The 285,601-nt window shown below is 40.2% G+C and overlaps 3 protein-coding genes across 4 annotated transcripts; 1 reads left to right on the top strand and 2 right to left on the bottom strand.

Annotated features, from left to right (window-relative positions):
* The first annotated feature begins 1,846 nt into the window (after window positions 1-1,846).
* On the top strand, window positions 1,847-141,945 carry LRPPRC (leucine rich pentatricopeptide repeat containing). Its single transcript, XM_063123988.1, has 38 exons — window positions 1,847-2,013; window positions 12,814-13,016; window positions 18,589-18,711; window positions 20,654-20,775; window positions 20,864-20,922; window positions 22,523-22,609; window positions 23,102-23,228; window positions 24,471-24,615; window positions 25,633-25,787; window positions 26,643-26,748; window positions 26,846-26,953; window positions 39,908-40,026; window positions 43,411-43,501; window positions 48,577-48,646; window positions 61,126-61,153; window positions 64,590-64,647; window positions 65,816-65,922; window positions 66,134-66,211; window positions 66,558-66,611; window positions 67,612-67,725; window positions 68,991-69,121; window positions 71,592-71,677; window positions 73,210-73,417; window positions 86,317-86,441; window positions 87,132-87,238; window positions 100,289-100,357; window positions 101,786-101,876; window positions 110,204-110,346; window positions 110,481-110,619; window positions 113,205-113,331; window positions 117,338-117,426; window positions 123,191-123,395; window positions 125,567-125,709; window positions 126,701-126,816; window positions 131,009-131,083; window positions 133,978-134,062; window positions 139,739-139,881; window positions 140,859-141,945. The coding sequence occupies exons 1-38, from the start codon at window positions 1,865-1,867 to the stop codon at window positions 140,925-140,927; spliced, it is 4,254 nt and encodes a 1,417-aa protein (XP_062980058.1). The 5' UTR covers window positions 1,847-1,864; the 3' UTR covers window positions 140,928-141,945.
* Window positions 141,946-168,992: 27,047 nt separating this feature from the next.
* DYNC2LI1 (dynein cytoplasmic 2 light intermediate chain 1) lies at window positions 168,993-200,255 on the bottom strand. The gene is made up of 13 exons (XM_063123990.1): window positions 200,152-200,255; window positions 195,266-195,383; window positions 194,274-194,308; window positions 189,224-189,293; window positions 187,631-187,719; window positions 185,535-185,721; window positions 183,937-184,005; window positions 182,786-182,863; window positions 180,733-180,809; window positions 178,827-178,897; window positions 177,656-177,753; window positions 175,773-175,865; window positions 168,993-169,805 (listed from the first exon to the last, which is right to left on the bottom strand). The coding sequence occupies exons 1-13, from the start codon at window positions 200,163-200,165 to the stop codon at window positions 169,743-169,745; spliced, it is 1,062 nt and encodes a 353-aa protein (XP_062980060.1). The 5' UTR covers window positions 200,166-200,255; the 3' UTR covers window positions 168,993-169,742.
* Window positions 200,256-201,964: 1,709 nt separating this feature from the next.
* On the bottom strand, window positions 201,965-283,721 carry PLEKHH2 (pleckstrin homology, MyTH4 and FERM domain containing H2). 2 transcript variants are annotated; one of them, XM_063123986.1, is made up of 30 exons: window positions 283,545-283,721; window positions 278,195-278,324; window positions 263,801-263,863; window positions 259,726-259,875; window positions 258,189-258,272; window positions 256,513-256,594; window positions 255,423-255,605; window positions 250,815-251,788; window positions 247,217-247,292; window positions 246,553-246,644; window positions 244,700-244,844; window positions 243,258-243,394; window positions 241,391-241,501; window positions 238,195-238,281; window positions 236,665-236,823; window positions 229,551-229,631; window positions 227,696-227,875; window positions 224,292-224,400; window positions 221,488-221,600; window positions 220,608-220,787; window positions 218,329-218,426; window positions 217,925-218,102; window positions 214,943-215,098; window positions 214,163-214,260; window positions 211,762-211,903; window positions 211,297-211,442; window positions 208,912-209,041; window positions 207,023-207,109; window positions 205,974-206,111; window positions 201,965-205,878 (listed from the first exon to the last, which is right to left on the bottom strand). In XM_063123986.1, exons 2-30 carry the CDS (start codon window positions 278,315-278,317, stop codon window positions 205,693-205,695), a joined length of 4,488 nt encoding a protein of 1,495 aa, XP_062980056.1. In that variant the 5' UTR covers window positions 278,318-278,324; window positions 283,545-283,721; the 3' UTR covers window positions 201,965-205,692. The 2 variants fall into 2 exon arrangements, with proteins under 2 accessions (XP_062980056.1, XP_062980057.1); XM_063123987.1 differs by lacking the exon at window positions 283,545-283,721 and adding an exon at window positions 283,405-283,482.
* Window positions 283,722-285,601: the final 1,880 nt, after the last annotated feature.

The following is a 285,601-nucleotide window of genomic DNA, read 5'->3' on the forward strand; positions in this document are numbered from 1 at the left end:
GTTCCCCAGCAACTGGTGCACATGGGCTTACTGCCTCTGACATTAGAGATAGCATAGAGCCATTAGGTCTAGTAGCCATCGATAGCCTTCTCCTCCTGTGATTCATCCAATCCTCTTTTAAAGCCATCCAATCTGGTGGCCATCACTCAGTGCCAGATTTAGGAACAAGCCAAGTAAGCCATGGCTTCGGGCCTCATATTTACATATCTAACATGTAAGATAACTAAAATGAAATCACTTTGGCTTAAATGTGTTGGAAAGTCTGGTGTGGCTTACAGCAGAGTTGTCTTATATTGAGAAAGTGTGGCAACACAGCATTTAGTATTGGAAGCAGTATGCACAAATTAGAGCCAATTTAGTTCAAATCAACTTACGTTATTTGTGCTGTTATGCTCATCTTCAGAGAAGGCTGTGTAACAGTGTCAAACTACAAGCACAACCTAACACTGGGTAGTATCCTTTCACTATCCTTGCTATTATAACACAACACACTTTTTTCTCTTTATTGTGGAGGCTCTGAATCTTGGAATGGCTCAGGGCCTCATCATGTCCGTCCCTGCCATCGCTATTTATTTATTCCATTTTTATACCGACCAATAGCCGAAGCTCTCTGGGCGGTTCACAAAAATTAAAACCATGAAAAGCATAAAAACAACCAACAATGTAAAAACATGAATGCAAAATACAATATAAAATGCACAACCAGGATTAAAACCGTCTTGCATAAGTGAATCAAATAGTTTGAATAAGTGCTGTGTGAAGAAGTACTTCCTTTCACCTGTCCCTGAATCTCCCATCAATCCACCTCATGAGAGACAGAGAAAAATGTCACTCTATCCATTTTCTACAAACCATGCATAATTTTGCAGTAACAATAAAAATCGCATTTTTATTCCACTTTCAAGTGTTCAAAGCTCTTCACGTGCATTACCTAGTGGAAATCCTTACAACAACCCTGTAAAGCAGGTCAGTAGTATTATCCCCCATTGCAGATGGGGGACTGAGACAGAGTGGCTTATCTAAGGACACCTAGTGAGTTATTGGCAGTGGTGAGATTCGAACCGAGGACTTCCCATTTCATAACACAGTAAGCAGCTACAACAGAGCAGCGCCTACAACCCCACTCCATCAATAAGTTCCAGCGATGACCGTAATTACCCTACACGCCAGCGCAGCCAAATCCAGCCATCTACTCCTGTAAGAGCAACCTTCGGCTAGCCACGCAAGCGCAGTCAGAAAGAGCACCATACTCAACGGCGCATGCCCGAATAGGCGGAGTTGGGTTTGTCTCACATGACTTCCTCCGTATGACGCAAAAGCATTCAGAAAGGCCAACTAACAGTTTTCCCAAAGTTGAAAAAATCTTGAGCCGCCGCTCAATCCCTTAAACTTTATTTTCCGTTTGTATTTTCGTATTTCCCTAAAAGTTCCCTTGAGGCGTTTGAAAAGCGGCTCCTTCATTTACGAAATAATAATTCATACCACACATTTAAAAACTTCGGGTTACATGTCTGACTGGCCCGGGATTATCTCTCGGCTCACCCTTGAAACAAATCCGACCGTTTTGGGCCGTTCCATTTTCTCTCTCTCTCGAGGGGGAGACTGACTTTTTTAAAAATCAGAGAGCGTCCTAAGGCGGGAGGAAATTGAAGAGATGCGCCTTCAGGAGCGATGATGAATATATGATTTCAGGGTTTCTTCTGTGCCGTGGTCATTTCCCTCCGTCCGGGAGAAGCGGGGCTGGGCAGAGGACCGCCTCACCAACCCCCCCTCCCCCTTTGGCACTCAGTGGTTGCGTCGATCCCAGTCACGTGCTCCCCCTTGACCGGTGCGTGCCTGTGCTGCGAGCGCATGAGAGGAAGTCATGGCTGTGTTCCTCAGGTCGGCCTTGCGCCTCCGTTCGTGCCTCTTGCCCCTGAGAGGGGGACGCACCATCGTGGCCACCGTCTCTTCCCCGGCGCCGCTGCCCTCCACACAGGCCGCAGCCTCCCGCGCCGGCAGCAGCAGCAACAGGTGAGTATGTCCCTGGCCGTCCGGGCGAGAGTCACGCCGATGGCTGAAGGAGCGGAGGAGGCGGCGGGAGAGAGGGTGAAGGTCATCCCCTGCTCTTTCTTCTCTCCTCCGCCTAGCTTGGGGTCAGCACACTCGGAAAGAAGCCCCGCTGAGAGCCCTGCAAGGTGGTGCCGTGCCGTCAGAACAGCCTCCCCCCACAACCTTTTGCCCTTCAGAGGTGTTGGGATGATGAGAGTTTTGATCCTAACATACCTCGAGAGCTCCGGGTTGGGGAAAGCTGGGCTAGAGTAGCCTTCCCCCCATCTTGACGCTCTCCTGATGTGTTGGACTACAGCTCCCATCGTTTCCAGCCAACAGTGCCCATCTTGGCCGGGGATAATGGGAGTTTTAATCCAAACACACCCAGAAGACTCCAGGGTGGGGAAAGCTGGGGTAGAGCAGCCTTCCCCCATCCTGACGCTGTCCTGATGTGTAGGACTACAGCTCCCATCATTCCCAGCCAGCATAGCCAATCTTGACTGGGGCTGTTGGTGATTGTAGACCAAATACTTCTGGAGGGCACCAGGCTGGGCTAGAGTGTCGGGCTGGTCCTAAACTTAAGAATCCTACTGGATCAGATTAAGCGTAGCATCCAATGTTAGTCCTATGTAGAATAGACCCATTGAACTGAATAAGATTTCAATTAGTCACAGCTTCATTTCAGTGTATTTAGGACTAGCGTTGGATACTACCCCAAAAGCCTAACTAATCTAATGTCCTATTGCCTACACTAGCTAACCAGATGTCTCTGGGAAGCCCACATGCACATGATGGCGGCAATATCCTTCTAGCGTTGTTTGTCTCCGCAACTTGTATTCTGAGCCATGCTGCCTTGGATCTTGAAGGTAGCAAGTAGCTATCATGACTAGTGGCTATTGATGGCTTTATCTACCATGCATTTGTCTAATTCCTGTTTTAAACCAACTAAATTGGGGAGCAATCCTATATCATGTGGCAGCGAATTCCATAGTTTAACTATGTGCTGTTGGAAGAACTGCACCCCTTTACCAGTTTTGAATTTCCCACCAATCAGCTTTAGGTGGAGGGGCCATAGTGCAGCGCTACAGCACATACATTTTATGCAGAAGATGCCATGTTCAGTCCCCAGGTAGGGCTGGAAAAACTCCCACCTGAAACCCTGGACAGCCCGTGCTGTCAGTGTTGAAAATATTAGGCTACATGGTCCCAAAGTCTGACTCGGTATAAGGCAGTTTCCTATGTTCGTGGGATAATCCTGGGTTCTAATAAGAGAGATGGAGAAAAACTTCTCCATATGCCTTGCATAAATGTATACGCCTCTGTCATGTTTCTCTTTAGTTGCATTTTTTTCTAAATTTAAAAGTCCATTCTCAAGTCCATTTTCCTAGGGTTTTCAAATGCACTAAATACAATTGTGTAGCAGTGCATTTGAAATGGCTATTAAAATAAACTAGTGTCAAAGATAAAAAAAATCCATGTTGGTTGTAAGGCAACTCTGTTTTATTGAGTATACTACAGCTGTATGGAGAGAGTCATATAAAGAACTTCTCCACTGGCAGTGTGAAAAGCAGGTATATTTATACATAGTAGCATCTTCACCAATTAGCAGTTAGCAAAATTCTAAAGCAAAACAAAGACAGATCAATGAAAATTTCTTCATCAACAGATGGCCCATAACTCTTCTGGCAATGTCAGATTGACCTGGATGGTGAGTTCTCCTTATCAAGCTAGCTTATTTTTTCATCTTCTATATCAAGAGATCTTGACAATTAGAAATTCCAGTTAAATTCCTTGCTGATATAACAATTTAGCATTACAGCTCATTCGGGCACATATATTACTCCAATCCCATCATGCAGTTCACTTGCAAGAACCAAACTACATACAGAGGCCTACATTCAGACCAGGTATATCAAGGCATATCTCACTAGTAAGCATTAAAAAGAATCGGTTGAATGTAAATTGAAATTTTTTAAAAAAGATCTTGCAGCAACTCTTGCAAAAGATAGATAAAAGTTTTCTTACTTCAGTGAGTAGAGCATATTAGAATCTAAAGGCCCTAATTGTAGCTATCATTGTTCTGAACTGATGAAGCAAAGGCCTGATTTTCTGACCTGGAATGGAAGAGGGAAATCTGGTCCCACAGGTGTGTAGATCCCATGCCATGTAGGACTTTAAAAAATGAAAAAAGGTTATTGGGCCTGGAAGTTCACAGGAAGTCAGTGCAATGCCTGCTTTTCTGTGTTCATGAGAGTGTGTTATGTGGGAATATTCAAACATTATTATTATTATTTATTTATATAGCACCATCAATGTACATGGTGCTGTACAGAGTAAAACAGTAAATAGCAAGACCCTGCCGCATAGGCTTACATGCAACCCTTTACTTGTAACCTGAAGTGGTCCAGCTCAGGAAAACCTTTACTATGTAGCAGGGTTGAGCAAATTGTAGGCTAAAACTTCTGGAGAGCCGCAGTTCCCATGATCCCTCACCATTGGTGGAGCTGGCTAGGGTTGATGGGAGTTATAGGCCAAAACGTCTGGAGGGTCACAAGTTGCCTACCAGTGCTTTATAGCCTTATTGATGTGTTTGTCTTTGCACAATTCTAGGTGAATGAGGGCGAGAGCAGGGCCAAACTTGCTGACCCTACCCTATCTGTTGAGTTGCTGCCCTGCCATATTTCACACAGTGGAGCAGAGAGGTCTGAAGCAGGGAGCCTGCTCTTTGGGGCTCTACATTACGTAGAGAGCTGAGGCATGTAGAGCAGGCCCACTGCATCAGACCTCCTTCCAACGTGTGGAAAGTGAGGGGTCTGGGGTGATTGAGACGCTGCTGTCGTGGGGCTTGTCAGCATTGTCCTGTTTTCCTCTTCACGCAATTGGAATTGTGTGTGGGTGAACACATGAATTGGCGTTTTTCTTCTGCTGAACTGATAAAGTAACCCATATGTCTAAGTCTCTTCAGGCCTCGCTTGTACATGTAGTAATATCATTTGATCACTACGTGATAAGCAGCACTTGCATCATATACATTCTTGATTAATTGTATTTACTGACTCCATTGACATGCACTGTGTTTTGAAGGGATTAAAAACACTTTATGTGGTGCTGTTATACTTGTCATGGCTCATTCACATATGAACAACTAAAACCGTTCACATAAGTTGAAGTGGCAATGAATCAGTAAGCTGCCATAGAATTTCTTGGATTGTTTGTATTTATTTACCAGCTCTTTTTGGAGTATGGCTTTCAGGTCTTGTAAAGTGGAAACAAATAGGTTTGTTTCGAATGTTAGTTTCATCGAAGTCCCATTCATTTCAGTGGGCCTACTGTAAATAGGACTAACATGTTCAGAAGCCCTTCTCCAGGTACCCCTGCCAAGTGACGTGAGATGGGTGGCTACTAAGGAGAGGGCCTTTTCCAGTGTGGAATGACTCTTCCCAGAAGCTTACCTGGCGCCTACATTGTGGTCTTTTCAGCGCAAGTGAAGACCATCTTATTTTCCCAAGCATCTTGGTCTTTCAGTTCTGTTCTTTTTAAACCTGCTTGGAGACCGCTGATACAGCGCCGTCTGGCAGACCTGGGGAGCAGGGAGGTTGGGGGAGGGGGAGTAGGTGTCTCCCTCTCCCCAGGGTTCCTGTCAGCCTTGGGCCGCCTGCCCAGCTCGCATGAGATTAGGCACAGGCCTGGGCTCGCAGCAGGCGAACGGCCTCCCACCTGGCCACCAAGGGCCCCGGCCGTGCCTCGCTCATGATCCGGACCCTCTCCCCGGGGTTCCTGTCAGCCTTGGGCCGCCTGCCCAGCTCGCATGAGATTAGGCTGGGGCCTTGGCTTGCAGCAGGTGAGCAGCCTCCCACCTGGCCACCAAGGGTCCTGGCCATGCCTCGCTCATGCTCCGGACTGTGGTGCTGCCCCCTTTGTGGGCGGGGGGTAGGATTACCTTGGAAAGCCCAGAGGAGTCGGGCGAGGGGCTTAGCAACCTGTATCAGCTGACGTTGCACGTTGTTACCATTGCTTAGCAACCTGTATCAGCTGAAGCCTTTACGGAAACATACCTAAGCGTTTTATAGATGTGCCATTCTGTCCCCATGTGCTAAAAGAATTGTGAATTGGTCCCCCAGTTTAAAAACTGCATACTGTTGGGGCACAAGGATGATCTTGCAGAACAATCCTAGATTTATTCTAAGTAAGTCCCACTGTATTCAATGGGGCCTATTCCTGGTAATTGTGTACAGAATTGCAGCCTTCATCTTTCTTCCCAGGTAATCTCAACTGACTTGCTTAAAGGAATGTCAGATTTCACACTACAAACTTCCATAATATCAAGTAGCCCAACAGCTAAAATAGCTGGGGTGCAGCTAGTGTGAAAGCAGTAGCATAAAATAAGTTCACTTAAACATACAATTACTTGTGTAACAAAAATGAGACAATGATCACAATAATTCATGCAAGACACAATGAATACTATAACTGAATGTTAACAGACTTTAAAGTGCACAATAAATGGGGGAAATTAAAAGATATTTTCTCAATAGTGCACAGTTAAGATAAGCTGTGATGAAAAGAAATATATTGATCAGGACTATTGTAAAGTTTGGTTGTGAAACGTAATCCCAGTCTAGTCCAGCGGAGTCCAGTCCAGCTACTCATTTTATATGGCAGCTGCATCACTAAAGTGTGAAGTATTGTGGCTGGCAAATGCAGAGTAAGCCATGTGGGATGGGTCTCCGGTAGTTAAGTTATTCATCAGCAGGAATGAGACAACGAGAGGAGCTTAAAGGTCCTTCATATAATTTTGCAAAAAAGTGTTAATTATTGAAAAATTGTATTCCGCTTCCTCTTCCAAAATAAGTGACTGACAACAGAAAAAAATTGAAACCGTCAACAGCAACCTGGCAAATAAGTTCATAAAGTTCACAGACCTGCTAACTTTTTTACTAATCCATCTGCCTGTACGCAGCTAAGTTAATAATTTGTGAAACACTGTTGAACTAAAAGATGAAAAGAACCAGCATTTCCCATTTCCTAAAGGTTCCCTACTTAGGTGCCTGCTGTTTATATTTTATTCTACATAGGTAACTAGGAGAATGACTGCTTACAAATTCATTAGTAATGCCTGTTAAAAATGGTGTTATGATTGAGATCCTGGATAATGAAATGAAACAAAAAGCAAATGTTGTAAGCTGGACAACCATCTGTCAGGTATGCTTTAGGGTGGATTCCTGCATTGAGCAGGGTGTTGGACTTGATGGCCTTATAGGCTCCTTCCAACTCTACTATTCTATGATTCTAAGAGAATAGCTGGCTAGGCAGTGACTCATTACTCACATAATGAACAACTCACCATTAGTTAACCATGGGTTGTTTGGGAGCCTGCAAGTTTGCTGGCTTCCAACTGCCCACTTCTGCTGTGTGTGAATCTGGAATTCTGGGTTGTTGAAGGGGAAACAACCCAGACTTTGAATCCATGGTTTGTTTTTGGTTAAAACTCTGGGTTGTTTCTCCCTCAACATCCCAGAGTTTCAGGTTCACATGTTATAAAGAACAGCCCAAGTGGGTTAGTGGCATGCTCTCTCATTCCAAAACAACCTGCAATTTAACTGTGGGTGTTCATTGTGTGTGAACCGGGTCAGTGTCATTGTTAAGGGTTGGATCCAGTGCTGTCGTTCTGCTGCTGGAAGCAGTTCTGTTAGCAGAACTTGAGATTCGGCAATTCCCACTCATTCTGCACACCCTCAGAATTTGCTCCAGAGGGATGAGAAACCCTGTGGACAGATTTTGGGGCAGTGTGTGGAGGGCTGCTAGGGGTAGGGCAGAAGAGAAAGTCCTGATGCATTAGTGCAGCATCTCAAACTCTGTAAGCTTCCCAGTAGCAAACAACTGGGCCTCCCTAAATAAAGACAAAGTTTGATGGTAGCTGGCTGTATTCCCTACCTCACTTGTAGATTGTGAACAGCAAAACTGAAAGAGAAGAGCACCCTACAGCAAGCATTAAGGCTGTCCAAGAAAGAGCCCAAGGAAGGAAAAGGCCTTTTAAGACTGGTGGAAGTACAAGAACAAGCATGCAACATACAAATGCAGTGCATCTACTTTTTGGTTCAGTTGTAACAGAAATTCTCCCTAACCCACTCATGTAGGGGCAGGAGTTATTTGCAGTCCAGGCTGTTTGTGTGGCTTCGGTGGACAAGAGGTCAGGGAGCTGCTGCTGTTGGTATTTAATCTGTTTCCAGGCCAGCCTGCTGTGACAATTGCAGCCTGCAGTGTGGACAGAATTTCCATCTAAAAAGCAAAGATTGCACTGGCAGAGGTAGCTCTGCACACTTTTTAATCAGCAAGCTTTATGAATTGCAGTTTGTCAAACTAGACAGAGCTACTCCTGTGGTTACTGTGAGGGAGTGTCTCTCAACTTCAAGAGATACTTAGGATCCAGAATACCCAATTGTGAGTGAACTTTTTTGACTTCTGATTTTAGACATTGAGCTTTTGCTACAGAAAATGGGAAATGCTATTATGGTTATGATTATCATCTGTATCATACCAGACTCAAGTTATTTTTTTAAATTTAAAACCTTAAAAAATCAGGAGGGGCAGCTAGTGGTTGCCAAGATATGTTTCCACAGGCACATTGGTGCTCCTGGGCTCCACATCAGGGACCCCGGCATGAAAATGTAGTTTAGCGTGATGAAAACCAGCTGCAACAGGATTGTGTGTGTCTGTCCCCACCGTCACCTTCCCCCCACCGTCACCTTCCTTTTTGGTGTGGCCATGTGGCAGGGATCTGCTTCTGTGTCCATTTTAGATTAACTGCAATTTAGTCTTACAACCAAACCTGACAAACTGTATTTAATGTTTTATTACAGTTAGTGGAAACAAACTAGTTTCATAAACCATGGCTTGAACTTGGCTTGTTTCCACTAAACGTAATTCTCACATCTCCATCTGTAGGATCTCTGAGCAGGGCCTCCTTGGGGTATCTCCTTGGGGTACCTTGGGGTATTTTGTGAACCGCCCAGAGAGCTCCGGCTATTGGGCGGTATAGAGATGTAATAAATAAATAAATATCTCAGTGGATATTTTATTTATTTCTCTCTAACAGTACTTAGACTGTTCAGTAAGTAAGCTCTCTGGATAACTTATAATAATAATGAGCATTAAAGTGTAATTATGAACCATAAAACAGTTTTAAAAATGGGGGGGGGGCAGAAAAAGGCTTACAAAGGTGATCTCAAGTTCTGACTGGGTACGCGTGGGAAGAGATGATCCTTCAGGTACTCTGATTCTAAACTATTAAGAGCTTTTAAAGGTTATGATTTATCTCTTCAAGTAATGTTAAGAATTAATGTACTACTTACTGCAAGAGTCGCAGGATGCCTATCTTCTATTATCCTCCCAGTATTAAAGTTTTCAAAAATTTCTCAAATTGTAAGACATTCCTTTCCTTTGAAGCATAATTAAAGATCTGTGTCAGCTCCAGTGTTGAAAAGAAGAATCATAACTTAATCATACACCATACTAAAGTTCTTAATTCCATAGCTAAGGAGTAACTGGATCTTTACTAGTATAGTTCATGTGACAAGGCAGGTACATGACATTCTTAACAATTTATTGAGAGACTGGTTATGCCAGGTTTCCCCAACTTGGTGCCACCCAGATGTGTTGGACTATAACTCATAAGAACATAAGAATTGCCATGCTAGATCTAGTCCAGCACTCTGTTCACACAGTGGCCAACCAGCTGTCGACCAGCTGGGACCTACAAGCAGGACACAGTGCAACAGCACCCTCCCACCCATGGTCTCCAGCAACTGGTGCATATAGGCTTACTGCCTCAGATACTTGTACAATAGCCATGGTGGCCAGAGGAAGATGGGGGTTGTAGTTCAACACATCTGGAAGGCACTAGGTTGGGGAGGGTTGCCTTAGAAGACTGAGCTCTTTGCAAGGTACAGCAAGAGTTTCTGTAAACGAAGGCTGCTGAACTTCATAGAATCGTAGAGTTGGAAGGGGCCTACAAGGCCATCAAGTCCAACCCCCAGCTCATTGCAGGAATCTACCTTAAAGGGCTGAATTCAATTTTGGAGAATCTTGGGGGGTGGGGTGTTGTAGTCTAATGGTGGCTGGGGCTGAAGGCAAAATGGGGCGGGGCTGAAATACCAGCATATTTTAGTTTAAAGCTCTTACTGCTACTAGCTAGGCCTTAGGGGAGGCTTTTCAACCTTTTGGAATGGGGAAAACTGCACAAAAGCCAGGAAACCACCAAATGTTCAGTGGTCAGGAGAAACGGGATGGAGTTAGTGAAAGTGACCATCCAGGGAACCTGGGCAGGCCAGATTTGGCCCCCAGGCCTGAGATTCTGCACCCCTGCCATAAATGCATACTTGTAGGCAAAATCTATAAAAGTTAAAGAAAATACCTGAGTTGTGGCTATGTTTGAAATAGATTTATTTTACAGAAGTAAATCCCTTCCACTTAAGCTCTGTTATCATTATTGGTATTAGACACGAGACAGCTTGCTTTAGAATCAACTGGGCTGTCTGCCACTTGATGCTCTCCATATATTTTGGACTACAGTTTCTATTTACCAGTAAGCATGGCCAGTGGTCAGGAATGATAGGGTTGTAGTCCAATAGATCTGGAGGACAGGAGGCTGGGGATTTGTCATTTAACAAATTAGAATGAGTTAATTTCTGTTCATTTACACACTTGTGTGCTAGTGCACACACACTTGATCTGACTTCATTGTCATCATTTAAACACAGTTTTCTTGATCTGAAAAGACACCTTAGTTTTTGATCTGTGATGCATACCAATCCTAAATTAAACTTATCTGCTATGACCTCAGGATATGTTCCTTCCTAGAACCTTAGGTATAATCACAAGTAATCAGTTATCCTAACCAGCGATATTGCAGTATTTTGTTACAGGTCTCACTTGTTTATGACTAATAAGGATGTCCTTTAGCTCACACTTGACAGTAGGCTTAGTTGGTTAATTAGAACTTGGGCATGGATCTTGCTGAATGCAAAATAAGCACTGCAAAAATTCTTCATGTACTTAGCTGGTTTTCTTATAGCTAGTAAAGCATTCAGTTCTTAAGAAATTTATATTGCGTGTATTTCCCCAGTATTTAAAAGTGACTTATCAGGGTAGTTGAATTAGACAAAACTCCACTATATAAGATAAAGCCTGTTTAAAATAATTTTGTTGGTATTAATACTTGCCAAGGCAGACTGTGTTTTGGCTCTAAAATATAGGCACGCAAACTGAAAACAATAAGTTGTTTTCTTGTTGGCACTGGAAGGAGGCAGCATACCCATGAAATGACTGTTGCTTCTTGACCCCCTTCTATACATTTGGGAGAGACAACCCCTTCCCCATATGGGCCCATATAGTTTCTTGTCAAACTCAGTGACATGGAGAGTCTTTGGCTAGTTGGTGGGTCATAATGCGAAGATTTCTGGCAAAAGCGCCCACTTCACTTCAGGACACTATCCCCACTCCACCCCACATCCAGGCTAGCATCAATTGTCACTGCTCCCAATTACTGCTTAGCTGCTGGGTCTATAGCTTCGGCTATTGGGCGGTATAAAAATGTAATAAATAAAATAAAAATAATAAATAAAATATAGCTAGCTTCTGTTAGCTTTTCCTGCTCCCCTGTGTTGAGGATAGGATGCTAGATAATAAAGACTGTGTATAAGCACTGTACAGTGTTATTTTTCCCTCTTGAGTGTTTTGAGAATCTTCTTTTCCCATTAATTCCTCAAGGTTTTTTTTTTTTTCTTCAGCCAGCTTCTCTCTCCCAACAGACAACTATTAGCTCAAATACTACCTCATTCCTGAAACTGTCCAGGGGCGTTTCTACACCTGCCTTTTTCCCTGGGATCGTCCTGGGATCATCCCTGTACCTGCAAATGACACACAGGGGATCAGGCAGGGACGATCCCTCCATTTTCTTGGGATAATCCTTAAGTGTAGAAAAGGGCCAGGTTTGCTTCTGCTGTGTTTGCTCAGTAAATCAGAAGCACAGATATTGCTGTTACTGCCTCTCAAGGGGAAACCTCTGGATTACTTTGACTGAATGGGGGCAGATCTTGAGATCTTATTTTTTTCTTACCTACAGTTTGCCCTGATGGCTGTGCACTACCTCCAGTATCAGGCAGTATGCCTATGTACACTGTTTGCTGGAGAACATGGACGGGAGGGTGCTGTTGCAGTTGGTTTCACATTCTTAGGCAATATGGAAAAATTGCTGTTAGATGATGTCCCCGTTTACTCTATCAAAATAACCCATCATGGTTCATTTAAGCCATGGTTGGCTGTGGCGCATGTTGGGTGGAATTTGCATTGTTCAGTGGCACATGTTGGGTGGAATTTGCAGCTTGTCATGTCATGCAAACCTGGATGGCGGGGATGGTGTGAGGGTTAAACAGCCTCCATTTAACCCATGATCTGTTGTTGTGTTCAGCAAGCTTTGTTTAAACCCTCACACAACTCTTGCCGCCTGGGTTCATACAACATGACAAGCTATAGTCAAAGGCCCGCTTGCATGTGCTGCAACCCATCGTTGCTTAAATATGCCATGGTGGGCTGTTCGATTCTGCAAATCACCTCAATGACTATATATTTGTATCTTACCGTGTAATTGGTTTCTGGATTTTTCCCTATGTTAACATTTTAGATATAAAAGTAAGTAGATTTTATTGCTATGCTAATTTATAGTAAAAGATGTAATGATTGCCTTGACATTGCTTTAATTTTAGCATTGGTTTTGCTTTGCAGACATCTGATCTACCAAGCAAGGCTTTTTACAGTTGCAACGCAAGAGAAGGGAGATGTTCAAGAGCAACCAGTTTCAGCTATTCGAATGAAGCAGGCGAGAGATTTTGATTGGGCTTTGCATAGACTGGATAGTTCTGTCAGAAGAACGGGCCGCATTACTGAAACTCTTCTATTAAAGATATTTGATGATGTGTGCAGAACAGGTAGAGAGTTACCTTCTCATTTTATTGATTCTGCTTTTACTAAAAAAAAAAAAAAGCACCAGTGTGACTTGCGTTTTTGTAAAATTCTTTGGAATTATTAATGCATACCCTCTTAAAACCCTTCAAAATAGTTGCAGCATTTTTATTTACTTTGTGTTTAGTGACTGCAATAAGTGCAGATGTGACTTAGAAAATGGATTTCTTTGTAGAGTGCAAACAGTTTTACAGCACTGATATAACACTAGAAGTTTAACTTGCATTGGAAGTGATTGAACATGGTGCCTTAAGGCATACACGAGCAGGCATCAGGCCTGTACAATCCACTGTGATTTTTACTAGAACCCCGAGGTCCACTAACCAGATCCCAGGTGCAAAATAGTGGTATGGGGATGCAGACTTGTGCTAAGAATTAAGAAACAGGGTGCAGGAGGGTGTCCAGGAATTTGTGATCACTACCAGAACCAAGCTCATAAGTCCTTTCACACCTTAATCCTCTACAGTTGCTTTATACAGTGTGCTGTGCCTCAGAAGGGGCATTTATTTCCAACAAGGCCCTCCTTTATTTTATCCATGAGCGTCCCGCAGGCCTGAGACAGTCTACTCCCAGCACAGTTAGTAGTAAAAAGCCCCAAACAATAATAAGATACCAGACAAAATGTTGTGCACTCTGAACAACGCAGCACATACCGTGCACAGAGGCACCTTGCAGCTGTGGGGCCCCAATTTGGATTGGGTGGTGGGGCAGCTTTAACTAATTGTCCTGTGCTGTAGTGCGAATCCTGATCAGGACCTCTGCAGCTCCCAGTTCATATTAGGGGTGGGGTGCAGGGAAGCTTTTTTTCTAATGCAAATTGCAGGTGCAGCGGCCCTGATCTGGCTGTAGGCCTAATCACGGGGCCCACACCTGCAGTTTTCAGAATGATCTGGGAAGGTAGAGAAGCAAGAAGGGGGCGGGCGCTGAGGAGAAGCGAAGCAGGCTGTGGGAGAATATGTATGTATGAATGGGGTGCATGCTTGTGTCTGTGAAAGGATGGGTGGTTTGTGTGTGTGTGTGTGTTTGTGTGGGAGAGAGAAAATGACTGGGTTCGGACAACACGATAACCAATACACAATTAAAAAATCAGTGATGGGTTAAATAGTCAATGGTGGGTTATTGTGTTGTCTGTCAGAACTTTTTCACGTCACGGTTGGTTATTCGCCCGAAATAACCAATGCAAATAACCAACGCTTTGCAGAGTTCATTATCTGAACAACTGTTGGTTATCATGTTGTATGTCGGGCACCATTGACTTTTTCGTCACACACAGTTGGTTATTTTCAGCAACTACAGAGTCCCCTGGCAAGAGTGACCAAAGCGGTGGCTGCTGCTCTAGTCCAGCCAGCAGAACTCGCAATAGCTGATGGGATACCAGCGGAAGGACTGAGAGGGGAGAGAAGGCGGGATATTTGTCAATCAAACACACTGTTGGGTAATAGTCAACTCGACACTGGCTTTAATCCAGACCACGGTTGATTGTAAACATGTCGTGTGAGGAGTACTTCCTCGATAACCATGGAGTTGAATATTAACCCACCATTGACTATTGTGTTGTCTGAGAGCTTCGGCTATTGGGTGGAATAAAAATGTAATAAATAAATAAATAAAATAAAATAAAACTGAACATAGCCAGAGAATGCATAAATACATGCATAAATAGTGTGTATAGGTGGGTGGATGAGTGTTTATGAATAGATAGGTCACTGGCCTTACCTAATTTTGGCTCTTGCCTTGGCCACAGCTGGCATATGGCTCCCAATATAAGGTAAAATATATTCCCCTCCCATGTAACATGGCCCTTGGGAGTGGGCTGTATTTGCCCTGTTTTAAGGTGACAGATGGATTAAGGAGTATAAATAGGCAATATATTATCCCCTAACTTAAAGTTTTCATTGAGGAAGACTTTAAAAGTCCTTTTTCCCTGTAAAAGTGGGATGAACCGGTGTGTTTGATTCTAAATTCAAATAAAATAAAGAATATGGCATGAGCTTGGCAATCTGTTCAGTGACCTTAAATAGAGTCTTGTGTCCTTGACCTGGTGAACTCGCAGTGGTGATCTATGTACGTATGTATCAATCCATCTATCTCTCTGACTATTATCTATCTATATGATTATGGTCTGCACTGCTGATTGTATCGCTTCATTCTGGCACCGTTCTGTGTTAGGTTGATTTAAATCATGCTTTTGTTTGGTAAATTCCTTTCAAATGTGATGCACATTTTTGACTTTCCAAAGCTTTTGCCTTCATTATACAAATTGTGATTTCCTTGTGGGGGGGAGGGGCTATGTATGTTCATTTTTAAAGTATTTAAACCATTTCTCTGAGGAATTGCATTTATGCATTCATGTGATACTGAAATTCCCTATGTTCATCATAAATATGCTACAAATTTGTACAGTTATTCCAGGAATAACTACTGTTGGTAAATGCTCACGTACCACAGACTGAAGGCAAATCAGGCTCATTAAAGGTTTGGTTCACTCACAGTAGCCATGATAACAGAATTCTAAGTATAAGCTGGCTTTTGGTCTGTACATATTTGTATTGCAATCAGACACAGTTGATCAATTTCCGAAAATATTTGAATCCAGAAATTTTCCTCTATAAATTATGTTAATTTGCACAGGGAAATTTGCATTGGAATATTTCAAGTTTACATTGGAACATTTCCTGATGTCCTAGAGCATAATCTAATTTAGAATTTTACTTAAATAAAGCTAAAAGAAAAAGTACCCCAGGTTAATTTTTTGTCCCAATTTCATTATCTGACCTGATTATTAGGGTAGGGGGTAAATTAAAGCATACTTAGGGCATAATACTACGGCCGTGCGAAAGCATCCTAGGATTTTTTGATGTCCCCTCCTGAGGCTCTAGACTTCTGTGTTTGGATCCCTCCCCCTCAAGGCCGCATAATGCAACTTTGGGGAGTGGAAAAGGGGGACATTCCAGAGGGAGCGGAAGGGAGAGGCTGGGATATGCAGCATCTTGTGGCCTCTCCAGTCCTGAACCCATCTCTGGTAGTGCAACCTCTCCAGTTTAGACAGGCTCAAAATCCTTTCTAGAAGAAAGCAACAATGAGGAGGGTGTAGAAGTGAAAATCACCTGCATCGCTTCTTCTGCTCTGTTGCGTTTCTCATTTGGAAAGGTTAGGATTGCTCTGCCCATATATTGGCCCTCTTTCGCCTTATGCGCTGTGGTTTAAGGTGTCTTCTGAACAGGGTCCTCGTATAGATTAGAGTACTTGTAAAAACTTTATAGACAATATCATGTAGTTCCCCTACATTGTTTAAATTTAAGGGAGAAAAAAGCACTGACAACTGTTAATATACTAACACATTTTAGCCACCTAAAGAACTGTGCATGATATGCTGACAACCACTCATTACACCTTTGAATCTGTCAAAGTTGCCCGAGATTGATTTTTAATTGAAGCCATTTATTGTTACTAATGAAGTTATGAAATGTTAAATTTTCTGTGGAAAAATAAAGCCCTGGAAAATGTTCTGTCCCACAATGCTGATTAAAACTAAACCATCACAGGTTCTTACCCCAATCCAAGGATCCCCAACCCAATGGTTGTGGGTGGAAACACCAGCAGAGTCATTCCTCAGCACCCACTTGGCTATCCTGCTCACTATGTGCAGTCGCTCAGCGCCTATCCAACCCTACTGTTGCCATGGCAACAGCATGGCCCAATAGGAACCCCCCTTCTGCACACCTCTGACCAACCAGAACAAAGAGATGGTGGAACATACCTAGGATATTCAGGATATCCCCCAATAACGTTGCATAAATACTAGGGAAGCCAATGTGCAAGTTAATATATGCCCAAAAGAAGGTTTTCCACACCGTTTCTTCCTTCTTTCCATATGCTTCCATTTTTCTTTCTCCTCACTGAGATGTGAAACTTCCAGAAACTTTGAAGTCAGAAAAGACAGTTATTTGGGGGGGAGGCAGAGGGCTGAAATATATTCAGTACTTTGTTATGAACTCTAAACTTATTTTACTGCTTTAGGAAAAAAAATGCATAATTTATAATTTACCATATAACATATGGTAAATTTGGCATTTTTTGAAATTTACAGAGCAGTGTTATTTATTTAAATATTTTTAGATCATCTTTTTGGGTAAACCCCTTTCAAGATAGTTTGTATAAAAATAGTATGCATGTTTATTCAGAGGTTAGACAAATTCTTGTTTAATAGAGTTTACCTTCTGCTAAGCATGAATAGGATTGTATTTAAAGGTATAAATGCTTTACAGTGCAATCCTATATATATTAACCCAGAGGAAATCCCCACTGAGTTCAATGGGACTTAGCTTCTAGTAAATATTATGGGATTTTAAAGGTATAAATGCTTTACAGTGCAATCGTATATATATTAACCCAGAGGAAATCGCCACTGAGTTCAATGGGACTTAGCTTCTAGTAAATATTATGGGATTGCAGCTTCAGTTTTTGTACATGCAAAACTGTGAATATACCCAATACTAGAGATAAAAGAGCTGCAAACTGCTGCATCCTATTCTGCCTAAGCCCATATATCTTAGTTTTTGCATTTGAGAAGTAAGAAACAATAACAGTTGAAAATAGAAATTATAAATGTTATAGTAAACAAAAAACAACAACCCTGTATTTTAAACAGAAGTAGTCACACAGACATAATTTTAAGGACAAGCTGCATGTTCGGATATCTTTGTAACAACAATGAAAACATTCAACTCTACAATATATATAGGAGTTCATTCTTTAGTGCTATATATTGTTTTATCTAAAAAATCTCCAAACTGCACATTCTGAGTGAGTAGAACATTGTCTTAAAAAGCATTTCACTCATTTCAAAAAAGTATTTCATAGGAGAGGGGTTTTTTTTCAGTGTCCCCACAAATGTCCTATTGGAAAAATGGCGGCGGGGGGGGGCGCGGGGGGAGAAATGTCCTGTGGGAAAGACATACCTTTCCCCGTATATTTCCAGTTATTTTCTGGGCCTTCATGTCTTTACCTCTATCTTATACTCCCCTCCATTACTGAGTTTCTTTTCCTTTCTCCCACCCCCTCTTTTGCTGGGCTTTCCCTCCCCATTCTGTTGGTGGGATTTTCTTTTCTTCATCCCTCCACTTTTGTTGCTAGGGCTTTTCCTTCCTTTCCCCACACAACAGCCATTTTGTGGTGGTGCCGACAAAACTTGGTCAAAATTCCTAATATGCCCAGCGGCCCAAAAAGGTTAGGAACCCCTGCCCACATTCTGTAATAACAGCTATAGACACACAATTTTTTTTAATACTATTTAAAAAAACACTGTCCTAGTTCTGAAGTATCTTGCTAAATATGTTAGTAAATACTCCCTGTTTCTCAGATGGTTCACGTTGTCTCCTGTGTAGCAAAGAGACTTGCATCTCTTGTTCTGTTATTGGATATTAAGAGAACTGTGTGGATACATGTATTAAAACTTTCAGAGCTAAACTGTATACCTTCTAAGTTACATTACTGACGTGCTCATGTTGCATTTCCCTATAACTTCTTCCAATTCAGGTTATCCTAGTAGTAACCAGGCTCTGTTGCTTTTGAGAAGCTGTGGTTCATTATTGCCTGAGCTGCCTCTAGCTGAAAGAACAGAACTTGCCCACACGATATGGACCAAGCTGAAAGATTTGGGTATGTCTGTCCTTTTAAAGTAAAATAAATCATATAGATGTCATTTTAGTGTGTGCTATTTTTGTTGTTGTTGTTGAAAGTAAAACTTAATGGAATTATAATACTACTATATACTAGCTGACATTCTTTGTCAGATACAACACTTCCAGAACTGTTCTTCCAGATTTTGCGTGCTCTGCTGACATCTAGGGGTGTTACTAGTAAAACCCAAGCCTTGTTTTTGTTCATTTGAGAAAATTGATTTGTTTCTTATCACTATGTAGAGAGAGTTTATTGTTTTTGTATTTTTGCATTGCTAAATTATTAGATGAAAGTTTGTACAATATTCCAATTTGGTATCTCAGTTGATCTAGCTGGTAATAGCTCTTAATCGAGGTATTTAGTTAAAATGTAGCTATTAAGTGGTAATTGTGTTAAAATAATATGTATGCTTAAGACTTGGTTCAGACATAACTCCAAACTCTTGAACAAGATTTGTGCTTATAAACTCTGCACTGCAATAACTCAGATTCCCTTCCTTCCCTCCTGTATTAGCTTATAATCACATTTTAGTAATAATCCAAACCAGGCAACCTGTGGTTTGCCTAAAACATAGTCTCAGGAACAGTTGATCACAGCCCCACTGGTGAAGTGCACAACTCAGGCCTCCAGTCTGGTGCCCTCCAGGTGTATTGAACTACAGTGCCCACCATTCCCAGCCAGCAAAGTCTACTGTCATGCTGACTGAGGATGATTGGGGTTGTAGTCTTAACACATCTGGAGGGCACCAGGTTGGAAAAGGCCTGTATAACTGAAATGTGTAGAACGGCATGCACCTGCCCCAAGAGGTGAATCACTGAATTGCAGGTGCATCTTCCCTTTGGAAATAAACTTCCAGACTTGTCCTGATTCCATCTACCCAGGCTGGCCATTGGATCCTTCTGGGCAGGAAGGGGTATTAAGCATTTCCTATGGCAACTTGAGCCTCAGTTGAGTGGACAAAGTCTGCCTGAGCTCTTGTGAGTCTAGTCTGGCTCTTCGGTCTGAGCTCCTGGGTTGTTTGTGTGCCACCCCGTCTATTTGCAGATGCACGTTGATGTGCCTTTTAGTGTGTGCATTGAATACACAACCTTGATGGGCGGAGGGGCGCAGCCTTCTTCCAGATGTCTGTGCATACAGGGATAGTGCAGGGAAAAGGGAACATAGTTTGCCTCTAATTCAGAAGTGCTACCAATAAAGAAGTCAGAAGTGGAATTTGCAGTGCAGGAAAAAAGGAGCATGAAATTGCAAATATTCCAGATCATCCAATCTTCAAGAATCAGGAATTCTATAGCTCAGCTGCTTTCCGGCAGTGTTGAACAAGCTGTAGATCTAAAATGATTGCATTGAAAACAATTCACAGCAGATGTGTTATTTAATGGGCTGGTTTGTACAATCACTATTACCCACCGTGGCTTATTCAAGACATGGTGGGTTGAGGTGCGTGCCGGTGGCCATTTTAAATATTCAGACTATAGGCGGGGGGGGGGGGGCGGGAGGTTGCTGTGTCTTGCCGCTTCAATCAAACCTAGGTAGTATGGCTTGTTGGAAGGAAAACAATCCTCAAATCACCTCAGAACAGGCCATGGATTATTGGAGGGTTGTTTTCCCCTCCAGCAAGCCATCGTGCCTGGGTTTGGACAAAATGTGGCCAGGGCTTGATAGGTAAGCTGATGCCCACAGGTACTGTGGCTTGTTGCAGCTTAAATAAGCCACAGTAGGCTGTAGTGATCCTGTGAACAAGTTTAATGTATGTGTGTGCTTCAAACTTCACACTACAAGATGCAAAGTGTATAGTGGTCCAGTCTCTATGATTATATTTTCTTTCTTTCCCAATGTTTGTGTCAAACTATTTTATCATCGAATTTTTTATGATTTAATTGGATTTTACTGATTTTTTCCCCTTTTATAACCTCTTGTTTAGGTGTGGTTTGCGATGTAAGCCATTATAATGCTTTGCTGAAAGTCTACCTTCAGAATGAACATACATTTTCTCCAACTGAATTCTTAATAAAAATGGAAGATGCTCATGTTCAGCCCAATCGGGTAGGTACTTCATCAAGTCATCTTCTACTCCCTGCTCCCCCATCCCCTCAATAAATATCAAGTCTCATTTTCTTCTTCTCTTTTACAGGTCACATACCAGCGACTGATTGCTGCCTATTGCAGCAAAGGTGATATTGATGGTGCAAGGTAAGGGTTTGCATAAACGGCTTTAGATATCTTATAGCTGAAATGTATTTTACAACACAATTTTATGCATGTCTACCCAAAAGTAAGTCTCATTAAGTTCAGTGTACCTTACTCCCAGGTGTAGGCAGTGTAGGATTGAAACCTTACTGTGTTAAACGTGAAGTCAAGTTTAAGAAGCTATGCCCTTTTCACTGATTGAAAAATAAGACTCGCCATTTTAAACAGGCATTCAAAATCATTACTGAAGTGGGTAGCAATCTTTGGGTTTACATTTTGAAGTTGGCTAAAATTTGGTTAGCATTCTAAAACAACTGTTGCAATAATAAGTTATTGAAGAATCACATTGTGTGAATAACTGTTGATGTGGATGGGCAATAGAATGATTTTTTGGGGCATGATTGTACAATATCCTAAATTATGACTTAGTGCAATGTGCATAAGAAGGAATGGGTCATAGTGAGCCTTGAGCTCACGCTCCTAGCTCCCCGTCCCTCTCCTCCTCCTCTGCAGGTGGGAGGAGAAGTATGGAAGCTTTTATTTTTGGTTAAACAGAGTTTGTCATGTTGTCCAGAGCAAAACACTATTGTTAATCTAACTGTGGTTAATGTCAAACAAGTCACCTTCGAACCATGGTTTCTGAAGTTGGTTGGTTGAAACTAACTATGGGTAGTTAGTTTCTGTCAGGGATCTGTCCATCTGTCAGGGATGCTTTAGGGTGGATTCCTGCATTGAGCAGGGGGTTGGACTCGATGGCCTTGTAGGACCCTTCCAACTCTGCTATTCTATGATTCTAGCATTAACCACAATTCCAGTTATGGATGACATGGCAAACTGCAGTTAACTAAAAGTGGAAGCAAAGCTTTCAAATTTCTCTCAGCTATGCGGGAGGAGGATGAAGTTCATGAGCCCAAGGCTCACTGCGACCCATTCATGTTGCAATGAACCATGATTCAGCATGGTATGTGAACGCAGATCGTGGATTATGTTTAACCCTAAAATAATCCCTGCTGGCTGGGTTTGCACAACACAACAACCCCGGTCACAGTTGCATATTCATAATGGCAGCTGACATGCACCACAGTTCCTCAGTAGTAAATTAACTCTCAATGGGCTGGCGTGTTGTGTAAACCAGGTTATTGTATGTAAGTGAAACGTTAAAACTAGAGTAAATTCTAAGGAACAAGTTACAAGAAAAATACCTAGTTGCTGGAGAAGGTTTGTATACATTTTTATGCTGCACAGTGCTTGTTATGCTATTTAACATCGCTTAATTCAATTGGGAATCCCCTTTTTGGTTAAATCTGTGTTTGTCAGGCACTGAGGAATACTTGAGGTAGAATTAGGAGGAATCGACATGTGCCATTTTTGCAAAATATGTTTAAAATATTGTATCAAGAATATTTTTACATTTAGAAATCCATAGCTCATAAATAATGCAGTATTACAGATGTTTGTCCTTTTTGTCAATTTTATGTGTACCTCTTTCTAGGATTTTTTTTTAAGTTTTACTTTAGCATATAGTGTTTAGTATTGAGATACAATGATTGGTTACTTGCATTTTCCAAGAAAAATATAACTGACTTGGTCTTTCATCTTGCAGCAAGATTCTTGGTTTTATGAAAAACAAAGAGCTCCCAATCACAGAATCTGTATTCAGCGTACTTGTGACCGGCCATGCAAGAGCTGGGTAATTTATAGAACTTAAATTGTTACGTTATCTTAATTAAGTGGATATATTTTTAAAAAATAATCTTTGAATGTTTACCGTAAAACACCCTTCAATACTTGTCTCTAGTACTTATGTGATCCATAGTCCAGAGATCTGTGCATGTACTGATGTGTGTGAGAATCTCACAAATGCAAGACGGCCTCCATTCATTTCAGTGGAGCAGTGACTTTTTGCATAGGACTTTGTCATGACTTGTGGCTTTGACTGATATTTTCTGTCTGCTCTTGTCCTTCCATATTTTATTCATTTCTTTTACAGTCATTTAATTGAATGAAGAACTCCTGTTGGATAAAATGTGATTGTGGATTGTCTTTAGGATTAGGCGATTGGCTTCATTCATAGGCTAGGGGCTAATATCAAGCATTACCCATATATAGCACTACATTTGCCACTGTATTTAAATTTCACTGAAATGTGTTTGGTGTCTCCCCCTCCCCCGGAATGCTTCAGAGATATGGAGAATGCAGAAAATATCCTTTCTGTGATGAGAGACGCTGGAATTGAACCTGGTCCAGAGACCTACGTTGCATTATTGAATGCATATGCTGAGAAAGGTGACATAAACAAAATTGAAGAGGTAATGCATTTTGCTTGTGAACTATGTCTAGAAAAGATGTATAATATCCACCACTTTTCATGCATGTCATTTTTCCAAAATGCTAATAAGTAATTCAGTAGACAGTGCAATACATTAACATTCTGCAATAGTTGGTATTTGATGGTAAGCTCAGGACTGGCCTTCCATAGTCATTGTATGAGGCAAGATTTGAACCAGAGACCTTCTTGACCATTACATTGCACCAGATTTAGTCATGACACTGCCAGCTGTAGAATGCTAAAAACTGGTGTGGAAATCTGCCAACATATAGCCCCTTTGGGAAAACTGTGCCTATCTTCAACATCTGTGTAATCGTATAAGAGACATGAACATTTGCTGGAAAAGAGAGGAATGTGTTGAAGATGAATGAATTAGTTTATAATTACCATGGGATAAATTGTGTTTTAACGGCCAGCTCCACTACCCAGTTAAACTGGCTTTTCTTCAGATTAAGCCCATCTCCCATAAATTTGTTGAGGACTATACCATTTTAAATCCAAGGTCTTTAGCTGAGCAGACTTCTAAATTGAGCTCTTGATTTTAACCCCCTAAATTCCCTAGTCTTCACACCAAGATTGGACTGCCAGAGATGGACTGATGCTAATGCTTTTCAAATTCTCTCTCTCTGTGTCTCTGTCTCTCTCTCTTTGTGTGGAATGGTCCCTGAGCATAGAGACACAATTGTGTGAAATGTGGTGTGACATTTTGGGGGGTTGTTGAATGTCTTGAACCTTCTGAATCTCCCCTTTGGCTAAATGGAAATTACAAGGGAAGAAACTGCCTTGTGTGTTAAGAATGAATGCAGTGCTATTAGAGCATGTTTGCACATTAAAAAGGAAGTTGCAGCACAATATTTTGATTCACTATTTTTTTAAAATTGTTCTACACATGCAACATTCTATCAAACCGCCCAGAGAGCTAAACCGCCCAGAGAGCTTTGGCTATTGGGCAGTATAGAAATGCAATAAATAAATAAATAAATAAATAAATAAAAATGCATTATCAGCATAGCTACACAAATATTCCTCTATGTAGCAGATCTATGCTAGATCACATTCTTTTGGTTATTTGTCTTCTGATTAAACATCTTCACACAAAATTCATTCACAGAAGTCAATATATATAACCTCTTTATATATGCGCAACTATGTTATGTTGTGTTGATATTTATATCTATAATAAACATGATTTATACAGATTACCTTTTTCTTACTATTATAGACCATGGGAATTATTGAAAAGACTGAAAGTTACCTTTTAGACAGGGACTTGTTGGACATCATTTTTACCCTTGCTAAGTCTGGATATCCTCAGTATGTGCAAAATATGCTGGAGAAGATGAGATATGATAGAGGATACATTCCAGGTAATGTTTCCAGAAATCTGGCTTGCTTATTTGTACTACACTTTACGATGCTAATGGGAGATTAATGAGAATTTAAGGTTACTGCTTACTAGTTTACTAATGCAACCCATTTGGGCAGCTCAGAATAGTAATAGCCGTAGAACAGAAATGTTTATCTTTCTCAAATACATTTTTTAAAATGGATGGATGGGTTAAACACCCCTTTTTATTGCACCCTTTTATTTAAATTGTCAGGAGATGTGTAGATTAAAAGATCTTAAATTCTTTCAAAATCTTGTCTCATTAGTGCCTTGTCATTATGACTATGTTTTGGCAACATTCAGGAATATAGATTTTTTTTCCAGCAATATTTTATGATCACTGCAACAGATGGCCATGAATAGTATGGCCATTGAAGAGCAATAAGAAAATGCAGGATATGCCTATTGACTTAAGCAATTATTAGAGGCATTTTTACTTTGACATATTCTACCTGCATGACAATATGCCTTTCTAATAGTGCACCAGAATTCATATTAACTGATCCAAGCTGCTTATCTTCAAATTGCGGTATTGGTAATACTTAAGGTCTTCTAAAAGTTGATGTATTTTAGCATTATTATTCAGTGAAAAATGAATGCCAAACCAAGCTCTAAGCGATAAATTTGCAGTACTACTACTTCGGATCCTTACTTAATTTCAGTGTGGTTAATACTAGGTTTCTTCTAGAATTGCGTTGAAATGAATAATGTATCTATAATGCTTGGTAAATTGCACACTAAGCCGATAATTTACAAGTAAATGGTTTTGCACAACTATTGGATGTACTTCCTTTATATCTGGACCATGGTTGTTTGCTTTGCTTATCATTTTTCATATAATGCCTAAAAGTACACTAAGTGCTTTAAAATAAATGGTTTATTTCTTCTACACATTAATGCATAGAGGATTGTTGTTGTTGTTGTTATTGTTGTTTTAAAAAACTCTCTATAGTGATATTTGGTGTCCCCCCCCACCCTCTTTACTTCCAACATCCAGATGCTATGAATCTTTGCCTGCGTTTAATAACCTGTGGCTTAGAAGACACAGCTTTTCAAGTTCTGAAGAGTTTTCCTGCATCCGTAGATTCTCAGAATGGAAATGTCTTCGACCGTGGCAACTTCTTCATACGGCATTGTGTAAATATGGACAAGGTATGTGAAGTCCGTTGGGGGACATAAGATATTTAAAAGTGAATGACTGCTTACAAGCTCACAGAATTTGTCAAAGTGATGGTGTCCGAGCACATATGGGTGACTTTGAAGGGTACTTTACAGTCAGTGGGTTGGCTCCATATGAATGCCTGCAGAAGGGGGCAGGCGAAAGGTGAGCTTCCTGCCCTTTCATCTTCCTGCTTATCCCCAAAAGCACCCGAAAAGGCACCCGTTGTGTGTGTGTGGTCCTGTTCTATGTGGCGTAGGGAGTTAAAGGGGTAGATAGTGGAACATCAGCCAGAGGCACCTTCTGTTAAAGAGAACAAGGAATGGGACAGTCAGCTTCCACGTGCGCCTTTCTATGGGTGGATAACTGGATCCAATCTAATTTCTTTTCTTAACCAAATTGTTCACTCTGAACTATCACCCTTTTTAGAATAGTACTATGATGCCCCCATCCCCTACCTAGAATGGAGAAAAGCTCTCTCTTGTCTAAAGTAGCCTCTCCCCCTCCCGTTTGCTGTGATCCCCAACCGGAATCAATTCGTTCCTCCTGCAGCTGGCTTGTCTAGCCCCATCAGTCACTGGCTTCCTGGTTGTCATCTTCTCCACCCTTATTGTGCTCCTTCCCTGACTGCTGGCCCCAATTCATGCAGTTCCATGAGTGAGTGTTTGTTATTTTCTCACTGTTGAGCTGGTATGTGTTTGGTGTGTGATGACTCTCCCAATCAAATCCAACACAAATTGCTTCCTAAGAATATTTGAAGTACCCATTCATTGTATCATTATTGGGTTAAATATTGCTTGTTGAATGGTGACAAGTTTGAATTTCTTAAGTCTTCCATTTCCTTACAGCCAGTGACAAGATTGAAACATTTCTGTGATGAAATGAAAGGAGCCAACATACATACTGCACCCCTACAGTTGGTTCTACAGTGCGCATTGGAGTCAAAGAAAGAGGGTACTTAAAAAAAAGTCTCTTAACTTTGTTTAAAAATTTACTACTCATTCTGTTATGACCCTGTTTGTTAACTGTCTGTCTTTCTGGATCTTTTCAGCTCTGGCTATTGACCTAATGAAGATAATGAAAGAAGAAGGCTTACCTGTCAGAACTCACTATTTCTGGCCATTGCTGGTTCGCCACCAGAAAGAAAAAAATATTCAAGGTTAGCTTTTCTGATCAAAGCTAGGTTACTGTGAATGTGAATTCTAACACAGAGTCTTTTAGCCAGGAATGAGTTTGAACATGAAAAATATAAAAAATATAATACAATACAGGCAGCCCTGCTAAAACACTGTTGTGGTGTTGGTGCAGCAATGTACGATATTGAAAGAGTTTACTTGGCTTTACTTTTTCATTCTTATTTTATTATGCTGATATTAATCATCTTAAATTTATAACTCTGCAAAGAGTTATGATTGTTTTACCTTGGCTGTAGCCAAGGTTCTTGATTTATTACCATATCCTTAACTGTCTGTCTTCTGATCTTGAAAGACATTATATTGAAATCTAAATGAGCTTTTAAAAGTCAGGTTTTAAAAGCCTTGCTCTAAACGTAAAAGAAATTCATCTTTTAGAGGAGGTTTTCTCTTCCTCTGCAATGATAAGTTAAATGTGAGCTTAGTTACAATAATAAAAGCACAAAAACCTCCATTGTTGAATGAACGATCATGACCTGACAGCATACTGATTGAATGTTCAATCTTTTGGATTCTTAAGTAGGTCTAAGCATTTAGCACATACTTTCCCTTGTTACACAAGGGGGTGTCTATAGGATATGAATAAGAATTGAACAAATATTAAATTTCAAAGTACAATATCTAATTCTTTGGTTTGCATTATTGGTAATTCAGAAAGAGTGGTCTGATAAAAAGATGCTTTTAACAGAAGTACTTTCCCCTTGGGGAAATTAAAAACTGCCTTTTTCAGCTTATCTCACAGTATAATGTGCTTTAGAATGAGATGCAGAGTTGTTAGTGTGACACTGGGTGACAAACAAAATGCACAAACAAGAAAAAGTGCTTTTAGCAGGCAGTTCGTATTGCAATTTTATTTTAAAATATACAGTCACATTCCAGTTTAGAAGAAATGCTGAAACTAGTATTCCCTAATTGTTTCTGGCAATAAAAGTGTGCCAACCCTTTTTAGAAAAGCCTTTATAAATCAATATTCTGTTCTTGTTAACTCTTTAGGTCCCTGAAGGTACTTAGGAATACTTGGCAAATTGTCCTCTAACATAGCATTTGAATTCCAGAATCTTGCCAATTCATTATAAAACCCCACTGTATCTACTAAAACAGGCTTGTTATTAGACTTACTTCTAATAAGTTGTTTCATCCACAAATAAGTGGATGAGAAGCAACATGTAGCTATATCTGTTCAGTAAAATACTTTATTGCACATCTAAATGATTTGCTGATATGTGGTGTTCAGAAGCAGTAAGCATGGTTTGTCTGATTCTTGAAAAAGCAAATGGGGAGAGAATGGCTAAGCAATTGTTTGTGGAATTAGCTGATGTTGGATCTTTACTTTAGACGTCCTTCAGTGCCACAAAACTTCAGGAAGCATCCCATAAAAATAGTGCCATGGGGAAGTATGGAGATGTTTTGGCCACTTCAAGGAAAAGCTTTTTCTAAGTTTAAAAATGAAAAAAATGTGTTGTTCATATACAACTTTTGTAGTGAACTTAGAAACACTTTTTGTACTTTGCGCTACAAAAGCTCCACCTATGTAAGCTAGAAACATCCAATATTCTTGTAGCCATTCAATCTCCCTATAATGGTCTATGTCTAAGCTCAGCCTTCAGCATGGTGATGTCAGTGTAAATGTTCATTCTTCAGACAGGTTGAATCCATATTTTGCCTGTTGCTATTTTCATGATGAAATTCTTATGTAAAATATCCCTGCAAATGGGGAAAATGAAATCCAACTTGTAAAACGGGGACCTGGTACATCTGGGGGAGAAAAAACAAAATATGAATGAAATGTATCAATCATACAGGTAATGGAAAAGAGTATCACTGCAATAAAAAATAGTTTAGCAGTATCCGGTGAATTGGGAAGCTAGCAGCATAGTATCAAAACACTGGATAGCCTTTCTGGGGGAAAATGATCAATGGTTACTAGTCCTGTTGGCTATGGGCTGTCTCCAGTTTCAAGAGTCAGTAAGCCAATGTACCCCAGTTGCTGAGGAACATGGGCAGGAACATGCTGTTGCACTCATGTCCACATTGTGCATTTCCTATAGGCATTCAGTTCTCTGTGCGAGAACAGAATGCTGGGCTAGATGGATCCTTGGTCTTATCCAGCAGGACTCCTCTTATGTTCTTATGTGCACTCTGAAAATTTGAAAGTTTTTTTTTGCGAGTTAAGACAGCACTAGTATTTTTGATTTCAAGGATAAATAGCTAACTTTTATTGTGAGGAAATCCCTTAAAAAACACAAATGAAAACTACCACTAATGACATCTGTTTTATTTACAGCCCTCCTAAGAATTCCATTTGGGATATTTATCTTCACTTGAATGCTAACAAAATGATTAAAAAGAAAAGAAAGGTTATCATTCCTTCACAGAACCAATATCCATGTAGCTCTGTAACTTATCAGATAGGAGCCAGTTACTAATACAGTTAGAAGAAGCTCTTCATTCCTTATTATTTATTTTCAGATTATAGTTGGTCTTTGATTTCAGACAGATTCCCTGCTTTGATGATCTTAGCTAATACTAATACAGTAGGTCCCTGCCTTTTGTATTTTGTGCTCCAGTATGTTCTGGGGAATTGGAAGTCTTGAAGCTTAGAGTTTGAGTTGAAATAAGTATGCAGCCATAAACTCACCAGGCCAGTTTATATTCAAACCTTGGGCTTGTATCCTTCCCCTCCCTCCTCTCCTCACATGCTCCAATTCTCTCCCAGATTTCCTTGTCTGGGCATTATATCGTTTGTCATTTCATCCAAATCAGCAAACTATGCTGATGGTTTCTTCTTGCTTTCCAAGTCAGAATTGAAACAACACTTTGAAGTGGACTTTCTGTTCTTGTTAGGGGAAGTGCAAATCATAATTGAAGTGAGTAGCCAGGAAATCAGAAGACGTTTACTTCTTGGGAGGAGAGCAATGACAAATCTTGATAAAATAGTTAAGAGCAGAGACACCACACTGACAACAAAGGTCCACATAGTTAAAGCAATGGTATTCCCCATAGTAACCTATGGCTGCGAGAGCTGGACCATAAGGAAGGCTGAGCGAAGGAAGATAGATGCTTTTGAACTGTCGTGTTGGAGGAAAATTCTGAGAGTGCCTTGGACTGCAAGAAGATCCAACCAGTCCATACTCCAGGAAATAAAGCCAGACTGCTCACTTGAGGGAATGGCATTAAAGGCAAAACTGAAGTACTTTGGCCACATAATGAGAAGACAGGATACCCTGGAGAAAAGGCTGATGCTAGGGAAAGTGGAAGGCAAAAGGAAGAGGGGCCGACCAAGGGCAAGATGGATGGATGATATTCTGGAGGTCACAGACTTGACCTTGGGGGAGCTAGGGGTGGCAATGGCCGACAGAAAGCTCTGGCGTGGGCTGGTCCATGAAGTCACGAAGAGTCGGAAACGACTGAACGAATAAACAACAACAAAGGGAACTACACAAACCATGATCTGACTATTGCCTGTGAATTAGCCCATGGCCTTAGGCTAGTCGCTATACCTCATGCCCACTTCTTGAGCTGCAACCTTGACATAATAGTGGTCTGCAACGCAGCTGTGGTGGGGACAGAAAAGTTAAAGATGATAAACTATGTGCCAATTAAAGTGTTCAAGTAGTAAGTAATGCAGTTACATTACTTTCATCACCTTTCCTCAGAGTGAATTGCATGGTTAAATCAGTCATGTGTTGTGCCATGAATGTCTTCCATGTATTTCAGGCAGGGTTGCACAGAACACATTTCTGATAGAGTTCTTTGGGCTGTTATGGTTGTTCATGGCATTTACTGGGAGGAAAGTTTGAAATGCTTGTTTGCCTGTATGTAGTGCTGCATTATACTGGTTATGCAAAACATGGCTCGTGTTTTTTGTATGTGCGTGCTTCCCCATAATAGATGGCTATCTCTTATAAGGCAATACAATAATCACTATTCAGTATGTTGTATGCAAGAAGCTGTTGAGAAACCTAGCAATGGATGTCGTTTGTGGACACTATTTGTACCTTTAGGATAAAAATGATGTCTCTGAGGCTCTCAGGCCATCCTCCATCCAAGTACTGGCCAGTTCTAGACCTATATACCTTCAGAGACTGGTGTGCATCATGACATTTGAACTGTTCTCTGAGCTAAAATTAATTAAAGGTATACCACTCCCTTTTCTAATGACACAATCTTGAGCCAAAATTGAAGTGGAGATGTCTTGCACCCACAACAAGTAGCCCTCCCAGAGGCAAACAAGCTAGATCCAGGGTCCCAAACATGGCACCTGCAGACACATCTGGTGGGGCCAGTAAAGGGTTCCCCAATGTAGCACCCACAAAACTTTTTTTTTTAGGTGTCTTCTCCGCCCCCCTCCCCATTTTTGTAATATACATCCTTGGATTTCTATATATCCATAGTAATGAATGCGTCTGAAACTCATACAACTTTCTAGCAATTATGCATAGTCTCAAAAGCAGACCAAATATCCAAGTAAGTATCCATTTGAAGGTGGCGTCTATATTCCACCCATTCAAATATGGAAAGTGTTGTAAGGTCCTCAGTCCATTGCATTATAAGAAGTAACTGTTTATCCTCCCAATGTTGTAATATCAGTCTTCTAGCTGTCAAAAAGGCACAGAGAATCCATTTATGCTGACCACTTACTTGTTAATCTCCATGGATCAGGTAAATAATTTAAAAGAATGTGTATGTTGGTGAATTTTAAGACTGTTTCAGTACAACATATATCTGTGTAATAACCTCCTCCCCCAAAGAAGCAACTGCTGGACGTTACCAAAAACATATGTTTAAAAGAAGTGTTAGCTATATTGCACTGCCAGCAATTAGCTGAATTTGACAATCACTTATTAAAAAGACGTTGTGGTGTCCAATAGATACGAAACAAACTTTTTTCCTGAGTAAGATGCATATCTATAGACACGACAGGTAGAAGCCAAAGTGGCAATCTACTCATTAGGCGTTTGTGGTGGTGCTCACAACAGCTTCTCAAATTCCCAAATATACCCACAGGTCCTAAAAGGTTGGAGACCCCTGAACTAGACCCCTTCACAGAAACCTTATCTCTTCTCCCAAAACCATAGGGATTCACATTAATCCCTCCTGTTTCACTGGCCTTTCTGAGAGTGAGATGTGTTTATTTTATTTAGGCAGGGATTTAATGAATAGAAGCAGTTATTTATTCATTAAAAAGTCAGTGCCTTTTCCTCTTTTTGACACACCTGTGAAATTTTTAAATTTGTCTGGGACTCTGGTTTGGTGTAGGTAAGCAATGCTTTTCTAGAAATTGCTTGAAAACATGGTATAACTTCAGTTGCTGTTGGGGATATGATGAGAATATATCCTTATCAAAGCAGCATGATATAGGTGTATATCGACAAAGGGGACATTTTCAGTTTTAAATGGATCAGCAGGATGCTTCTGACATGCACATTAGAGATGGGTACCATGGCTTGGCTGCCAGTCCAGGTCCGATTCAAAGTGCTGGTACTAACATTCAAAGCCCTAAACAGCTTGGGGCCAGGTTATTTGAATGAACGCCTCCTCCCCTATGTGCCTGCCTGGACCTTAAGATCATCCATAGGGGTCCTTCTCCGCAAGCCCCTGCCAAAGGAAGTGAGGCAGGTGGCTACTAGGAGGAGGGCGTTCTCTGCTGTGGCACCCCGGCTGTGGAATGAGCTCCCCAGAGAGGTTTGCTTGGTGCCTACAGTGTACTCCTTTCGTTGCCAGCTGAAGACCTTTTTATTTTCCCAGAATTTTAACACTTAATTTAACTTAAATTTAAACTTTGCTGTTTTAATTCCATATTTTAACCTATATCAATTTTTGCTGTGTGGTTTTAATCCTGGTTGTGCTTTTTATATTGTATTTTGTATTCGTGTTTTTAAATTGTTGGTTGTTTTTATGCTCTCCATGGTCTTAATTTTTGTGAACCGCCTAGAGAGCTTCGGCTATTGGGCGGTATAAAAATGTAATAAATAATAAATTTACTTGATTTATTTATTCCATTTCCGAAGCTCCCTGGGCAGTTCACTAAAATCAAAACCACAAGTACAGCCTAAAAACAATATAAGATATAAAAGTTTTAAACCACAGTATAAAAGTACAACCAGAATAAAACCTAGCAGCAATGCAGAGATTGAAAATACATAACAAATTTAAAACAGCTGAGCTAAAGGACTGGAATGCTAAAATGTTGTGTTTCCTGGGAGAATAAAAAAGTCTTCACCTGGTGCTGGAAAGAGTACAGTGTAGGCACCCAGCGTAGATCTATGAGAAGCTCAATCCAAAGCTGGGGTGCCACAGCAGAAAAGATTTTGCTCTGAAAAAGGTTTGACTAACTGTAGATCCTCCTCTTTACAAATCCTGAATGTGTGTAATTTTAGAATGGTTGTCTTAGGCTCCAAAACAGAGTCAGGAATATCTCTTAGGCTTCACTGCACATATGTGGAGTCATTTGTGTCTGATTTGCTTGATTTGCATTGCTGTATGAGACGCTGGCGGCATCTAGAAATGTGCAATATGGCCAAGTGAAGCATATGGATATTCAATAGCCTAATCAAGAACCTGTTGGACCCACTGACAGATCTGATGCATCCTGGGTTTGAGTCACAGGGGGTTATGCCAAAACAGAACTCCAGATCTGCTGCCAAAACCTGATTTTCAATCACCTTACATCATATATAAGCATGCATGCTTGCACAAATATGTGAGCATATATGTAGATGGATTCTATCCCTGTGTCTTCCCCTGATGTCTTATGCAAGGCTGAGGCAGTTACAGAGCTGAGACCTTGCTTAAGCACAATGCTTTTAAAGATTTACTCCTTTTGGAATTCATTGTGGTCAGTGTTGAATTTAATGACATTTACACATGTAAATAAAATGTTCTGTAACACTAGCAGAGCCAGGGCTGGGCTGGGCTAGCACCTTTCTCCCTGATGTGGTACTTTGTTATTTGCAGGAAGCTAGATATATGAGAGAGCAATTAAAAATGGCATCCTTCATCTGCACACTTAAGGGGGACGGTCCATTCTACCATTTTGTTGTGCTGCATGAGTAGACCAGCCCAGATTATATAGAATGATGATACTACTTTATTTGTTTATTTTTTAATTTCTAAAATTTACTAGTCCCCCTATAGCTAAAAGCTCTGAGACTATTGCTAGGAGATTACCTATATATAGAAAACCAGCACATCAGGGAGAAAGGTTTTATGTATCCACTTTTCTGATATACTAGTCTACTATATGCAGGGGAATCATTTAAAAATGATTTGAGTCCAGTTTGAGTCTGAAGAGGCAATGATATCTTTAATAGACTGGCTAATCATGGCCTGATTAATAAATAACAAGTCTATCTACTAATTTAAATTTGCATTGGTCATCTGCCTATTGATTGATTGATTGATACATTATTTAATTTAAGCACATCTGCATAATAATTCACTATAGATGCCTTCTTTAGGTATTGTGTGAGGAATAAGGTAAATTGTAATGTAAGAAATCCTTGTATTACAGTAACACTACAAACTCAAAAGGAGTATCCAAAATAAAGATGCCCGTAACTCTGAGATCCACTGATTAAAATTGGTCACCATTGGTTAATGAAGTAGTGGCGAACCAATTTAAAGCTTGAAGCCTTAGAAAATAAAAAGTAATCAGTTGTGAGTACAAACAGCTGAAAGATTAAATGAGGAAGCTAGTCTTGCAAGCACATATTTTGAAACAGTAATTCCACTGACTATGCCTTGTTCAAACAATCAAGATGAAAATTAGTCTAATTGCCCCACACTAAACTGCTTCATTCCTTTCTTTGCACAAGCTGAGAGGCAAAGCCAGGAGATTTTCAGTTAAATACCACCTTGGGCATTTTGATTTAAAAAAACAAAAACTCAGGGTTTAAATTTAACAAATAATAGAACTATAGCTTCCCATTGTGTCTGAACTGGGCTTCTGAACAAGCCAGGATATTAAGCCACCTTTAAACAATGACTTGGTATGCTTGTTTAGAAGCTGTTACCTGTTGTTTCCGGGTTCATATGTAACAGGAAACTATAGTTAACGAAGAAATCCTGGCTTGTTTGATCCTCCCTTCATATGAGAAAAGTGGCTGTGTATGGAGGGGGGCATGAGGCTCACTTATATCTCAGTATCAAAGACACTTCTAGCTTCCTTGGATACTTCATCCATGTCCCCTTAATCCACATAAATAGCAGAACCCTAAATTCTAATCCTTAACAGAGCTCAAAAATAGGGCCAGCAGGCATGATTTTGTGATATTTTCTGCTATTACCGAGTGGGAATTTGAACCCCTATCTCCTGCATATAGTGAGCTTAATCTACTGTAGCTTTTATTAAAAAAAAAAAAAACTCTTGTTTCTTACAATGTGTAAACAGTTTTTAGTTATAGAAACACTGAGGAAATATACTTTTAGCTGAGTTTTCATTGCAGTTTTTGATATCTTATAAATAAAAAACATAAGCTTGCTGTCAAATTTGAAAGGTATTGAGCAAAATTATATTGTAATTAATTCTTTCTGGATAAATGTGCCAGTTCTAGGCCAAAATCAGTCAGTGTTCTGTTTTAAGGGAAACTTGAGCAGATGATGCGATTTTAATTTAGTGTGACTTGTTGGCATGTATTTTTAAGTGCTCAAAGGGAATTCACATTTGATTATTTGCACCGTAGTGCACTGCATAAAATATTCATGGAAGTGTCACTTTTCCATAGGTGGCACTCCAGGGTAAAGACAGAGACTTCAGGAAACTTTAGATTTTTTTATAGTAACAAATATGTGAGGCAACTTGGAAAAAGGAAAAAAAAAATAGCATATGCTACTTAGATCTGATATCCTGCAGCATCTGACAAATCATTTTTATGCTAACAAAAATTTCAGTACCTGTATAGGTTTTGACATGAATCCAGAGTTAGTTAACTAAATGTGATGTAATATAATTCAGCAAGTTATGTGGATTTCAAAGAGAAGAGCTTATTTGTAGTGTCTTTGTGGTAACTTTTAAATGCTGGATGTAATTTCATTTCCTTTTTAATAATCAAGTTGGTGTATCATGTGTTGGCTTAATCCCTCCCCCCCCCACACCAATACATTTCTATTTATTTATGCCCCCCAATATGTGTTCAGGATGCCACCTCTCTCTTGCTCCCTTCCGATGTCTCTTCAAAACCCAGCTTGTCTGTAATTTTCCCATTGCAGTCAAGCTTAAATATGTGGTTTATTTTAAAAGAAATTATACCATCTTTCTTTCTTTTTTTTTTAGAATTCCAGGGCAGGATACAATTAATTAAATTACAATATAAAATACAACAATAAAACAAACCCTTAATTCTTAAAAACATACACAACATAAATGGATACTGTTGTTTTATACTGTTTTTATGTTTTTTAAATTTTTGTGTACTTTTAATGTTTACTATTTTTAATTGTTGTAAACCGCCCAGAGAGCTTCGGCTGTGGGGCGGTATATAAATGTAAATAAATAAATAAATAAATAAAATAACTTGGTGAACAAAAATATTTTAGCTTGGTGCCAGAAAAGGTGCCTGAAGAAGGGCGTCAGGGGAAGATCTTAATGCATAGGTAGATTGGTATGTGAAGAAGTGCACTTTCAGGTATTTGGATCCCACACCATTTAGTTCTTATCTAAATGAATTAGACACCTTGAATTAGACCCAGAGGTGAATAGGTAACCATTCGAACTTGCATAATGCATACAGCTGGCCTTAGTAACCAAAACTCTGGTAGCTATATTCTGCGCCGATTGAAGCACGTACATTGTCTTCAAAAGCAGCCCCAAGTATAATGCATTGCGTAAGTCCAGCTGGGAGATCACCTGTGCTTTTTATACCGTATAAAAAGCACAGTATGTGCTTTTTATACTGTATTTTGTAATTGTGCTTTTAACATGTTGGTTGTTTTATTATGGTTTTAACTTTTGTGAACCGCCCAGAGAGCTTTGGCTATTGGGCGGTATAGAAATGTAATAAATAAATAAATAAATAAAATAAATATGGCTCACCTTCGCTAGGCTATTGGTGTCCAGAAATGGTCGCAGCTGGCAAACCCGCTGAAGCTGGCGAAAAGCAGTCTGTGCTACTGAGGCCACTTGGGCCCCTACTGACAAAGTTGGATCTGGAGTACCTCCAAATTCACATTTGCTGACATTCATTGTTTTCTCCCCATTTCTCCCCCACCCCTTCACCTATTGCATTTCTCGCAGTCATCTTTAGATAGTAAACTCCTTATAGCATGAATTGGTAGTTTTTTGCTTAAGAAATTCTGTAGAGTACCATAATATTGATACTACTAGATGTGGTGATGATGATGATATTTTTGTTGCTGTTATTTGGTTAACTTTATTTTGAAATAAAATAAAATTTTATGATAGAAAATAGTAATAAAAATAATAGCCCTGAGAATCACTATGCTCAAATGGACAGATTGTTAGACTTGGTTTATAGGTTCTAATCCATGTTCTGTGGCCCCTTGATTCATGGGAACAGACAAATTATATGCTCGTCTGTGTGGTCTAATCCTGTTTATATTTACTCAGAAGTAAGTGTCAGGTAAGGAGCTCTATGTTGAAGGATTTCTCCATAAGCTGTTTCTAAAGCCAAGGAAGGCTAGAGAGTCAGTGTGGTGTAGTGGTTAGAGTGCTGGGCTGGGAGTCAGGAGATCCAGTTTCTAATCCGCACTCTGCCATGGAAGCTCACTGGGTTACTTTGGGCCAGTCACAGACTCTCAGCCCAAAGGGTTGTTGTTGTGAGGATAAAATGGAGAAGAGGAAGAGGATTATGTACACTGCCTTGGGTTTATTAAGGAGGAAAAAAGGTGGGATATAAATGTAATAAATAAGTAAAATAAATAAATAAGCAAGGAGCAGCTAGCGGTTGCTTCACTGGACTTTCTCTATCTGTTGTGCCTAATCTGCCTCAATACTTCTCTCCTGCCATTTCAAAGTGCTAGGGCAAATTGTTGTTATTGTTCATTATATTTATGGTTTTGCAAGCAGCTTACAGTTATACCTCACAAAAAGAAACAACATGTTAGGGATCTGTGAAGGGATTGATGACAGTCCCTTCTGGTCTCTGGCAATTGATGTCGTAATCTACATTTCTAGGCACTTCCCTCCAGAGTGGGTGAAGGGACAGAAGGGTCTGCAGATAGATTCAGGGGCTGGCTTACTTTAGAGCCCTTCCAATTATCTGTAGAATCTTCCGGGCCCTGGAAGTCAATATAATCGAGACTCTTCCCTCTAGAGCAGCGGTTCTCAACCTGTGGGTTGCGACCCTTTTGGGGGTTGAACGACCCTTTCACAGGGGTCGCCTAAGACCATCGGAAAACACATATTTCATTTATTTGTAATTAGGAATAGATATCTCACAATATATAATAACATATTGTTTTTGTGATTAATCACTATGCTTTAATTATGTTCAATTTGTAACAATGAAAATACATCCTGCATATCAGATATTTACATTACGATTCATAACAGTAGCAAAATTACAGTTATGAAGTAGCAACGAAAATAATTTTATGGTTGGGGGTCACCACAACATGAGGAACTGTATTAAAGGGTCGCAGCATTAGGAAGGTTGAGAACCACTGCTCTAGAGCAAGGTTGCAGAATTACTTTTGGGTGTGTGGGGGGCAGATGTCCCCCACCCACGCAGCTCACTGCTGGGTGAAACTTGAACATTTGAATGTGCAGATGTCGTACTCCAGAATCATATTTCCAATTACTCCAAGCTAGTGCTTCAAAATCTAGGTCATCGTCCAGAGAGCTGTTTGGTTAAATCTGCAAACTTAATATCAGCCCCTGGAATCCAAAGAGGATGTGCATACAAACTTGTGAGCTTGAAAAGTAGTTTGGCCTGCTACAAATGTAGTGCTTCTGATCACCTAATAATGGTTAAGAGATCAGTAATGGGCTTTGGTCTCAATTGCACAATGGTGCTTAAAGTTGGTGATTTTATTATTTTACTTGTGCTTTGATGGTACCCGACTTTCTAGGTTTTTCTGAAGGAACTTTATGCATTATTCTGTTCCTTTTTTGTTTAGTTTTGTATGCTGCTTTGACTATTTTCGTAGAAAAGTGCGTTATGAACATTTTAAATTAATAATGTTTTAGGGCATGCCTAAATGAGTCCTCTGGGTTGTCGCCTTGTAGTTAAATGTTTTTAAGGTTATGAGATTTCAGTCTGCTATCCTTTGCCTTTCTTTTGAGGATTGTGACTCCTTTTGGATTTCATGCACAACTAGGGTGTATGAATACTCTAGTTTGGCATGCTGAATAATTTTCATGCCCATATCTTAAAACCATATTATCACAAAACACAGAGCTCCTTTAGTTACTCCTAAAGATTTTGTTTTTCTTTGAACAGTAGCACCGCTGCCCACATTAAAAACTGCTCTTAACCACCTCCACCTCCTCCTCCTCTCACTTGTACTACCATGGATAGTAAAAGCAGATTATCTTGCTGATTTCAGAGTGGGCAGCTAGTTGGGTAGACCCAAATGTTCCTCTAACAAATTAACTCTAATCTCAAGTAAAGATACTAATTTTTTTAATCTTTAAGTGCTTTACAGGTTTCCATTAGCTGTTACTCATATATCATGGAGCAAGGCAGTCATAAGAATAGTTGATTTTACAATTTAGAACTTGATTACTGAGGGCAGGAAAGTAAAGCAAGCAGAATAAATCCAAACACAAAGTTCAGTTTCTGCAAAGCCATTGCCACCAATCTGTTGTTGTTGTTGTTGTTGTTGTTGTTGTTGTTGGAAACCATTTTTCTTGAAGGGTATTATAAAAATGTATAGTTGCAAGGGTTTTTTCCCCCATTAAAAGACTGAATTGAGCTTTTAGCTAGCTGAAGTTCATCCAGTTGCTTGTTTCTTTTTAGGTACAATTGACGTCCTGAAAGCAATGCATGAAATGCAGGTAGAGCCCGATGTGGAAACATATGCAAACTATGTTTTGACAAATTTTGATGATGTCAGCTCCGCGCGCCATCTGCTGCAGGTGAGTCGAGTGGTTGTCTTAATACGTTAGAGCTGAAGTGTGTAATCTTATGAAGTTTAATTTTCCTTCAATGGTGACCTGTGCATGTATCGCTCAGGAATGACTCTCCTAAAGAATTTTTTAAAAATCTTCTCTTTAATACACTTTCCATCTTTTGAGAAAGCAGTTCAGGGCATTTAGCCTGTAATCCTACACCTACGTACATGAGAACAAGCACTGTTTCATTCAGTGGGACTTACTTCTGAGTAATTATGTACAGAATTCCACTATAAGGTTTTTGATTAATGATTCATTGTAGAGCTGAAAATTTGCAGCATTGTTTTGTCTAGGTGATGCTGCAGGGTAGATTGATTTAGATCAAAGCAATTTAAATCAAGTTTCCCATTTTTAAATCTTAGTATGTAAATTGTTAGGAAATTCAAAAATTTCAGCATTCATGTATATTCATGTATATGAATTCAAATGCCTACTAACTGGTTGCTCTAATAATGAAAACATACTGATTTGCAGTTAAATAGATTATACAACCTAGCTGCATAATATAAAATCGTTTGCCATGCAGTCCATAAACCTTTGGCAGAGCAGAATTAGGTTCTACTTCGCTTATTTGGACTAAGATGCAATCCTGTCCATAATTGTTTGGAAGCAAATCCCATTGAATAAAGTGAGACTTGCTTCTGTCATGCACAGGCTGTAACATGTATCCAGAAAGTCTGAATGATTCTGCAATGTCTTTCCTGGCCTTACCTGAAATCCTTTTCATTGGAGATGCTCAGGATTGAGCGTGGGTGCAAAATCTATACTTTGTCAGTGAGCTATACCCCATCAACATATGCTATTTGGTTGGTAGAGTTATAAAAGTTCATAACATGAGAACTGAACACATTGCACAGCTGGTAATTGGAGGGCATAAAATAAAAGTATTAGATCACTCATAGGGGCTCTGTGGAAGATCTTGGTGAGATACTGGATGGCATCTCCTGCATACTATCACTTGTTAAGAATTGGTAATAATCAGTACATTTATTTATTTATTTATTTAATTTATATAATGCCCCATAGCTGAAGCTCTCTGGGCAGTTTACAAAAGTTAAAAACAGTGAACGTTAAAAAGTATACAAAATTTAAAACCAACAAAAATATAAAAACAACAGTATCCATTTAACAACAACAGTTCTGGGGTCCATTAAAAGACAAACAAACTTAGCATATGTTGTTAAATGCCTGGGAGAAGAGAAAAGTTTTGACCTGGCGCCGAAAAGATAATAACGTTGGCACCAGTCGAGCCTCATTGGGGAGATCATTCCATAATTGGGGGGCCACCACTGAAAAGGCCCTCTCCCTTGTTGCCATCCTCCGAGCTTCCCTCGGAGTAGGCACTCGGAGGAGGGCCTTAGATGTTGAGCACAGTGTATGGGTAGGTTCATGTCGGGAGAGGCATTCTGTCTGTGTCATTTATACTGTTTAAATTCAGAAGTCAGATCTTTGTTCCTCTGCAATTCAGTTTGACATTAACAAGCAGTCTATAACTCACTATGTGTTTATATATCACTATGATTCAATATTAAAAGAGAAATGTAGACTTTTAACATATTTATCTGTATGAAACTCAGATATCTTTTAAAACCAGTTCTATAATTGAAATATTAAAAAATCAATTAGTATTTAAATATTAAAAGTAAATCAAAAAGTTATATTCAACATGAAATAGATAGGTAGAGCCGGAAGCCCATTAGGGAAATTGTGACATTTGCGAGACTAATATAAAATAAATAAATAAAGACAAAAAACATTAGAGTGAAACAACTACAGAGAAGAAGAAAGACAGAATAAAACCCTAGCAAGATCAGACGAAAAACACTTTCAGACAATTCTGAACGCAAGAAGTTCCCCTGACGAGGAGCTCGAAATGGTGGCCGGAAGAGAACAGAGGGATTAAGTGGTCACCCACTAGGGGACATGCACATTGGGACAGTGAGGGGAGGGTTCCTGCCAAAACTCCTCAGCTATGGAAGTTTCCCCAAATGAGGTTCTATGCAGGCACAGAGCCCATGTGAGTAAATGCATAGACCATGAAGAAGAAGCTTTAGTTCCTGCTATATAGCTTCCGGTATGTAATGTACATGACCTCCAAATATGCAGATTCTACAAACAGTTGACATTAGTTTCTTTGCATAATGTAGACTTATCACAGAATTTAGGCTTCCCTGTTGCACAATTTACTTTTTGTTTTAATACTTGGTTGTCATCAACAGGGACTCACTTAAGTCTGCTCCCCTGTGCAAAGCTAGTCATGTTCAAGCAGATTGTGTTTAGTGGGTTTAAACCAGGGTTGGGCAACAAAGCCCACTGACCTGTTTTGTGGCCCCCTATTGGCCCCCAAAGTGCCCTCAAAGTGCAGTTGTTGTGTGCAGCAAAAAGCTGCATTTGCAGCTGCAGCAAAAAGACACATTTTCCCTTTGAAACAAGGCATCTGTTGGACGGGCACCTTATTTTAACGGCAAATTGTGCTCTGGGAATACAGTTTGCCTTTAAAGCAAGGAATGCACTAACCGTATGCCTTGCTTTAAAGCAGAAATGTGGCCTTTTTGCTGCTGTTGTGGCAGCAATTTGGCTGTCATTTTGGTAGTGGGTGTGTATGTGTGTTGCCCCTGGTGGGATCCAGGGTCTGAAAATCGGCCCACAAACTCTCTGAAGTTGCCCACCCTTGTCTTCAACGTACGTAATTTTGGATAGGATTGCACTGTGAAAGAGGAAAACAAAACGGATGTGTTTTTGAATAGAACAAAGGCTACGCTGCCTGTAGAACATGGCAATTGTAGTCCAGCGCATCTGGAGGGCACAAAGTTGGGGAAGCCTGGAACATCATTCAAACTTTATTTTGGGCTACATTTTATTTATTTATTTATTTTATTTATTTATTACATTTTTATATCGTCCAATAGCCAAAGCTCTCTGGGCGGTTCACATCTACTTTTCCAAACCAATTCATATTTCATACAGCATTTTTCAAAAGTTTCAGTGCTGTAAGTGTAACTTTATGCTTCCTTGGACAATAGTCTCAGTGTTCTAGCATGAGGAATTAGAAAGATGGCATTGTATTTGCATTTTCTGCAAACTGGAAACGATGTTTTCTTTCAAAGTGATTATATTGCAGTTTCAATTAGTGTTTTAGGTTTGATTAAAATGATAGCAGCATTTTACTCTAATTCTTAAATAACGATTTGCCTAGATTATCTTAGGAATCGTTACAGCATCCTATCATGTAAGTTAAGGCTGTACCTACATTGCACTAAAGCTGCTTCGTGAGCTCATGCCAGAGCTAGAATTTGTGCTCTGCTAAGTGTTACTTTATTTTATCACTGGACTATGATCTCTCCATAGGAAAGTGGATGCCCTATTGGAACTAATTTCTCTGCAGCAGAAATCAGACAGGAAGCTGTAAATGGAGGACTGGATAAAGTTTTAGCGTTAAGTAAGTATCCTTGATGTTGTATTTACTATCGGAATAGCTATTTTATACAGCTGTGGATGGTTTTAATATTAAATGTCCTATCAGTAATATAAATGAAGTACATTTTGCCACTTATCTAAGTTTAGGATGACATGGAGTTGTAGTACAACGTTTTTCTTTATGAACAGAGAACTAATGGTTAAAATGAACACAAGAAAAACATAGAAGGAAGCAATCCTATGGCCCCTAGACAGAATCCAGGGGGAGTGGGAGAAGGCATAGGAAATTTCAGATCCCTGGATCCAAGATTGAAGATAGTCCTCTAATCTCGGACCCAAGAATCTGAGCTCCACCCCCATCTCCCCCTCCCCCTCACAGCCGTCGCAGAGAGAACTGCGCCTGATGCCTCTTCAAGTTAGCAAAAACAACCTCGGAAAGGAAGGAAAGGGGGCGTGCCGGTAAGAGGGGAGGGGGCCTGGGGAGGCTGGCTTACGATGTATCTTTGGGCCTCCCTAGTCTCCTTCCCTCCCGCTATGAAGCGACCCAGCTAGACAGGCGAAAAAGCCCATCTAGTCAAAATGCAGAGCGGGAGGGGTGTGGAGGCAAGGATCACCTCTGCTGCTCCACCCGCTCTGCATTGGATGGCTGCAAGCCTCCAAGTTCAGAGACTTATCGCTATTTTGTTAAGAACCCAAATTATCATTTTGCTTTATTTTAAGAAGTCCATTATCCAGCTCAGTAGAGCAGCCTTCCCCAACCTGAATGCCCTCCAGATGTTTTAGACCAGAACTCCAAACAGCCCCAGCTAGCATGGCCAGTGATTAGTAATAATGGGAGTTGTGATCCAAAATATCTAAAGGACACCATGTTTATAGAACAAATATCTTTGTTTTATTTTTAATATAATTTTCCACCTTGTAAATTTGAATGTGAGAATGTCGTAGAGTGGAACTGATTAGAAGCCATAGGAAGACAGGATTTAATGAGTCTTAACTGATTTGTAAACATATTACAGTAAAGCACAAAGAATCACTTATATATTGTTAGTCTTCTTTGATGCATATAAATTACACTAAATGCTTATATTCTTTGAAAATGTTGTAGATGGTATTGATTTTTCTTTTAATGTTTGGCTCTTTCCCCCGTGTTTGTCAGTCCAGTTAAGTATCCCAAGAATACCTCCAACAAAACTGCCATGCAAACTCATAAATCTTATATTCTTCTGGAAGTAAACACATTCTACCTAAATATTGATCCTGTGATAATGCTTTTCGACCTGACTTGGCTACCCAATCAGGGGATCCTGACCCAAAAGGGCTTATATCCTGGATTCTTTCGTTGATACTTCATCTATGTTGCCAGTATAAATTCATCCTGATGCAGTTTCACTGGCCAGTACAGCAGCTCATTTTCAATATTTATGGGAACTTCTCCACGGAGCCCATAGTTAAGCTATGGAATTCACTTGTGGAAGAGGTAGAGATGGCCACTGTGTTGAGTTGGGAATCTGGTCCTGCCATGTCCAAGTCATCAATCAGGTTCTTTTGGTTATCAAGATGAACACAAGCCACTTGTGCAAAAGTTTATTGATGGAAAATGGATGCAGAATATATGCATGCAAAGAAAGTTAGCACCTCCTTCCAGCTAATCAAGCTCCTTCCAGCTAATCAAGCTAGGTGTCTTATCAGGTCCCACACAATAGATGGAAGCCATCCCTTTGAACTAAAGCAGGTTTTCACTCCTAACCAGGCCAATTATTTTCCCAGCTTAGATGTTTTGGGAACCTGCGAGAGGGAGGCCCCCCTGCTTCTTCTGAGAGGCGGGGAGGGATGTATCCTGTCAGCTCCTGAGAGAGAGGCAGGCACCTAGAAGGAAAGCCTAAAAGATCCAAGGCACAAGCTTCATGCTTTGGCTTCACACCAGGAGGAACCGCTCAACCAGCTTGAAGAACCTGCTTTGGCTCAAAGGGACACCTTCCGTCTATCATGGGGCCCCGATAGACACCCAGCTATGAGAACTTGGTTAGCTGGAAGGAGGCGCTAACTGTCTTTGCATGTATATATGCTACATACATTTTCCATAAATAAACAGTCATCTTTTTGCACAAGTAGCTTGTTTCGTCTTGATAACCAAAAGAACCTGATTGATGACTTAGTCCTGACAGAACCAGAACCCAAACTCAACACAGCTACCAATTTAGATGGCTTTAAAAGGGCTTAGACAAATTCCTGAAAGAGTAGGCTATCAATGGCTCAGTTCAGACAACACGTTTCTCAACGGTGGTTTTAGAACTCCACGGTGGAGTTTTTAAACCACTGTTGAGAAACGTATTATCTGGCAGAAAAACTCCACGCAACGGTGGAGGGGGTTTTTTTTGCAGGGGGGAAACACTCTATGCAGAATATCCATGCTGTGCAGAGGAGAGTTCCTGCACAACCATTGTGTTGCATGTTGTGTGGCTGGTTCCGTGGAGTTTTCTGTTGCGTTGAGTTTCCCCACTGGCTACAGAGTTCCCTGGCAAGAGCAGTGAATGGAGCAAGTGCCGCTCTAGGAGAGCTACTGGAATTGTGGTTTTTTTGCAGCAATGGCTGATGATACCATTGGGAGGAACGGGGGAGGAGAGAGGGCGGAGGAACTGTCAATCGAACATCACGATGTATTTTACTCAACTCCACAGTAGCCCACAGTCACACAACAGTGGAGTTAGAACATGTTGTGTGGGGAGTACCCCATAAACTCAACTGTTGAGTGGAGTTTTCACACTGCGTTGACTAACGTGTTGTCTGAACTGAGCCATTGGCTTTTAGTCCTGATGATTATATGCTACCTCGGAAATCAGAGGAAGTATGCCTACGTACACCAGTTGCAAGTATCAAGGTCGGGAGAGTGCTGTTGAACTCATGTCCTGCTTGTGGGTTTCCTGTGGGCAGAAAGTTGGCCGCTATGTGAAGAGAATGCTGGACTAGATGGGCCCTTAGTCTGATTCAGCATGGCTCTTCTAATGTTCTTAATTACTACAGGTTCAATGCCATTGTTTCATTTACATGAAGTAAAGTTCCCTTTTGCTAGCATCTTTCCAATGAAAAATACATTATATTTCCCTGAAACAGGTGCACCATTATAGAAAATGTAAATATTGGTTTATGCAGATGAAACATGCACGCACATGTTCAGTCCCTGCATCAGTGATCTCAGCCCTTCCCACATTTCATTAACTGTTTGCAATGTGGGGAGCTGGTCCTAGGTAATCAGAGTAGTCAACGCTTTTAATACTGTCCAGCTGATGACATCCTGACACATGGCAGAGCTCTTCACATCAGGTTTTGAGCATGACAATCTTGGAATCAATGTCACATCGTTCTATGCTTTTACTACAAGTGTTGATTTTAAAGTATACAAAATTAGTTGATTTTTTTCATTGCTGGTTATAAACTATGATGAGAGAGTTCCGTAATTGCATTTGAATTAGAAAAACATATTTATAAAGTTGTGGTTTTTTTTAAATTGAAACCACTACAGCAAAAGAGGTATTAATAGAGAAATCTCTTTAGTACTATCTGAAAGCAAAAGTAAATCAAGCTTTATAAAGCCTTTAAATATTACAGTATAGGTTAAACCATTGAGTCTGTAAATTGGTGTGCTTGTCAGTAATCCTTTAAAGAAGGGGTGTAATATTAAAAGATTTAATTAAAGCTTGCTTTTTTAGTGCAGTTGGTGAAGGGTAAAGCAGCCTGTTAAAACTGACTTCTTTCAAGGGTTATTGATTGATTTTTCTTCCAATCTCCTATAATGCATAGATTTCTGTTACTGGCAAGCTGAAAACTGAAGCATCAGTTAAGGAATCTGGGCACATAAGACAGCATCCATAAGAGTGCCTGTTTCCCCTTTATCATACCATTCTATTCCACTTCATTGTCATCTGCTTTTGATTTTTCTCTAGACTTGTTTGTTGCTAAGGAAACCAGGTTGCCGACTGCCGGCGGCAGCAGCTGAGCCTACGGAGATGTACTGTGCCTGATTATTATTATTTTTAACAAACAAAAACTTTTTGAGCATAAGATTTTAAAAATATTTTTTCCTTTTTTAAAAAAAAAAAGGAAAAGGAAAAAGGGGAACATCATCAGAAGTTACATAATTTACCACTGGAAGCAAGGAGAGGTTTCAGTGTCAGGCCCAAGTTAGGTAGAGAATCACTTTCCTAGTTCCAGGGACTGAATGAGATTCTTCTCTACTGCTTTACCATTGGGGCTGCTTTACAGCTGGTGTCTTTCTTATATGGATATAGGAAAAATAGTACACATTTCTGTACACCATGTGTGTGTGAGAATTGCATGGCCATTGAACTGTGCTGCATGTTTGTAAGCTTTGGTGCTGCTTCTGCTGAGCTGCTGCTGCTGGAATGCATCCGTTTTGGGGAGACAGAGGCACAGACATCTCATCTGAAATTCTGGATAACTGGTGATTTTCTAGAGTCATTCAGTGGCCACCTTTAGATTGTATTTCCTGGCTTCGTAAACCATGTGCTACGAAGTCAGGAATGAGTGTCAGACTCATGAGCTCCTCCCTTCCTTGCACCCGGGCTTTGGAGTTTGATTCCTGGTTTACCCTAAGCCAGAGTTGCCCTGCCTCTCTCCCCAGTGCCACATGGCAATCTCTGTTCCTTGGGCACACGTAAGCACTTTGGTGCACCTACTGGGGCTCCCAAGGCTTATGGAATTTAGCTTCCTAGATATATTACTGAGGGCTAATTGACACCTTGCAGGGGGAAAATGCAATAGAAACCGACACAGTCAGTGATCACAGTTCTAAAAAGATGGACGTGCAGTAACTATGCACTCCCAAATCATTGACCGAGACCTTCAGGAAGTACTGTAACCCAAGCAATACCAGGGTATTGTGTATCTTTCTTGTTCTAACTGGTTAACAAAGGTCAATATTTTTTAAAGAAAATGTTATTGGAAGATCAGGTGTTAATGTGCAAAGATGATTTTATTAAATGGATTCACGTTAAATAACTCATTTGATATGGATGGTTTAATCAATGCTTTTGAGAAGTGCGAGTCAACGCATTCTAAGACATTTCATTTACTCTGCAGTGTCTTCCCCAAATACGCCATCTCTGGATTACACGCAGTTGAAAGGCAGTCTAGTCTATGGAATCAAAAGGTAAGAGTTTGTGAATGTCCTCTACCTTGGATGATCTTGGTCCCTAATTTTAGGTTTTGGTTCCATGATATGTAGGGCAGAAGAAAGAAAGTGAAAGAAATATAGAAATATTTCAACCTTTATAGCTGGCAAAATCCTAAAAGCCAAATAGGAGCTTGAGATGATCTCCCTACGAGGTATTCTAGAAAAAAAATTGGAAAATTTTCCTATTCAAATTAGGGTAATTTGTATTGGAAAATTTTCACTGTGCATCAGAATTTTTTCTGGTGCCCCAGAGAGTTACTCAAGTTGTCATGTTCATTTAATTTTGCTATTGTAATTGGCATCCATTCATTGTTACTAATGAACTTAAGAAATGGAAATTTTTCCATGGAAAAGTAAAGCAAAGGAAATTTTCGGTTTTAGAAACACTTGTATAGAAAATTTTCCACTCACATCACAGATTGTCCCTGTGACTTTGAAAAAGTGCAGGGCCATCCATTCTTTCTCAGTCAAGATTTAAAGAGTCAAAATGAGTCCTATTCTCCTCTGGTGAGTGGAATAGGTGAACAATTAAAAATTGTGCTTGCATTGACTATAGCATAATAATTGTTGGTTTTGTGAATCTAAAATGTAATAAGTGATAATGGTGGTGATGATAATATTTATACCGTATAGCCCTTTCAGAGTTAAAAGTGCTTTATGTACAGTATCACAGTCATCCTTGCAACAGCCCTGAAAGTTAGATCAGTATTACTACATATTATAGATTAGGCACTGAGGCTGGGGTTGCCTAAATCCACTTTATGAGTTTGTGGCTGAATTGAGATTTGAACTTGCAACCTCTCTGATCACAGTGTTTTCTATTGGCTGCTTGCGACACTTGTCCTCAGATAAGAATTGTGTTATAAAGCTTTATAGATTTTACTTAGTTCATTTTCCTAACAGGTCTGTGTTATTTATTTATTTATTTACAATTTTTATATACCACTCAGTTATCTAACACAGATTCCAAAGTAGTGAACATAGGCAGAAAAAGATTTAAAAAAGCAAATTACAATTGTTCAATTAAAAACAAAGGAACCAGAAAAACAGTGGCTAGTCAGTTGAGGAAGGCTTCTCGAAACAGAGTTATTTTCAGGAGGCACCAGAAGCAGCCTAGTGTTGGCACTTGCCTGACATCCAGGGGCAGAGAGTTCCACAGAGATGGGGCCACTGCACTAAAGGCTCTTCTGGTAGATTTCAATCAGGCCACAGGTCTATGTGGAACCACCAGGAGCATGCCCTCCGAGGACCTCTGTGATCGGGCAGGTTGGTAAGGGAGAAGGCGCTCTCTCAGGTATCCTGGTCCCAAATTGATTAGGGCTTTGTACACTAGTACCAAAACCTTAAAACTGGCCCGGTAGCAAGTAAGTAGTCAGTGCAATTCCCTTAGCAAAGGAGTTATATGCTGAAAAGTGGCAACTCTTGGCAACAGCCGAGCTGCTGCGTTCTGCACTAGCTCCAGCTTCCGGAGCAGTCTTAAGGGCAGCTCCACATACAAGAATCCAGTCTTAAGGGTTACTAATGCCCATACCACTGTGGCCAAGATATCCCTGTCCAGAAGAGGCCGTGGCTGGTGAGCCAGCCGAAGCTGGTAAAAGGCACTCCAACCCACGGCAGCCACTTGAGCTTCTAGTGGCAATAATGGATTTAGGAGTGCCCTTAAGCTACGAACCTGATCTTTCAGAGGGAGTGCAGTCCCATCCAGAACAGACAATGAGCTTATTTCTCAGACCCGGGAACCACTCACCCCCAGGGCTTCCATCTTGCCAGGAGTCAGCTTCAGTTTATTGGCCCTCATCCAGCCCATTACTGAGTTTAGGCGCTGATCTAGGACTTGCACAGCCTCTCCTGATTCAGATGTCACAGGGAGATAGAGCTGCATGTCATCAGCATACTGATCAAATTTGCAGATGACACCAAATTGGGTGGGATAGCTAATACCCTGGAAGACAGAAACAAACTTCAAAGTGATCTTGATAGGCTGGAGTGCTGGGCTGAAAACAACAGAATGAAATTTAATAGGGATAAATGCCAAGTTCTACATTTAGGGAATAGAAACCAAATGCACAGTTACAAGATGGGGGACACTTGGCTCAGCAATACTACAAATGAGAAAGATCTTGGAATTGTTGTAGATCACAAGCTGAATATGAGCCAACAGTGCGATATGGCTGCAAGAAAGGCAAATGCTATTTTGGGCTGCATTAATAGAAGTATAGCTTCCAAATCACGTGAGGTACTGGTTCCTCTCTATTCGGCCCTGGTTAGGCCTCATCTAGAGTATTGCGTCCAGTTCTGGGCTCCACAATTCAAGAAGGACGCAGACAAGCTGGAGCGTGTTCAGAAGAGGGCAACGAGGATGATCAGAGGTCTAGAAACAAAGCCCTATGAAGAGAGACTGAAAGAACTGGGCATGTTTAGCCTGGAGAAGAGAAGATTGAGGGGAGACATGATAGCACTCTTCAAATACTTAAAAGGTTGTCACACAGAGGAGGGCCAGGATCTCTTCTCGATTCTCCCAGAGTGCAGGACACGGAATAACGGGCTCAAGTTAAAGGAAGCCAGATTCCGGCTGGACATCAGGAAAAACTTCCTGACTGTTAGAGCAGTGCGACAGTGGAATCAGCTACCTAGGGAGGTTGTGGGCTCTCCCACACTAGAGGCATTCAAGAGGCAGCTGGACAACCATCTGTCAGGGATGCTTTAGGGTGGATTCCTGCATTGAGCAGGGGGTTGGACTCGATGGCCTTGTAGGCCCCTTCCAACTCTGCTATTCTATGATTCTATGATTCTATGATTCTATGATGGCATTTTGCTCCAAATCTCTTAATGACTTCCACAAAGGCTTCATATAGATGTTAAACAACATTGAGGACAAGATAGTGTCCTGCGGTACCCCATAGCTTAATTGCCCAGGGGCCAAGAAATGATCACCCAGTGTTACTCTCTGAAATCAACCCTGCAGGTAGGACCAGAAGCAGCGTAACACAGTGCCTCCAACGCCCATCCCACGGAGTCAATCGAGGAGGATACCATGGTCAGTGGTATCAAAAGCCGATGAGAGATCGAGCAGAATTAACAGAGTTGCACTCCCCCTGTCTCTCTCAATAAAGGTCATCCATCAGGACGACCAAGCTGATTCTGTTCCGTAACCAGGTCAAAACCCAGATTAAAATGGGTCTAGATAATCTGTGTCCTTCAACAGTGCCTGCAGCTGTTCCACCACGACCCTCTCCAATACCTTCCCTAAGAAATGGGTATTTGCAACTGGGTGATAGTTGTCTAAACTATAGAAACTGCTTGTTCAGTAAATCTAGGAGATGTTTTTTAAATCATGGGAGACAATGAGCCTGTTCAGAAGACACCTTAAACCCTGCTGGTTAAGGCTTTTGGTTAAGCAGCAGGGTTTAAAGTGTCTTGTGCAATGTTTTGCTAATCCCTGCTCACTCACTAACCACAGTCGGACCGTCTACAGCAGGGTTAGCGGCTCTAATCATGGCTTAAAGTGTTGTGTGTGACAGCATGGCTTGTGGTTAGTGCTAACCCCAGAGAACCACCGTTTTGCTAACCACAGAGCCTGAAGTGTCGTCTGAACAGGCCCAATCTTTGATTCTAGCATTAGAAATACATGTGTCTTACATTCCATTTGTTCATACATCTATCTAAAACTACGATCTTTGGGAACTCATGTTAGTTGTTTGCTTATAGGAAAACTCCATCTTTCCAGCTGTTATCAGTACCTAAAAGATTTGTTCAATATGATTGGCAAAGTGTGTTGTGACTTAAAATACTAAGTAGACTATTTGTGGTCTGCCAATTTGGGTAAAATGTATGATATACCAATAGAAAGAACAAAGTTTAGATGATGAGCATTTTTTAAAAAAACCTTAAGATCCTTTTTTCAGAATCCCTTTTCTTAGGATGGTTGCATAGAGCATAAGATAGAAATGGAACAAAAGTGGCGATACTGATGATGAAGACCTGTCTTTAGGCCCCGTGTATTGTTTAATCCCTCCTTCCCCTGTTGGTCAAGTTATTTCCTGTTGTGCTTTCAGATTAGCAGGCTGATGCAATCTTGCATCCGATCTGCGTTGGGAAAGGTGGTTAGTTTGGGGGACGGACAAAAAAAGGGAAGATTCCCACGAACCAGTTTAGCACAATATTTTCCTGAAATTCTGCTCTGTCACAGATTACCATCTGTTGCTGATTTTTAATAGCCCCATCAAGGCACTGAAGAATTCAGGCCTTTGTGTGCATAAAAAAACTGTGTCATTGTAAAACATTTTCCTGTTCCAAGAATAATCTTGACAAGTTTGGAGAGATGTTTTGTAAATGCAAGACGTCACCACTCAAAGGGATAAACATTGGAGAAGTGACAAGTACAGCTAACTATGCACATCTGAAAGCTTCTGGTGCCCTAGATGCTTGCATAACTCTTCACCTCTGGTAGTTCAGGGTGTACTCCGCCGCTTGTTGATCACCATCACTGTGTGCTACCCTAGGCCATATACTCTGCTTTCTTGAAAGAGAATCCCCACCCTGGCATCTTTTTGTTTTCTGAAAAACAATGCTATATTTGTTTTTTTACTGAAGATTAATCATATTATATTTTTAAGAATGCAAGTGGTAGCCTCCTCTTCAGTTCACTGGTTACACCAAGACAGTTTTGGGTTTTTTGCAAGGTTCAAGCAACAAAACTTGTGATGTGTACTTGTGTCCATAATCCTTGACATAACTTTTGAACAAGCTAGGATTCCATACGTTCATTTTCCTGCTTGCCAGCCAGAAGCACCTCTTCCATGTTTGGTAGTGCCTTTGCACTTCCAGCAAAAGCTTTGTCATATGAGGAAATCCACTCCTTTCTTTTCCTATGGCAAGAACCTGGGAGGGGGAAGCATATGAACGTATGATGGATCAGACTCAAGGGCTTTTATAGTCCTGCATTCTGTTCACACAGTGGCCAACCAGCTGTTGACCAAGAACCCACAAACAGGGCAGGAGTGCTACAGCACCCTCCCACCCATGTTCCTTAGCAACTGGTGTACATAGGTTTATTGCCTCTACTACTGGAGGTAGCATGTAACTAGTAGCTATTGATAGCCTTTTCCTCCAGGAATGTATCTACACCCCTTTGAAGCCATCCAGATTGGTAGCCATCACTTCATCTTGTGGTATCAAATTCCATAGTTTTAACTAGGAACTCTGTGAAAAAGCATTTCCTTTTATCTGTCTGAATCTCCCCCTAAACAGCTTTGTGGGATGACCCCGGGTTCTAGTATTTTGAGAGAGGGAGAAAATTGTCTCCCTACCCACATGCATAATTTCATTTACCTCTATCATACATACCTTAGCTTCCTCCCCTCCCCCCCCAAGCTAAACAGTCACAGCTGTTGTTACCTTGCCTCATAGGTTAGTTGCTCTAGCCCCTTGTTCGTTTTAGTTGCCCTTTACTGCACCTTTCCCAGCTCTACAGTATCTTGGAAGGAGATGGTGGTTTCTCTTCTTTTCCCTCTAGAAGCTTATGTTGCATATGTGAAAATCCTGGGGCAAAGAACAGAACCTACTCTTCCTTTCAAAGAGGGGTAGTTTGTTTCTTTATATTGGCTTTTTGCAGAAGGAGTCAGAAACAAAAACCCTGCTTTTGGAGAAACTAAGTGATTCCTTTCTTTTATGCTAGATTTATGCAGGAAAGGAAGATAATGTAACCATTCTGTCTTTCCTTCTCTAAGTTCTTCATGAAGTAAAGTAGGACTGATTTCTCTCCCATAAACCTGATATTTTGCTGGAAGTGTCAGCATCATCCTGGAAAGACCTTTGGGCCCAATGGAAATAGCTATGATTTCGATCACACCAGTTAGCAGGAACCATGGTTTACAAACCGTGCTCCCTATTCATGATTTGCTAGGCATTTATACGCATTTGCATATAACGTTTCTATCATATATGTCTCAATAAATATTTACTGAAGAAAACCTTACATAATATGAATATTTTTTTCTTCCAGAGGGGAGGCACTCAGAAACCATGCAAGAGAGTCAAACACTGAGTCATCTCCCCGACCTCTTAACATTTTGTATTTTCTTGGCTTTTGCATGGTTTTTTCATTCCAAAAGATTGTAAAGACTCTCCTAAGGTTTAGTTAACTTGACTAAAAATGATGGTATTTTTTGTCCCTGCCCCATTTTGCCTTCAGCCCTGCCCACCATTAGAAATGGCCACCAAGAGCTTCTCTGAAATGGAATTCAGCCCTTGGGCAGAAAGAGCTCAGTATGAACACAGAAATGCATCTTTATAATTGGATTAAGCAGTAATTTCCTACTGAAGTTCCATCATGTTTTGGGGTTGGTTTTTTTTTGCCATTGTTTGTTTACTTCCCTTCATTTAAAATCCCTTGGGTGGCTGGGAATTGTATTCCTAATGAATGAGGTAAAATAAGAACCAGGAGAACAATGTCTGATAACTCTGGATTGTGGAAGTGCAGAGTAAGGAGAAGAAGTTTGGTCAGGGAGGCATAAGGCTGACAAAAATGGGGGAACATGCTTATTGGTAAATGGTCTGGAATACTACTGCCACAATTGTTTGACAGAGTTGGCAGGGGTGATTATGAGCTGTGATGTGAAGACATGAGTAGATAGGAAGGAGAGATGAAGACATTAATAACGTGAGGGATAGGTTAATGACAGAGAAGGGGCAATTTAGGAGCCATGAAGCGGAGGGTTGTAGAAGTGATGATTTGCTGGGAATCACAGGGAGATCGAAGAAACTGAAAGTATCTTATTCAAGAGATAGAGAGGGTGGCAGACTGTGAACAAAGTGAAATATATACCTATATATACACCTGTGTGTGTGTGAGAGAGAGGGGGGGTTAGGGAGAATTTCCTAATACATGTGCATGTGATGAGAGATGAAGATTCCTCCTTGACAGGATGTTTCAAATGACTTGAGATACAAGAACACCCCTTAGGGTAGTTTGGTCATCTGTCTGGGTGCAGAGAGAGAGACACAGAGAGAGAGATGAAAAAGTGGTAGGGTGCAGTTTGGGAAAGAGATGGTGGTGGTGTAAGAGGCAGATGGGAGGATTCGAAGGAAGATGTCTGTGACATTCCTGCTCCCAGGTTATACCTTTTCCAGCTTCCACCTGTTGAAACTAAAAAAACCCTCAGGACATCTCCCTCCTCTTTGGTCAGTTATCCCTATTGACACACAAAGCTTCAGCCCTTTTACTCTGGGTCATAGAAGACACCCAATGTGTTTAATTGGTTTCCTTTACCCAATACAGGAGAAATAACAAGGAAATAGGCTTTTTTTTAACTTGATAGCATAATAAGACAAACCAACACATGGGATTTTATATTCATAATAAAACAAATACAATTAAACACAAAAGAGTTATATATTATTATTAAGGAATCTATACTTTGTCGTTACCTACCTACTCTACCCCTTCTAAATCCTATTCCAAAACTCCTCTCACTAGATGTATCTTCTTCAATCCCTAATCCCTCTCTGAACTGTTAACTGTTAGTTCAGCCCTTTAAAAAAAATCCAGAATGCTCATACTCAAAAGCGCCTCCCACCTTTCATTCAATCTCTAACAATCTATTAACCCTAACATACCTGGGTCACACTTGAACAATACAAGCACATGCGTTTATAATAATAGGCATATGTTACAGGTTAGTCCATTGTTCAGTAAGAGATAGTGACCTGGTTTGTATATAACGACAAGCTGGCACTTTAAAAACCAATAGATTGTTATGCACAAGCAGTAGAGAGTGGGTGCATTGCCTGTCTCACACCTGCTGCTTCTGCTTTTATTCCACAACTCACAACTGGTGTCTTAATAAGTTCTGTGGTGTGAAGTCCGAACCCAGACCACTGGGTTGTTTAGGGGCTAAATAAACCATTGTTTAGCCCCTAAACAACCCAGCGATCCGGGTTCCAGTGTCACACTCCACAACATATGAAGAGGCCAATTGTGTGTTGTGGAGTAAAAGGAGGAATAGGCAGGTGCGGTGTAGGCAGCACACCCTCTGTCTCCTGCTCATGCACAACAGCCCGTTGGGTTGTCTTTATGTGCGAACAGCCCCAATAGCATTCAAGCAGGCTGAAGTGTCATACAGTGTAGAATGCAGGTTTGATTATTTAAGGCCAACGAACCTCAGAGGGAATCATAACTAATAGGACCTCTCCAGGAAGCAGTCCGTTTGTTTTGGTTCTATGAACAGCACTGCCATGGAAGGGTGGCACTCTGAGAATAGCTGCCTATGAACTATTTTGGCGTCATTGAATTGATGTGTCAGATCAATTGCTTGTCAGTTCAGAGTGGAACTTGCCCAGGAAAATTCATCCAGGCTTGGAAGCCGCATTTTGTTTCCTCTGTGGACTGTGCTTGGCTCTCTTTCAAGTTAGTCTGCCAGAGGCACTATAAGCTTAAATAAATACATTTCAAAGCTCTAAGGATCCTCTAGAAATGTTCTTATCATACAACATAAAGGCTAAACTATTAGTTTTGGAGTATATTGAGGTTTAGACTCTCAGCGGCCTTTCCCCTCTGCAAGAGTGGGGGACCTATTGAAACGGTCCATCCACAGAAGCTAATGGATTCCATTGGATTCCAGAGGAGTCTGGGGGATATTCCTGCTGGTATGGCTGGTATAAGATCTAGAACGTATTTATATAATAATACAGCAGTACTAGGATATAAGATTAATTGCCAGATGTGCAGATAGAACCATCTCACACACACCCAGCTGCAACATCTTTTGGGGACTGGGAGCTTAAGAGGCAGGCTCCTGCTACCTGGGATCGTGTCCATCTGATCCAGCCAGGAGAGGAAGCCTACAAAGCAAGGGGCCAGTCAGCGGCTGCTGTTGTCCTGCCTTGGGGGTTTGCCTAGTCTGCGGAACCTCCAACTGCCTCCTAGCAGACTCAGGCTCCCAGCACAGAACCATCTCACACACACCCAGCTGCAACAACTTTTTGGGACTGGGAGCTTAAGAGGCAGGCTTCTTTGGGGGTGTTGTGTATTTAAAACTTTTTTTTTTACATTTCTTTTCCTATGTTTTAAAATGTATGTTTTAAACTTTGTAATATCACCTTGAGGCCCAGTATTGGGTAAAAGGCGGAATACAAATAAATATAAAATTATTATTATTATTATTATTATTAATAATAATAATAATAATAATAATAAGTGATTTGGTGTTTATTGTATTAAGCACAGAAATCAAAAATTTCCCATACTCAAGTCACCTAGGAACAGTATTACCTGAAGGGTTTCAGTATTTTCATAATAGTCCATCCCCTCGTCCCCTCCGCCCAAAGAATTTGTATTTTGGCTGGTGCTATTTTAAATTGATAATTGTTATGGTATCACTGCTTATCGTATCACTTGATATGATAAACAGCAGTAGCCATGTTCATAGATTATGCCAGATTATTCTGGATGATGAAATCCCAAAGAGTCTGTAGAGAGCACCAGAAAAAGATCTCTCTGAAACTCTATGGATGAACAACAGAGCAGTTGGTGAAATTCAATGTAAGTGCAAAATGATGCACACTGGGCCACATAATCAGAAACTGGTCAATATGCTGATTTAAATTTAATATAAACTGGCTGTAAATACCTGGAAAAGAGATTTGGGGTGTGGTACATATTTCACTGAAAAATCAACACATTGCTTTGGAAGTGAAAAGGACAAATTAAGTGCTGGATTATTTTTTAGGAATGGGACTGAAAATAAAATAGCAGCTATCATGTTGTTAAAGAAATGCATGACAGACGTATTCAGGATATTGTGTACGGTTGCTGGTGGTTCCATCTGAAAAGTGATATCAGTAGACCTGAAAAAGGTACAGCTAAAGTGATTAAGGAGCTGAAGCCATTTCCCTGTTGGAAAGGATAACGGCATAATGTCTACTTAGTTTAGAGGGGAAATTGTGAAGGTGATAAATGTTTAGAAACATTTTTAATTAAAGTCCTTCAGGGTAGGTATATTCTACCGTAAACATTTTTAAATAACGAATGGTGAAGCAATTGAACAGTGACTTTATTTCCTTTCTCACAGTGGAATGCATGGTCATCAAATAAAATTTATTGACAGTATATTCAGGTCACAGAAGAATAGAGTTAGTGTCAAACTCATCATGCCTGACTCCCTGTATTGGAGAAAAAAGGAGTATTTACTCATTTTGGAGCCTTTAAATGGCCCAAATAACCCAATTCCTCCATAGGCTTCTAGGACCCTTATGCAGCTGATGACTTCATTGGGTGTGAACCAAGACCTATAAGCCTCAGTGTCTAATGTACTCCTACCTGCACATGTTTGCCTTTCCCATACTCACCCACTGCTACCAAGGAGCCATAGAATGCTTAAAGGGGCTGATGTGATTTGTAGTAGCACACTTGTGTTTTAGTCCTGAAGGCATTCTGGACTCTGCTCCTCCTCCTCTCATAATCAAGTAGTGCACAGGGCGTGGCAGAGAGGGAACAATATTGCTCTGATTACACATTTTAGTGGAAATCCTACCAATTTGTAACTGACTGCCAAATGGCCATCTAGTATAACGCTAATGATAATTTATGAATCGCACTGGTGTGTGCTTGTGGGCGGGAGTCTTTCTGCTTATCAGTAGACAAAAGCCCTTCTTCATAGAATACACAATGTGTGGAATTCATTACCCCACAGTAATAATACAGTAATTTCTGTAGCGATTTTGAGGGTGCAAATTGCTTCACATACATTATCTACAACTCTGTAAGGTAAGTCAGTATTAGTCTCCTCCCCCTCCCCATATTATAGATGGGGAAACTGAGGCTAGAGAGAGTTGTTTGCCTAAGTGAGTTCATGGCAATGATCAGATTTGAATCTGGGTGTAGTAGTCTCCCACACCAATGGGTGATGATGGTAAATCACGTTTATTAAGAACATATCAAGAGTTTATATACCCACTTCGTGCTCCCTCAATTCCTCCCTCCTCTTTGGGTGAGTCAACATTCCTTGTCCTGTTTGAGTAAGGAAATTAACTTTCCTCATTACCTGTGTTTGCTAACTAGCTCTCTTACCAGGTTTGTTCCCCGGATTAAGCTGGAAGTCAAAACATGACACACTGCTCTTAGACAATAGAGAGATTAAGGGGTTACCACATCCACCCTTTATCTCCAGACAGTTTGCTGTCTGCAAAGACTCCAGGCGTTGTGACATCCCTACATTTGGGAATTCCTGATTCAGAGCTCAGTCTCATTTGATGACCACTAACTTGGATGTATACACATTTGTTTGTTTTTCAGGATTGGGCAAATTCATAGAGAATGGCTCTAGTGACATCTGTTTCTAATTCAAATGTTGACCATACCATTTATTGTCACAGGAATGAGACAGGGATGAGCTTTTGCCATCATGTCCTCATGAACGTCTAGGAGCATCTGGGTAGCTAATGCTCAACAAGGAAATTCTTATGTTGGTAGTAGATAATAGTGTGCATTACATTTGTTCAAATGGATAAAAGTAGCAGTCATAATTTAATCTACCCGTTTCCAAGGATAGATAGAATTCCAGCAGTATAGTAGTGGTTTTGTCCACATTGGTTTGTTGTACAGTTTAATCTGTAACTGGATTAACAACTTCATGTGATACTGCAAATAAAGCAATGTTGTTCTAGTTTTTTGAACTGGGAACATCTTCGTTCAATTTTAAGCTAGTTTTCTCTCTTAGATGAGTGTTTCCCACCCTGTTTAAATTTCATTTTCACTTACGGTATCAAACAATTAAGTGTTTTAAAATCTGTTGGTGATTAAAATAAATATAATATATCACTTTTCTACTGGTGAGGAGTGTCACATTTATGAGATGCCCCACTCAAATAGAAATATATTTAATATGTGATAATGAGTTGAATGCTTAATTGTACATTAACAAATTAATCATGTGGATTAATAAGTGCTTTCAGCATTACTTGTAAAGAAATGGCCCTAAGCATATTGGAAAATATAATATTTTTCCTGTCATTAGTTCTTTACTCGTTGGCTGGAAATCTATGTAGTAGCTCCAAATTACTGTCATGGTTAACCCTGTAAAAATAATTGGCAATATGCATCAAGAGATCTGAAGAACCTTAATTGTATGCCTCTTTGTCATTTTTATGTATAGGCATTATACACATACTGATATTTCATTTCCAAACTTTTTTCCATAAACATGAGCTAGAAACCTGTTTTAACCTAGTGAGATGATTGCAGTTTCTGTGGCAATTTATGCATACTGTAAAATCATTTTGTAAAAAAAAAATCTCTGCTAAAACATGTAAACCAATTAATTCTTAATGTTCCTCGCCTGAACAAATTTCTTTTACATATTCTGTCCTATCCAGTTGTACAGTGTTCTTTTAAAAGAAGACTAAATTACACTAATCTCTCTGGTTTTCAATTTATTATCCTCTGCTGCCCTCTACAGGTCCAACGATGTAGATCTTTGGTGCAAAGTAAGTGAAGAAGTTGATTTTAAATATAAGTTGTCTTTGTGTGTACTGTATGTTTGTATATTTTATACAGATGGTTTTAAACTCCGTGTATTGTATTTTAGTAATTTTTAATCTATGTAAACTGTCAAAAGAGCTTCAGCTATGGGGCGGTATGGAAAATAATAATAATAATAATAATATAATAATAATAATAATAATGATAATAATAATAATGTAAAACTGAAATGGTTTGGACACAAAACACTGCAAAGGTACAATAAGTAGAAACACTTATATAATAGCAGGTTATATTACTGTACCTGGTCAGGTAGATTCTAAATTTAGGATCCAGGCTAAGCACTTTTAACTCTTATTGATCTCAGTGAAGAAAATTAAATATGCACTTAACTACCTCCCACTCCCCGTGCAATATAAAGTGTACCATGGTCTGTCGATACTCGCTTTGGTAGACAGAAGCTTGGGCTGTAGCTTCCTGTCAATATAGAAATGCCATACAGTGGGTGAAATTCAACTTGTACTCCATGCAAGCAGGGGTGCTTTGTGAGGGCCACTCTGGAACACCCCCCACTCTGGAACACCCCCCGTAATCAATGAAACACATTGATTACGGGAGTGGGCTGGTTTGGCTTAAGCCACAGAGGCTTCTTCTGACCCATAGTGCATGCTGGGCGCAATTTGCATAATCACCACCCAGCCACGGCTTATCATGCTGTCTGAACTTGGTCAGCATGGCTTGTTGGAGGATTAAACAACCCCCAAATAACCCATGGGCTGTCTAGGTTTATTTGTGGGTTGTTTAACCCTCCAACAAGCCATGCCACCCAGGTTCAGACAACATGATAAGCCATAACCAGGCAGGGAATATCCAATTCTTTCCTAGCAAGCTTGTTTTGATCATGGGAAACAGGTCATTCTGGAAAACTGCTTCTTAAAGAAGCTTGCTTAAAGGGCTCTGCGTGAGTGGATCAGTCACTCGTGCCAGTTTGAATCTCTGCTCATGTGATTGTCTTAACTCCTTTTCACATTACAGTTGTTTTTAGGTATTTAAAAGATAACAAAGTAGTGGTGGTGATTGGAAGTTTGCACTGAAATTAGTTTTGGGGGCCTTGTTCTCATGAACATCAAATTACTATGTTTGATTTGGAAAATATGCAAATGTTATAATAACAGCACATTGCATGCAGCCCAACATGCACCTCAATTTAAACAGGCCGCTATGGCTTCTTTTAATTGTGTGAACCAATGTCATGTACTGACATTGTAAGATAGCATTGTGACTCTTAAAGTTATGTCCTCCGTTGCAAACATTGGTTCTATTGCCACTTCTGTTAATAGTTATTTACTTAGTTTTGTTAGAAACAGACCATATTTTTGTGTAGACTTCATTTATCGTGTTGGAAAGCCTGGAGAGGAGTGGTGGGGTGGGAATCCTAGCCAGTATTTTGACTGGGTTTTTTCTTAGTGAAAGTGAATGTGATAGGAATGCATCCCATAGAATGGCAGGTGTCTGGCCTTGTTTATACTTTCCAAGAGAAGTTGAGACTCTTTCCCAACTTAAAACAGATAGTAGCCTGGTTTGCATGTAATGACAACCCAGACTATGGGTTGAGTATGGTTTTTTGGTTGTAAGGGTTGAATTGTTGGTTGTTATTACATGTGAACCCTGCACTATGGTTGAACTAATCTGTGGTTTGTTGTTGGGTTGTAAACTCTGGGTTGTTTGTGGTTAACAACCCACGGTTAAACCATAGTTCAGGGTTCACATGTAATTTATTTATTTATTTATTTATTACATTTTTATACCGCCCAATAGCCGAAGCTCATGACAACTGACAATTCAAAACCAACCCACATTTCAATGGCAACTGGTACTCTGGATTGTCAGTATGTGCAAACTAGGTCAATATGAATTCTCAAATGTCGTTTTTAAAGTTTTCATTAAAATGTGGCATGGTAGGAAGTATAAATTCACAAAACTGGGACATCTAGGGTATAATGAACCTAGGATTTTAAATATCTACTCTCCTCCAGCTAGGATGTCCATGGCACATACAGGTCTTGTACATGCAGTTCCTGAGGCAGAAAAGCCCTATTTACAGACACTGTTGATGGGAGCAAGTCATCAGCACTATTGCTGACAATCTCAGTGGATGTTCTGGGCTTGGCACTGTAGTTTACACACATGTGGAACAGCCAGATTATAACCAGTGTAAAATGGGTTCAAGTAACTTTTCCCAAATAAAATAATGTGGTGAAGCTGTTTGTTTCAGGGAAGGGGGTGGTTTTAGGGCCAAACCGGACCACTGTCAAAATTAGGTATTTGGAAAACTTAACCTCATGAACCTGAAATCTTAATAAAATCTGAGAAGCTACTCTGGCTGTCGTAAATACCACTGGTATGGCCTTCCAAATATGTTCTACAATGCAGTCCTATCCAGTTTTACTTGGAAATATCTCCTACTGATTGCAGTGGGGCTTAATCCCTTGTGCTTGTATTTAGGACTGCAGCCTCACAGAGCAATTCTAACCCCTAAATCTCCCAGATTGGGGAGTGGCTGGGTTCCACCAGCGGGGGAGTGGCTCCCACCCCCTACCCACCCATCACAGCCCAGTTCTGCCTGTGGAAAACTCCACTGATGGACAGCTTTTACCAGCTGTACTTCTGCAGGTGGTAGCAATTGTAAGCCCCCAAAACAGGGTAGCAGTGGGGCAGAGCTGCTGCCCAAGGCCCCCCGCCGATATGAAGCTTACTTAACCCCCCCCCCCACAATGCTTCTAGTGCAGGGGAATTTAAAATGAAAGGCCCTACCAGGCTGAAAAGTCCAGCAAAACTGTCCCCTCACACATCTTCCACCCTAACCAGTGTGGGCTAGCAGGGCTTGGGATAATCCGCTCCTTTAGTTTACCCAGGCACAATAAGGACTGCACTGTTGCTATTTTTTGCTCTAAGCAACTAGTAGCAAAAAAACCTTTTTTTTTTTTTTAAAAAAAAGCAATACTCTTAGTGGGTATAGTGTCTGTGTTATGCTCAGTATTACTCCCTTTATATATATATATAAAAAAAACTTTTTAAAAAATAAGATAGAGAAACTACATAGGCCCTTAATTTTAACCCCCTAATGTGGCAGTGATTAATGATTGCTCTAAGCAGTTCTTTATGATCGCTAATGTTGGTAAGATACATGTGCAGAATCATGCACTTCCTTATTTCTGTACTTCAGTTATATATATTGGTATGCAGCGCATGTATATATACACCATATTTAAGGGGGGAAAGGCTTTCCTTTTAAAAAAAAAAGAAGTGAATTGCTATGATGTGGCATAGAATAATACCTTAGTGGAGAGATGCTTTATTATTTGTAGAATTCAATTTCAGATACTATTTGCCCTTGCTTGCTTCTCTTGGCTGCAATGTACGATTATTCTGTCTTACCAGATAACAGAACTGTTGTACAAGGATGGACGTTATTGCCAGACGCCTTCAGGACCAACTGGTAGAGTTTCAATTTCTATGATTGTAACTTATCCACAAATCCGTTCTTCTGTGTAATGATGGGCTTGAGGGATTACAACCGTAAACACTGATTACTTCTTTTTGAAAGTGAAATTTGAAAACATGTTGGGTAAAATCTTCATCCAGATGATCACAGTATATTTTATGGGTTCCATGAGGTTTTATTAGTGTGTGTGTTTTCCCTTTTTAATTGAAAATGTCTTTTTCAATCTTAAATATGTTCACATATTAAGTAAAATAGAAAATATCACATTGTTAATGTAATCAAAGCATTTAAATAAATGTTTTGCAAATGCAAGCAAATTTCTCTGCAATATGGAAAGCTATTAAAATGCTTTATAAAGCTACTAAAATAAAAAAGTTTAATAACTTTCTGTAATATTTTAGAACACAGTGGCACTTTGTTATATATTACTTTTGGAACAAACTGATTTAAGATTGCCAAACATTTTTTAAAAAAGAATGAAGAGAATACAGTGCATGTCACTATGTAGTTCTCTTATCGAAAAGCTCATTAGTTCTTCCTGATGCTCCTATACATTTTATGCTTGAGTGCCAAAGAAAATTAGTGCTGTTAGCTATACAGCTTCTTTTGTTAATCTTGATTTTCATTGGCTAATAAGCAGCTCTCCACAGGATTATTGGATCTGGTTGTTAAAAACCATTTAATACTCTTCCTTGTGTTCGTGTTCACTCGCTAGCTGCAGTAAGCGTTGTAAATAATGTGAAATATACAGAGCTGTGCACACGACGCTTTAGGAAGCTCTCTTTATTTCCTTTTGAATAAATGACAAAATATTTACTGCAACTATTTTGGGATAGTGGGCAGGAGAGTGGAGGGGGGGAGAGGCCTTGGGCAGTACTGCTTCTGTCACACAGCAGTGGAAAAAAAATAGATTGAAGAAAGATTCTGTACTGAAAAGCTGTCACCGGGTTTGAAAATAATTAATATTCCTTTCACTCACCAGTTAGATATGTGCTCCCAAACCACATAATCTCTATGCCTCAGTGATCATTGTTGCCATTTCAGAGCCTCTCATCAGGGTGACATCTCACACCAAAATGATTTCTTATAAATTAATCTTGATAACATGACAGTGTCAGTAATTTTAGTGGAATGCTTTCTCTTGTGTTTTTCCCCCCTGCAGAAGCTGTTGGCTATTTTCTTTATAGCTTGATTGACAGCATGAGTGACTTAGAGGTACAGGCCAAGGAGGAGCAGTTGAGACAATACTTCCATCAGCTGAAGAAGATGGTACCATTTCATTTTTTGCTACATAATGCCTGTCCTGCCTGACATGTATCTATTAGATTTGAAATTGCAGCTTTTAAGTACAACCAGACCACTTCTCAATGACATGCAAGTGCTGGAGACTTAAATTATGTCTGAAATTTGTCTAACAGAAATTATCTCAGTTAGATTGTGTTTTTAAAACTCATGTAATTTTCTCCACCTCTTGGTATAGAATGTAGTAATCCCTCCTAACATCTTCAGAGGTATTCGCAAGCTACTGGACAACCACCACGTTCCCGAATTAATTAAGGTCTGTAGTGGTAAATTAAATATTGTCTGTATGATTATGAAATACATGTATATACTTCCTATAGATATAATTCTCTTAAGTTAAATATTTCTGATCTATAAAAAACATCTTAATCTTACCCCTTTTATTTTATTTGGAAGCATATTTGTTCTATACAGATTTTAATGCTCTAAATATGAAGATAAAATATGAGTGGAAGGGGGTGAATAAGGAGACTCCTATGTCTTAGCAGCATGCTTAGTAAAAATGCTAAAACATGCATTTGTTCAATTTTGTAACTAATTTATCATATATAGAGAGAGGTGTTTACATTCAAATATATTCTTATACATGTATTGTATTGTAGGATGCGATTTTATTGACTGACAGAGAAAAGCTATCACAAGAAGAATTATCAAAAGTATGTACACTGGCAACTATTTAGTTTTCTTTGTTAATCATTTTTTTACATATTCAGCAGTGATACTTGGCTTCCATGGTACTTCTTTTACTGTGCAGCAGATGTTGCTTCAGTCTTTTTCTAAAATGTGAATTAGTGTTAATACCATTGAAAACATACGTTGGTGAGAAGATCTTGTTGGTAGTCTTGGCTTTCCCATAAACTGGCTCAGAGACTTGAGATCCTTATCTGCTGTGACTGTTCCTTGTTATAAAAAAAACCAGAGCTTTTCACATGGATGGTTTCAGGCCTGGGTTTATGCCACTCTGGACAGGAAGAGAGGATGCAGAAATTGGTGTGACTTCACTTGTATTCGCTACTTATTAATGGATAATATCCTACTGCGCCTGTGCGCTCCCGAGAGCAACCATTCATGCAACGGGGCTGTCATGCTTCTAAGAGTAATCCAAAACTCGCTTTTCCACTCATTTCCAGAACAGAAGGCAGCTCTGCTGACTTTTTCTGATCCAGAAACGGGCATTTCCAGAGTTATTTTTAAGAGTGCAAAAGTCCCACGGTATAAGTTGTTAACAGAGGCAGAGCGACCCTGTTGAATATTCCCCAGTGTATGCAAAGACCCAAACGCCCATTGTGGGAGCCTCTTTAAGAGGTTCTCGGTAATATGAATCCTAGACAGTCGCAAATGTAGCTCTAGAGGTTTTAGTAAATATTGCACCTTCCTGCAAAGTTCTCATGCCTCAAAGTTGCTGTTTAGACTTGTGCCCACAGTTGTGTGAGGGGAAAGACACCAAAAAAGGTGTGGTGTTAGGGGATCCTTCTGTCCCTAGTGTATGCAAACTAGAAACGTTTAATAAAGCCCTACAATGGATTTTAATTGTCATAGAAAACTTGCCGGGAATATATATTATAGCGTGCACACATCTTCACCCCACCCCACCCCTTAAAACGTTCTGAAAGACCACTTGTGTTATTTTAGTATCTTTCTGCTTTGTTATCTTAGGTGACTAGATTCCAGGTGTCTGATTTGGAGGAGCAACTCGAACAACTAAAAGCTGAGAATCAACCTATTCGAGATATTCTAAGACAGCTTATACATGCTCTGTGTACAGAAGAGGTAACTTTTCAAAGATTTGTGTATTGCATTACCAGTATTCAGTATCCTATTTAAATGAATGGGAATAACCTTTCTCTATATAGTAGCATCAGCGAATGTGGCACTTTAAAGAATAACCCAAGTAAAAAGCCAGTCCCTGATCCAGGGAGCTCACCATCTACGTAAGTGGACATGGAGGGAGGGGGTTAGGGAAAGAGGTCTAAGTAAAGGTAATCCAAGATAAATGTGACAAAATGCAGATGGGGGTTGGTGTAGGTAAGCAAGGGAAATTATCCAATTTTGTGAAGTCTGGTTTTGGCCCTTGTAAATCACACTAAAGTACAAAAAAGCAATTAAAGCAAAAAGTCAACTCATTTCAGTTACCTCTTGAATGGCATGTTTGGGGATTGTTCTGGTCTGTTAATGGTTATCTGCAAAGTGAATGATAGTAACAGCTGTGAAAGGTTTATCATACATGCCAAATGTCCTTTCAAGCCACTGCTCTGGTCTCTTACATCTAGATTGTCAAGCAACTGATACATGCACAGTCATTTGCAAGTCAAATATAACAAGGTGGTTAATGTGGGGATTGCAATTCCATTTTCCTGCTGGAGAAAAGCTCTCTGAGATAAAGAGGCTCTTCATCAGCAGGCATCCAGCTGTAGTTCATATTTTTGTGTAGATCTGCAATTTGCTGTGTATTCTCAGACTTTGATCCAATTCTGTGTTTGCGTTGTGTTGCCATAATGTCCATGATTTTATAGCAAACTAGAATATAGTTAACCTTATAACTTGTATTCTGTAATCAACTGTGAACAGGCCTGGCTTCTTTTCATTACTTGATGATAGTGGAAGAAGCTTTAACGTGACTTCTGTTCATAGGCATTAGAACCATCACAGTATGTTAAAGATGTATTAAGATGTATAGCCTTTCTTTAAAAAAAAAAAGCATATGGAAATGCTTGCTTAGTTTTAAAAGTTTGACACTATTCCTCACCCACCCCAGCCCAATTAAAATAAAACCATGGAGTTCTAACTGAATGTGAACATTAACATATTTAAGCAAGGAATGAGATGTCCACCAAAGCATACAAACCATTCCAGTAACAAAGGTTTAGATCGGACAAGTTGCGGCCCCTTTCTAAAATACCTGCATTTTCTTTTGCACAGCGCATAAGCTTTTAAGAAGCAGTACATAGCTAAATGTGATTTCACAGCAAATGCTGGAATACAAAATGTCATGTGGACTTTTCTAGTTCATGCCTTTTGCTTAATGCTCCTTCTAGAATCTGCAGAAAGCCCTTGAAGTGAAAGCCAAATACGAACCGGACATGGTCGTTGGTAGCTATGTGACCTTAATACATTTGTGCTGTCGACATGATAATGCAGAGGAGGCAATGAACCTGAAAGAAGAACTGTAAGTACACCGGCACTGAAAGATGTCACAGAGATTTATGCTGATACACAGACCTTATTGAATTAAGTAGGTTGAGTATTAAACCCCCCTCATACATTTTTAATTAGCTTTTCCCCCGATAAAAATATTTTCCAGAAATTCAAGATCGGTTGTAACAAGTTGTCATGATTACATAATCACTTTTGAACACACATATTTGTTAGAGGTGCTCTGTGTTGTATTTTAATAAATCAGTTTCTGATAGGGTCTTAGCAGCCACCTTGGCATTCAGTTGCAGTTTCTGAGGTGAGTAATATATCTGCAATACAGTGGGTTACAGTGCTAGTAAGTGACATTACATTTTAATACCTGTCTGCAAGCATTACCTTTTAAAGTCTCTGTTTTCAGAGATAATATCTTGGTTGTGAAAATTAGCTCCCAGCTAAAACCTGTAATGCCTGGTTTGTCAAGCAGCAAAGTACTTTACATTGCCTCGTTGTTGTTGTTTTTCTATTTCCTCTCTCTAGTTTTATTTCTTTGATTTTAATGTTAAATAATTTTTAAGGGTTGTAAATTTGGAGATCTGGTCTTTTGGCATTATGTTGGCCTAGCCAACGTACTATTAAGTGGCATTTAGCAAACAGTAGTAAACAATAGGATTGTGTGTCATGCCCACCCACATCACTATATTAAATTTCCCTACATGCATGCATATGCATAGATTCAGCATTATGTATGAATCCTGCTAGCCTAGGTTAAAATGAACTCTGGAACATTCCTAGAAGGGCCTTTTTAAAATGCTGTTTTAATTAGATTCTGTAAACCCTGGTTATGATGTACCTCTACTCTTGGCCATTGATACCTCGATTTTAGTATCAAGGTTCCAACAAATAATTTCCAGTATTGTCAAGTAGCATCCATAAGATGTTTCTTAGAATGCTATACATGATTGAGCAAATATTTGCAAGTTTTTCATTGTAAGGGATCATCCATTCAACTTGCTCATAGAATATTTTGTGTAGAGCAATTGCCTACAGGTGAATTGCCTAGATCCAGTGTTTCCCCATGTATTCACCTGAAAGAATCACCCCAGAACCTCTCTCACCCGCAAAGAGGGCTAAAGGATTCAATGCATCTGGACCCATTTGCAGCTCCTGTAGGTGTGTTGTTCTGCTTAACTTAGCATTGTGTTTATTACAAGAAGAGCTCTGTTCTCACAGAAACAACCCTTCATTACTGTTATCAGAATAATGCTTTTTTTTAATGAGGTAATGAATTTAAGACACAGAGTAGTTTAAAAGGCAACTTAAGCAAAGTACAAAGTGATTTCAGTAAATAATTTTCTTCAGAAAAACCTTGTGAATTGAGAAGGTTGCATTCTGTTTAAAAAGGTGGGCAGGGTGGGGGGAGCATTAGAAAATGTCAGCCGTGGGATAGATAGCAAGGACAATTGACATTGTGCTGTTCGTCTGGATGCAACCCAGTGTTGGTAAACATGTCTACTCAGAAATAGTTCATTGCTTCCTTCCAGATATGGGGGTATAGCAATATAGCCTAAGTTAATTGCTCTCAGTTCCAATTGAAATTAATGGGTCTTAAGTCATTTATTTATTTATTTATCTCATTTGTATACCGCCCCATAGCTGAAGCTCCCTGGGCGATTCACATAAGATAAAAACACTTAAAAACAATATACAAAAATTAAAACCCACAAAAACATGCAAAATGCACATACATTTAAAACCACTGTAATACCTTTACAAATGATGAGCCAAAAAACAGACCCAGGCTCATTACATATTGCTAAATGCCTAGGAGAAGAGAAAAGTCTTGACCTGGCGCCGAAAAGATGACAATGTTGGCGCCAGGCAAGCTTTGTCAGGGAGATTGTTCCACAGTTGGGGGGCCACCACAGAGAAGGCCCTATCTCTTGTTGCCACCCTCTGAACTTCCCTCGGAGTAGGCACCCAGAGGAGAACCTTAGATCTTGAACACATGACTGATGTGTTCCATTTGTTTCAATGAGACCTATGTTCAAATCACTTCGTTTTGATCCAACCCATTGTCAAGGTTTGTTGAAGTAAATTGTCAGATTTATGTCATTTTTTAAAAATCTACTTTTTACCTACTTTCTTTTACCTACTCTTACCTCTTCCAAATAGCTGCAAAGTATTTTACTTCTGGTTTCCACTGGTATCCTGCTCCCATTGCAGTTTTCCACCTCACACCCCAGCTCTTCCACTCAAGCAGCTGTGGATCCAACCCAATGTCTTCAAGTAGAAACTCTTTCATTCTTCTCAGTGATAATATAGAAAAAATAATAATTTGCATTCCTATCCACAGTTATGTGGGAGTAAGCCCCATTGCACACATTGTGACTTACTTGTGAGTAAACATGTATAAGAGTGAGATTTGAGATTATTATATGCCAGCATGAACAACAACAAAAGAGTTATTGGAGTTTTTATATATATATGTGTATATATTCTAGCTGCCGTATGGATTCATCTTTTGTTCTTGATACAAGCAAGTACTTCGCCTTGTTGAAAGTTTTGGGGAAATATGGTAGAGTGGAAGGTAAGCGCTCTTGCTTTCAGTGTATACGTCTGCTATATAATAAAAGTATCTTGCCACCAGAATAAAAATGTGAGTTGATATTAATGGTATATCATGTCCTGCAAAGTGCTTGAACATTTTGCATACAAATTTGCATGTGAATTCAACCAGAGATACTTGGACAGTGTAGGCCATTAGTTTTAATGGATTGGCAAGCTTGTCATTTACATTTGCACAGCTCAGTGCTTTTTGCATTTCTGCAGCTAGTTTTTATTAGCATTGCTGTTTGGATTGAGTTTGAAGATCATGACTTATGGCACAAATTGCGTATGTGCCTAGACTAATGGCTTTGTTTTTGCTTAAGAAGGTCTGAAGTCTGAGCATAAAGCTTATAAACATAACCTCCTTGTAAAGGGTCTAAGCACTCCAAAAAAAAAAAGCACCCTGTAACTTTTTAATAAATATCTTGTAATATTAAAATATTTAATTTCTCTATTATATGTTATTAAAATGGCAATTTAAAATCAACAGCTGAACCACATATTTGTATTAATCAGCTAATTTTATACACCATATTTGGTAATGGCCAAGTCGCATTTAATACCTTTTGCTTTGAACGATGTGGATTTCATAATAGAAGAAGTTTGTAAAATGTAGGATACTGGCATCATTAATTGGAAGAAAGCAGTTTGACACTGACTAGGCTATTATAATAGGGCATTCTATTAAACAGAAGATGTGTACCTAATTCATTTAATTGAAAGTGTATGATCTAAATCTGGATTGTTTGTTAGAGTGAACTTTCTCTCCAAAAGATGATAAAATGAGATCATGGTTACCTATGCAATGAAAAGGTAGTATTGTGTTGATTTTTCTGAAGCACACAGCATGCTGCAGCGGGCAGTTTCAAAAGATGAGCCTGCTTTTATGTAAAGTGGTCAAAACATTTTGCCTGAGCAATAATTAAGAACATTACAAAAAAAATGCTCTTACTCCATATACCAAAATGTTTGTTTCTGCCTCCCTAATGAAGCTTAATGAACCTAATGTTTTAACATGCACTCTCTTAGAAAGCTTTCATTGGCTCTCCTTGGCTAATTAGTATCGACACAGCAAACAGGCCCTATCGGTATCAGACCATTAGTCTGGCTGTATATACAGTGTAAACACATCTTTATTATCTGGCCTCGTGACAAGCCATCTGCTGAAGAAACAATGGTGTGATTTAGCAGATGTTAGCACTGAACGATAAAAGCATCCATTTAGTAGGATCTTGTTGCTATAGGGCAGACTCTACAGGGTTATGTGGTGCAGAGTGGGCACACAGTTCCTATCTGTAATTTGTAGTCAAAGTTGCCGCAAAATGATAAAACCATGCTATTGTGGATTCATAATTGTAGTCTCGTTTAGAAATGCAAGTAGTAATTAACTTGCAATTGGCATTATACACCAGAATTTACATTCCTGCTGGTTTTTGAAATGCTGTTTTAATAGCAGTTTGTTTTCTCTGTACATAAAATTACCTAAGGGTCTTTTGTGGTGGTTCATTGTAGATGCTATTAACGTTTTAAAGGAGATGAAAGAGAAGAATGTCCCTATGAGAGATGGAAGTGCCACATCCTTTTTCCACATCCTTAATGGTGCAGCCTTCCGAGGTGAAGTTGAAGTGGTGAATCGGCTGCATGAATCCATTGTGGCCCTGGGTTTATCAGAGCCTACTGGAAACCTCTGTTCTCCCCTCATTACAGTTCACTTGGAAAAGTAAGTGGCTGAGATCTGCACTTAACCAAAGAAATCTATGTGCTCCAGTTTTCATGTTTTATGCTCCCAATTAAAACAGTTGCACTGATCCAGCGAAAGTGCACGCTTATACTCTTGATGGAGATGTAATAGGCTGTGTGTTTTTGAATATGGGTTCAGCCAGCCGCCTGCCTGGCACTTGGAGGGACCCTCTGTTATGAGAAAGGGCCATAGCTCAGTGGTAGAGCCCCTAGTTTGCATGCAGAAGGTCCCTTCTCTAGTTTATTATTTATTTATTTATTTCATTTCATTTCTATACCGCCCAATAGCCGAAGCTCTCTGGGCGGTTCACAAAAATTGGGCTGGAAAAGCTCCTGCCTGAATCCCTAGAGAGCTGCTGTCAGTCAGTATTGTTAATATTGGATGAGATGGATTGATGGGTCTGAGTTGGTAGAAGGCAGCTTCCTGTGTTCCTATGTTACAGAGAGAGTGGTCAATAACACCATCCATATTGAAGAACATGGTTCCTATCGTACACTCCTTCCTCAACGCAGACCATATTTTGGAGCACATCCCCTGTGAACTGCATGTCCTATAGCATTCCTTTCTTTACTGAATTTTGAACCAGATTGTTTTACTAAAAGAAACAAATGTGCTTATATCTTGTGATGTGTGTTTTACCAATGTGTGTAAAACCAATTCATTTTCTTCTGGAACAAGTCCAGTAAAATTGGAACATGGTTCCAGAATTGAGCTTTAATTGGCGGAGCCTGTTGGTCACCTTCCTACAATCTGCTTGGTGTATGGCAGTGACACAATCAGTTCACACCGATGCTTAGGTGCCCTTAGGCAGGCTGCAGCCTATAGACCATGGATGGAAACCTCTCTGCCCATTGCTGGTCTTCCCATGGAACCATCCAGGAGATACTGGCAGTGCAGAGGGCCTATGTCAGTATAGACCTTAGGGGGCCTAGAGATCCTGAATGCTTCTCTGCATACAGAGTGCTTTCAGGGTCATGGAGCATCATGGGAACTGTAATCCTTCTTCCCATGGCCTTCACAGCACAATCCTGTGCATGTCCATTTAGACCCCATTGAACTCAGTAGTAAACATGTATAGGATTGCAGGCTTATTTTATTGTATTTATTTAAAGTACTTTTTCCCACTCTTTAGCCAAATGGCTCTCACGATATCAGTAGAAAGACAGTGCCTACCCTCAGTCATACTTTCTAAAGTTATGACAAACAGGGAAAAAGGGATGGGGAGGGAGGAGGAAAATAACAAGATCAAGCACCAGTTCTTAGGGTCCAGGGGATGTCTTAAAATCAGATGGACCACAAAGTCACCCCAGAAATCTGCCATGGGCCAAACCTGGCCAGACACGAAAATCTGCAACCAAATTGCACTTTTGGCTGCAAGTTGGCTGCATTCCTAGTTAGGACTGATCTGTTGATGTGTGTAAAATGTACATCCCACTGTGATTATGCAGTTTCCGCCAAAAATTATTGTGCCATCTAGCTTTAGTTCAACAACTAATAGTTTAAGTTGCATCTTGAATCTCATCGGTTGGCTTCAGATGCTCTCACAACCAAATATTTCTCTCCAGTATACAGTCAGAGTCATCCAAAAAACAAAGGTGCCTCAGTGGCATGAGAGAGAGCTGTGCTGTAGCAGCTCCCATGTCACAAATGGGATCAAAAATGTAATGGTCTGTAAAGAAAGTATAACTAATGGGTGGGATCTAGAATTCTGGACGCAGAGTTCTTCTTTGTGGTCTCTGTGCATCACACATGTGGGTCCTGTGCCTGCACAGAATTTCTGTGCAGGGAACTTCTACAGATGAGGAGCATTTTGGCAGGAACCCCATGTCCTAATGGGTTCCCACCTATCCCCTCAGTTCTCTTTCAACTGCCTAGCTTGGTTGCCTCTCTGGGAATTTCACTCTGATAGAGTCTTGTTAGCTAATTGCTGAGGTGTTTTTATCGTTTTTCTTTCTCATAGTCTTTCTGAAAAAAGAAGTTAAAATTAATTAGTAGTAGAATTAGGGTTCTTCTTTTGATTTTCTTGGATGGGATTCAGAATTCTGTAAGCAGTGTTCTGCCCATGGACTGTTCCCACTAACACAAGGGGAAAGGCAATTTTCACTTATTTCTTCTTTCAGCCCCTTGCATCCCCCAAATAGTTACTCTGGAGGGTTGAGTTGTTGTGGAAGGCTACAAGAGGAGAAAAGGAACAGGCCAGCAAAAGAGCAGGCCAGCCCAGATGGACAATAGATGCAGCGCAAACCTGAGTTAAATTGATACATTCCCATCCCATCTGGGCAACTGAATCAAGCACCCACCCAGCCCTATCCTTGTGTTTCGTGCCTTTTGAGATTGTGAGCCTGAAGGCAGGGACTACATGATTGTTGAGTCTTGTAAGCTGCTCTGGGAGTCTTTAGACTGATGAGTGGGATATAAATGCTTTGAAGAAATATGTAAGTGGAAGGGGAATTAAATCTGCAACAATCATCATCTCCTTTCTGTTTGCCAAGGCCTCTGCCGGATTCCAGCTCTTTCTGCCAACAGAAGGACTCAGAGAATGATGGGTCAAATTGCCGTGTTTATGGGAGCAACAAGGTGGTTGGTTGTGGATGAATGTGTTGAATTGGACTCAATGGCCTTATAGGCCCCTTCCAACTCTACTATTCTATGATTCTATGATTGAAAACCAGTTTCACTCTAAAAGAGCTGTATAAAATGAATTAAGTTTCTATTACTATTAGTGTTCAAAGAAAGTGAAAATATTCAGCATATATCCATAATATAGTTCCATAAAGAAAATTAACTTCTTGCGCTCACTTACGTTAAAAAAAAATTAAAAGCCATACGGTGTATTCCATTACTTATGTTTTAGTGAAAGTCCAAAGTCATTTATTAGGGAAATATTTTTGATAGAATGTCATAAAATGTTCTTCAAGGATTAGATTTCTCCTCCCAGCGTCCCTTTTGAAATAACAAATGCTTCAATTCTGCTGTAATTTTCATGTGTTTGTACCACTATTTTAAAAGCTGTGTAAACTTTTAATCTGTCACAAACTGTGTCTCTAATAGTTTTTGCTTCAAAGTTAATTTATTTAATTTATTTATTACATTTATATCCCGCCTTTTTACCATGGGTCACCTCCATGTGATGTATTTTGAATGGAGTGCTAGACTAGTTCAACAGACTTGGGTCTGGTTTGCATGTAATACTATCCCATGGTTTATTTAACCCATGGTTTGTTGCCCTAACCAGGATTTTTCTGGCAGGCAGTCAAACAAACAGTGAAACAAACTATGGTTTGTTTTCAGCATTTCTGGGATGGTTGTTGTCCTTGTCTTTCACCCACTCCCTATCTGTGGCCGTAGCTAGACCTAAGGTTTATCCCGGGATCATCCTGGGTTCATCCCTGCCTGAGCGCTGGATGCCCTGTGTGGCACTTAGATGAACAGGTTTGACCCCAGGACAATCCTGGGATAAACCTTAGGTCTAGCTACAGCCTGTATTTCACATGCCTTTGCGGCACTGTGGTTCTGGCACGTATAGCAGCTATTGTTTTTACCACTCTTGCCTGCCCCCTCTGAAGCCTGGCAAAACAACCCCTGAACAACACACAGTTCATGAACAACGCATACTTCAAACTACCCAATACTACAGCCAATTAGTTTGTAGATTTGATCCCTTGAAGTCAATAGAACAAAATTAAAAACTTAGCCACAAATATTTGCCCTATTTGAATGTGGTTTGAGCAGAGAGTAAATGATAGATAGCCCTTTACTAGCACTGTTTCCCTAGCGATAATATATTGAAATGTCCAGATTTTTTCCAAAGTCTTTCTGGCCAGTCTAAAAATGTGGTAATTAGAATAACAATCTGTGTTCAAGTCTGGTAGAGAAGAGTAGGGGTACTTCTTATTGTGGGAAAATAAAATAATGCATTGAAAGAGGATTTTATTTTAAATACCCTCAAGATATTGTAGATTCATACACAATTTAAGGTCCAGTTACGGAGATTATTTTGATATTAGAAAGACCACAAATTAACTTCTACCCATCATTTTTTGGTGGTGAATATTTCTTCATATGCCCCAATGTCGTAAGGATATCAGATTTACCACATTCTGGAGTACAATCTCAGATCTTGCCACAAGGGGGCATAAGTGGATGGCTGCCATTTATTCTTATGGGAAAAAGTGAAGACACTGTACATGGATGAAGTTGCAGTGTGTGTGGGGGGGAAACTTTCCATTACTCCTCCCACTTGATTGGCCCAACATCTACCAAAAGAGTCTCCATAGAAGAGAACATAGCTGTGTATTGTGACACACACACACACACACATAGTTGGTTCCTGCAGTATACTGCCTCTCCCAACACCTCCATTCTGTCTATCAACAAAGGACATATGTGCTATTTTCGGTTTTTCGAAATAGAATCCTGGAAAGGACTATGTCCCAGATGCTCAATAGTTCCCACTGCTCCATGGGACAGACAAAAGATACTGTTATTTATCACATAGTTGAAATGGAGCAAATTGAAATACTTTTCAATCCTATGGGACCACCTGATTTTTTCTGAACTCGGCAATTATCCTTAGAAGCCCTTCTCAGAGTTCCCAGATGGCCTGGATTTAGGCATGTGGTATCCAAAGAGATAGCCTTGCTGGTAGTGACACCCTGTACCTCCGAGGTAGGGCAGCTCCTGTGGAGCCAAATCTGATGATTTTGGAGCCAGATGAAGATCTTTTTATTTCAATTTATTTCCCTCTTCTCCAGCCACAATTCTTCAGGATGTATCACTGTGGTTTGGTTTTGTTCTGTTTTGTTTAATTATATTGACCGGCCCCCGGCCCCCTTTCCTCCAAATTGCTCAAGGCAATGTACCTGGATTACCCACCCCTTTAATCCACACAACTAAACTATACTGTGAGGTAGGCTAGGCTGAGAGGTCATCCAGAGAGCAGAGTTACTGCCTGACTGGGGATTTGAAGCTAACATCTGACACCCAAACCACTATTTTATTACTTAGAATCATAGAATAGTAGAGTTGGAAGGGGCCTATAAGGCCATTGAGTCCAACCCTCTGCTCAATGCTGTCCTTCATCCAAATGAATTCCAGGGTAGTACACAAAAGGCATTTTTAATACCAAATAAACAATTATTTGTTATTTATTAATTTACTAATTACATTTTTATACTGCCCATCAGCCGAAGCTCTCTGGGCAGTGCACAATAACTTTAAAACATTAAAGTTTCAAAGTCAATGTAAAACTAGCTGCGTTAAAAATCAGGATAAGCCTGCGTAAAAGGGTATGTCTTTAGGAGACGTTTAAAAGATATTATGATTTCTGCCTCCCGAACCTCACAATTATACAGTTGTGCTGTGCTCCAGCTGTTTTGGTTACGTTTGTGGGACCCACCGTCAGCGCAGCAGGAACTAGCACTCCCAACCCCAACCCCAGAAACTAGTGGAAACACTTGTTTCCTGAACGGGGCAGGTCAGCAGAGCTCTTTTCTTCAAGCTATGCTAACCTGCCACATTCCAGAAACAAGTGTTTAAACTCTTTTCCAGTTGCTGCAGGATCCGTTAGATTCCCATTGCACTAGTGGTGGGTACCATTACAGCAGAGGCAACATTCTTCATAAAAAAGAATAGTGAAACATTCTTCATATAAACTTTGTACAGTCTTCATAGCAATAATATAAACAATGAACTGAGAGGCAATGAAGGTATATAAAACTATAAAGTAGACAGAGGCAATATGACCATTTTAAAATGCCTGGGCAAATAAAACTGTCTTAACTGGGCGCCAGAAAGATTGTAACGTCAGTGCCAATTGAACCTCTGTGGAGATTCCATAGACTGTTCCAAAGTTGGAGTGCCACCACATTAAAAGGCCCTCTCTTTTGTAAATACGCAACAAACCACTGTTACCGAAGGTATTCATATAAGGGCTTCTATTGAAGGTTTTAGTGCACGAACGGACTATACCACACTGGCTTGTTGTTCTGTTATTATATTGTATTTGATAGTTTCGATTATTTTTGTGAACAACCTTGTGCTATGGAGAGCACTCCAGGGTGTCCAGAATATATAGTCTGTCACTCTCTCGCCCTCCCACCCCTGCTTGTCATCAAGACAGACATTCTGCTAGTCTTTCAATAAATTACTCTTTTAGAATTACTCTAAAGTAATAAGACTAGAAATAGTTCTAGTTCTTTAACATCAGCAACTTTTTTAAACATTTAAAGCAGGCTTCCACATTGCTGCTAAAAGCAAACCTTTTATTTTGGGTTTGAGGCTGTATTGTTTCAAAATTAGGAATCTAAATATTTATACAGCAACTCCTCAAGGTAATTAGGCTTCAAAAAGTATTGGATGGTAGACTTAATCATTACAGACTCTGTGTGTGTGTGTGTGTGTGTGTGTGTGCGCGCGCGCAAAATATCAATTATTGTTTACCTTTTGTACAATACTATGCAATTGTCTTTATTTTGAACCTTTCTTCTTATTGCTGGTAAATAGAGTAGATTCTATAAAATGTGGAAAGTATTATTACGGGCACGTTTTTCTTAGATTTAGTTGCCTCCATCTGAAGAAACCTATTGAAGCATACCTACAGATTCTTTATTTGAGACAAAACAGCTGTGCCAAATATTCCCATTTCTTTTTTCAAGTGCCAAAAAAAGTGCTTTCAGAGGTGAATAGAAATACTGCTTGAAAAACTGTTGTATAAGAATATTCACCTCCTCCCCCTTCTCACATTTCTGCTGATTTTTTTTATTTAGTACTTCTTTAGTCAACGGTGGGTTAATAATCAAGTCAATAGTTGTTTATCTAGAGCAGTGGTTCCCAAACTTTTTCAGGTAACCGCCCCATTCGTTCCGAACTCATGCCCAGTACCCCCTACCCTACACTATAAAAATCATTATTCAGAATAGCGGTTTTCAATGACCCACTAAGGAAGATAATAACAAAATTCAAAACAGTAACAATTAATTGAATTCTGTCATTCACTTACATTTTTTTAGTTTATTCAATTAAACATAATTGATGAACTTGATCCAGTGATATCATCTTTTCAAAGTCTGATAGTCATTTAGCAAGTATATTAGATATCACATTTAGTAACTAGGGTAGATTTGATTTGATTTATTGCATTTATATACCGCCCCATAGCCGAAGCTCTCTGGGCGGTAGAGTACCTCACTATTCTGTAAATTCCTAATGTGATGGATGGGCTTGATGAAGTGATACCAGTTTCCCAATGTCTGGTTTAAAGTCACTTAACATGAGTCTTAAATCACCACATTTAATAATCTGTTTTGCAGCCGGCGTGGCGGGGCACACCAAGCAGAGTATGCCTCTTAATTAGCGTTTTGGTGCTTTTGAAACATTTAAATTCACCGTTAAAAGGACTCTTCTTAAGTGGTATTAATACATGTGTGGATTCTTCCACTATATGGCTTGGGATCAAACTACCTTCTCCTATAAAAATGTCCCTAGGTTTTAAGACCTTCTGTAGAGGCGCTTCTCAGAAAAGACCACCTCGAGCACCCCCTTGCCTCTTAGCGCCCCCTGCCACCCTCTTGGCTCTTAATGCCCCCATGCAATCCCATTGCCCCCAAGGGGGCGATACCACCCACTTTGGGAACCACTGATCTAGAGAGTACTCCCCACATGACATGATAATAATCAACCGTGGTGTGGATTAGGATCAGCATTGAGTTGACTCAGTCATCCCGTGTCCTCTCCCCCACCATAGTCCTCTAGTATCCCATCAGCCATTGCTGCCAAAAATCTATCCTTCCAGCTAGACTAGAACAGCAGCCAGTGCTTTCATTTGCAACTCTGCAGCTGATGAAATAACCAACAGCGCCCTTCACACGACACAATAACACAAGGTGGTTCAAATAGCCAACTCTGCACAGTGTTGGTTATTTGCATTGGTTATTTTGGCCAAATAACTAACAGTTGATTTAAAAACTCCCTCCACAAAACACGATAACCCATGGTGTGTTAAATAACCAACCATTGACTTTTTAAACCACTGTTGGTTATCATGTTGTCCAAACCCAATCATTGTAAATGAGATCACATCATGATGCTAAATAGCTAATCGTTTGACAACATGAATGTAATTATGAGAGCAAGTGAAACCATTAAAAAGAGAAGAGGACAATGTAAATACATAGATAAACATTTTTATGGGCATTGCATTTTTTAAATGTATGCAGAAATCTACATACACACACCCACACCCTGCCAGCTTTTTGTATCTTTATTTCAAATGTCCACATTATTTCTGGATTGTTTTCCTCCTCTTCAGAACTCTTTTTTTAAAGAGTGAAGCAAGGAAGGTTTGTCTCTCTTACTCCATTATTGCAATTAGGAATTTTGCATCATCAGTGCCAAAGGACAAAAGTGGTTCATTTGCCCTAGGGGAACAGGACAGTGATAAGATGATTTTTCGTCAAGGATCATTGGGTCGTAATTAAGTTACATTCATTGCTATTGCTTTTTGAAGGATGATTGGTAAATGACAGGCTTCATGTGTTTAGTACGGACAGTGTTCACTAGTGTTTTTTTTCTGCCTCTGTCAGAAAATCCTGTTGAGCCTGATAATGTAAATGTGGCATTTTATTCTGAACAAAAGAGCAGGGAAATGAGCTATCTTGTCTAATCATTCAGTTGTTTAACACCGACTTCCAGTTTAGACTCAATTGGCTGGAAAGCACTTGACATGTGAAGTTAGTGCTGTTCGGAACGCATGTTTGAGTAAATTTTAAAGTAAGTGACAGCTAAATTGTACCTAGGGAAATTACAAAGCCTTCAACACAGTTAATTTTTTGGGGAGGATTAGTTGTAATTGCAACACCAGTCTCCTTGAAGATTCCTCGTTATAGCTGATGAACAGGGGGAAAAAACATTTAGCTCTTTCGAGAGCCCCGTTCTCTTAACAGAATAATTTTTTAAGCTGATTGTACCTTACTGAATTGATTTCCCTCCACACTAACATCTGCTTCAGATTTCCAGAGGGATTTGTTTTTTGAGGCATTCTCTTTTTTCCCAGTCTCCCTTTTTTTGCTTCAACTCCTCCTCCCCCCCTTTTTTTTATTTCTTCCTCTCTAGTGATTTCAGGTTTGAGAGCTTTTCAATCAGTAAACCCCTTAGGTAAATTGCCACTTCACTAACACTTTATGCAGAACACTGAAGCACTTCATTCCAATTAAAATCAATATTTAGAGTCTTATTTTACTTTTATATATATATATATCAAGCAGGCTCCTTGGTTTGGAAAAGTTGTTTATAACACTTAAAAAGGGTAAGGTTGAGAGAGTGGTACCCTTTAAGCAAGTGGATTTATTGTCATTTAAAACTGTATTGGAGGGAAAAGAAAAGAACAAGGCAGTCAGTTGCAATTCAGGGCCAGAAGCTACAGATAAGATCTCACTCTGTTAGCTGAAAACTCAACTGGTTTTATGAATAATGACATTGATTCCTTAGCTTGTACCTTATTGTGTCCCCAAACAAACAACGCTTTATTTAGGCTGCAATCCTATGCACACTTACCTGGGAGTAAGCCCCATAGAACATTGTGGGTCTGACTTCCGAGTATTCATTCTTTGGGCTCTTAGACTAAATCGCGATTAGAGAAGTCCAAATTAGGGAGATTTAAGACTGTTGTGATATTATGTGAGCATTGAGATTAATACACATGCCTGAGGTTCTAGCCCATACGCAAGTTAGAATAGAATACAACTCTTTAAAAAATTATATCACTGAATAACAACATATGCTGAATAAACTATATATTAAGAACAGTTGTAAAAATGTGCCCAAAGTCACGGGGGAGAAGTACAAGTAAATGGAACTGTAATAAGGTAGAACTATTCTATTGCCTAGAACATTCTATTGCTGTGGGTTTTACATTGAGCATTTTGATGTGCCTTTTTGAACAACTTGATTTGGCATAATTGAAGTAGCTTGTATTTATCCTTGTTAAATGTACACTGGACCAGTCAGTTTCATTTTTTTGAATTTATTAGCACCTTAGTCTAGTTCTGTTTCCTTTCAGGTAAATTTAATAATATTTCTTATCAAGGAGAACATTAAAAATAAGTTTCATATCGGACACATCTTAACATAGCTCCCTTCATTTGAAAAAGATCGGAACCAGTGGAAAGTTTTCCTCTGCAATCCCTGTGGGAAGGGATCCCCTATAGCTCACACATTTGATGGATTGCTCCCATAGATTCCCTTCAAGACCTAAAGATCCTGTGTACTAATTTATATGTAATAGCTGCCTTCTTAAAGATAGGTTGCAAAAGACATCTCTTGTGTGACAGCTATTTTAAGGCTGCTCCATATAACAAAATGTTATTATGAGCAGCTTCTGTGGTTGTTCCAATTATTTTCACCAAGTAGTCAAAAACATTAATATACAATAAAACTTGCACAGGGAGCCAGTTCACATGAACCACTTTCCATATCTGCTTGCACATTTTTAAACTTTGCATGTGTTCAGTTGAGCTCAAAGCACTTTATAGAGTCATCCATTTTCACCGGAGACTTAAGTATTTTTTCCCCAAGTTTGCAATTCTAGCAGGTAATCAAACTTTGTTTTTCTTGATGTGAACCACCCAAAGAGCTTGTGAGCCGCCCAGGGAGCTTCGGCTATTGGGCAGTATAAAAATGCAATCAATCAATCAATAACTTGCTCGGATGTTGTGCTCTTGTGAGAGATTCTAGTTTGGCGTAACACCTTGGTATCAGAAAAACTCTTCTTGGTTCTTTAAATTTCCAGTATGGGAAAAGCGGGGGCGGGGGGTGGCACTATTTGTGGTAAAGCAAGGTACGTGGAATAGGAGGTTATTCTGGCAACCTTGGAACAAAATTATCAAAGGTGTGGTTTTTTTAGGTAGCAAATACAAAGTAGATCTTTGTGTATATGCATGCGCACACACATCAGTGTGTACGATATACCCCAATTACATATTTAATTGGTGGATGGTGTGTTGTTACAAACTGTATATATTTGATTTTTGCATTAACTGACTAGACATCTTGGCTTGGTTTCACACTTCCAACAGAGGCGCTTCTGCTTGCGCACAGTGTGGCTGCCAGTTTCTACCCCAACTCCCGCACCCATTGCTGAATCCCCTCCTGCTGCATCGCATTCTTTTGGAGGGTCCCTTACCAAGAACAGCTTTTGAGAAAGTCAAAGGATGGGAAGGCAATGAGCAGAAAAGCTTAAGAGTATGCATGATAATTTGGATCTAAGCCCATGAATTTCTCTACTTTAAATTTGATTTGCTTCTTAAAATTAGATTGTGTAATAGTATTTTTAGAGAACAAGCCTATTGTAATACCTTGAAAACAAACTTCAAAAGCCACAGTAGTTTTCTAGTGGTCCCATACCACTAGGTTAAGAGGTGATTTTATGAATGGTGAAACATTTACATATGCTCAGACATTCAATCATGGCTACTTGTATGTTATTTTTTTTACCCATTTGTCTTTCATGGACTTCTTATTTTACACACACACACACACACACACACAGGCTAAATATCTTCAGAAATATGTATCTACAGCCTGTACACTATTAATGTGTCTGTTTGATTGGCATTCCAATTATTCATTCATTTATTGATAGCTTTGACCTAAACAGTCAATTTAGTGCTGTGGAAATGCAGCTGAGACAATACAGTTGGTTCTTTTCAGAGTCACTGACAGAAGCTAAACATAAACAGAGAGAACTTAAATGTATATATATTTGATTGCACCCTAGGTGGAATTATTGAGAGTTGTTCGCAAGCTTGTTTCTATGGATGTTAACTGAACTTGCATCCAGAGCAGGAGAAAACACTGATTATATACAGCTTTATACCCATCTGTGGTAGCTACCATAGTATTTCTTTTGTATGACAGTAATCTAGCCTGCATCATCCACTTGCAGTTTTGAAATTAACCTGTAATTTAGTCTTCACCCCAAATGACAATAATTCAAATGACTCTGTGGGGTGCCAGAAGATGCACTGTAAATAGGACTCAGTAAAGGGGGTAAGGTAGAGATCCACCAGGCTAGGCTCGCTTTTACAATTTTATACGGATTGCAGTAATTTTTTCCATTTCTTTTATATTTATATTTGATTTCATAATAAATTTCTAAAATTCGAATACCTTTTATTGAATGGCAGTTCAAGACAAGGCTATACATAAATACAGTGGAGTTCTTTTCGAAAAATGCACACAGTTGCATTGTTTATGGAGAAGCATAACAAAATATTCTTCATGGTAAAATACGACGTTGAAGACTAAATTCAAAATTTTCAATCACAAAGTCATCTAATGTATCAATTGTTACGGGCTATTTTTCTGAGTATGTTATATTTTGTCTCTTACACTTCTATTAATTTTCACTATCTTTCCAACTTGCCATAAAAATATGCAGACAAGACGTTTATGAAGAGCTTTCTTTACTTAGCATATGCATAAGTGGTTATTCTATTGGGGGAACAGCCACATACGCAGCTTCTGCAGTTCCCACATTGTCAGTTTAGACCTAAGTTCATATTTGTCACTAAGCTGAGTACTCAAAATGAGCTTCCATATAATAAATTAGGGTTTGGGGGAAATTGCTTAAAGGATTTTGCTTAAGAATTTATATGATTGAGTTTGTCCAATATAAAAACCCCAGAATGGGTGTCTTTTGAGAAGCTGACAGAAATATTATGAAAGGAATTGGATGTGTTAGATGTCAACAATACATTTTGAGCTGAACTCTGAAGCTATAAATTGAGTGTATGATATTCAAACGGCTGTTTCTAAGGTTTGGTGTATACATTGTTTTTTTCCCTTCCGCCTTAAAATTTCGTTGTGCATTTTCTTTTAAGGAATGACTTACCAGCAGCTCTGGACGCTGTCGTTGACTGTTTTAAGAAGTTTGACAAACTCCCTAGATTTCATGATCTCTTGTGCATATTAATAGAGAAAGGAAACACCGAACTATTGCAGAAAGGTTGGTTGCTATTATCATGCATTGGGATGTGTTTTCTTTTCTTTTTTTCTTTTCTCTTCATGATTGTTATGAAAGTGGAGCCATCCTTAGTGTGCGAAGTTTGGCAGGTTGTAACTGAGGGTCAAACAAGAAATGTTTGTCATCCCATATTCAAATGATGTCTTATAATGATGATGATGATTAAAAATATTCTGGTATTTGATGGTGAAATACCAACAAGATCTCATGGACTTCACAGAAGTTCTTGGGATAAGCAAGGGGTGGTGGTATATCACATGGTCCTTCACTAGATGAGGAGTGAAGAGTGGAATTGTGATGTAATTATATTATTTCTAATAGATCTGCAGCCATTAGTTATTAATGTTATAGCCATGACCCTGTTTCTTCTGACCATACGGAGAGTTAAGCCTCCCATAGTTCATAAATTTCCTATATATCTTCGTTAGAAAAAGAAAAAATTCTCTTTTCCACATGGTCCAGGTATTGCACAATAATATGCTAGTAACACTAAACACTAGAAAGTGCATTGCAGATTACTGTAAAGGGAACTGTAAATAGCATTTTAACAACTAGCAATAAGTGGTCACATACTTTTCCCTATAACATGGCTGTTCACTAATGTGGCATGCATTTTTGTACTTTAAACAGGTAAACTAATGAGCTTATTTTTTTAAAAAAAAAATCCTCTAGCTATGGACTTTGTGAGCCAAGAGAGAGGTGAAATGACGATGCTGTATGATCTCTTCTTTGCCTTCCTGAGTACCGGCAAATTCAAAGAAGCCAAGAAGATCATTGAGGTGGGACTGTAACTACAGTATTCTAATCTTGCAGCTATTTAGAGTTTTAATTAGAATATATTTAAAGTTTTTAACCTTTAATTAGTCTTGTTCTGATTAATGTTAATAGAATCCAATCCTAATAATGAAAGGGGGTGGGGAGTGAAGGGGAGACCCGGCCAGCGTTTTTTCATTGTGTATAATTACAGTTACAAGCAAGACAGCCTGGCTGTATATTGAAATTGTTTCCTTACTTTGTCAATTTCACTATTAAATATCTAAATGATATTTGCATATTAAATCTCGCATTGTGGAACAATTAAATTAAACCCGCATTCCTGGGTGTAAAGTTGCTAATCCTCTTTCCCAACAAATTCTTTGTTCTTTAAAGCACTGGAATTTAATTTGCTGCAGAGCGCGCTCAGATTTATTTGTACTGCTTGTCTACAAGTTAATCAGGCAAACAAGTGCTGTCTGCTACTGTTTGGCATTTAATTTAGCATTTTTTCTCCCACTATGGTAAGCAGCTTATAGAAAGTGGTAGGTGACAAACTTGGTCTATTTAGGATTAGTATATTTTATCTAGCTTGATTGAAATTTTGCTTACTGAAATTGATAAGTCAAAAGGGCAGCCTTCGAGCCTTCCTAGATTGTGATTATGTTCCTCTAACACAGTTGCATTTCTCCCTGACCCCTAACTCAGTATTAGTTGACCAGTTTTACATTACTGGGAAGAAAAGAGAGAAGTTAATCTTTTGAAAAGGTGAAATATTTTCAAATATAAAAAAAGAAAACAAGGGCTAGTTTTTAGTTAGTTATGAAGTGATTCATTAACAATTGCTTAAATAAGGAAATACTGAAAAGTATTACAATGTTGCCTGAATTACTATTTCAGCGTTAAGCAAAAATACACTGGCTGACGGGTCACGTTTTAGTTTTGAATCACCAGTGGGTTTATCAAAGAGGTTAAATGTGGAGGCGGGGAAGAGACCAGTTTAAGCTGTGAGAGACCTTTTCTCTTGCCTTGCACAAAACAGTTCAAAAACAATGCTATGCCACCCCCTGCAGCATGCCCACCTATTTATTTATTTATTTATTTATTTATTACATTTTTATACCGCCCAATAGCCGAAGCTCTCTGGGCGGTTCACAAAAATTAAAATCATCATAAAACAACCAACAAGTTAAAAATACAAATACAAAATACAATATAAAAAGCACAACCAGGATAAAACCACGCAGCAAAATTGATATAAGGTTAAAATACAGAGTTAAAACAGTATAATTTAAATTTAAGTTAAAATTAAGTGTTAAAATACTGAGTGAATAAAAAGGTCTTCAGCTGGCGACGAAAGGAGTACAGTGTAGGCGCCAGGCGGACCTCTCTGGGGAGCTCATTCCACAACCGGGGTGCCACAGCGGAGAAAGCCCTCCTCCTAGTAGCCACCTGCCTCACTTCCTTTGGCAGGGGCTCACGGAGAAGGGCCCCTGTAGATGATCTTAAGGTCCGGGTAGGTACATATGGGAGGAGGCGTTCCTTCAAATAACCTGGCCCCAAACCGTTTAGGGCTTTAAATGTCAATACCAGCACTTTGAATCGGGCCCGGACCTGGACTGGCAGCCAATGAAGTTGTAAAAGGACTGGCGTAATGTGATCTCGCCAGCCAGTCCCTGTTAGTAAACGGGCTGCCCTGTTTTGTACCAGCTGAAGCTTCCGGACCGTTTTCAAAGGCAGCCCCACGTATAACGCATTGCAGTAATCCAAACGAGAGGTTATCAGAGCATGGATAACTGTAGCTAGGCTATCACTGTCCAGATAAGGGCGCAGTTGGTATATCAGCCTAAGCTGATAAAAGGTGCTCTTTGCCACTGAGTTCACCTGTGCCTCAAGTGACAGTTCTGGATCGAAGAGCACCCCCAAACTACGGACCCGATCCTTTAGAGAGAGTGCAACCCCGTCCAGGACAGGGCAAACATCACCTCGCCGGACAAATGAACCACCCGCTAACAGTACCTCCGTCTTGTCTGGATTGAGTCTCAGTTTGTTAGCCCTCATCCAGTCCATTACCGTGCCCAGGCACTGGTTCAGAACAGCCACTGCCTCACCTGGGTTTGATGAAAAGGAAAGGTAGAGCTGGGTGTCATCCGCATATTGATGACACCTCAGTCCACATCTCCGGATAACCTCCCCCAGCGGCTTCATGTATATGTTAAACAGCATAGGGGATAAAATAGAGCCCTGCGGAACCCCATGGCTTAGGAGCCACGGCACAGAGCAATAATCCCCCAGCACCACCTTCTGGAATCGGCCATCCAAGTAGGAGCGGAACCACTGCAACGCAGTACCTCCAACTCCCAGCTCAGACAACCTATCCAGAAGGATACCATGGTCGATGGTATCGAAGGCCGCTGAGAGGTCCAGGAGAACCAACAGGGTCGCACTCCCCCTGTCTCTCTCCCGACAGAGGTCATCCCACAGGGCGACCAAGGCAGTTTCTGTTCCAAAACCAGGCCTGAAACCCGATTGAAATGGATCTAGATAATCCATTTCATTCAAGAGTGCCTGGAGTTGTCCTGCAACCACCCGCTCAAGCACCTTGCCCAGGAAAGGGATATTAGCCACCGGCCTGTAGTTGTTAACCTCCTCCAGGTCCAGATTAGGCTTCTTCAGGAGTGGTCTAATTACCGCCTCTTTTAAAGAGGCCGGCACCACTCCCTCTCTCAAGGAGGCATTTACAACCTCCTGGACCCAGCCGGCGATCCCCTCCTTATTTGATGTAATGAGCCACGAGGGGCAAGGGTCAAGCACACAGGTGGTCGACCGGACTTGGCCAAGCACCTTGTCCACATCCTCGGGCCTCAATAACTGAAACTCATCCAATAAAACTGAGCCGGACGGCGCTCTGAACGCCTCTACTAGTGGTGCTGCATTAAGTGTGGTGTCCAATTCATGACGAATCTGAGCGACTTTATCTTCAAAGTGCCGTGCAAACTCGTCACAGCGTGCTACCGAGGGTTCAACTATCTCACGCCCTGGCCCAGAGTGTAACAGGCCACGAACCACTCGGAAAAGCTCCGCCGGACGACACCGAGAAGACCCAATGCTGGTGGAAAAGAACTGCCTCTTTGCCACCCTCACCGCCACAGAGTAGGCTCGATAGTGAGCTCTAGCCCGTGTTCGATCAGACCCAGCACGAGTTTTCCTCCACCTGCGTTCTAGCCGTCTCCCCTCTTGCTTCATCACCCTCAGCTCAGATGTATACCAAGGAGCTGACCGGGCTCTGCTCAGAGGGAGAGGACGCTTGGGCGCGATCGTGTCAACCGCCCGAGTCATCTCTGCATTCCACAGAGCGACCTGGGCTTCGACAGGAGCACCGGCCATATCAGCAGGAAAATCCCCCAGAGCCCTCTGGAATCCATCGGAGTCCATTAGCCTCCGGGGGCGGACCATTTTAATAGGCCCCCCACCCTTGCAGAGGGAAAAGGCCGCCGAGAGTCTAAACCTCAGTAGGAAGTGATCCGACCATGACAAGGGGGTAGATGTTAGTTCCCCCACTTCCAGATCACCATCCTCCTGTCCAGTCGAGAAAACCAGATCAAGTGTGTGTCCCTTTGCATGTGTTGGGCCGATGACATGTTGAGACAGCCCCATGGTTGTCATGGCAGCCATGAAGTCCTGAGCCGCTCCGGATACAGCAGCCTCGGCATGGAAGTTGAGATCCCCCAGAACCACCATCCTGGGGGTCCTCAACACCAGGTCCGAGACAACCTCCGTCAGCTCAGGCAGGGAGACTGTTGGGCAGCGGGGTGGACGGTACACCAGCAGAATCCCTAATCTGTCTCGAGTACCCAACACACAGTACAAACACTCCAGACCAGCACTCGACTGAACAGGAAGCCTAGAGAGGGAGATTGTATTCCTATAGACCACGGCAACCCCCCCTCCCCGGCCCTCGAGTCTGTGCTGGTGCTGCACCGAGTACCCAGGAGGGCAGAGCTGGGTGAGAGCAACCCCCACCCAGTTCACCCACCCACCTACTCCGGGATCTAGTCAACGTCCCACATATTTACATTGGGGCCTATAGAAGAAGAGGTTTGCCCTGCAGTATGTTTAGATCCTCACCATTGAAACTTTTGACAATCTTTCAGTCGTTTACTAATCTAGTAAACAAATTGTCAGCTTTCTTTCATTTCTTTTTTTACTAAATAACCACCTGCTTAACTTTTTGTTTCACCTAACAATTAGCGAGTATGGTGTCAGCAGATGGTAACTGTCTTTAAAAAATTAATTCCAGAAACTTTCCCTCTTGTCTGCTTTCTCTCCTGGTATACCAACATCTGGCATTCTTACTTGTCCTTTTTCTGTTCATTGGATTAGGATTTCTTAGGCTTGCTTAACCTCGACAGATTCTTATTTGAGCTTTTTAACCTGGATTATGCAGTTTCATTCACTTTTCAGCTCTTTAATTTCACTTCTTCCATGCAGCATTTATTTATTTAAAAATATGTATAGGCCGCCATTTAGGGTCAAACCCTCTCAAGGCTCTTTATACCATATAAATTCGCAATATAAAATCAATGCAAGTATAAAACCAATAAACACTATGGGCAGTATCCAGTTCGCCACCAGCAGTAATGTAAATTGCATTGTGCTAATGTAAGCAAACTTTAGCTCAATGGCAGTAGCGAAGTCCATTGCGCCAGCAAAAAGTATTGGTACTGTGCTAGAGGTTGCTTATGCTACTACAACATAATTTACATGAGTGCTGATGTTGAATTGGATACTGCTCAATAATAATAGAATTGAATGAAAACCAAGAACAATAATATTTCGTGATCAGAGATAAAAAGGGAATTCCACTGTGCGCTGCTCCCCCCTCAAATAGGAGCGGGAGCAGTGCGCAGGGGGATGATCCTGAACAAACCAAAGTGAAGCATTGGATTTGCACCCTCCCATTCCTCCTCCCACTCAGCCAAGAGGAGGACACTGGCAACGTTTAGTTTCATTTTTAAATAATCCCATCTTAACATTATGTGCAGACAGGTCTGTAGTGGTAGTTCCTTGCAAACCATCGTTTTGCAAAGTCAGAGACAGCTCTACCAATACACACTTCCTCTCCCTTTCTTCCCTCCCCAGTTTTAAGCATGGTTTGAAGGGGGTGGTTACAACCATGGTTATTTTGTCTTAACCATGGTTTGAATCTGAGAGCACAACATGAATATGGTTAATGCCAGACCTTTTGGGTTGGCTCCAAAAAAGATCAAGCAGACCTTTCATGGTTCCTCCACCCCCAACAAAAGCTACTCTTGAGAATCAACAGGTTTTTGGGAACAGTGTGAGATGGGTCACAGGGGGCTGCAGAGGGACGAAGGAAATGGAATAATTCGGCAGTGCTATTTTACAGCAGTGAAAGTGCTTTTCCGCTCACGCGAGACATCTCTTGATTCAAGCCTTCAGCTTTCTGTTAGCTAGACTGATGTTGCCCATATCTGAATAAATAGATCCTCTGATACTTGGAAGGCTGGCCATATATGAAATATATTGAAATTGTTCTAGTGTTTATGTTTGAAAAAAATGGAATTGCACCGTTAAATACATTTTATTGGGTTCTGAATCTTGTTAATAGTTGAACAGTATCACAGCAGCTTTCCTTTGCTAAATATATAAGTGAATGTTGTATTTGCTATTCCTTAGGTTGTCAGGCAGTAATGCTTCAAGGGAAGTATAACATTCCATTAGTCTGAATACATGTTGATTAGTTTAAAAAGCTGATGGTAGAAATGCTGATTGGAGTTCAAGATATTTTTTTCTTCTACTTTAATTAGAGCTAGATGTTCCTTTCAATAGGAAAATGTTTAAAGTGACCTGTAAAGTCAGAAGTACTATATGAATCTTTTTAGAATATCTGACAACTCATTCCAGAAGCTAGTTCACATGAAATGTGAATTGCCACCTGATTAAAGTAGTTTGTTAAAGTCTCTTCCTCCCTATGAAGTGGATCTATGGACATATCAAGCTTAGTGCTGTCAAGTATTCCAAACAACACTCACATGATAGCAATTCACTGTACATTTGCAAGGTTGCCAGACTGGCAGCTGTGATTATAGAAATCCCCTGATATGGGTACCTTTCATGTGTAGTGGTATTAAACAATTAGATTAGCTGTATTTAATATTTCTTCACTATTTTGAGTGACATAGAAATCAGTAAGTACATTTTTTAGCTTGTTACCTGTCTCCAGTTGTTTCATTCTTTACTAGTTTTGCAAGTGAAGAGGTTGTGGGCAGACCATTTCAGTCTGGAATGTTTTAAAGCTTGTTTCAGATTATGAAAATTATCCCTTGCACCTGTGAAGGTAGTTTTTTCAGAATATTACTTCCTAAAACAGCCTTCCAGATGAGTTGAATTTGTCCCACATATTTGGAGGGGACCAGGTTGGAGAAGTCCGGCCTTAAAGAATGCAATGAACATCCCGGTTTCAGACCATTATGGTTCCTGTGTCTTTGACATTTTAATGTGACAGTGTGAGGGTGCTATCTGTTTGGGGCAGGAGGTGCAGAAGCATAATCCAGTAGCACATAAAAGCTGCTAATACTGCTATGCTTTGTGCTAAAAAGTTCAATATGTGATACTTAACTCTTATTTTAATGTCTTGACATCCTTTATGCCATTTTCCCTAGTCTTAACACCTGACATTTCTTTGGGAGCAAAATATAATCTCTTCAGTACAAGAATATTGATAGGACTTAAATGTTCACCTGGTACATTTGGTCAAGTGATTCAAGAGATACTTGAAAATAAAACAGATGATGACACTCAGACTTGGCAAGGGGGCTACTTTGGGTTGATAAAAAAATACATTGATAAAAAAATACATTTAGCAGTAGATTGATTTAAGCACAACATTGTGACATATATTACTATGCTAACCAATTTTCAAGATACCAATCACCATTGGTTTGGGATGTTTTTAATCTACTGTAAAAACCATGAAAATATTTCTGCGCCCTGAGATTGAGAGATTACAGCACCCTTTCATCCAGATTGCTTTTTGTATGAATCTGTATAAAATCAACATGAACCTCTATTTTGTGGTGGAGATAAAACTACTGTAGCAAGATGTTACTTTATTTGTAAAGTATGATTTGACTTCATTTTAATATAGATGTTCCAAAGTAATTTAGCTTCTGGGATTATTGATGTGACCTACTATGCTGAATGGAAGATGGTTGGAACAAATTATTTTACATAAATAGTTAACATGGACTCTCTCTGTCTCTCTCTGTGTATGTGTGTGTGTGTGTGCGTGTGTGCAAGAGAGATGCAAGTAGAGGTATGCATTCTGATACACTGATAAAATAGCACATGGGGTAAATAATAAATAATGATAGATCACTATTAAGCTAGAATTGTGAACCGCCCAGAGAGCTTCGGCTATTGGGCGGTATAGAAATGTAATAAATAAATAAATAAATAGGAGGAGTGACCCAGTTGAATTTTAAGATGCCTTTTAATAATGTGCTGCTTTTAATAATGTATTAGATTTAGTTGTTTTAATCAATTATATGTATTTTATGGTGTTTGCATTTGTGTTGTACCCCGCCTTGATCCATAGGGAGAGGCGGATTATTATTATTATTATCATCATCATCATCATCATCCAGTACCGGCAATATTTAATTGACAGATAACTTTGAATAAAGGAATAGAGGAATATGTCTGCATGCCCATGCAAGTCCCAACGAGTTGTCCAGATCCATAAACGCATCATGCCAAAATAAGTGGGAATATGAGGAATAAAACATTTAAAGTGCCAGACCTATGTAAATAGATTAATGGAATGGGATACCTTCATTTTAGAAAAGATTGCTGTGTGTGTGTGGTGGTGGTGGTTAGTAACTAGTTGGTGTATTAGGCTTGAAAATAATAATAAGCTGCTCCCTCTTGAATTTTTAAGTGTGTTAAAGGAAGCAATTAAGCATAAGTAACAACATGGAGTATTTAAATCTTAGCACAATGTTGGAAACCTTGGCTGAAATGCAGGGCAACTTTTTACTTGCATGTGAGACAACTGCCTACTTGCAGCCAGAGCTTCATGTGTAGTTCTCAGAGCTGTAGCTCCTATGAGCACATGATTCCACAACTACATACATATGAAATGAATAGCCTGTGTAACCTTCCACGCAGATATTATTTATTTTTTCATTTAAAATATTTTTGGCCTCTCTTTCTCGTGTGGTCACCTACCCAACTACTCTCAAAGGTGGGCAAAAGAGAAGGACCTCCCTTGCTGATCTTAAAGTTTGGGCAGGCTGATATGGGTCAAGCAGTTTTTCATGTGGCTCTTAGGCTATCTTGCTGTTACTTGGCTTTCTGTTTGGTACTGAGGTGGGGTTCCCCCTAATTTCACCCCGTCATACCTCAACTAGATCACATTACAAATGCTTTGGGTTCTTCCTTTAGTGGCTTTACTAGGGGCACAGGAAAGACCAGTAACATGCTATTGTATGAATCCACCACTTTGGTGATGAAAGAATGTTTAACTATGGTTTGGGATATAGATAGATAGATAGTTTTCTTTAAAAAAATTCTCATGCTCTCCCCACCCCCACTGCAACAACCACAAATAAACAACAGCATGAAAGCAACTCATGTTTCTACCCCTTACTGTAAAGTTAATTACATAATTACTCATAGGTAGTTTGGGAGACGTCAACATAGAGGAAGAGTAAAAGTTAAATAAAAATAAAAGCAAAATAAAAAAGTAAAATGCTAAACCATCACAAAAACAAATTCTGAAAACTGCAGAGAATGGTTAAAAAGCAAAATTATCTTAGAAGAAAAGCAAATCATGATACACAAGTTAAGATTTATTTAGTTTAATAAATGTTCTAGTTGCATTGCTGACAAAATTAATATTTGCAATCTGACTGATTTATAACTAAAAAAAAAATCAGAATTTATTAAAATATTATATGTATCCACTGGGGGTTTTATGCAGTATACTGTATTATAGATGTCTCAATGTCATACTAGGCACAATGTTGAAAATTCAGTAAGATGGTTAGAGATAAGCTACAAATATGGACTATCGTGCAAGCCCTAGAGATTTAGTTAATCTGACCTAGATGTTCTTTTGATGATTGAGAACCTACTATTTGTGAAAACACTTCTCAATTTCAAAATGAAACACAAGAATATCCACAGTATAACTTGGCTGTCCTTGTAGTGATGGGAACAGCAATCATTTCTTAACAGAGGAGGATTTGCTATATAAAGTTTTCAGCTTTTAAAGCCGTTTAGATCATTGGCATTTGGAGCAGCAACGATATTGAAAGTTGGAAGTGAATGCCGCATTTGAGTTTTGCCATGTCACAAAGAGGATTATCTGCAGATTCAAGTAACATACATCTTCCCTTTTAATTTCCATGGGCTTGTTGTATAAGATGTTAATTCTTTGTTTCTCACTGAGTTTTATTTTCTTATGCATTCCCATGGAATTGTTCAGAAGATGTTCAAATTAGAGTGGAAAAAGTAACAGTTGCCTATTAAACAAGCATGCAGATCTCAGTGCGTTCACTTGCCAATGTCATCTGCACTACAAAATCTTACACAACTCATTTGTGTTGACTGTTTGGATGTGCCTGATTGTCATTTAATGTTCACATACATGCAGCATAAAACCCTCTTGCACACAAAAAGAAAGGCAATGGCATCTTAATACAGAGTTTTTCCAAGTTGGGCTTCATGGTTACCAGAACATGACCGGAGAAACCAGAGAACCCACCACCTGTCTAGGGCTTTTGGGACTGGCATAGGGATTTTAGAGCAGGGGCCTATAACTTTTGACCTTCAACTTCCCTCATCCCTCATCATTGCTTCTGCTGGTTAGGACAAAACATTTGGAGGGCTACGAGTTGCACACCCCTGTTCTAGATGAATGGGATTGGTAGAGGGATTCCTCGGGTTGGGGCAGTGTGTGTGGTGGGGGGGCGGGACAGGGGACAGTTGTCACTTTCTACACAACCCTACCTTTTGTTCCAGTCTCTCCTTGTCGGTGCAACAATCATTTCTATTCCTGCTGCTGCACCACTGACTCCATCTTTGCTTCCCATCTTGCCCTGTCATTGCAAAACATTGTCAGTAGAACCAACTTTTAAAATCTCTTAACCCTTTCTAGTCCATGATAAATAGTTAACCATAAATTGAAGACCCTGTAGGAAAGAATCAATTTATATAATTTGCGTAATTCACCGATTAAAGCTCTGGCTCTTTTTGATTCCCATAATGTTTTCTGTGCCAAGACGGGCATGTATAAATAATGCATTGTACAGTCTTTTTTGGATTATATCACTTCAGATAGGGTGACCATATGAAAAGGAGGACAGGGCTCCTGTATCGTTAACAGTTGTATTGAAAAGGGAATTTCAGCAGGTGTCATTTGTATATATGAAGAACCTGGTGAAATTTCCTCTTTATCGCAACAGTTAAAGCTGTTGTGATATTATACAAATGGCACCTGCTGAAATTCCCTTTTCTATACAACTGTTAAAGATACAGGAGCCCTGTCCTCCTTTTCGTATGGTCACCCTACTTCAGACTATATGGGGAACTGAATAATTGAATGCTCCTTCATATAAAGGATTCCCTGGTTATAAAAATCTTTCCTAGATGAGTTAATGTTCACAAGGAGATAAGTGTTTGTTTTATTCACTGTTGTCATATCCCACTCTTCCTTTAAAAATGTCATTGCTGCTTACTTAGGGCTTCAGTAATTGATCAGGTTCAAATCATCACCAATGCTACAGCATCAGGGAAGGGGTGTGTGTGTGTGTGTGTGAGAGAGAGAGAGAGAGAGAGGGCTCATCTACACCAAGCAGGATATTCCACTATGAAAGTGGTAATGAAGCAGTATATATAAGGCAGGAGCCACAGTACTGCTTTATAGCAGTACTGAAGTGCACTGACAACCTGTTGGGGCCCATATCACATACCATATACTGCTTTCATACCACTTTCACAGTGCTTTATCTTGCTTGGTGTACATGTGTCATGGGCCCCAACAGTTGTCAGTGCACTTCAGTACCACTATAAAGCAGTAGTGTAGATCCTGCAGAGCACTTCAATACTGCTATATAAAGCAGTGGTGTGGCTCCTGTCTTTTATATACTGCTTTCGTACCACTTCCATAGTGGAATATCCTGCTTGGTGTAGATGAGCGCAGAGAGACTAAGAGATACTTAACATATGAGAAGAAGTGCCTTAGCCCTGTCTCCTCCCGTGTACACTTCCATCACCCTGTATTAGTGGAGGGTGATGTTCCAAAGAGGAGCCCCTCCTGTATCCGTGAAGGCTCTCCAAAGACTGCTGGAAAGTCAGCATTATTAATTGTGAGGTGGGCTCCCATGAATAGAGGAGGCTCTTTTGTTCAGAAAGTTGCTCTTCATATATAAAGGGTAACAAATGCAACAACAGAGGGGGGCTATCACGTTCCCCCTCCTTGGAAGTTTATTAGCCCCAGATATGGAACACTTGAATATGAACCTAACATTTTAACTTGCTCTCAATAGGTTTCTGATACACAATTTCTATTTCAGTCATGATGTCAGAAACTGCTTCCGGCTTTTTAGCGTTCCCACAATCGGCTGCTAGATAATATCTTTTGGTAGTATTATTCTCTGGTGTTAAGACAATAGTGTACAATAGCGTACAATAGTGAGGTAGATGGAATTACAAAGCATGCTGTTGCCTAGGTCAGATAGGAGGTTGGCTGCAGGATGTTCCTCACACTCATAAAAGATCAGGATGCTTGAGATAGGCCATAGGCCAATGGAATAGCAAAGAAATTATGTTTTTCAAAAGTCTCACAGCTGAGAACAGGATAGCCCAGGATAGCTGAGTTTTGAGTGGCAGTTGTGAAGTGACTGTCATAAAGAGACAAAAGTAGATTTCGAGTTTCATTTGGGAATTCTTGCCTTCTAGCTTGTATGTTGGCAGTGTTCTTAGAAGATTGCTGTAATTACCACATATGCAGACTAGAGCTAAGGATTAGTAAAAGGTAAGGGTAAGGGGAGAGAAGAGAATTAAGCCCGCCATGATGAGAAAAGTTTCTTCTAGTTAGGTTGCAAAGAAATGCCATTTTTAGTAAGATGGTGAACAAAATCACTATCAGCAAAGACATTTTTGGTAGTTAACATGCTATTTATACAGTGCTGAGAGTTTTTCTGCTAAAGAAAAGGAATGGACAATCACAAGAACTATTTTAGGATATATAGATCTGTTGAAATCTAGTTAAGCAACATAAGCAATAACAGTTCTGTGAACTGCTTTAATAGTATTTTTTTGGAAATCAGGCATATTAAGAGATACACAAGTAAATTTAATGGAAAAATATTTATTAATTCATTTATTCATTTTAAAAATTGTATGCCCCTGTTATGCCCTAGTGGTATTTGAGGTGGCTTAACAAAATATCATAAACACATCAGTATAAGAAAAACTGTGAAAGAGTGTATAACACCAGACAGCATGACAATGATACATAAATAACAGCTAGCACTGGCATAGGTAACTGCTGGTACAACACTAATATCGTTGGCACAGCAAGTTTTCCCAGAAAACCCGTCATACCAGGTATATGTCTTGCGTTGTGCTAGAGGTAGCTTACAAAAGCACAATGTAGTTTACATTAGGACTAGTGTTGATTTGGATCCTGCCCCACCCCAAATTCAGATTTATTTATGTTTATATTGCACCCTAACAAGTCAATTTGGAACAAAATTATGTTTTAAAACAAGATGAAAAATATAGGCGTTTGTTTTCACTAAAATATTACTGTAAGCGTGGCTATATTTAGCGAAACTGAAATGTTATGAAAAGTGTTTAAATCTCATCTTTAACTATTTTAGAGTAAATGTGAATCTTTAATTTAGGAAAAGGCCCATTGGTGGACAACTTCAGTTTGTATTCTTTGTTCTTATTTACAAACTGCACATTAATCCTATGCAGTTAAGGAGCTATCCGAAGTAAGCAAGAGCTTAGTTATTTATTTCAGAAATCTTATTTTGCAGACACCTGGCTTAAGATCTCGACCAAGGCGATTGCAGTGGTTTGCAGATAAGTGTATTGCAAATAATCAGGTATGTATATTTTAAAGCTTGCTTTGTTTATCTATAAATTTCTAGTAAGGATTCTGCATTTTTAGAAGTCACCCCAATTTGGGGCCTGGGGGAGAGAGACTTCCCAGTTCTGTGTCCTAATGGCCACTGACTACTTTTCAATCAGGCCTATTGTTGGCAGAAGTCTACAGTTGCAGGGTAGGCAGTTAGTTGGCCTTGCTTTTCCTATTCCCTAAGGTTATGTTCAGATGTTTTTGTCAGCCGTGAGAGCTCCCCCTCCCCCATCCACCCCAACAATTGCTTCTGAATTTCTAGCAGAAGCCCAGCTGCTGCCACCTTCTTCTCCAAAGCCCAATGGGAAGGAATAAACTCTATCGCTCCTTTTCCCCAAAGAGAAGTTGGAGGAATAGAGTTCTGCAAGCAGATAATGGAAAACAAATTGCTTCCAGTTTCCTCCTCCAAGTTCTTTGTGGAGAGATGGGTTAAATCCCAGTAGGAAGGCAAATGTCACTTCCTTTTCTGAACTAAGAACATAAGAACCATACTGGATCAGACCAGGAGTGCATCTGGGCAGGCAATTCTCTGCACATGCCACGAGATTTGGGAAAGGGAGGGTGTGGCGACCACAAACAATGGCATGGTTCGCATGTAACCACAACCCATCAGTTTAAAACTGATGAGTTGTCAGGGATGTGTAGGTTTGTTGCTGGGTTAAGCACTAGGTTGTTTTGGCCCCAAACAACTTAGTGATCCAGGTTCACACATCAATGTGTGATCATGGATTATGCACTAAAATGGAAAAGACAACCCATCGGTTTTTAAATTGTTGTTACAGGCGAACAGCCCCAATAGCTTGGTTAGTAGGCCAAGTAAAAATTGATGTATTTCTTTTAAAGAAAACAGTATCAACTTCTTTCCCCTACATGGCACTGGGAGCCTGTAGGTGACCATGCATAGGTTGGTTATGAATTACTACAAAGATCAAGCTGATATACAACTAAATATATATATTGTTAGAACCAATATTAAAAACCTGTGAAAATAATGGCAATTGCTGTATTAGGTACTGGGAAGTGTCAGACAGTTGTTAGATCAGTGTATGCAATATCTATAAATTTTTAAGATTTTGTCAGGTTTGTTCAGAATGTCTTCTTATGACATCTTGCAGAAATTATTACTAACGCATTACTCCATACATAGAAAAAAGCCATCACACTTCATAGAGACACATTTGTCTAACTCCCCTTGTTCCTAGTCATTCATTCTACCCCCCCTTTCTTATCCGTTGTCCTTTCACAACTTTTTACCCTGTGGTTTGTAACAAATGGGGAAATTGCACGACTGCCTGAAGCTACAGATGTAATAAATGTCTAACAAAATAAGCCGAGTTTTGATATCACTTATAGACGTTATAAATATGATGTGTATTGTTCCATTTTCGTCTTAAAGGTTGAAGCCCTGGAAAGCATGGTAGAACTGACTCAAAAGCTGTTTGAATGTGATAGAGATGAGATGTATTACTACATGTTAAAATTATGCAGTAAGTAAAATGAACAGTGTTTTATTTTTACTCTCTCAAATGTTTGGTAAGTTAGACTTACGTATGTCCAGAATAAAATTGTTTGAGCATCCCCAAGAAATAATTAAGGCACAATGCATGGAGTTGGCAGCCCCCTTAAAATCAAAGGGAAATCCAGAAAAAGAGGAAGCTTGAGGCAAAAAAAAATGGAAGTTGCTTACCTTACTGAATCTATAGAATCAATTAATTACAAATAAGGTATAGAATACTCTAGGTGTAGGAACAATCACCCATAGTTTGTTGTTCGGCTAACTCTGGGTTAATTAACTCGTAAACAACACAGAGTTCCAGGTTTGGACATCACAATAACAACTCAGGAATGGGGTGGACCTTTGTTGTTGATTGAAAGCAGAAGCTGCTGCTCAGCCTCAACAATTCTTGCATTAAACAACAGAAAGATTCGGTGCATCTCCAGTAGTGCAATTTGATTTTGCAAAATGACTCCATTGGATACTCTCACAAAGAGAGAAAGCAGTGTCTCAGCCTGGGCCACCTGTTTGCCAAAGCCTTGGGAAGCTTCTTCTCCAACTCGAGATTCTCACAGAATTTCCTCCTCTGTTCTCTAACTGATCTAGTTTCAACTCTGAATCAGAATCATCAAAAACTGTAGGACAATAAAGGCCTTGGTTGTAAGTCATAAAGGTCAGGCAGGTTCATAAGGGAGAAGGCCTTCTCTCAAATATCCAGCTCCTAAGCTGTTCAGGGCTTTGAGGTCAGACCTAGTACTTTGAATTGCCTCTAGATACAAACCCTCTGTAGTCAGTGCAGAGCATTTGGAACTAATGAGATGTGATCAAACTGGTGAGCCCCCATCACTTTTAGGCCTTCAGTTTCAGACTTTTCAGAAAAGTATTGTTTTATTGTTTTATTTTAGGCAGCAGTAAGGTGGAACTGGGGGAAAAGATGGGGTTTAGTATACAGAGAAGTTAACAACTGCAATCTTTGGTGCGATGCTTGCAGCCATCAAAAAATGGGAAGTTTTTGATTCAGGTGCAGGACGCCTTTTCCTGGCTTTCTTGTAGTTTTTCCCCATTCTAAAAGATTGAAATGCTACGAAGTTTCTGGCACTAAGAGCTTTAAGCTAAAATATGCTGGCATTTTTTGCTGGTTGAGCCCTGCCCGTTTTGCCTTTAGCTCTGCCTGCCACTGCAATGCAGCCTCCAAGAGCTTCTTCAAAATGGAATTCAACCCTCAGGTTGAAAGGGGTTCTGTATCCCCATTTGAAGTAGATTGAGTATACTGCGTCAGACCATTGATATTGTTTCTCACCCACATTGTATGAGTACTCTAAGGGTCTCTCTAGCGTCTTTATTGGAGGGATTCTGTATATTGTGCCTGGTGTTAGGGTGGGGAACAGGAAGAGAACTGTATGAGGGACAGAGGTATCCCAAACCAGCTCTGTTGCATTGATGGGAACATCTAACTGCTTGACCATTGTCACACTTTATTCTGCCAGATGGGGGGCAGGGCATAACTGCTGCAATCAAGAAGGAGAGCTTTGGACACACATGGATTTTAAAAAGGGGGTAAATTGAGGTCAGGTCAAGAGTTTTAAGTACATCTATACAGTCTCCCTGGATTATTGGCTGTCATACTGCATAGGACTTACCTAGGTGGCTTGAAGGAATTCTTGCCATGATTTCTGATTGGTCTGGTGTTTCGGATTTTTATCTTACGTATTAGCAGTCCGTGGAGGAGATCATTAGTATGATGGAAGTATTCTTTGGTGCAACTTGTGTGCAGTGGCTTGGGTATTGAGGGGATAAGTGGGATCGGGTGCAGCTTTGAGTGCCTTGCAATCACCAAGGCTTAGATATGAATGGCTGCCACTAGCCCTCTTTAGGTGTTCAGAATAGGAGAACTATCAACAAGTGAGGAGAGGAGCACGCCAGCCCTGCCCCCTCCATCGTTGTGCTGTGCATGTGGAGGGAGGCTGCATGTGCACAGCACTCTATCCTTGGAGGCTCTCCATACAATCCAGAATGCTGGAAAAGTTTGAACATCTGAAGAGGGCATATTCCGTTCTTCTGATTCTTACCTACCAGGTGGACTGGCTACTACTGAATTCAGGAGCTCCATCATTTGGTCCCTGAACAGTTTTTCCTGGTAAAAGTTCGTAGCTTTTGTTTCCCTCCAGCTATGCACGTTTAATCTTTTTCCTCTTCCACTCACGGCAGACTAAGTGGATTATTTTGTTCAAATATTTTCCCCAAAAACATCCCTTCTCGTCTTTTCTAGCCAATACTCAGACATTTCCATTGATAAAACATTTGGGATGGCATTTATGCATTTAGTTCAGCACCTTGCCCATGAGGGAAATATTGTTCATTGTGCTTGAGCTGTATTCCAATTTACCAGTTAGTTTCTTTCAGTTTTAGAGTGTTAACTTGAATAGGGAAACATTCTGCAGTTGGCTTACTTTGGTTTGAACGATAATTGAAGGTTTTTGTAAACCACCTATTTACTCCTGCATAGGTGGTATTTATCTCTTGAGGAGTTCTTTAAAGAAAGTTGCCATTTCCCATCATTGTGTAGTACTAAACCATGTCTCAGAAATTCAAGAATCCTCTGTATAATTTCTCCCTTTGCTTTGAAGTGCTGTCTTGTTTTGCTTTCTACAAAAGAATTTGAAAAGATGTTCCTCTTTGCTACATACATAATTGCTTTCAATAGAAGATCGCCAAATACATTTGCAGTCTCCCAAGGAATATCTCGAAAGCCTTTCATAATCTTACCAGTACGTGGGCAACTTGTTAAGCATTAGAGGACAATGCTGGAAAATTGGGAGCCTCATAGCACAGGACGACTGCAGGTTCAATTCAAGGAGAAGAAATTTTGCAGACATGTCAAACCAATGGAACAATTTCCCTCATCCTCTATTTTTATTTTTATTTTTTAAAAAACAACTACAGTTTTAGGGACACTCTCTTAATAAGTTTCTTCTTATAGTCTGGGATCAAAGAACCTATTATAGAACTAGTCTTGTGCATTCGTAATGACTTTGATCGTTGTACTTCTTGAATAGCAACCCACAAGCCATATGGCAAGCAACTTTTGGAACTGAGGGCCAAATGACACATCACACAAATCATGTGTTTTTCCCTTGAGTGCAAGTTTTTTCTTTCACAAATAGCAGCATGGGGGGGGGGAGTTTATAGGGCTTTAACCTTTTGCCTCTTACTGCGGTCCTGATCCAGATGAGGACCTATGCCTACTGTTTCCATGCAGGGAAAGGCTCTCATTGGTAGTTACATGCAGGCTCAAATCAACTCTCATTTTGTGATTTGGGGTACATCCCTTTGGGCTCATAAACTCTTCTTCCTCCTCTTCTCGTCCACGGATTTCCCTCAGCATTTCTTGTTTTTTGCCATAACATCTGAAGAGCGCTTGCTTGCTTATTTATTTATTTTTATAAATAATCCTTCAAACCACAGTATAAGGTGTATTTGCAAGCTGCCCTTTAACGGATTAGCCCTAACGTCATGGCAAACTATGGTTTGCAAAACTCAGGAAGGGAAAGAGGGAACCTGAGAGAGAGAGACAGAGGAGCAGGCCATGAAACTCAAGGAACAGCAGTAGGTCTTTAAAGTGCCACAAGACTTCCTTATTGTTTTTGTTGCAGCAGACTAATATAACCACCTCTCTGGAATTGTATTTAAGGTAACAAATGAATTTTTGTCCTATAGCAGCTTAGCAACCTGGTGTTAAGACTCCTTCGTGGCTCCTTATAAAATAAGGAAACATAGTGTTTTCCAATCTACCCTGGCAGAACATCCACCTCTTACGCTTGTAAAAAGAGTGTTCAACATAGAAGTGGCCAAGAAGCTTACTGTATGCGTTATTCAATTCTCATCTGTCATTTTCTCAGCAGCTTAAAAAAAGATGTTAGAACTTCATTCTTGGTTTACAAATATTGGTTCACCATAATAAAGCAACTGGGCTTCAAAACGTAATCTTCCTTCAGTAGGAGGGTGTCCTCTCCTTCCCAACAGCAGCCTATCTACCTCCAATTGGTTACTCATACTGACAGCATGTCTGCTGAGAGGAGAAATCTAAGAAGATAAAATTTATCAAACACTGTTGTGCAAATCCTTCAGTCAGCAAGAAAAGACACAACCAATTTCATCTACTCAAATGAAGAGAAAGCAGCTTTGTTCATTGAGAGACAAAAAAACCCTCTTATCTGCCTCTGACCATCTTTCAAAATTGATACATAGTAGTACCACTGACTTTCTGTAGTCATTTCTGTATAGTATAATAAGAATAACTAAGGGTGCAATCCTATGCTTGTTTAGACAGAAAAAAACTCCCAGAGTTTCCAGCATTCCCTAGGCAGTTCTAGGCCTTTTTTCTGTCTAAGGCCTACAACTGTGCCATACATCCAGCTTCTCCCTAGTTTGCAAATCCATGAAGGTACACAGTTTAGTGCAAAAAAATGATGATAAACAAACGTGCAGTCTATATGATGCAGGAGGGTTGAACCTCACCCCTGAGGCCAAATTCAGCCTTTTGGGGTTACCCAAACAGCCATTCTGCCTTCTGCAAGTCACCGGGTAGTTCTGGTTCTGGCCTGCAAAAGCTCCGGAATTCGATTTGGCCTTCAAGCTGAAAGAGATTTGACACCCCATGTCTATTTCACACAAGGCAAATGATGCCCCTTGATTTTTCTTCTTCTTCTCCAGTAGGGAGGGCACCTCTACCATCTCTTATTTTGTTTTACCACTTGTTGGACACAGTAAACCTTAGGCACTTTGAAAAGATAGGGAATGGCAGTCAGCAAGAAATTTGGGCTGTCCCATCGCTATCTCTCAGTTGCATCTTCTAAAACTGGGAAGACTGTAACTGTTTGGAATTCATATTAATGTGGATGGGAGTAAACAATTGGAAACTTAACCTGGATGAGATGGAAATACTGTAGTTGGGTTTTTTGGTGAACTGGGAGTAGATGTGCAACATGTTTTGGATGGCACTCACCGTAATGGCCCAGGTTTGCAGATTAAGAGTTCCCTGCGTCCTTTCCTAGAGGGTCAGACATGATCTCAGTCATTTATACCCTAGATTATATTACTGTAACATGTTCTAACTGGGACTGCCCTTGAAGGGAATTGCCTTTCAGCAAGCGCTAAAAATCTTCAGTGTGGTTTTTGGATGACTTAAATTGACTGATTCTGCTACTGTTCGTTTTAATTCATGCGTATTTTATTGTTACTACTATTCTTTTGTCTTGTGTACTGAATTATGGTAAGATGCATTGGCATCTAATAACTTACAAATAGATAAAAGTAGGCAACTCCTAACAGCAGATAATTTTTAATCAATGTTTAGAATTCCCTCTAAACTATACATATTAATTAAACAATCTTTAAACATTAAGTATTGGAAGAGAATTTCCAACTTTTGAACTAGCCAAAAAATTATTTTTACAGCAATGGCAGGCACATTGCCTCCACAGACATTATCAGTATAGCCCTGTTCAGACAAAACGCTAAGGTACGATGGTTAAGCATTTTGAGCTAAACATTATTATAAATCTTATGTAAACTGCCCAGAGAGCTTTGGCTATTGGGCAGTATACAAATGCAATAAATAATAATAATAATAATAATAATAATAATAATAATAATAATAATTTGTTATAGCAACCAAGAACTACTAAAAATACATCATAAAAGATAACAACATAACGACAGACCTATGCAGGAAGTGCCATCAATTCCAAGAAAAGATAAACCACGTAACAGGAGGATGTGAGATTTTGGCAGGAATGGACTATATGGACAGACACAATACAGCTGCAAAAATAATTCACCAATAGCTGGCCATCAAATTCAACCTTATCAAACAACCCACACCATACTATACATACTCCCTCGAAACAATCTTGGAAAATGAAGATAAAATATACTGGGACAGAACAATTCATACTGACAAAACAATACCTTGCAACCGACCAGACATAACAGTCATAGACAAAAAAGAAAAACACACATACCTCATCGACATAGTAATACCGAACGACAAAAATGTTGTTGAAAAGAAAGAGGAAAAGACAGAAAAATACACACCACTGGCCATGGAAGTCAAAGAACTAGGGCATTAGTCACATCAGTCACTGGTATCACATCAAAAAACTATACAGAAAACCTTCAGAAACTGGGCCTACCAAAATACATCCACGCCACCACCCAGAAAGCAGTCATAATTAAAACATGCTCAATTGTCAGGAAATTCCTGAATCTGTAAAAAACAGCATGACTTGGCAATGCCCGTCACGTCTGTCTAGAAAAACCTCTATGAGCAAGAAAGAGTCAACAAGAATAATGGCTTAGCATGTCATGTGAACCATTCCTAACCATGGTGGCTATACAACCACAGATAAAATATGATTTATCGGCTTAGTCTGTTGTCCAAACAGGCTTTTTGTGACCCAAGGCTGCAATCTATTATTCTAATCCTATTGGTCCAATTCATGTGTAACAACAACCCATGGTTTGTTTAAACCTTGGGAGTTCGGGGCTGTGAGCATGCGAGTCCATTGCTTCCCGCACGCTTGCCACCTCTGCAATGAATCAGCTTTCATTAACAACTTAGAAATGCGTTGTTCCTGGGCAGTTTGATGTGAAGGCTGAACACATTTGTTGGGGGACAAACAACACAAAGTTTTAACCCAACAAGAAACCATGGGTTCAAATTCTGGGTTGTTTGTCCCTCAACAAAGCAGAATTACAGGTTCAGATTTGCATCAGACAACCCAGGAATGGGACGCTCCTTGGTTGTTAATGAAAGCTGATTCAAAGAGGAAGTAGCGGGCGGAAGGCAGCGGCGGGAAGCAGCGGGCTTACTCCCACCAGTTCATGTTCAGATTTGCTTCAGACAACCCATGAATTGGCATTATGTGTTAACGAGATCATATACACTTAAATCTGGGAGTACGTCCCATTAACTCACTTCTGACTACATCTAGGATTGCACTGCATTGAACCTTTTTTGTTTGGGGTTTTCTACAGTAGCTTCTGTAATAACAGCTAAAATAATCTCTCTAGTAGACCAGCTCCTCACAGGAAGTAAACTTTGATACAGATGATAGAACTCGGTGCCCTTGATAGCAACTCCAGCATTCTGTAAGCCCAGCTCTCACAAGGTCCCTCTGCCTAGTTTGGGGCAAGTTCCCCAGCAGTCCTCCATACCATATCCATAATTGTTAAGGAGGGCCTCTTGACACTGTGGAAAGACTTTTGAGGGTATGCAGGGAGAGATGTTGAAGCAGGAAAGACCTCTTCTGCAAGCTTCCATTTCTAGTGCTTAGGATCCAAGCCAGTGACTTCCACATGCGGATGGGCTGTTTTCCCCTTGGGCTTGACCACTATGTGAGAAAAATGAAACAAAACCCATTTATGCCTTTTCTGCTCCAACAGAAGGAGCACAATGTCTTGCACAAGCGGAAGCATGAAAACAAACTTGCCCATTGTTATGTGCTAAGCCCTTATGCTACCATTTATGGAATAGTTGTGCTAGTGGTTATTTTCCTTCCTCTCATGGTACTGGATCCAGTAAAATTCAGTGAATTACTGTGGAAGCGTCACTTTCTAAAATTGGAGCTGATTTAATAATTTGTTTTGTGGATTGTGGATTTTCGAATGTACAGAATTAGAATTTACAACTTTCTGAAACCAAATCTTACTTCTATTTGATCAAGTTGGTGTAGTCATGATGGTTCCAGAAAATGAGAAACAATAGGAAGGAAAGAAACATTGATTATGTCAGCTTCGTTTGGATTTGTCTGTGTTCTTGTTGTTTTTGCTAGAGTTCCAGAACGTCATGTAATCTGCTAAAAGATTATTCTGTAAAAAGTGTTGCGTTCGTTAATATTCCATTAAAAACTAATCATTAGTAGCCCCAAAGCGCTGTCTTTTTGTACACAAGCATGAATCTGAGTGCCCCCATTCTTTTTTCTTGGTTGTGCCTCCTTCTGAAATGTTAGAAGTTGCTACTTGACTGCCTTGGTGATCTTGGTCAACAGTTTATGCCTCTAACAAAAGGGAAAATAGGACTACATTGCAGAAAGGATTATTCCTATAATATGTTACTTAACCCCTCTTTTCAATATGGATAGCCCTAAAAAGAGTGCATTCAAACACCCACTCCATGTTATCCAGGGGGGAAGGGGAGGCAGATAATTTTTGACATAAGAAAATACACTTCCTGTTACAAATACATAAAACCACTTGTAGAAAATGTCAGTGACCCAATTATGTAGTTCCTTTCTGATTTAAACTTTTCCCTTTCAGAGGAAAACAACGACTGGCAAAAGGCTGATACCATTTGGACTAAAATTCAGGAGGAAAATATTATTCCCCGTGAAAGAACTTTGAGGTTGCTAGCAGAGATTCTTAAAACCAATAATCAGGAAGTTCCATTTGATGTACCTGAGGTAAATTAAGTTCAGAGTTTTGGGAGTGTAATACCTGCATTAGAATCATCTTTTATATTTGATACTGAGTGGGTACATTGGAGGAAACTACATAATTATGATAGTTAACTTAAACTATTTGTTTTCTTTTAAAGACTTGGTATGATGAAGCTATTGAAGAAGGTGTTCATGAGGTTGTACATTCTACCCGGTCTTTCTCTTCGGTGTCTCCTGTAGAACAGTCTAATCTTCAAAACCAACTATTCATACTCTGCAAACAGGGCAGATTTGAAGGTAAACGAATTATGACTGCTATGTGAATACTCTGCTTCATGAAATTGTACTTCAGAATCTTAACGTCCAAACAATAGGAAACTTATATTCCTTTGAGTGCTGAATCCACAGCCCTGCAGTAGGCAAGTGCTTGGAATACTATCTATCTTGGTATTGTAAGGAATTATTTGTGGCAAATTTGATGCCTAAAGAGACAATGACAGAGTTTGGACAACACATCGTGGCTTGTTGTGTGTTACTTAACCCGTGAGGGAGCCATGGCACCTTTGCATAATCCACACTCATCAGGTTCTCACAACACATCCCCCAAGCACGTGTTGCAGTTTCAAAATAGCAACCTCACACACTGCAGCCCCACCATGGGTTAAATACCCCTCAGTGGGCTGCCCTGTCATGCGAATAGCCCCACTATTACTTTCCGTAGTCATCTCCAATCTTGAATTTATCTGCAGATTCAGTTGAATTCAGTTCAGACTTAATCAAGGTAGGGATCAAGGTAGGGATATCTCTCCCTCTACAAAAAGTAATTGTTTCCCATTAGTGTTAAGTTAGCATAGCAAGAAAAGTAATGTTTTCACAAACAGCTGTTGTGAATTAGCCATTCTACTTTTAATCTTTAATTTTCTTTTATGTTTAGCTCTGAATTTGTTGTTTATTCGTTCAGTCGTTTCCGACTCTTCGTGACTTCATGAACCAGCCCACGCCAGAGCATTTTGTCGGCCGTTGCCAAAGTCTGTCACCTCCAGAATATCATCCATCCATCTTGCCCTTGGTCGGCCCCTTTTACTTTTGCCTTCCACTTTCCCTAGCATCAGCCTCTTCTCCAGAGTGCTCTGTCTTCTCATTATGCGGCCACAGTACTTCAGTTTTGCCTTTAATACCATTCCCTCAAGTGAGCAGTCTGGCTTTATTTCCTGGAGTATGGACTGGTTGGATCTTCTTGCAGTCCAAGGCACTCTCAGAATTTTCCTCCAACACCACAGTTCAAAAGCATCTATCTTCCTTCGCTCAGCTTTCCTTATGGTCCAGCTCTCGCAGCCATAGGTTACTATGGGGAATACCATTGCTTTAACTACGTGGACCTTTGTTGTCAGTGTGGTGTCTCTGCTCTTAACTATTTTATCAAGATTTGTCATTGCTCTCCTCCCAAGAAGTAAACGCCTTCTGATTTCCTGGCTGCAGTCAGCATCTGCAGTAATCTTTGCGCCCAGAAATGTCACTGCCTCCACGTTTTCTCCCTCTATTTGCCAGTTATCAATCAAGCTGGTTGCCATAATCTTGGTTTTTTTGAGGTTTCACTGCAACCCAGCTTTTGCACTTTCTTCTTTCACCTTTGTCATAAGGCTCCAAAGCTGTCCTCTCTCAATACAGACAAAAGAGCAAATTAGGCTTATCCTCCAATAAAAAGACATCACATGTTAGCACTTTAGGGAGTTAACACATTGACAATAACCTGCTGCTAGTGACCCACAGTCTAAGTAACCATGGAGTAGAATCACACACACACAAGGTGATGGTTCCAGCCAAAATAACAAAACATTTGTAAAATAAAGCAGAATGTTAAGTATCTGCATGAATTTGTTTACAGTTATTGAATATTTTTGCATCCTAAAATGTTAGGATAATATTCTATATTCTTTTGTTTTGTAGATAAATCTTCAAATGCAAGCTGAATTCCACTAAATATGCAAGCAAAGCATATTAGATTTTACAAATTATAGTCCATTTAAAATATGTGAAATTAATAAGTACAGTCTTTTCCCCCAGATGTATAATGTTAATTTTTAGAGTATATTAGAGAACAGATTACTGTTTCAACAGGATGTTTACAGCTGCACAATCTTGTTCAGAAAAGTAAATGACTGAAAAGTGCAGTTACCTTTTTTCCATTTTTTTTGGTAATGTCTTTTCACTAACTGACAGTTATTGTGAATGTGTGAAATAAAACTGTTAATCAGTCAAATAAATGCAGTTTTAGTTTACTTGTTAAATATCTGTATATTTGTAAATTGTATGTTTCTATGTAAATCTTGTCGTAGCCAAATAATTTGATCTCCCGATACTGAAAACACTGCCAATATTTGCTAAAGACTAGCATGATACAATATTAAACATAACTCCCTACCACAGAATTAGGGATTGCATTAAAATAATATGCAGTATGTCTTCGAAACAGGTAGCACAGTAGCGACCTGTTAATGAACTTGAAAAGGGCAATTTTGAAGATGACTGAGGCAGAACTTCTTAGCCATTGGTGGCAGGAGAGTTTTCCCCCTTTACTATGAAGCAAATTTAAGTTGCTAAACGTTTAGAAAAGATTTCTGTATTATTATTATTATTATTATTATTATTATTATTATTATTATTATTTAAAAAAACACAATTCCAAGAGAAGAGAATTCATTTCAACATGGAAAACAGACAGTTTCATAAATATAGCATTGGACTCAAAGATATATGAAGAAAAGATGAGATTTGTTTCAAACGCTGTCTGTAAAAAAAGGGGGAGAGAGAGATAAATACTCTTCTGTGGCACTTCAGTAAAAGCTGACACATCAATTGTTTTTTTTTAATTCTCTTTGCAGAGGCATACAATATTTTACTAGAAGCACAAAAGAAGGATATTGTACCTCTATCCTCTGGTTATGTCCATCTTATAAAAGCATTGCTCAGCAATGGTTATCTTGAAAAGGCAGTCAAAGTAAAGAACATGTAAGTTTTTTGTGTATGCGTCTCTCTTTTATCTATGCATTTCTAACCTTGCATAACAATTACTCCATAGTTTGCTTTCAGGTGAAATTTCCATTTTCCTAATAGAAAAATGGTCTTGCTCTGGAGCAGCATAATGCATTGGTCTTTCCAACGGTGCCATATGTCATGAGTTAAAAAGAGGTTGGCATTCTCAGGTCATTTTGTAGTTAATGGTGCATCACAGCCCAGTCACACACTTGGTACACTTAACAATTTAGCAAATGCACACATCATCGAAGCACCATTCACCTCTTATGGCTGGATGGTCCTGAAGGTCCTAAGACCAGTCACAGAGCGCTGCAAGTGTGGCTTTTTATCGAATGCACTGACAGAATCATAGGAATAGGAAGAAGCGCCATTTAGCGAGGTGGGCAGTTCTGCTTTGTGCATAATCTATTAATCCCATGTCATGTAGGCCAGTCACCAGTCTACAGACTGAGATCCTTTAAGAATGCAGTCGTGTCAGATCAGTTGACGAGAATATGCAATTTATCGAGTCATACAAAAAGATCCCATTTTATAATTTGGTATATTACACGTTTTTTAAAAAAATTAAATGGTTAAATGTTTGTTTGAAAAATATAACCAGTTGTAAAAACCGAGGTACAAAGGGAGACAAAAACAGAGGTACAAAGGGAGACAAAAAGCTGCAGTTGTCCCCACCCCACCCACCCCTGTTCCTTTGCAGGAATTCTCTGGGTACCATTTGAGTTTCTTCTTGGGCTTCTGCATGCTCAGGGTGGCCTAGAAAAACAGCCATCCTGCACAATACCATTTTAGCACTTGTAAGAGGCCTTCAAGATCACTGTTGATGTGATGGTGATGTGAGCAAGCAAGTGGAAAGTACAAAAGCAGGCAGGTAAAAGAACCTGAAGCCATCCCTTCGTATCGCTGCTGCCTTATTGGCACGTCCACGTGTATGGATGTTGAGTCTTTTGATGAATATATAGTTCCAAAAAGAAGACAATTTAAAAAAATAAACAGCGCCAGATTTATTTGATGTAGGCAATGTTATAGTGTTCTTGATGTTTCATAAGTAGTGGAACAGTAAATGTAATGTTCAAAATTTGTAGTCGATCTGTGGTCAATGGGAATCTAGTAATCACTCTCACCTGGACCATTGGTTTTTTTTTAATAGTCTGAGGTCCATTTGGAAATAATGTATCAGAGTATTTTCAGACCGTTTTTAATTCAATTTGACCTAATGAACCAGATTTCTTTTGGTTGGAAGTGTCTGGAGTCTGGAAGCAAGAGGAGTTATAATTTCAAGTTCTCATTAGTGAACACTCAAAAGATTGAAGTTTCCTTCTGTAACCATGTGGGAGGTGGCCGTGAAAATACCAAAAAGGAAAATTTACACAAATTGCCCCCCAAAGTTGATTAACATTAACTAGCAAAATAAACCACCACAAAGAAAGAACAACACGAACAGGAAAAACAATTACACCGAAACTACAGTTACGCAAAATAAAATGTACACGTAAGAATTGTTGGCTACTTAAACTTGTATTGGGTTTAGTTAGATGATCACAACTGTCCAAGAGGTTAAGTCTAAAAATGTTAACTTTAAAATTTTACACTAATATCATATCTGTGGTTGGCTCCATTTGGACATCATGATTAACTATGGATTAATGTTATGTGAATGAGCCTCTGGCTTGTCAGCTCCCCCCCACTCACCCTCCCCTCTTTTCCTCTGGCACAGCCACAAGTAAGAGATCAGAAGCTTTTGCTTCCATTTTTCATTCAATATACCAGAAGCCCAACCTTCTCTCCCCAGTCACACTAGAGGAGGAATGGGGTGGGGTGGGGCGTGCACAAGCCCAAGGGACCTGCCCATAATGGTCTAAACTGGGCCAATGTATGGATACTAACAACAAAAAGTTGAAGCTGCATAAAACATTTTATCTTAACGAAGTGAACAAAATGCAAACTTACATAATAGAAGAGGAAAGGAAACTACTGGCCTTGCTTTGCTATGTTTTAATTTTGAGTCTTAAGGGACCAAGTATGTAGATTGTGTCAGAATGAAGGATTTTCAGAATCACTGATCTAGTTAGTTAGAAGCATAATTCATTACATCCATATTCATAGATTGGACAATTATAACTGGACAATGTGTATCTCTCTAGTAACGCAAGAATATTTTTTACACATTTGCACCTTTCATCAGTAGAGGTTAGATCTTTTGGGGGGAATCAAAGCAGTTAACTAAATCAAAACAGAATGTTTTTTACTAGAGCTATTATCTTGAGCCCACTACTCATCAAGCATTAAAATTATAAAACAAATTCTATGACAACAGGTAGTCTAGGTGAGAAACTACAGGATAGGGAGAAGGAGAACTCCCAAGATGAAGTTGTTTTGGAGTAGCTTTCCTGGTTTACAGTAGAGATGGAATAAGAAGTCCTAGTTCTCTTTCTTTTAAGAAATGGGGTAGGTTTTTCTTTCTTTTCTTTTTCTATTTTTAAAAAAGCCATAATACCAGAATTGGAAAGAAATGTTTTAAGAAAACTTTGCATTTTCTGATGCTTTTAGTCAGCCCAGAGTCCTACATTTAGGATTTTGATGAATTTTAGGTATGGTTCTAAAATAGAAATGTAGTAGTATTGGAATGAGGGATTAGTTCTGTAATAGTGGCTAACATCTATTTAATCACACTAAAGATTGGAAGATTGGAGAAAGTAAATCCTTTGTTATATGTAATTTACAGTCTCATGCATGAATTGTTGACTTAAGGGCTTTGACAGATGGGACAAAGAAAAAAGCGGAACTGAGCAATGGGTGCTTAGGCAGGGATTAAAGGGATTGGTTGGTAGAGTAAGAAAATCCTGAGTCCAGTGACTGCATTTGCCGGCCCCAGAGGCTGAAAGTGACTGAGAGGATAGTCATATTGTGAACTCAATGAAGGATTTTCTTGGGATTGATGAGAATAATTTAGCAATGACCCTGCTTACCTCCCAATCCGCTCAGCTCATAAGTTCAAGTAGGTAGGCTGCTCAGTTGTTTGCCGCAAGATGATCACTGCGGTTTATCTTGATTGTTGATATGGCAAATGGCAGTTCTGTGCGCACTCTGTCCAGAGGAAATTTTCTGACCTAGAAAATGAACCTTGTAAAGTTATCCTAAAATATTAAAAAAGGAAAAGTCTAAATTTCATTATGGATGTTGAGGGCAGTTCAAGGCACACACACACACACAGAAATAGAAAAGGATTTTCCGGTTAGTCTGCTCAGAGTGTATGTTTCTTGAAAGGCTTTAACCAATATTATTAAAGCCACGTTCTCATTGCTGTTATAGACCTGCGAAGATGGCTTTCCCTTTTTTTCCTTTTCCTTTTTTTTTTTTTGCCTTGTAAGAGATATAGAACTGATGAATGATGAAATTTTAGTTTAAGGCAGCAAAGGCAATATGTCGAGTTTTTAAAAAACTGTATGCTTCTAGATGACAGAAACTTGAAAATTAAATCAACCAAATGATACGGTGTTGGTTCATAATATCCCTTTAGTTTATATTTAAAATATACAGTGCTGAAAATAAATGTTTCCATTTTTTTTTATTGCAGAAAGAATAGTTTTACATTTTATAATTATGGTGACTGTTTTTAAAAAAAGAAGAAAAAAGTATCCTGCTTAGGGATACAGCAGAACAATGCCAGGCATGCGGTTATTTTCGTCATCTAATATGTCAGCATTCAAGAATCTGAACCGATTGTTTAAAAAAAATCTTGTACTTTTGTTTCTTTTGTTGCTCATTTCCAACTTTGTCATCTGTCAGAATGCACAAAAAAATTATCCTTCTATAACCATTGACAGGATAACACAAAAGCTGTCTCCAGGTCGATATTTTGCGGCAATATTTTTAACATACGAACAGTAGTTTTTATAATTTCACCTTGGTGCTCAACCATTTATTATCGTATCAGAAGCATGTCAGTAATTCCTTTCTAAATGTCTGCTTCTTTTAGCGCTGAGACCCACATCAAGGGCTTCGTGCTGAACGATGCTGCCAGCAGCCTCCTCATCATAACGCAAGTTAGGCGGGATTATTTGAAAGGTATGTCACAATGCTTGACCTTTACGTCACATTAATGCCTCTGCAGATTTTTCTTGTAACGCCCTTCGAATACTTGGATAAAGGAGTCCATTTAGCAAATTACCTGCTTATCAAGCGCCTTTTGTGGTAGCTGAGAGACGTAAATTACTGTACATGCATTTATAATACAGCTTGAATATGAATGTACTTGTCATTTGACCACTTAGTCCAGTTTCCGTTCCATTTAACACAAGATGGGTTTTCTTAAGATGAATCACAGCTCTTCAGACATGCAAAATTTGTGCTCCAGAACGAGAGAAAGTACAGGCTTTCAAGTGTGTTAAAATTCACAGCACAAGTCATTTTGCTTTGGAAATTAACATACCTTAGAGCATCTGAAACAATTCCCAGCAGTTTCTTCCTGCACATTGTGTTGGTAGTACCAGATATCAAGTGAGTTAAATTGAGTGTTAAATGTGCATGGTTGTGCACTAAATGATTATAATATTGATTTTAAAAAACCTTAATCTAATACTTTTTAATAGTTTGCAATACCAACAGTAATGAAACATACGTTGTGCTTTTGTGCTCTTTTTTCAGCTTACCTTCCATGGCAACAGCAATGTTGGTTGAGCAAAATAAATGCCTGGGAATTCAGTGGTGGACAATGTTATTGTTAGACTACATCTGTCTCTTCCATGCATGTTGTTTGGTTTCAGCTCTGAGACTCTGCAAAGAATTGAACGTATGGGTTTTTGCAAAACAAAACAGAGCTACTAAAGTCCAGGTTCAGAGACTGAAGCTCATAAAATACACTGAAAAGTTGGGAACTTACTTAGAAGCTTATGTAGATGGGTTTGTTGTTTTTGGCTCATTTTGGAGCCCAGTTTAACAAAATGGCATTAGTCTAGGCAGGAAGACTATTGACCAATCATTCAGCATCATCCTTTTCTTGTCCAGTTAAATGCATTACAGTGTTATTATTATTATTATTTATTTATTTATTTATTTATTTATTTATTTATTTATTTATATAGCACCATCAATGTACATGGTGCTGTACAGATTACACAGTAAATAGCAAGACCCTGCCGCATAGGCTTACAATCTAATAAAGTTGTAGTAAACAATAAGGAGGGAAAAAGAATGCAAACAGGCACAGGGAAGTGTAAACAGGCACCGGGTAGGGTGAAGCTGACAGTATAGGATCAGAACAAACTCAATATTTAAATTATAGTGAAATATTCTTAATGCCAGTTTCACTCTTGCCCACAAAGGTTTTTGATTCCTATATAAAATACACAGAGTAAGAAGTATGCCACTGTTCCGTCTTTCATTGCTCAGTTTGCTTCCTGTTGTGATGTTGACAATCACCCTTCCAAATCTAAGTTTATTCTAGGGTTTTGGAATAGCGAATCAAGATCTTCTTGGGAACCCCTACTAAAAATCTCTGATAAACTTAAATCCTGTCCTTGTACAACTTAATTCCAGTAAATATAATCTTGAGTTGAATCTAGCACCTGTGCTGGAAAATATGTCATTTCCACATGCCACCAAATGGTGTATTGGCTTACAGGTTCCCTTTCTTCATCCTGCACCCACTTTTGAATAAGACCATCACAAGGTCTAACTTCAGTGCCTCCCCCAACTTCATTCTCTTATTGTTGAGAGCACCCCTAATTTTTCATTCACCCAGGTTTGTGTCCTTATGTCATATTGGATTTTTATCACTTATTGCCAGCTAGGGTTGGCAAAAGGGTAGAACACCAGAACCGTTTTTGCCATGCATTATTTTTTTACTTCCAGATTTTTGTTTTTAATGGTCATCGCTCCAAAAGGCCTGGTTACTGACCTTTCCCTGAAGCAACCACCAGGCTTCACACTGCCAAACAAGACATGCTGAAACTCAGAGCAGCTTCAGAATTGACTGTCAGGAATAGCTGCTCAACCCCACCCTCCCTTAGAAGCCAAGAGCAAACAGACACACATGCTAGACAGGATTCCTTTAGAAAGCCAGCTCACTCTGAGATCACCCAAATATTTTGCTTTGTTTGACCTCCATTGCTGGCAGTAGCAAAGAGTGAGAGCAAGAGGCTGCTATTAGTCCAGCCAGGAGCTCCTGTGTGCTGAGCCATGAATTTACTTGCTTTTGCTTCAAAAGAGCAGTTTCGTGGTCTTAAAATTCAAATAAATGAAGCAGCGTGATGAATTCTTCTATGCATCCATGAAGAATATAATTCCCTCAGTGTCTAGAAAGATTATTGCTACTTCACATTATTACTATTATTTATTTCATTTCTATAGCGCCCAATAGCCAATGCTTTCTGGGCGGTTTACAAAAATTCAAAGATAATAAAGTACAGCATAGAATGCAGCATAAAATTTAAAACATGCAAAATTTAAAACAATTTAGGCAGCTAAAAACCATTTCAATAAAATACTAGACCAGTTTATATGACCAGTGTAAATGCTTCACCATATTCCATTAAATGCCTGGGAGAAGAAAGCAGTCTTAACCTGGCACTGAAAAGATGAGAGTGTTGGTGCCTGGTGGGCCTCAGTGGGGAGTTCGTTCCATAGTTTGGGGGGGGGCACCGCTGAGAAAGCCCTCTCCCTTGTCACTACTCTCCAAGCCTCCCTCAGATGAGGCACTCAGAAGAAGGCTTCAGATGTTGATCATAGTGACTGAACAGGTTCAGTTGGGAGAGGCGTTCCGTCAGGTTTTGCAGTCCCAAGCAATCACCTTGAATCAGGCTCAGAAACATACAGGCAGCCAATGCAAGAGGGCCAGAATTGGTTTTATGTGCTCAGACCATCTGGTCCCAGTTATTAACCTGGCTGTTACATTTTGCACAAGCTGCAGTTTCTGAACGGTCCTCAAGGAAGCCTCAGTAGCATTACAATAATCCAACTGGGAGATTGCCACAGCATAAATTACTGAAACCAAATTATTCCTGTCCCGATAGGAGCATAGCTGGGGGCACCAGCCGAAGCTGGTAGAAGGCACTCCAAGCCACCGAGGCCCCCTGAGCCTCAAGTAATGGGGATGGATCCAGAAGAACCCCCAAGTTACGAACCTGCTCCTTCAAGGAGAGTTCAACCCCATCCAGAACAGGTTGAGCACCTTCCATCCGGACAGAAGAGCCACCCACTAACAGCATCTTAGTCTTGTCTGGGTTGAGCTTCAGTTTATTATTCAGTCCATTGTCACAGCCAGGCACTGATTCAGCACATCCACAGCCTCACCTGATGAAGATGAAAAGGAAAAGTAGAGCCGCATGTTATCAGAATACTGATGGCAATGAACTCCAAAACACAGAAGTTAAATAGCATAGGGGACAAAACCGTCCCCTGTGGAACCCCATGCTGGAGAATCCACGGGACCAAGCAGTAGTTCCCAAGCACCACCTTCTGGAGCTGGCCATCCAAATAGGAGCAGAACTACTGCAACACAGTAACCCCCCATTCCCAGTTCAAACAGTCACCCCAGAAGGATACCATGATTGATGGTATCAAAAGCCGTGGAGAGATCCAGGGGTATCAAGAGGGTCACACTCCCCCTGTCTCTCTCCCGACATAGGTCATCATACCAGTGACCGAAGCTGTTTCGGTGCCTGAACCCAGCCTGAAATGGATCCATCCAAGAGTGTCTAGAACAGGAACATTTGCCACCAGCCCAAAGTTGTTAAGATCTTCCAGGTCCAGAGAGAATTTCTTCAGGAGTGATCTCACCGCCATCTCTTTCAGCTGGCTTGGGACCACTCCCTCTCACAAGGAGACATTACTTTACTAAGCTACAGAAGCACATGAAGAGAAATCCTGTTCAGTGGGCATTTTGATTTTCACTTGTGAGCAAGCATGTTCATTGCCATCTCTGGTCACAGTCCCCAAACTGAAGTCTGCCATGTTTTCCTTCATGAGATATTATGGTTTTGCAGACCTGAATGGCAGCAAATGATGAGCAACATGGAAAAATATACAAAGTGTGTTTAATTTACAAGTAGGGCTGATTATTGCTTGTAAATATATTCATCCTTCAAGAGATGATGATGATTTCTTACCCACTTCACCCTTTGGATTGAGGAGGAAGAGGAGGAACCAGGAAATCAAAACAATGCTCATCGCACCCCAGGGACAATTAAAATAGTGTGTTCACACATAAAGATAATCCATGAATTCTCACTTCTTAAATTCCAATCTGAATGAGCAATGTGCTAGTGCACCAGCCCATTCACTCATACCTAATGCAAGCAGGTAAACAAACCTGACAAGGATGGTTTATTTATTATTTATTTATTTATTTATTTAATTACATTTATATACCGCCCCACAGCCGAAGCTCTCTGGGCGGTTTACAACATTTAAAAATAGTAAACATTAAAAGTATACAATTTAAACACACACACACACATAAAAACAGTATAAAAACAACAGTATCCATTTAAAAACAACAATTGTGGGGTCCATTAAAAACAAACTTAACGTTGTTAAATGCTGTTAAAATGCTGTTAAAAATGCCTGGGAGAAGAGAAAAGTGTTGACCTGGCGCCGAAAAGATAACAATGTTGGCGCCAGGCGAGCCTCATCGGGGAGATCATTCCACAGTCGGGGGGCCACCACTGAAAAGGCCCTCTCCCTTGTTGCCATCCTCCGAGCTTCCCTTGGAGTAGGCACTCGGAGGAGGACCTTAGATGTTGAGCGCAGTGTACGGGTAGGTTCATGTCGGGAGAGGCGTTTAGCATGAAACTGGGTTTATAGTTGTTTATGCCAAAACAAACCAGGATTATAAACCAGTTTTAAACCCAAGATTTGATGCCAGCTTTTGAATCAAGTTTTGTTTGGACAGAACAATCATAATCTTGAGTTCAGATATCACACTAAGCTATCCAACTAAACAGGCAATATTCACAAGCATGCTGATAATTCACATTGCGGTTTAATGTCAGAATTCTTAGCTTATTATGTGCAACCATGACCATTGACTCAGGTGTAGATGTAGCCTAGAGTTTCCCTACAAAATTACTACAGACAACTGCAGAAGCTCTAGTGGCCATTCCCCCCACCCCCACCCCGCAACCCCCATCCCCACAGGCTGCACTGGGAGGAGATTGTTTTTCTGTGCTTTTTAAAAAGGGAAATAGCATGTTTTGCCACCGAAATTTGATGGCAAAAAATTCCATAGTGCAATTTTAGCTATCTGCAGCCACTGTGGTCCGTAATTATTTTGTTTCTATTTTCCCTCCGTCGTAGGGGTGGTGGAGGGCAGTAGCAGGGTGCATGTTGTCTGCAGCCTCCGTGATGCCCACGGACCATGCATGCCCACCGCTGCTTTATTACCTGCAAGGCCTAAACCCGGTCAGAAAGGGGCCTGAGGTTTTGCTTTGGGATGTAAACATTTATCCTGCTATCCTAGCCAGTTGTGCTGGGAAAAAAGCCCAGATATGCCAAACCTCAAAATCAGGTTGCTTTGAAAATAATTTTCTTGATTTAAAGGATACGTAGTGTTTTTGATGTTCACATTACTGTGATCAGAAACGAGCACCGAAACCTGAACTGAAGCTATGCCACAAGAAATATAAAGCAACAAATACTGTTACTTTCTTAAGGTGTCACACAAAAGAACCGTAGCAAGTTGAAAAAAGAGGATTTAGGAGAATTTTCAAATGGGGTTGCTTTCTTAAGGTATCACACAAAAGTCATCCACTCTCCTTTTCCCCGTTTTTAATTAAATATATAAATGTATGGTGTCTTTTCTTTTTCCACTTGTCCGTATTCTCCTGGATAGATGCAATGTCTACGCTCAAGACGCATCTTGAAAATGGCAGGGCACCCTCTCCACTGGCAGTGACTCGGCTTGTTCAAGCTTTGGCTCAGAAGGGAGACCTGGAGAGCATAGGCGCAGTGGAGAAGATGATGGAAAACCTCCTTAGCTCTATTAAGTTGTCGCACATGCTTTTCATCAATAACACAGTGTTAGCTCACATCAAGAAGTAAGCAACTCCGTAGTGGATATTTCTTCTATTGTATGAGTGGGGGGTGGGAAGGAGACAATATGGTGACCTTATTTGCCTTGCACACCAATAATCTTTTCCTACATAACAGTTAAAGGGATGGTAGAATTGGTTTCCGTTGAGATTTCTTATCCTGGAAACAATGGGGCTTGGAGTCCATTTAATGCAATGCAGAAGCTGGCAGGTTATTACTGGATAAGTGAACTTTAAGTAGGCTAATGATGTCAAACATGTGCACTTATCAAGTTCTGCCTACCTAAACGGAGCCTTGACTTAAGCTGATGTCTTGTAGTCTCTCGTTATTGTTCTAATTCACAGCACAATGCACACCTCCGCAAAGCCAATAGAAGGTTTTCTCTTTGTATCAGTAAGCTTTCAATTTGATTTTGCATCCCTATGATTGTGCCGAATGCAAGTATGATTTTTCAGAGTTACAGACGTGCTTGTTGGATATTTTACTGACTTTGAAAGAAATGCAAGGGCTTTGCATGGAACATTTTGAAACCTCCTTTTAAAAGAATATACACAAGGTTTGGAAATATAGACAGTATTTCTCCATCTCCTTTAAAGCTCCAAAAACATGTTCATGGCTTGATTAAAAGCTTTGATGGCACTTTATTTTATATGGGGGTGGGGGTCTAACAGGGCTTATATTTCCATTTGAAACCCTTTGCTGCTTTCTCCCTGCTAAATGCAGTCAGTATATTTTAATGTAGTTCTCAAGGTATATCTGTTAGCAATAACTTGTCAGGAAATTCCTGCCCTGTTTAGTTTTAATTTTGATCCACTCTTACAAGATAGACCCTATTGTGTGTGTCCCCCGCATCCCTCTTTCTCATTCAGCAGATCTGAACAGTAGTATTATGTTGCAGGTATCCGTGTCTCAGTCATGTAAGATGAGGGAGTACACCCTTTCTAAAAAGCTGTAGGATCATTTAAAACAGTAGACAGTAGATCAGGGTAGACAGAATGAAGAACCACCTGAGCAGGCCAGTTTCCAAATCCATTTGGTCTTTTTTTCAGACTCTCATGTGTAATGTTGCCAAAGATAGCTCAGTTCCTCAAATCCTTATAGTATCCAATGCTCCTGTGGTCAAACCTCATTAAAAGTGATTTAGGCTAATTTATATCTTATTACAGAGACGTTTGCAAGATCAGTGACTCTCTTAAACATGGGTTTCTCTAATAGTTATCCCACCGAAAAGGAAATACAAGGCGTCTGCCACATAGAACCACAAAATAACACAGACGAAGAAACTGTATCAGAAGACTCTTTAGCCTAGCAAACACTTTATTGCCAGCATAGTTAACTACTTGTTTAGATTCCATTTTTATCAACAGCCTCAGTCGTGTTCCTTGTTAGATCCTAGTAAGAAAAACCTGCTCTGTCTAGTATTCAGGTGTCTCTTTGAATCGACAATTGGCTCTCAACTTTTCACAAAGCTGTAGCAGCTGTCAGTACCTTAAGCACTGATACTTGCTCAAAATGTATCTCCTTGAGAAGTGTCTTGCAAATATGCTCTGGAGAATTTTTTGTGCGTAACTTTTTATCAAAGGCACAATAAACTGTGGTTATTTCTTATGACTGCAGTACTTTCACATTTTGCCATCTCATGCTGCATTCTGCTCCAAAGAAAAAGTGTATAGACAAAGCTGTTAAACAGATCACATTTAATATCGCTGTGTTTGCATCCAAAAAGACAGCTATGAAATATTCAGGAAAATATTTAATTTAATATTACATAAAAAATAGTCTCTGGTTTCTTTTGCATTAATTATTCAGATGTTAGCCCTGGATGTTTTATTTTTTGCCCTTTTACTATTTTGGAAGTAACAGACCAGCCGACATCTTTATTCCGTTAAAAATGGCAACATTTATGTCAAAGTTACTCAGCCATAGAACAGGTCAGAGTCCATTCCTGAAAGAAATGGACTTAGTGCAGACTTTATGCACTCAGCCATACATTTGTTTCACTTTGTGTTGTGACAATATCTGCATGAATGGGGTCATAGGTACTTTTAACATTGCTACTCTGTGTAATATTAATGTAGTAATAAAATAAAACATTCATGCACTTGCTTTATTGGTTTAGGAGCTGAAACATTAGGAACTAAACCACTGCAACACTTTCCCCCCTTTCCTCCTCTAGTAATAACCTTGATGGTGCCATCGAATATATTGAGCCCATGTTTACCCCTGGTGGAGCACTGCATTCTGATTCTGGAAGGAGAAGTATCAGTTTTGTGTATAGAAAGTTGATTGAGAACAAACTGGAGCCAGAGTTGGAAAGATGTAAGTTATCCTGGTAAATACCTGAATAACTAGCCTACAAAAAAATTTATTCGCCTGTCTGCTGACAAGTACCTAGGTGAATCAATTGTTGCCTTAAAACCTAAAGAGAGAGAGAGAGAGAGAACCAATTTTCCCCTGCACTGTCCATCTTCCCACAAATGACCAAGCGGCTATTTTCAAGCCTGAGGTAAATCAGTTGGCATGTTGCGAATCTATGTTCATTTAAACAGGAACATCACTTAATAGCTTTAAATACTTACCTGTTAACAAGGAAAGGAAAGGACCTCTCGTGCAGGCACTTGAGTCATTGCTGACTCCTAGAGGGACGCCTGCTTTCGCTGACGTTTTCTTGGCAGACTTTGTAGTGGGGTGGTTTGCCATTGCCTTCCCCAGTCGCAGTTACCTTTCCCCCAGCTAGCCGGGTACTCATTTTACCGATCTCGGAATGATGGAAGGCTGAGTTGACCCGAGCCGGCTGCCTGAGAACCAGCTTCCGCTGGGATCGAACTCAGGCCGTGGGGAGAGTTTCGGCTGCAGTAACTGCCGCTTACCACTCTGCGCCACACGAGGCTCACCTGTTAACAAACTCTTTATTTAAAACAGTTTCCTACTATCTTTCAAGGCAATGCCTTTCAAGGTGGTCTACAAGGTAAACATTCAAAACAATAAAATACAGAACTAAACCAGCGTAAGACATTTAAAAAAGAAGCAGCAGCAGTAAAAAATGATAACACATAAATATGGGCACCCATTCATTTAAAAGCGGACTGGAAAACCCAAGTCTTTATGGCCCATTTAAAACAGGAAAGGAGCCACACGCACATGCTTCGGTAGGGTATTCAATAAAGATGTGTCACTACAGACAAGGCCCTGTATCTTGTGTTGCCCACTTAATACATCTTACCAGCAGGCACAAACAAGCCTTAATGACCTTTAAAAGAAAGCCAATGTTTACTTACGTCTGCCTATTTTATTTATTTATTTATTGCAGTGAGTGCCATGGCTGAACGTTTGGCCAACCAGTTTGGAATCTATAGGCCTGTCACAGACCTTTTCCTTCAGTATATAAACGCCGAAAGAGTGGATGATGCCAAGCATCTTCTAGAGGTAAGGGGGAGCAATGCTCTGACTTTGTCAAAACTACATTAAGAAATTATTAAGTGTTGGGGGGAGTATGTGCACGCCGAAGCTTGTTCTCTTAAGTTGCCAAATGACTCAGGCTTGCATGACTTGAGATACCAATTTCAGTAATAACAGTTTTTATAGGCACTAGAGTTTGTTTTGGATTTGCTTTTTGGAGTGGGGTGTGAAGCAATAGTTTTATTTTACCCTGTTGTGAAATGTCCTGGAACGAGGACATATATGAGCAGTCTCTCGTTGTTGGTACAACATTCTCTGCTCCTCCCTCACAAAACATACCTTTAACATCTTTAATGCTATAAATGCCCGAGTCCCAGTGTCTACCCTTCTGTTCTACCTGCCGGAGGAAGAGGAACTCCCCATTTTGCCCCAGAGTAGGCAGGAGGAGGGCAAGCTAAATGACAGGACAAGAAGCAAAGCAAAAGCTGCATTTTCTGTGACGGATTTTAATTTCCAGAAAACACTCTGGGAGCCAGTTCTTGGCTGAATAGCAGTGTATAAATTAAAATATAAGTGCAAACTACTTTTAAACCAAAAGTGATCTTTCTTTTTTTTCCCCTTCTTTATCTGGTAGCATTATTTTTATTTATTTATTGAAAACTATTTGCTTACAGTTTGGTTATGTGTCACTGGCATGTTAACTGACAAATGCAAGTCTCCAATGGTCCACAGCCTGCCTTTCTCTCTCTCTCTCTCAAATTGGCAATCTTCAGAGAATGAGACGTCCGCGTTCATGCCACTTTAACGTTGCTAAATATAAAGCTGAGAAATATGCAGAACGAACCGTGGGTGATAAGAGCTGCCATTGGCAGTGTACGCAAACAGGCTCCGGCAGGGATGCTTTCCCAGCAGGTGGCAGTCAAACAGTCACCGTGATCCTGCAGATTGCGGCTTTTGTGTCGACTCCTTGTGTCAAATTGAGGCCTGCTACCAATTTCTGATAGTAAATACTGCTACATTCACTTACGTTCTTGCTTAGTTGCTCAGTACTTTAAAGAGTAAAAGGAAAGAAAAACCCTCTCTTTAGTCATCAGAAGGTTTCGCGGCATCCAGGGAGGTTGTGGGTGGGGGTGGAATTGGGGGTGGAGGGATTTGATCCTTGCCTGCTGCTTATATAATTAAGAAAACTATATATCAAGTGCCTGGATTATCATTTTATAATCGAAGACATGCATTCGTTTTAAATGGGCCCCATAACCGCAGGGTAAACAAACCCTAGTTTTACTTAGCTTACCCTGAGGATGAGAGAAATTTGAAAGAATTATTTTGCTTTGTTTCTGTTCGTGTGAATAGCTTTGTGTTTGGGCAAGGGAAATCAGTGAATTGCTTTGGAGTGTCTCTTAAAAATAACAGTTCACTTTTCAGGAATATATAAAATAGCATAGGTAACAGTCCTGTCGTCAGTAGGTTTTCAAGTTAGAAGTCATAACATGTGGGTTAAAAAACAATGTGGAGTGTTTTTCTTGCACGTAGTGTAAAATGTTAGATTCTAAATGCGAAGGAAAGGTTTGAAATTAATTCTAGACATATTTTTTTTAAAAAAAAACATACTATGCATCCTAAGTAATGCCATGGCCCTGCATAGAACTTAAATGTACAAAACTTCCCTTAATTTCCAAGTTAACCCTGTACACATTACTTTGTGTAAAATTATGGCAGAAGTGCATCATTCATGGGGTTGTGGGAGAAGAGAAGCTTTAATGAATGGGAAATCTACAAGAGCAACAAAAAAAAATTCCTTCCTTGGAATTTCTCCAGAAATCTTCATAGTTTACCATTCCAAGGTCTTCCAGGCACCCCACCGTCACAATACTTTTAAGAACAGGGGCAGGGAAGAAATGAAGCAAACTATCGTGATCTCCAACTGCTTAAATGGGGACCGTTTTCCTTACAGCATCCATTGCGGATCAGCTGCCCTACAAACACCAGAAGGAAGCAAGTATAGGGAACTGTTGCTGACGGACCTACGCATGTGCATTTCAAAATTTGCCTGTGTCCAATGCTTGAAAAGGGCTAGGCTGTGATTCTTTGGGGGACAAAATTGACAAAATTGCTGAAAGGCACCTGGAGTCTGGGATAGGGCAAGATATACATCTAGGCAGGGATCCCCAAAACTTTGTATCTATTTCTGCATGCCTAAGAGCGCAGGGACAGCACTGGGTGCATTTTCAACCGGCAGCCTTCCATGCCTCATGACACCACTGCTTTTAAAACTAAGAAGACTTTCAGATGGATTGAAATATGTCATCGGGGCTCTGTGGTGAGTCAAAAATCCCACCTTCTGTGCCCAAGTTGGAGGGTGTGCCTAACGTTGCTCTGTGAAGGATTTCTGCCATAATAAATAAATATGTTACTTGTTGAGCATTTAGGCTGCAATCTTAAACACACCTACTTGGGAGTAAGCTTCATTGAAAGCTGAGACTTCTGAGCAAATCTGCACTGGATTGCGAGGTTAAAAGGGGTTTTTCTATAGACGGGGCTTTGTGTTACTCTGACCTTAAAAAATGCTTCATAGGAAACCCTTATTCTATAAAGTCTGAAATGGCTTACCCTATAGCATTTTGCATAGGTTTGAAGTTTTTAGCCAAGGGGGACCAAGAGCCATATAGGGCATGAAGGTTCTGTTCTTCGATCAGTTGAAATACTTTTCAGCTTCCACCTTGAGCTTTCCAGGTTGCACCAAGAATGAGCCCCTCACTTTAAAGGCGCTTTAATAACCAATTGTTGCCTTGCGAGGGTTTTATTAAAGGCTGCCTAAAAATATTTTTTTTAAAAATAAAGGCTACACATGAAACCAGAGAGCCAACATCCAGTTTCGTTTGTCCAGGATCAGGTCATACATGTACCTCTGGCATCTAGATCTGTTTTACTCAAAAGCTTTTAAGTCAATATTTTGTGGCTTCTTGCCATAGATTGCTAACTGTTAAGGAATAATAGACTTCTCCTTGTATGCCAGATTATTCCATTGAAGGTATGGAGTTAAAGGATTTGTAAATACTGGGTGTTTCTTCCAAGGTGTGGGGAGTTTTTTGTGGGGGGAGGAGAGACTACCCCTTTAAAAAACACAATGTAATTGTGGTAATTCTTTGACAGACAGGATAGAAATTGAATGATGTACAGGGATTTATTTTATTTATTATACGTTTATACCATTTAATATATTAAAATCTCTATGTAGTTCAAAATAACATTTCAAATTGGCCTCCTTTTGCTTTTCATTGGACACTTCTAATGATAAACTTCATTTGGATCTCAAAGAACTTGGCAAGAGAGCATAATATACATTGGGTTCTATCGGCTTATAAAGTAATTCATTGTGTGCCAGTGTGTGTATACATACTTTGCAAAGTGTAATATACTGATATTTTGAGGTGTCAAGGTTGAGAGAATGTCTTAAGCGTTTTTAGAAAAAATAATCAGTATGCATTCTTCCAGTTTTCAAGGCCAACTCCTCTGAGCATAAGCTAAAATATTATCTGAATTTTCCGCCCTGTAGTTTCCAAGATGGGACAGACACCTGATTTGTCCAGTCTGTCACAGAAACTTTTTTTGAGTTTTAACTTTTGTCTCTTGAGCACTGGCTGTCGGTTGCAAAGAAAGCCTTTTATAAAATAGAGAGATTGAAATCAGTCCTTTTGTATGCATAAGTGTAGGTAATTATACTTTAAAGAGAACTTGCTTTGTACATTTTAATTTTTATAAAGAAACGAGCAGTTATCTCCCTGACACCTTATTAAATGTATAATTAACCTTATGATCCCTAGCTCACTTGTGAATGCTTGGCAGAATAATTGGAGAGAAATTGTGTCCCCCCCCCTTTCTTTCTTTTACAGTCCCAAATCTCTTTTCCGTAGGATGTTAAAGCATTTGTTCATTTTCTCTCCCCTTTTGAGAAAACTTAATGTTTATTGTGCCAAGGACAGCGTTTGCCAGAAAAAGAAGGGGGGGGATTGGCTTGGCACCCCCATTTGTTTTCCTTTCGGTAGGTTTTTATTAAGTGGTCGACTATTAAGGCTTTTGGTTAATAATGATTTATTACTGGTTATTGTGAACCTTTTTAATTGGAAGTTTTCACCTTACCTAGTTTTATTTATCAAGAAACCCCAGTTGCCTTTGCTCATTTAATTTTTCTCTCTCTCTTTTCCTTCTCCCTTTCAAGAGATGCCGTGCAATAGGTGAACAAAAGAGGGAACTCGTGGCTTTCTTTGTGAAGACAGCCCAGCGGCCAGGACAGGTATATCAACTTTTTATCTTTTTCTTTTTTTTTTTTACATGAAAGCAACTCACTTTTTCTAGCATCTTCACTTAATCATGCCCTGATATCAGCATTTGTATTATTTAACATTCAGATTTAATACAAATAATACAAATTTAATGTTAAATTTGTATTATTTAACATTAACACATTGCGCTTTCTTAGTACAAGAAGAAAGGAAAGGAGAAACTATTTTGATTGAACCAATAAGGCCTGTGAGCATTGAGCCTTATCGGCCCCTTCCAACTCTACTATTCTATGATTCTATTTTGTTTTTGTTTTTTCTGTTTTGTTTTGTTTTTTCCTGGGGGAGAACATGGGAGAACATGAACATATGGTGCATCGCAAACATAGTTGCAAGTCTATATTTTGTGCAGTATATCATTTTTCAGAAAACACTGATTTAGCAATTTGCTTTGTTGTCTAGGCCAACTAATCTTCACTTTATTTGTTTACTTTGTTTTCATTAACTGAAAAGTAAGCATTGAGAAATAAAACTTGAATGATACATTCTGTCAGGAAGCATGTTGCAAGATATATTGGCAGCATAAACACATCCAAATAGAATTAGAAAATGTTTCAGGAATCCAGATGCTCAAACTGGCCCATGCTGGACATTTAGTCTATTGTTAATAATAACAAAACTAGATCCTTTCCTGAATCTACCCAGGAGATTCACAATTAGGCCCTTCAACATACTAAAAACCACTTTAAGAAGGATCTCTGATAATTATATTCTACATGTACATGGTGTTTGGTAGGCCACAATTAGTGGACAGGTTAATAATCATGTTTGATGCAATATCAGTGCCATACGTTTTGGCACTCTGTCTTCTTTGTGAAGATGTGTGTTTTCCGGTAAATATGTTTCTGCCAAATAGTGATGTAAATCTAGCTCCTTCTGAAAATCCATTCACTTAACTTTTGTACTGGGGAGAAGTCTCCTTGCTATCAGTTCCACTTTTTTAAAAAGTGCTTGTGTTGAGCCAAACATATCAGCCTTATGAGCACAGACTAGGCTTTTGCATGCTATTGGGGGCGGGGATGGGGGTGGAATTGAACAATAGGACTACTTGTGTGCGAACCAGTGGCTTGGATGGTTGGTCATGATCACAGCCTGAAATCTCATGGGTTATGTGAGATTATTCCAGAAAGCAATAGGGTGAAGTCACATTAATGTCACTTAATTATTAATCTCAGATGTCAATGCTAGCTTTGCAATTCTTCAGAATTGTAACAGGGACTTTAGAAATTGCTGTATTTCAAAAGGATAAATGTGCAAGTGTTTGCATTTGCCTTTGAGAGTGGAACCTTTATTTAGGAGCCAAATCATCTGCACTAGAAAGGGCCTTCCAGGTTGGATGCCCACCATAGAGGGAGCCTGGCTGCACACCCTGACAGTCATCACCTCAAAAAGAAGGATGCTGGACTAGATGGACCCTTGGTCTGATCCAGCATGGCTCTTCTTAAGGGGGGGGGGCAGTTGTTCTCTGTGGATCTGAGGAAATGGAAACCCCAAACTGCATTGACACTTAATTTTTAAATGGAAGTTGTGGATCTCCAGATTCTAGCCAGAGCATGCAAGTAGAAAACTACCTACTGGCCAATTATGGCTATTTCAACAAGATTCAAAATGTGTCTATATATTAAATCTGGATTACCTAAATTTCATCCCGTGACCCATTCCATGAGGTGCTGTCACTTAGCCCATGGAGATGTTAATGATTGACTTCCCAGGTTTGAAGTACTTTGTTCTTTTATATGAGAAGTTTGGTGGCTAATTAGACAAGGCTCAGCAGCTCTGTTGTGGCTCACAGGGCATTAAAGGAAAAGAGGAAAGTTTAAAAGACGTGAGTCCTTTAATACGAGACGAGCAGGGGAGTTCTCTTAAACGGTACATTTTTTTGTTATTTATAAGACCTGCGTCTCAGAAAACCATGCATAAAGTATTAATTTGGTAAGTGTTATTCTGCTTAAGTGCTAGTAATTGCCCTGTTCCAAGATGCATATGAAAGTCGAAAGCTGCAAACTTGTGTTTTAAAAAACACATGCACACAGAAGAACATGTATGTCAAATTTATAAGGACCCAATCCACTAAGAGATTCTCCTGCATAAGATCGATTAAAGGAGATGTGCAAGCCACGGTACTTCCCAGGTGGATTCTGTGGATCTGTATCTTTCTCAATATGTATATGTACAAGTATGTGAAAGAGAGCATGATTTTCGTAGCCTGTTGGTGATTTTCTAATTGGCTTGCGTAGGCCACAATCCAGGAGAACGCTTGCGCAGTATCTCCAGAGGAGCACATATTTTTTCGGAGTGATTCCTTCTGAGAAGCTGCCCTTATAGGATCCCAAGACAGCATCTTAGCTTCCCCAGAGTTTAGAAGTAGTCTTGTTGCGGAGCCATTCATGGCAGTGCGATGATACTAATGGGGGAATGGCTGTAGCTCAGTGGTCGAGTTGCATGCTTTGATTGCAGAAGGATCGCAGGTTCAACCCCCAGCATCTCTAGCAAGTGCTGGGAAAGATGCCTGCCTAAAGCCCAGGAGAGCTGCTGCCAGTCCGTGCAGGCAGTGGTAGCTAGATGGACCGATGGTCTGATGTGCTATAAGGCAACTTCCCATTTGCCTTTCTTTGTTGGTTATTAATATAGCATTCATGGCATGCTATAGGATAAAATAGCCCCCTACCCTAATGATCCTATAATATCTTGTTTTATAATTCTCCCCTTTAAAAAAAAATCCTGCACACACATGCCTCTGGATTATGGCCATTGCATATTCTGTGTCCTCGGCCCCGGATTCTTAGGAAGGGTGTTTTTCTGTTATTCTGTGCCCAAAATAATTCTTCTGTGCCTTTTATTTTTCTAGGTTCACAAATTGAAGACATTGATGGATCTAGTTCCTGATTTCACAGATATGTCCTTTTTTTACTCTTACCTCATGAAATGCCATGGTAAGATATTGTATATTTTACTTTGTTTTAATCAACATTTTTGTGCTATTTGATGTGACACAATGAAAGCAACACTTTTAACAAGGTAACAGAATTAAAAATCTGAGAGTTTGGGACATCACAGTTCCGTCTGTGGATGTTTTAAGGATTGTTCTGTGACATCAGGATCTCTTAGCCCATGACAAGCTATACAAGTGAAACCGGTGCAGTTTTCCTAATAGCCGCAGATGTGCACAAGCAAAGCACACAGTGGGTGGTTTATTGAAGCCAAAGTGAATTGTAGTGTGTGCTGGTGCCCATTTTGGATATTCAGTTCTTGGCGGAGGGTTGTCTTAGTTTGACATGTCACACAAACCTGGGCACAAGGGATTTGAGGGTAAAACAACCTTCAACTAACCCTACAACAGACCATGGTTCTCTTGAGCCATGGTGGGCTGTGGTGATCATACAAACCTAGCCAGTGTTTGAACAAACTTGTAAGGGAAACTTAAGTCAGTAATAAGAGTATATTGTGCTATGCATTGAGAAGATCCCAGTTCAAACTTAGGCATCTCTAACTAAAGGATCTCAAGTAGCAGGGAAAGGCTAGGAAAGACCTCAGAGAGCCAATACGGATAGCAGTTTTTTCAAAGTTTTGCAGAACTGTTTATTGTACCAGCCAAAGGCCATGACAAATACTTCAAAAGAAAATATTTACACATATATACAGTAATATAAATATTAATTTTTCCTTGATTGAACACACCGTTTTCAAAGTACAATGTATTTTTATATAATTGTTTTCAGAACAACATTTAGATGTTCATTTGATTTAGCAATGAACTTTTTTTCATCATAAACTGTTTAAATTAAACTGCTGTTACTATGGGTTTTTTTAAAAAAATATTCTTTATATTTCTAGCCCACTCTTCTCCTTACAGTCCCAGGGCATGGTACCTATAATTGAAACTGCATAAAATTACTAAAAAACACTATAAAAGCTCAATTAGCTATTGAAATTCTTGTGTGTGCTTCCTCCTCACCCCGTGGAAAAAGTAATGAGTTAATTGAACAGTACTGCTTGTTTACTTTAAATGTAGCATCTCCTAGGTCACCAATCATTCCTGGAAAAATACAACTTTTAAAATCCAAGTGGTCAGAAGATAACAAGCTGAAGTATACAAAATACAGCCTGATTCACTCCTTTTCTTCCTTCCCACAGTGAGGGGAAAGGGCACGTGGTGGGAACTCAAGTCTCATTTCTCCCTGGAAAAAAGTGAAGAGGTCCCTTTTAACATTGCAATCTTTGGGAACCACATTTTATATTATTTAATAATTTCCTTTATTTTTTCTCTCTAAGCTCAGACTTGTCCTGGGGGTGTGAGGTATGAGCCATTGGGTTGGACTGAGAATCAATTATACTTTGTGCTACTGAAATCAGAACATAAGAAGAGCCCTGCTGGATCAGACCAAGGGTCAATCTAGTCCAGCACTCTGATCACACAGTGGCCAACCAGCCATCAGACAAGGACCAACAAGGAGGACATGGTGCAACAGCACAATCCCACCCATGTTCCCAGCAACTGGTGCACACAGCCCCGAATACTGGAGATAGCACACAACTATCAGGGCTAGTAGCCATTCGCTATTGATAACCCCCTTTTAAAGCCATCCAAATTGGTGGCCATCACTGGTAGTGAGTTCCATAATTTAACTATGCACTATGTAAAGAGGTACTTCCTTTTATCTGTCCTGGATCTCCCACCAATCAGCTGAATAGGGATTCAGCTTGTGCTGGATGGGGTTACACTCCTCCTGAAGACACAGGTCTGCAGTTTGGGTCTACTTCTGGACTCAGCCCTGAGCCTGGATGACCAGGTTTCAGCGGTGGCCAGGAGTGCATTTGCACAGTTAAAGCTAGTGCGCCAGCTGTGCCTGTTCCTAGAGATGTCAGACCTGGCCACTGTGACACATGCCTTAGTTACATCCCAATTGGATTACTGAAACGCACTCTACATGGGGCTGCCTTTGAAGAGTGTTCGGAAACTCCAGCTGGTTCAAAGAGCTGCAGCCAGATTGTTGACCGGGGCTGGTTACAGGGAGCATACAACTCCCCTGCTAAAACAGCTCTATGGGCTTCCAGTTTGTTTCCGGGCACAATTCAAAGTGCTGGTTATGACCTATAAAGCCCTATATGGTTCGGGTCCAAGTTATCTGAAAGATCGTATGCTCCCTTACAATCCTGCCCAGGGCTTTCTCAGTGGCTGCTCCAGTACTCTGGAACTCTTCCCAGAGAAGCTAGACTGGCTCCCTCCATTCTACCAGGTTTCTGTAATGCCCACTATGTTTAGGTTCTCCTTTGAAACCAAGCACTCCAGTTCTCCCATTTTGGCTTGGAGGCTTCTAGCATTTGCATAGACCATTGATTTTAAGGGGAAAATACATTCATCAAACCTATTCTGGATCCAACCTTGCTAAGGAGTGGGAAATGTTTTTCCAGTGCTTTAGATAGTATTTTTGTGGCGGTTTTGCTAAAGGCATCGAAGGTGAAAGTCTTAGGCTCTAGCCAAAAGGAAAATGAACTACAAAAACTGCAGAGGCCACAAGTGAGGGAGGAAGCAGCAGCAGGCACCTCTCCACTGTGCCTGGGTCCAGCTCCAGCTGAGAGCCCCCTCCCTCCTGCTACCAACTGTCTCTGCAGAGGCCACCAGTGAGGGAGGAAGCAGCAGCCAGGCACCTCTCCACCGTGCCTGGGTCCAGCTCCAGCTGAGAGCCCCCTCCCTCCTGCTACCAACTGTCTCTGCAGAGGCCACCAGTGAGGGAGGAAGCAGCAGCCAGGCACCTCTCCACCGTGCCTGGGTCCAGCTCCAGCTGAGAGCCCCCTCCCTCCTGCTGTCAACTGTAACTGCTGAACTTTGCAACTAAGATTGTAGTGCCTGAATTTGCTTTCCTTTCCCCCCTCCTCCTCCTCCCTCCCTCCCAATCCCCTTTCCTTTTGTGTCATGTCTTTTAGATTGTAAGCCTGTGGGCAGGGACTGTCAAGAAATACTTTTGTAAGCCGCCGTGAGAGCCTTTTTTGGCTGAATGGCAGCATAAAAATCCTTAAATAAATAAATAAATAAATAAATAAAAACAGACTTCTTCCAAAGCCAGGGAACATGTGCACCTTCGTTCCTTTTTTCATCAGGGACGTAAACCTCTGGGACTGTGTCCAGGACTGGGGGAGGAAAAAGCCCTTCGCATTGTTAGTCTTCCAAGAATAAAGAATTACTAAGAAAATGTCTCAATTGTGCGGTCCATTAAACATAATCTCGCTGTTCCTTTTTTTTTTTTTCATACAATAGATACTTCTATTTTAAAGGAATGGGAAGTTAACAATTTCTATTATACCTTCATTAAACCATCACTTTGTGCAGGTTCTGAAGCCTCCCACAGTTAAAAAGCAACTCATCCACTTGCAGCTGTGAGTGGGAAGTTTTTCCTTGGCAAATGGAAGGGTCTGAAATGTACATCTCTACAGAATATAAGCTTTTATTTCTCGCTATGTATAGCATTAAGTAACTCCTATTGGGAAGGCAGATATCAAAAAAGGTAAAAGAAAATCAAATAGTTCAGCGTAATTTCCCAAGCCCTGCAGAAAGACCTGTTTAGTGTTTCTGTCACTCATCACAAGTAGAAGCAGAGCAGGGACAGTAAATGTTTTTGCTGCTGCAACCTCTATAAAGAAAAATAGGAATTAGCAAAAATAGACTGTAGGTCAGTAACAGAAGACAAGCTTTGTATGCAGAAGGTCCCAGGTTCAATTCCTGCCGTCTCCAGGTACAGCTGGGAAAGACCCTCCTCTGAAAAACGGGAGGACCGCTGACAGTCAGTGGAGATAATACTGACTGAGCTAGGTAGACTGAAGTCCAGCTTTGTATAAAATCACTTTCTGTGTTATCCCAATGTTAATAAAAGAGATATTCTGATCTCTTCTTTTTACATGTGCATGATTTGAGCAGCTTCTAAATGTTTATAAATAAATAAGACTAGGAGCGGAATCCAAATCTATGCCGGTATTTGTACCTTAGGTCAGCATTGAATTATTTTCCATATCTAGTTGTTTCTGCATTTTACATCTTCATTTTATACCATTTGAAACTTAATACCCCTGGCCTTGCTATTGCATCCTTTAAGAAGAATCTGTGCTGAAAATCATCAATTCTAGGGATTGCAGGTTCTGACACAGTGTCGGTGTGATTTGGTTCTCTGTTGATATAGTCATCATGAGTATGGAAATCTTCATAAAATCACTTGCTGTGGATATTGTTGGATTTATCAGGTCTGGAAAATAATAGGTTGCGCTATTTTTAAAAATGGGTTTAATGTCCTGAATTATGCAGGGGGAGAAATCATTTAAATTGTATGTGCAGGTGCTGCTTACAATATAGAAGTAAAGGGGGGTTCTGTTTCATGCCTAATGGTCAGAGAATGAACCTGTTCACATGTCATGACTTCCCGCCATGGATTAATTTACTCGCAGCAGCTGTTGTGTTTTGCCTGGCATCCATAGACACTTGACTTGTTGTCGCTTGTCCTGTTGTGCAAACCTAGGTAACGGGTTGTTTGAGGGATAGACAACCCTTAATCAACCCTAAAATAAGTCATGGGCAAATTAAGCCACAGTAGGCTGTCATATGTACAAACTAGAGAACTTGCAGACGTCCTCATTGAATTTGTGCCATCTTTGTTTAATAATGTGTCTTTTTTCTTATTTTAAATAGCTCATTCAGCCTTTGGCCTTAAACTCAGGCTATCAATAGCTTTTAAAGATGTTTTTAATCAATTTGATGTCTTTTAACGAATGTCATGTAATTAAATATACTTACTTCAAAGTCTAAATTAAAGTGACTTTTTTCAGGATCCTCGTGGAAGGAGGCAGTTGCTCAAATGTGCGAACTTAAATTTAATGAACGAAACTTGCTATTCATTATCAAAAGGAAAGCACATGTTTAGCATTTCCTTTTCCATTAAATTTTGAAATGTGGGGCATTGCACTCTTTGAGTTACTCTTTACCAGAGCCAGGAACAGCTTCTTAAAGAAACAAAGTCAAGGCCCATCTGTATTGTGAACAATCCAGATTTAAAAGCTCTATTGCCATTCATCTCCAGTGAGCTTGTTCTGTTTCACTTTTCTGATTTTCTTATTACTAGAAGGAAAGCTGTAGAAATGTTATTCTGCAAAGCAAAATGTCTGCTACCTTAGGATAATAACTAGAAGAGGAAGCCACCATCTTTTACCCCAAATTGGCACAGGGAAAAGGGAATCAATTGGTTTATCGCTGAAGCCTGCTCTCTGGTGGAGCTTTAAGAGTCCCAAAGCTTGGAATCCCAGGTTTTCAGCCCTTGGCGTTACTGCTTTCCAGTAATTAATAAAGACATGAATTTAATCTGCAATTATAAAGCTTTAGTTCATTTAATCACACCAATTAATCGATTAAAGCCTGCAGCCCTATTTGAGATCTACTTAGTCTGGCATTCTTTCACCAGTATGACTGGGGTTACTGAAACAACCCACAAAGTTGAGTCTGGAGGCCACCTGCAAACCCTGTGTAAGCTTTTCTGAAGTGAATGGAACTAGAAATGTCTGGCATCATGCATATGGATAGATAAATTACAGTGTTCCATTTTATTTTCATTTTATTTTCTCCACCTTAGCATTGGATGAGGATGTGGCTTCGGCCAAAGCCCTATATGATAAAATGAAAGCTGAGAAAATGCACCCAGATGAGATATTCCTGAAACGTTTGGCAGAACTCCTGAAGAAAGCGGGAGAGCCCATTCCTTTCACCGAACCCCCTGTGAGTGTTTACCGATTTTCAAAGAAATAGCTCTGCAAACATGTTTGTGTGCGTTAATAAAACGTGGCGTGCTTAATTACGCTGGGATTAAGGCTTCACAGAGAACCCTCGAAGGAGTCTACAAATGAAGTGCTGGGTATATTGTAGGCATTGTATTAATCTGGCATTAGACTTGACTGGTGGGAGAAGGAAATCTTCGGGGGTTATTATGTTTAAAGTAGAAGTTCATTATTGAGCATTCATGTTCAGGTGTGAATTTATCAAGCATCCTTGGAGTGTTTTATTAAACTTTAAATGATTTCCGCATGCTTTAGTTGAGATGAGTTTAGGTGTCAGCTAATTGCTAGTTTTTAAATGTAAAGATTCCCCCCGCCCCCCAATAGCATCTGTAGGATGAAAATGTAAAACAGAAGAACTAATTTTCTCAGGCAGCTTGACTTATCTTTACTAATTTTGCCAACAAAAACACAAACCTTGGCCCCTCTGTAAATCTGCTTAATTGAGGGGAATAAATGTATAAAAAACAGTGCAGACCTCTTGAAGTCTTCAGTACATTACTTTAATATGAGAATCTACAGAAAGCAGGTACAGGCAAATTAATGTAGTTGTGGTTAGGGCTAGGATTATCTATGAATCCTATTTTGGAGGATTATTATATTTGATGGCAGCAAGAAATAACTCTTCATTTAGGGTCCAATCCATGTGTCCATGGATCTTGCTTATCACTGTTATTTAGATCACAGTTGTCAAAGTACTAGATGGGCTTCCCTCTCAAGATATGGAGGCATTTGCTCCATCTAAACCATCACAAAATGCCAAATCCGTGCCTCTCATTCTTTGTCATTGCTAACAAAACAGGGATAGAATAGCAGAGTTTAGAGGGGACAATAGTTTGAGCCACAATTTGCTTAGCATATACACTAAAATACAAGTTTGTCTCCCTTCCCTCCTCTCTTTCTTCTTTTACTCCATTGTAGGAGAGCTTCAGATTCTATGTAGAGAAGTTGAGGAACGAAAGACAGGGACATTCATCAGATGAAGATTAACTTTGTAAGGTGTTCATTGCGATTAGTAATATTGTGACTGTGAAAAGAATGTTTTAAATAATGTATTATTGTCAGAGAGAAATAAAATTGAAAAAGGACTCTTCAGTGTAATATGACTGACTTATGTAAAATTATGTCTTGAAGCAGTTTGAAATGGCATTTTTCTGGAGCAATTGTAAGCAGGTTGCCGGACCTGCTAACATGACAAAATATAGATCTGGATGCAAACAGTAGACACCTTCATCAACTGCACACATTTCACCCACGCCAAGCAGTTCCAGTTCTGTGCCAAAAGGACCTTGTATGTACAGAATAAATTCATGCAAAGTATATTGGTATGCATTATTTGCTTCTAAAATTCAGGGGGGGGGGGAGGTTTTCAACACAAGATGTGTTGACTAAAAGAAACAAGACAGGAGCATGGAGATTTGGGGTAGATTCCTATTGTAGGTGCAAGGTGGTAAATAGCTCTAGCTATGGGACAGGGTGTTTATGTCCCCCAAGCCCCTTCTGATCCTTGGGGGGAAAATACCTTGTTTCCAGGATGATTTCTGATGGTGAGTTCCCAAAGTTTACCCACGAGAGATAATATGAGCACTGATATTCTGCCAAATTCAGCATCAGAAATCACATTTTATTCTTCTTTAGCTCCTTCGGAGGTGCAGAATTCACAGTCCCAGACCATGTGGGTGTTGACAAATCAAATCCTTCAGCCTTAAAAGCTGTATATTTTTCCATGACAACACATCCCTGAGCATATGACTGCTTTTCAGAAAGCCCTTCATCTTTATAACCACTGCACTTCTCTACATTGAAGCTCTCTCTTATTTTTTCTTTTACTTGTAAATAATGGATAGGAATTGGGGAAACAGTAAGAGAGAATGGGTAATTCAGTTCAAGCCAACAGGTCCTGGCTTTTTCTTTAACAAACCTTTGAACAATAGATTATATGTTTGAATGATCATCATTTGCAAGTATCATAGCAGTTCTGTGCAAACAAATAAACTTTAAAATGTTCTTTGTTGTTTTCTTTTGCGTATATAAAACATAACTTAGTTTTTCCTAGGGTATTTGTTTTCCTACTGTTCACAGTTCGGAACTATGGAGGTTTGGGGGATTTTTAGCTTAGGAAAAAAGGCAACTATGATAGAAGATTTTGTGGAGGTAGGTAGAGAAACTGGACAGGAAGAATTTTTTCTCCCCTCTCATCGTACTAGAACCCAGGGGACATCCAACGAAGCTGTACAGTAGGAGATTTAGGACTGCACATTGTTAAAGTATAGTGTTTGCTGTCAGAAGATGTAGTGACGGCTGCCAATTTGGACAGCTTTAAAAGCAGATTAGACAAGTTCAAGGGAGATAAGGCTATCAGTGGCTACTGATGATGATAGCTTTTTCTTACCTCCAGTATCAGTAGCAATATGCCTCTGAATATCAGTTGCTTGGGGACATGAGCAGAAGAGTGGGGTGGCATTCATGTCCTGCTTGTGGGCTTCCTATAGGCAGCAAACTGGGCCAGTGTGGGAACAGAATGCTGGTCTAGATAGGCCTTTCATTTGATTCAGCATGACTGCTCTTACATTTCTATGGTGGCGAACACAGTTGCTAGGAGAAATATCTGGCTCTGGTCCCCAGTTAACTAGATTGGCCAGTTAATCATTTTGGGATTCCAAATCCTTCACCAAACCTCTAGAAGCAGCCTACTAGAACTAAGGATAAGAATAAAGCACTCTGCTGAGAAGGACAAGAACAAATCAAAACCCTACAGTTCCTTTCATCCCAACAAGCAGGCGTCTGGGCCCAATTACCCAGGAGGGATACAACCCCAAATCTGAGGGGGAAACAACAAAGCAGCCCTCCAGCTATTTCTCAGCCTCCAAACAAAAAAAAATAATGCCTGGTGCCAGGAGACTTCCCACCCCTGGTCCCATTGGAGGATGACTCCTGCATTCTGGCCACTCGCCGCAAGAGACCTGTGCGTGTAGGATATAGTTAGCTGGTTCGCACAATCAATACAAGCCACGTGTTTTACTCTCCAACAACCATGCTGCTCAGGTTCAGATATGATAAGCCACGGCCGGGCAGTGGTAATGCAAATTGAGCCCCACACACGCCATGGCTCACAAAAAGCTTGTTTTTATGATGTGAACCGGATGTTTCAGAGTTATTCCCTGGAATTTGCCAGATATTCCAGGAATAATATTAATAGCATTATCTTGCTCAAGGACACAATGAAATAACTTTACCAGGGCCATGCAACATCTTATGGAAATTGAAGTCATCATCAATGTCATCCATCCCATTGGGTTTATTCCATTGTTTTCTTAGTGCCCAAGAAAAATAACAATATCAGTCATCTTGGATCTCAAACACTTCAAAATGTGTTTCAAAATGGAGACCCTGGCGTCTATCATAGACATCATCAATGAACAGGATTTCTAGACCTCCATAAATCTGTCTGAGGCTAATCTCCATGTTCCTATCAGGAAGAACCACTGAAGGCATCAAAGGTTCTGCTACAGCAGCCTCAATTTACCATATAGAGTGTTACCCTTCTGATGCAGGAACTCCACCATAGCATCTCTGTTAGGTGCCCAACCTGCATCTGTTTACAAAATTTTATTTAAGGAGATTCCACCATCTCCTAAGGCAGTCTGTTCCAGTGTAGAACAGCTCTTACCATCAGGAAGTTTTTCCTAATGTGAGGTCGAATCTTCTTGTACTTCTGAATCTGTTAGGTTGGGTCTACTTTCGGGAGCAACACAAAATAAATTTGTCCCATCTCTCTGACAGCCCTTCAGATATTTGAAGATGGCTATCACATTAATCATCTCTTCTTCTGGCTAATCATACACAAGAAGTCTAAGAATGGTTATTTAAACGCTCTGACATTTCAAAGAAAATCAACACATTACAATATCCTATCACTTCAACACATGCTAAGATGGCCATGAATTTATACTCTCATCTCGTTTGGTTCAATAGTAAACATTGTAAGGTGGAGTTAATGGGTGACTCTTTCATTTGAAATGTGTCACTGCAGGCAATTCTAGACCATTATGAAATGTGATCTGTTCACTCTAAATCAACATTGCATGAGGGAAGGTTTTCCTACCATCAGCATTTGTGCCAGTTTTCCTTTGGTACACTCTACATGACAGCTTTGAAATTGAGTCTGCCACAGAAAACATAATATAGCTTTTTAAGCACAAAGAGAAGACCGCAAAATAAACATTTCAAGAGGTTAAAAGTTCCTTGTCTAATCAATTAGTAATTTGGTTGATTTGTATATATACTTTTAAAAAGGGGATAGATGGATGGTCTCCAGCAAATGTGCCTGTGCATTATGATAGGTCAGTACTATGCTTGCTATACACACAGAGAAACACACCTTGTAACAGTTGATTTCAGGGTTGTTTACAAACTCATAAAACACAAGCCCCTTTACAAGTTACTTACATGAAAGAGCAAAGCATGTTGAAAGGGACTGTGCAGTCACACTTTTAGGCTCGCCCGCAACATTTGATTGGAGGGTGGATTCCTGCATTGAGCAGGGGGTTGGACTTGATGGCCTTGTAGGCCCCTTCCAACTCTGCTATTCTATGGTTCTATAAGCATCAGTAAGGCTCATTTCAGCTCCTGTTTAATAAAGTGTCCCTTGCAACTAACAGCCTTCCTGTTTCCTGCAGATGACAGGTGAACACAGAAATGGGAAAAGGTTATGAACAACTTCAATATCATGTAACTCTAAGCCACTGTTGGCCCTGATGGGCAAAAAACATACAGTGGTAGTGCTCTATACCTTGGCCTCTCTGTGGTGAAAGCTCTAGAGCAACATTGAAATGGTTTTCCACTCTTAACTTCCAAATTATGGAAGTTTTGAATGCAAAGTTAAAGACTACAAAACCAGTTCAGTTTTAGACTGGGTGGGCCAAAACAGAAAACAGTGGTTTGTGACTGGTATTTTTCTTCTCTCTCCATAGATGTAGAGCACCAAGGTGAGACTTTTGGGGTGTACACAAGGTCTCCCCCCCAAAAAAATCCTTATATAATGGCAGGGAGGGTTTTCCCCCTGAATACAAACTTACATTATGATGGCTGTGAGTTAATAAAATATGTTTATATGCAAAATTAATACTACACTTCTTTCTCTATTCTTTTTCAACTACAAATATAAACTACAGGTGTCTACCATATAAGTAGCTCCAAGAACACAATATCTAATGTGCCCAAGAGTGCCGTGTGTGTGTGTGTTTTGCATTTGTATGAATGTCTTTTCTAAGGCCCGCCAATAACGTTATGAATTTGTCTAACTGGAACAAGTGAAAACAACCTTTGAAACGTGTGTGTTGTACCACTAACTGCAGGGGGCAGAAAAATTATGGTAATTTATAGCTTTGCTATTGTTACTGCAGCACATGAGTGTGTTCAGCGGAAATTTATCAGGCTTCTGGCATTGAACATATTACAAAGCAGCTATAATGTACTTTTTATTATATGGAAGTGCTGATGAGTTCTCCATGAAATGCACAAAGCTAAATATTCATACCCTTCTCTTTATTCTTTTTTAAAAGAAGCAAATCAGAGATAGGCACATTCCAAACAGTTGGCTGTATTAGGACCTATTGTAACCAGGGGAGGAAAAGAAAAGAATTGCCTTTCTCAATAAAGATAATACTTAGCCAAACTATCACTGTAAATGATTACTCGCAGTGAAGGCTTTGTTCATTCAGAAAGCAGTGAAACTCTTAGACTTTAAAAGCCATGGCCATTGCAGGCACAATAAAATGAACAGTATGCCGAAACGGGCTTCCTTATCATTTTATAATGGGCTTAAATGCTGCCGCAGGCCAAGTTGGGTGAAATGCCAATCTTTGGGCTTCTGTTTTCAGGAACTGAAAAATCAGATGCATTAATATTGTTTTAAACCTAGCATTACAAAAGAAACAGCATCGTTAGCATTTTGCTTATCTTAGTGGCAAATTACTACCTTGTTATGGTTATTGTTTTGGTTGCAACCCTGGTAGATGATCACATTTAGAATCTGATTGTTCTGGTGACTTCTTTTTTAATAGAATGATTTTATCCGCATAATATTATCTGAAAGTCTGAATTCTCCCATATGAGTCTGTCCATGCTCTGAGATCTTCTGGGGAGGCCCTTCTATCGGTCCCACCGTCATCACAGGCACGCCTGATGGGAACATGGGAGCAGGGCCTTCTCAGTGGCTGCTCCAAGGCTCTGGAACTCCCTTCCCAGGGAGGCTAGGCTGGCTCCTTCCTTGCTATGTTTTTGAAGGGAGGAAAAACGTTTTTTTCCCCCCCTCCTGGCAGGCCTTTGAGACTACTCTGGATCTGTGTATTGAATTTTTTAAAATTGTCACTTGCTTTTTACTTTTTTTTTAAAAAAAATCTTTTTAGTATTACAGTGGGTTTAATTCTATTTTAACTTTTGTAAATTTATATTTACATGTTTTAATTGTATATGTTTTGATTTTGTAAACTGCCTTGAGTCCCAGTATTGGGTGAAAAGGTGGGATGATGATGATGATGATGATGATGATGATGATGATGATGATGATGATGATGATGATGATGGGCTGATTGTTGTTTCCCAAGGGTTTGAAGCCCTTCCTGTTTCGATAGTTTCACTGCTTACTGAAAGGATAGTCAACCTGGTGCATTCCAGATGTTTTGGGCTACAGTTCCCATTAACCCAATCCGCATGACCAATAATCAAGGTTTATGGGAGTTGTAGTCCAAAACATCTGAAAGGCACCCAGTTGTCTTCCCCTACTACTATTGACTATTTACTTTTGCAACTATCTGCTGTTATATTTCTACAACTTGTGTACAAATTAGTGTCTCTTAGGCCTGATACACATTTTGACGATGCTGTCCACCTCCCACGTGTCTCCTGCCCCTTCTGCTCATTTTCCCATCGCAAAAAATGACCCAGATAATCCTGCTTTTTTGGCTGTAGCGAAATGTGGCACCTTTTCCTGCTGTGTGCAGGAGAAGCAGTAGGATAAAAACACGCACCGAATGAGCCACGTGGTCTTTGTTTACTTCCTCTTCCTTCCCCATGTAAAGAAAGAGGAAGTATTGTGGGACAGAAGCAGGGGGCGGGGGAAGCGATGGTAGGGAAACATGATACCCCCTGTTTGATGACACTCTTAAGACAGAGGTAACTCTGTATTGATGTCTAGATATATTATTTTCCAGGGTCCATCTGGAGTTCGCAAGGCATGTAATAGGCCCTCTGGTTTCCTAGAGTGGTTCTTCACATGGGCACACATTTCACAGGTTGCAAAATAACATTGTGTGTCTTCCCTCATGTGTGGCCCCCAGAAATCCTTGGTTATTTGATGGAGTTTTTAAAGAGTCCAAAGTAGCATGCCGGTGGGGCATCATGACAGAAGCCAAGAACCTGGCAATGAGCAAGACCAGCAGGGATGTACAGGCAGGAATGCATATACAGAAGTCCATCAGATGCATAATTGCTCAAAGGAGAACTATCATCTTCTGCCAGTGCTTGAATCTACACTTGCATCTTTTTGCTGCTAATGGTGGACAAGGGTTAGGAAGTCAAGGGCCCTGGAAAGTGTCTGCAAAATTCCACGGAGACAAGAGGCTGTCGTGCCTGTCATGTCTTACATTCACCAAAAATATTTCTTTTGTGTCTTTCGGATGCTGCAATGTCTCTTTAAATAGGGTTCGGGTGGTGCAACTTTACTAATACTTCTTTTTAATACATGTTTTGGGAATATCCAGTAATTGCTTCTTTTGGGGAGGAGATTCTCAGGGAATTTTTGTACTGCAACAATCTTTAACATTTGCTGATGCAGATGCTCTTTTAAATTATCAACCTGCTTCTTGGAAATTAATGGTCAGTGTAAATGGATTCTCTGCCCCCTTTTGACGGCGAAAAGTCTGATATTACAACAGTGGAAAGAGAAACACTCACCTATTAGAATGCAATGGATTGAGGACCTTACAACACTTCCAATATTTGAATGGGTGGCATATAGACACAACCTTCGAATGGATAGTTATTTGGATATCTGGTCGCTTTTGCTGAAGCCCATGCACAAATGCTAGGAAGTTTGTTTTCATATAATTTCATATGTCTTCTTTGATATGGATGTGTACAACTCTACATGTGGATATGCATGTGTATTTCTTGTTATTTTTTCTTTTCCTTTAGTTGAAATTTCACAATAATCATTTAAAAAGAGTTTTAAAAACTGACTGCACCAGTATGCGGCTTTTGCTTGTGGATTTGTGGCAAAGACCCAGCTCAGTAGTGAGAGCGGGGGAATTGATCCTGAAAACTAGTAATAAAACTATGCACTGGGAGAGCAGAACCAGTGGCCAAGGTAGAAGTATTATTGGCTGGTGAGTAAAGCAACATTGATGGCAGATTCATGTCTGAGCAAGAGGGCTATAAGGGCTCAAACTCAAAACATGCAGAGATCTCCCTAGTGCCACTGTTGATGATGTAGTTTTAACATGGGCGACTTGAAACCTTTGAGAAATCCTAATGTAAAGAAATTCCAGGGCACCTTAAGATGGCTACTCCCTTCTCTGTTGAGCTGAAGTGTATTGAAGTTGTGGCAGCAGCAGCCGATCACACCAGGAAGCCGGCGATCACACCAGGAAGTTGCACAGAGGACGAAGCAATCGCACAGAGGGACGGGCGATGGCGAGTACACGTATGCCCTCTGTTCCTGGCCTCCAGTAACTACAGCCCTCCCAGGCACTGTATGCTGGGAGTTGTAGGTTTTATGGGGGCCTAGGGCTCTGCATTAAAATGGCAGATCCATCATAAAATGGTGGATCCATCATAAGATAGCCGTCGAGTATTCGAATCTGATGGCCTGATTTGCACACCCTTAGTAAATACTGAGTGTTCCAATGCAAAATTTATGCATATAATGATCTCCTCCCCAAAAGGGACAACTACTGGGCATTGCCAAAACATATGCTTAAAAGAAGCATTAGCTGCATTATACTTCCAACAATTATCTGACTTAGACAAACCCTTAGTAAAGAAAGAGAAAGGAGGAAATTCTTTTCTATCTGCTCTGTGCTTGTGGCATGGATCACATGGTTCAAACTCTGGTTGACTAATATGGGGATAGTTTCTGCCATATGGTTGAAGCTGGACTTGATAGGGTTTTTTTTTTAATCCCTTGTAATTCTTGTAAAATTGTTCATAGCAGAGAAATGCGAAACTTGTTTACACGAAAGCGAATATAGGCATTGGCAATCCTGTCTTATTTAAAAATCATCTAATCCTTTGTGTAATGAATTCTTAGTTTGTTTATGCAATAGGTCCTGCATTTGCATGCTGTGAAATAGGGAGGTGTTTTCATGGATCTCCTTTACTCGGTTGACTATAACGCTTGGAATCGCATTCCTCCAATTGAATATTTATGTCAATTCTCTACACTCAGCTGCCAGCAAACTCATTTGCTAGAATATTTATGAAAAAGCAAACACAAAAAGGAAGTCTGAGGGAAATCGGCTTTCATTCAAGCAAAATACTTGTTGCAAAAAAATGTTTAAGGTAGTCATCCAGTATTAATTAGGGAAAGTGGGAAATAGCTCCAAGTTAGAGAGGCAAAAACCAAGACAACGAATGCATCTTTGTACACTGAGTCAATCTTCCAAGCACGTACATCCATATAGATGCTTTCCCTTATGAAACCTATTAAAGCTCACTTTCTTGTCAAGAGGAGGAACAAAAATTCGACATGTGCTCTAAGAAAGTGCAAGTTCAATCATTTCAAGCTGAGCCACCGTTTGTAGTAAATATGTACGTTCTGAATTTTAGTGAAAAATCAACAAAGATAAATAGCTTTTTCAGCATCACCAAGAGCACTCTGCATTAAAATGCCAAGTTGAACTTCCATTTCAAAATGCCCCCTTGCTCAAAAAGTTACTGTATTATAATGAGAGAACTTCTTTTCGCCTGCTGCCTTACAGCTAGATAACCCATTGAAAGGGTTAAATGGCTTTTAAAAAATATCTCAACCCACCACTTAAATGTTTCCTCCTTAATTAATAGTTGCTAACACTGTATGAACTGTTGTTGTTCATCTTTGGCTCACAGGTATTTTTTCAAAAGCCACATGTCAAGAGAAATGCACTCACATTATTGCTTCATCACCCACCATAGAATCAAAAAGTCAGTGCGTCTTCAGCCTGAGAAGATCTTTACCTCCAGGACAAAGCCACTGAAAGACACTTTTCAGTTTATTTTTGGGCCATCCGACTCACAGCAGTTCCCCAAATCTCAGGTGGAGATCATCTCTTCCTCTGCTATGCAAATCCTTTATTGCTAGGGCTTGAATCTGCAACCTTCTGCATCAAAATATGCAGAAGGTATGTGTGTGTGTGATTCTAGGATCAATATATCAACAATAGAGATGCTAGTGATGACATGGAAACCTTCAGTGGCCCCATTCAGAAGACACCTTAAACCACAGCTTTAACCATGGTGGTTAAGCCAAAAAGCCTTATTCACCATGGTTAAAGCCATGTTACATTTCAAACTGAGATTTTTTTTAACCATAATACAATATGTATGACCATTCACAACTCTCTAAACACCTGTCCTTTTACATTATATAATAAATAATAAGCATTTTCTTCAGAAAGACCATGCAATCAAATGGAAGCAAAGCCTCCAAACTAGAATTGTTCTGAGTGGTTTTGTTATTAAGTTCAAGTTGTTATGTTTTTTGAGAATGAGGACTATAAGAAATAGAGGAAAGTATTCTAGACACATAAAATGAACAAATTGCCAGTATTCTATAATCCACAAGTAATCTTCCCCTTGGAAAAGATTGTATTTTTACTTGCTCAGTTACAGTGAAATTCATGCATCTTGAAATAGAAACATGAGATGACTTATGAGACACTGGCCAAATAAACCATTATATGAAAGCGCAAGTAAAGCATCCAATAGAATCCTTTTTCAGGCTGTGTATTTTTGTTGCTATATTTGTATTTGATGCAAAGAAATGCAGCAAACTGAATGCATAAGCATTCAGTTGGAATATTTTCCACCATATTTTGAACCTCACTAGCATAGTTTAAAGAGTTATTTGATATTTTCTTCTGTTTTGCTCACTTGCATTTAAAACTGGCATGTTTAGCAGTGTTTGTAACTCTTGCTTAGAAAACACATGTTTTACTGCCATATGTTCAAAGCATGGCAGCTGTAGTATTTAGAAAAGTTAAGGTTAATTTGTCAACAAACCTTCTATTATTAGCGATTTCCCATGCTTTCACAAATTTGAAGGCTAGGATTGCTCTGCTCATTATTTATTATACAGATCCTGTTTTACCATTATAACACTTAAACATCCTAACCGTTGTAAAATCAAGATAATTTGTCTCAAATTCTGAAATTAAACCTGAAAAAAATTAATATGTGTGGGTGCACAAGGTAAAGCAGTATTCTGCAAAACTTCAGCATGCCTCCAGCTGCAGGGTTGGGGGATTAGGACTGAAAGAGTAAAGGAACAGTGTAGGTGCACACGGAAGATATGGTGGCCCCTTATGAATTCTCAAAAAAGCGGAAATGCATCACCCCAGAAAAGGACAAAAAGGGCACTAATTTGCATAAGCGAATTCATATGTATAGATGCAAATATAGAAATTAGAATTAGAATTGAAATAGGAGTACAGTACATCTCATCTATGGATAGAAGGTGAGCTATTACCTGCTGATCTGTCCTGCCTTGCTCAGTTGGGTGTCCAGGTGCTGTTGATGGGCTGTTAACTTCAAGGTCTAGCACTCCCTGCTCCTAGTTACTTTAAGCTGGACTTGGACTGGAAAGCCCTTTAAAAGGAGGGGGGGGCTTCTCTGCTGTGGCACCCCGGCTGTGGAATGAGCTCCCTAAGGAGGTTCGCCTGGCACCTACGCTATATTCTTTCAGATGCCAGGTGAAGACCTTTTTATTCTCCCAACATTTTAACAGTCTAAATATAATTTTAACTTGGCTGTTTTAAATTTAGAGTCATAGAATAGTAGAGTTGGAAGTGGCCTATAAGGCCATCGAATCCAACCCCCTGCTCAATTCAGAAAGCCACCCTAAAGCATACTTGACAGATGGTTGTCCAGCTGCCTCTTGTGTGGGAGAGCCCACAACCTCCCTAGGTAACTGGTTCCATTGTTGTACTGCTCTAACAGTCAGGAAGTTTTTCCTGATGTACAGCTGGAATCTGGCTTCCTGTAACTTCAGCCCGTTATTCCATGTCCTGCACTCTGGGAGGATCGAGAAGAGATCCTGGCCCTCCTCTCTGTGACAACCTTTTAAGTATTTGAAGAGTGCTATCATGTCTCCCCTCAATCTTCTCTTCTCCAGGCTAAACATGCCCAGTTCTTTCAGTCTCTCTTCATAGGGCTTTGCTTCCAGACCCCTGATCATCCTGGTTGCCCTCCTCTGAACACGCTCCAGCTTGTCTGCATCCTTCTTGAATTGTGGAGCCCAGAACTGGACGCAATACTCTAGATGAAGCCTAACCAGGGCCAAATAGAGAGGAACCAGTACCTCACGCGATTTGGAAGCTGTACTTCTATTAATGCAGCCCAAAATAGCATTTGCCTTTCTTGCAGCCATATCACACTGTTGGCTCATATTTGTATTTTAAATTTGTAGTTCTGCACTGCTGCTGATTTTATTCTGGTTGTGCTTTTATATTGTATTTTATATCATGTTTTTATACTGTTTGTTTTATACTTTGAATGGTTTTTAATTTTTGTGAACCGGCCAGAGAGCTTTGCCTATTGGGTGGTATAAAAATGCAATAAATAAAAAAATAAATAAAGGATACCTTCAAAATAGATGCCAGTCCTTTGGCAGCCCCTTCAAATACAGGAACGTGCTCTGTAAAAGAGTAGACATGGCCACTTTGTTGTAGAATAAGTTGGTAAGAGAGCACAATATTTGAGATTGTAGAATATTTTTCCTGCTTCGGTGGTGATGAAGTTAAGGTAGCCTAATTATTATTTCCATGCTTTTTGGCTCATGAGTGAGTTTGTAAACACCTTAATACTTAGACAAGATCTACACTACTGCTTATAACGATTTATAATGGTTTTGACAACTGTTCAGGCCCAGGACACATTACATATAATGCTTTCAAACCGTTTTTAAAGTGTTGTTTCCTGCTTAGTGTTGATCTGGCCTCAGAATCATAGAACAGTAGACTTGGAAGAGGTCTATAAGGTCATCGAATCCAACCCCCTTCTCTTAAACTGAAGTGTTGTTTAAAAACAAATCCTAGCATAAACCATATGTCCTGCTCTTCCTTTGCTTAGAAAGGTCAGAACACATTAAATGAGACTTCCAAGCATTGTTCTGGTCCACAGCAGTTAGGTTAGCCTTAAACAAGCATTGATTGTCCCCTCATCTTCCCTGGGCTGTTTTGCAAGTTGTAGAAAAAGTGTATCCACCATCCAGGTCTTGAGAATTACTTGGATTCCTTTAGCCACCCATCTCCGAAAAGTACGTCTTTTTTAGGCTGCAATCCTACCTGGGACTAGTTCCCATTGAAAGCCATGGGGCTTACCTCTGAGTAATCATATATAGGATTGTGTTAACGATGTGTGACAATGGTGGTGTCTAGTTTTTGCAGACCATGTGTAGACTAGGATGCCGCTGCATGTACTTCCTTCCCGATCCATGAGCTAACAATCAATCTGTCTTTCTGTGCATGTAAGGATGGTGAGGAAGATAATATTAATATAAGCCCCAAGGCATGTTTTTAACGGAACTGTACGTGCGTGGTCGCCTTCTGCGAGAATCCTCCGCTCTAAAGCACCATAAAGCTGTTGTAACTTTGCTCTCCTTGAGTCCTATTGTATGTACATCTCCTCTTGTCATAACACCACCTCTGAAGCACTCACACAGCTTAGTCCCCTTCGCAGAACATTGAGAGGGTGGAATTTTAAAATGTTAAAAAGCTTGTTTAAGCTATGTCAACTGCCTGACTCATTTCACAAAAGGAAGGGAACTCTCAAGGAGGAAGTAAAGGATAAGGTATATTCATACATCTTTTGCCCCTTAAATTCAGAGCGGTCCCATATGGCTTTAAATTTTCCTGATTGTCTCTCTTCCTCCCTATTAATCCCCCTTATAAAAAAGGGGGGAACCCATCACATTGCATTCACAACAGAGAGTCAGCCTAGCATTTAATCCTTAAAAATAGGTGGTGGGTTTTAAAAAAAAGTGTGTGTGGTGGTGGTGGGGGGAGAAATAACTGAATTGCCAATATACCGTCTGGAAACTACGGTGCACTAGAAAAGAGATCCTAATCACAACAGAACATTATGCAAAAGAATAAATCTTTTTTTTTAAATTAAGTGTCTTAAATATAATAAAAAGGAATAATTAAGAATCAAACAGGAGCCCACCATTGTGACAGTTTAATGATGCCACATAAGACTGAACAAGTCTGGTTTTACACACACACCCCTCTCTCTTTTTTAAGCAAGTTAGGCAATTTCAAAACTATTGAAAGGTTAGTTCTGTTCACATTTTTTTCCATATCTGTCTATCTAAACATACTGAAAAAGAGTGCAGAGGTAGAATCCCCTGTCGGGGTGCATCTATGTGAGACTTTGCTTTCAGAGATCAAATTCATTCAAGGATTCCCCTGCTGCTGAGCCCTGTCGTATCCCAAACCATTTGTTCATTTCCCCTTTCCAAGAGGAAGCGTCTGTCCTGTTTGACCAGTACTGTTTGGATCTCCTGAGTCTGTAAGGCTGTGGGTCTTGTACATCGCCACCCCCGATTTATGTGCCCCAAATTGAGATTTCAAGTTGGTATCAAGCATACGTTATATGCTAGGGTGCTAAAATCCTGATATGCCATTTCCACAGGTGTCTTAACAAAAATGGATCCTGGTGTCTGAAGAGGGTATGAAGCAAGGCCCTCCTCCTCCCATGGGTGCTGCTTTGTATAGGACTGTACCACATTCTTCTCTTCCTTAATGCCTAACAACAGTCAGCAAGCACTCAGTGGAGGAAGGCCTCCCAAGTCAGGGAGTGGACATGCATCCTCTTTTACAGAGGATAGTCCTCTATTTGAAGGGCTTCCAGAGGACTGTCCTTTGTTTGAAGGTGTCTTGTCTTTGATGGACTGTCTAGTCCAATATTGATTTAAAGATAATAATCCAAAAGAATGGTTGCCCATCAACAGCTGCGCCTGAGCAGCAGAATAGACAGGCAGGCAAAGAAGTCACCTAGTCATAGGCCATGGCTAGACCAGGCCTGTATCCCGGGATCATCCCTGTGCATCCAAATGATACACAGAGGATCCCAGGAGCAGGCGGGGACAACCCCTCCATTTGCCTGGGATAATCCTTAGGTCTAGCTAAGGCCATAGTCTTCTTGACTATGGAGAGATGTTCTGCATTTCTGTTTAGATTACAATAATTTATAAATTTGCATCTATACATATAAATTAGCACAGGCACATCACTGTCCACTTTTGTCCTCTTTTTTGGTGATTTATAAATAGACACTTTACTTGAGCTCTGGCACTTCTCAACTGAGCAATGCCTAGAAAGAAGAATTGTGGGTGAGTGAAAGATTAGCACGCTCCTACAGAAAAAGGATTTCTTCTTTAAATAGCGCACCCCAGTTTCCATCTCCCCCAAGTTTTCTCCCAGAAAATCTGACTAAATTTTGCATACACACAAGACGTTTGCATCCCTGCTTATATGAAAGGTGATAATCTGGGTATAATAATTTCTTCAACTTTAAACAAATGCAAGTCCAAGCTGTCATAGGATTGCCTTTGCTTACCTTCGGTAGGATTCATAGAGATGCTTTTATTTTCACAAGCAGCTTTTACATTTTTATAGTGCATTCCTATCAATATCTGCTCAGAAGTAAATCCTGTTAACTTCAATAGGATTTACTCCCAGGTGATTGTGTAAAGGGCTGACGCCTTAGGCTGCTCTCCTATATTTACTTACTTAGGGGAAAGCCAAATTGAACTCAATTGGCTTAATTCTTAGTACATGTTTATAGGGTTGTACTTAGTTCCTGAATTTTTCATGCATATATTGGCTTAAATATTTCCTTATTTGTTTTTCAAAGATTGTTATTCTTTGTTATTCCTTTGTTTCAGATTTATGATGTGTCAGGGGCACCTGACACATGTCAATCAATCAAAATTTCTGCCCCATTCATTTTCCATTTGGTTATGTCATTCAGTCATTTGGTTGTTTGATAGTGTTGGCCAGTCTTCTACAACCTCCTGCCCTCCAGATATTTTGGGTTATAGCTCCCAGCATCCCTGACCATAGGGGGCTGATGGGAGTTGTAGTACAAAACTTCTGGAGGGCACCAGGTTGAGGAAAGCTGGTGGGAATCATTTGTTTAATTAGTTAGTTAGTTTGTTTATTTATTTCATTTATATACCGCCCCATAGCCAAAGCTCTCTGGGCGGATTACAAAAGTTAAAAACAGTAAACATTAAAAACAAATATACAAAATTTTAAAACATAAGAAGCATAAAAACAACAGTATCCTTGAAAAACAAGTATTTTGGGGTCAGTTAGAAACAAACAAACTTAGCCCATGTTGTTAACTGCCTGGGAGAAGAGAAAGGTCTTAACCTGGCGCCGAAAAGATAACATTCCACAATTGAGGGGCCACCACTGAAAAGGCCCTCTCCCTCGTTGCCATCCTCTGAGCTTCCCTCGGAGTAGGTACTGCACTCCTATACACACTTATCTGGGAATAAGATCATTGAAAATAATAATAGTTACTTCTGAGTAAACTGGAAAAGATTGTTTAGAACCATTCATACAAGCTAAATTTCAGGGCTTTTAAAGAAAAAAACTAGCTGGGATTTTGTAGGACAAGCTATATTTTAGGATTTTAAAAAAACTAGAGAGAAGTTTGTAGGAGCTATATTTCAACCGCAAAAAAGTGGGAAAGCATTTATATTACCATTCACATAAGCAATATTTTCAGGGGTGGACAACAGGAAGCCTATAGGCTGAATATGGCCTCTGCCCCCCCCCCCCCCAGCACACCTGCTGCTGCCACCTGCCAAATTCAGCGGCCATGGGCGGGAAAGAGTACATTTGGTCACTACTTGAATGCAAACGTTCAATCCAGTTTTGCATCATGGTCCTAATCTCGAGAACTGAAAGTACAACAGATGTCCCTCACCCTTGGTTCTGTGTTCATGATTCCCACAACAGGTTGCACAGAAGCAACTTCTCACAGCCCTGATCCGCTGTCACAGGGAGCGGAGCAAAGGGGAAAGGGGAGGTTAAGCCTGACCCAGGCCACCTCTCCCTTCCCCACTCCAAGCAGAAGATGAGGCTGGCTGACAGGCCAATCTACACCAAGCAGGATATAACACTTTAAAAACGCTATGAAAATGGTATATGTAATGTGTCCTGGGCCTGAACAGTTGTCATAACCATTGTAAACCGCCCAGAGAGCTTTGTAAACCGCCCAGAGAGCTTTGGCTGTGGGGCGGTATATAAATGTAAATAAATAAATAAATAAACCATTATAGCAGCAAAAATGTATAACTACAATATTCCCAGTACAGCTCTAATCTAAAAGCACACACACACCCCAACAACAACAACTACTAATGACTTGAAGGAGAGTTATCAGTTGTGCACACCTCCCTCTCTGCACCAAAAGATGTATTCACGGCCAGAACAATTATTATTATTATTATTATTATTATTATTATTATTATTATTATTTTCATTTCATTTTTTTCATTTCATTTTTATACTGCCCAATAGCCGAAGCTCTCTGGGCAGTTCACAATGACACTTGGAGAAGCATCACGATGTACATGGTGCACCTGCATCACTTGTGTCCATGGAAACCATTTTTGTTGAGCAGATCCTACTGGTTGTAAGGGATGTGGAGGGGGTTGATGTGTTTCCCGAGCACTGTGGATTGTCCTTAGCACCATGATTGCCGAACACCAAGACACTGGAATATCGTTTCTTTTAACAACAGAAAATATTTGCTGTCTTTTAGAATCTTATTTCAAGGATGTTTTAAAGTAGAGCCGACAATAATTTTTAACTATAGATGTTTCAGATTGTCAGCAATGTGCATTAAGCAAATAATATAACACATCAAATCTTTCTAAACGAAAAAACAAAACCAGCAAATCTAAAGTTTTTTCAAAATAATAATTAAGAGGTTAATATAGGACACAACACTTTCTATTTTCTCCTATGACATCAGGTTACCTGTTGTTATAAATTTGTGGACTGAAACATGATTTTAACTTCTTCTTCTTTTCTTTTTTACTTTTACTCTAATCTGTATCTAGATTGCAAACAGCTTTTTGATAACTGTGTAACCAAAATACACTGGGTGTACTAAAGGACTTCTTTGGTGGAAAAAGCTGAAATATAGTAAAAGCCAGTTTTCTATTGCACCACATTCCTCCCTTCCCTTCCTATATGTGCTAAATGCATTCAAACATAATAAAATATTGGTTCCCAAAAGCAATAGAAATTCAATCTATATATTTACGTTCTCTTCAAATAAAAGACCCATAGCTCTGTTTTAATTCTCCATACTATTTAAAATGGATAAAAATAATAGAGAATATTGATTAAATTCTCTGTTAATATTCTATGATGCAGTTGATTTTATGTAGGACTTGCACTTGTTGGTAACATTGGAAGGATGATAGAATAATATTCCATTCTCTGAAGTGTGCATCTTTATGCAGGTTGCATGGATGTAACCACCAGCATATAACTTTGTAATATAATCCTGAAGTTTTAGCTTGAGTTGATACCCAGTTTCCTTTGTCAATGACAATAAGTATGTGCAGTGTACTTGGTTTGTTCAGTATTAACCTGTTGTATTTTGCTGCCATCTGGTGGCTTAGCCAAAAGACTGCACAATTGAGAGAACAAAATTTACCTTTGTCTGTAATGTTTTCATAAAACTGAACAAAGTTTATACAACATTTTAAAGTGACCTCCATATGGTGAGCATTAGAGCTGGCTTTTAACAGGGACACATACAATCTCTCTTCTATTTACACTCCTAACACCACTGTAAATTTATGTTAACAGTTTTGATTTGATTTCTGCTTGATAATGAAATAAATAGTATAAAACCAAGAAGCTTGTGGTAATAACCAAGATGAGAAAAATTGCTTAGAGGGGATGGAAGTCTAAACCCATGGCTTGGAGAACCCGTAAACACAGATTGTACCTAAAAAGATAGGGCTGTCATCCTCTGATGGAAGGAATTTTACTCAGTTATTCATACATGACTTTTAATGAATTGACCAAATGTGCATATGAATGAAATCATAGATTGATGATAAAAGCATTCTTTTCTTTTCTTTTCTTTTAGATGATGCATACACATATTCCAGCAGGAACCATTTTAGACGAAGCAGGAATTTAAGAGAGAATAAATGTCTTGCTTAAGATGGCATCTCCACCCATTATAGTTACTTGCATGTGTATATATTACAATACATCTGCTTCCTCTTTGAATTTGGGGGTCCTTTTAAATCTGTCCATCTATCCAGTTAATCAACTGCAGCCCTGTGTTAAAAAATCTCTTCATTATCCTGTTCTAGAAAAAAAATCACACACCTCGTTTTCCTTTCTTTCACCTTCGTGAGCAGTTTGTGGTAGCTAGCTCTGACTTTCAGATGAGCGTCTCTCCAATTATGATAGAGAGTCGTAGCAAGAATGGTGACATCCTTCCTGATGAGTGCATCGTTTGGGAGGTGGTGCAGCGCAATTTCTAAACACTGTTTTCCAGCTGAGGTGTGGTAAAGGGAATTATTGTTCCTTTTACAAAACAACCACTCCCAAAAATATGCTTTTTGTGTTTTCTCTTTGATAAGCACAGGTAAAGAGAAGCATAAACAGGCACAGCTAATGGAGAGAGGTGTAGGTAAAGTACCAGCAGCAACAGGCCTAGACTTAAGAAAAGTATGTAGAGGAGTGTTGTTTTTTTAAATTATTACTTGTTATATTTTTATGCCTCTTTTTCCTCCAAAGAGCCTAGGGTGCAGGCGGCGTACATAATCCCCCTCCTCTCCATTTTTATCCTCATAACAACCCTATGAGATAAGTTAGGCTGAGCATCAATAACTGGTCCAAAATCACCCAGTGAACTTCATGGCCAAGTGGTGGATTTGAACCTGGATCTACCCAGTCCTAGTCCAACACTCTAACCACTACACCACCCCAGCTCTCCACAAATGTTGGCTGTCGGAAAGGAAAAAAGTTGAGATGTCAGAGATTTTGGAACTGGTTTCTTCTGAGAGTTCCAATGACACCGGGTTTGGTGTAGTGGTTAGAGTGGTGGACTGGGACTCAGGAGATCTGGATTCTAGTCCCCACTCCTCCATGAAGCTCACTGGTTCATGTAATCAAGGTTAAAAATTACCTAATTACCCTTGGTGGTGCAGCGTGCCATGTCATCCGAACCTGGGTGGCATGCTTCTTTGAGGGGGCAGCAACCCTCAAATAACCCTCAGAAACGGTTTTCACAATCCAGAGTTACGGTTTAAATGTAGATGTGTGTGTTGGATGAATGTTGGTTTATGTTCTTGAATTTCAAGATATTGTATACATGTGTTTACTTGCATTTATGTCCGGTAAATGAGTCCGTGCTTAATGAGGCATATGAGATATTTCGCCCCAAGTTGTAATCTCATAAAATGCACGTTGACCATTCATATCAATGTTTGTATAACATATTTACACAACGTGAATGAATTTTTGTATATGTTGATTTTGGGGGGGATACATACATCCCAGATAATACAGATTAGTGGTACACAGTTCTGTTCATTACTTCCCTGGGGGCCTCCTGTTTTTCCCCTTTTTTGCAGTGAGGGTCCCCCCCCCTTTTGTGTAACACTTGTTTGATTGTCTGGCAGACAAATCAGGGTAAACCCTGAGCAAAGCAAGACCCCATACTCTGGGTTGTCATTAGGTGCAAACTAGGTCTACGTCATAGGCAGTAATTGTTTACATTTTTTAAAGTAAAAGTTTATGTCAAGGCACTTTTAAACATTTCATTTATTTTTCTTTGCAAATAGAATTCCATTTTAAAGAGTTAAGTAAGTACTTGAATGACAATGTGCCAATTCATATTTTTCTATCAAAGACTGCAAAACAAGTAAAACAGGAAGCCATTTGGAAACAGGAGATATTAGGTAAAACATGCTTTACTGCTCATAAAAAGGACAAACAATCACATTCAGATGAGATTTTCTTTATCCAACAACTCATACAGTCACTTAGTTAATGTTATTAAATACACTCTTGACAACTTAATTTTCGTTCTAATTACCCTTTTTTCTTTTCTTTTTGTGAATTTGAAAAGATCTTTGGGAGACACAGTTTTGTGGTGAACAACATTTCTCTGACTGTCAGGCTGCCTAGCAGTCTTTCATCTTGCCGTTTGTGGGCAGCACATATCTTCACCAGCTGGTGAGTCTTGATGTGACAAACTGGGGCGTCTGCACCTCCAACTCTGTGAGGTGGGACAGGCTGAAAAACACCCTTTGTCTGTATTCCTCAGAAATTGGTTGCCATCACTCACATATTATTAATAACACTTATGGAATATTAAGATTCGGTAAGCCATAGCTGTGATATGTGAGAAGCCAGGCTTATGTTCAGGGACAGTATGAGAGTTCTGGAGCCTTTTGTCTGCTACTGAAGGTTTTTTGTCATCAATGAACCACTCTACCACATCAACTGCTTCCTCCACTGACAAAGTTTGCCTGCCAGCCGGCCAACCCAACCACCTAATCATCTCTTCCTCCATTTTTTTTTAACCTGGTGAGGGGAAGCTACAGCTGTAGCAGCAGGGCTCCTCCTCCTCCTTGCCATCAACCAACTGGTCCTGTTAGCAAAGTGTTGCGGTGGCCAGCTGGCGAAGCCAACAGGCCCTGTGGTGCTTGGTTTTAAAAGATTTCTTTTTTAAAAAAAACCCATACATACATTTTGAATGGCTGTTATCTGAACCAATCACATGCTTCCTTTAGGGGAACATGGCCAATGAGGACACAGTATTGGTCTAGAGACAAGGGATACCCATCCCTCTGGAGGACACTGGCAAGATGTGGGCCTACTGACAGGAAGAAGAGGGGCATTGACATTGTCTCACACGTCCTCACCTTGCTCTGGAGAAAAAACTCGGGATAAGTCCCTGACTTTTTTTCTCCGCAGCTTCGGTGTTAAACCCTGGGGTGGTGGGTGCGTGATTGCAGCTGGGTCATATATTTGACGCTGTGACAACACACACCCTCTGAGCGTTTAGACAGCCCCCAATGTGAGATGTTTTTCCCTGGCCAGTTGAACCCTGTATATTTCTACTAGAGAGGGGAAGAGGAGAGCAATGGACAAAAAGAATCTGCATTTGCCTCTAGCCAAAGGACAGAAAGTGGTTGATAGTCAAGACCTGGAGTCAATTGGCCCACACCCATGCTAACAGATGGCTACAGAGCCACCCTTCACGTAGCAAGTCTGGAGCGGAGCTTAAACACGAAAAATTTTCTCTCCCGAGTCTGAATTATGTTCTTCTCACCATTGTTCTGGGAACCGCTGTATAGATTTGGAACACTTGGGATGAAGATTCTTGCTTTCCATTGCCAGGTTAGATTGAAAACAGTTGGCTTCAATTTGATAAATCTATATATTCTGAAGGGAAGGTGGCAGATGATATATCTGTCAGTCTGGCTTCTCAAATGGACCTTGGGTGCCTGGAATTTGTTCTTTTATTCAAGCTCTGATTGGAGACATGAATTTATTGTCCCTTTTATAGTGTAAAAGAGCCACTTGCAAAATGTTGCCAGATGGCTGCTATAGAGAAGCATTTTCTCAGACCTCAGTGTATGTAAGTGTGTGTATGTATGTGTGTGTATGTATGTATATATATATGTGTGTGTGTGTGTGTGTGTATGTATGTATGTATATATATATATATATATATATATATATATATATATATATATATATATATTCTTTCATATGTCTCCAATTTAACAGGTGGGCATGACCTACCTTTACTTTAACAGCAAAGCATGTCTATAATATCCAGGGCCCCATTGTTCCAAGCCAAAAGTATGATTCAAACAGAAGGCTCGCATACTCTGGCTTTAAGGAATAAGGACATGTTACCATTGGCGCCAATGGAAGCGTCCCGCCTTTTTTTAGCCTATGCACAGGAGGTGGATTTCAAAAGAAAAGGGGATTGAGGAGGAAAGTTTTAATCCTCCCTCATTTGCCCACAGTGATCCTGGTCCAGATCCAGTGCCCATTCACTTACCTGTGAGTAAAAACAAAGGGAGGGTCAGCTACCTATTTAACTTATCTTGTAGTTTGATCCTTGCCCTGCTTCTAGGTCACATGCCATTTAGGGGGTTAATGCTATACTAGGGTGACCATATGGAAAGGAGGACAGGTGTCATTTGTATACGTATAGCACCTGGTGAAATTTCCTCTTCATCACAATAGTTAAAGCTGCAGGAGCTACGCTAGAGTGACCAGATACAAAAGAGAGTAGGGCTCCTGCAGCTTTAACTGTTGTGATGAAGAAGGAATTTTACCAGATGCTGCATGCATACAAATGACAACTACCGAAATTCCCTTTTCTAGACAACTGTTAAAGATACAGGAGCCCTGTTCTCCTTTTCATATGGTCACCCTAACAACCATATCTTGCCAAGACCCCACCCCCTCTGATTTTGCAGTCTAAGGCAGACAACAAATACAGGTGATTACAGCAAGTAGGATGGCCACTTACACATTGGAAAAGATGGAAATGCCAAAAAAAGATGACAAAAGCCAGTAAAGATTTGCATAAATTTGCATATGCTAATAGAGATATGTATAGATGTACATTTAGAAATACTGACTATAATTTAAACAGAGCTACAGCACATCTCACCAGAGTGGGGGAGATTGTGATGAGGTGAACGGCGTACCTGCTCATCTTGCAGGCCAAGTGCTCATTGTTGATGGTCAGCTTCAAGGGTCCTCCTGCTCTCCCTCCTTCTGATGATTCTTTCTCTTTAAACCGGACTTGGACCTGACAGCACTTCAAATAGGGAATGTCTTCAAATAGAGGTCTATCCTCTCTGTAAATTAGGGTGACCATATGAAAAGGAGGACAGGGCTCCTGTATCTTTAACAGTTGTATTGAAAAGGGAATTTCAGCAGGGGTCATTTGTATATATGGAGAACCTGGTGAAATTCCCTCTTCATCACAACAGTTAAAACTGCAGGAGCCCTGCCCTCTTTTAAATCTGGTCACTCTAGTATAGCTCCTGCAGCTTTAACTGGTGTGATGAAGAGGGAACTTCATCAGGTTCTCCATATATACAAACGACACCTGCTAAAATTCCCTTTTCTATGCAACTGTTAAAGATACAGAAGCCCTGTCCTCCTTTTCATATGGTCACCCTATGTAAATTAGTTTCAGCTTAAACATTCTACACATTTGGTCTGTGGAGAAAATCCTCCTTAGTGTTTCTATGGTGCTTTTCTGTGTTTAAAGTACTTCATAAATAATTACCTGAGCTGTGGCAGGGTCGGGGAGAGGCCCTTCTGAACTTCTGGGCCCTTGGGAGCTGCCCACCCATGCCAAACACTGGTGCTGAGCTTGTTCCTGGCCATTGGTTATGCTGGCAGGAGCTTTCTGGGAGTTGAAGTCCAAAACACCTCAAGTCCAAAACACTTTCTGCTTTCCCCTGACTTAGGGCACCTAGGGAATTTTTCACTGAGGTGAGATTTAAACAGGACCTTCTTGATCACAGTCTCTACACGAGTTTTCACATTCTGTCCTTAAAATCAGGACCACCTGGACATGTAATAGTATATTCAGTGATTCATTCAGCTACATTAAGTTGTATGATGGTATGTTTCTATCTTCAAGGCTTTCTGAACAGTCTGTTTCATGATCATTCTGAATTATGAGTAGCATTTTATGTAGCCCTTTTCTTTCTTTGTTTTAAAGCAGAACTCAAAGGATGCTGAAGCAGCAGCAGGGCAGGCAATCTGCACCTCAGGTTCTTCCTGAACTGTCACCATTCTTTGCAGGTTGATGCTGTTATGGCTGCGCTGAGCCTCAGTCATGTTGCTAACAGTGTAATTGGAAGCTGTATTTTTCGGGGAATTTTCTGATGGTGAAAGGCGCTGTGTTTCAATCACAGCACAGCGATTACGCGATCCCAGTGAGTCTGTTGCCTGGCTTTTCAGAACAAAACAAATACTTTGTCCTTTTTTTTATTATTAGACTGTCACTTAGTACACACACCTACCACCCACCTCTACCCGACATTTTTCAGTAGAACTTTTCATCTGTCACAGAGGCTCAATCTAACCACGCTCATTCACTTCAAGAGGAGCCTCACACACCCTCCCCTCATCTGAGAGAGATTTAGCCCTGGGTGAGCTGGGTGCTGATGGGGTTTGCGATTACACATCTCCAGTTTAGGCATATTACTTAGAACAACTCAATCCTCTGAATAGTATGTGGAGCCTGTGCTAGTCGATATAAGACGTTGCTTTATTTATTTATTTAAATAAATAAAGCAAGGGCCTTCTCTGCTGTGGCACCCGGGCGGCGGCCTAGAGCGCCAAGCAAAGGAAGGCGCCAAACGGCGCACCTGGAAACCGCTCTCTTAAAGCGGCTTCCAGGTGTGCTGTTCCGAAGCCGCCACCCCCCAACCCCAGCGTCCTGGCTTCAAAGCCAGCACCCGCTCCTGGCTTTGAAGCCAGGACACTGGGGTTGAGGGGCGGGGTGGCGGTTTCAGAACGGCGCACCTGCCTAGGGCGCAAAATAGTCTGGCACCGGCCCTGACGCCTGGTGAAGACCTTTTTATTCTCTCAGCTTTTTAACCACCTATAAACTTAATTTTAACTTGGCTGTTTTAAATTTGTATGTTAAATTTGTATTTCTGCACTGCTGCTGATTTTATCCTGGTTGTGCTTTTATATTGTATTTTATATCATGTTTTTATACTGTTTGTTTTATTCTTTGAATTGTTGTAATTTTTGTGAACTGCCCAGGGAGCTTTGGCTATTGGGCGGTATAAAAATGCACCACAACATTTATATTTCGCCCTTTAGCCGAACAGGGTGACGGAATGGCTTACAAAACTAGGAAGCATGACAGCCCCTGCCCACAGGCTTACAATCTAAATTAAGACATGACACACAAGGAATAAAGAAGAGGGAGTGAGGATAATATAATGAGAGAGAGAGAGAGAGAGAGACTATTTTAAGAATTGTGACAGTTTACTTCTTCTTTCTCTCCTGCTCACTGCAAGTTGGTTGAAACAACCTCTGTGAGATGAGGGGACCAGTCCCAGCTTGGTGAAGCAAAAGCAGTTCGGTGATCCTGTCAACAGCCCTTGAAAAGGTGTTTCCAGACAAGGCTTTTACTGTGCAATCGTGCTGTCAGGGTCATGGGGTTTTACAGGAGGTCCTGACAATGTGGTCTTCCATTTATAGCCTTCCAGCATTTTCCCACTGCTCCTTCTGTTTTTTTTATTTCTTACCAGAACAAAAGAAAAGATGGAATGGCTGTACAATGCCTTTTGAGTGTTAGTGCTAGGAGCTGTGCATCAGAGGGGAAAAAAAGTGTAACAGCAATACAGTGGTAGTTAAAATGGAAATTAAATGTTATGGTAGATGCTAGACTGCTGACAAAAACCAGTACCCTGTTATCTACTCTCTCCACCATAACAGTTAGAATTGCTTGCCGTGTGACATGATGTTCATGTCACATGCTGAGTATCTCTAGATTGTATAGGGGAGAATGAAGGAACAAGACACAGGGCTTCTGTTTTCAGAGGCAGCCCTATGTATGCCTTATCATCTTGACCTATGGGGCACTTCCCCCTTTCCTGCGAGTTGGAACATGCTAAATGGAACTGCACTCAAGGAAAGCTCCTGCTGGCAGGAGAAACACTGGATCTAGCCCATTATGTAAGGAAAACAAAGATAATAGGAATGAGACTCATTTTGGTGTTGTTGATAGATGCTATTGTGCCTCCTTTTTGCCCATGTTCCCGCCGTCATCTGGTTCTTTACAGCTACTCTGGTTCTGCAGTTTTCTGAGGTCTCCGTAACATAGCTGTGTTCAATAAAAGCTGAATACTTTTGGCTGCAGTAGTCCCTGGAACCCTACTTTAAGACCAAGTCAGATGGGCTTGCTTTGCAACTTTTTGCCCCAGAAGTTGAGGACTGTTATTGTGCCCTGCCCTAAACTGATGAGATATGGATTGTTTTCATTGAATATGGGAACTTTCATCTCCATAGTTAGGGATTTCCTTAAAGATGCCCTAGGCACCACAGGTAATGGAGGGGTGGGGGAACCTGAACAAAAGAAAAAGGGGGCATTTACTCATGTCAATAAAATGAAATTAACAAAATATGGAAAGAATAGGAAACGGAAGATAGTAAGAGACAGTGCTGAAAAATGACAGAGAAATTCTCTTTGGTTGCTGCTCTTTGTTGCACAGGAGAGAACTAAGCTGGAAGTTATGATTGCACCCTTTGGGTATCTGAGTACTGAGAATAATTTTGGTACTGAACTAAAACGGCAGGAGTCAACTCTAGGGCCTAATTTACACCAAGCAGGATATTGTACTATGAAAGTGGTATATAAAAGGCAGGAGCACACCAAGCAGGATATAGCGGTAAGAAAGCGGTATATGGCATGTGTCAATGGGCTCCAACAGTTGTCAGTGCACTTCTATACCGCTATAAAGCAGTTGTGTGGCTCCTGCCTTTTATATACTGCTTTCATAGTGCAATATCCTGCTTGGGGTAGATTAGGCCTGGCACTTCTATGCTCAGAGTTCTGTGTATGAGCATTGCCCTATCTGAGATTGTAGAGACCATTAAAAAGTACTTTCAGCTACCTTGGGCAGGGGAATGCAAAGCGGTGAGAAGGGATGGAATGGATTTAGCCTTACCACAGCTTCAGCCACTAGGACCTAACTAAATGGCTGAATTTTCTGAAGGGATGTGTGACAATGTCATTTATCTTCTTTTAAATTATATAGCACTTTTAATCTCCTTTTAAATTATACAGCACTGTTAATCGTAAAACTGTTCTTTTGGCAGGCCATTTAAGGGTTTCTACTGTAGTTGGACCTCCCTGTCCTTTCTCTCAAGGGTTTCAGTTCCCTGAAACTTTGCTGCTCTTGCAGCATCCCAATTCACAACAGACCTTTTACTATTATAGGCCTTCCTTTCAGCACTCATAACTCTAACAGTTATATGTTTTAAAATAAGTGATACAGTTATTGTCAGGCAAGAAAAATGCTACTAAATGGTCCGTTATGTATTATGTGCTATTTCACTCTTGTTGTATATATGAAAATACAGCTTGACATATGAAATCTAAGCCTTTTCACTTTATAGAATGACAGAAATGTAACACTTAAGTCTTGAAACTTTTATGACACAATGAAAACAGCCACTCTAATCCAGCTCTGGGGCCTGGCTTCTATGCATGTATTTCTAGTGATATCTCTTGCCTATCCAGCGGCATACAATTACATTTATTATTATTATTATTATTATTATTATTATTATTAATAATAATAATAATAATAATAATAATAATAATAATAATAATAAATTTATAAACCACCCTATAGCTGAAGCACTCTGGGTGGTTTACAAACCAACCTCTTTAAGCAAAACAAAACGAAACAGTAATCTTGCTTCTTAGCACTTTAGGTGGTGGGGGCTAGTTTTAGCATGCACGCGCGCACCCACACCCACCCAACTGAATTGAACAGCTGACTGGCAGCTTTGTTTTTCTGTCCAGATTGTGTTGGGAGGAAATGTAAACTATCATGAAAGAACAAAAAAGAAAGTAAGAAAGAAAAACAGAACGGTGGGTGCCTTGCAATAAAATCTTTATTTTTAAAAGAAGTCAAACTGAGTATTGATTTGTTTTTATTAATTTGCAGTATTTAATGTGTTCGAAATAACAACATGTAAATACATAGATAAACATGACATTTTTAAACAAAAACATCCTCCAAAAAGAATTCGTAATTAAAAACTATAGTCCAACAAGTTTAAAACAGTCTAAATTAAAATACGACTTTTATTATGTTATGCTGGCAAATTATGTGTCTGACCCAACTGCAAAAACATCATACCACAGTTTTATGCAGGCAGCGAAGACTTCATGCAGGGATGGGGCATGTGTGGCCCTCTACATATTGTTGGACTACAACTACAATCATCCCTCACCATTGGTTATGCTAGCTAAGGCAGATAGGAGCGGCTGCACCCACATTCCCCATCTCTTGCTCTAATACATTCTTTACTTTAACATTCATTGCAATATTACTATAGAGAGATGATCTATACACACGTCTTTTTCTGTTACCTCCACTGAAATGTATGGGGTAGTCTGTGAACACAAGAACTTTGTATTATGTGTTGTAACAGAAGTAAAGTTCAAGACTGGAGCACCGACCTGTTGTTTAGATTATCTTTCCTTAGAACTTTCCCAGAAACCACTTATCTGATGTTTAATTATACACTATGCATGCATCTATGTTTCTGCCTCAAATGTTTTTGCAACACCTGAATCTCCTCTTAATGCGTTTGATTCAGGCATCACCCATTGTATTTACCATGAACAACAACGTGAACTATTTATAAATTTTACTTTATACATTTTACAACTGTGCAAAATTTACAGAAAACAACTGTACAAAATACAGCATCAACATAGAAATGTGGTTGAAAGGTAGGTATTTCTCACTCAAGAGTCAAATTCCATTTCTTTCCAAGTTTTAGAGGCATTTCTTTTGTACTGTTCTAATTCCTAAAACAGAAACATACATATTTTAACATTAGCACTCATGATATAAGCAATTACATGTTCCTTTTAATTTGAAAATGTCATGTATCATTCTGCATTACACTGCAAACATTCAAACTGATCCAGTCCCTTCTCTATGCACCCATTAAGGATGAGTATCCATCTTGTGAGTGTAGCTCTCAGCATATGGGAGGGCTGTCAACAGGGGATGAAGTTTGGGGACTGGGGACACCTGTGCATGGAAGAGAGGAAAGGATGCTGCAGAGGGGCTGGAACATTCCTACAGTGTTTGTTTAGCTCACGCTGTTCCTGAACGGACTATACAGATGGATATTTTTCATGAAAAATACTATCGAAGGTTCCTTCTACACAGAGCTGAATTAGTAGCTTCAAATGACGTACTGATTGAAGCAATTATGCCACAGATCGGATACACTTTACAAGAGGAAATTGGAGCTACTCTAATTCCAACTCTCATGAACCTTTCCACGATTTGTCTACCAGCTTAGTCTCTTATCTTGCAGTTTCTAATAAACAGATAGCATCTAAATGTTAAAAAATAAACATGCGTGTTTTTTTAAAAAAATAGGACAGAAAACGGATTTGATATTTAAAGTGCCTCTTTTATATCACTATTTCGATATTTATGTGATCTGTGGTACACTGTCAATATGAAACTTATCCTATATATATATACAAATGTCCAGAATCCACCACACTCAGGAAAACACCCTTAAGCCTACTGAAATCAATGGGATTGTAGCTGACATGTAAAATCAATCAATGTTACAATACAAGTAGTACATAAAATCAATACATATAAAAATGAAAGCCATTAAATATGGCATTTTAGAAATAGCATATGCAAGACAAGCCCAAAAGCCCAGAGGAAAAAGCCTGCATGGAATGTATCAGCCATATCTGAAAATCTTAATTGAGTGTGTTGTAAAAGAAATCCAGACTGCAACACACAGAGAATTAGCCACGATTAAAGCAGCTATCATGTACACCTTTCATAACACTAAACAAACAGCAGCTTTATCTTTTAATTTCATACTGTGAGTGTATGGAATGCCATTCTAATACTGAGATTTACTGCAAAATTGCTGAAGTCCATTATTCTAATTGCACCCATATCTGCTACTTGTAATTTCAAAGTGCAATTACTGAGATGCTACTATGCTAAAGAATTATATTAACTTGCTCTCAAGTGCAGTCCAGAGCTGCAAATTTCTCAAGTCGCCTGTGATACAGTATTGTTTGCAAAGTGGGGCCTCTAAGTGCAAAGGCATATATCTATGAACACCAGATTTCTGGGAACAAATAACAGCGGAAGGCTTTAACACTTGCAGTTATGAGCTCCCAGTCTAGAGATGTTCCTGTGCAGCAGTGAACTCTGATTGCTGCAGCAAACAGAGACCCTTCCCTGTGGAATAGACACTAGAGGTGCTATGGTGGTACCGGTCACTCTTTTGGGGGCGAGTGAAGTGCCTGGATTCAGTCCCTCACATCCAAAGAGTTGAATGGTTTGTCAGAGCTGACACTACTGACCATTCAGGAACAAAGTCCACCGCTATCCAAAATGTTGCAAGTGGGTTTTTCTTCTGCAGAGCACTTTTTGGCAGAAGTGTCCAGGAACCTCCTTCCATGCTTGTTTTGCCCTCGCTGAATTGGGATGCGTATGTTCTTCATGTGAACAGACAGGAGAAAGGGACTGGTCCAGGCAGCCAGGCAAGCAAATGCACATACACGTGCAAATGTTTATGTTTTTACTAGTTAGGATTTCTATTTCTTTCTAGTTTTGGGAAATAGTCAGTGTTTTCACCAAAAACTGAAACGTGTTTTTCCTAACTTGCAGGGAGATGGGGAATGGATACTGTTGTTTTATACTGTTGTTTTTATATTTTTGATGGTTTTAAATTTTGTATACTTTTTAATGTTCACTGTTTTTAACTTTTGTAAACCACCCAGAGAGCTCTAGCTGTGGGATGGTATATAAATTAAATAAATAAATAAATAAATAAATAAATAAATAAATCTGTCCCCATGCCCCCATCCTCATCCTACCCTGGGAAATGTGGACTGCACCGTATGGCACTATAATAATAAAAAGAAAGAATTGAATTCACAACCAGGGGCATTTCCTTAGATTATCTTGCTTTAGAACTCACATCCCTTTTGTAATTTTGCACAACTCTAAGGAACTTCTCAAAGTTCATATTCAGTTGCTTCCTGTACATCTGCTTTTACTAGTTCTTTAACTGATATACTTATTAGTTCATTCACATTATCAGGCATGGCATTATGTTCTTTTAGAACATAAGATTATATTCACTGATGAGAGAGAAAACTGGACTGTAGTTGTGTTTAGAAGCAGCCAGAAATGAATTCTTTCTTTGGGCTTTCCAGGAAACATAGCACCAAGATCAAGTTAAATCCCCCCCCCCACCTTTCAAATAGACAAAATGACAATATTGCAGCTGCAATCTTATATAGCAGTGGTCGGCAACGTGCTGCCCTGCAGATGTTTTCACCTACAACTCTCACCAGCATAGCCAATGTGAGGGATCATGGGAGATGTAGGCCAAAGTATGTAGAGGGCAACACATTGCACACCCCTGTTATACAAAGCTACCTGTGATTAAGTCCTGACTGTTTGCAGCTTCCTCTTTGCTTCTGGTTTACAAAACAATGCAGGAACACCCTACCCCATTCCTGGGTTGTACTCTGTGACATGGAAAGCCGGCACTCTACGTTGTTGAGGGAGAAACAACCTAGAGTTTTAACCCAACAACAAACCATGAGTTAAAACTCTGGGGTTGTTTCTCCTTCAACAATTTAGAGTGCCAGGTTCACATGTCATGGAGCACAAGCCAGGAACAAGGTGGTCCTGGGTTGTTCTGTAATCAGGAAACAAAATGGAAGCAATGAAGGGTAAGGAGGTGGTGCAATTGCTCGCTCCTGAGCAGTCCCAACTGAGTCAACTTGTGTGAAACCAGATTTAAGATGCCTGATACTTGTGTCTAAGCAATATTTTCAGTTCCTGCTGCTAGTCTTATGGGATGATTCTATATCTGGATGCTATTGTACGACACTATTAATACAGCCATCAGTGTTCATGGTACATACATACTCAAGCTTCAGTAGCACTATCGTATTGCCTTCAGGTAACTGGAAAGCTATCATCGGGACATCGTGAGCAAACCGTTAGGCTCAGAGGAAGTCATGAGAAAGAGAAGTACATCCATGAGGGCCTTTGGTATATTCTGGAATGACAATGTCTTTCTATGGACTTGATGACACAGGGCTATATAGCTGTTGCAGATCACTACAAACAGTGCACATAAAGGCTGATGGAGCAATCCATGCCAGGGAGGACTTTCTTTGATGTGCTACTCTTAAAAAGGCTGAGCTAGAAATGGAGAGTGTTGTTACTGTTTGCAGATGTGTGGTCCCGAGGGTCAGCAGCAATATGAGAAGTGTATTAAACTCTATAGATAGTCGTTTTGAGTCCAAAGTGCAACATCAAATGTTCAGGGGAAAATGCACAAAATAAAAAAAACGACAGTGCATGAATACCTTCAAGAAACAGAAATACAAAGCATTGTATTTGACAGTTTACCTTTAACATAAATGCTCCTCTCTATACAAATGCTTTATCTTTAAAAGAATGTATGGAACAAAGGACTACAAAAAGGGAAAAAAGATTAGCTTTCTGAAGCATTTAATACTTATTCTTAAGATAAGGGCCATTTCACTCTCAATTTTCATATAATTACAGGAATTCCTAATGCATTTAAAAACTGAATATAGCCAGGGAATTGTTTTCTTACACATGTATACAGGGTTATCTTACAGCTTTTAAGATCAAATGAAATACAAAAATCCCAAAATGTTTTCATAGAAGGCAGTTCAAATGCTACAATCATCTTATAATAACTGAACTTCAACATAGAAATTTTAGGGAAATAACTGCAGATAATTTTCTTTTGACAGAAACTTGTCTATTACCAAGTTTCTTTCTGCAATAGTACCAGCAACAAAAGTTATAACAACTTCCAATGGCATCAATAACGATAAAGATCTTTATAAAAGAAAAGAGCACTGAAAGTATGAAACATGTGGAAAAAGATTAATTTTCAATATGATTTAATCAACTCTCACCACTTGCCTATTTTAGTTAATAAAAAAGACATCCATAATCATAAGATTAGTATAACTGTAAAGCAAAATGTATATAGCAAGCAAATTAAAATATATCGAATAAAATGTCAGAAGATTGTAATTAATTATACGTCACTAGTAATCTACCAGTAAAAATTTAAACTCAAATTAAGTTTGCATCATGACTTAAAAGTTGAAGTACTTGGGGGGAATCCGCACATCGTTCCCAGTGCACCCCGAAAACGATTGTGTAACTCACCTGTAAAAGAGCGGAGGAAGAAGCGTCCTTGCCGCCGCCGCCGCCACCGGCAAGGACGCTTCTTCCTCGGCTCTTTTACAGGCGAGTTACACGATCGTTTTCGGGGTGCACTGGGGGCGGATGGAAGCGCCCTGAGAACGACGTGCGGATTCCCCCTGGGTGAAGTAACAATTTTATACTGCTGTTAACCTCCTTTACTTTAACATAGTGTACTTTACTATAGAAATTGATTGCTTTATAAAATGGGTCATTACTACTGCTGAAATTACGGAACATTATTTATTTTTAAAATCAAATGTGCTATTTTTGTCTTTTTAAAAATTCCAGTCTTCAAACTTATATATGTGACTATGGTAATTAGTTTTCTGAAAGAGAAATAATGGCATATTTCGCATTCATGTTTCACGTGTTCTTGATATTCATCTACCCTGACTATATTTCCAGTTCTAAGCATTCAGCAAATACAGGAGATCAATAAGCTCCTGAGTGACGTCCATACCTGGTTGGTGAGCTGTGCATGGTCAATTACAATTGTGCAAGTCTGTTATAAAACCAGCTAATGCAATAGAGAAGAAATATCCTGTGCATGGCTTTCATCCATATGATCTTCTCTTGTCGTGGACTTGTTGGAATGCTAAGAAATCAGGTATTTGTCCACAAGAACCCTAACTACTGTATTTATTGGAATGCAAAAAGTTTTGCAATTTAATCTGATCTATTTCTACGGTAACTTTGTACATCAGGTTAGGCCGAGAGAAGGTGATTTGTCCAAGGCAAATGTTATGTTTAAATGGGGATTTGTAGCGAGAAAGGCTCAAAGATACAAGGTTTGGGCAGATCTACTGCAGCTGAGAAAGACTGGTGAGGTTCTCCAGGGGCCTGTCTATACGTGCCCAATGCCCCATTTATTTATTTATTTATTTATTTATTTATTTATTTATTTCATTTCATTTCATTTCATTTCATTTCATTTCATTTTTATATCGCCCTCTGGGCAGTTCACAAAAATTGAACCCCATGGTGGCTGCGAATCTGCACTGTGTCAGCCAGTGTGGTTTAGTAGCTAAGGTGTTGGACTGTGAGTTGGGAGATCCGGGTTCTAGTCCCCACTCAGCCATGGAAACCCACAGGGTAACTTTGGGCCAGTCACATACTCGCAGCCCTACCTATCTCACAGGGTTGTTGTGAGGATAACATGGAGAGGAGAAGGATTACGTATGCCGCCTTGGGTTCCATATAAATGGCTTACACTGACTTTTTCCTCCAGAGCGAGGCAAGTGTCGCATATCCACCATCTAGTCTCACTCCGGAATCATGGGCAGATGGCACCCCAATTGGTTGCTGGTTGCCCAGGCAGAGGATGGAGTCAGGCCTGGTGCGGGAAACCCTATCCTTTCACTGTGGTGTAGGGATTAGCCATTGCTGCCACACAGCAGCGAAAGCATGGGGTTTGAGCTCATTGCAGCAGCAACCTGCCGCCATGTAGAAAGCCCCCCTGGTTTTAATACAGCAAGATAAATACTGACAGCACCAGCACGGTGACCTACCTGGTTCTTCTGACCTCGCATGGCATCAACTTCATATTCTGCATATTGTGGATCTTGAGCCGGGTCCCTGACTTCTTTAAAAACACCGATATTCTAAAATCAGGGCAGGTAAAATGCAATCTCATTCTTTTTCTAAATTAGGCCTGTTTTGAAATATTTCGAGAACATGAGTGGAGAACTTTTTCAGCCAAAGACCAAATTCCGTCAAGGCCAACATTCTGGGGACTGCATGCCAATGGTGGGCAGTGCTGAAGCGAAGTGGGCATGCCCACCCACATTCCCTCAAATAGACAAACACATCCACACACACCTGTTCAAGCATATCCATCTATACACATCCACACACATTACAACACACTTCACTTCCATCACACAGCAATCAATTAAGTTTTTTTTTAAAAAGCCTCCCACTGGAGTCAATGGTACACTTTTTTCAAGCCCAATTGCCAGGTATGAATGCACACTTCATGGAAAGGACAGCCTGTGGGATGTGGTTAACCTTTTCCTTCCCAGCTGCCTTCTCCACTGAAATCACAACAGGATGCTTGAGGAGAAACATAACGCTACATTTCTCCTCAAGCATTTCGCTTTTCTCCTGTGCTGTGTGCTGAGGATGGGGCTTCCCTTTCATAGTACAGGGCATGGAGAGGCAGTGGGCTCCCCAGCTCGCTCGCTTGGGCAGGTGGGACAGAGGAAGACAGAGTGTGGCTGGGAAGGAGAGGCTCCAGTTCCCTACCTATGCCCTAGAGTTTTCATGTCTTCCTTACATAAGTTAGAGGCATCAACCTGTGTCGGTCACAGAGGGTGGTTCATGCAGTTCTCTCCACCCTACTTGTCATGAGGGACTACTGGTGGGACTATAATCCGCCTGGAACTTCATGGATATGAACATAAGTAAAGCCACGCTGGATCAGACCAAAGCCGTATCTAATTCAGCATTGTTTCCACAGTGGCAAACTAGACACCAATGGGAAGCCCACAGCCATGACGTGAATGCAATAGCACCTTCCTCCTCAGGTTCCCCAGCAACTGGTATTCAGAAGTAGTGTCAAATCTAGGAAATGTTGTCTCCATCTGTACAGCACCATGTACATTGATGGTGCTATATAAATAATAATAATAATAATAATAATAATAATAATAATAATAACAACAACAACAACAACAACAACAACAACAACAATAACATGGGAGATGAATGCGGCTCAAAAAAGGGTGAAACCTCTGCATGAAGAAATTATTTCCTATAACTAACACTTAAATATGATGCAGGCCAGGTTGTGAGCTCTCTGGCAGGCTCACACATGCCTATATATTGGTGGTGTGGGGCAACTGCCAATATGAACCAGCCTAGAGTCCTGTCAGTTCACAAAGTTTCTATCAGCTTGGATTCAATTTACCATGACAAAAATAAACCTAAAAAGGTTTTGTAAACTGGCTTCTTCTTCTGTCTTATATTTCTCTATGACGCAACGGCCCAATTCAGGTATAACTGCCTGCGTCATAAATCAAAGTGAGCATTGTGCCCACGCACTCTCCTCTCGTGCCACAACTGAAAACTTCTGGGGTTTGTTAAAACACAGTTTCCTGTCACACCTGAACCAGGTAACTGCAGTTTAAATCTTGGACTACAAACCCGTATATGAAAACAGCTGTGTAAGCTGTACATATGATTACAGATAGCAGCTTAAAGTTGCAGTCCTAAGCATATCTGGAAGCCCCTGCTAAAATTACTACGACTAACCTGACATCCCACTGAAGTCTCACTGTTGTAACAAGACTCCAGAATATTTAATTGGACAGCCCATAGTATTAACAAATACCATGAAAGAATTGCTATTGATAAAAATGAGATTTTAAAATGAATAAAAATGTATGCCTACCTTTGGTGGAAATGCTTTCTCAAATACCTTTTTCCACAGATCCATAGGTGTCTGTGCATGCAACTTTCCAATATCACTATCAGCAGCAGGAGGGGGGCCTAATAATGATAAGAACTGTAATCATTTTCAAACCATGTTTTAGAAGAAAAGTTATTTGGCTCAATTTATTCTTCTCAATAATTTAACAAAAGTTTTTATTTTTAAAAAAGTATTAAATGTCCTGTGTGGAGATAGGGCACTGTAGGTTTAGTGCCTGTTGTAGGTTTAGTGTTCATACTTAGGAATCCATTTCTTCCATATTATAGTTCTGCACAATTAACAGGGAAGAAATGCACAGGCACTAAACCCACAACACTGAAGCTGTTACACTAAGACTGGGTCCAGACAACACAATAACCCATGGTGGTTTAAATAGTCGACAGTTGGTTATTTAACCCACCATGGGTTATTGTGTTGTGTGGAGGGAGTTTTTTAACCAACAGTTGGTTATTTGGCCAAAATAATAACCAACGCTGTGCAGTTGGCTATTTGAACCACCACTGGTTATTGTGTTGTGGTACCATTGGTTATTTCTTTGGCCACCGTTGGTTATTTCATCAGCCACAGAGTGCAAGGCAAGAGTGGTCAAAGAGGTGGCTGCTGCTCTAGTCCAGCTGACAGGATAGATTTTCGGCAGAAATGGCTGATGGGATAGTAGTGGGAGGACTGACGTGGGAGAGAGGGCAGGGGATGAGTGAGTCAACTCAGCATGGACTAATAGTTAACTCAATGCTGATCCTAATCCACACCACAGTTGATTCTTATCATGCTGTGTGGGGAAAAACCCCTAGATAAACAATTGTTGAGTTGATTATTACCCAACTGTTGACTATTGTGTTGTCTGAACACAGCCTAAGGCTTAAATCACACACTTAACTGGAAGTAATTTCCAATGAACTCATTGGGGGTTATGTCTGACTGGACATGCATAGAACTGCACTATACTTCAGATGCTATTAATGAAAACAGTTGAACCTTCTGAAATCTTTCTGGTCAATTTGCTTCAATAATATCACACTCAAATAAGCGTTGAAGACGTTTGAGAACCAGTGTTCGTTTTTGTCCATTTCAGCCCTGCATTCTACAAATCCAAGAAGTTATATGTGCAATACTGGATAAGAAAATCACCAACCTATTTGACTAAGAGAGTCCATTCCTGCTGGGATAAAGAGTGGTTTATTCTGATCCACTGACATGGATTTGCTTTAAAAATATGAACGGAACAAAATGAAGCGAGGATTAGTTACATTGACCAAAAGCATGATCTAGCAAAAGTAAGTTACAACTATACCACACTAAAATTAATGAAACTAGTGAACAATAATGCTGATGGAGGTTTTGGCAGTCCTAACTTTTACTGGATTGTCCCCCAAGGGTCTATTTTTTATTTGTGTCTCAGGAGCAGTCTTCCTGACAAATGTGTTGATAGTTTCTGTCTATCTGGAAGAAGGTATGACTTAGATTCCATTTGTCGCTAACCATGCCTATGAAGCAACGTTAACACTTCAGCCAGGGCCCTTTCTAACCCCTGTCATCCAAGATCCTTTACCTGGGGATGCTAAGGATTGAACTAGGTGAGTTGGGTGCAAAACATTTATTTATTTATTAAAACATTTGCATCCCGCCCAATTATCACTGGGATCTCAGGGTGGCATATGGATAAAATCAGAACAATACAAACAGAAATAATTTACATAGCTAAAAATGTATTAAATCATTAACAAATTAAAACCGGTAGACATTTTTAAAAAGCAATAAAACAATTAAAACTATGTGTAACCATGGAGAATTTAGCTCTCAAAGGCTTTGATAAAAATCACTTGGCACCAAAATGAAGCCAGCAACAGTCGGACCTCCGAGGGGAATGTACTCTACAAGGAGGGTGCCACAACAGAGAAAGCCCTCTCCCACATCCCACCATAACATATGTCTCGCGTTGGTGGGATGCAGAGGGCTTCTCCAGCGGATCTCAAGTCTCAGGTAGGCATATATAGGGAGAAGCACTCTCTCAAGTACCAAGGTCCCAAGCCGTTTAGGGCTTTGAATGTCATTGCCAAAACCTTGAATTCCGACTGGAATTGTGTATTCTTTTAAGACTGGTGTTATATGGTCTTTATAGGATGGTCTGGTAAGCAGTCTAGTTGCTGCATTTTGCACCAGCTGCAACTTCCAAGTTGTCTTCAAGGGCAGCCCCACATGCATTGCAATAATCTAATTGGGAAGTTACTAGCACAAGGACTACTGTGGCTAGGTTGTCCCTGTCCAGGAAAGGCTGTAGCTGGCGGATCAGCTGAAGGCAACCCCAAGTACTCCGGGCCATGGAGTCCACCTGGGCCTCCAGTGACAAGGATGGATCTAAGAGTACTCCCAAGCTATGCACCTGCTCCTTCAGAGGGAGTGCAACGCCATCCAGAACAGGTCGCTTACCCAATTCCTGGACTTGGGAACCACCAATCCACAGAGCTTCCGACTCATCAGATTCAGCTTCAGTTTATTACCCCTCATCCAGCCTATTGCTGCCTCCAGGCACTGGTCCAGCACCTTCACCACCCCAGCTGACTCACCACCCCAGCTGACTCTGACAACAGGGTGAAATAGAGCTGAGTATCATCAACATACTGATGGCACTCAACTCCATGTGTTCTCCCACTGATCCCCATTTTCACAATTGTAAAGACTTTTTCAGGGTTTAAACACTCAAACCAAGAAAAACAGCCCTGGACTTCCTCAATATGGTGCCTATAACACCTGACATTTCATTCCACAACACCCAGAATTCTTGACCATTGGCCATTGCTGGCTGGGGCTGATGGGAGCTGAAGTCCAAAATATCTGGAGGGCCTCAGGTTGGGAAGGCTCTCCTAGACAAACAAACCTCTTCTTAAAAGCTCTTCTGCACTCAGAACCTTAATTGTTTCATCAGCCTTAATGTAGCTAGCTGAGATTCAAGAATAAGAATATCTTATTGGACAGAAAACCTGACAGACTTATTAAAAATCTGGGAGATGTTGCCAGTAATAGGAAATTATTAAGCTTACTTTCTATCAAATCCAAAGGCCAAGTGGTTGATAAGAGCACGTGTTTTCAACAGCAGAGCTTCAGATTTGCTAGTGAACTGAAAACAAAACATAAAGCTTGTGTTATGCTCTTTACAGGAGACATGGGCCTTAGCTAGACCTAAGGTTTATCCCGGGATCGTCCCGGGGTCATCCCTGTTCATGTAAATGACACACAGGGGATCCCGGGAGCAGGCAGGGACGACCCCGGGATAAACCTTAGGTCTAGCTAAGGCCCTGGTAAAATGCCCTCCCCAACCCATTCAAAAGTCATCATTGGACTGTTAAGACTAAAAGTACAACAGTTCCTGTGTCCTCATTCAAGCGTCCAGCATAATATCTATTTTAACTTTCCCATTTGAAGAGTTCAGGTTCTTTTTTCTAGTTTGGTCCTTAACTACAGATTACAAGGAATTACACGTAAGAAAACCCCCAATGGCCAATGTTTTTGCTGAAAAGCAGTGTCCAGAAGGGAAATGTTTAAATGGAGAAATGGCAAAGTTGGAGACACTTAACAATGACTCTTTCCACTGTTTTTCCTCTGCAACTTCCTCTCACACACCTGGCTGCCTTTCTCCCTTTTCCTTTCCTTTTGAGTGATAGAAGAGATTAGAAATTTTTAATTCCAGTTTGCAGAAAACCACTGTTTTCCATTTGGTCTAAATGTGTCAATTTATGCTTTGTGAAAACTGTAGTTTGCCCTGAAACCAGGATTCCAAATCAGGATCAATCCATTCTTTGTTCTAAGGAAGAGAAGCAGCAAACCTCTGTCTCTGCAGTCCCTCACCCTTTCTTTATGCATGAGTGGAGGAGATAAGAAACTCCCATTTGTAATCTGTGGCATCTGAACTGAGCTTTTGTCAACTTATGTGCTGGCAGTCAACATGTGTTGAAAGCTGTATTTACTACATCAAGTGTTCTATGTATTCCTTCGATGAGCTAAAGTGTCAGCTCTTTCACAATGAAAATGAAATTCAAATAAAATATTCACTGTGCAAAATTGTGGACTTTAATATGCCGAAAGTAATGTGAGAATCATAAATCAATTCAAATCCATCACTTCCAAGTTGCATATTCACTGACCTACAGCTACCCTAATCTAAATTTTTTTTTTAGAAAAATAAAATGATAAGAAAGTTACAGATTTGGAAATCAGTTACAGCCTTCCTCAACCTGGGGCGCTCCAGATGTGTTGGACTACAACTCCCAGCATTCTGGGAGATGCAGTCCAACACATCTGGAGTGCCCCAGGTTGAGGAAGGCTGAGTTAAAAGGTAAACTAACTGGCCTCAAAGAAGTAATATTTACTGGGTTTAAAACAAACATCTAAGGAACTGAGCCAAACTTTGAATAATTTACCTAATGCTGCAAAGGCTTCCATCATTGAGTTTGCACAATGTATACAGAATGGGGAAAACAAGGATTTTACTATATTCGAAGGAAAGATTAAGCTTTTAAACTACATAAAAATATTCTGAAACAAGAACAGATGTAGCCATAATGTAATGAAAATGAAGTCTTGCCGTCTTTTCACCCTCTCCAAAGCCATCTGAAGTTGCTTTTTTGCAACTTTGAAAATAGGCGTTGCAGTACTTTCTGCAGCTGTTGCAAGAGGAAGTGGGGAGAGGTCGGATCTCAGAGTCCTCCCCACAAGGTCATAGGAGTGTCTACAGCCTCGGGACGTGGAGTCTGAAATATCCAACGGTCCCTCGGACACTCTCCCAGGACCACAGCATTGCTCTCTTAGTTGTGTTTTTTTCCTAAACAAAGTTCCTCACCACTCAAAGTGTGATATCCTTTTTTAGTTGGGGCAAACAGAATGGTACACAATATTCTAAATGTGGTCACACCATTGATATAGAAAAATGTATTCTGACAATAAATGTTTTACTTTCAGACCCTTTCCTAATATTCCCTCCTGTGGAATTTGTCTTTTTCATTACTGCTGCACAATGAATCAATGTTTTCAGTGAAACCGAGGGGTCTTAAAAAGGCTTAACTTTGTCTGGGTTGGAACAATGAAATATATACATACCACTAAAGATGCTCCATAATAATGAGAAACAAATCGAAGTGTCTTACATATTATTTTTTTCGTCTCAGAGTCAAATTCCTAAAACAAATCAAAACAAAAATAGAGAAGAAAAAGAAAAGAATTTTTAATTCATATTTGTGCAGGGTTTTGTTTTACAATGTAACAGGACAATGTAATATCACATAATCACAAACTAATTAATATATAACAGTTCAAAGTGGTCCAAATACTCTTTACACTTCAGGATCATTTTTTTCTAAAACCACATTCTTATTTATCGTTTCTCCAAAAGATCGTAAGAGGCTTCAGGATTGTTACAAAATTATCCAAACATTTATCAAGAGATGGATTTTTTGTTACTTTCAATAATGACATGTTTCAGAATGCTTTTTTCTATATTCGTTATTTTCATAGATTTGAAATGTACGTGGATATGAAAACGACTGATTTTAAATAACTGCTTAAAATATGTTATTTCTTGAAATAAATAATAGAATAAAATAATCCAAATAAAAATACCAGTATGGAGGAGAACCAGGTAAGCCACCTTGCGTTCCTTACAAGAGAAAGTATGATCCAATTCTTGGGAGAGGAACTATACTTAGGCCATGGCTAGACCAGGCCTACATCCTGGGATCATCCCTGTACATCCAAATGACACACAGGGGATACTGTGTGCAGGCAGGGAAGACCCCTCCATTTGCCTGGGATAATCCTTAGGTCTAGCTAAGGCCTTAGACTCACATTTTTTACACCAATTAATGGGTAACTGCTGATGGTGTATGTACATCTGCTGGGGAAGCAGGAATATGATCATGATTGAAGCACTTAGTCTGCAATCCTATCCACATTAACCTGGAAGTAAATCCTGTTGACCTCAACCAGGCTTACTTCTGGGTAGATATGTATAGGATTGCACTGTAAAATAATAAATACTGTCAGAAATTTCACTGTTACATATTCAGACTGTCCATCTTCAAAAGGTAACTGTACAACATAACACAAGTTAGCATCAATTAGCTAAAAGAAAGAATGGAATCTAAAGGTCAATATAAAAAACAAGGCAAATATATAATGACAATGTTTAAAAGTCAGTATCCTAGGCTGTCACAATACAAAGGGAAACGACTTAACAAGCATGTATTACTTACATGAAACATGTCATATTTACTTCCAATTATAACTAGTGGAATTGGGAATGGGTCAATCAGCTCACGATCCTGTTAAGAAATTGGCAATATTTATATCATTTTTTGCCAACCACAAATTTATCCTGTTCAAATGGTAGACAATATGCTAAGGAGGGTTAATGCTTCAATATATTACACATAAGCTTCATTTTCATATAACAGTTTGGAATAAGTGGAATTCAAGACTGTATAGCAATTGATCCATTATGGGCAAATCTGGTTGACAAGTAACTCACCAATGTCATAAACGGGAAGAATTCACATTCTCCCCAATTCAACCCAGCCCATGAAGACACCCTACTTTCACTTGGACAGGCATACCAGGAGCTCGTTATGACCAGAGGTTAGAGGAGATACATTGGGTATACCAATAGCTTTCCCTTACAGAAAGAGGCAAGGCTAAGGAGTGAGTCCCTGCAGTTTGAGCTTCTTATACATGCTTGAGTTAAGACAGACAGACATACAAAGGCATCTAGGATTAGGTTCACCAGAGGTGGGAAGGAAGCTTCTCTCTTACCCTGCCCTAAACAAACCCAACTGATGTTACTGCAATGAATGTTAACAGCAGGTTCTGTGTCTATCGAAGCAGTAATGGAAGAAATTGAGCAGGCTCCAGTGGAAGGAGGGATTTATTTCTGGCCAAGCCAAGACACTTTCACCTTTTCATATGCACACATAACTTTTGTAATAGGCAAAGGGTGTGTGTGTGTGTTGGGGGCTCCTCAAAACCAGGATTGTAAGCAAGTTGGCATCAAGGAAATAGGTGAAACGACGCAGGAAGATATGCTTGTCAAATGTTGAGGGATGTGGCCTACAGAGAGTACGCTCTTTTCTACATTATAATTTTTCTCTCATATTAACAGTTACTTTATAGTATTATTTTATATCCTTGGCTTGTGACTATAGAATATATTATATATGTTGTTTAGACACTGCATATGCACAACATTTGTACAAGATGAATGCATGATGCCAGGCGCCTTTTCAATTGCATCTTTGGCAATCTATTTTACTTTCTTCAAGGGAGCACATTAGCAATTGAATTTCAAGGGCTGATATTAACATCCCTGAAATTTTATAATTTAATTAGTTGTCACGTTATCAAAAGGCACTGCGTTTGTGATAGACACTTGAATAAATGCAAAGTATAGAGTCGTGCTGAAGGCTGTTGTAACTACACCCTTTCCTTAAATCTGCAGCTTCATTGAGTGGATTTGCCGTATAACTTCTGTATGTTCTAGTTTTCACTTTCATTTCAAAAGGAGATTATAAAATCAATATCAAACTGGTTCTGTAAAACTGTTTCTTTTGATTGTTGTAACATGCCATAACAATCGCATTAGATGTCTAACAAGAATATATAAGAAACCTTCTTTCCTTGTTTCTGCTCCTACTGAATTTTCATTAAATTGCTATAATTTTCCACTGAACAAGTTCTTTTACATCAAATGGATTTTCAGTCATGCATAAAAATCTAAAGGTATTGTTTATGATTTTCAAAATGGTTATCTTTAACTGTATATGAGTCTGTGACATCTGGAGAAAATACCAGTTCTTACTGGATGATCTTTTGGCAAATTGTTCCACATTTTCTGTTTAATTTCAGTAGTTGCTTTAGGATTGGTTTGTCCCAGTTTTGTTATAACTCTTTCTACATGCTTCCTAGTGACTTGCAGAAGACTGTCTATGGTTGTCCAAATTTCATTTGGTTTTGAAAGATCCAAAACAAGAACGACAGCAAATGTCCTATAAAAAGAACAGAAAGATGAAAAGAAATCTTAATTGTTTAAAGGCACATAAGATATTCTATACACATTATGTATCTCATACAATAGCAATGACAGAGCAAAACAACTCCCCCACCCCAAATAGCCAAGCAAAACAAAATATTACTTTAATATAGAAGCAATAGATTCCTGTCCTTAAAATGACTTAAAGGCTACTGAATTTTATTGCCATACTATCTTATTAGCTGGATATATAAATCTGGTTATCGTGGGTTTGGCAAATGGAGGTATGAATCTAATCAGTAACATGGATAAACAACCTACGGTTTGTAAACCAGCTAGGATCATAAAATATTGATTCTGGCTTGTTTTAACAAAGCATCATTTAAATTAACTAGAGTTTCTCCCACTTCGATTGTAATAATAAGTTCTGGTTAGTTTAAAACAGGAGCAGATGGTTCTGATCTCCATCTCATAGCCATAACAGAGAATGGGGAGGGGGGGGGGATCGTACAAGACTGAGGCTTGCTTTTGTCTGTTCACATAGTGCCAAATGATAGATTAGTGCATAGGTGGGCCCATCCGCAGCCTTCCCTGCCGCTTTTGGGAAAACACCACACTTTTGCTTCTGTGGGGTGGCAGTGGGTAATCCCAATGCAGGAGGCAGTGCAGTTTTCCGGAAGCCATTCAGCTCACTGGGCTTGCCCACTGCCTTGGCTTCCAGCAACCAATCAGGGGACACCATCTGCCTGGGAACACCTCCGCCTCAACGCCAGAGCAAGGTCAGAAGGCAGAAGCGCTGTGGTCATCTCACTCCAGCATAAAAAGTTGGGGTAAGTGCCTGACTTTTTTAATACGCAGTTTCATGGGAAAGCCCCACGTTGGCTGTGAGGGGGCTGCTGCATAATATAACCGATGCAGCGCCACCATGCAGCCACCGTGGGGCTTTTAGAATGTATAAACAGCCCCCAGTAATTTGTATGAAATAGGACAATATTTGAGGTGCCACTTTTATTTATGAGGAACAAACCAGTTTGAATCAGTCCCTTAGAGTTTTCACACTAGAGGAAATGGGAGCCCTACTTGCACGAAACTTTGCAATGCTGCCCAACCTTTTGGACTAAATATTTTAGTCCAAAAGGTTCAGTCCATACGAATATCCCAAAGGCAATTTCCATTTTTGTTGATTAGAAGCCCTAAAAAATAGATACCTACTCTACTCTTTCACATGAAAATCATTTTAACTTCTTCCCAAAATTATTCATACTCAAATTAATTTAACATTTCCCTCAAGTTGTAAGCACGCTGAGTACATAGGGCCAGGGTACAGTCCTTTCCGAAGCAGCCATTGTAATTACAAAATGTTCAGTGGAGAAAAGAGGAAAGGTATCTGGACTACAATTTACATAATCCCTGACCACGTGGAAGGTCACAGGTTCCCCACCCATGGATTGATGGCTGCAGCATTTTTGTTAAACCATGTTGCTTTCAGAGGCAAGTATTTTTCTTTATATAAGCCTTATTCAACCCACATTTTCTTCTATGGATGTAAGGGGTCTAAATTTTAATAAGCAATTAGCAGTGCAGTCCTACACATATCTATTCAGAAGAAAGTGGCTTTATATTATCGACTTTATAGACTGCAGCCTCAATAATGTACAGTGGAACTTAAAAACTGGGTCAGGTTAAGGTAGGATGGATTATTGTTTGCCAGTGGCACCTGCATTGACTACTCAATGCCAGATTCCACCTGTGTAGGAAAAAATAATCTGCAGGCCACAACTTTCATAGAGTTGAATGCAAATGACTGTCTCTGAGAAAAACTGACAAATATTTCAAAACTAGTAAGTTTACGTTTAAAGACCTTCCTCATAAAGGCAATGAAAAAGGAGAATAATGTTGAAATTACCAAGTTTTTCATTTGTTACCTTATATTAGCTGTAGTTATTGGTATGGGAATCAGGTCCAACAGTGAAGTTCCACCACCTAGTTCCCAAAAATTAGCAATGTCTTTAGGCTGAAAAAAAGTTTCTGCACATTAGTGATACAAAATTTTGATGCACCATCAACATTTTCAGTACACATATAGACATGTTGCCAGTATGATTTATTGGGTCAGAAGCTAGATAACAACTCATCAGAGAAGGTTGGCAGTCATATGAGTGATTACAAACATGCCAGCGGTGGGCTTTGTTGACTAGAAATTGGATTTTCACGTGAAGCTTCAGGCAGTGTTCTAAGAACTACTTCACTGTTTATGTGGAAATACAGGTACACCAGATAAAATATGAATGGGAGACACAAGTCCCTAAACACTGACCTGGCTAAAAAACAGTGGGTTGTTGTGCATGAGCAGGTGTGCTGTCTGCAGCACACCTGCCTCTTCCACTTCGTAGGTTATGGAGCATGACATGTGAACCCATACCTCTGGGTTGTTTAGTGGCTAAACAATCCAGCGGATAACCCAAGGTTTGTTGTAGGGTTAACAGCTGTGTTGTTTAGCCCCCAAACAACCCTGCGGTCTGTGTTCTTATGTCACACTCAACAACGTACAAAGAAGCCAGTCATGGCTTGTATATGTAAAGTGGGAGAGATGTGCGTGATGCAGGCAATGTGTTCACTTGTGCATGACAACCCAATCAGTTTTTCAAGCGATGGGTTATTGTTAATAGAAAGTGGTAGGAACATAACAGGAAGCTACTACTGGTCAGAGGTCTCTGATATGTTTGTCTCTACATGCAACTACTGCCCACTCCCCTTCAAATTTCCACACCAAAGAAGGGAGTGTGGGTCTTTTTACCACCTATGATTGCCAGGCCTCTCGTTGGAACCTATGTAAGAGTAGAGAAGCATGCAACTGGAACTGGAACATCAGGAGGTAGAGAGAATGGAATTAACATTAATTCCTCCCATCCTAATGCCTTCTTCAGCTTGTAACCAGTGTCAGGATCAGATGAAGAGAGACAAAGCCAATCCATCAGTCAACTAGCCCAGCAAGAAGATCTGACTTCCCAGTGAGAAGAACAACAGGCTACAGTATTTAGAGGCTTGCAGCTGCTTCCTAAGGGTGTGTGGCTGATTTTATCAAGCTGACATAAGAGGTAAAGGGGGTTGGCTTTCCTTGGGGGACCATACTGAAATTGAGACTGCCTCAATCCCACCAACTTTTGTGCCAAAAGGAAGGATTAGAGGAGTCAATTCTGCTGCCCTCCTGGTGTGAGGAGGACCTGGAGGCTGGTGGATAGAATGCCCCATGTGAGAGGTCAAGGGGTTAGACAGCATCATTGAGAGTTGGGCTAAAAGCCATTGTATGTAAATTGGGTGGGACTCTCTTCAGGAATAAATCTGTCTCAGCTAGTGAAGAGAAAATATATTTGGGAAGGGGACCCTACTGATTAGTGCTGTGATGTATCTCGCAACACAAGACACAACCTCTCCGTCACTCTGCACCATGTTTTGATTCTAAAAGCACTAATGATCCACAAGGGACAGATCATACTTTAGCTTGTCAACATACTTACTGTATTGTGCCCCTTTGCTCTTCTTCCAAAAGTATACTCCAAAGCCAATGTTGGTTTCGGAATTTCATCCCTAAAAAATTCAGACACCCCCACACACCAATCCGTCAAATTCTATTGAAATTATTTGGAATAAAATTTCTTTTGCACTTTTATCAACACAATGTATTCACACACAAAACATTCACACTCAGAAAAGAGGGGAAAACTAGACAATAAAGGCTGTTCCTAATGAAAGTTTATTGGACTGAGTTTGCATGAAATGGCAAAATTGTAAAGAAGTGAAACCTCCTGAACTTAATGGGTTACACCTTTCTTACTTTCCTATCACCATCAGAAGCACATTTGGCAGTAGTTCAAGAAGGCCTTTTTAGTGGCTGTTCCCAAGTTCTCGAACTCCCTGTCAAGGGAGGCAAGGCTAGCTCTATTGTTAATGTCCTTCTATTGGCAGGAAAAGATATTATTATTCAGGCAGGTTTTGCCTGATGTTTTGTTTGCTGAACTGAGTTTTTTCAACTGGTGGGTGCTGTTTATTTTTTATTTATTTTTAACTGATGTGTTTCAATGTGTTATATTTTAATTAAGTAGCATTTCGCTACCTTGAGCACTTTCTTTAGTGGAAAGGTGGACCATAAATAACATTAATTAATAAAATAGTAAGAATAAAGATCTCAGCAAGATAAAAGGGTAAACCACTTATGGTTATGGGAAGTTAACCTTTTTATATATGGGTATTCAAAGGGTGGGAAATCTGAAAAAAGAATAATAACCAAGGCACAATCCTATCCACACACGACAGCCTCCGAACTTGGAGGATGATGGGCAGCCTTTGCCGGGCGTGATGAGCATGGAGGCAATCACTGCCTCCGCCCTCCTCTCGCCCTGCATTTTCTCTAGATGGGCAATTTCCCCTGTGTAGCTGAAGTTCTGCAGAGCAGGAGGGAAGGAGGCTGGGGCAACTGGAGGATTCTTTGTAAGCCAGCTGTCCTAGTTTCCTCCTCTGCCCTAACTGAACTGCCCCCCTTTCCCATCTCTCCAAGCTTGCTTTTGCGACTTCATAGAAGCTGCCACTGTGGTTCTCTCTGTGCTGGCTGTGAGGGGGAAGGGCTGGGGAGCTCAAACTCCTGGGTCCGAGTGCTGTCTCCAGGCTCAGATCTAGGAATCTGAAGTATCCTATGGCCCCCACCCCAACTCTGTCTAGGGGCCATAGGATGCTCTCCCCAAGTATTAAATGCAGAGAAGAATGGGAAATTATTTACTTGCATATAATAAGAACAGACTCTGGAAATTAAACCAATTTCTGGAGGTTTTTTTTTTTTAATGCCTACATATTTACGAAGACCAGGTGGTGGGCTTTTATTATTTAGGCATTTATCTGCTTTTTTAGCTAGTTTTACAAATGCTGCAATTCTACACTCATTTACCTGGGAGAAATTCTCAGTGAACTCAATGGGGCTAGTTCTGGGTAGGCAAGTACAGGATGCAGGGCACTTACCAACATTTTACATTTTTAAAAAAGCACATACAAATTTACTAACATAGAAAGCAGCCTCCTCCAACCAGGTGCCTTATGGCAGCCACGCTGGCTGTTTGAGTTGGAAATTATAGTCCAACAAGCCTGGAAGGTAACAGGAAGGGGAAGACTGATATAAAGTCTCATGATAAACTACCACTCACTACATTACCTCCATCACTGATATATTGCAATAACGGTTATCAGATACCAAAAGTTTTTAAGAAAAGGAAGCTCATAATTTAGCCACTATGAATGCCTCTCTGTATGGAGGTTGTTTATCATACCAATTCCTCCTCTGAAATCTGACATCCACAGCAGATTATTTTCATTCCTATTACTACATCTAAAGCAGCCTCTGACCTTTCACACCTCATAGATCTCCTTTTCTCCGTACCTCTTGTAAATACAGTATGGAGAAAAGGATTACTTGTGAAGCAAGAAAAGTTAGAGGCTGCCTTATGATGTAACGATGAGAACGATAAAAAAATTTCCACCTTCATTTATTTATTTCAAAAAAGTTCCTTAGCGCTTTTCATGGTGTTTTTTTTAAAAAAAAATATCCCAAAGCAGTTTAGAATAAAAAAAATCATAATAAAATACAATAAATCAATCATTAAAACAATAAAACTATGATAAAAACAATAAAACCTCAATTAAATAACTAGAGGGTGGCTTTACAATACAAGCAGTCAGGGAAATGCTTGGGCAAACAAGTGTGTCTTCAGTTGTAAGTGGAAACACTCCACACTTCTGGGCCCTTTCTACACCTAAGGATTATTCTAGGAAAATGGAGGGATTTTCCCTGCCTGCTCCCGGGATCCGCTGTGTGTCATTTGGATGCACAGGGATGATCCCGGGACGATCCTGGGGAAAAAGGCATGTGTAGAAACGGCCCTGATCTCAAAGGGGATATCATTCCACATGGTGGATGCCACAATTGAGAAGGCCCTCTTCTGTACCACAGCCAAACGTGCTTCACGATATGGTCAACAAGCCCTCACCTTCAGAAAGTAAAGAACAAGGTGGCCTATACAGAAGAAGGTGGTCCCTCAGATAACCAGTTCCTGAGTTTTTTAGGGTTTTATAAACCAGAAATAACACCCTGAACATGGCTTGGTAGCTAACTGACAGCCAGCACAGAGCTTTTAGCACAGGATATATATGTGTACAGTAAGAAGCGATTTAAGCACTGCATTCTGCACAAATGGCAGTTTCCAAACCACATAAGCACTTTACAATAGTCCAGTACATGGAACACTGCAGCCAGGCTATCCCTGTCCAGGAATGGTCATAGCTATGGTACCAGCCTAAGCTGGTAATAGGAGCTCTTTGCCACCAAGGCCACTTCGGTCCCAAGTATAGAGATGAATGCAAGAGCACCCCCAGACTAAATACCTGTCCCTGTAGGGGGAGCGCAACCCCATCCAGGACAGATTCAATTTCAGTTTGTTAGCCCTCATCTGGCCCACCAAGCACTGCTCCAGGTTATGCATTGCCACAATCGACTCAGGTGTAACATGGAAATTGAGCTGGGAGTCATCTGCATATTGATGCCACCTTGCCCCAAATCTCTAAAGGCTGCATCTAACAGCTTCATATAGATTTGAAAAACATTGGTAACAGGACTGTAACCTTTGGCACCCTACAGCAAAATTGCCAGGGGAGCTGAGAAACAAGCTCCCCAATGCCACTTTTCTGGAATTGATCCCGCAGGTAAGAATGGAACTACTGCAATACAGTGCCCTTTAATCCAAGCTTACAGAGCCAGTCCAAGAGAATACCGTGATTAGTGGTATTAAAAGCCAGTGAGAGGTCAAGGAGAAAAAACAGGCTTGTACCTCACCCTGTCCCTCTTATCCAACAATGTGACCAGGGCCAATTCCATCCCAAACCTAGGCCTAAATCCAGACTGAAATGGGCCCAGGTACTCTGTATCCTCCAAGAGCCTTTTCAGCTGTGCTGCCACCACACCCTCAAGCATCTTGCCCCAAAAGGGGCTATTTGTAGCCAGGCAGTAGTTATCATAGACTTCTGGATCCATGGAGGGCTTTTCCACAAGTGGTCACAATCACTTCTTTAAAGGTAGCTGACACCATTTCGTCACTTGGACACATTCAGTCAAACCTCCCCAGGTAGATGTAATAAGCCACAATGGGCAAGGGTCAGTGGGGGAGGGGGGACATGGCCGCCCGCATCACTTGCAATTTTTCTCCACATCGTCAAGCCTCATGAACAGAAATCGACCCCACAAAATTGGGTAAATTGATGCATTGGACATCTCAGCAGGACCTGTCTCAACACTGGTTGCTACGAAGACCTGCGATTTTGTCTTCAAGGTGCCTAGCAAATTTATTATAGTGGGTCTTTGAGGGTATCAACATGCTATATTTTATATGGCAGATTCCAGAGGACTTGCCATTTTCCTCTCTCGCTCTCTGTATATGATTAGAAAAGATGAGATTCAGGGCAGTTGGGAAAAGAGGAGCTCAATGTGAGTTTTCACTTGTGTGCAAATGTAAGAGCATAGAATGGGTTAAGACTCTATAGGCCCAGACCAGCACACTGAATTGTGAGCTGCAAGGGTTCTGGATCACAGGTTTGAAACACTGCTCGCAGTGAAAATTATTTTTGCACTGAAAATTTTCCATTTCATAAGTTCATTAGTAAAACTGAATATATACCAATTCCAAACACAATATTAGAAAAACATGGCAGTTTCAAAGTTGCAATTAGTGATTTCAGGTGATTATCCCTAGCCTCTATGTGAGAATACACACATATGTTACTGAAATACATATATTTCAGTGTGAAATGGAACTAATAGGTAGTGACAACGAAACCAAAGGAGTCCAAACAAACTCGGTGGAAGAAAGTTGAAGTCGCTTAAAATAGATAAGTGGCTGTCAGCATATTACTCACAGTTCTTTGGGTTGCTAAAATTAATTAGTTTGTCAACAATTTTCACTACCTTTGCTTTTTCTTAAAATTTAAATAATTTAAAGGGAAGTATATACTACTTAATTTTTTAAAAATTATAATGAAAATTTCTATATAATTAATATTAATATCATATTAAGTATGCTTAACTTTTCCCCTCAAATATTTCAGATCAAATACTTGTGGTGAACTGGGGAAAAATTAACATGGGATACTTTTTGCAGCTTTGTTGTTTACTAAATACAAGTAAAATGAACATGCTAAATTAGTTCTCTCTGGGGAATCAGAAAATTTCTGATGCAAACTGAACATTTTCCTATGCAAATGACCCTATGCAAATTAACCTAAATTGCACTGGATTTTTTTCAGGATACCCACATTTCTGATCACTCTAGTCAGAATGCCAGTCGGCACATACGTAAAGAGACTATGTTGATAATAATGTACCAGATATGCTTTTGCACATATGTTTTGAGGACTATATTTTCACTGTTTGAAGGCACTCTGCTATGCTACATTCCTACAAATATATTGTTGATGATATTTAGAATTTTGAGTACTCTGAAAATATGAAATACTTCTCAAAACTTAAACACATACCTGTCAAGGCATCTTAGTATAATAGTAGTCTTTCCCTAGAAATTAAAAACAACAAAGAACACTAGTGTAATGTCATTAAAGCATAAATATTGTATCATTCTACGTGCTGTAATATATTCTTCTAATCATTCCTAATAAATTATTGGAAAATTACAAACTTAAGCAATTATATGTCATCTGATTACAGGAAAGTTAACTGCCAACTTCTATCAGAGTGTAGCTACACTGCTATTATTATTATTACAAATTATTGGAAATGACAAATGTAGTAATAGCAACAGGGCACTTAAAATACAGGCATCACAGTAGCAATCAGTTTCGGCAACTGTATTTGCCTGGGAAATCATTGGTAATTGCAAATAACAGGTTAATCAAATGATTTCCTTCTACTGGAACTACTTTGAACTAATGAGACGGAAACAAAAAGAATGCATGAAATATACATAAACATAATATACAATTTAATACCATTATGAAGGAACATTCAGGTGCTGGGTAAGATAGCTTATTGTTAAAAACTGTCCTAAGCATTAATTATTACAATTTCTGTAAAGAGAAAATTAAATAACTGCCTACGTCTTCAGTTGGTCCTTTTTCTTTTTCAAATAATGCTGGTTATTCTCATCCTGGGTACACTTACTTAAATAGTGAGTTCCTTTTAAATCAGCAGTACTTACTTACTTGAAACCTGACAGTATCTACCCATACTGAGGTATAATTGAATATGTCCATTCCTATCATCTAGTCACTTAAACATAGCGAATCTATTTTTGTCCAGTGAATTTTGAAAAATGAAATTATACACCAGTCACTGAAGCTAGAAAATACCTGATTTTAGGTTTGGCTGTTTGATGTAATACTATGGATATTGTGCATATAAACATCAAACGTCTACACCCATGCAAAGTAGGAAGATTTCTTCTAGTTACAACAACATTTCAATTACACACTTTAAACAAAATGCATTTAATTCAAAAATGGAACATTGTTACCCCATTTTTATTTCCTACAAAGAATAATGATCGTTCCCAACATTCCAGTCCATCTCTGTCGCCTTCATGATTTTCTCTTTTCTCTACTTCCGCTTTAGCAATATCCCATAAGGTGTCACTAACAGAGAAAACAAAGTAAGCATGTACTAATGCAAAATAATCTTCCAATATTTCTAGTTAATACGCTCCTGCACAATGTATCATCTTACATTCTTCCTACATTAAAACCAATCGGTGTTGTGATGGCATGGTATGGCAGAAATAGCAGAAGAGTCTTGTGTGCAGGCTAATGAATTCTAGATACTTGCATGAACTTCTTTACTAAGAATATATGTTTTCATCAGTTATAAGCAAATATATTCATAAGAACATAAGAACCATGCTAGTTCAGACCAAGGTCCATCTAGTCCAACATTCTAATCACTCAGTGGCCAAGCAGCTGCCTGTGGAAAACCCACAAGCTAGACATCAGTGCAACAGCACCCTCCTGTCCATGTTCCCCACCAGCTGATGTACATAGGAATACTGCCTTTGATACTGGAGGTAGAATATGCCCATTAAGACTTGTAACCATCAATAACCTTCCCCATGAATTTGTCCAATCTCCTTTTAAACCATCCAAATTGGTTACCATCACTAAATCTTGTAGTAGTGAATTCCATATTTAATTATGCGTTCTGTGAAGTATTTCCTTTTAACCGTCTTGAATCCGTTGAAACCGTTGGGTGCGGTCATCCGGAGTTTTGGAGTGCGCTGTCATCAGTACGCTGATGACACGCAGCTCTACTGCTCCTTTTCAACTTCATCAGGTGTGGCTGTGGATGTGCTGAACCGGTGCTTGGCTGCGACAATGGACTGGATGAGGGCTAATAAACTGAAACTCAATCCAGACAAGACTGAGATGCTGCTGGTGGGTGGTTCCTCTGATCGGATGGGGGGTGTTCAACCGGTTCTGGATGGGGTTGCACTCCCCCTGAAGGAGCAGGTTCGTAGCTTGGGGGTTCTCCTAGAACCATCTTTGTCACTTGAGGCACAGGTGGCCTCGGTGGCACGGAGTGCCTTCTACCAACTTCGGTTGGTGGCCCAGCTACGCCCCTATCTGGACAGGGATAACCTAGCTTCAGTTGTCCATACTTTGGTAACTTCCAAATTAGATTACTGCAACGCCCTCTACATGGGGCAGCCTTTGAAGACGGTCCGGAAACTGCAGCTTGTGCAAAATGTTCCAGCTATCCAGATTGATAGCTGGAACAGGAAGATTTGAGCATATAACACCAATTCTGGCCTGCTTGCATTGGCTGCCTATATGTTTCCGAGCCCAATTCAAGGTGCTGGTTTTAACCTATAAAGCCCTACATGGCTTGGGACCACAATACCTGATGGAACGCCTCTCCCGACATGAACCTACCCGTACACTGCGCTCAACATCTAAGGTCCTCCTCCGAGTGCCTACTCCGAGGGAAGCTCGGAGGATGGCAACAAGGGAGAGGGCCTTCTCAGTGGTTGCCCCCAACTGTGGAATGACCTTCCTGATAAGGCTCGCCTGGCGCCAACGTTGTTATCTTTTCGGCGCCAGGTCAAGACCTTTCTCTTCTCCCAGGCATTTTAACAGCATTTAATAACGTTAAGTTTGTTTTAATGGACCCCAGAATTGTTGTTTTAAATGAATACTGTTGTTGTTTTTATACTGTTTTTTAAATTTTTTGTATACTTTTAATGTCTACTATTTTTAATTGTTGTAAACCGCCCAGAGAGCTTCGGCTGGGGGGCGGTATATAAATGTAATAAAATAAATAAAATAAATAAATAAATCTCCCACCAATCAGCTTCATGGCATGATTTTGGGTTCTAGTATTATGAGAGAGGGAGAAAAATGTATCCCTATCCACTTTCTCCACACCATGCATAATTTTGTACCCTTCTATCATGTCTCCACTTATTTGCCTCTTTTCTAAGCTAAACAGATCCAGATGGTGTAACCTTTCAGCACAGGAAACCCCTTAAAAATTTAAGTTGCCCTTTTCTGCATTTTTTTTTAACTCTATGATATTGTTTTTTAGGTGCGATGATCAGAACTGTACATAGTATTCCAAGTGTGGCTGCATCATAGAAATCTGAATATTTTACTCCTGATTGCAAATATGGTCATTAAGTAAAATTAGAATAGCAATGTGAGCCTCTAGATAGATGCTTGAATTTGTGAAGCTTAAATCTAAAGTGTGTCTAGACTAGCACTTACTTCCATTTCTTTCCCACATTAAAAGATCCCCCCTCCGCCCGCCCACCAACCCAACCTACATGGAACCAGTGGTTACTTTTCCTTTATCCTCACAATAAGCCAATGAAGCTGAGAAATGTGTCTTGCTAACTCTGTTAGTTTCATCATAAACTGGAACTTGGAATCTGATTTTCAACAAAATAATAGAATAGTTGAGTTAGAAGGCTATCAAGTCCAACCCCCTGCTCAATGCAAGAATCCACCTTAAAGCACATCGTACAGGTAGCTGTCCAGCAACATCTTGAATGTCTCTAGTGCGGGAGAGCCCATTACCTGCCTAGGTAATTGGTTCCATTGTCATACTGCTATAACAGTCAGAATGTCCAGCCAGAATCTGGTTTCCTGTAACTTGAGCCCATTATTCCATGTCATGCAGTCTGGGATGATCGAGAAGAGATCCCGGCCCTCCTCTGTGTGACAACCTTTCAAGTAATTGAAGAATGCTATCATGTCTCCCCTCAGTCTTCTCTTCTCAAGGCTAAACATGCCCAGGTCTCTCCTCATAGGGCTTTGTTTCCAGACCCCTGATCATTCTGGTTGCCCTACTCTAAACCCCCTCCAGCTTGTCTGCATCCTTCTTTAAGTGTGGTGCCCAGAATTGGACACAATACTCAAGATGAGGCCTAACCAGTGCCGAATAGAGGGGAACTAGTATCTCATGCGATTTGGAAGCTGTACTCCTATTAATGCAGCCCAAAATAGCATTTGCTTTTTTTACAGCCGCATCATACTGTTGGCTTATATTCCGCTTGTGATCTACAACAATTCCAAGATCCTTCTCACTTCTGCTGCTGAGCCAAGTATCCCCCATCTTGTAACTGTGCATTTGATTTCTTTTTCCTAGATGCAGAACTTGGCATTTATCCCTATTAAATTTTATTCTGTTGTTTTCAGCCCGGCGCTCCAGCCTATCAAGATCACTTTGAAGTTTGTTTCTGTCTTCCAGGGTATTAGCTATCCCACCCAATTCTGGGTCATCTGCAAGTTTACTAAGCATTCCCTGCACCTCCTCATCCAAGTCATTAATAAAAATGTTGAAGAGCACTGGGCCCAGGACTGAGCCCTGCGGTACCCCACTCTTCACCTCCCCTCAGTTTGAGAAGGTACCATTGATAATATTTATTTATTTAGAGTATTTTTGTCTCGCACCTCAGCCAAAAAGGCTCCCGTAGTGGGTTGCAATTGATCAGTAAAGAAGACAGTCCCTGCCCTCAGGCTTACATTCTAAAAAAGACATGAAACACAAGGAAAAGGGGATGGGGAAGGAAGAGGGAGAAAAGAAAAAGAAATCAAGGAGACTGTTCAGGCTGGTGGGAAGGTCCTGTCCCACCTCTCATCTCCCAATGGATGGCCAGACCAACAGCTCCTTCTTCTTCCCCACAGGATCGTGATGACCGTTAGCCCTGTGGGGTGTGCGCAACTGAAGCAGGCTCTGATGGTCTCTGTGAGTGCCCAGCAATAAGCGTGCAATAAAATGCTCCTTGGATGGAGCTCTGAGTATAAAGTAGCTTCCTGTGTTTCCCATCAAACTCAGCAGAACTTACTTTTCAGTAAACATACACAGCTGCAATCCTATGCATAGTTCAACAGAATTCTAGGTAAACGTATACCAAGGTGGAATGTATGTGCATTTGTTATTTCTTTTTCTCCTCACAACATAACCATACTGAGTGAACACACCTGAGAAGGGGACCCTACACCCATTCCCCTAACGGAATGTCTTGTATGGAGTCTAGGCACTTATCTATTTGCAGAGGTTAAATTCAATACATACAGATTGGAGGGTCGGGGAGGGGGGGGCTGCCACCACAATCTCATTCCCCCCTGCCTAGGTACATTTACTCAGCACAGTGATGTCATAAGAATATACTTCGCACAATTCTGCAGCAGGAAGGAATCGGCAAGTAGATGGGAAGAGGCACCACTCCACCTGTTTCTGACCCCTTTCCTTGCATGCTCCCTCCCTCCAGCAGCCTCTGCCAGTCGGGAGACGCGGCGGGGACCAGTGGGGACTGAGCGAGCAAGACCGCCTCTGCTTGCTGCTCCTCTGTTTACAGGGTCAAATAGAGACGACTGGGTTTGCTGGAGGGAGACGTGTCTCTCTGTCTCCTGGGTGGGGAACTGGGCCCAGTGGACCCAATCCTCTCCCCTTCTCCATTGCCCAGGGGGTGAGGGTAAGGAAATAGCAGAGGTGGCGTGCGCTCCCTTTCTCTGGGCGGCCCTCAATCCTCCCCACCGCGTTGCCCAGCGAGAGAGCCGGCGCTTATACGCCGCCTCTCCCCACCCCATTGCCCTTTCTCGTGGTGGTGCAGTGAAGGGAACTGGTCTGACTGGAGGGTCAGGAGAATTTCGCCCGCCCTTTCCCTCAAGGCACGATGCTTGCTGAGCGTCCCTCACAACCTGCCACTTATGGTCACCCACGAGGCGGAAGCAAAGCAAAAGGAAGAATTTGAGGGAAGTAAAAGCCTTGGGATGAGTGAATATTCACCCTCTCCCACCTGAGCGGGAGAAGCCCCAGGATGGGCCCAACGTGGACGCAACCGGGAGGAAAAGAACAAACCTGGGAGAAACCCACATCATCACGCACGCCTGCGCGCACCCCCTTTACCTGGGCCCGGGCATCGCTTCTCAGGTCCCTCGAAAACGGCACTATGGTCTTTAGGCCTTGGCCTGCTCCCGGTCTCCATAGAAACAACGCCTCGCTCTGCGACAGGAGCATCACGGGAGTTGTAGTACTTTGGCCACAAGTGATTGAAGCAGCTTCGTAAAAGTTAACGGGAGCTCGCCGCGCGGTTTCCCCCGCTCTCAAGCACGAACCGCCTCCACGAGCTCAGTGTGCACCCACCAGGCTGCTATCGCACAGGTGTCGCTGCTGCTAGACTGATGCGAATTCTCCTTCAATTGGGTTAAAAGTTTAGCTCAAATTAGAGTTTTAAGATTTCATTTTACGGGAAAAGGGGGCACGATACGTAACCAGGCACAAGGTTCTTCAGTAACTTACATTTCCTCTAAAGCGTATTCTCTGAATTTTGGTACTTTGCTGTGTGAATAATATTTTATTCGGTTAAAAATGTTAATTGGGGGTCTCTCACGGAAGCGTTGTCAGACATGCTCTTTCTGGTCTTCAAGAGGTTGGTCAAGACCTGGTTGTTTCTGATGGCCTTTTAGAGTTGCACAATGCAATCCTATGCAAGTCTACTCAGAAGTAAGTACTATGGAATTCAGTAAAACTTACTCCTAAGTAAGGGTATAGGATTGCAGTCATATTTGTTTGATTCAGCTGCATGATGCTTCTGTGATGTTTTGCTGTGACTATTGTTTTAGTGGATCGTTCACAAAAATTAAAATATGAAATATGATATAAAATATAATGGTTTAAAACTGCTGTATAAAAGTGCATCCAGAATAAAATGTAGCAGCAGTGCAGAGATTTAAAATGGAATAGAAGATTTAGAACAAGAGCTAAAAACTGAAATGCTAAGGAAAATAAAAACATCAAGAGCACAACATAGGCACCAGGCAAAGCTTTATGGAAGCTCATTCCATAACCGGGGTGCCACTGTAGAAAACATCCTTTTCCTGGTACCCACTTGGTAGAGGCTCCTGGAGAAGACCCCTAAAGATGACCTTAGGGTCCGAGCAGGTACAAATGGGAGAAGATGATCCTTCAGGTAACATAGCCCCAAGCCATTTAGGGCTTTGAATGTTAATACCAGCACTTTGAATCAGGGCGAAAAGGGGCTGGCAGCCAGTGCAGCTTGGAAAGTACTGGCATATGATCTTGTTGTTCAGTCCCCATTAACAATCTTTGCCATGTGTGGAATATCATAGAATAGTAGAGTTGGAAGGGGGCTATAAGGTCATCAAGTCCAACCCCCTGCTCAATGCAGGAATCCACCTTAAAGCATACCTGACAGATGACTGTCCAACTGCATCTTGAAGGCCTCTAGTGTGGGAGAGCCCATGTCCTCCCTAGGTAATTGGTTCCATTGTCGAACTGCTCTAACAGTCAGGACATTTTTCCTGATGTCCAGCTGGAATCTGGTTTCCTGTAACTTGAGCCCATTATTCCGTGTTCTGCACTCTGGGATGATTGAGAAGAGAGCCTGGCCCTCCTCTCTGTGACAACCTTTCAAGTACTTGAAGAGAGCTATCATGTCTCCCTTCAGTCTTTTCTTCTCCAGGCTAAACATACACAGTTCTTTCAGTCTCTCCTCATAGAGTTTTCATATAATCATAGAGTTGGAAGAGGCCTATAAGGCCATCAAGTCCAACCCCCCTGAACATCCTCGTTGCCCTCCTCTGAACCCGCTCCAGCTTGTCTGCATAAATTATCTAAAGAATACTGTAAACTTTTGAGATGTTTTCAGGGCAGCTGGATTTTGGAACATAGAACACTAGACTTCTTTGATAATGCCTTTATTTGTTAGAATGGTTTACAGTCATATAAAAATATCATATACAAAAAATGCTAAATATCCACAAAATAAATACAAATATTCTACATATAAATTAATATTCTATCATTATTTTTGTTTGCAGTACAAATTTCATTAAAGTAGATTTTTTATTAGGTTTATTAAACAAACTGCATTTAGTTTTCATTGATTCATCATTTATGGATTACATAGACTCAAATCCATATAATATAAATTTGCATGTAGAGTTCTCCTGCAACATCATTGATGCAGATCCCCCAATCCAGTCTTAACTGCATGTAAAAAATATGTATGTATGTCTAGTTTGTACTAGAGTCTAGATGGGGATGTGTATCTCAGAAATTAATGCAGTAGGAATACATAGACAACTGCACATCCAGAAATGCATTACATCCACTGGGGGTTCATAATCCAGCAAATGATACACATGCAGAAGCCTGCTTATGCATGCATATCTTGTTTGCGGAGTCAGGGTGAGGATAATGACTGAGGTCATGTGTAATACAACTTATTAAATTACTACTGTACCATAAATGAAATCTGATATCACATTATGGACTCTACAAGGGTACCTTTGCTAATCTACATTGAGACAAGCAGCAAATATGATGACCGTTATAGAATTTTATCGAAATGTACCAGGAATATGCTGCTAAACGTATCTTTAATATAAATATTTTAAAATAAAATACACTGTTTCTTCACATTTTATTTCGTAGCATGAAAAAACCCCCATACCCAGGCCTCTCACTTCAACCATTCCTAAAAATACAGATCCTTCCTTTCTACCAATTTAGAAATGTTATATCTTGTAATGTGTTGTTACTTTAACAGTTTAACACAATCCTTTGCCTCTTAGAAAAAAATCATACAGTTCACAGCATTCCCAAGCCTAATACATTTTCTCAACAGTTAATTCTAAACAACAGCATGGGTTGGATGAAAAACCCTGGATGTGGGGTCTGGCTTTAATTTCAAACAGCCCTTAGTGGAAAGCTTCAAGAACAGCAGCTAGTTGTAAAAGTACCTATTGTGTCATCTAATGTGGTAACTGTAGGTTGGTTGGTTGAACAGGGGGACTATTTTGTATTTCAGAAATATGTGAACCCTCTCCCCACACACAACCTAAGTCTGAGAACCTCTTTTAGATGAAATCACTAAAAGCAATAGCAAAATAAGGTGGTACAGGGCTTTCCTTAATTTCCCTCCCATTGGTTACAGTGGAATAGAAACTAGCTACGCTTGGTGTAGCTGAGTAGCCCAATCCTTGGACTCCTTGGGATAACTACCACTAGTAAGCCTGTGTGCATGGGGAACATGGGTGGGAGGGTGCTTTTGCACCATGTCCTGCTTGTTCATCCCTGGCTGATGGCTGGTTGGCCACTGTGTGAACAGAGTGCTGGACTAGATGGACCCTTGGTCTGATCCAGCATTGCTCCTGCCAATTGTTACCTTCTTCAGCAAGCAACATAAAATGATTAGGATTACACTGCAAGTAGGGAAGTTGGAACTGTGATTAGAGCTGGGTAACAGACGATCAAAGAGGCACGGTTGTCAGACTTGACTCTTTTTACAGTTTAGTTGTTAGTACTTATAACATTATCTGTTCTTCATATTACTTATAAAAGATGTGTAACACTTTTTTTTAAAAAAAAGCCTATCCATCTAAATTTGACCACAGCATTTTAAAAGAAAAAAAGGTCTAAGATGCCCTCCAGATTTAGACAGATCATTAACCATCAGAAGGTGCATATGTTCGTAAGAAAAAATAACTAGAATTAGTGGCAAAGGAAATTATAAATGCATGATCAAATAATAGAACTGTGGGTACCAGGCCATAATATATGAATCAATGATTTAAACCATTGATGGTACCAAAATTTCTTCACTACTCTAAGCCAAATTCTGTAGACAAGCTGGCCTGAGAGATTTGTCTTTTGTTTAAATAACAGTATTGCTTATAATTGTATTGTTTGTATAATTGAGTTCACATCACATATATATGTCCATCACCTGATGACTTCAGCATCAAGTGACAACTTGCATGTTTGGCATCAGCTCAAACACAATACTCATATTTTACAGTACCTACATTAAGTAGGTGTTGTATATAGATCAAAGGGGGCACCCTTGGGCTTGTGATCTAAGATTTACAAGGTAAAAAGAACTGGGTGAAAAGGTAGCGGAGGGAGATGTGTTTGAGAACGCCAGGATGAGAAAGTGAGATTTTACCAGGTATTTAAACAGAGTTTTCAATAAGGCAGTTCATACGAGATTAGATGTGCATCAACTAGGGCTGAAAGCACATCACTTGGTATCTCAACACCTGGTGTCATTCTGGTGAGGAAAGTTCTGTCAGCAGGACAGGGGGGAGGCGATTTCCCCCTCCTCCCCAGAGCCCTGTGTGTACCTCCAAATTCTGCTTTAGAAGGTCAGGAAACCCCTTGGAGCAGATTTTCAGTCTGCATGGTGGGTGGCAGTGGTGAAGGAGAAAATCCAGTCATGCTAGCGAACGTCCACTTGCTGACATTGGATTTAACCCAATGTCTTCCAGCTAATATGGGGAACTTGGAGGTTACTCTTATTCACATGTACTGGAGATGTAAAATAATGACTGTGGGGATCATCAATCAGATGAGTGTTTTATTGCATACTCGTTACTGGCCACTCATAGTTTTTTGCGTGTCCTTTAGACGACATCCGCCTCCCACTCCTTCAATTTGTTTTTCCGTTGCAAAAAACGACCCAGAAAATCCGATTATTTTTTTTAAATGAAACTTGCTGCCATTTCCTGCTGTGTGGAGAAAAAGCAGCACAATAAAAATGCCCACTGAATGGGATGCATGGTCGTTGCTGCTTTCTCTTTCCCCGTGTAAAGAGTTTATCGTTATTGCGGGACAGCAGCAGGAGGCCATAGTGATGGTAGGAAAATGTGAAAATCCCCCCGTCTGATGTCACTTTATGTTTTTGGAAAGCTGTCAAAGGACATCTTTCACTTTGTTCATTTGGTATTTAGTTTGTCTGATTTATAATGCTTGGATTCAACATACTGCCTCTGTTGCTAACAAACACATTGGAAATCTCACTTCTCTCCCCTCACCCCCAAAACTGACAACTGCGTAGCAGAAGTCCTAGAACTGTTATCTCAATAAGTGTTAATATATGGAGAAATACTCCGCACAAATTTAGTGGCACCTGGGAAGTCTTTCTGGAATGCTTTGATTACAACAATACTGTTATAATCTGATATGCTATCTGATCCTTGCAAAATTGACACAAAACGTAATTAGAAGTTTTCTTTAGAAGTTCTAATTCCAGGAACAATTAGGAAACACTGAAAGGGTCACAAGGGAAGCAGGGAAAGTGTATATTTGAGTCCTTTTTTGTATTCAAAGTATTATTTCTCTAATTACTAATTACTTGTTTTCTAGATTCACAGTGTTTCTTCAGCCTATCCACACAGACGTATATACAGAACATCCACTGTCCGTAAGTTTGGTTTATCTAGTACCTTGTGAGTCCCAGGAGCCATTCAGAAAAAAGTTCATAATTTCTATTCTGCTTTCAGCTTGGGAACAGAACTTGCTCATGGGAATCCCTACCAGAATTTAATAGAACATAAATCACTCTATTTCTCTTTCCAATGTAGCCAAACCCAACATACAAAAATATGCAGGTATATGATTTTTTTTCACAGGTATATGATTTTTTCATAATAAAGTAGGTCCTTTGGTTGGTCTGTTCTTCAACAAAAATGGGTGACACCCTATGTCTTTGGGGTTTTGTCTTCCTGCTTGTGGAGACAGTGATGCTGGGGCAGAAAGGTGGTGAGCCGCTCCCTTTTGCTGATGGAAATTGTTAATGTAGCTTGCAATCAGTAGAGTAATCTCAAGAATCTGAAAGAAAAAAACCACAGCTAAAATACATTCTGTACATATACAAGATCATAAAACGCTGGTCAGAATCAACAGGTTTCAATTAACATACTAACCTTTGGTTTGGCCATAGTAAACAAGAGCTTCTCAGTTGGCTTTTCTTGTGTGTGCACGTTATTAACCACCAGCATGAAGTCATCTTGATAACCTCCAAAGGTCATCAGGTTCTTGTATAAATATGTCACTATTAATCTCTTGAAGGACAGAAGAAAAGAAGTTCCATGTCAGCAGAAAAGAGAGCAAAAATAGCTAAAACACGATTCCTGTTAATTTTAACATGCACTGCTTTCAACACAGAGACCTTGCAGCTAAGAATTATTCATTTTATAGAAAGATTCTAATGGATGACACCACACATAGACTGTGAAGGATTAAAAGTGCAATCCTATCTACTCAGAGGCAAGCACATTTATCACATAGTTAACATATCTGAATTAAACCACTTTGTGGTAGGTTCATGGCATTCTACCCCTGCAACATAGACATGTAAATAGTAATGTTGGGGAAATGGAAGCAAATGTGGTGGTAGACTAATACGCCATCAAAATCCAAATCAGTATTTATTCAGACATGTGAGTTGAGGGGTTTAGTGGTTAAGAGTAGACCAATGCAACGAGAACATAGTAAGCTCATTTGCCTACATTCAGATTAACTTTTAAATAAACATGGTTAGGATTGTGATAACATGATAGTAAGATAATGATGATGATGATTATACATTTTCTTCCAGTGGCACCTCATAGGGAGCTGCTCCAGAGGAAACACCTTCCCATCTTGAAGGGTGCTTTCTGGGCTAAATGCCACTGTAAAGTAGAAGTTCCCACATATAAACAAAACACCAGATGTGGTGCTTGGATCACGGCTATTTTGTATGTTATTAGAACATATCTTCCATATTAGTCCTGATTAAAATGCAGTTTACTTTAATAGCTAGATCAGAAACCAATTGACTAACCAGCTATGTGTACAGTACATATTTTATTTATTTATTTATTACATTTATATACATTTAAATTCACTGCACAAAGTGGCTAAGGATCGGTGGAGAGAGACTATTGATTAATATGACTCATGAATTGTATGGCTCAAAGTATTTCCCCCTTACCATAGAGCTGTATTCAAGAATATTTATGCCATCTTCATAAACAGCAAGCCATATCAAAGTACTTTCCAGTGTGGTTATTGTCAGAGTCTAGAAGTGAAATATACTGAAATTAGCTGCAATTATTAAATAATGAACTATTCTAAGTTTGTTTTTAATAATGGAAGTAGACAATCAGATACAAGAAACAGGAAAGCATGAAGGCAAAAAGTACAAGTATTTTGTTTTTTCCTGAGGACACAAAAAATGCATCATTATGCTACAATACACTAGTGGAGTATTTCATTATGTTCAGATGTAAACACATATCAAAAGCATGTGGTTTTCAGAGTATTCCTGTTTTCAAAGTTCCAGCAGAACTTCCTTTTCAAATTGTTTAGTGATGCAAGTGATGTTTCACTGGCAGATATGGTAGAATATAATCAACTTATCCTGAATCCGTATCGGATTTATTCTGCTATCAGTAGAAATGTTCTTGCTCTATTTAATGGGAGAACTGATAGAACCCACAAGGTGCTATTCAAATGCTTTAAAATGTTTTTTTAATGGTAAAATGATAGTGAGATGATAGAAAATGCAAGGGAATAGTACACTGGTAAGGGCTAATTCAGTTTTGTTTTAAAGAAGAATTAAGGTGAAAAACCAATGTTAATTCAGGGCCAAACTACAAGTTACATGTGTGTAACTAAAGTCATTTGAGTACTGCAGGAGAAAAGTTGCTTCTGGGCCAATTTGAAGGAGATTGTGGGGAGGAAAGTGGGGGGGGGAAGGTTACACAATCCTTCTCCACTCCACTCACCACTTTTCTGCTCCTGATCATCCCCTGTGGAGCAATTTTCCTTCTTCAAAACTGTAGGTTATGCATGTTTACATGTAACGTTTAGTCCACCAGTTATTAACACTGTAGTCTTCTGGAACTTAATTAAAAAATTGGTTCCACTCTAAACTGGGTTGAAATTAAGTTAAAACTACCCTAGAATTTTTGTGTGAAGGATGAATATAAATCCCTAAAATAATCAATAAAAAACAAAGTAATTTCCTGCTGTCCTCAGCATTTTCCAGTCCATATGACTAGTATTTATTTATTTAAGGATTTTTATGCTGCCATTCAGCCAAAAAAGGCTCTCACGGCGGCTTACAAAAGTATTTCTTGACAGTCCCTGCCCACAGGCTTACAATCTAAAAGACATGACACAAAAGGAAAGGGGATTGGGAGGGAGGAGGGGGGAAAGGAAAGCAAATTCAGGCACTACAATCTTAGTTGCAAAGTTCAGCAGTTACAGTTGACAGTAGGAGGGAGGGGGCTCTCAGCTGGAGCTGGACCCAGGCACGGTGGAGAGGTGCCTGGCTGCTGCTTCCTCCCTCACTGGTGGCCTCTGCAGAGACAGTTAGTAGCAGGAGGGAGGGGGCTCTCAGCTGGAGCTGGAGCCAGGCACGATGGAGAGGTGCCAGGCTGCTGCTTCCTCCCTCACTGGTGGCCTCTGCAGTGACAGTTGGTAGCAGGAGGGAGCGGGCTCTCAGCTGGAGCTGGACCCAGGCACGGCATACATCAAAGATGGGTTGGAGGGAGAAGCACCAAAATTATGTGCAAAAACGAGGAGAGACTGGCTCTGGTGCTGGTGAGAAGATTTTTTATTTTTCTTGTTAAAAAAGTCTTTAATTTTGTTTAAAAACTTCACCGAAAACTTCATACATCAGTCTTATGATGGGAAAGTGATATGGCCAATATAATTTCTGCTGGCCTTTCATTTCCCCAGTTCAGAGAGATCACCCATTAACCATAAAATGTGTAGTCACTATAAGAACTAATAATACACCAGCTGTATGGCTACCCCACAATTTGCATTATTGCTCAGGATAAAAGAAAAGTATAATTTAATGAAAATTCTTACTTTTGCTGCAAACAGTTTAGCACCAAAGAAAGGCCACTTTCGGACAACAGCAAGGTAAATGCGCACACAGTCAGCAGTGCTGTGACCTCGGAGAGCCATCCATTTTGTTGACAACCGCTGGCAAAGCTGTCTATTGACATGGAGCACAAGAGCATTTAACAACACAAAGACATTTGGGGTGGGGTGGGGTGGGGAGGGGGGAAATCCAAGTATAATCCAAAGCAAATACCAACAAGTGATAATGAAGTATTAGGATCTCTTTTTGATGAGTTCATACCTCTTATGAAAGGGTTTTTAATAATGGGGTCCCCTACGCGATGCCCACAGGTATCTCTAATAGCACCCATGAAACTCTCCACTCTGCCCACTTCAAAACTTAATAAAAACCTTGAAAAACATTAGGGCGCCAGGTTTTCCCACCTAGCCTTGCTGTTTCTCTTTCTCTTTGCCTTTCTGTTTCCCCTCCTTCCAGGCCTCTAGCCTCTATTTCTCTGCCTACCTCTTAACCTTGCTGCTTCTCCCTACCTCTAGTTTTGCTCTTTCTTTTATTTTCCTCTACTTCCTTCTAGCCTCACTATGGGCGTCTAAGTCGCGCGTTTTCTTCCATGATTTACCACTTCTTCCTGTTCTGGATTATCTTTGGGATTTAAAAAGGGTCTCTTATACAGCCAGTTTTTCTTTTTATGCATAACACTATATGTCATTTACAAGGGTGGGTGGAGCCTGGCAGGATGTGTTAAGTTGACCACCTTAACAGATGATATTGGATGTCCACCTCAAAGGCACAGCCCCTTCCTTCTCTCGGCGTGAAATGAAACACTTCCTCACAAGTTCAGAAGTCTGCATCATTGGAGATTCGTTCCTTACCACCCCAGGCAAGTCAGTTATGTAAAAGCAACAGTAATATTTTTCTTGTATCTGTACGCCGCCCTGAGATCTTATTGATATAGGGCGGGATATAAATGTTTTAAATAAATAAATAATATTTCTCTCCTGTGTGTGCATGCAGGGAATGAATAGAAAGGGCTAAAAGTTTTCTGGGAGGCACGTGCAGAGCCGCTCCCATCCCATGGGTAAGCGCTGCTTCTTCACAAGTTCAGACGTCTGCACGTTCAGAAGTCTGCATCTTCAGAGATCCGCCTCCCCCAACCCCACGTGCAAATAAGTATTGTCCCTGTAAAAGCGTCTTTGCAGCTATGACCATGCTTCCCAGCCATGCGATTCCCCTCCTGTCTGAGAACGCTTTAAAAGCAACAGTAACACTTTTCTCGTCACTTAGGCATTCCTGAAATACAGAGGCGCAGAGGGCAGGAGAGACACTCCCAATTGATCCTCATCAGTACTGTTGTCAATGCTGCACTGCCCAATACCCACCCACACAAAGCAGGATATAGCACGATGGAAGGATTACATGGGGAGACGATGGCATTTTCATCGCATGACCATAAAAAATACAGCATTTTCTCTGTAGTAAAATAACACGCCAAAAAAAAAGGGGGGGGGAGACATGAGACAACAACTGCATGGTTATGGTGTCGTGTAAAACTTGTGGGAAAACTAGTGACCAAACCATGATGACTGCATGAAAAAATGCCCGTCTGAAGGTGCCTTATATCATTCCTCCCCCATTCCTTAACTCACTTTGGACAAGCCAGGCCCCTATGGTAGCCATTATGTGACCAGCTTCATCTTCCATGGCAACCATTTTGTGGTGGTACCCACAGCAGTTTCTCAAATTCTCAAATGTGCCCACAGGTCCAAAAAGGTTGCGGACCCCTGGAATAGAAAATAAGCCATATGCCTACTGTACGTCCACTGATATAGCATAAAGTTTCTAAAATTTTGTATGTGTTGGCAAGGAATGTTGTAATGGTAGAAGGCAATTTGCAAAGCACTAGGCAGCAGGTCCAAGTGGTTTGGAAAAAGAAATGTAAGTCATGAGGATGGGACAGATAGTCCTATGCAGTCTTCCAATTTACATGTATGGCTATTATGTTTTGACACATAACAATAGATTTATTTATTTTGAAGTTTGTTATATCTCCCTTCATCCAGAGATCTCAGGCTTGTTCACAATAATTAAAACAGTAAAATAAATCAAATACTACTTAAAAACTAAAAAGATTTTTAAAAGCAGTTTGCCCATTCAGTTTGCATGCACTTGTGTGTGTGTGTGTGTGTGTGTGTGTGTGTGTAAAAGCTTTTTCTAAAAAAAATGTGTTTTTTTTCTTTTTAAAAAGTTATCTAGTGATTTTAGTAACAATACATCCAACTGGTCTAGTCTCTGCATGAGGAATCTAATAATTACAATATCAAATAAAGTTTTTATCTAATACTATCTGTATGTTGTTAAAAAAAAAGAAAGTAAAGCCTTTAACTGCATACCTTAATTGTTCTTCTGAGGAGCTATCCCTATATCTTTTAGGATAAAACTTCTCCACAACTTGTTTTAAGGTCTGATTAGATTTCGATTGAGAAGTTACTTGCCCTGCAGGAGTCGAGAAAGGCCTTTCAAAGTCCCCAATCTCCACCTAGTGGATAGGTGAGAAAAGAAAGATTTTTATTACAGAAACATTTTAGCATTTCAATATATTCTGGTACCTACAGCTTAATATGTAATAATTATCAATCATCTTTCAATTAAATTATATTTATTCAATAAACCTAAATAGTATAAGACAATTCAAGGGTCTGTGAGTTATTCCAGTTTTAGTAGCTGAAGTTTTGGATGCAGTAATTAAACACTAATGCCAGGAGGAATAATTGTGCACATGCAAAAAGTATTGTATAAAAGGTTTAATACAAATTAGTTTGACATAACTGAAACTAATTTTATATTGGTTTAATTACCTGTGCCAAAAGTGCTGCTAATTCTAGTGCCAGATCTTTGTTTACAGGGAACAGCCCATTTACAATTTGATCATTTGTCTGATACATTAACAGCAGCTTTTCTCTTTCAGTCTCTCCACGGATTTGCACTGCAAAATAGAGTCTGCAAAAGAAGTGATACATTAAAAGGTGGAAATTGCCTAGTTAGTATGTGCAAGTGATAATTTACAAGGTCATATCAGTTCTAGCAAGTACCTGAAAATGCATTATTCAAGAGCTAATAGTAAAAGTGTGATTATTTTCAAACTGGTGATTCAGTAGCAAATGATGCCCTCTGTAAAGAAATACCAGAAGAAACATATAGCCTCTAGAAAGACTAACCATTTCTGAACTGCAATGAAATTAACATGCTGTTAATACTATGTTAATACTAGCCCTAATAAGTATCTTGATAGATTTATAAATGTAATGGGGAGAGAAAGATGTGGTAGCCCAGCAGTGGGAAAAAGCATAGAAATGAGACAAGACTGATATACGGTTATGAATTTCTTGTTCCCAACTGAAAGCTGCCATCTGCAGAGGAGAATAAAATGGACAGGAGACATCTGTTTCTTTACAGGACTCCACCAGTTACCTTTATCCCATAAATAGCGGCTTTCAATTTGCAACTAGGTTACTGTGCTAGAGTTAGACCAATATGATGCCTTGGGTAAAAATGGCCTTGTTTTCCTCTTCTTAATTGCTGCTAATTTCCTTAGGAATGCCAACTAGATGGAAAGGATTCTGATAAGTTAGTGAACTTTTAGGGCAGAGCTATGTCTTATTAAACCTGAACCACCTGTAATTGACAAAAGGTGCTTCCAGACAGAAGATTCCCAGTGGTACCAATCAAAAGGCATTGTGCGTCTCTTCCATCTTTTCCTCCTAAGTGGATTTTTATTTTTATTTTTTTAAAGACAGAAGGGAGTCGTCTGGACCTCCTGCAAAATTCTGTGAAAGAGGCAATAAAAGCCTGGAAGCACCTGAGAGGTACATGCCTAAGGCAAGAGACTACTTGTGAATGAAAATGACACTTATCTATTACACTCTCTAGATTCTAATAGATGGGTGTAATTTTCAGTCAGAATCTAGAAGGGGGAAGGGAAGGGTGTGCTTTTCAGTCTCAAGCAGTCTGGAGTCTACTTCTATCATTTTCAACCCTTGACATAGTTTCATAACTGCATGGCTGATAGCCAAATCAAAATGCATGCAGGCTATCCAGTTCTCAGCAAGGAGAATCTTTCAAAAGCAGTCTCCAATACCAAATGGGTGGCCTATATATATATAAAAAAGGGAATGGAAGTTTGAAAAGGGTCACAAAGAAGTTGACCTGAACAGCTCAGAGGGAGCATTTAAACCAGATTTAACAGTGGTTTCCTGGCTACCTTATATACTATGTAATTTCTACTTTATATACAAAGGTATTTCTATTTTTCTATTTAAAATGGGATGTGCTTAAGCTATCAGTTGATTCTACTCATTAATTTCTCAAGAGAGAAGCACCAAGATTCAGGCCTATTTAGTTCCCTCACCCCAGATATATAGTTACTGCCGGAGTTACTCAATAGTGAGGTAAAGGAACTCTGCACGTACTTAGAGTCTCTCTCTTAATTATTATTAATTCACATGTTGCCTGACATAGCTCTGGCACTGCACACAATTCTAAGGACTGATCCCTGGCTGTAACTAATGAACGTGTTCAGATGACATGCTAAGCCATAGTGGTTAAGCATTTTGAGCTAAATATTATTGATTAGCATGTCATGCGAACCATGACTTAGCTTGTCGTGTGAACCATTCCTAACCACGGTTTAAACACCCTCACTGTTTACTGCAAAAAGGTTAGTGACCTATCCATGACTTAACTTGTTGTCTGAACATGCCTAATCTATCCTAAAGGAAGAGGGCCTTTTCAGTAGTGGCCCCCAATTATGGAATGATCTCCCCAACAAGGCTTGCCTGGCGCCAACATTGTTATCTTTTCAGCGTGAGGTTCAGACTTTTCTCTTCGCCTAGACCAGCCTTTCTCAACCTGGGGCGCTCCAGAAGTGTTGGACTGCATCTCCCAGAATGCCCCAGCTGGCTGGAGCATTCTGGGAGTTGTAGTCCAACACATCTGGAGCGCCTCAGGTTGAGAAAGGCTGGCCTAGACAGTTAACAACAGACGCTGAGTTTTTTAACTGACCCCAGAATAGTTGTTTTAAATGATGTTGCTGTTTTTATGCTTTTAAATTTTTGTATATTTGATTTAATGTTCACTGTTTTTAACTTTTGTAAACCGCCCAGAGAGCTTCAGCTATGGGGCAGTATATAAATGTAAGAAATAAATAAGTAAATAAATAGCAATGATTGCTCAAAATATAATAAACTCAGCATTATATACCTGTTTTTGTAAGTAAGTTTCACTGTTCTTGTGCCTTCACATTTCCCAGGATGCTGTTCTTTGGAGGCCTGTTCCCATCTAGAAATAATGTCACAGATCTACAAGCAAAATCATGAGGCAGAATACATTTATTCCAAAATATGCCAGAAGAGAATCTGCACAATTCTTGTTAGTTCATTTTACTGCAATAAATCACTGGAAGGATGCATTCCCATATAAATTCACTTGGCAGTAAAGCCCATTCAACTCAGTTGAAAGTGTTAGTAAACAGATACATGTTTTGGCTATTAGGATGCAATCTAGCCAACTGTCACTGAAATCAGTGAGAGTTAGGACCACTTTATTACAACTGTGTGACTCCCCCTGGAAAATATTCTGCATGACAGGTACACCACACAGCTGCTACAGCATATGTATGCAAAGGTCTTTCCCCATCAAACTGCTATGATATGGAAAATCTGGATAGCAGCACTGTATCCTATGGGGGCCACTAGCATAGAATTTATAAGCTGTCATGCTACTACCATCATGTACGACAAAGCAGTCACTGAAAATCTTCACATAAATCCTTTACTCAGTCTTCCTACACTAGTCTTCAATGAGCTTTATTAAACCATCTTACATGCCAAAACACTCCAGCATTTGTTTTCCTATTTTCCTTCAACAGGCATCAAGAAAAAAAAATGAAACCGATTTAAATAAAGAAAAAGTTTTATTTTTAGAACTCAAACATCTGAAAAAGATATTTTTAATATTGAGCTCATTAAAAGAAATGTTCACCTTGATGTTTCCTTGAAGACAGTGTTCTATATCCTTCCCAGAAGGATCATCAGTAAACAAAGCAAAACCCGACTGGGCTGGTTTCCTCATTCCTGTGTCTTGATTGAGTGTGTTCAGGAATTCTTCCACTGTGGTGGAAGCATCAAACCCAACGACCTAGATAGAAGAAATGAAACAACATGAAATAAACTCTCACAAAACTTGAGCATTAGATTCTGAAGAAGCAGCCGTCATGCTGAAAATATTGGTGCATACTGAGTGTTGGACAAAGGCACCTTTTATTCACAGAACATGTCCTTGAAGGAGCAGATGATTCCTGTCATTAATGGAAATGCACCTTTGGATCCAAACCAGTCTTCTTTCTTTCTTTCTTTCTTTCTTTCTTTCTTTCTTTCTTTCATTTATTACATTTCTATACTGCCCAATAGCTGAAGCTTACTGGGCAGTTCTTTATTTTAATAAGGTTTTTTAAAAGTAAGAATAATTTATCCAATGCAATGGTGCCAAATAATTTAAAGACACACATTTCAGTAAGTGCATACAAACTTACAAAAACAAGCAAAAAACAACCCCCAAACAGCTATCACTATACTATAGAAGTTCATTTGCCATGTCATTGAGAGACATTCCTCTCCAACATCCAGGTCAGGGAAAGCTGTTACTGTAGGTGTTGCAGCAGAACTATTATTATTATTATTATTATTATTATTATTATTATTATTATTATTATTATATTTATATAGCACCATCAATGTACATGGTGCTGTACAGAGTAAAACAGTAAATAGCAAGACTCTGCCGCATAGGCTTACATTCTAATAAAATCATAATGAAACAATAAGGAGGGGAAGAAAATGAAAACAGGCACAGGGTAGGGTAAGCAGGCACAGGGTAGGGTAAAACTAACAGTATAAAGTCTGCACAACATCAAGTTTTAAAAGCTTTAGGAAAAAGAAAAGTTTTTAGTTGAGCTTTAAAAGCTGCGATTGAACTTGTAGTTCTCAAATGTTCTGGAAGAGCGTTCCAGGCGTAAGGGGCAGCAGAAGAAAATGGACGGAGCCGAGCAAGGGAAGTAGAGGCCCTTGGGCAGGCAAGAAACATGGCATCAGAGGAGCGAAGAGCACGAGCGGGGCAATAGTGTGAGATGAGAGAGGAGAGATAGGAAGGAGCTAGACCGTGAAAAGCTTTGAAGGTTAACAGGAGAAGTTTATATTGGATTCTGAAGTGAATTGGAAGCCAATGAAGAGATTTCAGAAGCGGAGTAACATGGTCAGAGCGGCGAGCCAAGAAGATGATCTTTGCGGCAGAGTGGTGAACAGAAACCAACGGACTGATGTGAGAAGAAGGAAGGCCAGAGAGAAGAAGGTTGCAGTAGTCCAACCGTGAAATAACCAGTGCCTGAACAAGCGTCTTGGCAGAAGAGACAGACAAAACTAGTGCTGCTTGACTGATGTTATGACATGATCCATGCTTCCCCTCCCCAAAACTGTTTTATATATGAAAAAAAATATTGTGCTTTTTTGTTGTAGGAAGTACCAATTTAATATCGTTGCTTTAAGCTGGGAACATTGGGCTAATCTACACTGAGCAGGATATTGCACTATGAAAGTGGTATATAAAAGGCAGGAGCCACACCAAGCAGGATATAGCGATATGAAAGCAGTATATGGTATGTGTCAATGGGCCCCTAAAGTTGTCAGTGCACTTCAATACCACTATAAAGCAGTAGTGTGGCTCCTGCCCTTTATATATGGCTTTCATACAGCTTTCATAGTGATATATTCTACTTGGTATAGATTACGCCATGATGAGGGAGAAGCACTGGAACTGCTAGAAGGCATGTTTTTATTTAGCAATGTGAAGGTAGGAAAGAGACAGGGCATACTCTACTGGCAGAAAAAAATGTTGCTGCTACTTTTAGATAAGTTTTGATAACTCTAATAAAGAGTCAGTGCTCCTGAGATATTATGAATAAAGGAGCTACATTGGTTCAGATAGATCTCCAAAGGGATCTCTCGAAGCTTGGAGACTGAGCATCCAAATGCAGATGTGGTTCAATGTAAGCAAGTGTAAGGTGAGGCACATTGGGGCAAAAAACTCCAACTTCAAGTATAACCTGGTGGGATCTGAGCTGGAAGTGACTGAATAAGAAAGATCTATGAAAATGTCTACCCAGTGTGAGGCAGCTGTAAAGAAGGCATTATAAGAAAAGGAATTGAGAATAAAACTGCCAGCATTATACTGCCTTTATACAAATCTATGGTGAGACCACACTTGGAATATTGTGACCAGTTCTGGTCTCCACACCTAAAAATATATATTATAGAGCTGGAAAAAGTGCAGAAAATGGCAACTAAAATGATTAAGGAGCTGGAGCATCTCCCCTATGATAGAAGGTTACATCAGCTGGGATTGTTTAGCTTGGAGAAGAGGAGGCTGAGGGGAGACATGATAGAAGGGTACAAAATTATGTATGGTATGGAGAATATGGATAGGAAGACATTTTTCTCCCTCTCTCAAAATACTAGAACCCGAGGTCATCCCATGAAGCTGACTGGTGGGAGATTCAGCACAAATAAAAGGAAGTACTTCTTCACACAGCGAATAGTTAAATTATGGAATTCACTACCAGAAGATGTAGTGATGGCCAACAATTTGGATGGCTTTAAAAAGGGTTGGATAAATTCCTGAAGGAGAAGGCTATCGATGGCTACTAGCCGGAGGGTTATGTGCTATCTTCAGTATCTGAGGCAGTAAGCCTGCATGCACCAGTTGCTGGGAAACATGGGTGGGAGGGTGCTGTTGCACCATGTTCTGCTTTGTTGGTCCCTGGTCAACAGCTGGTTGGCCAACTGTGTGAACAGAATGCTGGACTAGATGGACCCTCGGTCTGATCCAGTGTGGCATTTCTTATGTTCTTACTGTGATGTCTGCCCACCACCATGGTAGCTTATCATACATCATTTTGTGCTTAACGCTTACCTGGTATATGCCATTCATGAAATGCACTGGAATACTAAAGGGTAAAGAATGATGGTAGGGATTTCTTAGAAGTGTGGAAAGAATTTCCATTCTTGATGGTCTGGCTTCTCTGTCACCATTCTGTTGTGTTCTTTCTACACATCGTTGACAGTAAATTGCATATTTTCCAAATTCAGTTCTGTGAACACAAAACAAGGCTTCATACCATGAACTCAAAACACTAAGGATTTCAACAAATGTTGTTTCAACATATAATGAACTTGCTTATTATGTCACATTACAGTCTATCCTGTATCTGTAGTCCCATCTTCCACTAAGAATGGCTATTTAAGACAATTAAATGCTGGCAAATAAGTGAAAGTAATCCTTTAGCCTTAAATGTTTGATATTCCCAAAGCATATACCTGGAATCTGAATTCTTTTTCAAGTGAAGTTTGAGGAGCCAAAGGAATGGGTGCTGTGGAAGGAAGAGTCCAATGCAGAGTGCTAAAAGCTGCCAGGCCTGGTCAAGAAAGAAAAGCATCATCATTGTCTTAAGTTTATTTTAGAACCAAATAGTTTCCAAGCAGAAACAGGTTGTGCATATAGTGGACACTGAGCAGCTAGAAATCCATGTCTAATGAGAGGGGAAGCAGCAGACTTCTTCCAAGAGAGGCCAGATCTGGAGTAGAATGGGAGCCCTTAACCCAGAGGAAAGGGCATGCAGAAAATGGAGATGTAAATCATCATCATCAATTTATACCCTGCCTTTTTACAAAATATCTTAGGGTATTCACAAGCCTAGGGTCAGGAGTATGTTTTGCTCCAAACTTATATTATATTTCAGTTTAAAACTTTCTAGTTTATTTTCAAAGGATGTTCTTCAAATGAATCAGTAGACTATAAGCCGGCAGGGAGGCGAGGCGACAGCGCGCTAACATTAGCACGCCCCACCCCGCCTCCTAGACGGCCGACGTTCAGGGACTGAGGAAGCCCTGCAGCATCGGCCATTTTTTTGTTGTTGTTAAAGGGGCCACGTGCGCCCCGAAAACTCCGGAGAAGGTAAGCCTTTTTTTTACTTAAACCCCCCCATCCGGTCCTGATCCCTTCCCATGCCTCCTGCCCACTCTTTCCCCTCCCTCCCTCACCGTCCCCCGTGTCGCCCGTGCGCCATCTCCCTCCATGTCGCCCGTGCTCCATCTCCCCCCCACCGGGATCCCCCCGGCCTGATGGGCACAGCGCTGAGCGCTGTGCCCAGTCTGTGGCTTTTTGCGGCTACTTGCGAGGCGAGTAGCCGCAAAAAGCCACGGCCCTTGCTAGACGTTCCGCAGTCCCGGCCTCAGGCCGGGGCTGTGGAAAAGGCGCGCCATAAGCAACTTCGCTTATGGCGCGTTAAGGCAGGCTTCAGTGCGGCCTGGGCCCGGATTCCCCTGTGCGTCATCTGGACGCACAGCAGGGAAACCGGGTCTCAAAGCGCGCTAAGGCCTGGTCTAGCAACGCCCCAGATGTAATGGTGTCCTACGGATAAGAAAGGTGGCCTACTTGTTCGTAACTTGACTTTAGCAGCCTATTGGGTGTTTGCTTGTCACACACACACACACACACACACACACACACAAATTGAAAGCCCTAATTAATCTGAATAATTCTTAAAACTGAGTAACGTATACAAAAATTGCAAGAAGCCATATTGGTCCATTAGAAAGAACAACCACAACAGTAGTTTTATTCAGACCAAATGAAATGTCACAAGACATTAAGAAAGCAACTTGCCTTTTTCATCACTTGTGAAGACGGGATTGAGCATCGGGGCCTAATACTCTTCTGCTTGTGCACTGCTTCAGTGTTTTGTTTGTGGCTTGTATTAAATCAGAGTTTCCTTTTAGATCTGAAGCAGAGAACTCTGGCGTAATGTCAGCTAACAAGCCATCTTTTAGTATTTAATAATGTTAATAACCACAATAAAAAGTAATTTTCCAACTGTATCAGTTTTGTACAAATGGAAGTGTGCTATGGATGAGAATATCCCATGTAGTTTTCAGAGTCAGATTAATTATCTCTATAGTTCAAAATTACTATAGAATAGTTTTTCCATTAGCTTCTCACTTTAGACTGTGGTAATATAAAGAAGTCTGCAACTATATGATTTCAGCCTTTGCAAAGTTACCTGTGTGCTTTATTTATAATGGAGTGTGCAGAATAATACCAACATTGGATCTTAGATGGCATGCTTCAATTAACACTAGGGAGTTTAGAGAATGGGGAGAGGGTTTATTTATTTAGAATTATCTTTATTATTGTGTTGTTTCAGTGTTTTTAAGATTGTGGATCTATATGCAGTTTTTATATTTGGTGTAATGTACATATTTTAATGTGAAGATATGATTATAATATTCAGTAACCATAATACTTGTAGTACTATTTCCATGGAGGAGGTGAATTGTAAGATAACAATGCTTCACTTCAAGCATCATTTTGACACTTCAACTCCCCTCCTTTTTTGGCTTCTTGAAAATTAATAAGACCCAAGTCCTATTCATTTGCATTTTAATTATGTCTGTTCCCATTATTCTACTGAAAGCAACAATACAGTGCCTACATTGTCGTCTTCTGATTTCCCATAGTACATACTACTATGGTGGTGGAAACTTATTGTCAGTCCTTCAATATAGGTGTAACATACTTTGCTCGAAGTGGTTAGTACCTGAACAGGTCCGATCTGATTAGGTGGCTGCCGTCTTCTTGTCTGCTTAACTAACTGGCAACAGATTTCATTCTGAAGCTCTGGATGTGTGAGACAGACTTGTAAAGCACTTTGGGCCAAAGACACGTGATAGTCAATGGCAGGGGAGTCCACTGCAGCATTTATAAACAACTGGCAAGTCTGCAAAAAGATGATGATGATGATGATGATGATGATGATAATAATAATAATAATAATAATAATAATAATAATAATAATTCAGCTTTGGATTTTAAGTTTAAATAAATCCTATTTTGGAGGAGCAGATTATCAATTTAAGTTGCAAAACATATTAAGAAACCACTACACTTCTAAGGACAACACTTGTAAGAACAAAACCTGATCAACTTTGGAAATGGCTGACTGCTACATAGACAGGAGGCAGTCAGTTCTTCGCTGCTTGTTTATTCTGCTGGCTGGCAGCTCATGCCACATCTCCTTTGTCCCCAACCAGAGGTTCTTCCACCCAGCTGCATCAGGGGGAGAGGTAAGACAGCAAAGCCTTCTCCAAACAAGTCTGAGTCAGAAGAACCCAGAGAGGTTCTTCAGTGAGGCAAAATCACAAAACTGATTGATAAAGGAGGGAAGGGCTCTTAAACGCTTTAATTGGAGCAGCGATTTTGCCTGGACCACTAGATGGCGACGAAGACCCACCTGATGTACTGTTTATATGCACAAGAGAAATGCTCAGTTTAGCGTAATGAAATTTACTTGAGTAGACGTGCATAGGATACAGTGTAATTCTGCACCATTTCAAATAAAATATATTAAAGGGGCAAAACCATTTCCAAAGAAGTCATTATCATTAATTAACAAAGAAAAAATTACAAAAATGGTTTACCTTAAATAATTTTATAGCTTCCGTTTGCAGAGCTTCAGATGGGAGGGTTGTAAGAGGAGATGTAATTCCATCTTTGCTGTGGCAAAGAGTAGGATGTCTCCAAATCTGAGAAGCTGGAAGGAAAAAAAAGAGTGTCACTGAAGCTAGCCAAAATTTATGGATCTTGTAAACTAGCATCTTGAACTGAACACAAAGGGCAACAGCAAGCCAACAATTCCTATCATGGAGCACAGAAATAATGTGTCTCAATGCTCAATTCCCGCCTTCTCCAACATGGAACCCTTGGGGGCTGGACATGTTGGTGGGCACGCCCCCTTGGAGGACGGACATGTTGTCCTCCTTTTTGGTTTCCAAACTATGGTCACCCTAAAATAGATAAAGATATATGAGGCATTGCTGGTCATTTGAAAATGAATGGCATTTTACCATGAAGAACCTTGATGGTGGGCCTTCTTTGTTTTTCCACCCTCTGGAAAAACTCCCTCATGCGGCTTGGGAGGCGGAAAATGTAACATACTTTAAGTGCCTCCTGAAAACACATCTTTTCACACAGGCTTTCCCTGGGCTGTAACTGATGCTGAGTTTATTTTGATTTTATGTGGTATTTTTTAAAAAAATTAAAGCTTGATATTATATTTTGATCTGCTGTATTCTATGGTTTTGATTGTGAATTGCCCAGAAAATTTCAGCTACAGGGCAATGTAAAAATGTAATAGTTAAATTTTAAATATTAAAAAAGTTAGGGTGGAATTCTATGGGTTGCGCCCTGGGTACTCATAAGCCCCTGTGCTCATGAAACCAATTGCCTAGGGAGGTCATGGGCTCTCCCACACTAGATGCATTCAAGATGCTGCTGGACAGTCATCTGTCAGGTAAGCTTTAAGGTAGATTCCTACATTGAGCAGTGGGTTAGACTCAATGGCCTTATAGGCCCCTTCCAATTCTACTATTCTTTGAGTCTTTGATACCCTTCAGATATTCTGGATTACGACTCTCATCATCCCTGAGAAATTGTCCACAGCCCTTTCTACACCTAAAGATTATCCCAAACAAAAGGAGGGATCGTCCCTGCCTGCTCCTGGGATCCCCTGCGTGTCATTTAGATGCACAGGTATGATCCCGGGACAATCCCGGGGAAAAAGGCAGGTGTAGAAACGACCCATGTTGAATGGCTCATGTAGACTAAACAGCTGGATGGCACCAGGTTGGAAGAAGCCACTCTATTCCATTAAAAGGTAAAAAATCAGCCTTTAAAATACTATCAGTCATTTTATTAATGTAATATTCCATTTTAATGACACTGGGGGGGGGGGAAATCATTCTACACTTCTAACAGGTGAATACAAAAGAAGAGGAGAACATTTTCTCTATAGCGTAAGAAAACACTGGTATATATAACTATCTTGGAAAAGGATATATTTCACATAAGGTGAGCTATATGGATTTATTTTTACACCAATATTTGCACAAAGAATCCTGCAGGATCACAAATATGCTAAATCCAGCAGGACTGATTTCACATTTTCCACTGTACTCTTTCCTCGTAGCATTGTAACATGTATAACAATTAGAGCATGTGTAACCATTTAAAAAGTACTATTCTAGGAAAGCAGCAATGCTTCCTAAATGCTATTTTATTTCTTGGGAATGGTAAAAACCCAAATAAAGTACACACTGATTACTTAGAATGTTAAATAGTAGGAGGCTTCAATGTGTACTATTACAGACTTTCAAGGGCAGAACTATCGCTGTCTTTTTGAGAAATGTTAATATGCCCCTGCTGTGTTCCCGTCTAGTAAAATCACGATGCTACTGACAGTGTCAAGAGTTTAAAGCTTTGATGAGTTAATTAGGGCACAGATTTTCTATCATGTCTAACTATGGCAGGTAAGTTGAAATGCATTTTTAAATAAAGCCAAATCGGGATATGTGCAAACTAAAACAAAGATTTTGATGAAGTCCCTTATATCATGATTTCATTCAAAAGGAATAGTCCAATGCTCCTGATCTTGCCCTAAAAAACATGAGCTACTTTGTACATTCAGAGGCTTGAAGTTCATATTTCTGCAGAGCTGTCCACAGAGATATATCGTGTATACATTTGAACAATTTAAGACTGTCATATTGTGGGGTGATCATATGGAAAGGAAGACAGGGCTCCTGTATCTTTAACAGTTGTATAGAAAAGGGAATTTCAGCAGGTGTCATTTGTATGCATGCAGTACCTGGTGAAATTCCCTTTTCATAACAACAGTTAAAGCTGCATACAATTGATACCTGCTGAAATTCCCTTTTCCATGCAACTGTTAAAGATGCAGGAATCCTGTCCTCCCTTTCACATGGTCACCCTATCATATTGATTTTATGGTCTAAATTAACCATATCTATCAGATTACTAAGTAACAGCAGTATATGTTGTATAAGAAGTTAATAAACAGCAACAAAACATTGGAGACAATTGAAAAATTAGTCTGTTTTTAGAAATGGTTTGGCTACAGCATACCATAATTATTGTGATTACCACAGCTAGAAAAGTGTTGTCACAATCACGCTGCCACCATATATTGGCACTATCTATGTACAGTGGTTCACGCTGATGTTTCCCCTTGCAATAGCCAAGGATTTAATAGTAGCTCTGAATAAGCAAGAGGAGTCTGTATTTGTGATTTTTTTTTAAAAAAAGGCATGCTTAGAATAGCAGCTAATTAGGTTGCTTGCATATAATTAAAACATGCTAGGTTTAGGAAAACTATACATTCTGATAAAAAGGAATTAGTATTTTACAATAAAAGACATTAACTTACTGGGTTCCCCTTCAATATTTAACAATTTGCATACAAGCTGTTCAAATTCTGTCCCAACATTTATATTTGTGCTTCCAGCAGCAACTGTCAGGTGATAGAGCCAAGTGTCCTAGGAAATAAAACATTTTATAAATTTAACTTTTATTAATTAACAGGAACAGTCAGACTTAAACAAAAATTACACAAACAATTGTGGATCAATGTACTTTTAAACAGAAGTTTTATATTAAAAAAATAGTTAAAATATACTACATCCCTACTTAAACGAAGTATTTCTTAAAATCTCCCTTTGTTTTACTTTTAGAAGGAACACCCACATGATGAATACCATGGGTATGTACAGTAATTTAGAGACCATACAATAAACACTTAACTTGAAGAGGGGTTAAAATTCACCACAATAAAGTATAAAACAAAACAATCTGTCAGTTAATCCTAAAATGTGGCCACCATTTAATATGGTTGCTGTCCTGGGCTTTCCACTAGCTAACCCTCAGCTGACTTTGCTCATTCCTATTATACAAAAGATAACATGTATATCAAGATAACCTTGCAATCTTATATACACTTAGCTAGGAGTAACCCCATTGAACCTAATGGGACTTACATCTGAGAAGAGATGCACAGCATTGTGCTGTCAATCACCTGTTTTGCAAACAATTTGTTTGTTGGACAACTGCAAACCCAGGCACATTGCTAGTGATGAGGAAAATACAAAATTGAGTGATAGAAAATATACTGACCGGGTTTGCATAATCACCGTGGGTCAAACCAACCATGCTAGGTGCCATTTGCCTAATCACTGGCTTGCTGTGTTATTCAAAACAGAGGGTTGTTTCCCCCTCCAACAAGACAGCATAACAAGCCATGCTTAGGCAGGTGATTAGGCAAATGGTGCCAAGCACACGCAATGGTTTAAACCCTTATTTAACCCACAGTGATCGTGTGAACTGGCCGACTGTGAACAGTAGCCTAATTGTCACTATGTAACCTGTGGTGTGTGTGAACACAGCAGTAAAAAAAGAAAAAGAAGAAGAGAAAAGAACCATGTATTAAATAGAGGAGCGTGGGCCTAAGCAGCCATCTAAAGGCAAATGTGCAGCAGAAAAGAGAAACTATTTTTTTTACATTGCAGACACAGCCTTAGAAACTCATTAGCTGAGTTTGGACGTCACTTTAAGCCATGATAATAAGCTACTGTTATTCCTCACACTATCAGACAAATAAGCTACTCTGTGTAATTTGACTCGCCTCCCTGCCCTGTTGAGGTGCTCCCATCCAATCAGTGGTGCTGTTTAACTGTGCTGGGAGTTTGCAGGATTGGGACAAAAGTTCATACAGAGCCTCAACCAGTCAGGAGGCACCCAATCCACCATCAAATCTTCGTGCATTTACTCCGGAGGAGCAAAAATCCCAAGTGCCCCCCAAATGGGGAAGTGGCTAGAAAACTAGTGGCTTTGCAGAATCGGGACCAAACTCCACACTCAACCTTTCCTAGGGGCTGTCTACACATGACGGAGGAACAGGTTTTCAGCCACTGCTGGGCTTCCCCATGATGCTGTGTTCTGAAAATGTTGGGAATTTACCCCAACTTTTTCAAAGGGAGTGACATCAACAAGGCACTTCCACCATGTAATGTTGCTCTGCGGCCAATCTGGGGCCATCCCAGGGGCAGAGCCTGGTGGAAGGTGACCAGCAATTGATCACCTTCCACCAGGGAAAGGGGGGTGGCGGCTCCGGACCCACATGGCCACCCAGAAACCCTGTGCTCCCTCCTTGGTGTCAGGATTATTCAATGATGCCCCGGGAATAGGGAAAGTAGGGGGTTGTGGAGGGAGGTGGCGACAACCTGGTGTTGTGAAGGCAGAGGAGAAAAATCCCAAGTGCCCCCAAAACGCAGAGATGCCTAGAAAACTTCAGGAATGTGTAGGATCGGGACCAAACCGCACACAAAGTCTCTCGTAGTTGGGAGGCACCTGATCCACCATCAAATCCCTGTACATTTACTCAAGAGGAGCAAAAATCCCTTGAGCCTTCAAAAGGGGGAAGTGGCTAGAAAACCTTGGGGGTTTGCAGGATCAAGACCAAACCTCATACCTGCTTGCTCTACAAAGGAGGCCACGATGCACTATGAAAACCCAGTGCTAACTGTGAAAGCAGTGAAAATCCGAGAAGCACCAAAAAGAGGGAGATGCCTATCACACCTTCGGGGTTTGCAGAATTGGAACCAACCTTGCTGGCTTGGCTCCTAATCAGTAAGCAGAGCAACAAATGCTTTGACTGCTCTTGCTGCACAGCTCTGTAGCCAGCTAAAATAACCCACCATGACCACCACACGACACATTCACTCAAGATGGGTTAAGTAACCCACTCTGTAGACTGTGGGTTATCTGAGTGGGTTATTTAGGCCAAATAAGCCATTGTGGGTTTAAAAAACTCCTGCCAGATGACACAATAACCCATGGCTTAATTAACCCCAAATTCCTGTCGTATGTATCTATAAACAACTTTTATATACTTTTTCCTAAAGCTTTTAAAACTTGATGTTGTGCAGACTTCTACTGTTACTTTCTACTGTTAGTTTTTCCCTACCCTGTGCCTGCTTACCCTACCCTGTACCTGTTTGCATTCTCTTCCCCTCCTTATTGTTTTACTATGATTTTATTAGATTGTAAGCCTATGCGGCAGGGTCTTGCTATTTACTGTTTTACTCTGTACAGCACCATGTACACTGATGGTGCTATATAAATAAATAATAATAATAATAATAATAATAATAATAATAATAATAATAATTGTAATCCCAGAGTTAGCGAACAACCCAAACAAATTCTAAAAAATGTTTGAACTTGCTTGAAGATTATTTTAACAAGATTATACTCTCTCCTGTGATGGTGTTTGGATGTAACACTAAACCAAGAATGAGCCTAGCCTCCTCCTGGACTCATGCGCTCCCCACGCCTTTCCTTCTCCAGTGTGGCTGCAAGGAGACTGGAAGCGTATGCTTTTGTTTTAGAATATCTGCATGTCATCCAAACCCTAAATTGTGGTTTAAACTTAATTATGGTTACTTGAAACAAACCACCTTCATAAGCTATGATTTGAAGCTGTTTTGTTTCATCCAGCCACATTTAAGATTAGCCACACCTTGTCCGGATTCAGATGACGTGTTAAACTGTGGTTAATCTAAAATGGGCGTAAACATTCCTGAACTACTTCTTGCAGCCATGCCAGAAGAGGAAGGGAAAAGTGCATGAGCTCAAGGCTCACTCTTGCTCATTGCCGTAATACTAAAGTTTAGAGTTATGTCTGAACTAATCCAATGCCACTTAGTGTTCCCTTCAATACACATTTTTCTCAGTTTACTACGTTGCAAAAACATGGGGACATTATACATCTGTTACCTTCTCATGTTTGGATCCTATAAGAAGATAAGTGGGTCCTTGTTCTTTAGGATGGATGACAACAGTATAATGTGTTGATAACAGGCTACGGCCACTAGCCTCATAATCTTCATCTGAATCACAGGACCGATCAACTTCTTCAACTTTAGCCTCCCAAAGCTTTATCTGTCCCAAAGGAAACTAGAAGTAAAGACAATAGCTAAGGTCAAGAATGAAACATTCATATTAGTTTGCATCAAGAAAAACTGATAAAAAAGCATGGTTTTAATTTTGAGATCGCAAACTTTATTTATAAGTCAAATCAGTGATACTAACGTTCAAATTAATATGATCATGATCAGGGTTTTGCTAATGGAATAAGCTCAAATATGGTTGTTTCTTTGATAATGTGGATGAGAACAATACATCTATGTCCGAGTTGCCCACGTCTATAATCCTCAAAAGAGGGCCTTTTCGGTGGTGGCCCCCCGACTGTGGAATGATCTTCCTGATGAGGCTCACCTGGTGCCAACACTGTTCTCTTTCAGGCGCCAGGTCAAGACATTTCTCTTCTTCCAGGCATTTAATAGCATTTAACAACGCTAAGGTTTTTTTTTAACGGCCCCCAGAACTGTTGTTTAAATGGATACTGTTGTTTTTATACTGTTGTTTTTGATGGTTTTAAATTTTTTATATTCTTAATGTTTACTGTTTTTAACTTTTGTAAACCACCCAGAGAGCTTCGGCTATGGAGCGGTATATAAATGTAATAAATAAATAAATAAATAAATAAATAAACCATGTTTGCTGAATGCAGCGCAATGCTGCTCCAAGAACTGTGGCCTAAACTGCTGCAAGGAATGGGAAGTCAGGGCAAAACTAGACAGCACAGGAGATGCGTGATCACCACCAAAATAGCAGCCCACAACTGGTAAAACAAAACACATGATATCATGTCATCATGCCCTACTTTCCTTCCTCTAGTCACTTTCAGCCAACTCAGTGGAATGTGGATAGTTAGAGTGCAGTGACGCAAGTTCACATACTTTATTTTACCAGATGTTATCAGCAAGTGAGGAGACAGAGGAGCTGTGCTGCTGCCCCTGAAACAACAGCCCACATCTACTATAATTTAATTCCAACCTTAGAGATCCCATCATAAGAAGAAAGCAAATTATTTTTTAAAGGGTCTACTGAAGGCATTTTGTAATGTGTGCAAGTTATTGTCTGCATTATCTATACTAAGCTCAAGAAACTGGGCTGCATTTATAGTTATATATCCAGCTTAGTACTGCTGTTGCCACTGTCAGGGTAACAATTTTTCACATTTCCTATCTGTGACTTCTTTTTCCAGCCAGAATTACAGTTTCAAATTTGGATTATGATTTTCCCATAATAAATTCTGAATTTATGACATTACCTCTGTGTAACCACTCACACCAAAGTTAATTAGAGGCAAAGTGCTGAAAAGCAGGGCAGATAGTACTGTAAAGTAGCCAGATGAAGCAAATGTTAGCAGATAGACAGATAGATGCCACTCAGGTAAAAATAGTGATTGATCATAGAGGAGAAATGGTGCATTTTCAGCACCTTTTTAGAAAAGATGGAGGAAAGACCTCAATCTCGAATGATGAGAGATAGAAGAATGGTTGGAGAGATGGAAGAATGGCTGGGCAGGTCACCATTACAAGACTTTTGTCTCAATCAGCTCTAGTGAATAACAGTCTCTAAAGTACAACATAGAAAATCACAAATGCAGCATTCAATAGTAACAGATCATGGAATGAGATACAGACTGTGTCAATTCCTTGCATCCTTTCTGCAGTAAATTAAGTGTCAATTCAATTCTAATTCCTCCTTAGGTCAAAGAACATACCTTATCTTCTTGACTGCGGAAATAATACAAAGTTTTCCCAACCAGCATACACCACACTCTCTTGGAATATCCATGTTTTACCTAAGTAAATTAAAGGATGCCGAGTTTGTACATAGTAGGAAATGCAGGTTGCTTACCTGTAACTGTAGTTCTTCGAGTGGTCATCTATGCATTCACACATATGGGCTTTGCGCCTGCGCAGAGACCAGACCGGAACCTTCTATAGCTGAGTGGAACGTTTTTGGCGGGAACCCCTCCCCCACGCTACCGTGCATGTCCATGGGGTTCCCGCCCTTACCTCAGTTTACAGGAGTCCGACATTGTGCCCCCATAAACATGAGTGTAAATAAAATAAAGTACATTCCACATATAACTGTGTCATTTATAAGTCTCACACCACCAAGTGGGGATGGTGGGTGGGTTGTGTGAATGCATAGATGACCACTCGAAGAACTACAGTTACAGGTAAGCAACCTGCATTTCTTCTTCGTGGTCTCTATGCATCACACATATGGGCGAGTAGCAAGCTGACATATATTTGGAGGTGGGTTGGTGCATCATCTGAAGATCTCCGAGAGCACTGTCCTTCAAATGAGCAGTCCTGCCTCGCATGGGTGCCCAAACTGTAGTGCCTAACAAACGTGGATGGAGTGGACCACGTTGCAGCTCTACAAACTTCTGTCAAAGGAACACCTCTGCCGAAAGCCACAGATGTTGCGACGGCTCTGGTAGAATGAGCTGTCACAGGTTTCACCAGCTCTAGTTTAGAGATAGAGTAGGCAAGTTCAATTGTCTCTACAATCCAGCGTGACAGACGCCGGCATGAAACAGGGAGTCCCTTATAAGGCTCCCCATAACAAATAAACAATTGCTTTGTTGTTGTTTTTGTTGTTGTTGTTGTTGTTGTTTTTTTTTTTTTTTTTTTTTTTTTTTTTTAAATTCCCTGTCCTAGCCTTGTAAAAGGCAAGAGTTCTCCTTACATCAAGTGTATGTAAAGCAGACTCTACAGGTGATGTAGGATTCGGAAAGAAAGCTGGTAGAGTGATATATTGGGACAGATGAAAAGTTGACACTACCTTAGGCAAGAAGGCAGGGTCTGTGCGTAACACAACCTTATCTTTGTGAAAGATAGTGTAAGGAGCAACTATCTTGAGAGCTCTAAGCTCACTTGCACGTCTAGCAAAAGTGATGGCTACTACAAAGACAGTATTGAATGTTAGAAGCCTAAGGTCAGATAAGGCCATGGGCTCGAAGGGCTTCTTTGTCAATGCCTGTAACACCACTAATAGGCTCCATGGTGGAACGATACTCTTTACTGTCGGTACCATATTTTTAAGCCCTTTTAAAATCTCCTCGATGTTGAATGCACAAAAGGTGTAAAACCCAATCATGCCTCGATGAAAGACGTAATAGCTGCTAAGTGAACTCTGATGGAAGTGAGTTCGAGTCCCTGCTGATAAAGTGTCAGTAGGTATTTGAGGATTAACGCTAAAGGGCAAGATTCAGGTGCTTGATCGTTTTCCAAGGCAAAAGTTTGAAATCTTTGCCACTTTGCCGCATAAGATTTTCTTGCTGAAGGCTTTAGTGATGCCAAAAATATATGGTCTACAGATAAATCTTTGATACGAGAGGAGGAGTGGATGATATCCTCCATGCCATCATCTTGAGGGTCGACGGGTTTGCGTGTCGAACCCTGCCCTGGTGTCGAGACAACAGTGTCGGTATCGGCGGGAATCTGATGTAATTCCCGTCCGACAGTCGAAGGGCGTGGAGAACCACGTCTGTCGAGGCCACCACGGTGTGATAAGGATGCAGTCCGACCTGTCCGACTGGATTTTGGCCAGCACCTTCGTCAACAGTGGAAAACAGAGGAAAGATGTAAAGAAGATTTCCTTTCCAGGTTCTGGTGAAAGCATCTCCTAGCGAGTGCTTTCCTCTTCCTGCTCTGCTGCAGAACCTGGAACAAGCTGCGTTTTCTTCGGTAGCGAAGACATCGACAGCAGGGAGGCTCCAGTACCGAAAGAGAACGTCTCTTACTTCGGTATCGAGCTCCCATTCGTGGTCGACGTGGAAAGACCTGCTGAGGGCGTCCGCGATGACGTTTTCATTGCCCGCTACATGGGTCACCGTCAGGTGAGTATTTCTCTTTATGCACCAGTTCCAAATCCTGAGTGCCGATCGATTCAGAGGATGAGACTTTGTCCCACCTTGTCTGTTGATGTACGCCACTACTGTGGTGTTGTCTGTTGCGATCAGGACGATTCAGCCCTCGATCAATTGTGAAAAAGTTCTTATTGCATTCTCCACCGCTAGCAGTTCTAGGTGGTAGATATGATGTTCCTTCTGGGAAAGAGGCCAACGGCCCTAAGTTGTGAGGGAGTCGCAGTGTGCTCCCCATCCGATCAACGATGTATCCGTCGTGATCGTTACCGAAGGAGTGTTTCGAAGATCGAAAGTTCTTAAAACCCAGGCTTGCAATATTCTCATTCTAAGTCTTGCAAACCTGATGACTGCATCAAGCCTAATAGCCTCTGAATTGTCCATGCCGAAACCTTTCGGCGGCTCTCAGTAGCGATGGATAAATCTTGAAGGGTGCTCACTCTAGTCGAGGGCAGGTATGCTCTCCCATCTCGAGACGATAGGGTTACCCCTATAAAGTCGAGCTTCTGATGTGGGGTCAAGATGGATTTCTCCTCGTTGACCCACAAACCCAACAAGTCCAACAGGTTGAGGGTGGTTGAAATGTCGTTCTGGAGCGTGCAACTGCTGTCCGCTACCAGAAGCCAATCGTCCAAGTGTAGGAGCTGCAGAATAAAAGTAACCGTTGTCATACGGAACTTCCTTGGAATGATGAATTTGTTTAACTGCTTTAAGTCCATGATCGGCCGAAGACCTCATATTTCTTCGGGACCGTGAAGTAGCGCGAGAAAAAACCCTGGTTGAGTTCCTCTGCGGGTACGGGAGAGATGGCTCTCTTCGATAGCAGAGGTCTGTACCTCCGGAAGCAGAGGAAGGGATGGCGCCGTTACTTTCACCCCCGAAGAAGGAGGAAGGACATCGAGCTCGATGGCATACCCCGAGTTGATGATAGTGAGCACGCAGGAGTCTGATGTTATTGACTGCCATTGATGGTAATGGGGAAAGGGAGGTGGACGTGGGACAAAGAAGTCAAACTCGCTGCTTCTTGGTGAAGTCAGGCTGACGCTTGTCTTGTTGAAATGTAGACTGATATGGCCGCTTACTCTGGAGTTGTTGTTGTTGCTACCTCTGTTGGCTTTGATAGTAGGGCCGCTGCTGTTGTTGTTGAGCAGGCGGTCTTGTTCACCGTCTCAGCTTGTATTGGGCAGGCTGAGCAGAGAAACTTATTTTCTTGGCTATTGTGCAAGCCTTGTATATAGAGTCCAAGGTCTTGTCCGTCTTGCTATTAAACAAGCCCTCGCCATCGTAAGGCATGTTCTCAATCCTGGCTTTGGTGTCATGAGCCAGATTAGCGGAACGGAGCCAAGCATGTCTCCTCAAGGACACGGGTCCCATCATCGACTTGGAATGGCAGTCAACTTGGTGTCGCGCTGTCGACACTTGCTGCCTGGCTATGGCTGAAGCTTCACTTTGGAAGACTCATGCCCGCTCTTTTTTGTCCTCTGGGAGATGTTCACATAGTGATCCTATTTTCTCCCAGAGGAAGAGCTGATATCGTGCCATGGTAGCCTCGTAGGCTGATGCCCAAAGAAGCAGAGGAGTAAATCCTCCGGCCCGTAAGGTCCAACTTTCTGCCCTCTCTGTCCACGGGTGCAGAATGTGCCTTCTGTGAGCGGCCTTGAGCCGACTCCCTACGATCGAATTAGGTTTGGGATGTTGGACCAGAAACTGTACATTTTCTTCTTAGACTCGATAGAGGGTCTCTAGCCTTTACGATGTGGCTTGAGTCATAGCCGGTGTTTTCCAAAATAATTGAGCCATTTGCTTTAAAGCATGTGGTGCTGGATCACCAGTCCTAATGCCTGAGGCATTCTAAGCATATGGTCAGAAGATCTGACCATATCGTCGGAAGGGGAAGAAGGGTCGTTGTCATGAACCTCATCTTATGGTGAAGGCATCGATGGAGTAGCCGACAACCCCAATTCAGAATCCGATGAATAATTTTCTTCAGGCAAGGATACTGTAACCACCTGGAGGTCTACATGCTCCGTCGGTATCGTGGTAACCGCGGCAGTCGATGCCGATGGCTGTGTACGGTGTCGAGGCGTCGACACCGTGGACATTGGTGGGCGGGCGGTGGAGGCAGCGGTAGATGATGCAACGAAGGGTGCGCATAATACTCTTCTTGAGGGTACTGGTGGTCACCCTGGAAGTGGGCGATATCGATCCCATTCATAGTCGCCACATACTGATTGGGGATAAGAGTATTGAGAAGCTCCTTCCCCTTGACGCCTTGGAATGTGCCTTGGTGAAGGCGGTAGAGGGATTAGTCCCTGAACCTCTCACGGCCTGGTAGGCTCTCGGAAAGAGGCCGCTGAAACCGAATCCCGCAACTCACCCTCCGATAGACTGGGAGGGTGTCGGTACCGTAGCCATCGGTAGCGGCTGGAATCTCGATACCGAGGGAGGCCTCGGTATCGAAGCGGTCGGTATGGCAGGAGGAGTAGAGTGACTCCTAGCCGGTTCCGCCGCTCCATTTCCGAAGAAAATTTGGGAGTCCGGGCCTTTTTTGGAGATTTTCCTGGCCGCGGAACTCGCCAGTGACCGTCCAGGCGTTAGGGGTATCTGAGCCCTATTAGCCGCTCTGGAATATTCAGGCACCTCAGTGCAACGGTCATCAACGGACTTACTGGCTGCCGTTTTGTCGATCGTCGAAGATTGGGAGTCCGGGCCTTTTTGGAGATTTTCCTGGCCGCGGAACTCACCAGTGACCGTCCAGGCGTTAGGGGTATCTGAGCCCTATTAGCCGCTCTGGAATATTCAGGCACCTCAGTGCAACGGTCATCAACGGACTTACTGGCTGCCGTTTTGTCAATCGTCGAAGATTGGGAGTCCGGGCCTTTTTGGAGATTTTCCTGGCCGCGGAACTCACCAGTGACCGTCCAGGCGTTAGGGGTATCTGAGCCCTATTAGCCGCTCTGGAATATTCAGGCACCTCAGTGCAACGGTCATCAACGGACTTACTGGCTGCCGTTTTGTCGATCGTCGAAGATTGGGAGTCCGGGCCTTTTTGGAGATTTTCCTGGCCGCGGAACTCACCAGTGACCGTCCAGGCGTTAGGGGTATCTGAGCCCTATTAGCCGCTCTGGAATTCTCAGGCACCTCAGTGCAACGGTCATCAACGGTCTTACTGGCTGCCGTTTTGTCGGTAACGGACTTACTGACTGCCGTTTTATCCATAGTAGGAGCCTCCGTGGCTCTGAGAGCTTTTTCCCCCCAAGATGGAGGGAAGTCGTCAGCTCTGCTTTTCCTCGTTTGTTTTGTAAACGACATGCAATGATGGCAGGCCTCAACGATATGGCCTTAGCACAAACAAAGGACAAAGAGGGAGTGTCCGTCAATAGGTGGAAGCTTGGCCCCACACTTCACACACTTCGTAAACGGGGCTTCAGCTGCCATACAGGCCTCACGCGACCGAAGTCGCTGAGGAAAAATATCTACAATATATATATATATATATATATATTTTTTTTTTTTTTAAAATAAGAAAAGTAGTAAGAAGAGTCTTAGAAAAAGATCGAAAAACGAAGAAGATCGTAAAAGAGAAAATAAAGTTAATAAGAAAAACGCTAGAGGTTCGGTTAAACAGGTCTGTGCACAATGGCGGACGAAGAAGAACTGAGGTAAGGGCGGGAACCCCATGGACATGCACGGTAGCGTGGGGGAGGGGTTCCCGCCAAAAACGTTCCACTCAGCTATAGAAGGTTCCGGTCTGGTCTCTGCGCAGGCGCAAAGCCCATATGTGTGATGCATAGAGACCACGAAGAAGAACCAAGGTACTCCTTAATCGTACTGTATTTTAAGTACACAGTGGACCATTTTTAGGAACAGATATGTTAGAAGACACTAAAACCAGGGAATTAAATTGATATCTAGATTCAATATCATCCACATCTACATGTTAGTTCACATCTTCAGATACATCTAAAAAGTTGGTGAGTTCCTCAATAAGGCTTTCTTTTTAAAAAATGCTTAAAATTCTAATTTTCAGTAATGAATATGTCTGGGACACAAAGTAGTTTTTATAGTCCAAGGAGCTTCATAGATCTTTACCCAAAACTGCCATTATATTAGCTATCTTCCAGCATTAGCTATCTTCCAGCATTTGCTAAGGAGGACAACTTTAGTGATTAAGTAAAATATTGGTGCCAAAGCAGATAGCAGTTTCTAAACAGCGCTTTTCCTCAGGCTTGCAGCAAGGAACAAAAGGATTAATCCAGGCCTACTGTGATCCTGATAATTATCAGTTCCCCCAGTTAATGTTATCTGCACTTTAAAAATACAAAGATGCATTAAACGTCATGTCTACTTTGGCCCCAATAATTCTCCGAAAAAGCCAGGGAGTATTCCAAGCTTTTCCAAGATATAACAGAAAAAAACTAACCTTTGGGATCATGCCAATCCAGCCTTCACCACCAGTAAACACCCCACCACCACCACCACCCCAGTTCCTATGGAAGCTCACAAGAGGCATAGGAAACAACAGATCTCATGCACCCTGGTAGGAAATCCTGCAAGGCCTTTGCTGTCTGCAGTAATCCCTCCACCAGCAAGAGTAAGTTTGAGGGATGCTGCTGGCTGATAGTGGCAAACTACTACTACTACTACTACTACTACTACTTCTTCTTCTTCTTCTTCTTCTTCTTCTTCTTCTTCTTCTTCTTATTATTATTATTATTATTATTATTATTATTCCACCTTTTGCCCAATACTGAGCTAGGATCAAATTTAATAGGAAGTTCATATTCTCAATCCCTCCATTTTTAAAAGATTTTCAGACTATTAATATACTTGAAACTTGATATCAATTCTAAAATCCACCACCATCTCTAATTTATCTCCTAAGACAGAATGGCTAATTTACAAAAGCAAACGTAGAAGAAGTAAAACTGGGCTGGAGAGTAAGGATCTCTACCTTAGTAAGCAAACCTTTCATGGCTGGTTTGACATCGGGTTGAATGAAAAGTGGGCTTGCAGCTTGCACTTTAAGGACATTCTGCAGTACTTTGATCCATTCTTCTAAGATGTTTGGGGAATCTGCAGTCAAGTAATAAGTCCGTTTTTCAGTTGTCAACTGTAAAGGGATAGAAGACATAACAGATTATGTTATTGAGATTGTAAGCCTGTGGGCAGGGACTGTTAAGAAATACTTTTGTAAGCCGCTGTGAGAGCCTTTTTTGGCTGAATGGCGGCATAAAAATCCTTAAATAAATAAATAAATAAATAAATAAACAGTGAATTGCAGTAATATATATCCTTCTCCTAGCCACATACTACTCATACCTATAGTTACGTATGTAATAAATACAATCTGAAGTTAAGCTGGTTTCACTTGGCGTAAATGAGAAAGCTATTAAGTATTTCAACTGAACCAATAATTCTGGGCAGTATGGAATTGTAATAAATAAACAGATGTAATAATAAATAAATAATTTACAAATACAAACTATCAGTAGGTATTTCAAAATTCTCAAAGTAAATTCTTAAAGTACTGTTTAATTTCAATTAGTAATGTGTATCAGAAGTAATTTAAACTTCCTACTGAACACGAGCCTCCTAATTCACTTTCGAAGACATTTAGAGTCTGGCCTTAGCTAGACCTAAAGTTTATCCCGGGATCGTCCTGGGGTCGTCCCTGCCTGCTCCCGAGATATCCTGTGCGTCATTTACATGAACAGGGATGACCCCGGGACAATACCAGGATAAACCTTAGGTCTAGCTAAGGCCTCAGATTCAGAAGGCTTTGCATTCCCCCATGACCTGTTTCGCATGCCACAGCCAATTCCTGAGTTGTTTAACCCAAGAATTGGTGGGGTGTGCACGGGAGCAAGCAAGTGCACTACTTCCTGACTGCTCACTACTTCTCCTTTCAATTAAGCTTTCATGACATTCGAACACGGAAACTCTGGGGTTGTTTCTCAATTAAACAGCCCAGAGTTATGCCAATAACAAACCATGGGTTGTTAATTGAAAACGGAAGCAGGAAAGAATCAGCATGCTCTCTCGATCCCATGTGCTCACAACCCATGGTTAACAAACTATGGATTGTTTGATCTTGTGAACTGGGTCCTCTCTCCAGTTCAGTATGACAAGGGGCAGGAGCAGATTTGGGGAAAAGGATCATTGCTTCATATTGCAATAATCCCATGGCTTTATACTGAAATGGTTTTGAGGAAAAGACTTTAGAGCTTTGCTTCCCTTCCATTCTATTGTCCATCAAATTTGATGAGACTCAAACTAGTAACCAAAATAGTGAGCAGACATCAATCTGAGTTAATCATCATAGCAGTCTAAATCTTCTATGACCACATACAACAAAATGCATGAGTTCTATTGAAATGTCACTGAGTAAGACAAATAAAAATTCATTTTTCATGGTAAGTGTTTCTTTTGAAATGGAGAGAGAAGGCCATCTTCATTCAAATACAGTTAGTTAAGGAAGCACCTGAACTGTCTGTTTTCCATCACCTCTCACAATACGGCTGGATGCACTTAGTTCAATTTGGCCTTGGGGTTTTCGTATTACATCACTCTATAGGGGAGAAATGAGACCAAGGATTATTCACATACAGTAAAGAATGTCATTAGCAGTGTTACACATTTAGGATTGGATTATCCATGAACTGGCACCAACCTTTAATTTTGTTCTTATGACCTCATAGATTGATTATTATAAGAGATGTTGGAGCTGATGAATCTCATTGAATGACAGCATTTCGATATAGCTATTTCAATATATTTATTTATTTATTTATTTAATTACATTTATATACCGCCCCACAGCTGAAGCTCTCTGGGCGGTTTACAACATTTAAAAATAGTAAACATTAAAAGTATACAATTTAAAACCACACACACACACACACACACACACACACACACACATAAAAACAGTATAAAAACAACAGTATCCATTTAAATGACTGATTTGACTGATTACAGATATATTAAATGTTTTAGGCCTTTATTTATTTATTTATTTATTCCATTTATACTCCATCCTTCCTCAAAGTAGCTCAAGGTGGCATGCATAGTCCTTCACTCCCCCACTTGTTTTACTCTTACAACTACCTTGTGAAATAGGTTAGGCTGAGAGACAGGCATTCAGACAACCATACCTTGGCTTAATAGGCAGAAATTATTTACAAGCCTTTGGCCCATGTTTGTAGCCCCTTCTCTCTTCCCTTCGCAGTGTATCAATGAAATGTGGAAGTCTCCAATTCGCTATACTTTCCCATTTCATCCAAATGAGGAAACTATGATTGCAGCTTTGGAAAAAAACAGGTTCTTAAACTATGTTTTGAAGTTGATTTAGTTTCATTGAGACACACTACAAAGGAGGAGAGAATTGGCTGCACGCATGGACAAATGGGAAATTTGAGTTATCATGAAATGTCCTTTTGGTCAGTGCAGGGTGGACCCAGCGGGAATGGGTTAATTCCTCTCCTTCATGAGAAGGCAGCACTAAAATACAGATGCACATCCCACCATGAGAGGAGAAATTTGCTCAATCGCAGGAGTTGACTTCAGCTGTATGTCTTTTTAAAAAACTTGCATGAGAAAAAATGTGAATAGATAAAGTCACTCTAGACATAACCCAAAATAAAGGCAACTTGCCCAGAAAACTAGACCAAAGAGATTAAAGAAAGAAAAGAAAGAATCATAAGATATCCTATGTCCCTAGTGGTGGACTGCACAAACATGATATGCTAACGTCCATTCACCCAGATATACAAACCAGATCAAACCTGAGCCAAGGAAGGGATTGATGGGTCCATCTTTTGCTGACCAGAAGAACGCTTCACAGTAAGTTTGACTTTATGTTTTCTGTCAGCAGAGGATGGAGCCAACAGTAATGAGATGTCTAATAGCACCATCCCAAGAATAGGGTGGGAGAGCAAAGTTTACAACACCCTTTGTAACAACTGATGTCTGAAGGATGCATCTGCCAAAGCATATTTATTAATCCTATAGTGGTGGGCAAAGATGGAAGGCTTTGCCCAAGTAGCTGCTTTACAAATATCCTCCAGAGGGACCTGAGTGTCAAACTCTGCCAACGTGGCTGCTGCCTGAACAGAATGAGCTGTTATGCCACTTGGCAGTAAGCAACCCTGATACTGATAACCATACCCAGCTGCTGATTATCCCCCGGACACTTTTCTACCCTGAGCCCATGATTTAAAGAAGACAAACAGGCTATCTGATCTCTTTAGTACATCTTATATTTGGAGAGACCTATGAACATCCAGTTTAAGCCACCCCTTTTCCTTAAAATCTCACGGGTGGGTGGGCATGTGGGGAGGGGGGCAGCAGCTGCAAGGGGCAAGACTAGAGAGGAGGCAGGGCAGCTTGCTGGCGTGCGCGGAAGCCTCAGGTAAGTCCTGCAGGTCGACGGGTAGGCGAGTGGCAGGGGTGCATCTGGGAGCAAGTCCAATAGACTCATGGTTGGCCTCATGCTTGGCTTTTCCAGGAGCCCACGGAAAAGCCAGAAAAGTATGATACTGAGCAATAAAGTACTAGCGCGCAGATGGTTTGTGAGAGTCAAACTCTTTATTTTTTTGATAAAAAACTTGGGAAGAGAACTGCAGGCTGTGATAGGGTGTCCCCTGGAAAAACCACAGCACATTCTTGCTGACCTTCAGCAGTAGTTACCTTGGGTTGGCTACACTTGAGCACATCTGTGAGGACAGTATTGGGGAGAAAGAGACCATTTCCAAATTAGCTGCCAGAATTTGCCTGAGTGATGCAGAGAGATTTCCTGCATGTGGGTTCCTTTCCTCATAACTAAGTGACATGCTTGACTCCACCAGTGAGTTGCGATGGCTTCCTCAGTATGGACAGGCAGTAGCAGCAAGGGACAGAGTCCTGTTCTGCCTGCCTCCTCCTGAGGAGCTGTGGCAGAGGCAAGGAATGCTGACAGCTCAGTTGCATCAGGTTCCCACTGATGTGCCTGGCGCTTCGGGAACCTCCAGGCTGCCCCGTGTCTCCTCACCTCTCCCTAGGCAAGCCCAGCCCAAAGTTAACCCATTCTTGTGGGCTCTACTGTGTGCTGACCAAGAAAGTCTCATGCATAAGAAGCCAAGATATGATCACCCAAACACAGGCAGTGACTCAACACACACAGAAAAAGAAGAAAAGAGAAAAATTACACAGGTAGACAAGAATAACTCTCCTACATTCACCTTACTTTTCTGAAGGGCAATTAGTCCAGAAATAACTATATAAGGATTGATTCCCATTGGATCATAAGAGAGCATCAAACCATGGTGTCATAAAATGTTTTATTTACAAATGTACCAATGGAGTCTATTGGGAGCAAGCAGATTTCTAAAACAAGCAGCAAAACTTCTGATCCTGCATCAGATTCCCTAAAGCTGCATCCAGTTTTGCTAAAAGGTCTTGGAAATGGGAGAAATTTCCAAACATCAAAGAACGATATTATTCTTTCCTTAGGTCCCCAACCAAATAATAAATGGCCTCTGATATTATTAATATTTATTACATTTATATACCGCCCCATAGCCGAAGCTCTCTGGGAAGTTTACAAAGGTTAAAAACAATGAACTTTAAAAAGAAATATACATCCATTCACAGTCATCAAGACAGCTACACTCATACAGTAAAGAGACAAATCTGCTTACCGGAGATTTGTAGTAAAGCAATTCACCCCCTTTGAGTACAAACCACCGTCGTTTCCAAGTCTTTACTTTACCACCCATTTTTAACAAATATCCAGATTTTTCTAGTGGCTCCTATATTTTAAAAGAAATTTAAACAATGTTAAAGGGAAATTGTGGCTTTTTTCTTTCCTTTAGCTATGGAGAACTGCCTTGTTGTAGTTGGAAACTAGATTTATTAGCAAGCCATATTGATGAGGTTGTGTGAATTAGCAAGCCAAATCCATGGGAAAGCCTCACTGCTCAGGGACAGGAGCCCACATCACATCACACGGAAAATACCTCTGGTAGCACAAACACAGCTGCATCTCCTCCTCTCAGTTTAGCCTCTCTCTTCTCTTCTTATCTTTCTGCCTCCTCAAACGCCTTATAAACAAGCCTCCACTGCTCAGGTACTGTATTTCTTTGGGTGGTGGAGGAAAAGTTCAAGTTAAACATATCTATGACCATGGAGTGGTGAGTGTTAGTGACTCCTCAAAACCCCTGCTCTCCGTTGGCTCCCTACTCACCATACTCCCTCTTCATAGGTAAATTCTACAAGATGTGTAGCTAAGACAGGGAGGCTTATCAGTCTCCTGAATGGAGAAACATCCTATCCAAGCTCTGAGGTTATTAGTAAATATGGCCCGTTGGGATCTGTGAGAACAGGGCTGGCTCTAACGCAGAGAAGCTTTGCTTGGGCACCTGATGCCGATTCAGGTGGAAAGGGTCCACTTTCTTCAGGTAAGGTGCAAAGACAAGGCCATGACAACTAGGCATGGGATGTTTTATTTATTTTATTTATTTACTGCATTTATATACCGCCCCATAGCTGAAGCTCTCTGGGCGGTTTACAAAAGTTAAAAACAGTAATCTTTAAAACAAATATACAGAGTTTGAAAACATAAAAAGCATAAAAACATAGTATCCTTATAAAAACAGCTATTCTGGGAGTGTTGGTGGTGGTCAAGATGGGTTCTTTTCCCCAACCATGCATAATTTTATAATTTTACCCACATCTATTATGTCTCCCGTTACTCTACTTTTTTCTTAACCAAAAAGCCCCCATAACTTTTCCTCATATAGGAGTCTCTCCAGGCCCCTGATCATTTCTGTTTCTTTTTCTGCACCTTTTCCAACTTTACAATATCCTTTCTGAGGTGTGGTGACCAGAACATTACACAATATTCTAAGTGTTGTCACACCACAGATTTGTATGAAGGCATTACAATTGGCAATTTTATTGCTGAACTCTATCCTAATGATGCCCAACATGGAATTCTATTTTTCACAGCTGCTGTATTTATTTTCACTAAGCTACCCACCACAATCTAAGATCCTTTTCCTGGCAAGTAACTGTCAATTCAGACCCCATAAGTCTGTGGTAAGATTTTTTTAAAATTTTTGTCCCAATGCTCATCGCTACACTTAATTACACTTAGCTGTATTTGCCATTTAATGCCCGTTCAGCCAGTATGACCTTGTAAAACTCCCAGCTATTTTGAAATCTTATTAATGTATCCCTCCATCTTACACAAACCTTGGGGGGGGGGGAATCTGGATAGCTCTGCAAATGGGGATAAGTCTTCATTGCATAGAGCTAGTTTTGTTTGGTTCCTGCCTCTGCTACACCCCTTTCAAATACCAAAAATCTCCAAGCAGCCTGCTATCCACTAAAGGAATCATTTATAGAGAGATTGTGAAGAGCATTTCATGAGGAGAAAAAAGAGGTAGTATTAAGTAGTAATACTTGGGCTATATTTGGGCAACACTAGTACAAATATAGCCCAAGGAATCAAAGGCTTTTGTGCTAGTACAGACCTTGGAATAAATGAGATTGTACCATACTCACATTTTTCCCATTATCACTAGATGATGAGCAGGTTTTAGGCAATTTCTGTTCTGGTTCTGAGTAATCTGTGTCAGTTGAGTAGGCATCAGGAGGAATAGCATAGTCACCTTCTGAGGTCATTGAAGACAGAGAGACACCTGAGTGCAAAGCAAAGGTTGAACCAATAATAAACAATCAGGTTAATATGAAAAATATGAATATTATATGGTTACTCCAACAGTTTTTCCCCTTTAGAAATGTGGATCTGCTCCAGGAATTGTTAGAACACATCAGCTTCACTTCCCAGCAATTTAGGAAACAGATATTGTAATGATCATATTCCAGGAACACGTCTCTGGCCTACTGTTGTTCTTTTGCATAAATGTACTGTTTTTTTACTCTGAGTTGTCTATGTGAATAAGATGTGGAACTGCCCAAAATACATTTCCTCTGGAGGACTTACCAGGCAGGTTTCATTCACATTGGACATTCAAGCTAATTAGCAACTTGAGAAAGGTGCTTACGCTTTTACCTTAAATGGCCCAGTTCAGATTTAATAGGGCCACTGAACCATTGTTTTACTGAGCATGCATGAATGAGAAGCCTGATTTATAGGCAACTCCTAAGCCAGGTTCTCAGTTCAGACTTCCTGGGAAACTGCACTCTAACAAATTCAAAACTCTCTTCTGCAGTTAGGTGCATGAGAGGAAGATGAAAGGGAAGGAACTCCATGAAGTCACAACTCAAATTGCAACGCACACTCAAACTGCAGTTTGTGGAGCGGCTCAGTTACATCTGAAGCGAGTGTGGCTTGCTTTGCCTTCTTTGCTCATGAAGACCCATTTATTTCCTGTGGTACATCTGCCCTCTTTTCATAACAGATGGGTGTGATCTGTGGATGATTAGTGGATGGGAGGCTCTCCTTGTAGCAAGACATGGACTTTAAAATGATTTAGTCAAACTTCTAATTTCTGCCTGTGCCTGGATTTTCAGAGCTCTAGGAACTCAAAAGATATTCTTCATCCTGTCAGAGACCAAGGCCAGATCTACACTACTGCTTTAAAGCGCTTTATAACAGTTTTATAGTGCTTTAAAGCAGTTAAAGCGCTTTATAACTGTTATGAAGCACTTTAAAGCAGTAGTGTAGATCTGGCCCATGTCTAGAAGTCCTTTATCACTGTGAAGAAAAGCTAATAAACATGAAATGACAGGGTAATTAACATTCATAAGAAATGTTAGAAGTTCATTTTGTAAAATATTATTTTAAAGAAAAGACCCTTCTGTCAGCTTACTTTGTTATGTGAAACTTAAACTGTAAGTCTAGACATTAAGTAATTCTAGAATGACATCTAGACATTAAGAATTCATCAATTCTATTAAATAATAAGAAATATTCAACCCCACGCCAATTCTTCAAAACAATTAGTATTATTCAAAGTATTGTGTTCTTATCTCCTGCCCACCTCGCTTCATAGCCCGTGGGCTACCTGGGCCACTTCTGCTTCGAGAGTCTGATTCAGATGTCCGTGAACTGGATCGAGAACTGTCTTCTTCTTCAGATCCAGAGGAGTCATCTAAGAAGGGGTTGTTGCTGATTTGTGTTGCTTTCTAAAAAAAATAACAGCTATTTTTTAAAATCTTCCATAAAACTTGCATGCAGAAAGTTACACTTACTTTTATGGCTTTCAAACAGGTGTGCACAAATCACAGGCTGCTTTCAGCCCTCAACTGCAGGCTGTGGCCCTCACTCACTTTTCCCTGAAGCTCAGCTTATCAGCTGCGCTCTGGGAAAAGACTACTATGAACAGTGCTGCGAACAGCAATCCGGACTGAAGTTGTTGGGTAGGGGTGGAGAGACTTTTTTCAGCTTTAAGCAGGGAAACCCTGTTCTTATTTCTGAACAGTGATTGACGATAAGAGCAATTTGAAGGCATTTAAAGTGTTAAAACCCTTCTTTTAACAGGATATTTCAACATTAAATTGCTCTGACGACCCCCACATGACCTCAGTGTCTAGTTGAGCTGCCCCTTCACATACCCTGAAAGCTGCTGCACTGGAGCTTGGATAAAATTGAACTGTCCTTCGCATTCCTGAAAGCTGTTGCACTGGGGCTTACTTCTGAGTAGATAATGCATAGACTTTAGCTGTGCTTTGCATGTTTGCTAGGAAAATGTCCAAATTGGTAAGAATTACATCTCTGTGTGGGCATGCGCCTATGCAGCCCCTAACCACCACACCAGATGTGACATTCATGGTCGAAAAGGTTGTATACCTTCTCTGCAGCCACTTCTAAAAACATCTGTTTTCTGTATGATGCTATTCTGGTGAAATTGCTAGACATCTTTTCTGGCTGTGATAGTCACATATTTTAAAGCAGGGATCTACAGACTATACTTGTATGAATAATTGTTGATCTGCATTTTGGCTGTTTATTTTTAAATATGTTTAATAGTTTGAGGGTTAGAAATGCTGTATAGTTAAAAATACTGGTCCATTTAATGTTCTAAAATTCAATTTGCAAGATATAGGCTGAAGAAATTTGTACAGAGGGTTCTATGGAAGTCATTATGAAGGAGGATGAGACATTGGCTCCCATTTCAAGTTATTAAGGCGTGCCACAGATGCTACTACACATTTTTGTGGTATGGGAAAATTTGGCTGCTGGCTCCTTATTGTCTCTGGCCAACTAGCCACATTGTTCTGTTCAGATAGAATACATATCAGCTCATCTTTGCACTTTATGTATCATGTTCATGTATCAGAAAATAAAGTTTTGCTGCAGCTAAGTGGAACATTGGAGATTGGTATCCAATATTTGGCTCTTTGCATTCACATTCTTTCCATCAACATTTCTGGCTCTACTGCATTTTAAATGTTATTGATATGTTCAAGCTTTGCATTTGGCATATAAAATAATACAACTACGGGAAAGCCACATCTCTTAAGTATTTTACCATTGCATTTCACAATTTAAGCCTCTTCATATTACAAGAGATTGTCAGAGAAGAACTAAAATTGTGATGAGCTTTTGCAAGCTACTAGACAATAAATGCTTTGATAGTAACAAAATTTAGGTGTAGAAGTTTTTGTAACTGTGATTTGCATTGTCCGTTTGCACACAAAAAATTAATCATGCGATGGGATCGCAATATTTAAATAACCCACTTATGGCATTTCCTAAATAGCAATGATTGCTTTTCCAGTACTTAAAAAACTCTCTTGAGTACAGTTTTATGGCATATATGAAGTCTAACGTTTTTCTAAGTGGATCCTAAAATTACATCCCCCAATCCACAACTTTAAACAAAATGATTACCCCTTTAAGAGTGGTATAGACAGGTGTAGTCACATTTTTGTATATTAATGATGTGTAGAGTCCTGATGACGAATATGAAGTTGAAGTGGAACCTGAAATAAATAATATTTCTTAAAAATAACTTCTTAAAATGCTAGGTTTAGTCTTAATTATTAAAATTGTTCAGTGAATTAAGACTCTGCAAGAATTAATCTGGCCAATATAGTTTTATGAAACCTGAGACAAAAGTACACATGGCCAAATTTCACTCTACTCTAATACAACAAGTATACATTTTCTATCGGTTTGAATTTTCAGATAGAAATAAAAAAACTAGAAAATTATAGCTAATAAAAAGAAGTGGTCTTGAAATAATCCTGAATATAAGAAACAGCATGCTCTATCAGATCTGTGGTCCCACCAGCCAAGAATTAAGATTCCATCAATGTCTATAATATAATTAAAAGCAATAATAATAATAATAATAATAATAATAATAATAATAAATAATATTAGGATGCAGTTTTATGCTTTGGGATATTGGATTTTCCATAAAATGTCAAGTAGAAGGTTTTTATCCTGGCCCTTAGCAGATTTACTCATATGGAAGTCTCACTGTATTCAAAGGAGCTTACCTCCTGAATATTTTTAAGAGTTCAGTCCTAATAACAGTTTGATAACTTACTTTTATTGAAGAAGTCCATGTTGAAGGCCTCAGAAAATCGTAAACCCGACTTGGCTACAGCATAAATTCTGCTTTCCTGACATACAAATAGAGATTTTTTATAATGTTTTATCATGCCTTCTTTCCATAATTTTAAGGGGGGTGTTCACTGAGCTCAAGTGGGAACAGACTTAATACTTCCTCCTTAGCATAGTAAAGGAATATAACAGGTGAAGTCTAAAACTGATGTGTTATTTTCATACTGTGCGTTTTCTGCTCTTGCTATACTTGTTTTTTTGTAGCTATTCCTCATAAAGTAATTCATCTAGACTTGTTACAACATTGCTATATTTCTTTATTAGCAACATAGATTGGTTTGTTTCTACTGAAATACTTCTGCCATTAGATATCAATTTGTTCACACTATAATATTTTAATGGAAGTTAATAATCATTGCTAATTCATATATATATATATAGAGAGATAGAGAGAGAGAGAGAGAGAGAGAGAGAGAGAGAGAGAGAGAGAATTTCTTTAGTAGTCATACTTGTGCTTTCCAGGATGAACTTTTCATTTCCTAAACATTTATTATAGTTCTTGAAATAAGCATGACTTCCTTTGAAGAAAATGTATTTAGGACAGAAGTGTAAATAGATTCAAATGAGTTAAAATATACCTGTAGCCATTTTTTGTAGATATGTCACCAAACTGCAAACACTAGTAATGATACTACTCCGGTTTTTGTTACTTTTACTATGTAAGTGGCTCAGTTCAGAAAACACGTGTCTCAACGGTGGTTTTAAATTTCACAGTGGAGTTTTTACACCACCGTTGAAAAATGTGTTGTCTGGACGGAAAACTCCATGCAATGGTAGAGTTTTTTTGGGAAAATACTCCATGCAGAATATCCACGCTGTGCAGAGGAGAGTTCCTGCACAATGGTTGTGTTGCGTCTTAGGCGCTGTGAAATTTTCTGTTGCATTGAGTCGACTTTTCCCACTGGCTACAGAGTTTACTGGCAAGAGTGGCGAAAGGAGGGAGTGCCGCTCTAGGAGAGTTGCCGAGATTGTTTTTTTGCAGCAATGCCTGATGGGATACCATCAGGAGGACAGAGGGAGGAGGAACTGTCAATCAAACATTGTGATAGATTTTACTGAACTCCATGGTAGCCTACAGTCACACAACGGTGGAGTTAGAATATGTTGTGTGGGGAGTACCCCCTAAAACCTCAACCGTTGTGTGGAGTTTTCACGCTGCATGGACTAATGTGTTATCTAAACTGAGCCAGTAACTCACATTATTCCAAATATTTAAAAAGTAACTGAAAGGAAAAGATGAGAAACTATACAAGGGGATGTTAGTGACAGTTTCCTATTCACAGCATCTTCCAAGCTAAACCCTCAAATTGCTTTATAAAAAAAACCTGGAGGAAGCAACTCAGACAGACACTAGGAAAATTCTAGGAAATGAATAGATGGTAGGAGTACATGTCCCTAAATTGTGATTATTATCCAAAATTAGATGGCAACTTTAGTAACACATAATTATCTCAAAGCATTGCCATTCTGAATATTGCAAGATGCTAAAAGGTTATGCTTTCGTGGCTCAAATGTGCTAGCATCCCTGGGGCATTACTTTTTAGCTTTCTTTTACTCTCTGCAAAGAGATTATGTTGAAGTGGTTATCTGACATTACTATGACAATGGAATTTTGACCTTTTCAGAAGGAAGCTGCATAGTTAATAGTGGGACAGATTACTCTGTTACCCATAAATGTGCAGATTTTCTCCTTTGGCTAGTAACATTAGAGCTGCTTTCATGAAAACAAACCCTATCTCTTGTCAATATTATGAAGTTTAAAGATACTGGATATTATTATTTTTTAGTTTAAAGGATGAGTTTACAGGCTATGTCTACTCATAATACGTATTGTCTCCCCACTGCTCATGAAAGTTATTTGGAATGTTTTCTTAGTATTTTATTTCTGTTGCTAAGGGAAATCATCAAACTAGAAAACTGAGTTTGCTATTTAGATCCATTTTCTCAAATTTCAAATAAATTATTTGGATCCATCTTCTAAAATCTTGTAAAATTTACATAACTTAATATAATTCAAGGTACTAGATCAAGAGTCTTGCTGCATTTATAAGAGCACCAATGTGCACATAGAGCCCCTGCACCCTTAAGGGCTTCTGGTTTACATTAAGGTGGTCACATCTGTGCATATTCAATTAGTGTATGAAGCTCTGGAATGCATATAAACAATCTTCATTTTTCTGAGATCAGACAAAATATGTCACATATTGTCCAGGTGAAAGGCATAACAAAGCTTTACAAAGGGAAGGAAGGGGCTGAAATGTGATACAACACTCATGTACCTGCTTCTCCTCAGCAATCATTTAATACATCATTACATAGTACCAATGTTCCATTTGCAAAAAAATCTCTCTTTTTTTATATGGACCCAGGGCCAAACCAGATAAGACAGAATGCTCCCGAACCATATTTAACTTTCTCATATTTGACTCAAACTTTTCCAGTTCTACTCCATCTTCCCTCTCTCCTTTCTAGGTTGTGATAAAAAAGGCAGAGAAAAGGGCAAAGCCCTATGAAGAGAGACTGAAAGAACTGGGCATGTTTAGCCTTGAGAAGACTGAGGGAAGACATGATAGCACTCTTCATATACTTAAAAGGTTGTCACACAGAGGAGGGCCAGGATCTCTTCTCAATCATCCCAGAGTGCAGGACACAGAATAATGGGCTCAAGTTATAGGAAGCCAGATTTCAGCTGGACATCAGGAAAAACTTTCTGACTGTTAGAACAGTAGAACAATGGAATGAATTACCTAGGGAGGTCGTGGGCTCTCCCACACTAGAGGCATTTAAGGTGCGGCTGGACAGCTATCTGCCAGGAATGCTTTAATATGGATTCCTGCATCATCATCATCATCATCTATTTCTTACCCACCTCTCCACTTGGATCAAGGCACGGAACAACGGTGAATATAAAACACATTAAGCAGGGGCTGGACTCCATGGCCTTACAGGCCCCTTCCAACTCTACTATTCTATGATGACTCTATGAAGAATTATAAAACGTTTAAAAAAACAAAACATATAGCCAGTCTCATGTTTTGCATTTTATCCACATACAGCTACTAATCTTTTCTCACATATTTGAAGTACAAACTAGGAGTTATATATTCTGCTCAGTAAAATTAACTCATGTAATGAGTCAATTCTGACTGCAGAAATGACACTGATGCTTTCAAAGCAGGAACTAGGTGTAAAGTGTTCACTGATGGTACATATTGTAGTGCCTGAATTTGCTTTCCTTTCCCCCCCCCCTCCTCCTCCTCCTCCCTCCCAATCCTCTTTCCTTTTGTGTCATGTCTTTTAGATTGTAAGCCTGTGGGCAGGGGCTGTCAAGAAATACTTTTGTAAGCCGCCGTGAGAGTCTTTTTTGGCTGAATGGCGGCATAAAAATGCTTAAATAAATAAACATGTCCACATTTAAAGTGGACAGCCCCATTTAGTGGGCAAATGTAAAAAAAAATGACTGTGAATGATCTCTTGTTAAATTAACAAGGTAGAATATTATTAAATATAAGTTCTTTTACCCAAGAGGGGAATCGGTGCAACGGAGGGGTAGGAGGCTTGATGTTTGTCGTTTTCCTTGCATCACCAGAGTCCAGGGCTTCTGCACATTGAGACTCACAGGAGTCATAAGTAAACAATTCATCATTACAGCTAATCTCCATCTTCTCTAAAACATCTGTACTTTCCCCATCCACCTGATCAATGTCTGTTTCCTGAGGCTTAAAGGGACGTATCATGCTTATAGCATTTCTGTTTCTCCCAAACATTTTGTCTGAACATAGAGGAGGCTGGCTAAAATGTCTTTTTGCCAATGCTGCACTTAGCGTAAAGACACTAGGAGTCCTCAGCTTTGGAGGCGGCAGGTTAGATGGAGAACCACGTTGTCTGCCAGACTGAGAGCCTGCTGACAGCATCAATGCTGGATGCTTAGGAGCTAGAGCTGGAGTTAGAATTGGACTTGGAGTATTTGTCTCACTTGAGGAGGATGAATAATCTAACCTGTGGGACTGAAATCTCTTATTCAGTTCATCTGAAAAGCTATCAAGATCTTTCTTTTCACTGAAGGATTCCAAGTTGCTCTTTCCAACTAGATGATTCTGGCTTTTCCATGGAGACCCTTGTTGCCAGGAATATAGTTTCTTGCGTATATTTCCCTGAGTTCGGAAACTCTCTTCTTCCAGTAAAGAACTGCTGTCATCTGATGCAGTCAAATACATTTCACTCCCAATTCTGCTGTAGCCTGTGCCTTCTTCAGATGTGTGACTTGAAACAGTAGATACACACCTGGATTTTGATCTTCCTTTGTTTCCTTCCTCCTCGTCAGAGCTCCAGTCACTTACCGTAATGCAAGAATTCTTTGATACATTACTATCTATATCTTTTGACTTTACTGCCTGTCTTTGTTCAGGCACACAAGGATTTTGCTGTAGTGGCTTCAAACCTCTATTGCTTCCATACATTTGGCCAGCAATGGATGTTTCCTGGATTTCTCTTTCTGAAAAGTAGTAGATAACAACATGTTTGGCAAAGTTGATTTCAACGATGTCAACAGACTGCAATTTGTAATCAACATGTCCAAATAATATCAGTATTGATACACATTTGTTTTCAATCAAGGTAATAGTGATACACAGTTTATGCAAGAGCATACAAGCTTGTCTAAGCTTATGGCAGCTTTATTCTAAGAAGATATGGCCTGATCTGCACATGCAGCAGAATGACATGGTACAGTGGACTGTACTACTTGTGACTGCAGTTAGGGATGCCATTTTTAATTGGCATTTTTAATTAAGAAAGAGAGAAAAAACATCTTCCAAGTGGAAAACTAGTATAGCAGAGACTGAATAAGGCTAGAATTTTCTCTACAGATGAGCTACATTTCACCCCCCGTTAATTTTTCACATGGGGACAATAAAATGACTCTCTCACCTGCAGGCTGAAGTGGTACAGTCCACCTACCACCATATTCTCCTGCATGTGGAGACCAAGGGCATGTCTGCACCAGCCTTTGCCCCCAGGGTCATCCCTGGATTGTCCCTGTGTGTCCAAATGATGCACAGGGGATCCCAGGGGCAACCAGGGATAACCCCAGTTATCCCGATTTCCCCCACAGTCCTGGGACCATCCCGAGGACCGCGGGAAGTGTGGCACCTGCTCCCAGCTTCTAACTTCCTCCCCACAAGTAGCGGGACTCTTAAAATGGGCACGGAGCTGCGCGGGGGCAGTCCATGCCCATCGGGGGAACATTTCAAAGTGTTTTTTTTAAAAAAACAACAACCAAAACTTACATACGCAGGAGCGCAATTGCGCTCCATTCTGGGGGGGGGGGGGGGGAAGGCGGCCGCAACGTCCCTCTTCCCTTCCAGGACATTGCATGGCTGTCAAGACACTGGGGGAGGATCATGGAAGCAGGTAAGTCCACGGTCCTCTGCCCTCTCTCCCTCTACACCCTTAGGTGTAGACATGCCCCAAGTCAACTTTTGTTTTAATGTTTTGTATAAAGCAGCACCTTGATGTACTGCATCCAAGGAAAGCACCCAATGCTTGGCAAATGGGGAAGAGTAATCTAGCTCTGCCACACTGCTCATGGAAAAGTCCCTGAATACTTGTGAGTGAGCTTTAAGTGAGCATCTAAATTGCCACATTGCTATCAATCTAACCCTACGTCTGCTGTGACTGCCTAATATGAGATTAGCAGTTATGCACCAGAGGACCTTTTCCTTTGCCACCCCTCAGCTGTGGAATGACCTGCCAGATGAAATGCACCTGCTGACTTTGAATGTCTTTAAGCAGGCATTATTATGGCAGGCCTTTTTTACAATCTTATTGCTGACTATTATATATTGTTTTTATGCTGTAGTGTTTTATCGGTTGTTTTATCTTTTTGAAATTGTTTTTAATGTTTTTATGCTGCCTAAGGTATTTTGTATATAGGTGGGATATAAATTGAATAACTAACAACAACAACAACAATAAATAACAACAACATCCCCAGAATTGTAAAAGACAGCAAAAACAAAGAGAAAAGTACTATGCAGCAAAACCAATAGTTGCTGCTACAATGTGCCTGGTAAGCCAAAAAAAGTGAGCAATCCATATAAGGCTTTTTGAAATAAACCTAATCTTCTTCAAAGGGAAATTCCCTAGGTAAGGTGGTAGAGGAGGAGACAACAACCGCCCAGAGAGCTTTGGCTATTGGGTGGTATAGAAATGTAATAAATAAATAAATAAATAAATAAATAAATAAAACAATAAAAAAGGCAGAAAAGTACACCCTCCTCTAAGAATTGACCTAGCTTGAAATCGATTACTAACCATTGTATCTCTTCTTCTTGGGGCCCTACCATCCGATCCTGGAACATAGCCTAAGAAACTTGCCATAAGCAAGTTCCACTGAAAGCAATGTGTTTCACTTCCAAATAAATATGTTTTGGACCAGAAGGAATGTGTAACAGAATGTATTCCTAACTTACCACCTAAGCTACAAATCAGTTAGGTGAGAGTACACCTGTATAAACTCTATGTTGAAAGGAGCCCTGGGCTCGTGAGGAGTAGGAGGATATAAATCAAATGAATTAATTAAAAATAAAAATGGCAGAATCAACATAAATACAGCAGGATAAAAACCAGCAGAACAGATAAAACTAACAGTGTTGATGACAACATTAGAAAACCTAGCACCAAAAGGCTATAACATTCCTAGGGAAGTCTCCCTTGGAAGTCCTATTTATTTATTTCATTTATATCCTACTGTTTCCCCCCTCCTTAAGGAACCCAAGGCAGCCTATATAATCTCCCTCCTCTCCTTTTTAATCTCAAAACAACCATTCTGTTAAACAGGTTGGGCTGAGAGTGTGTGACTGGCCTCTCACCCAGTGAGCTTCCATGGCTGAATGGAAACTAGATCTAGATCGCCTGACTCCCAGTCCAACACTTTAACCACTACACCACACTGATTCTCTTTCAAATATGAGGTATCACAACTGAGGGCAGTATTCAACAGCGTCATCACGCAAACTCCAAAAGCACTACCAGAGCTCCACCGAATTTTTCCGTTGCAGAAGTGGTTGTGCTTTACATTTCCTCAAGCAGTTGCCCAAATGTAATGTACAACGGGTTGTGCAACCTCATTTGCGCAAATGTAACATTAGTCGGATTCTCCTCTTGCACATAGTCTGGAATCTAGTTTCTGCTAGTGCAATTTTTAGAATGTTTTAAATCTATAAAAAATTATAAACTGGATGTGCTGCTGTTTGTTTTGTTGACGGAATGACACAGCTGGATACTGCCCTGAGATCACTACCTGCCTAACAGGGACTGGCTGGCGAGATCACATTATGCCAGTCCTTTTCCAGCTTTATTGGCTGCCAGTCCAGGTCCGGGCCCAATTCAAAGTGCTGGTATTGACATTTAAAGCCCTAAACGGTTTGGGGCCAGGTTATCTGAAGGAACGCCTCCTCCCATATATACCTACCCGGACCTTAAGATCATCTACAGGAGCCCTTCTCCATGAGCCCCTGCCAAAGGAAGTGATGCAGGTGGCTACTAGGAGGAGGGCTTTCTCCGCTGTGGCACCCCGGTTGTGGAACGAGCTCCCCAGAGAGGTCCGCCTGGCGCCTACACTGTACTCCTTTCATCGCCAGCTGAAGACCTTTTTAATTCTCTAAGAATTTTAACACTTAATTTTAACTTAAATTTAAATTTTACTGTTTTAACTCTGTATTTTAATCTTATATCAACTTTGCTGTGTGGTTTTATCCTGGTTGCGCTTTTTATACTGTATTTCGTAATTGTGTTTTAACCTGTTGGGTGTTTTATTGTGGTTTTAATTTTTGTGAACCGCCCAGAGAGCTTCGGCTATTGGGCGGTATAAAAATGTAATAAATAAATAAATAAAATAATAAATAACTTCAGAAGGCTGGGATAGAGAGCGGAGAGTCTCTGATCATGAATGTACCTAGGGCAGGCTTCAGATGCCCAGATCCCAAGCCATTTAGGATCGTCTGAGGACTGCAACTTTAGGAACTTCTGTATGGAAGCAGGTTCCACTTAAATCAACGGAAATTACTTTCTAGTAAATCTGTTTAGGATTGAATCACCGGTCATTTTGAAAATTATACCCAAAATACCTAGACTGCTGTTGCCTTCACTAAGTTCAGCTTGCTTTGATGAAGAACTGCTTGTATTTTCAGGTTTAAGAACTTGCTGAGGACTTCTTGCTCTGTTTAAGAAGCATCCAAAAGTCAAACTGCTCAATCGTTGTCCTTCTCCAGGTTTTTGTCCAGAAGGAACAGATTTCTTCCCCTGAAGCTCTGTGTGGTAATAATTAAAATATCAAGATTTAATGGATTCCAAGATTACATATCAAAGGATTACTTATTTATTTTAAATGCTCCAAGATCAAAGTATTTGTTTATATTTGACAACTTTATATTTGAACTGCTATTCTTTGTTTGTTTCAACATTTAGAGCATCATCACAAGGGGGGGAAATCGTGTTTCCTTACCGATGCTTCTCCACCCCCGTTTTTGTCCCTCATTACTTCTTCATTCTTCCCGGAGGGGGAAGAGGAAGTAAACGAAGACCACATGACTCAATTCAGGGGCTGTTTTTATTGCACTGCTTTTCTTGCACGAAGTAGCAGTTCGCAGCACATTTCATTTTTTTTTTTTAAAAAAAGATGGATTAAAAGGTGTCTATTTTGCTACGGAAAACAAGCAAAAGGAGCAGGAGGCATACGTCATTGTCTAAAAGACACACGCACATCCATAGTGAGCATGCGAAAATACACTCGTCTGATAAACCTTTTAGTTTAGTATTTTAAGTGAAGACAGACTGTATTTTAAAAGTTGGACATTACATCAGCAGAAAGGTGTCTTATAAATATTGGGTTGTATGCAATAGTAGGGCAAATGAAAGCTGCCTCCACCCTATTTTGCGCGATTTCTCCCTCCTCTTGCAACCCACTTCCCAGGCCTTTGCTGAGGATCCACCAACCCTCAGGAAAAGCTTTTTGTGAGGACTATAATCCGGGGGGGGGGGGGGGAGGGATTGGGAATTCCCATGCATGAGCATCCCTTTTATTTGCAAAAGCATTGAATGCAGCACGTTATAAATACATACCATACATACATACTCAGTGCAAAGGCATTTGTACTAATGTAAGTGAAACCATTATTCAGTATGGAAAGCTGTTCTCAGATAATTTGCACCATTTACCTTGCAATTTGTTCTGCAATACTCTGATCTCTTCAGTTTGATTTTGATTGATCATGCGGAGATTCTGATTCTCGACTTCCAGCTGAAAGCATATAGATACAAACCCCCTCTCATGAGTAAAACAATGAAGAAAATACTTTGAAAGAAAAGCCTTAATTTTCTTTCATTTTCTGTGACATAGGCTGCAATCCTCTACCCACATACCTAAAGGTAGGTTTCACGGAACTCAATGAGGCTTGCGTCTCAGTAGAGATTTATAGGATTATTCTTTTAAGAATGTGGGAGGAGGCAGTGTTTTAAGCTAACTTATATCGTATTGCTCTCCTGCATCTGAGAGCAATACAATATAAATGGTTCTCAGAAACCCAGTGGTTGAAATCAATCTCTTTCAGATTCAAAATTCCTGTTTATTTTAAAAAGTTTTCTACTCAAGGCTACCAAAAAAGCTTCAAATAGAGTGAGTTAATAGAATATCTTTTTGTTCCTTAGAAATAAGGAAGACATATTTATTCATATAATGAAAAAGGGAAACTCTGCTTACTTTCAAGTTCCAATTCTATATTGTGGTAGGAAGAAGCAATGGTCACATCTGGGACAATACCTCCTCTTGGCTACAAAAGACTCTTTTTTACCTTTCGTGTTGTCTATGTCCCACAATCATGTAAAAGATTAACAGCACAATCCTATGCATGTTTAGACAGAAAGAAGTCCTACAACTCACAAGATCCCTCCAGCCAGCCAGGCTGACTGGGGTATGCTGGGAGTTGTAGGACTTTTTTCTGTCTTAAACTTGCATAGGTTTGTGCCCTAAGACTGTGTGTTAAATTTCTACTTCTTGGGAAGAATGCTGAAAGCACAGGCAAATGCTAAGCTCCATTATGGGAAACTTCACATGTTACAAAACATGGTACTTTCATGCGGGAACTTAACGTGCAACATCTGCCTTGCAAATACATCCACAAAAGTAAAGAACTCACATTTGAAAATCTAGTGACAAGACAACATGGGAGATGGTGGTTCTATAGAATCATAGAATAGCAGAGTTGGAAGGGGCCTACAAGGCCATCGAGTCCAACCCCCTGCTCAATGCAGGAATCCACCCTAAAGCATCCCTGACAGATGCTTGTCCAGCTGCCTCTTGAATGCCTCTAGTGTGGGAGAGCCCACAACCTCCCTAGGTAACCGATTCCATTGTCATACTGCTCTAACAGTCAGGAAGTTTTTCCTGATGTCCAGCTGGAATCTGGCTTCCTTTAACTTGAGCCCGTTATTCCGTGTCCTGCACTCTGGGAGGATCGAGAAGAGATCCTGGCCCTCCTCTGTGTGACAACCTTTTAAGTATTTGAAGAGTGCTATCATGTCTCCCCTCAATCTTCTCTTCTCCAGGCTAAACATGCCCAGTTCCTTCAGTCTCTCTTCATAGGGCTTTGTTTCCAGACCCCTGATCATCCTGGTTGCCCTCCTCTGAAGACGCTCCAGCTTGTCTGTTGTGTTGTTAAAGAAATTGCTTACTCAAGCATTTTATTTATTGCTTACTGATATGGGAACTGTTTCACTGATTTAAAGTGGCTGTGAATCATCTATACATGAACTGCCCAGAGAGCTTCAGCTATTGAGTGGTATAGAAATGCAATAAATGAATAAATAAAACGTTCTATTCACTTAGCATGACTCACCTCATGGAGCTTGACAGTCACCCATTCCTTTATCTTAGCAGCTTTTTCTTCTATAATTTTTGCCTCTTGTATTCTTATTTGCTTCTGAAACAACAAGTCAGACTCAGCCTTTTTGTAATTTGAATCTTTGATCCCCAAAACCTGCCATCAGCTACCTGAGGGAAACCTTAGTAATTAAAGCAGCATAATGCTTAGAAAGCAGACTTCAACATCCAGCTCTTATCCCTTAACAAAAAGTAACCCCTACAGAAAAAGCAAAATTAGGTCCAATTCCTCCAATAAAGACCCAGTTCCTGAGCCACACAAATGACCCCCGATAGTCAGGTTGCTTACCTGTAACTGAAGTTTTTTGAGTGGTCATCTATGTATTCACACATATGGGCTCTGCGCCTCAGCCACAATGGCAATCGACGAACAACTGAGAGTTGGATGGGGACCACCAGCACATGCGCAGTAGTAGTGGGGGCAGGGTTCCCACCAAAAACATTTTCCTCAGCTAAAGTAATACCCGAAGTGAGGTTCCGCGCAGGTACAGAGCCCATATGTGTGATGCATAGAGAACACGAAGAAGAACCTCCCCTTCAGCCACTGAGAACACCTCAATTACCTTCGTACAGCGAGGGTGAACAGAAAGTAAATATCCAGACTTTTAGACTCCCAGCATTCCTGACCATTGGCCAAACTGGTAGGGACTTCTGAGAGTTGAACTCCAAAACCTCCAGAGATTTGCCTCCTGCCCATCCCTGTTGTACAGCTTTTATAGGGTAGGCAGAAAACACTGGTATGGAAACACCATGGCTGCTGCTGGTGTTATTCTTATTTATTTATTTACAACATTTATATACCGCTCCCCATTCAAAATTTTGGAGTGGTGTACAAGATAAAATACAACAAAAACAGAATAAAACACCTTAAAATAGATTTTTAAAAGAAGCAAAATGAAAAGTGAACCGTGAACCGTGGCTGGTCATTAAGGAAAGGCTTCCTGGAACAATGCCATTTTCAGGAGGTGCCGAAAGGAATACAAAGTTGGCGCCTGCCTGACCTCTAGAGGCAGGGAATTCCATAAGAGGGGGACCACCACACCGAAGGCTCTTCCCCTGGTGGACTCCAATCAGAGGATGGGTCTATACGGTACCACCGGGAGCATGCCCTCAGACTGGACAGGTTGGTAGGGGAGAAGGTGTTCTCTCAGGTATCCTGGTCCAAAATTGTTTAGGGCTTTGTACACAAGTTATGGCTGCTGCTGGTGTTGTGCCAGTACTAGGTTAGATAATAGTGAAATTATGGGGACACAAAGTCATATTGGGTGCCTTAGGTCTGATCTCCTGAGCAGCTGCTCTCAGTTGCTAAGAATTTTTTTCTCAAAGGGAACCATGAATAGGCATCTTTCCAGAATACGATTTTTTAAAGCAAGATTTTCCTTGGAAGAAAATCTAGGAAGTGCAAATGTTTTATCTCCTCCTTTTCTGCCCTTATTTCCTATACAAGCCATTATACATGTAGATAACTGAGTAGAAATCCTGTCATTTCCAACCTGCTCCACAAGCTGTTGCTCCAAATTCTGTATAATGTCATCTTTCTCCTGCACCTGAGTTTCCAGATCTTGGCATCTCTTATACAACCTTGTCTCTGACTCACTGGTTTGGACATTAGCAGCTTTTAGTTTCTCCTCCATAATCTGCACCTAGAAGTTAAAATATAGCACTATATATAAAATAAGAATAATTTACTACACATGTCAGAGTATAAGATATCAGAAGTGCTAAAATCTACAAGCAAGCATGTTTTTAACTAAAGACTGATAGAAAAACAAGACTTCAGGATAAGATGAGTCATATAATTTAATCTTGAATTGACCAAAACACCACAAAGTTCACTTTCCCCAGCTGATCCTAATCCTGCCATGTCACATACCCAGTAATCTGCTATTTTGTGTGTTTATTTTAGATAAGCCAACAGTCTGGTCAAAGCATTCTGGACCAGCTGAAGTTTCTGAACAGTTTCCAAAGGCAACCCCACGTAGAGAGCATTACAGCAGTCCAAACGGGATATAACTAAGACATATGTACACACAGCATACCCGCTTTCACTCTAAAAAGAAAAGGTCTGATGGATCAAATCAAGGATCCATCTAATCCACCATCCTATTTCTAGCAGTGGCCAGCAAGATCTTTCTGGAAAGATGACAAGCAGGGCATAAAAAAAAAAAATCTTCTATCATTGTTTTTGCATTGCTTCTAACATTCCAATGAGTTATCCTACTTTATTTATTGCTATGCCACTTTCCAGGTCAAATCTCTCAGAGCATCTAACAAAATAAAAAGAATACAAAGGTTACAATAAATATATAAAGATGTTATTAAACAGCACAAAAACAGCAACAGAAGTAAAACAGAAGGCCAAATAGAAACTATATAAAAGTTAACGTATTTAAAAACCTAGTTAATACCCAGTGATAGAATTTGTCTAATCCCCCTTTAAAGCCATCTAATCCAGTGCCCAACAACACATGCTGTGCCAGCAAATTCCATAAGTTAATGATGCATTGTGTGAAAAAAAGTATTTTATTTTGTCTGTCCTGAATATATTGCCAATTTCACTGAATAACCCTAACTTCTAATATTATGAGGAAGAAACAAGTCTTTCTGTCTACTTACTACCAACTGGTATAATTTTATAAACTGCTATTAAGTGGACTATTCATTTTCTTTAAAAAACAAAATAAAACCCAAAATAGCCCCAAACCTTCTGACCATTTTGGTTGCCCTTTTCCGCACATTTTCCACTTCTATAATATCCTTTTTGAGATGGGGTGACTAAACTATATCATAGGAAGAATTCCCAACCCTGATGAAAATAAGATGATTATTAAGTTTGTGTAAAATGTCTGATATTAATTTTATAAATAATACATTTAATATATTTACACAAAAGCTTAACAATGCCCTGGTAACATTTGCCTTGATTATTCAGTTAAGTAATTATTTGTAAGATTCTCCCTCAGGCTGCAGCTCTCAGAACCAGTACTTGGAAGTTGGTCCAATTGTAATAAATGATAGTATTTTCACTCTCAGCACTGAAAAATCGTTTGAATTAGTGCTGCGCTGAATTTTTGTGAATTTCAATTTGTATGGTTGCCATTTTGGAGGGTGTGAAAACATTTGCAAAAACTCACTCACATTTTTTTCATATCCATTCTCTTCTTTGCTCCTCTAACTTTGGGTGGGTGGGTGTAAGAAGCATTGGGAAAGCTTCCCAATGCTCAGAAAACTGAGACAATAGTCCCCACCTTGCAATGTTGTACTGGCAGTTTTGCATGACATGACAAGAGTTTTGCCTTGATCTATAACTAACCCTGACTGGGAGCTCCATCCAACACGCGTTTTATTGCACGCTCGTTACTGGGCACTCACAGAGTTTGCTCAGGACCCTCACATGACGTCATCTGCCTCCCGCGCCCCTTCCGCCCCTTCTGGCTTTCCTTGCGCGACAAAAAAACTCTCCACAAAGTCAGATGTATTTTTAAACACAGAATTACTGCTCTCTCCTGCTGTGTACAGGACAAGCAGCGCCATTATAACAGCGGACTCAACGGGCCTTGAGCTTGTTGTGTACTTCCTCTTTTGAAAGAGGAAGTAATTGAGGAACGAAAACATGGGCGGAGAAGTGACGGTAGGGAGCATGTGTGTGTCCCCCGCCCCCCGGTGTGATGGAGCTCTGGATCAAAACGCAGGAGAATCAGTCTAGTTGCTTTGGCAAAGGAGATGGCAACCCTCTTTTCTAAAGTACCCTCCCTTTTGTGAACAGTTTTCACTGTATTGCAAAGGAGTGTGTTTTACTGGGCAAAAATATTTGCAAAATACTACCCTATCCCCAGTTCACTGAACTCTATTTTGAATCATTCCCCACTTGTTTATAGTACATGCAGAATTTGTAAATACACAAACCTATGCAGAAGAGAAATTAAAAGTAGACTTGTAACTTAGGCAATTGACTAAGAATTCTAGGGAAATCCCTGCACTAATTTGTTGACAAAATTATAGGTGCAGAGCTTGTCAAATTCTAATAAGGAAAGAAAAATATCTTTAAACACTATCTTTGCTTTTTGTATAGACATAGCTCATATTATAGCATGTGGTAAAGTAATGGAAGAGCTGAACATGCCTAACAAAACCAACAAAGATAAAAGGCTCGGTTATCTACAAATTGCTAGCATATTTGTACAGGCAGTCTAGCTAAGGCTATGAAAGCATTACAAGCTAGGCATACCAAGAGGGGTTCATGCTTTTCACAGTTAATGTTATCTTCTTTGTTTTAAATTTCGCATTTGCAGTGAAGTAAACTTGGAATAACCCTAGCAGTAACTAACATGTTAATCTAAGGCCTTAGCTAGACCAGGCTATATCCCGGGGTGATACCCGGGATCGTCCCACATGATGCACAGGGGATCCCGGGATCAAGGAGGGATCATCCCTCCCTTGCTCCGGGATACAGCCTTACCCTTTGGCCCTGCTTTTTCCATGGCCTTGGGCTCAGCCCGAGACCGCAGAGCATGTGGCCCATTTCCGCGGGTTTACTCGCGCGGAGCTGGGAGCCGCGCACGGGGCGCAGAGCTTCTCAGGAGCGCTGCGACCATCGGAAGTAGAGTGGGGAGAGCGGGGGAAATCATTTTTTTAAAAAAAACACTCACTGTTAGTCGCTCGAGCGCTCCTGTCTCTTTAAAAATACCAAAAAAATGGCGGGTGCAACACCTCTCTTCCTGAGGTTGTTGCGCCTTACGTGTAAACGGGGGCGAGATCTCGCGTTATTCACAACGCGAGAGCTCCCTTCCTCTCCCCTGGACTTTCAAGTAGGTCTAGCTAAGGCCAGAATATCCAAAGCGTCTGTCCATAGCAAATTTGGTATCTAGTAATATTATGGATTGTCTTAATTCCTACCTAGGGTTTTCTTCTCATGATGAACACAACTTTTTTTTTTTTTACTATGCCACAGGAACCCATTCCAATTAGGACTTTCTGATGTGTTCATGGGGTAAAATACAAGCATGTGTTCATTGCAAAAGCACAGTGAAAAAAATCTGCAATTGCATGGCAAGCAACTTCACACAAATGTCTTGCCACATAGAGGTGTCTCCACTCCGCTATTTACTTCTCTGAATTAGGCTTCATACAGCTGCTCCTTGAGAGATTCTAAAGAGACATTTAGTCCCTGTAGAACCAATCAGACTTCATTGTGGAAAATCTCTGGCATGTCTTTGTAAAGAGCCAGGTTCCTCAGCATTCACTTTCTGTCCCCTACAGGCCCAAAGGACAAATATAATATAAATGCCTGTTTACAACTTGTTACTTTATTCTGCCACTGTCAAGCTGGTCTCCCTCCTCCAACTTTCTCCTCCGTTCCCCTATCTTTGTGTATCAGGTATCTTTAGTTTATAAGGCAGAAAGTAGGGCCTATGTCTCTCTTTCTTTCTTTTTTTGACAGATGTGAGCCACTTTTGGAGATAATACTTGTGTCAAAGATAGGCTAAAATATAATAACATTTAAAGAAATTTATATTATTTTAACTTCAAAGCATTGGTATTGCACATATTTCTGCATTGTGAACATACCTGTTGAAAAGCTTTTTCTGCCTGACGATCTGCATCAATAACTTGTTTTTCAAGTTGCTGCATCTGTATAAAAAAACAATAACGTGAGATTAGATTGTAAGCCTATGCGGCAGGGTCTTGCTATTTACTGTTTTACTCTGTACAGCACCATGTACATTGATGGTGCTATATAAATAAATAATAATAATAATAATAATAATAATAATAATAATGCAAGCTTCCTTGCTAGCTATCAATGAAAGTATTCATCATCACCATAAATATAGTGTGTTTTTCCTACGGGGTCAAAGAGTTTCACATACATTATCTCAATTATCCTTACAGCGATCTTACAAAAGATAGGCCTGTTTTATTATCCCCATATTGCAAGTGGAGGTGGGTGACAGGAAAAGCCACATAAAGCCACGGGGGGCAGGGGAGAAAGAAGCCAAATATTCCCTCTGCTGACAGAAGGCTTCTATCAGCAGAACAGAGTGACACGATTTTCAGCAATTCCCCTTTCCCGTTCCACTGATGGAAGCCTTCCACCAGCGAAGGAAACTAACCTGAGGGAGCACCTGTATAAACCTGTCCAGCTATGAATATCTGCCAAGGGGGCGTTGCTCTGCATCCTGCCATTGGGAAGGGTACATTACGTGGGGATGTGAGAGAGCCTTTTTGGCTGTGGTTTTCCGGTTCTGGAATGACCACTGGTTGCATTTGAGTGCCAATTCAACACATGGTTCTTCACCTAAGCTTTTGATTCTCAGCGACCATAGCTTGGTTTGAATTACTATTGTTGCTTTCATGCTGGATTATAGGTTTTTGCTGTGGATTTATGATATTATGCCAAATTGTTTTTACTGATTGTATCCCATTCTGAGATCTTTTGATATACAGCAGGTTAGAAATATTTTAATAAATATAAATAATTGGATGCCTCCCAAAGAGTTCATGACTACATACAGGGTGACCATATGGAAAAGAGGACAGGGCTCCTGCAGCTTTAACTGTTGTGATGAAGAGGGAATTTCACCAGGTCAGCATGCATACAAATGACACCTGCTGAAATACACTTTTCTGTACAACTGTTAAAGGTACAGGAGCCCTGTGCTCCTTTCCATATGGTAACCCTACTATTTATGTCACTGAACATAGTTCATGGCTGAGGGCTAAACTACATATGACACTAAGCATATCACTTGGAGGAATGTTAGTGTTTTCATTTTTCAATTTAATAGCAGGAATGGTGTGTGTATGCAATAATCAGGACCACAGTGTGTGGGAAGTGGATGTTTAACCCTTCCTTCACTAATCATGGTCCCAATAAAAATCACTCCCCTGTGCTGCTATTAGCCTTAAGAAAAAAAAAACCCTCCCATCGCCACCAATAAAAGATCCCCCCCCCCAAGGTTAAAAGTGGTGCGTAAGAGAGGCAATTTTCATCAGGATCACAGCTGAGTTAAGTTTCCCCTCCCCACATGCTGCTGCAGTCCTGATGAAAATTGCCACTCCCCGTACCTCTTATTAAATTTTTAAACCCCCCACCATACCTGAAGTGCTTCTAAGTGATGCATTAGTGTCACATGTAGCTCAGCTCTGAGCCAAAATCTGAACCCTGCATTTCTTGGTTCATAAATTGTCTTTCATAGTCCACTATGAGACTGAAGATAACTTCAAAAAGAACTAAAGGACAAAACAAGGGTTGTTGTATATTAGAATGGAATAGGGCAATCCGAGATGTGTAGTGTAAAATGAGACTGCTATTCTAATCAAATTTACCTGAAGATAAGTCCTATTGAACTCAATGGGAGTTACTTCCGAGCTTCAGATAGTGGTTGATATGCAAAACAACATAAGAACATAAAAAAGCCACACTGAATCAAGCCAAAGGCTTATCTATTCCAACATTCTGTTCACACAGTGGCCAACCAGCTGCCTGTAGGAAGCCCTGAAGCAGAATATGAATGAAAGGAACTCAATTTTGGCTATTTGCATTTGAAACCTTAAGGAAAAGTATTAAAACAGGAGACATTCCAGTTTATCCAACAACATCCAAACTTACGCTTCCCCAATACTTAGCATAGTTTAGTCTTTTAGCTTTGCTGTTTTAAATCTGTTACTGTATTTTAAATCTCTGCATTGGTCCTAAGTTTTATGATGGGGCATTTATGCCAGTCTTCTAAACAGGTCTAGTATTTTATTGAAACTGTTTTTAGCTGTCTAAAAGTGTCATGACACAGGGGAAAATCTCATTTCCTTACTGTCACTTCTCCGCCCTGCTTTTGTCGCTAATTACTTTCTAATTCTGCCTGGAGGGGAAAGAGGAAGTAAACAAAGACCACGTGGCCCATTCAGGGGCCATTTTAATTACACTGCTTTTTCTGAACACAGCAGGAGATCGTGGCACATTCTTTTTTTAAAAAAAAAAGTCGGATTAAAAGGCTTCTTTCTTTTCCTATGTTTTGAAATGTATGTTTTAAACTTTGTAATACCGCCTTGAGGCCCAGTATTGGGCAAAAGGCAAGATACAAATAAATATAATAATAATAATAGATGTGCACACATCCATAAGTGGGCAGTAGCAAGCGTGCAATGAAATGCTCATCTGATGAACCTCTAAATTGGTTTAAATTTTGTATATGTAAATTTTTATGCTGTATTTTCATATTGCATTTTATTATTTTATGAATTATTGTAAACCGCCCAGACAGTTCATCTATTGGGCAGTACAGAAATGAAATAAATAATAATAGTGTTCTGGATGTATTTTTATACAAAAGTTTTATGCTTCTATTTTTTATGTTTTATGTTGTGGTGTTAATTTTTTTGAACAACCAGGAGAGCTTCAGCTATTGGGTGGTACAGAAACGTAATAAGTAAATAAATCCAGAACAGGCCACAAGCTCATGTGTTCATAAGAACATAACAAGTGCCATGCTGGATCAGACCAAGGGTCCATCTAGTCCAGCACTCTGTTCGCACAGTGGCCAACCAGCCGTCGGTCAGGGATGAACAAGCATGACATGATGCAACAGCACCCTCCCACCCATGTTCCCCAGCAACTGGTGCACACAGGCTTATTGCCTCGAATACTGGAGATAGCACCCAACCATCAGGGCTAGTAGACATTAATAGCCTTTGCCTCCAGGAATTTATCCAACCGCCTTTTAAAGCCATCCAGATTGGTGGCCATCACTACATCTTGTGGTAGTGAGTTCCTTTCTCCCATCTAACACTAGAATTCTCCACAGCACAGTTAACCACTGGTATGTGTAATAATGCCACCCAATTTCATAATTAGTTGGCTTGTTGGCTAAAACACATGTGTTCCTAATGCTCACTTTTTTAGTGATATTGTATTGTTGTCTTACAAATTAGTTATTAATTTCAGAATAGATTGCAAGCTTCAGAGCAAGTACAGTCTGCATCAATCTACACTATGGCATTTCTGCACATGTACTGAGTTGGTTGGTTGGTTTCTTTCAGGAGAAAATGTGATCATGTTACTTTAACCTTTTAGGGAAAGGCTGGCATTTGAACTCTTTTCCAAAAACCAATCCTGTTTGAAGAAATTGCCATATACACTTCCGTAGTCTGATCCCTCTCTCTTCTATATAACAACTAGCAACAGCAAGTAAATATTACACATAAAGGCCACAAAAGAAATTGTAACTTTTCAAGGAAAATAATGAATTCATTTGGGGTAAGTTTGCCTGTCACTGGTTCAGCTTTATATCTGATCACTCCTAAAACCAGCAGGAAAAAAAATAGCCATGTTAAGAAAAATAATAATCATGTCTAGGCTTCAAAATGCAGAAAATAATAATGCCCAAAGCAGACTCAAGCTTGATGGCTGATGGCTGAATGACGTGTACACTCAGAAAATAGTTTTCAACTAGTTAATAAAGTATAGCCAAGATTAAATCATAATTTCTTGTAAAGCTGACTGTGTCAAAAAAATATGTCAAGTAGTTTTACATGAGATTGCAGTATGCTTAAATTAGTCTGCTTTTTGGCAGCACCTAACTTTGATCTTGCAAATTGGAAATGTATTTGAACATTCTCATACTCACACAAGCATGCTGCTGTGAGAATAAGAGTGTACAAGATGCTCAAACTGTGGGACCCAAATTAGCAGATTTTTTTATTATGGATGGCTGTTTTGACATAGAAACTGGCTAATGTTTCAGAGTCAGCTATCTTCTTGTTGACAATCTACCAAGACTCAAAAATGGATTATTGAGAGCTCGAAGAATGAAGTTCGGGTACATTACTACAGACTCTCCTTGACCACCACTACCCAGTGGAACAGGAGACCTTTAAAGTCTAAACCCACCAGGCATTGTGCCTTTTCAGATAACACACTAAGCCAAGGTTAAGGCTGCTAACCCTTTTGCAACAAATGGTTACTGAGTGTGTTTAAACTGTGATTATGGAGTCAACATGGGAAGGATGGTTCATACAACACGCTAAGACATGGCTCACAAGACACACTAAGCCATAATGTTTAGCTCAAAATGCTTAACCACTGTGGTTTTGCATGTTGTCTGAACAGGGTCTTTCTCTGCTCACTGTTTACTGGATAGGTGACCAAAATAAAAACCACTGAAAGCTATTATCTCTCAAGTCATATCATTGACTCCCATGCTGAGCTATTTGAAAGTGTTAAAGAATTCCACCTCTAACCTGTCCAGTGGAAAGAGACATAGTTCTACCTTTACTGGCCGGTGCTTCTTAACTGCTCCCTAGTCTCCTCTCCTCTTCCAGCGCAGTCTCAAGGAGGAGATTGGAAGCATCTGGTTTCAGTTTTAAAGGAACCATAGGCCAGATCCACACACAGGCTTCGGGACGCCCTGAAGGCGCTTTAGGGCGCCCCAAAATAGATGATGTAGACCCTACCTTAACTGTTCCAAGAAGAGGAGGAGGAGGAGGAGGCCCCGCATCGCCCCTCATGGGGACGGGATGAAGAGTTGCCGCGCCCGCCGGCTTCGCCAGGATTTCAGCTGCCGCCCACCTACCCGCTGGCCTCCTTTTGCCGGCGAAAGAGCCACCCGGGTCAGAGAGCTTGGCGTAAGAAGCCGCCGCCGGCTTCCGCCGAGGTCTATAACCTGGGCGGAAGCCGGTGGCGGCTTCTTCCACCGAGCTCTCCGACCCGGGTGGGCCTGGGTGGCTCTTTCGCCGGCAAAAGGAGGCCGGCGGGTAGGTGGGCCGCAGCTGATTCCCCGGTGAAGCTGATGGGCGTGGCAACTCTTTATCCCGTCCCCACGAGGGGTGATGCGGGGCCGCCGCCTCCTCCTCCTCCTCTTCTTGGAACGGTTAAGGTAGGGTCTACATCATCGATTTCGGGGCGCCCTAAAGCGCCTTCAGGGCGTCCCGAAGCCTGTGTGTGGATCTGCCCATAGTTTCTCATTACTTCTGAGAAACTATGAACATTGGTTAATTTAAACTATGCTTTGTTCATAAGCCAGTTTGAACAAACCATAGTTTAAATCAATAGTGGTGAAACCTCTGGCCTATGGGCCCAATCGAGCTCCCTCTGCAGGCCTTGCCTGCTCCCCTCCTCTTGGCCCAGAAGCTATCCATGACTTCAACTAATTAGTTTGTATATAACAAGAAGCCTCTCAGCCTAACCTACATCACAGTGTTGTGAGGCGAAAATGGAGAGAAGAAGGATCATGTATGTTGCGGTGTATTCCTTGGAGGAAAAAGAGGGATAAAAATGTAACAAATAAATAAATAAAACTCTGGCTAGTTTCAAACAAGAACTGACCTTCTCAGCATGGCTACACCAGAGCAGAGGAAGTGTACAAGCCTGAGGCTCTCTGCTGCTGGTGCTTATAGTACCATACTATGTGTTATTGTTATGTTCAAATATAGCCATTGAGTTCAACAGCTATCACTTTCCAATATATATGAAAAGGACTGCAGCTTAAATTTTACTAAGTTAAAGGGTATGAGATTTGAAAACCTGTTCCTTGGAATACATCCAAACACTTAATACATTTATAGAATTCTCAAGAGCGTGGATTTAAATATCATGCTTCAAAACTCTTTAGTGAATAATCCTGGATAAAAAGGCTTTATAAATCACCTGACACTGAAAAAATTATTCATGTTATACTATTACAATCCTAAATCATCAGAAAAATCTAGCAAGGTTTTATTTTAATATTACATTAAGGTAAAATATTACATTTTGTATTTAGTTGTACATGGGAGATACTATCAGACTTGGCTCGTGCCAAATTAGTAAGAGCTGAAGTGTAAAGCACGGCAAGGGCTGATTGAAAACAGCAACACTGGGAAAGGTTAGAAGAGAAGAAGCGCTAGTAGCAGGCCTCTACAAGTATGTCATTTCTACTAGAGCACATATCACTTATCATCACAACCTTGAAGTTTCATGGGAGGTAATCAAGAAAGCTTATAAAGAAGTGAAAGTGCCTATAAAATATATGTATGCTGGGAGTTGATGAGAACTGTAGTTCACAGATGATGATGATGATGAATCACATTTGTATACCGCTATAGCCGAAGCTCTCTGGGCGGTTCACATGAGATAAAAACACTTAAAAACAATATTCAAAGATTAAAAAACCACAAATCAAGCAAAATACACATACATTTAAAACCAGTATAACAACTTTAAAAGCGATGAGCCAAAAAACAGACTAAGGGTCCCAGTTGATGTGACTGAAGTGGTAAGTAATGGTGTATGGGCCTCTGTACTAGCCACTAGCCAGGCACAATGGCCAACAGATAATGTCGAAGTAGTCTGCATACAACAACAGTCTGCATAACATTGGGGTTGGACTCGATGGCCTTATAGGCACCTTCCAACTCTACTATTCTATGATTCTATGCATATCTCCCCTGTTGTAGTGGGATGTGCCAAGGGTTCTGGAAGCCTCAAGCACTTTATACCTCTCAAGGGGTAGGACAAAACAAGGAAGCAATCCATTCCTTTTGCCTCACCTCTTAGGTGTCACGGAAGAGAAGAGGCAAAGTGCTGGAACGCTCTTCCAGAACACTTGAGAACTACAAACTCAATCACTGCTTTTAAAACTCAGCTAAAAACTTTTCTTTTCCCTATAGCCTTCAAATATTGAGTTTGTTCTGACTCTATACTGTTAGCTTCACCCTACACGGTGCCTGTTTACACTTCCCTGTGCCTGTTTGCATTCTCTTTCCCTCTTTATTGTTTACTACAACTTATTAGATTGTAAGCCTATGCGGCAGGGTCTTGCTATTTACTGTGTTATCTGTACAGCACCATGTACATTGATGGTGCTATATAAATAAATAAATAAATAAATAATAATAATAATAATAATAATAATAATAATAATAATAATAAAAGCCTTATTCCCTCTTTGTCCTTCTTTTTCCCTACCCCATGGTTTCAACAACAGGTCCTTGTGCACACAGGCATTGGCAGAGGCGTCACAATTAGGTATGCCAGGTATCAGGATTTTAGCTGAAGCTCCAGGGTTTTAGCATCCTCCTCAGGTTCTTCAGAGAAAGGACTAAATCCTAGGATGAAGGGCAGGCTGTGTGCTGCACGATTTGAAACCTTTACTCTTAGCTTCATCTCCTGTTCATCAGGTTCTACCCTGGACCACCAAGCATAGCAAGGATCTACCTTCTGACCCACCAGATACCATTCCCTGCTGTCAGGGCAGAGCTGCAGGCAGTGGTCTAAGATGAGGTGGCAACCAGGAGCTGTACCAAGAGATTGAGGTTGAGGGACAAAGCCAGAAAGACCAGTGAATATGTCAGGAATGAATAACAATTCAAGAGGCAGGACCAAAGAACAAGCCAGAAGTCATGTCTGGAGAACAACAAAACGATACAGGAACACACCAAAACCCAGGAAGACTTGTTGCTCAGACAAGGCTCATCTGGAACCAGACGCCTTTATACTCCATCCAATAGACAGCCTGGGTGGGTGACGTCAGCCCAGGGCCTGAGTAGGTACATGCTGCAACCTGAAGTTTGGTGGTTCACCACATGGGCCATCTGCACACAGATCCTAGCATTCCTGACACCTGCCTTTCCTAGGATCCATTCTATGACCTATGAGGTGCTATCTCATAGCTCCTAGGCTCCATCTTCTGAGGGACTGAACCTCTGGGAACTTAGCAAACAGGCATGATGGACAAGGGATGGGCATGAGCCTCCCATAGTCCCCTTTTAAAAGTCTCTGTAAAGCACTTCTGCCATGGAGACAGCAGACCATCAGGTGTTCTTAGCACCATTAGTAGTGACTCTGCCCTGCCCTGCCTGTCCTTAAATCATTTACTCATAATAGGATGAAGCTCCAGTTATCACACAAGCTTAGTCAATTAGAAGGAAGACCTCCAGTTGTGATACACAGACAAGTGAAAGTGTAAAAAATAAAGCAAAACACAGGTGAAGCAAGCTCTTATTGTGCCAATTTCTGCTGTGCACCAGACAAGGAAATCCAAAAACACTGCCATTTTTTGTTATTCATCATTCCCCTGTCCCCCAAAGATGGATATCTTTTTTCATCCTTTCAGATTCTAACAGGATTAATTAAAATGCTCTCCAGAAGACCTCCTGTGGTGAACTGAGTTGTTCAATATAATATTTATATTTTGTTAAGCGTGATATTGGCACACATTTCCTCCAAGAGCCAATGTTGTACAATACACAGCTTCTCTGTCAAGATCTCAGTCTGAGATCTGCACTAGTACCTACTGCACATATTTCTGTCTTGCTGTCTTTTTTTAACCAATCAACCCAGCAAAAATGCAGCAAATTCTTTGGATCAATTCCATTTGTCAGGTTGAACCATGACTAATTGTATATCAATTGCAAACTATTTTGATCCAGCAGAAAATAACCAGACATCCCACTGAATCTCACAAGGCTTCAGTTCTTTTCTTTGCCAATATCCTTTAAAATAACATTTCACTGCAAAATTGATTCTACAAACATGCCATTATAGGGTTCCATATTTATTCAACAATGGTTTTCAGATCATGTCTACTTTAAAAGAATTTGTGTTTTTTAACAGCTGGACTTGAACTGAGCAGCTCTGAAAATCAAGATGTGCTATTTCTCCCTCTGTCATCATGTAGTTGCATCAACAAAATTTTTGCAGGCCTCCTGGTTCCAGAAACTACAACTATGCCCACCCTACTCTGTTTCAATTCTTCCTTTATTTATTTTATGCCAGTGAATGAACTGCATCAGTCATCTGACCTTCTTTGTGTGAGGAAATAAATATAATTTATTATAACACCTGTCACTAAAAAAATCAAAATAAAGATAAACCTATCACATTCAAAAAATTTATTACATGTGCCCATTTTCCCTGAGAAATGAGAAGTCTGGAGCAATGTTTCCCATGTTTGAAGGACAGCACCAAAGCTTAGTGGTGACCCAATGCAGAAAACAAACTTACCAACTGGTAAGATTTTCTACCATGGTTTTGTTCCATCTATAATAATGAAAATCTACCATGCATTTTAATATGTGATAAGGGGGTGGGGGCCGCGGGGGCTTATAAAAATGTTCCGTATTCACCACCTGGTAAGTTGGTTGTCTGTATTAATGAGCCATGACACTGATATGGCAAGTGGCACTGAGTGGGGAAGATATTTCTATAAGTTATAGGCTTAGTTCAGACAACACGTTAGTCAATGCAGCATGAAAACTCCACTCAATGGTTGAGTTTTTAGGGGGTACTCCTCACACAACACATTCTAACTCCACCGTTGTGTGACTATGGACTACTGTGGAGCTGAGTAAAATCCATCACAACATTTGATTGACAGTTCTTCTGCCCTCTCTCCTCCCTTGGTCCTCCCAATGGTATCCCATCAGCCACTGCTGCGAAAAAACAATCCTGGCGGCTCTCCTAGAGCACACTCCCTCCTATTGCCGCTCTTGCCAGACAACTCTGTAGCCAGTGGGAAAAGTCAACTCAATGTATCAGAAAACTCCACGGAGCCCGCCACACCACAGAGTTGTTGTGCAGGAACTCTCCTCTGCACAGCATGGGTATTCTGTGTGGAGCATTTTTTTTAAAAAAATATCTTCACCGTTTGCATGGAGTTTTCCTGCCAGACAACACATTTCTCAATGGTGGTGTAAAACCTCCACCATTGAGAAACACATTGTCTGAACTGAGCCACAGAGTATCATGGCTAGAGTGGTCTATTAAAGGAGGGTTTTTTTTTGTCTCCCTTGCTTCTTTTTGTGCATCCCCCCTCCACCCCAGATTATAAATGTAAGAGTTCAGATTTTATTCCAAGTAATAATTTCTGTCCTAAAGAAACACCCCAGTTTTTGTAAAGCTTCCCTGCTTAGTTGCAGGGAGGAAATATTCCCATGCAACCAGGTGAATTGCTGTTTTCAGAAGCTCCTGTTAACCTTGTGAGGAACATTTGGGGGAATGAAGAATGAAGGAAGGCCCAATGATACATTTTAATCAAGCAATAAAAGTTGTCAGAATGTCTCATGGGGCATCAAAGACTTTATATAGCCAATGAGCCCATAGCCAAAAAGGGCAGGATGCCACTTTGCCTGTTGTTATGCAAGCAGAGGCTTCAAACCACAGCAGCTAAAACAGCAGAATTAAAGTGAGCTCAAAAGTTATTTAAACTTATGAACAATGTGTATTAAAGATGCAAAACAGATTGCCAAGAAGCAGAGACAAATATGCCAAAGTTCAAGTGCTCCAGCACACCAGTTAATTATTAAGCAAGCATTTTTCTCCAAATTTAGTCATAAGACTTTCCTATAGTTAGCAATATAGTATAAACATGTCCATTCTCTCTCTCCCCCACCTCCCTACTGACCAGACACTTTTCCTCCACTAGTTCAGATCTTCTTGTTTATGACAGAAACAACAAATTAAGCCCCCACCATTTCCTGTTTTTACATACATCCTTCAACAAACAACTGTTATTGATCAAATACTAAAACCTCAAGAGAAACTAAAGATATCATTTTAATCATGCAACTATGACACTTCTGCCACATTTCATAACAAACTTTCTCTCCCAAATGTAAAATTGTCCCCAGTGACTTTTTTTCCTGAATGCCAGATAAAAGCTGAGGTATTGAGTGAGACTTTTCATGATGGCACCATATCTGTTATTTAGACTGTAAGCTCTCTGCAGGCAAAGACTTGTCTTTTCTGCTTAAAGATATTTTCTCTTCCTTTTTTTAAAACCTACATAGGACCACAAACTGTGAAGAATTATGTACACTGATGAAGCACCTTAAACCTTTCTGATCTTAATTAGGGTGACCATATGAAAAGTAGGATAGGGCTTCTGTATCTTTAACAGTTGCATAGAAAAGGGAATTTCAGCAGGTGTTATTTGTATGCAGGCAGCACCTGGTGAAATTTCCTCTTCATCACAACAGTTAAAGCTGCAATTCTCCCCACTCCCTCCCTCTACACCCCTAAGGTGTAGACATTCCCTTTAAAAGCAAATCAAACAAATTCATAGAGGCAAATCCGTCAACGGCTCCATGATCACCAAATGGAATTTCCATGTTTGGAGGATGGCAGGGCTGTTGCCTTCATGACCTCTTTCTGGTTAGACAAGATACTTCTGGGAAGTATCTGGGTTAAATTGACCTTTGCTCTGTTCCAGCAGGCGACTTATGTTTTCTCACATGATCAGCTCTTTCCTGGGTCTTTCCAACTTTCCTGCAATGTAAGTACTTGCTACACTGTATGTTGCCTGCTCCGGCCTAGATTCACACATTGAACTTCATGGATCACTTCTCTTGATTTGAACTATAAGGAATTTGGCATGTTGTCTGTTTTACTGGGTCACAGTTTAGCCTAATCCAAAAAGTACTTAGCCTAATCCTAAAAATAATCCTATAAGGTCACATATGCCCCAGCTTCTGATAGAGAGAAATAAGTGAGAATGCTGTCATTTTAGTACTTTGTGTGTGTATTAGTTGAATTCTGAAACAGGTCTGAATTGTAGAAAAGCCATAGGCAATGAATTTTCCATTGTTAAGTGCCAGCTGCACTCAAATATATACAAAAATATTCCTACACTTCTTGAGGAGGGCGTTTTTACTTTATTTATTTAATAATCTGTAGACTCAGAAACCTGAACAGTAATAAATAAAGTCCACTTGAGCTCCATGGGCAGCCTGTGTTACAGCAGAGAGCCACTTTCTACGCCATTCCTTGAATTCCTATGAAGACCTCTCCCACTTGCAGGAGCAGTAGCTTCTGCTTAGATCTCCAACAAACCCTCTTTATTTGCATATAACTTTTTATAAAGCACAGTTTGATTTGGCACAATGGAACAAAAAAGATCCAGTTGCCAGTACTGAATGTCTGTATTCCTTCATCAGTTCTCTTCACCAACATTTTGCATTCTCTCCCATAAAATGTTGCAATGACATCCTGTTAAACACCCCATACGTGTCAAATTCGGAAAGAAAAACAAAACTGAATTTGCCAGGTGAAAGTTTCTTAGACTGCTTTCATAGAATCATAGAACAGTAGTGTTGGAAGGGGCATATAAGGCCATTGTTCTTTGTACATTGAAATCTGCATAAATGTAGATTTTAATTTTCAAAGAACATCATGTCATTGGAGGCTTAAGGGCCTTGCTAGACCTATCTTAAAATCTGGGCATGTGGAAGGGCTAGCCTGCGCTAGAAGTAGCGTGGGCTGTCGCTCTTATCCACAGGTCGACGCGACGGGGTAAAGGAAAGCCCCATTGCATCAGCCATTTTATTTTCTATCTTAAAGGGGCCATGTGCGCAGGAGCACACCAACGATAAAGGTAGTTTTTTTTTTTAAGGTTCCCCGCTCCCCTCGCCCGCGATTTCCCCCCCTGGTTGAGATCCCCCCTGCCTGCCCGCGATCTCTGATCCCCCATCCCCCCCGCTCCGTGTTCCCCCATCTCCCCACCCTGCCCTGATGGCCGCTGCGCGCCGTCCACCGCTTTCCCCGGCTACTCGTGAGTAAACACGGTAGCTGGCAAAAGCGGCGAAATGGGCTACACGCCTGTGGTCTCGAGCTCAGCTCGAGACCGCAGGAAATACCGGGCCACAACCAGTGCCAGTTATCCCAGGCCAAGGGAGTGTGGTGGCCCCCTTCCTATGGAATTCCCTGCCTTTGGGGGTCAGGCAGGGGCCAACATTGCGTTGCTGCAGCACCTCCTGAAAACTTTGTTGTTTCAGGAAGCTTTCATTGAGTGACTGGTTACAGTATTACCAGAACAAAGGTTTTATCAGAACTCTGTTTCTTTTTAAAATAGTATTTTTTAATATAATGTTATTATCCTATCTGTTGTTCACCGCTCCAAAATCTTTTGGATGTAGAGTGGTATATAAATATTGTAAATAAATAAATAGATAGATATTTTTAAAAGAAAACGTATAGGAATTACTTTTCTCTTTTATTTAAGTTGTGGTTGTTTCTTAGGAAACCTTAAACAATAATTTCTTATGTGTGCTTGTCCTGAATTAAGAACATCACAATGTCTCAGTGATAACTTGCTTTCAGATAATATTCCAAAACCAATGCTGTACCTAATTTTGTTTGTCTTAAGAGGTCAGGGAACTAGATTCATTCAGATGCATCTTTTACAACTTAAAGACAAATACATTTGTCAGCTAGATTCATTTAAGGGATAGGAATGATTCTTCAAATAGTTTTCTTAAACATTTTAAGTCTGTATTAAAAATGGAAGAAGGTAATATTTTAACATGTATATTCATGAGCTTTCTCTGCCCCTATTATAAAGAGTTATTTCTTGTTTCAAACATTATTTCAGGTCTTATGGGACATGAATGATTTTACATCACAGATTTTGTGTAGCCCAGTGTTCCAGCACTAATTCTCCTTTGCATTTTTGGCTGGCTAGAATAGAGACAAGCCATCATTGCAGTCCAAATGGCACTATATATATATAAACTATCTGTGAAACAGGAAATACTATACAAATCATAATTCATTAATAACTATTTCAAACTTCTCTTTGCTTCAAACACATTATGAAATACCCTTGCTCAGCATAACAAAGAATGCTCAGCACAACTCACAAAGGAGAGGAAATAAAACTGCAAGAAAAGAAGTCAATGATGCTTTCCTCCCATCTCGGTCAACAGTCTTTCAGTATATATATATCCCTGTGGTGCTGACCTTTTGAGGGGAGTTTGGTATATTTTGAGGGGAGTTTGTGAACCGCTCAGAGAGCTTCGGCTATTGGGCGGTATAAAAATGTAATAAATAAATAAATAAATAAAAATAAATAAATAACAAATTATTTATTATTTGTTTATAGACTGTATTATTTGTTTCTCCTTAATAAGCTCAAATAATATTACATAAACACAAGATTCAGAAAATTTTGATGCAGTTTGGAATAGAGGCTCAAAGACCTATTTAAGACCTACCTTCTCTGCTAGCAACTCTCTAATTTTGCTTGCTTGGAGGCGAAACTTCATCAGCTGAGACTCCAGTGCTATGCACCTTTCTTTCCAGTTGATTGTCCCTTCAAGCTCTAGGAATTCTGCCATATTTATGCTATGGAGAAAAAAAAATCCAAAAAATACTCAGTATAATTGTTTTTTCTTTTTTAATACAGAAAATGTTCCTGTACATCATGCAGGGCAATATATTAAGTAGTTTTACGCAAAGGTAGGTTAGACTGAATTCAATGGCATGTGCACTCCAATAAATGGATTTAGAATTATAGCTTTTAACATTTAACACATTTAGTAAGACCAGAAGACCATGTCTCTGTCTGTCTGAATATATGTATCATGTGCACACACAATGTTCCAACATGTGGCCTCATGTTATTATGTACAAAGTAGGCTTTTGTCATGGCTATTAAAATACAACAAAAATTCCTAAACTAAACGTTTAATGTTTGTATGATAATTATAGATTGTGTATAGTATCGTTATTCACAGTGGTATAAGAGTTTAGTGTCAGCCAAAGTAACAAAACTTAACAAGAGTTTATGCTGTTTCCCCTGGGGCTAAGATCTTTCCAATAAAATCTATAATGGGCATTACTTTTTGCAAAATGGTAAACCAAATTTATAATAGCTAGATTACAAACTACCGTCTATTTATTATTATTGCAGCTTCCTAATCCTAGCTTCAATTTTAAAAAACTCAGTTATTTCACAAACCCAGTTAGAAAAGTACAATCAAGATAAACAACCCTTAGTTGAAAGATTCCTCAATTATCCACCATATTGTTTACATGCATAACACTGTTTCATTTTTAAAAAAACAAAATAAAAGGTATAGTTTGACAACCTAAGTAAAACATAAGAACTTTGTAAAATACCAAAATAAGTACCAAAGATAGGGACCTAAGGTAAATCCAAAGATTTACCTGGGGTAAATACAATTGAAGTCAATGGGTCTCACCCCTTTCTACACCTAAGGATTATCCTAAGCACATGGAGGGATTGTCCCGGCCTGCCCCGTGTGTCATTTGGATGCACAGGGATGATCCTGGGGGAAAAGGCAGGTGCTGAAACTGCCTTACTCTTCTAGGTAGACATCTAAAGGACTGTGCTGTAAAGTAACTAGTTATGATTCTGGTCAAGTGAATGAAAATAAAACAAATTTCCATTAGTGAATCATACCTAATACGAAATTTAGAATTTGACCTCTACTTCCCATGTTTCAAGTGGCTTTGACAACAATTCAATCTAACTTCTGCTGATACAACTTAAATCGCTTCTCGGCCTTTTGTCTAAGATCAAGTGTAGCTACAACTTAAGGATGATTCATGCCCCCTTTACCTATTTTAATCTCCCCTTTCAGTTTTTGTTTGAATGGTATTTTGTTTGTTTTGTTTTAAAAAATGGAATAAAAATACCTTAATGATGAATATCCCAAACGATGGTCAATACTTACTAACAAATAGGGTCACCAGTGTTTTTGTTTTACAGGCTTCTAAAAGTAAGTCAAAACTGAAGTTTGTGGAAACAATTTTTCTGCAGATGTGACAGTGAATACATCAGCATGATAAAGAGGGTGGATTTTTTTTTCAGTGTTCCAGCAAATTAACATTGAATTGAGATACAAATATGATTTTACTCATACAAAGCTTGAGATTGACCTCTGTTATTGTGAGGGTTTCGTTAGTTATAATTCCAGCAAATTATTTGCTTTGCATTTTCCAGAAAGCAAAGGACTAGGGAAATATTTGCTGGCACAATACATGCTGTTTACAATTGCACAGTGAATGATCTTACTTATGAGTCAATGACTTCCCGTCTCTTGTTCGATTCCTCAAGGGAAAAATAAATGAGTTCATCACTTTGGCTTGTCTAAGTGTTCTGATTCAGCATTGTGAACCTACGCACATTTTTCCCTCCTGTGTTACTTTTTTTTTTTAAGTAAAGACTTTTATAAACAGTGCAATCCTATGCATGTTTACTCAGAATGAAGTCCCACTAAGTTTGTTTAGTATCGCAGGACTGTGTGTGGATGTTTGTTAAAAACTTAGGTTACAATTATGGCATGAAACACAAATTCTGACAAGTCTGATGAGAATAAACTATTTTTATATAGCATGTGGGTTTTTATATACTATGTGCATATACTCTTTTTAATATATAAGTGGATATGTATGAGAATCAAATTATTCCTTCTTGAATAGATTGGGAAAGTGTTAGCTACAGTATCTTGATCTTATTTACATAATATTTTTCATATTTTACGTTCAAGCACATAATACTATATAGTGAAACGATCTCCATCTTTTTGGACCCCTGGTACATTTAGGAATTTGAGAAAATGCTGTGGGTACCACCAATAAATGCCTAATCAATAGACTGCCATTTTGGCATCTATTTGTCATGTATAAGGATCCTATGCTGCATCTTATTCAACAAAAACTTTTGGTTTGTTTTTATTGGACACCACAACATCTTTAATAAAGAGTTGTCTAATTAACTAATTTCTGGCTGTTATTGGACAGATAAATTTTGTACTGGAACATCTATATTATTCACTGATGCATATGCTGTTTCAATTATTTACCTGCTTCATGGAAATTAACAAATTGTCAGCATTAATGGATTCTGAGCCCTTTTGACAGCTAAAAAGTTGATGTTACAACATTGGAATGATAAACACTGACCTCTTATAATCCAATGGATTGAGGACCTTACAACACTTTCAATATTTGAATGGGAGGCATATAGATTTCACCTTCAAATAGATATTTATTTGGATATTTGGTCTGCTTTTGTCGAAGCCTATGTATAATTGCTAGAAAGTTGCATGCATTTCATATGTACTCATTGCTATGGATATATACAAATCCATGTATACACACACACATGCATAAAAATGGGCTAAAAAGATTTAAGAAGTTTTAGGGATCCCTTCACGGGCACCATTGGAGGCACCTGGGGCACCATATGGGAGACCACTGATATAAGGAACTACCCTATTTCTTCGATTCTAAGACACACTTTTCCCCCCATATAAACATTTCTAAAAATGGGGTGCATCTTAGAATTGCGGGTGTGTCTTAGGGGTTTTTTTTTCTGTTGGTGGTACTGAAATTAGTGTGCATCTTACAATCGATGGCGTCTTACAATCGAAGAAATACGGTACTATTTTGCATGCATCTATTACCTAATTGGATAAAGTATCTGTCAGAAAGATACTGAATAGAAAGAAAGCAGATCTGGATGTGAAGATATACGCAAGCTGAAATATACCTAAGCTGAAACAAGAATGGAGCCATCAGTGATTCTATAATAAAAGTTTATATATAGGAGAGTGAAAATTTGTTCCAATTTAAATTGCAGGAAAAACACTCAATGACTTCAGTGAGGTCATGGTTTTTGCTCAAAATACTTTCCCAACACACAATGTAAACAAACATAAAATAGAAGAACTTTGTTACTTTTCATTATAGCAGCTCATTTCCCATGAGTTCGCAACAGACATGTCTTTTTAAAATGTAAAATTTGATTTAAAACAAACATGCTTCTTAAAAATGAAGTGTTAGCTGTATTTTTAGTTTTCAGCAGGTAAAACTGGCAATAAGGATTTCAGTTTTCGGCCACCTGCAAGCCTGCTGAAGGCATAAGGTAAGTCTAAGACTAAGTCATCACTTCAGTAGGCGATCGTTTAGCAATATAGCACAATACTGTTGAAGTTTAGTGCAAGGATATTATATGTTTGTCCACAGACTCCACAAAGACACATTTTATGTTCCTTCTCTCTCTCTCTCTCTCTCTCTCTCTCTCTCTCTCTCTCTCGCACACACACAAACACTCTGGCACATATGTGGAAGTGATCAATACAAGATAGGGAAATGATGATTACCTACTTCCAGAGCAAGCAGTTAAGTTTTTTGTGCATTTCTACAATACTACAGTCATCTGTATTTGAACAATACTACATTGCCATTAGGATTGCCAGTGTTTCCAACCTGAAATGGTCAGGTACTTTCTTCTACACATGATTTGATAGCAGCAACACTTCCATTCTGTAAACACACCTAGAAGCTGGTATGGTAGTTTGCACCATAGCATGTACATGCTACCCTTACAGTGCAATCCTACGCGTGCCTACTCAGAAGTAAACCCTATTGCTTTCAATGGGAGTTACTCCCAGGTATAGGATTGCAGCCTCAAAATATCAATCCAGATGTTTTCCTCACGTAAAAAGTATGCCATTACATTCTCTTCCAATTCAAGAGTTTTCCCTTATCACAAGGCAAAAGATCATTGACCATGTTCCCAGCAAAAGAACAGTTCAAAATTCTGGGAGCCCAGCCAGCATGAGGAGCAGAAGAATTTCAGGGGTGGGTAGAAGATTATGTTATAGGCTTTCTGTGTGCTGCATCTCCTTTTACTTTCCTATATATGAACTGTTCAGAAAAATGAAGCCCTGGAATAGCTATATTTGAGCCAGGACGCAACCTTGGAACCTGTTCTATACAGCAGGGCTCAACTCTGGCATATGTGAATAATAAAGGAAGAGAACACTGAGCGTGTACAGAGTGTTATTCCCTCAGTACAACTCACACTTGTGTAACATAGAGCCAGCATTTCCAAAGCAGGCTGTGTGATTTCAAGGTAGCCTTTTGCCCCATAATTTCTTACTTTCCATCTCTGGCAGCACTTACAACTTGGTATGCAGGCAAACCATTTTATTTCATAAATCCACTTTCCTATCAAATAGTGCCTGTAATGCCTTAAAATTGGCATTCTCCCAAATCCCAGATGTCTGAGAACTAGTTCTGGGTAAAAGACTGGAAAGGGGCACTCTGGACACTCAGAGGTGCTGTCCTCTTAGCTCTTCACATATTCCACAATTATGTCCTGGCGTGGAAAACCTGTCTGTGGCTCAAAGTGCCATTAGTAAGGAGAAAGTAACTTTAAGCCCCTCAGTGACACCCACTGCCCCCCTCGATAGACGAGAGAGAAAGAGCCATAAGAGAATCCTGTTTGATTTAGTCTCGGCATTTCTGTGACTTCTTAACTCTGTCCCCTCCCCACCCCCCGCCTCCGCCCCGTAAGTTCCCAACCAGGCTGCTGGGCCAAGGAAAGAGAAAGAAGGGGGGAAACGGGAGAGAAGGAAAAAGGCATGACTAGTGAGGCGACGGCGCTTACTTTCCCCGCTCGTAGCAGGCGGCGGCGGCGGCTGTGCTGCTGCTGCCTGTCCCGCCGTCTAAACTCTCGCAGCGTCCCTCTCCCTGAGGAGAAAAAAAGCGGAGAGAAGGCAAAAAAAGAAAAAGAAAGTTAAGCCAAACCTGAGGCGAGCGGCAGGGGTGTGTGTGTGTGTTTCTGGCACTTCAGCGACCCCCCGCTGACGGGGCCCTCGTGTCCTCTCACCGGGGTCTCAGGTTCCCTCACCGGGTCAGCCGCCGCCTCCTCGGTTCTTAAGGCTTCCGCAGCACCATCCCCGCGGTCTGTGGGGCAGGCAGCGAGGGGCCTGGACTGAGAGCGGCAGCCACGCCGGCCATTCAGCAGTCGTTTAGGCGGGACTTGGGAGCCCTCTCCAGCCTCTCTGCAACGGGGGTGGGTTTCTTCGGGCCAAGGGCTCCAAGGGGTAGAGCTGAGAGCGGGGAAGCGTGGGAGGGAAATCCATCGCCCAGGGAAGCGCTCGGAGCTGAGGGCGGCATCTCCTCTCTTTGGGTGACTGCCCGAGGGAAGGAGGCCTGCGGCCCCATGGGCCTTCCTTTCAGCTCGAAGGGGCTCTTTTCCGCTCTTAGCCTTTCTTAAAGCCATTGCACGTGCATCCTTTCTGAGCCTGGGCAGAATTAGGCCTACCTAAGCCCTCGAGATAAATGGATCAGGCTATCTATCAACTTTTGTAAACCGCCCAAAGAGCTTCGGCTATGGGGCGGTATATAAATGCAATTAATAATAATAATAATAATAATAATAATAATAATAATAATAATAATATATCGCTCACCACCGTCCACTCCCCACGAGAAATGCCATAGCTCAAGCCTCCCAGAAGACACAGCTCAGGCTGTGATGGGTTGTTTAGAATGCAATCCTATGCCTGTTTAGACAGAAAATAATTCTACAATTACTAGCATCCTCCAGCCAGTGGTTTAGGACCAATCTTATACATGTTTAGACAGAAAATAGTCCTACAATTTCCAGCATTCCCGTCTGGTTTAATACAAAGCCTGTGTATGTTTAGACATGCATAGGAATTGTAAGACCTTTTCCCTGCCTAAATATGCATAGGATTGCACCCTTAATATATCTGTTAACGGTCCTTCAGCATAAGCTCTCAGGGCAGGGCAACATACAATGGATCCTTGGAAAGGATCCAAGAATACAACGTGCAGCAATAGAAGCAAGAAAATCACAGAGAACGCTAAAATCACTAAAAACCAGTCTGATTATAAAGCAACCATTAAAACCAGCTCTAAGAGATGAGAGATGGAGTGCTACCTGGGCAAATGACAAGTCTGAGAAGCAGACAGATGGAATTCCCCACCTGTTCTGGATTTGCCCCCAATTAAGAGCATTCTTACATAAGGTAAGAACATAGCACCAGGAGACAATCCTTGTTGGATTAAGAAAAAGATCTGCCTAATCTAGCTTTCTACAGTGGCCAAGCTGATGCCTCAGGAAAGCCTCCATTGATGCTCCCCAACAACTGGTATTCCTTGGTATACTGCTTTTGCTTCTTAAGGAGTAGCCATTTATAGACTTATCCTCCATGAATTTGTCACCGTCAAATCTCCTTTTCAAGCGATCTAAGCTAGTGACTGTCACTACATCTTAAGGCAATGAATCCCATAAATTAATTATGCATTGAGTGGAGGAATACTTTCTTTTGCCTGTCTTGAAATAATTCAAAATCAATTTCATTGGTTGATCCCAAATTCTAATAATAATTAAGATGATATTTGAGCCCCTCTAATACCATTGCTCTTGCCCCTCTCTTTCAATATGATATGCATAAAGATATTCTGTAGGGAAGTCTCATGGGAATGTTGTTGTTATTGGATAGAAAGCATCAAGGTGTTTATACATAAGAGGTGAAATATTAGTTTCGTATTGCCACCTTTTGTAATACAATTGTAAAACCTACATTGGCTACAATGAACAAATTATTTTCCACATTCTTTCCCATTTTGACAGCATTTATATGTGGTATAAATAGTATGAGAGGCTCAAATGGGCTGTGAAAATGCCTGAAGAGAACTATTTCAAAATTGAGTGTATATTTGTAGCTAATGTGGGCATAAAATCTGCAATACAAAAGAACTTCTAGGACACTTTTTCACAAATAAAGCTTAATTGTGTGTGACTCTCCAATGTTTGTGTCACATCTGACTAT

This window comes from Elgaria multicarinata, chromosome 4 (assembly GCF_023053635.1).
Source record: "Elgaria multicarinata webbii isolate HBS135686 ecotype San Diego chromosome 4, rElgMul1.1.pri, whole genome shotgun sequence".
Taxonomy (NCBI): Eukaryota; Metazoa; Chordata; class Lepidosauria; order Squamata; family Anguidae; genus Elgaria; species Elgaria multicarinata.

What these genes read in the sequence shown, in the direction of transcription:
- LRPPRC (XM_063123988.1), top strand. Translation starts at nt 1,865, where the DNA reads ATGGCTGTGTTCCTCAGGTCGGCCTTGCGCCTCCGTTCGTGCCTCTTG. An exon ending in ACCGGCCATGCAAGAGCTGG is followed by an intron (nt 22,610 to 23,101) that starts GTAATTTATAGA and finishes GGAATGCTTCAG; the next exon opens with AGATATGGAGAATGCAGAAA. An exon ending in ACATAAACAAAATTGAAGAG is followed by an intron (nt 23,229 to 24,470) that starts GTAATGCATTTT and finishes TTACTATTATAG; the next exon opens with ACCATGGGAATTATTGAAAA.
- PLEKHH2 (XM_063123986.1), bottom strand. Translation starts at nt 278,317, where the DNA reads ATGGCAGAATTCCTAGAGCTTGAAGGGACAATCAACTGGAAAGAAAGG. An exon ending in CTAGTGATAATGGGAAAAAT is followed by an intron (nt 241,502 to 243,257) that starts GTGAGTATGGTA and finishes TTTAAAATATAG; the next exon opens with GAGCCACTAGAAAAATCTGG. An exon ending in TGAAAGGTTTGCTTACTAAG is followed by an intron (nt 229,632 to 236,664) that starts GTAGAGATCCTT and finishes TAATTTACTTAG; the next exon opens with GTAAAACATGGATATTCCAA.
- DYNC2LI1 (XM_063123990.1), bottom strand. An exon ending in TTGTAGGAAATAAAAATGGG is followed by an intron (nt 194,309 to 195,265) that starts GTAACAATGTTC and finishes TTTAATTTCTAG; the next exon opens with GGAAAGACTACTATTATACT. An exon ending in GCCTTTGGATTTGATAGAAA is followed by an intron (nt 178,898 to 180,732) that starts GTAAGCTTAATA and finishes ATATTTTTAAAG; the next exon opens with CAAATCCATGTCAGTGGATC.